Source organism: Rhea americana, unplaced genomic scaffold (genome assembly GCF_003343005.1).
Source record: "Rhea americana isolate MKP2758 unplaced genomic scaffold, rheAme1 scaffold_142, whole genome shotgun sequence".
Classification (NCBI taxonomy): domain Eukaryota; kingdom Metazoa; phylum Chordata; class Aves; order Rheiformes; family Rheidae; genus Rhea; species Rhea americana.
The window spans coordinates 1,349,092-1,637,449 of record NW_028185506.1 but is presented as its reverse complement, the minus strand read 5'-3'; the positions used below and the strand labels follow the sequence as shown (position 1 = coordinate 1,637,449).

Here is a 288,358-nt window from a genome sequence, read left to right as displayed (position 1 = left end):
GCTTCTGGGGGCGGGGGGGAAGGAGGAAAAGAGAGGTGTGAAATAGATTTGCATAAGAGGACTTTCTCCTTACTTACCACTTCTTTCTTTATCTTTTTAATTAAAGAAGAAAGTTTTTTTCCCTATCCCATTCATGTGTGAAACATCTACACAAATAGAAGAAAATAACTGTGCAGGACAAATAATGAAAATGGCTGTATTGTGTCCATCTAGTAATCTAACTGAAAATTAAATAAGAAGCATCTTTTTCCACTCTTTGTTTTTGGTCACAGCTTATATTTGTAATAACATATTCTRAAAAATAGAGTCAAGTCTGCGTTGGCTGTGTCCCTTTAAGAATCTAGTTTAGCTTGGCTAGCTGCCCTTGTTCCTCTGTAGATTAATCCAGCAGAAGGTATATAACCTGCTGACCTTCCTGGGGAGAAGGGGCTGGAAGGGCAAAGAGATAAATTAGAAGGTTTGTGCTTTCCTGTAATATCTAGGGGTAAGTTTAACTTATGTTTTTCAATTTTTACTTTTTCTTTTTCCTGTTTTCTACTTAGTGTTTCCAGTCTGAGGGTTGGGGTCGTAGTTAGAGTAACTGCTCATGGTTTTTGCTTGCTTTCTGTGAAATCTGTATAAAACAATTTGGAAATAAGAGTATGTTTACTGTCACAATTCAGAGGGAAGGGTTCTGACCTCAAAATTACACTAGTCTGAGTTGAGGACAGCTCCGCTATCAACTGGTGGGAGAACTAGCTAAAATGGCTGGCACTTGCTTGTCTGCTAGAAGGATTCAGACTCTGTTATACAAGAACAAATCTAGTGGCCTTTCCTAAGTGTCAGCCCTTTAGAAAAGATCTTTTGAGCTTTTTGAGCTGTAAAGAGTGAATGTTTGCTTGCTGCATATTCCAGATGGCATGTGTGTACTCCAACTCCGAGCTGAGGTGGTCTCTGAGTCCATGGAGAACATGCTGCTTGGTAGGCAGTAATGAGTAGGGCTCATTCATGGAGCGCATGTGTTTCACGGTTGTTCCTTTTAGGAGAACGTTGAGGCATTGGCTTATGAAAATTTCCAAACGCCTTTTAGCTCCTGCTTAACTCCTACTGCAGTCAGGGCATATGCTTAGTTGGTTGACTGAATTGGGGTTCCATTTTATATACATAGTCTGCCTGTGTGTGGTTTGCTTCTGTCTTGAGGAGTAGTAGTAATGGGCCTTCTTAGCCCTTGCWGGACAAGGTGATGCACATATACACAGCATAGACTACCTGAAAGCACTACAAATGTGGAAATCTGGCTGTGCTCATGAGCTCTGCCTAATGCTTGTATATATTCTGTGGAAAGACTATCAGCCCAGGTTCAGCTATTGCTTTGGGTTGGAGGCTGGTTATTATTTTGGAGCTGAATATTTTCACTGCTTTAGATGAGATTTGAGAGGGGATTAACATCTGTCTCCTCTCTGAATTCATGTGAAATTCTGATGTTGGTGTCACGGAAATCTAAGCATGTCACTGTCGTGAGTTTTTTAGGACATCTACCTTGAGTTCTAGACAAGAGGATGAGAGGCATCATGAACAGAAAGCAGGAATGGGGTACAAGCACTTAATGCTCTCAGATTTTGTAATATCCAAATTATAAGTCCCTCAATTTTGGAATACTTGGTAAACTCAAAAGATATGTGATTTCCAGAAAGTATTCAGCTTCAGTCCTTAGAAAACTGAGCCACTTTGAAGTTAAAGCACTTACAATTACAGATTGCTTTTGAAGATCTTTTCTTGTCTTGAAATTCTTGACTGGATTTTACCCTCAGTCTGATTTTTGCCTCTTTGTGCTCTGGTTTTTCATAGGTCAAATGGGGACTCTTTGAGTCTGATGGTGAGATTTTCAGAGAACTGACTTTTAGTGGATTTAGGAGCAAGACTTTTTAGGTTCATGTTAAGTTCCCTATCCCTTAATACTAAGGTAAAGAATACTCTTTGATAAAATGCTAAGTTTGATTTATATCTGCATTAAGTTTGATTTGGTAAGACCTAAGTCATTTTAATCAATCTCTACACTTGCCTGTACTTGAAGGGTCAGTCTTCCTTTAAACATGTTAGTTAACATTATTGATGATTCTGTGATAAAAAAGGAACATGATTATTGTACTACTTCATGGGTAATTCCTTCCTAACCAGCTCTGTGTTTGTTGAGAATATAACTGCTGCTAGCATAAGCCTGGCTAACCTTTTCCACGCTACCACAACGTTCATCTGTTTGGAAAGCTGAGAGACACATGCCACATGTCTCAGGATATCAGGGAGAATGGGAACTCTGGGAACAGCTCCCATATGGGAGATAACAGTGACTCCTCAGGAATTGTGCTGTTCCTTTGAGGGCTGGGGCCAGCCCAGTGTGTAGTTGGATCCCAGGGCAACCTGGCAGTGTCAGTCTCAGCTGCCCTTGCTAGCTCATTTGCTCTCTCGGTTCAGATGTAGATTGCCCAGTAGTCATTTTGTCAGCACAGTCTCTGGCTGGTGACCTTGTAATATAGCCCATATGTGAACTGTCTGTGGCTCACAGTTAATCCCCAAATTGGCCACCCTGGACTAGTGGGAACAGAACTAGCCTCTCAGTGGGCATGTGCCTGTTTTTTTTCTTTTTTTTTTTTTTTCCTTTTTTTTTCTTTCTTCTTCTCTCTAGGGCAGCCAGACTTTGTGTTCTGTTTCATTTATCATAAATGTAACTGAGTGGATGGTGTGCAAGGCCACACACAGTCTTATCTCATCACGTCCTGTTTAACTGCATTTTCCAGGACTATACTGATAGAAATTCTTGTCTCTCCTTGTTTTGATTTATATCACTGTGCTGAACACTACATTCTCTCCCTATTTCAGCCAGAGCTCAACTGCTGCAATAATTTAAGAATGGTGTTTTGCTTTGCCCAGGAAGTCAGGTGCCTTTTGAACAGCAGCTGCTGCAGGCAGTTTCGGTGTACCAAGCAAATGGAGCCTGATCTGGTGCTAGCCAGTGTGATAAGCATTCTGCTAGAGCCCAAGCACATGTTGGATGTGACCTGAGACAAGTAATGCTCCTTCTTTTGTAAATTAATCTTTTTCAGTGCTTGGAAAGAGACAAAAATCTCGGAGCACAATCTGTAGATGTAATGTAATTGCATCACCTTACCTAATGCACATAGGGAAATCCCAGTTCTTTCTTCCTTACCTGGCCTTGTGCTGCTGCCTGTTAAAAGAGTTTTTGCTTCACCTACACAATGTAACACCTACCCTAACTGGTTTTACTCACAGGATTCAGCAGCAATTCTCTGGTGTTCTGGATGGACAGGGATATTCATAGGGAATAGTCAGTATCGCACAGAGATTGCAGGAGGCCTAGGGCAAAAGCTGAGATTGTAACCAGTCTCAACACTTGGCTAAATTGTTACGGAAGAAGTGGAGCCCTCTGAAAAGTTATCAGTGAACTGTTCCTTCTTTTCTCCGGTGTCACTGGAGCTTCTGACGGAACCAGAGTGGCTCTGGCTTTAGACTGATTTAATGACTAGAATATAGCTTCTGGGGAGCCTGAGTGACTGGTTGCCAGGTAATTACTGATACATAGGTGCTTCCCCATGTCTGCCCTTTCCAATACTTTTTTTTTTCTCTTGCAATCTTTGAGTTGCGCCCCCTTAGAGCTACTCATCTGCTGATTGCACCCATTCTTCTCTTTCAGAGGAACTGAGCCATTATTGTAGTGTCCTCTAGAATTTCCCTGCCTTCTTCCGCTGGTAAGTTTCAGTACTGTGTGCCACTGTACCTTACTCAGTAGCTTTCCTCATGTTCCAAACTGTCAGTTTTCTAAAATCAAATCTCCTTGTATTACTATACTACATTGTGTAAATACACTTGTTACTATATTCTTTATGGAAGTAACTAGTTCTTGCTGTTTCCAGGTTTTCTTATTGCTGTAAAATACTTCTCTAAAGCTATAGTTTGAGCAATAGGGTATCTCTTCCGGCTGGACTCATTCTTTTTTGAAGTTATCTACTTGACTGCATCTGTTGGCAACCAGACATGAAAATGCTGTGGTTCAGCTCCTCTGTAATAGCAATATTTGGCTCTCGTTACCAAGGCAGCAAGTGCCAGAATTGTGCATTTTTATTTGCATTACAGTAACACCAAATAATACCTGTAATGAGATGCAGTCCCTGCCACAAGAGCTTGCAATTCTGTTAAATGAGGCAAAGGATGAGGTTAGGAAGGGAGGTCCACAGTAAAGTGAAGTGACTTGCTCAGAGTGAAACCTACTCAGAAACAAGAATAGAACCATGCTGTCAGACTCCCCAAGGCTGTACTGGCAAACATTCCTCCCACAGAGAAGTAAACAGGGGTGTCTTTGCTTAGTGTATTATGCTTGAAACTAATTCCAGGAGGAAAAGGGGGTGGATATGGTGGTGGGGAAGTCTTTTGGACAGAGCAACTTTAAGAAAACTGAACAACTGAAAACAGCTGGCTACAATTTTTCAGATCCTCAGGAAAGTATGATTTTTGTGTTGAGCRGCTGCCACAAACACTTAGGAGGGAACTGCTACCAACAGCAGTAAGTGCGGGACTGATATCAGAAAGCAGATGTGTCAAACCCATAGAGTCTATTAAAGATGCACTCTCTGCGAATGAGTCCTCTGCTGAAGGGCTATCTTGGCAGCTATCTGCCCCTGTAGAATCTCTGAATCTCAATGAGATGCCATGTGTGAGAAGGAAGAGAGCTAGCATTGAAAGTATCAGTACCAGAACAGTTAAATAAAACTTGATGGTGGTACTGAAAGATTTTTGTGCTGTTCTCCATGGTTTTCCTTTCCTCTGACCCAACAGGCTGCCTCTGTGAGATGGGCCATGGCAGAAAGAAGTACAAGGACTGAGAATGTTTGAACAGAGGGAAATGTAACAAGGAAGTGGAGATGTTGTGGTGATGAGGTGGAGGGCCTAGTGTCTTTGATCTTTGTAGAGAGGGCATGACTGGAGTCCACAAAGAAAGATAGTTAATCACCTCTCAGTGAAATAATAAAGAATGTGATCAGAATAAGAATCACTGTAAGGTACAAGACCAGAAATGCAAGAGCTGAGAAAAGGAGTGGAAGGTTAAAACTGAGGGAACTAAAGAGGAAACATACCTTAGAAGCTCTAGTAAAGTTTGCCATTATGAGAGAAGATCAGCAGATTCAGAGGTTGTTGTCCAAAAGAACTGTGTCTAGGAAGGGCATTCAGATTTGAGCAAGTCTGCCTGGGAAGAAGAATGTCTGTTTAGTGAAAAACTCCCTTTCAGAATCAGATTCTTTCAACATCGGAATAAAACTGTGGTTACAGACTCTGCTGCAAGTGGAATTAAAAAAAAATTACAAGTACTAAAATACCTTATGATACTAGAACACTCAATAAAACAAAACACCATTAAAGTTACTTTATGTATATAGTTGTTATTGAATAGTATTATATTACTTATAATATTAATGAATATTATTTAAACCTTTACTATTAACAATATATTCAACATAAATGTTCTAATTTTGACCAGACTGCTTTTCTGATGATTCAAAGCAAAATGATTCCACTGACAGTTTTTTGTCTTGCCATACTTATTGTAGAGTTTGGCCCCCAGCTTCTCTGTATTTTGTTTTGCTTGGTTTAATAAATGTCTACTTTGGCCCGTTCAAAGTTCTGTTCAACAGTCTAGGACACTGAAGGCCTGAAGTGTTCAGTCAAAGAGAGCTACAGACCCAGGCAGCATCTGTCCAGATTTAGCCATAGCAGTGTTTCATATCTCTTAGCTAGGTGGTATTGCACATGGTGCATAATTACTGAAGAAAGCCACACAGGCTCTTTAACTTTCTAACCTGAAGCAGTCCCTTAAAGCCCCTAGCACCTTACTGAATGAGAGATTTTCATGGTCATTTCAATCTGTGGCCTTTCTTAAACTCTCAGAAAGAAGGCTGATTAGTATTAGTGTACTTGTGAGTTTTGATATTTCAGACAGAGATGACCAAACATTCTTCTTAATTTTACAGTCTACCCAATTCCACTTCCCTCAACACCAGTCAGGAATAGCTTTAGTGCCAAGAAGGCAGAGGAGAATCAGGCTCCAAGGTACAGAAAAGTTAGAATTGGCCATGATAGCACATGTCATTGCCTACTGACCTAGGTGCAGCTTGAACTAACACTACTGAATTGCTGATCTGGGGTGAAAAGTGAGGAGAAGGTTTTTTGTTTTTTTTTTGTTTTGTTTGTTTGTTTTGTTTTTTTTTTTAAATCTAATCACTTCAAGATTAATCTAATTTCTTCTCTCATTGCTTTAATGTACTCTGTCACCCTTGATTTAGACTGGTGTGAGATAGGGCTCAGATATTCTGTCTCTTGTTCTGTGGATTCTCATCAATATTGAAACAACTTCAGCTGAGGTCAGTGCAGCTTTTCTTTTGTTTTTGAAGAAGAGAGTCCTGGGAGTTGACAGTGTATTGCATACGGCATGTCTTTCCTCTTCTACTTATTTTGGAGTTTGAATCAGAAAGGACCTAAAGCTAGCTCTGTTGTTGAAGATGGCACAGAACTGAAGCCTCAAACAAATAATGATCAGGCAGGAACTTCTAGTGTGTGGATGCAGATGCAAAAACAAAAGTATGCCTTGGATATATTTGTTCAGTTTCTAGCATAGAGCGCATCTTGCTCAAATTGTCTGCTAGGTGTTCATCCACATCTGCAGGGGCATTGAGAGTAAAGTAACTTGGTTCAAATTTGGTTCTTTTTGTGTTTGATGGCCATACTTTGCCTAGGACACGATTTTGTCTGCTTGCACACATTACTGGGGGATTTGGCTCTTGAGAGCAGTGGCTGTAGCTTCTCGGCAGCCATGATTTTGGAAGTCCTACTGCTGAGCAGGAAGACTATGTTTTCACTTGGTGGAGAGCCTGCTGGTTATTTTGAGAATTGCCATTCCCTGTGCTGTTGCAGTATGAATATATTTCCTACCTCAAACCTTAGGCTTCTTTATGCATTTGTCCATTTCTCAGTCTGTCAACCTAGGTTTAAACTAACTTGTGCCTTGTGTCTGTGGAGATTTTAATGTGCATTAAATATGGAGAGTGTGGGTAGCCACCAGGGACTACAGATGCCTGGGGAAAAATCAAAAGAACAACTGAAACAGGTAGCTTCTCTTTCTCTTCCTGTGTCTGAGTCTCCATGTGGAAACTTACGCTTTACTCTTTGCTTCCCCAGCAGCAGAATCTCTCAAATACCCACAAATTTTTTTTGTTGAGTATCTGACAATGACAGTATTGGTGATAGATGCTTGCTGAAGAAAGCAACTGTTATCATTTATTTCAGGGCCTCTAAAAGCCACACTGCCTGCTTTAGTGCCATCCACAGTGTGCTTCAGATAGCTAGTCTAATGATAAAGATCAAAACTGAGCTTCTCTCCCCTCCCCCAATCCCGACATTTATCATAGTGCTGAAAATGTACAGCATGGGTCAAAAGGATTTTAAAAAGTGTATTGTAGGGATTGAAACGGACTAATGGATTGTAGTACACCATATTAGTGGTTCATATATGCCAAACATCCTAACAGGAGAAATAAGTCTTATACTAGATTTTCTGCATTTCCACTTCAATCACTTGTTAATACTCTGCCTCATGATGTGAGACATATACTGTGTCCAAAAATTTATTATACAAACACCCAGTGTTATCTTACTTGTTTCCTGAGTTTATGGAGATGTAAAATAGATATTTGCTGCTGTCCAAAGTCATTAAAGAGTAGTAGAGCCTTCCGAGAAGAAATGTTGTCAACATCTTACAAATTTTTACAGCTCATGAAAAAATGAAATTCATGAGAATTTAAGCTTTTATTAAAAAAACCCCAAAAAACAAAACAAAACAAAACAAAAAAAAAACCCAGCCAGTCACAGTCTCAGAGAAAAGTTTGCAAATCATGAAATTCAAAAGGGTCAGGCACAATACAAAAAATAAAAAGGAGCCCAYGATGTCACATTTTTAAGTCAATATCATGAGAGTTCCTGGATGCCTGAGCCCTGAATTTTTGACAATTTGAAGTTGACTGAACGGGTCTGCTTTGTCTTTTTACCAGCTAAGATTTGGCATAACTATACTAATTTTATTCTAGCTAGTTTTCCATGTAGACCATGCCCAGTCATCTCCTTTGTCCTGCTTATCATCATTGTGATGCTTTTGAGCCAGTTTGTCTTGGCATGTCAGAGCTCTTGATGATTTTGGTGCTCTTACAAAAAAGTCAGATTGTGATTTCATTGCTACTCAGCTCAATGTGGTGATACATAGGGAAGTTTTGAGCTCTCTTACTTTGTTTCATGAGGTTAGCTGTTATTTTATGAACCTTCTTTGTGGCTCAGATAATAAAACTATTAAAAAGGTAAACAGTTTTGGAACTGAAGCAAGGRAATGGTTGGAAGTCTGTAGAAGGCATTTGTCTCTGTGATTGGCTGGAAACATCCATATGGTCCAGTAGTGTTTTCTGAACTGCGGTTTTAGCAGCTCCAGTTAATGACTTCTTTCTTATTGCAGGAGTTCATAAGTAGATTGTAACTTACTGTAGTTTTCAAGAGTTAGTAGCTGCCTACTTAGATTTAAGAAGAAACTGGGTTCTACTCCTGTCCACTGGCAATCTGATAGCCCAAAACCTGTAAAAAGATAGAGGGGCAGAGAGCACAGAGAATTGTAAGAAGTTTGCCCAAGGTCATTCTGAAGATGAGTGGTAGAAACAGGCTAAGCACCCAAGATTCTTGACCTGCAACCCAGGGCTTTTATCCTTTAACTCAATAGTTCCTTCTGCCCTTGCCATCATATAATGCTGAGATTTGGGAGACATTCCATTAAACTGCCTGGCTCCAGGAACTGCTTTTTAAAAATGTGGCTGACCATTAAGAAGCAGAAATGTCAGTGTTAAAAATGACACCAACCGCTAACTCCAGTCCAGTGAAACAGTATCTAAGAAAATTCCAATCCCAGTGCTCAGTGATGACTAGATAATTCATCGCAGCTTTATTTTGTGTGATGTCGTTCATCCAAACTGAATCCCTGTATGCATGCTTCAGAAAGTTAAATGGCATTACAAAGGTAATGATAGCAGATGGAAAAGGAAACAAACAGACAAAGGTTTTTTGAAGGGAATTGAAAAGTGATATAGAGCTAGTGAGGCAAAGAGATATAGGAGCAGGTCTTCTAGCAGAAGGGTCTGCAGAAGAAAAAGCTTTTATCTCAACACTAAGGAAATCAAGTACATGGTTGAGTTACCATTTAAGGTAAAACTGAAGTAAAATGTGTTTCCTTAAGCCTTGGTGGAAGAACTTAAAACTCACATAAGTTATGAGTTAGGAACACGTATAGTTAGTTGCCATGCCAAGCTGGTAGACCCCTTCTGTTTTGGATATTCAGTTATGTGTTTGAATCTTAAGATGGAGCAGAGGGATAGAGCCTGTTGAGGCAGAACTCTGCTGTTAACTGAAGCGCTCCGCTGYTGGGAAGGCCAATTCATGCACACATGGGCTCCTCATTGAGTATGTTAGTTTTTTCTTCAGCATCTCCTCTGTTTTCTTAGGGAGGAGGATTTCTAACTGAAACGGGATGTGTTTGTCATTGCAGATTCTGAGTCTGCTTCTCCACGTGGCACATTGGAGTTTCTAGCTGGCACCATTACCTCCAACGAGTGGAGTTCTCCCACCTCCCCTGAGGGGAGCAACGACTCAGGGGGCAGTGAGGCCTTGGACAAACCAATTGACAATGACGCTGAGGGTGTATGGAGTCCAGACATTGAGCAGAGCTTCCAGGAAGCGCTAGCCATCTACCCACCATGTGGACGACGGAAGATTATCTTGTCAGACGAAGGCAAAATGTATGGTAAGGAGAAAGAAAGGACCTATCACAGCACCTCAGACAACTTGCCATGTGCAAGCCACTTGATTTGTACCAGTTGATGTTCTGAACTATTTCCTTCCTCTCCTGGGCTATCCCAAATGGAAGCAGTTGGTCACTTCAAGTTATATTTAGGAAAGCCAGTGAAAATTTTAACTAGCATAAAATTTTAAACTCCCCCATCCCATCTTCCCCGCTACACACTCACACAAACAAAAACACACACACATTCCCCAAATCAAAAACATCGTAAGCTAAAGGGCATCTCTTTCAGAGGAGAACCAAGGTAGAGCGCAGAGCTACGCATGCTGCTGAGCTAAGTTTTGGATAAGTGAAATATGGCTCCATGAAAGTGAATAAATCCATCTTTTAAGGTATCTCCTACTGCCCTCTCTAACCTTCTTATTATTCTAACTGGTAAAGGTCTGTGTCTCTGGTCCTGAAGGTCATAAATTGAGCTCCTGAACCCCTGAATGGCCCTGCTGGTGTTGTATAAGCGTACACAGTTTTTTAGCTACCTACACTTACCTACACTTTCTGAGCAGAAACTAGGCCCTTGTGGCTGCTCTCTTTCACTCTAGTTTGCCTTCTTACAGCACTAGCATGAATGTCTGTCAACTGTGAGTTGTTTTCAGCTAGCATGCTACTCTGTCCTGAAAGCAGAGAAGCAYTGGCCTGCAGCTGCAGCAGAAGCCAACTTCTAGGTGATAGAGGTGATTTTTGACCCATTCCACAGCTGTTAGAAATTCTCTCTTGCTGTTGTCCACAAAAAGCAGGTTTGGGGCTGGATTGTTTAGTTTGGAAGGAAGCACCTGGTACTTCTGTGACTCCAAAGCAGAGGCTGAGCGCGCACAATCTTTGGATAAAAGTCCAAGGTTAAAACTGTTTCCCATTGCACTTGCAATAATCTTGTGGAAAACAGCCTTCTGCTGCAAATACTCATTTTTTTCTTCCTTTACAATTTATTGAATTTGTGTGTCTCAGCAGACCCYACCATGGGAGCACCATGCCCTGAAGCTTCATATGCAGCATTTCACATGTCATTTTGCAGGTTTCTGTCCCACCCATCAGATCATTGTTCCCTCAGGTAGGGAATAGATTGCTACAGATTGCTGTGGTGGCTCGGCTGGAGTCTTATTTACAAGATCTTATCTACACTGGATGGTTTAAGTCGGTGCATACTCATAATTATGTGTGTATAGAGAACACCTTCAGTGCAGACCTTAGTTCAGTTCTTTCCCTAGCTTTTCTCATCCACACAAGTACAAGTACTGATCTAGATTTTGTGATAGTTTTGGACATAGCTATAGCTGTAAGCTTGAAGCCAAATTCCACTTCTGTCTAGGCTGATAACTTGGCTATTTTGCAGGTAGATCAGAAGCTAAATCCCTGGAACATTTATAATCCTCTGATGTCTTCCTATAGTTCCTGCTGAATCTGGTTCCTCAGTAGTCCAAGCTGAATGAATTGACTGCCATGGTCTCAGCCTTTCTTTTCCTGCAAAAGCCTCTTTTTTTGCCCTCTCTCCTACCTCATCTAGTGCTTTTCTCATCTTGTACTGAGTTACCCCAAAGTGCAAACTTAGGGGGAAACTTGTCTTTTTGGTTATGTTAGCTAAGCTTAGGCTGTAGTGGCTCCATCTCATGAGGCCCCAGTTGCAGAGTTAAGTTCTCCCACAGTAGAGATTCCAAATGCTYCTGCTCTGTGCAGGTACAAATATTTTTATGACCATGCCATGAAACAGACCAGGGAACTGATCCAGCTTAAAACTAACACGGCCAAAAATGGAGAAAAAAAGAACTTTAATTTGGATCCATGATCTGTTTCACTGCCTTGCTCCATAACTGCTTGGGCTTGCACTCAGGGAAGGGATGATGGAGATGGGAATGAGCAGCCATGGTTGAGGTGAGGGTAGAATTCCTCCTTCAGAAGCAATTCATGCTTAAAATGTTGAACAACTAAAATCTGACTTGAAAATCCACCCTGTGGCTCATCAGGGTTACAAAGGATAGATTAATAACATGCTCCTCACCATTGTAAAGTCCATGGTAGTTTTCCTGACAGCTGATTCTTAAAATTACTAATCAAACAGATGTGTTTTTAAGACTGTCTTCATTTGCTAATAATTCTGCATAGCCCTTGTCTCTGAAATACTTGGACTTCGGGGTTAATGTGTCAGAGCAGGGAGTGAAATGGACTAGAAAATAAATAAGAGAGTTGTGGGAGCAAAAGCAAAACCAAAGTAGAATGAATTGCAGAAACAGAAGAGACTTAACTGGGGTCTGACCCAGCATGCACTGGGTTAAGTTAAGTTAACCTGTAAGGTACAGAAGGTAAATAATCTATATGCAGAGTGAAAAGTCTAGACAGGCTCTGGGAGAAGAAATGAATAGATATTCTGCAAAGCCCACCCTCACCCCCAAAATGGCACTGTGTCCCTGCTTGCCTTCACTGCACCTGTTCCCAGTGTGGACAGTTAGTTCAGTGCACTCCTGACAGAACTCTAGACTCTGATTTATGCCCTCCTTTGCTTACTAGTCTTTAGCATCCATGCCAAGGAAGAGGAGCCCAGCCTGTGATCTATAGAAAGATATGACCAAACAGGGAGAGTAAATATAGTCCCTGATTTCATCTTCACTGCTTATGAGCCAATTCACAGAACAGGGCAAGCTGTATGTAGAGCAGGCCCTACCTCTAAGGGAAGATTGTTTAGCTGTCCCCTGACTCATTTGCAAACAACTCGCTGAACCATGGTGTAGAAATTTTACAGAGAACTGTGTGAGTCCTTTCCCTTAACAAAAGGAGAGCCTGCCATTGTTCCCCATTTGGTGTTGGCTTATGTGGTACATATGTTCTTTTGGCCATGTTATTTCAGGTTGCAGAATCTCTTACCTGTGGAATTTATACAGCTTTTACCTGTTGGGGGACAACCTGTAATCAATTTAAAGTTAGTTATCGTTCCATAGCTTTTACTTGTTGAGCAAGCTAAACTTGAGAACCGAGTCAGTATGGAGAACTTGCACTGTTTTGTTTAAACAGGTATAAAACTGCACCTTTTATTAAAATCATTTCAGTCTATACAAAGTGCCTCTTGCTTATGTTCCCTAGCCTGCTCAGGGTTGTCTTGCTGCTCACAGCTCTTTAGGTTACACTACTCATTACTGTGTGGAGCTTGCAGAGTGGGCGATGATTCCTATTATACCTGTAGGTCAGTTAAGCTCCTCTCTGTAGAGTGACCGTCTGTGTCTTGGAGCCTTTGACTTTTTTCTCTTCTTCCTTTTTTCTTTTCTTTTTCTTTTTTTTTTCCCTTCTCTGTACATATTTCATTACCATAGGCAGYGATTTGACCAAATAAGCTTAGACCATATTATTGCTCAGGGTACAAGCCCTCACTGGCTTCTCCAGCAGTCTCTGCCTACCACATGCTTGAGGCATAAAAACCTATTTTATTTGATATGGGATCCTATCTTTTCTCCTGATTGTTCTGTTAACATGCCCTAGTCTCACTGCTTTTAACATTAACTTACTGATCAGGTTTCCTCTGAAAACCACTAAGGTATTTTGGGACTATTTTCATAATAGTGTTACCTACTTGAATACCATGGAAGCATGGTATTATGAACCTGGCTTTTACCTTTTCCAGCTGTATCTTTCCATGGGAGAAATGATGTCAGTAGCATCTGTACCAAAAAGGTATTCACAGAGTCTGGTGTTAGTCAGGATGTCCTGGCATCTGGTCTGTGTAAAKACAAGGGAAAATCTGTGATTTGCATGGAGATGCTAAATAGRGAGGGGCTCCTAACACCATGAGGACAGAGAAATAAATATTGAAAATACCCCAGTGAGATTTAGTTTGATAAAAGACAGTTAGGGCATTTATTTACAAGCAAGGAAAYAGAGCTTGGGACAGCCCTGATAAAGTGACTACCCTAGCTGTCCAGTGTTCCCTTTCATTGTACAAAGTCTAGCTGTTTCTGAACCAAGGCTTAGAGCACTATTTCATAAGACAAGCTGGAATTGGTGATTGTTTGTGTTAGAATACTCTTCTGTAGAATGTGCTAGGTTAGCAGCTAGTTTCCAAACAGCACAGCTGTTTCTATGGGGCAGACAGTCAGAGGCAGTCATCTCCCCAGCTGGTGCCCTTTCTTTGTGAGTCAAAGCCTTAATATGACTGACAGAAAATATAATCTTAACAATTTCCAAAACTTAGAAGTTGGATGTCAGGAGAAGCTTACTTAACCACGTTACTGGTTAAAACCTGAAGCTTTTGCAGTTAAAACCTGAACCTTTGCAGTGAACTTCAAAGACTTGAGTTTGCAATGTGAAATAAGGTGCTATAAAAGGTCAGTCTGGTGCTGAAAACTTCCATGTCATAGGTAGTTCATCCCACTCCACTTATGAAGTGACAAGGCAAATGTGAAGAATATTGTCTTCATCTCACATCGCTAGTTAATGTTTTCCCTAACTTCTAATATCAAACTAACAGCAAAACTGAAAAGCAAGCAAACAAATCTGAAGGAACAAAATATATGCTACCAGTTCCTGTTCTCAAACCCTTTTCCTCCTTAAGGGGAGGAGCATGGCAGCTATTTTAAAAATGAAAACCTTCAAGGTGTAAGTGTAAGTGTTTCTATATCTGGTGTAGCATCTCACTTTGTGCTGTTTCAGTGCAAGCAACTGGAACATGCTGAGGATGTGTTTAGTTGACATTGAACTGGTAATTCTGGCATTCAACCATATGAACAGCCCTTTATCCTACAGTTTTGATAACAAAATTGAATCTCCCATTGTAAGGGTGTTTAACACTACAAGGCAGTTGAAACTTAAATCTATGGACAATCAGTCAGGATGCAGGCTTTTCTCTTCCCTTCTTTTCCGGTGTAGGTGTGACTTTTGTACTGAGATCAACAACATTACTTAATAACAAAGTTGGCTTTCGATTTTGCCTTTGTGTGTTCTGGTTCTTTGGTTTTATCTATATAAAGCCAGATTTCTGGAGATTTTTGCAACAGATTAAGCTTTTGCTGGAGTTGGTAAAGTTTTTCTTTCCATCCTCTTTGTAATCTGAGTTTAGAGTTCTTTGTGTAAAATTGCATTTCAGTTTAACTAATATCTTCTGTGTGTTCCATGCAAACATATAAAGAATTATTTTCCCACAAATTCCAGGCATTTCCTGAGAACTGAGAAATTTACCTCTTCTGAAATGCCTACCAGCCAGGAAACTGCTGGTATTTGCTGGGGGTGGGGGAATGAAAATAAAATAAAATAAAATAAAAGCCAAGCACTTAATAGTGCTATCTGTAGCTTCTTTCTTTAACATGCTTAGTAATGAACAGAAATAAATTAATGGTTCTATTGTGCCATAGATGTTCTCTAAGTTATGACTACTTTTTAAAATTATTTTATTTTATTGTTTAAGAAAATGGCACATATCTTCTCTAGTCCCTTTATGATTTTTAGCAGCTCTATATTCCCAGTCTTTTTTTTCTGTCAGGCCTAAAGCCAATTGTACTGTGTAGGCTTCAGTGTTTTCCTCATGTTCAGGCAACTGCCTTCATTAACAAAACTGCATGACCCTTTTTGCTCTTCCTCTGGCTTTATTTCTAAATTTCAAATATTTAATAATTCTGCAAGACTGAGTTGATTTGGAGGAGTATATTTCTCAACAAAGTATTCTTCTCTTTTATTTTGTAAATTACACTACCAGTATATCTGATTTCCTGTTTGCTAAGCTAGCCTTATGGTTTGTAGCTGCATCCACTCTTCCACCCATTTCAATTTCATTAGTCAATGTTTTCACTTCTTGCAGTCATTGTTTTGCTTCTGCTATACTTTACACATTTCCAGTGTTTTCTGAAAGATTTAGTAAGAAGCCCTAGTATTGTTTTCCATTTTTGAAAACAGAGTTCCATCACAACTGAAGCCACATATTTCCAATTGCTAATGTGCTCTTATATATATAAGACTTTCATTTACAGCTTCAGATTGAATTCAGTTCCTGGTAACCTCAAATACGGAAAATGAAAATAGATCTCTGCTGGCTTGGGTTTCTTTTCCCTGAAAGTAAACATGTATGAGTCTCTCTTCTGGCCAGGTTTTTACAAATGCATTACCAGAAAGATCTCAAAAACATAAGAGTAAGTTCTGAGAAGAGCAGCAAGCCTACCAGACTTAACATTGATTTGGGAGTTGAAGGGACAGATTTAGGAGGAAAGATTAAAGTAACTAAATATACATAGCTTGGCTCAGTGATGACTGAAGGGGGGGGTGGATACATACTAATGGTCTAAAAATATTTGAAGGGTGTTAACATTTAGGAGGGACAGGGATTATCTTATGTGGAACATGTGAGCATGACTAGGATTAATGGGAGAGAAAGAAGAAATATAGGATGGATATTACAGGATGGGTATCAGAAGCTTCGTGGCAGTATGATGCCCTGTGCTGAGGGATCTCTCTCCTACAAGGAGTAGAAGGGAAACGCTTATTTGGGGCTTTTAAAACTCTGTCAGAGAATACTATAAGGAAAATATCTGTGAAACTAATCCAAAGGATAGCCTGGTAGGGTTGTGCTWTGTATCAATGAGAGATGGATTTTAGATTAAACATACTATGATTTTACATAAGAAACAGAGGACAATAGGCATTAGCTGATCACCAAATAATTACTTTTTCACTGTGAATAGCTGCAGATTTTTTTAAAATTGTTAGTATTATATTTTATTATGTCTGTGTTTCTGTGGTGTGAAAAAGTTTTAGACCAGTGGACTCGCAAGCCCTGTAGTTTCTCAGAATTTATCTAAATTTTATTCTTAGTCAGACATTGGGTAGAGAAGGCAAATAGCATTTCCAAGCAGAGGAATCTACATAGATAGAGGCAGCTGATGAGTGTGAATACACAGATTGTACAGAGACCTGGCCATAGGAAAATAAGAGTTTACTTTCTTCAACAGTGCAAGCAGATAAAGTCTCTCACATCAATCAATTTTCTTTTAAATGTATGTCTTATAGAGGCCAGGCATATGTGAAATACAGCTTAGCAAAACTTTATTGCTTATTAAAATATTTGTGCACATTTTTTTAGGCAAAAACAATGCAAGACAACATAAGCTTCCCAGGTTCCATGGCCTTCAGAGTTTTGGCCCAAAAGGAAAGGAAAGACACTTAATTAGAGGAAGACAATATTACAGTTAAAAAAAAGAGGCTGTATTTTCATTCATATGGGATCCAGAAAAATAGTGTGGGAGAACTAGAACTGTTTATTGGTTTTAAACAGTTGCTCATTAACTATCCATAACAAACCCTGTATTGTCTCTGTATAATCAAGATCTGGGCAACAAAACTAGGAAGGCTGTGTGCAGTTTGCACCCTGACAGATGGTCTTGCAAGTCTGTTGGTCTCTGGCAGAGCTGACTTAAACCTCTGGGGCCTGGGCCCACCTGCTGCTGAAGGGTGCATAACCAGCAGCTGCTCCTCGTTAACTGTCACCTTGAACTTCTGACCCATCTTCTGGGTGCTCCCTCAAACTTTCAGCAGCTCAGCACACGCATGCAGACATTATCATGCTCTGTCCATAGCTTCTTGAACAGGAAATTACACTGTTTCCACCAAAACTTTTCCATCTGAAATGACTTTAGAATCATTCTTCTTTCCTCTAGTGTGCAACATGTGCAGGAATTGCAAATTTCTGTCCAGGAGCTCCGATGTGAGTCTGTGGACCAAACACAGGGTGACTAGTGCTTTATGATATAACCCAATAGGAATGACTCAAGTTGTTGATTGCATGTGCTGTAGACACAGGCCTATTTCTAAGCATGACTGTTTCAGCAAAACACATGTGCATGCATGGGATTTAGCATGAGGTTGCCTTGAGCCTTGACTGGAGAATGCAAGCATTCCTGCAATATGAAGGCAGCATCATCATCTTTGGTTGTTGAATCGTAGAAAACAGGCCTGGAAGGAACCTTCAAATGTCACCTAGTCAATTTCTGTGCCCAGAGGCACAGCTTTACTTAAGCTATTCATGTCTAGCCTGCTCTTTTATGCTTGCGATAGTAGGAGAGTGATTTGACATTCTAGATAGAGCAGCTTACAGCTAGAAGGAGGTTAAAGCACCTAGATACTTGCAAGTTTCCTTTGAATTTGTGTGCATTTTTTAGRTAGCACTAACAGTTTAGATAGTTCTTGTCAGCCTCTTGTTCCTGCCCTCATGCCACTCCCCGAATTATGGTTGCCCAGTGCTGTCGGGCAGTGCTGTAAACTCAGTCGGGGAACAGCTGTTTAAAGAATGTAGAGCAGAACTGTGCCAGTGTTAAGAACAGAAGGAGAGGAGAAAAATAATCACAAGCTACTGCAAAGAAATTTTATGAGCTTGGCAGATTTCAGTTACCCAGCAAATGATCCAGACAGTAGCTACAAAGCCTCAAATTACGCAGAAATGTCTATGTTCTTTTATCACCACAATGATCAATATTTTATTTTCACCTATTAAAAAAAATGGCTTCCTTAACAACCATTGTTACTCCTATGCCATGTCCGCCTGGATGTGACCCTTCTCGAGCAGGGAGGTTGCACTACATGATCTCCAGAGGTACTTTCCAACCTCAACCATTCTGTGAAGTAATATTACTGAAGCACCCCTTGAGTTGCTCTCAAATACCACCTCAGCCATTGGAAGCTATTGAAACAAGCAGAAAGACTTTCACTGACCTAAGGAAGAGTTTGCAGGTGTCTAGGTCCCTAATACAGGACTTGGGCATGTGAGAACTACAGGGTGTTGTTGGAGCTGAACAAAGGTTGCAGTGCTACCCTAAATAATCATGTTTTTCTGAACCTGGGCCTTACTGAGTGAAAAATAAGCTTGTGTATGTATAATGTTGTTTATAGCTGACCTAAGAGACTGAAAGCTGTCAGTCTGACATGACTTTCCATGCAGATTCTCATTGGCTGTTTCAGGTGGTATCTGATACACACTCTGGCATATGAAAGATTCATGTTATTATAAACAGCTGCCTTGCTGTAAGTGTGGAGTTTCTCAGCCAAACTGATTCTAGACAGGGCCTGTAAGATTCTCATCAGTCTTACTCTAGGAAGCACCAGAACAGGTCCCCGGTCCTGTTTCTGCTTCAGCCCTTACTGTGTATGTGAAAGAGTACTTTATTGGAAGGATAATTGCAATTCTATGGCCTGAGATGATAATACGGGAAAACACAGCTGATGAGGACATTCAATTTGTGCACCAAAAAACATTGCACTCATGCAGAGCTGTGTAGCCTGGAGCTTATTGGTAGACTGATGGTAAGGGACTGCTGCATGCATACATTGCTGCATCTTAGTAAAAGCTCATCTTTCCAAGGAACAACCCCACATGCTTTTGGGGCAGTAATTAGGATGTACTTTAATTCTGCCTAACCTTTAGGCAAATGATACAAGGACAGGAAGACCTTGCCCTTTCTCCTACCAGTCTGTGCATTAGGGCTAGGTGGAATAGAATTCCAGGCTATAGCTTCTCTGGTGGCAAAGCTGGTTTAAGAAGTTCTACCCTGATTGTTACTTTGTTCTCTCTGTTGTGCCAAAGCTGTGGTTAATATGGCCACAATGGGAACTGGATCAGCAATCCAATTAAAAACAAACAGATTGAAAAGAAATGTAACAAAACAAAATATATATATTTTTCTTTTAGGAGGAGGAGAGATGTTTTGTTTATTTTTTTAATTTTGGTAATCTAGTTTACAAAGTAGGTGCATCTGCCCTCTCCCCCTGTACCTTCTTCTCCTGCCTGCAGCTGTACCAAATAAATTGCTAGATGATGGAGTATCACATTGGGCAGGAATGACCAGCTGAGGAAAGTGAAATATCTTCAAGTAGTTTTGCTGATGAGGAATAAATTAGTGTAACTACAACTGTGGTGACTGACTTTTCATCTATCTCCACTCATTGTTCAGAACCAGTATGAAGCTTCCCAAAGCCCACAGGCTCTGTAATTACTATTATTATATCGAGGCAGGTAATGCTTCTCCTCTGCTCAGCCCTCATGAGGCTATGTCTGGAGTATTGTGTCCGGTTTTGGGCTCCCCAATACAAGAGAGACGTGAAGCTGCTGGAGTGAGTCCAGCAAAGGACTACTAAGATGATTAATGGACTGGAGCATCTGTCATATGAGATGAGCGGGGAGGTTGGACTAGATGATCTCCAGAGGTCCCTTCCAACCTTACTGATTCTATGAAAAGGCTGAGAGGGCTGGGCCTGTTCCGCCCGCAGAAGGAAAGACTGAAGGGGGATCTTATCAATGTGTATAAATACCCAAAGGGAGGGTGTAAAGAAGACAGGGCCAGACTCTTTTCAGTGCTGCCCAGCAACAGGGCAAAAGGTAATGGGCACAAACTGAAACACAGGAGGTTCTGTTTGGATCTAAGAAAAAGAAACTTGTTTCCTGTGAGAGTGACAGAACACTGCATCAGGTTGCCCAGAGCAGCTGCGGAGTCTCCGTCCTTGGAGATATTCGACTTACTCATCAATGACCTGGATAAAGGGACAGAGTGTCTCCTAGCAAGTTTCCTGACAATGCCAAAATGGGAGGAGTGGCTGATATGCCAGAAGGCTATGCTGGCATTCTGAAGATCTGGACAGGCTGGAGAACTGGGCGGAGGGGAACCTCATGGAGTTCAACAAGGACAAGTGCAGGGTCCTGCAATTCGGGAGAAATAACCCTAGGCACCATTACAGGTTAGGAGCTGATCGTAGAGGGGGTCCCAGAGGGGTTCTCCAAGCACTGCTAGAGGAAAGCAGCTCTGTAGAGAAGGACCTGGGAGTTTTGGTGGACAACAAGTTGACCATGAGCCAGCAATGCGCTCTTGTAGACAAGAGGGCCAGTGGTATCCTGGGGAATAGGAGACTAGGAAGAGTATTGCCAGGTCGAGGTGTCCTGCCACAATCTCAGCCCTGGTGAGGCCTCATCTGGAATACTGTGTCCAGTTCTGGGCTTCCCAGGACAAGAGAGACATGGAGCTACTGGAGAGAGTCCAGCGTAGGGCTACAAAGATGATCAGAGGGCTAGAACATCTCCCCTGTGAGGAAAAGCTGTGAGAGCTGGACCTCTTTAGCCTGGAGAAGAGAAGACTGAGAGATCTTATCAATGTCTATAAATATCTTAAGGGGGGGTTGTAGAGAGGATGGGACTGAACTCTTTTCAGTTGTCCCATGTGACAGGACATGAGGCAATGGGCACAAACTGAAACACAGGACGTTCCACCTGAATATAAGGAAAAACTTCTTTCCTGTGAGAGTGACAGAGCCCTGGACTGGGTTGCCCAGAGAGGTTGTGGAGTTTCCTTATCTGGAGATATTGAAAACCCTCATGGWTGTGATCCTGTCTGACATGTTGTAGGTGACCCTGCTTGAGCAGGGGGAGTTGGATGTTGAACTAGATGATCTCCAGAGGTCCCCTTTACCCTCAACCATTCTGTGATTATTATCCCTTGTTTGTGCACTTTGCATGAAGAATCTTAAACTGGACACAAAGAAAGATCAGTTTCTGTGTGGGGATAGCAGTTCTTGTATTTCTAGATGTGGATTTAAGCTACATGGTGGAAATGAGAAATAAATCTGAACCTTCCCAATCGAAGGCTGTTTATGCAAGACGGGATTCCAGTATTTATGCCAGTTAGTAACTGGGACAGATGAGTTTTATAACCTCAGACAGATTGATCACCAAACCTCTGTTTTCCCGTATATAGTATGGGGAGAAATCATACTTGATCMTCTCTGTAAAGCACATTTAGATTCTTAATTGGAAAGTGTAGCATGTTCTTTCTAAAGGATGTGGGTCTTGTTCTCCAGTTCACCAGGACCATTTCACTAAATGGTCCTGGTCCAGTTTAACTAGTGCATTCTGCCTATTGACAAGGCTTCAACATCTGTGTCATTTCAGAGTAGGAAGGAGCTCAGCACTTGCATAGTCAGATGATGAAAATGGATACATCAGGGCAGAGCTGAAGATGTGGTGATGCTGATCACTTCATTGTCATATTTTTTAGATATCCAATTGCTTTAATAATTTTTCAGAAGTATTGGCTTCATCACAAAACCTTATTTTAGGGACAGCATGAGCACAGGGAATCTTTTAATGGAAGGTTAAAAGTGAGCAAATTTGAGCATGGAGTAAATGATCAGAGTGATGAAACTTCTCACAGCTGAATATGAAATTCTCTGGCATGTGTAACTGTACTATGGGAACTCAAACTTGACTATTCAGCACTATGGTTCTGCTGTGGCTTGGGAGAGATGTCTGGATATGATTGGCCAGTGGCCCAATTTGCATGTGTTTTCTATGGTCTGTTTCATGCAAAGTGATTGCAGGATGATGACCAGAGTGATGTATTTAAGTTCTTATATTGGCTTCTGAATATGTTTCTCTGGATTCAACATTGACCATTTAAGGAGAAATTAGATTGGTAAGAAGCCTGAAAGAAACTTGATCAGAGTGAACTTTGTCATTATTAAGATCATTTAGAAAGTTATCGTTAGTGCCTGACACAGAGTCAGCATGCTCCTCTTGAGAATGTGCATTATTGTCAGGGCCACTGGCCACGTAGATTTGCCTCTGTTTCAGTCCAGATGAACAGGAAAAATAAGACACCATGCTGCATTTCTTGCTCGGTATACTTTGTGCATACCAACAAAGACTGAAGACTGCTGGTGAAGAGCAAACAGCAGAGTTCAGAGATTAGTGGTGGAGAAGTGAGGGTGGAGGGAAGTGGAAAGTTTGAGAGAGAGAGATGAATAGGAAAGTGGTTATTGTAGAATTTTTATTCTGGGATAGTCTCAGCTGTGGTAGTGGAATTAATAGTAAAAGTACATGCTGAAACAGAGAGGGAGAGAAGGATTGAGCCTATGGAAGAGACTGAGTACTGAACATCAGCACTGTATCATATATGTGGTATACCAAGATGAATTTCAGAAAGAGAATGAGCTATAGGATAGAGAGAAGCCAAATTTTAAAGCTCTTAAAAAAAGAGATTTTAAGGGTGAAAGGAAGCATGCTAAGTAACCAGGAAAGATGTGACATTAGTGATAGCCAAAAGCCAAGGAATATAAGAAGGGATGAAGAGAACCCAAGCCAGAGAAGGAAAGAATGTTGATGGCATATCCTCTTGCCTGGAAAAAGCTGGGATGTGAAATAGGGAGGCTAACAGAAGCTCCTCACCAAGGTTTTGGTAAGAAAATGAAGATGGTTTGTGATGAAGATAAAGTCTAATAAAGATGGCATTAAAGGAAGGAAGGAAGATATCAGAGCCAAGTGTCTGGGTATCTTGTGGAGAAGACAGGATTAGCCATCAGAAAGATGAAAAAAGTTTTAGAACAAATTCCCTGTTTGTGGAAAAGGTGATGCTCAGGAAGGCATTTAGTGTAGTTGAGAGGAGGAGGCAGTGGAATGAGAGTGACGAAAAGTAAAGTTGTGCAGCTAAGAAGGGACTAGGGCAGACCTCATGGCAGTTTAGGTCATACTGTGCATACGCTCATGGACATAACACCCGCTGCTTTCGTCTTGTCGTTCTAGGGGAATCTAAGACTTTGCACTTAATTTTGCTTTGTGTGCATAGAGAAGCATTAACATTTAGTGGATAGGTGGACATCCTTAACTTCCCTTTTGCTTCTAAATTTATTTATCATGCTGTGTTCATTGCTTGCAGTTCATTATGTTATGTTGATTGTAGCAGACAGTAAACTACATGCACAACAAGTTCAGGAGACAGTGTTGTCCTGGGAGCTATCATTAAGTGATACAAAGAGATTGAAATAATGGTTAAGATGGCTCCATTGACCTTGCTTCAGTTAACCTTTCACTGGATATAGGTGAATTTTTGCTTCTATAGATCTCTTATCTTTGCTACACTTCATAGGTAGGTGCATAGATTTCCTCTGGGAAGACAGCAGTTACCTCTATCAAGAAACAGATACTTTCACACAGTTTCCCACTGGAAAGATTTTGCAGAAATCATTATGAGCTCTTAGCTCTTACCCATCTAGGAGAGGCTTTTGGTTCTCCCACCCATTTCTGTCAAATAATGTGCTAGGATAAGATGATTCACAGGCTTAAAAAGAAGCTTTATCTGCCCCTTGTACAAGCAGTATTATACTATTACTAACAGAGAGCCAGCATGAAGCTGTGAAGTAGGATTTGGATATGTCTTATATGGCTCTGGGAATTTCCTTGATTTCTCTTGCCCCGCCTCCATCCCCTTTGGAGGGGAGGTACTTCTCTCCTGTTACACTGGAATAAGCACAGRTGTAGAGTGCAGAATGTAAAAGCCTTTGCACCTCTGTGAGCAACACTTTCCTGATAACTGCTAAAGGTAAAATTTTGCAATGCACTGAGAGAGGAGATGGGAGCTGAATTGCTGCCCTTGAAAGTACGTCTGTTAGGACTAGGAGTAAAGAGCATGAGAGAAGATCTCTCACTTTCCTCCTTTTTTTTTTTTTTTTTTTTTTTTTTTTTTTTTTTTTTTTTTTTGTAGCATGTCTCTAAGGGGAAGGCTTCAGGGAGGATAAAGGGCTTTTGGGTGTTGGGCTGCAGTTGGTATGTTGGCTAAAGCTTCATGAAACCTAATGCGCAGTTTCAACAGAAGAATCACAACTGTTGGCAGGTTCTGGTGACCATGGCAGGCCTCAACAGGAGTTATTCTAAGAACACAACAAATGATCAGATTACTGAGGGACAATTTACATGGTCCTAAAAAATGAACCATCTGACAGCTTATGACAGCTCTGTCTGTTCCAGCTGAGTGAGGAGTGCTAGCTTTTGCTTACCGTGTAGCCAGAGCTGTGAAACAAAGAAATTGCTTTCCATAGTCTGTGAACTAACAGACTACCAGCGGTCTTAATGTCTGCATATGTCTAACTTCTAATAAGGAAAACAAAAGGCATACCAGACTTGCTTATTTTGCAGTTTTTGATTTTTTTTGTAATTTAATACCTTCCTGCTGGGGAGCTTGTTAGGCTTGGCAATTTGCATAGTTCTGTCTTTAGTAACTGTGATGCTGTCTTTGTGGGGTGACCTGTTTTTGCTACCAGTGTCTTTATTCTCCTCTCCTCAGTTTTTTTCCAGTGAAGAACATGGCATGAGAGAGCTTTGTAATTTTTGCTGATACTGTTATGGGCAAAATGGTCTTGATTTGAGAAATTTAAGTCTATTGAATTTGTTCCCAATTAACATAAACTTTTATTTGCTAATTGGGTACTGAGAAAAACAAGAAGGAAAAAGAATTAAACCCTTGGGGAAACGAACTTGTCCAGGTTGAGCTTCAGTCCACCATCTCTCCTCCCTCCCCCTTCCTAGTCTAAGCTTCTCTTGTTTTCACCATGTATTACACTCAGTCTCGCCTGTTCCCTTAGCTGAGGCAATGGGTCGCACAGGAGGTTGGGATCAGCTCGTAAATTGGTTTCTTTCTGCTGTTCCTTGCTTCTGAACATTTTTCTTCCACTGCTTCTTGCTTCTTACTCTTCCTATGCTCCAGTGTCATTTCTCCACAGGCTGCAGTTGCTTCAGGGAGTGTGCCTGCTGTGGCATAGGTCCTCCATAGGCTGCGGTCCTTTCAGGGTGAACTTGCTCCAGTATGGCTTATCCATGGGCTGGAGTCCTTTCAAGGGTGTGCCTGCTTGGGCATAAGTTCCTTCATGGGCCACAGTCCCTTTGGTGGTGTTCTCCACACCCCCCAGCATGAGTTCTCCACAGGCTACAATCCCTTCAGAGGTATACCTGCTCTGGCATGAGATATCCACAGGCAATAGCTCCCTCAGATACYTCCCTTCTCCGGCATGGAGCGCCTCCTTCCAAGAGTGCATCTCCAGCTATGTCTCCTCTAATGTCTGCTTCCATGTGTCTTCCCCATTTCTCCTTCCTTTTCTCCAAACACATCTATATGTTTCCTMCCATGTACCTCCCTGTCTTTTGTATATCCTCCTGTGTCTTCCCATGTTTTTCATTTTTGTGTCTCTTTTTGTGTCTCTTCGTGCAAGTCCTCACATATGTCCCTCTTTGTGTCCATCTGTGTTGTCTGTCCCTAATGGCTACTACTCTTTCCTAAATATATTTGAGCAAAGGTGAAATGTACTGCTGAGTGGCTGAAGTTTTGGCATACAATGGGTTGTGTTTAATCTGTTTTTGGACAGCTGTGCCTGKCACAGGACAGTTCATGGCCTCTTCCCACAAACATCATCCCTGCAGCCCCCTGCTATCAAAATGCTGATATTTATGCCCAATACAGCACTGGTGAGAGATTGTGCTCTGTCTATATAATTCCTTGACTTCCATGGAATCACAGCAAAGCTGAACTTGCCCCATAACATTTATTATATTTAGCTGAGAATCTGTGAAAATTTAGTTCTGATGCAAGGATGATCCATCCTCAGCCAGTATCTGAAAAGCTTCCGTGTGTTCAGATTGTTGGTATGGCCCAGTTTGCAACCTATTAAAATTTGTCTGCCCAAAATTTTATTCACCCAGTTATTCTCAGGGCTAGCTTTTTATTGACTCATTCTGTCTCCCCCTCAAGGAAGTTTCTCTTGGTACGTCTGCACATTCCTTCTTTATAGCTAATGGGGTCTGAGCACCTTATTTTGTCTTCTCCATTTCCCACTTCTGATGTGCGTCAACTGTGTCCTTTTGAAACTCTGGATTACGCCAATATCTATGCTATCTGTGCCTTTTCTCCATCACTTCTGTTGTTTCTTACCTTGCGAATCTGATTCATGTCCAAAAGAGAAGGGTTTTGGAAAACCATAAATACTATTCTGGGCACTAGAAGAAGGTGGTGCAAATGTGTCTCACTAGCAGTTGGTCTGAGCTTTGTAAAAATTAGCTGTCAAAACAGGCACGTGGAAGGTAGCATGACAGTATCTGGTCCCACCTAACTGTCCTGGACATGTGACAGTGCTCTGCTGGAACTGTGGGAACTGAGGAGATCAGAGTGCTACATGCTGTGCATTGTCTTTCTGGCACAGAAATAGTTCTTAATTTGTGTATAGAGGAGCTTGAGTTGTCCTCTCTTCTCAGCTATGGTCTTCGTGATCACAGGGGAACAAGGAGAGCTTCTGTAATGATGTCAGAAAAAGATTAAGATCTGTGAGTGTAAAAGACTTTCCCATCCTTAACTGTGCTTTGGTTACATTTCATGAACATGGCATAAATGCAGTCATGATTGTTCACATTCTTCTAGAACATATGGAATTACAGGGTTTGCTAGACCTTCCTTAAAGGCTTGAGTGGTCAGTCTCTAGCACTGAGTCCTTCTTTGCATTCAGTTTATTCAGAGGTTGGGTTAAATAAGGGTCTAAAATAAAAGCAAGTGACAACTCTTTCATGGAATATTAAAGTCTCTGAATAAAAATCCTGCCTCTTTTCAGTGCTTGCTTTCTTGATTTCTGTGATGTTCTCATGTACAAGTTCTCCATTCACTCCTTAGATATTTCATAGAAAATAATAGGGGTTTTTTTACATTTCCTTTTAAAGAAAAGGAGAAAATCAGACCTTTGTTATAAATAAGCTTTACAAGAGCTGCAGCTTTGTTTCCCAGTCTATTCCTGCTCCATTCCTTTAACAACTGCAGATGTATAAGATTCCTCACAGCCTTGCACTTCCCAGTTCAACTTCTTCTGGAGGTGCTGCTTCACCACTAGTGTGGTCAACACAGATGTGTTTTTTGCAAAGCTTTGTCTTTCTCTCACATTTCCTGCCTTGAGTCAGCCTAGAGGTCAGATGCACAACTGCTGCATTTCTGCTTTTTATTCTTCTGTCATGCTTTTGCTGTTCAAAAGAAGGGAAGAGAATCTGGATATCTGGTCAGACTTGGCACATGGGAGCCAGTTTATGGAACCTGCATAGTCTTCCTCATGTCTTGGTATATACTCTCAAAGAGTTTTATAGTGCTAGCTGTGAATCAGAGTGTAGGCTTTATTCTCCTGTTCACTGCTGAAGTTGTCAGTTACTCAACCTTCTCTTGTCTGCTTTTCTTTCTGTTTTTAATTCTTGGACCTCCGTCTTCTGCAGTCTTCTGCTCTTGTCCCAAGCAATTTCAAATTCTGTACCAGTGACCTCCTGGCTTTACATTTCATTACCCATTTCATTCATGGTTCTTTTACTGCAATTTCCCTCATCTGTCACCATGACCATCTTTTGTTTGCATCTCTTTTCTGACCATCCCTTCTGTTTCACACTGAATATAGAGGTGCTTGTCTTATTTTCCCTGGTCCCTGAAGGGCCTGATCTCCCTCTGGCGWGTCTTATAATCAAGATGTAAAACCATCTGTCCTGGCCTGTGCCCCATTTGTTTTTTGTGGGAGCATCCCATTAACTTCCACAAAGCTAAGCTTGCTTCTTTATATCTCTTTTGAAGAATGCTCTTTTTCTGTAATGGCTACAAGAGCCTGAAAACACTCCATTCACTGTGTTATCTCACACTGATAAGTACCATCTAACTATTTCCATGTACTTCTGCATTGGTTTTTTTTTGTTGTTTTTTTCCCATGGTTAGACTCTGAATGGTTTAGGGTAAAGGGCTTTCTTTTTTATTTTTATGGGTCAAGACTGGTGGTCTTGACCCATGCTGACAGTTTCTATACATCACGGTAATATAAGTATTAAACAAAATATTTAATTCCCCCTTTTAACGATAATTTTAAGTTATATAGATGCAAGTTGACAAATATAACTTGCAGCCCAAAGTTCTGCTTCTAAAACTCTCGCCTCTGCAATGTGAACTGAAGGAATACCTTCCTAAGACAGAAGATAATGTGAGAGCATGTTATCTTTCTGCTGACTTCTGTGACCTCCATTATGCATCTTTTGCTTCAGGTCATAGCTCTCTAAACTTGTGTGTGCATTATTTCTCTGTTCCAGGCCGAAACGAGCTAATTGCCCGCTATATTAAGCTGAGAACAGGGAAAACACGCACAAGGAAACAGGTAAGCATAAAGTTTCCTCTGTAAACATTAGCTGCTTTGTGCTACTCTGCATGGAGAGGGCTTGTGAGAACAAATCCCTTTGCTGCTCACTTGCTATTAGTTTCTGTTTTTCTTCAAAAGAGAATGTTTTGCTGAGCTGGCTAGTAAGAAAGAGTGGCGGACAGAATCAGCTTACACATTTTATGGTTGGACTGAAACACTCATCCCTCCCAATCACATCATGACACACAATATTTTCTGCTGCTAAGCAGTATGCAATTTTATTTGTCTGATCTACTAATGAGTATTTCTTTGACCATCAGTGTATAAGTATGACCTTCCATATCAAGGTTCTTTCTTCAGCCCAGATAGATGGACAGCAAGGGTGATTTTCAAAACACTCAGTGCAAAGGAATTTCCATGTGATTTGAGAATGACAGTCAAGGCAATGCTGGAAAATTCCTGAGCAAGCTGGAACTGCTTTGAGTAGGAGGTTGACTGTATGGCCTCCATAGATCCTTCTAACTTAAATTATTCTATGATTCTGTCATGCATTTCAGCCTAGACTAGATACAGAGAAGTTCTGAGAGTCACTATATAATGGCTAGGAATGCAGAACATGGCTTTCCCTTCTCTGAAGAGGAGGCAAAGAGATCAGAACTCTCAACCCCCAGGTTTAAGGATGGGTTCTTCAGTTTTAGAGAGATCTCTGGCTTGATAAAGCCATTTGAATTGAAAGATGCCTTAAATGGTCCATTTCTGCTTCTCCCCATCTTCAGGACAGTTAATTTATGTTCAGAGAACATGTCAGTGCTATCTGAAACAAACTTAAAGAAGAAAAAAGAAAAACCTAAGTAATTCCCTACTGCTCAAGGTGCCCAAAGTTTGTTGTTTACTTCTGCAGGTGCTACCAACTATTTCTCTGGAATAAAGATGGATTTTGTATTTCAATGCAGGTATCTAGTCACATCCAGGTCCTGGCAAGGCGAAAAGCTCGAGAGATCCAAGCCAAGCTCAAGGTACGATGTGTATCCTTTAACATATCTTTCAAGCCCACCAAGTCAGCCATTCCCTCATCCTTTCCCTTCTTGAAAAGCCTTGATAAAGGATGAGATCAGCCACAAACTTTAGTAAACTGGGGAGGAAAATATACTTCTCAGGAAGTACTGTGCAAATATTATATTATTGAGGCTCTGTGACATCTGAGGCAATGTTATTTAAAGAATAAAGAAACAATACCTTTAATTTTGATTGTGTCTTATTTTTGCCTGTAGCTTATGCTACKCTAATCCAGCACTGAGAGTCCCTGGGGAATAAAGGAACAGTGTTTACTTGAGAAGGAAGGGGTTTACGGAGTGTTGGTGAATGAACCAGCAGCTGGGTATCCTCATTAGCATTGTTACTTGAGAAGGAGGGGGTTATGGTTACAAATGCTGGCCAGTATTTCAGTCCCTTGTGTTGTGGTAACCTTGGGAAAGGGTAGTCTTAAAGTTACTGCAGCACTAGTCTCCCCTCTGTTACTGGTAGTGCTGTGGACTTCTCTGTAAGAAATAGTGTCCTGCATTGGCATAACCACTGGGAGGAACTAACAAAGCCATCTGTCATCTTCTCAGGGAAAATGGTGCCAGCTGAATTGATTTTGCCCTTTGATTAATACAAACTTGATTTGAAGAGGCCTAGGTTATCAGAAGAAAAATGGCTGAATTCTACCCACTTATTTAAGTAAACTTCAGTGTTTTTCTTTCTACAGGAAGAGCTCGGAGAACAAGCTAATGAACCGATAGCTCTTGATATTTATTTTCACTCACATTTCAAGCAGGAAAAAGGTTTATATGCTCTGACTGAATTGATGTAAATGTCAAGAAGGTCAAGCTTATGAGTGACAATTGCACAAGAGGGTTCTCCCTGATAGAATGTGAGCTGTCCAGAAAGGGCCTGTCAAGCAAGATGAGAGGTCCAATCCTTGTTAAGTGTCATCAAGACAGCCAGGGAAGGAAGATGCACACTGACCTTCCTTATTTGGTATGCCAGTAAGTGATCAGGAGGGAAACATATTTCTTTGCCTATCTGAAGCACATTCTCCCTGATCTTCTATGCTTTGAATGATAATGATAGTCTTGACAGACCAGTCCAGCCCTGACTGTTAAGTGGACAGTTACTAGAAGGTGCTTCTTCTTGGCTGTCTGGGCCATTTCTCAGTTGGCCTCATGAGGAGTGGACTGTATGTCAGTGAACTGTTGACACTCAATCCTGACCAGGATTGCATGCATCTCTGTTGTGAGCAGTGATCACTTGTAACAGTCAAGACTGCATTCCCCCATCCATTTCCTGGCTCCATTTTAGAAAACAGTGCTGTGTCTGTAATTAACTTTTTGTGTTTCCAGCTGCTCTGATAAGGTAAAGAAGCTACAAGTTACAACTGTCAAATTCAGTGCTTCTAGGTACAGCTGCCTAAGCTTGAAGCCTGTGGTGTCATTAAGTGGTCAATTCAGGTGGAGGCCGGCTTGACAGACAAGTTAGAGAGAGTAGGAACAACAACTGCCCGGGGCGATAAAAGATTTAGTGTTGCTTATATCTGTAACCTTGATTCCATTCCTTACGTGTCACAGCTCTGGGATTTGGCATGATTGAAAAGCTGGCCAGCTGAGCCTGTTTTCACTTAGCACACAGGCGCAAGCCCTTTTTGTTCTCAGGGAATGAAGGTGTCTCAGGGAGCTCCATGGAGCCATTGGCTGTTCTCCTATTACACTACTTTGGGCCATGCTGTTGAGTTCTACCCAGCTGCCTGCAGTGAACCATTCCTCAATACCAGACTGTTCCTTTCTGCCTGCAGAGGCAAGTCTATAACACTGATTCAACAGATTTACTTCTTTGTTTTCTCTAGTTATTTTCATAAAGCAAGGAAATGAAATCACAAAAGCTGCTGCCCTTCTTCCAAATTCTTGCTGACAGCTGTATGTTCTTCTATCACTGTTGATTTTCCACACCAAGTATACATTTTCATGTTTATACCCTAGAGATAAGATCTGCTATGTTATGACTTATTAGAGCAACTAATGTAGTACTATTTTCTCAACATGAATTGGGGTGTCTTCCATAAGTGTATACGTTGTCTATAATGGATAGAGATAGGGAAGTAGGGTAAAGCTGGAAGAATAATATGTCTCCAGACATCAGTGGTTTTCCATATCCTGTGTGGTTAATAGATGTCACCTGTACTAAGCAAAAGAGGAAAGATGTGTRTGGAGGGGTTTCTTTCAGTGTTTTTTGAAAAGGATAGAAGAGTAAACAAAAAATGCAAATATTTTAATAAGACTTTCTGTTGCTTCATTTGTGGTTTATTATTTAAGCATTAATTGCATGGGTGGTTTTTGTACTAGAAATGCAAAGATGCAAATGAATACAGAAGTATTAGCTGAAAGAGAAAGGAGATGTCTTTGATGAAGACCTGTGTTTTTCAAGCAATCTGTCAGGCATTTAAGCAAAACAGAAAAACAGAACAGAAGATGAAAGTTAAAATCTTTTCCCTGCTTAATTGCTCATGTTTTTAATAATTCTACAGGTGATTTTATTGCTTCTCCCCCATAAACTTAGGTAGACAGAACATTATTTTCTTGTGAGAAAAGGGGAGAGAAAAAAACTTTTGCAGTACTGGCAGCTGGGAAATGGTCCTTACATATGTCATGAAAAAAATAAATGAAAAGAATGCTTACACTTAAAAAAATGTTGCAGATAAGCTTTAAAGTATTTCCCACAGCATCATTTAAACTGAATTCTGAAAAAATTTCCCTTAGCTTTGGAGAGGCTTACTAATGTTCGCAGCAATTAAAATGTTTCCCTTACATACACTTGAATGGTAATAACAGGAGTCACAAATGTGAAAAAGAAAATACCCAAGTTGTGGCTATTTCAACAGATTATTCCACTTATAGATTATCATTTATTATTGAGCTTCCTTTATCATAGAATCATAGAATCAGTAAGGTTGGAAGGGACCTCTGGAGATCATCTAGTCCAACCTCCCTGCTCAAGCAGTGTCACCTACAGCATGTTAGACAGGGTTGCATCCAGGCGGGTCTTGAACATCTCCAGAGGAGACTCCACAGCCTCTCTGGGAAACCTGGTCCAGTGCTCCGTCACTCTCACAGGGAAGAAATTCCCCCTCACATTTAGGCGGAACTTCATGTGTTTCAATTTCTGCCCATTGCCTCTTCTCCTGTCACATGGGACAACTGAAAAGAGTTTGTCCCTGTCCCCCTTGACACCCTCCCTTCAGGTACTTATACACATTGATAAGATTCCTCCCCCCCCCACACAGTCTTCTCTTCCCCAGGCTAAAGGGGCCCAGCTCTCACAACCTTTCCTCATAGGGGAGATGCTCCAGCTCTCTGATCATCTTCGTAGCCCTACGCTGGACTCTCCAGTAGCTCTACATCTCTCTCGTACTGGGGAGCCCAGAACTCCCAGGACACTGTCCTGGAAGCAGGAGATTGCCTGTTTCCCCACGAGTGGGACTAAAAATCAACTCTACCTGAGACCAGTGCAATCCAAAACTGATGGTGTATTTTTGCAGTCATGATGAAAAACTCCTGTTTCAATCTGTAGCATTGCCAAACTGTCCAGGACACAGTACTTGAATTGAGGCCTCACCAGGACTGAGTAGAGGGACAGGATCACCTCCCTCGACCTGCTGGCAACAGTCTTCCCAATGCACCCCAGGAGACCATTGGCCTTCTTGGCCACAAGGTCACATTGCTGGCTCATGGTCAACTTGTAATCCACCAGCACTTCCACCCAGGTCTTTCTATGCAGAGCTGCTCTCCAGAAGGTCAGCCCCCAGCTTGTATTGCTGCATGGGGTTATTCCTCCCTAGGTGCAGGACTCTGCACTTGCCCTTGTTGAACCTCATGATGTTCATCTCTGCCCAACTCTTCAGCCTGTCCAGGTCTCTCTGAATGGCAGCACAGCCCTCTGGTGGATCAGCCACCCCTCCCAGTTTGGTATCATCCGCAAACTTGCTGAGGAGGCACCCCATCCCCTAATCTAGGTCATTGATGAAAAAGTCAGTACTTACTCTAAATGTTTATCTGCTACATGCAACAGAATCCCTATAATTTAAACTTAGAAAGTGTTAGAGAAAGTGGGAGTGGTAAACCAAATGGAGACCTAACAATGAGAACTTACTGCAGTTACTAAAATCAGCAGGCTAAATGAATGCAAGCAGCAAATAAGAGTTGCTGAAGAAGAAAAGAGCTTACCTCTTTCAACAGCTCCTCCAAGCCAGGGAACTCATCTGTAGCATTGCCATTACAATCATAACATCATAGATAAAAGTAGAGTCTCTGAAGGATAAAGATTAGTTTTAGGAGTAGGAAGAAAGACAGTATRTGAGGAAGTTCTTCCTGCCCTTTTCTTGGTAGAAGAAATGAAGAATGCTTTTAGTTTTAAACATACATTAGGCTCTCTAGTTGTTGCACTGCGTCATTGCTTCTAAGAAATGTGTGCAATTCCACAGCCATGTTGAAATACAAAAAAGAATGTCCTCACGTGTGTGCCCTAGGAGATTGCCTGTTTCCCCACGAGTGGGACTAAAAATCAACTCTACCTGAGACCAGTGCAATCCAAAACTGATGGTGTATTTTTGCAGTCATGATGACAAACTCCTGTTTCAATAGTAAAGTTGGTTTTTAGTGTTGTTTTGATGATCAAGCATCCTCCCTGTTGAATGTTTTTACTAGTGATTAAAACACAGGAATGGACAGAGGAATGGTCACAGCATTTTGGAAAGAAAGATCAGTCACATCTGGAGCTGTAGGAATGGGAACAGACTTTAGCTTTGAAGAAATCTTAGGACTGTTGTATATCTGTTGTCCTGGTTTTCAGAGATGCTTGTTTCCTGCGAAGAAGTGAATGAGAAATCCTGGTTATGCAGCATTAGACCAGGAAATGTATTTATTATAATCATTCTGGTTTTTGTCTTTCTGCTCTTGCCCATAGGATCAGGCAGCTAAAGATAAGGCCATGCAAAGTATGGCTACAATGTCATCTGCCCAGATTATCTCTGCAACGGCCTTCCATAGTAAAATGGCCTTGCCTGGTCTTCCACGACCAGCCTACCCTGCTGTTTCTGGGGTGAGTGAATGAGAGACTGGGAGGTATTGGGCAAAGGAGACTCAAGTATTTGCAAGGATGTTAGGACCTGCTTAGGAACATCCTGGGGACGTATCAAAAAGAATGAGGCCAAAAGACAAYGTCTTTGTAGAGCAAATCTGTCATATGGCTGCAATATTTTACATCTTGTTCTCTGTTCACACTGATGTAAAACAATAGACTTTCACTGTATGCTTTTTCTAAAATGACACAAGTGAGAGAAGAATGAGATCCTTTGGGTTTTCAATGGCCTGAAATATTTTTAGGTCTCTGTATCTCTCTCTCAGTTCACAATCTTGTTGGATAAAGCTATTTTGGGCTATCCTGATCCTTTCCCAAGTTCACCATTGGAACAGTATGCTCCTGAGTATGTAAATCACAAATTGATGGCCATTGTWTAAAATCTTAAAGAAAGGAAGCTTGTCAGCATGCCCTAACCTTGAGGCTGAGTGTAGTGAGCTTTGCTGAACACTGATTTCTGCCAAACTATTCCTGTGAGATTCTCCTGGGAAAAATGCTCCATCAAAAGGGGAGGCATCATAAAGACTCTGGAGACTTAGGCACAGGGTGTATACATAGTATTTAACATTAAAATTGCTGTTGGGTCAGTCATTTGCATGTAACTACCAGCAGTGTATGGAAAGAAAGCCAAGATCAATCAGCACCCCCAAGGGATGAAACATAGGAAGATAGAAAGGGACCATATAGCTAATCAGGTCTTTTCAAAGAGTGAGAGCTTGCAGTTTTCCTCAAATAGAAGTAAGCTTTGCTTTCGTCTCTAGCCTGAGGATGATAACTTTTGTCTGTATGTTGTTCTCTTGCAGTTTTGGCAAGGAGCTTTGCCAGGCCAAGCTGGATCTTCCCAAGAGTAAGTATTCCTTCCCCAAGCTTTTGAAGCAGGTGTTTCTGCTACTCCCTGTATGCTTCCCGAGGAATACTGTTAGCTAGTTCAAGATTTAGGAAATGCTAAGATAATGTAGTCCYTGTTCTCAGACAGATAGATTCTCTGACCATGGATCTGAGACTCGAGTGCTCTGGTTGAAGGTGAACTAAGAGTCATAAAAGAACTTTAAATAGATAAGCCCATATGCTTTTCAACATGACTTAAACCACCAGCCTCATGGGTTATGTTAGGTAGCTGCTGAATCTGGCAGCCTGGTAGAGGTGAGGCTACCACAGCTCTGTGCCGCCAGGTCCAACCAGTAGCAAGGCTAAGCATGTGTTCCCAATAGGCACACACACAAACATATGTGTACAATACACATACACACGCATACAGTCAGCCACATAGATCAACACAAACAGAAATACTCCCCAGTCACGCAAACAGAAATAGCACCAATGGCCTCATCCTGTTCTCTCTGGCTGATCCAGATGAAGGCCCATAAGGGAAATATATACATATATGTGATGTGAATCTCTCTAGTAGCTAGGCTTCTTAGACCCTCATCTATCCTGTAGCTGACCCCTGGATCCTTCATCTCCTCAGTTGCTGACACCTGGACATGCAAGTCCCTGATGCCTGCAGCTCCACTCCAATAGTTGATTCTGTCCTCCTCACTAACAGACACACAAACATGTACACCCCCCAACACACACATACACGCTATGGATTCCCAGTAGCTGGCCTTTGTCACATAGTCCATTCTGTGGCTGGTCCTGGATCCTGCAACTCCCAGCTTGATGGCACTTGAGCATGCAATCCTCCAGACCTGCAGCCCCACTCTAGTTGCTGGTAGCAACCTTCTCACGTGCATACACATGCATTGTGTATTCTTCCAGTAATTGGGCTTAGACACAGTCCATCCAGTAGCTGGCTCTGGATCCTTCTTCTCCTCAGTTGCCTCCCATGCACACACATGCACTCCCCTCTCAGCCAACTCCCAAGCCCCATGGTCTCTCCAGCAGTTGACCTGGATCYCCACAGTTTCTCCAGTAGCCGTCTCCTCCAGGTGCTGGCTTCCAAGCCACTTGACCTGTTCACTGGCTAGACCAGCTTGCTATTTGCTATTTTAGTGATCACAGACTGACACACATACTGTCACTCACTCCAGTTGCTGGCACCACAGAAACATGGGCCTTGTGACCTGTGGTCTCCACTCAGTTTAATAAGTGGACAGGACAGACTGCGCTGGTCAGGCGCAGGGCATGGCCAGACAAGCTCATCGACCAGCAACCTATTTGCATGTGACCAGGGGAGGGGGGTCCTCTTTCATGCCATTATGCCTCTATTTTCCCACACTGTTCCTCGCCAAAGGACCTCAATCCCTCCCTTTTCCCACCTTTAGTTCCTCCCCTATGCCTCCCATAGTGAGTCTGGTGCAGTCCTGAAATACTCTTGCCCTACATCCCATAATGTATCCCATGGCCCTAGGCAGTAACCCCATGGGTGTCTCCTGTGACCACAACTGCTCCTGTTGGCTGATCTGGTGGGTTTCACCCCTGGACCCTGGAGCTGATGTTTCTCCTGGGACAGTTGCAGGAAGGACAAGGGCAGGGTCCCTGTCTCTGAGGGKTTTTTTTGGATTCTCTCCATGCTCCTTTGTGTTTGTGGTGATGAGCCTTTTTTGGGCTGATGGCTCTTCTGTGATGGGCCTGGGAGTAGATGAATGAAGGCATTTTCCAGGTTCACACCTGCCATTGTTCCCTTGTGCTCCTTTGTGTTTGTGGAGATGAGCTATTTATCACATAACCAAAGAGGAAATGGTTCTGTGAGTGCTTCAAGCCAACTTAAGTACAAACTGCTGAGAAGGTGTCTTGTTCTTCACCCCTAGCCATATGTTCCTTCTCTCTTCTTGTGCTATTGCTRATGTTTGTGGGGCAGATCAGGGAACAGATTCTGTTAAGGGATCTTGAGGGGGAAAATGGTTAGTAAATGGACTGGAGCAATTCTGAGAGGAATGAAAGGTAGATTTTATACCTTTAGTTTGAAAATGAATCAGGAAAAGTCAGTTGTTATCTCTAGGTGCATTTTTTCCCACAGTGGTGTTAAAATGGGGCTGAACAGTCTTGAGAAACTACGTTCAATTGTGAGTGCTGAATAACTCTGAAAATCTAGGCCTAAAAGTCTGAGAGGAGCCCAACTTAGAAATATACCCACTTACATGCATTTAAATTCATCCAAAAGTAAAAGGATAAAGTAAATAAATGGGTCCTAGTGCCTGTGTTGACAGGCTGAATAAGGATTTCCAAATAAAAATCTGGAGATCTTTTAGTATATCTGCAGGGAAGACTTATTCAGTTCAATCAAGGCTGTTTTTGTTTCCTGAGTTGTTCTCCTAACCATCTCTTGCCCACACAAATGTACTTTCCCAAAGCCACTTATGCTAATAAGTGCATCAGGAAAAATACTTAATCTAATTTGCACAATTGCCCAAGATTCTTTTACTTCTTTTGGTTTTTGTTGTTGTTACTATTAACCATCTCTCTTGTGTGTTTCTCTAGCGTGAAACCTTTTTCTCAACAACCCTATGCTGTACAACCTCCTCTTCCATTACCAGGTAGGTAAGGAAATACATTTGCTTGTGTTAAAATTATATTTTACCTTCAAAAATAGCCAATGCTTTTAAAAAGGTTAAAAACTGCTAATTTAAAAAATGGACCTATAGAAATATTTCAGTGAGCTCATAATTTGTATATGATTTCCCTTTACCACTGTCTCCTATCATTTTACTAAGAGCTGAAAAAAATAATTTTGCCTTATTCTGAAATATTTCTTTTCTTTTTTTTTTTTTTTTTTTGTTGGTTTTGGTTGTTTTTTTTATTTCTGTTTGGAAACACCTCCTCAGCATCCAATCTTTCAATGGTTAGTGACAGGCAAACTAGCTCATATGAAGTTCTTAGGCTGAGATATTTCTTTTTTTTTTTTTTTTTTTTTGGTTGGTTTTGGTTTCCCCCCCAACAGCTCAACAGACAACAGAAATACAAGTTCACATATCTCTGCTGTCCTTCCACCATGCTGTATCTACTGGAATGCTCTGTTTCCCATCATAACACTGTTGCCTCTTCAGTGCCTGGTTAAATAGGGCTTTTCCTTCTGAATTCCCCTATTCTGAGGGGCTAATGTTGATGTTAATGGTGATGCATCATTCTCTGTGATATCTAAGGGCCTAATAAGGCTCATCTTAAAGTTGGTGAAAGTGTTTTCCCTGGTTTCRGAATCAGCTAGATTGGCTTTTACAGCATACCAACCCTGTCTTAGCTGACAAGCTGTTTAGAGCACAGGTGGAGCGAGAAGCCTGTGAATGTTATTTTTGCATGAAGACTGAAGTCAGAATAAAATCTAATTAGTCAGCTCTGACAACAGGTGCTTTACTGGAAAGCTGTTACCAACTTGTCTCTTCCTAAATTTTGTTCTATAAATCCTGTGTGCTTAGGGTTTGAGCCTCCTACTGGTCTCTCACCTTCCCCATCAGCACCAACTTGGCAAGGACGAAGGGTTGCTAGCTCCAAACTTTGGATGTTAGAATTCTCTGCATTCTTGGAACAACAACAAGACCAAGATACAGTAAGATACACACCTGACTCCCACCTCTCATTTATTTTTGGTCTCAGGGTAGCTTCTGTTCATCATTAATGTGTCATACACTACTATACATGTGTGGAAATACTTGCTTCATTGATCTATTGAAAATAGAAAGGCATCTTTGGGAAAYGCAGAGCCCAATTAAAACAGATCCTCCACTTAGAGGACTGGATTGCTTAAAAACAATATAGTAAGCTCTGTCATCTGTTTCTGGCCTCCCTTCCAGTATCATTGCTGTTTCTATATGTATACCAGAGTTCAAGATGCTGAGGTCATAAAACAATTGTACAGCCTCTGCAGGGCTACTCTTTGCCTTTGAGGTCACACCCAGAATCAGAGGATAGTAGGATCACATGAAGCCATATGTCATCTCTCTGTTGTGTTGAAAAGAACTTAAATTTATTTGGGGGCAACTGGGATGAATTTGTATCACTGTGTTTCCATGGTGCCACCTATAAAATGGGAGTAATAAGATCTGCCTGTCTCTTGAAAGCCTTCTGATGCTGCATCTTGAGACATACATTGGTGCTGGACCAATTATGTTTCAGAGTATTTCTGACTATAGAACAGCATCATGAGGCAATAATTTAGCCATAAATGTAGGAAAAATATAATGTTTCAGACAAATCAAGAATTATGTGGGTGTATTGATATGAAAGAAATAGCTGTTTGAACTGGTATTAGCTGAGATATTTGTGCTAATACCTCTGGTCTCTTAGAAAATGATATCAAATCTTCAGTGATATCAAGTAGTCAGGCCTTACCCCTCGCTTCTAGSTAAAGACGACAGAGCATCTATTGTTGAAGTTCTGGAATGTTAGTTCAGTGCTTGTTTGATATGGGGGCAAAAAGCTTTCTGTGTAATCACTCCCACCATTTTCTGCAGCACATCCTTTTGTGTACTGTTCGCACTCCCCACACGAATTGGTAAGTGAACTTCACACTTCCTGGACTTGAAGTTCTTTTTAAATGTCTGACTCTGTCCAGAGCTCTTTGGATTTCTGTGGTGAGATGAACTCAATGAGTTTGCTAAAAAGTCTTAGCTTTCCTTTGAAGAACTATGAGTGTTCGGTATGTAGTGAATGATTTCCTAATTCCATGTTTTTCCTCTCCTTGCAGTATAACAAACATCTGTTTGTGCACATTGGGCAGTCAAGCCCCAGCTACAATGATCCCTACCTCGAGGCAGTGGATATTCGGCAGATCTATGACAAGTTCCCTGAGAAAAAAGGGGGCCTGAAGGAGCTCTTTGAAAGGGGGCCAGCTAATGCCTTCTTCCTTGTCAAATTCTGGGTAAGGGAAAGACCCTATGCAGAGTACCTATTTTCTGTCAAGTTCTCACTGTAAGAGTGGTGGCTTCAATAGCTGATCAGACTAACAAAGATCTAACAAATTTTTGCTGTGCAGGAGACTGTTCATACCGCCATGACTGTCAGCTGGTATCTTTACTTGATTGCAAAAGGCCCTCATTCTGGCCTGAAGCAAGACAGATCTTTCATGTCTTCTGTATAGTTCTTGACTAGTGCTTGAGGAGTTTATTTGCCAATGATGACTTGGGCCCTTTGAAATTTTTATTTCTATGTAAGAGAAGAATTCAGAGGAAATTACTCTCCTTTGCATTCTCCTTTGCATGTGTGTTCACTTTCCTCCGTGTTGAGTAACTTAGTCAGAGGCAGCATTTTTCCCTCTCTTCTCCTATCTAATTAGGTGCATGTTATTTTATCCAAATACCAATAATTTACAAATGTGTATTTACTGCAGGCACAAACACAGACAAAAGATAGAAGACACTCATCATGAAATTGGATTATGCTGATAATATATTACTGAAATTACTTATGGTAAATTGGAAGAAATCAGCCTGGCAAAAATCTATTCACTCAGTTGGCCTGAATAGTATATTCATGACCTAGCAGATAGTTGCAAAACGTGCCATTATGCTTCAAGGTACAAGCAAAATACTTCTGGTTTTAGATGTTATCATAGGTATTACACRATTAAAAATAATAGCAGCTTGGGGCAATGACAGGCTAGATGGCTGAGAAAATGTGATGAGATAAGGAGTCTTTCACCTTAACTTTACCACTTACAATTCAGCTCTGGTTCAGAAGTGAGATAATGAGAAATGAGCTTCTTTATCTCAAACTCTTCATACAAACTGGCATTAGAAAGTCACTTATCTGGTGGTTTCAGGAGAAAGAAAAGGTAATTAAAGTGCTTTGAGAATTAAAGTGTCTGCTTCCCAGCTATATCAAGCCTGGCCTTTCCAGAACTGAGGTGGAGCACCTTGGCTGCGAGCCTGTTGCCCAAGTGTCTTGTGCTTAGACTATTACTTACAGGTGATTTTTGGAGGCACGTCCTTCTACTACCCCTACGTTGCGTGCTACTAAGCTGGGCCCCTGATGGGATTAGCCTCTGTAAGAATAAAAGAAAGCCTATATCGAAGACTAAAACAGGAAATAAAAGACCAGCCCTGTTTTCCTGGGGAAATAGGAAATTTAGGGGAGAGAGCGGCACTTGCTAGGAAGGGTCTTCTTTGACGAAAAGCTACATAATAATTGCCCTGCTAAAAACTAGCTAGAAAAAAAAAAAAAAAAAAAAAAAAAAAAAAATGGGGTAAAAAAAAAAAAAAAAAAAAAAAAAAAAGCAGTAAGAAGAGGCAGCTTCTAGTAAGTGAGCCTTGGAAAATAAAGTAGGAGCTACAACAAACAGTTGCATCATGCTCTAGGGATCCTAGGGGAGTTTCTATGCTAAGGTGAAGAGCATCTGCTCCTTTGTGRTATCACCTAGGAGCACATTGGAAGTTCTAGGCATCAAAAGAAAGAGCTTAGAGAGAAGTGTTATCTAGAGAGGAGAAAATATTTTGAACTTCTTGACTTAATGGGAAGAAAAACTACAATAAAACTGTGTTCCTATTTGTGAAAACTGTTACTGTGTTTTGAGCCTACCGGGTTGGGTTTGGAGTTTCTGGGTTTTTTTAATGTATTACAAGCCACTAGGGCTTGTAACAAGTAAAACATTCAGTTTTGTAGTTGTTTCTCTGTGTAGATAATAGTAGGGTAAGAAAGCACTGCTTAGAAGATGCCATGTTCTGGATGAGGGTGGACCTGAGCATGTTCACCATTAATGTTGTGTTTCACAGGAGTACTTGCATTAATTAATCTTGCTGTAAGATTTCAGTAGGCTCTCCAGGGCAATGTAATAGAGACGGTTCAAAAAACTTTTGCTTAATTCTCTCTAGAAAATTCAGATTCTTTTTGGTTAAAGACTCCAAACCTTTTTGTTGGAAGATTTTGAATTCAGCATGCTTCAAAAGTGGTAGTGCAGCCTCCTGGTTAAACAAAGCACATAAGTCATGCATATAATGCACTGTGCTACTTGTGTCACAACGGTTCCTGAGTCATGTTGTAGCAGATATATGTAATGCAACTGCTGCCTGCGAGAGGGACCAGATACAAAGCACATAAGTCATGCATATAATGCACTGTGCTACTTGTGTCACAACGGTTCCTGAGTCATGTTGTAGCAGATATATGTAATGCAACTGCTGCCTGCGAGAGGGACCAGATACAAAGCACATAAGTCATGCATATAATGCACTGTGCTACTTGTGTCACAACGGTTCCTGAGTCATGTTGTAGCAGATATATGTAATGCAACTGCTGCCTGCGAGAGGGACCAGATCCTATGAAGCAGCAGAAACTGCAAGTTGTGTGTGACGTTATGTTGGTATTACCAAACAGAGATTTATGGGTCCTTGACCAAATGTTTGTTTTAGCCAAATGTTAGCTAAAAGCCAAAAAATGATCTCATTTTCAAAAGTTTGTTTTTGCCAATTCTCCCCCCACAAAATAGGCAATGTACACAGATAAGACCGTGTGGTCCAAAAATCCATCTTTAAATCTGAAAAACTGATTTCAGCTGAAATTCGTATATATCTCTGCATTTCCATGCCTCTGTGGCAGGATATGCTAGGGTGTTTTTTCATTTTGTTTCGTAATGACTCTATGCAGCTATACAAATTTAGAGTTCATATTCGAAGGTGTGGTAGATAAAGCAGTTATGACATTCTTACTATGATTTGTAGCATCTTTTTAGGTTAAAAATACTATCTACAGGCACATTACTAATGCTTTTAAACTCAGATGAATAGAGTTGAAGATTTTTCTTTTGAAGGTTGACCTTTTTTTTTTTTTTTTTTTTTTTATGTGCTTTAGGTTTGAAGAGTCTGAGGCAAGGACCTGCCCCAACTGCAATCAGCAGTCCAGTGAACATACCAGGTGATCTCTTGTGCACTAAAAGTCTAGCTAGAAAAACTATGTTTTCAGATTCTTGACACCATTAATAGCACTTGGGATCTAGTGTAACAGAGAAAGAGTTATTCAGTTTTGTTCAGTGGTGCTTTAACTTTTAGCTATTGTATAAATAATTTAAAAGTTGGTTAGTTTAAAACTTGAGTACTGATTGCAATTCTTCCATGATGATTTTGGCTTTGGGAGTCTGTGATACAATGAACTAACTCATGATCTTGGATTGGCAGGTTGTATATGTGTATAACATCTCTGTGACATTTCTCTGTGCTCCAAGTGCATTCTAGCACATGACAATGAATGTGAGACATTAGCCTCCCACCACATGGGCAGTGGCAGCTCTGCTCTTTTCCAGTGTAATGTTATCTTTACCACCTGTTACTTGGCTCTCCCTATGATCTCCTCCTACATGCATCGTTATTAATAGTTAGGAGAAGAGGAGTTTTCAGGGCTTTATATATTAGTGGAATAGTGTACTTGCATCTTAAAGCTTTCAGAAGTTGTGAGAGACTGGGTGGGAGATGGAAGAAAAATGACAAACAAGGAATTTAGAACAGACACTACCTTGTCCAAAGCAGCCATCTGCAGAGGAGTATATTAGAGGAATTGCCAGGGAGACCTTTTCTACCAGTGATGAATGCATGTAATAATTTATTCTTCTCAGTGATAGGCAAGCTAAGGAAAGAGTCAAATCACTCAAYGGTTTCTTTCCATTAAATGAATTATACATTTCTGGAAGGGGCTGGAGTGGTGGGCTGGAGACTTCTGTCCTGCACTTGCCTTCTCTCCCCTCCCAAACAAATTCAGTCAGAGCAACAGACATRCAAACTCCTCTCAGCACTCTGCCCTGCCCACTGTATGACTTCAATCCTGACATGGCAGGAACTACCTGGAGGACAAAGGAATGGTAATTTAGTCTTCATGTCCATTCTGTCCTTGGCACTTCTACTAAGGCAACAAACAAGCAGTTAGCAACAGAGATTTTTATGATCTTTGGACATTTTTACTGAGARTGGATCTGACAGTAGCTCATTACAGCCTCCTCTACAGCACAACCTCCTTGCAGCTGTTCAGTTATGCAAGGGAACTCTAAGACAAAGGCCGTTTTTCACCAAAGGTACTCCCCAGAGTATTCTGTATAAAGACTGCTGGCAGCAGAAAGCTTGTTGAATTGCTGAGGCATCTGTCCTGGATGTCAAAATGACACAATCCTGAGGGGGTCTAGCTGAGTCACAGGTACCCTGAGTGTTGCAAGATCTTTTGCTGTCTCTGGGTAGCTCACATGCTGCCCTCTTTCCCCTTTCTTGATGGCTGAAGCTGCATGAGTTTTGGACCGTTCTTTAAGCCAAGAGTTGTTCAGYATATGCCTTTCCATTGACAATATGGGACTTGTATTGGCCTGCGTGCTTGACCCATGTGCAAGACATCTACATGGCATGGTTTCTCACAGCATTAACTACTGTTCGGACACTGATCCAGTCATTGCTTTTCAAAGCCTCTGATGACTGAAGTTTCTAGGTAATCAACTGTGAAACTCATTCCCACCAAAGATCAGACAAAGACTATGGCTTAGTATGCTTAAGGCATAGTGCACAATGTCAAACTTTTCTGTAAATCTTCCTTGGAGTTGCAGAAGTCAAGTGATAAGCTCTTTGGAGCTATTTACAGCAGACCTTCTAAGAGTCTCACACCACCAAAACAATAAAAAAGTAATACTGTCTTGTTTACAGTTACCATGTCCTTCCCCTAACAAATCCCTTTTTCCCATCTAGAAATCTTGCCTGACAGATATTAAAAATTCTGCTTACTTGTCTGGAAAGGAAGAACTCTCAGATGTTTCTCCCAAAACAAGCAGATCGGCTCTCTTGCATGCAATCTGTAGATCTCTGGCATGTGCTAAGCCTATTTATTCAGGTACAGCAGTGATTGTAGTTTCAGCATACTTGCGCTGTCTATCTGTCTGAGGTGCTGCAGCTCTATTTCCTGCAAACACTAATCGGAACCCTTGGCTGCGTGCTACTATTATTTTTTGGATTTACTGAAATTCCATGTATGTGTGTTTATGTGCTGATATCTTCAGAGGAGACGGAAGGAGATGGGTGCCTCACTTTTGCTGACTGACTCCCTAAGACATATCTGAAAATCCTAGCCCATAATATTTTAAGTGCTTTGGAATAAATGGTGCAGTGTAAAAATCAAACATGATCCCATTGCTTCACTGGAACAGAGCTCCCAGGAAACTGTTTGGACATGATGTTAGTGAATGGTGATGACTGCTTAATTCAAACAATATTACCATAATTTTGCTTCCTGCCAAGTAGTTTAATGGTGATTAATTAGGTGTTAATTAGGTGTGAAATCCTACAGTCTGATCTTTTAGTGAGAGACTTGCCAACTTGTGGAGACACCTGCAGTGGCTTCTTATACTTCTATCAAGTTTCTCATGAAGTGCACCTAAGATCTTTCTGCTTTACCTCATATTGACTGCACTTGTTTTTGAATTTACCATATTTAAGAGTTTATGGGAATGAGACCCTAATTTTACTGGTGAGAACCTGAAAACCTTTGTCTGGTTCTGCAGGGGGGGGGGCTCCTCTATGTTTACATAGCTGTGGTCAGACCAAGCAATCCCTTGTACTCTGTAGCGTTTGTTCTTTTGACTTAGTGGGGCAATTTATTTGGAAAGCAGAACTGGGTCCATACCTATCACCTAACCCCCAAGGAAACAGCTAAACAATATTGTAAAGTACTCCCAGCCTGGTTCCTCTTTGGAGAAGGGGAAGAATTAATCTTCATTTAAACAGCTGACGTGTGGGTCAAGTAAACAATCCGGTAAGCTGCATTGTTACATAAAAAGAGTATTACAATAACCTGAYAAAACCTAAACCAAAACATAGTAGCTTTGCCTCTCTCTGATATTTATGTATTTATGGTGGGAGCAAAGTAGCTGGATAAACTACAGTAGGGAACATTCTGTAGCAAGGACTTAAGCGTGAGCCATAAAAATTCACTAGGTAACCTGAATTATGAAGAAGTCTGTGTAATGCCTCTGCCTTGTTCCTGTTAATGCCTATGCTACCAAGTTAAAGCTAGCCTAGGTTTGCCCAAGTATGCTCCAGATTGCAATGTAGAGAACAACACTGGGAGAAAACACTACAGTACACTACAGTAATTCTGGTGATCATGCCAATGTGAAGATTTCCTGTCTTCTTCYAACCACTTGTTTCCAAATCTTGTGGAAATGTTATCACTGCCTCAGTGGTGCCAATCCAAATGATATAAAATGCTTTCTTAAAAAGTTAAACCCAAATTGTTTTACTGATATGGTTTGACCTGTGGGCACCAAATCTGTTTTCAACACAGGGAAGAGGCAGAAAATTGTGGGGCCAAGAAAGGATCAAGTAGCAAGAGAAGACAGGAACATATTCAGATGGATACATTTTTTAGTGAAACTACTTCCTAAATAGAAGCAAAGGTGAGAAAAAAGTAATTGTCAGCTTTGTATTACTATCCCCTGATAAATCAAAGGATGCTCTTGAATGTAGGAGCTGACAAATTTAGGAAGGCATAAAAGGGATGGGTCCACAGCTGCTGTAAACTGGTATAATCCTGTTATGTGAGTAGAACCAAACTGATTTACAACAGTAAAATATTTTTCACTAATTCAGAGGAAGAGACTCTACTTCAGAGGTGGAATCATAGAAAAGAAAACGAATGGATTTCTTTCATCCATAATCTGCAGAAAGATACTACATCTACTGAGGGTTTCAGTGGAAACTGTAGRAAACAATATGTCATTTTGAAGAGTGATTTGTGATCATGTGGTTACTGTGCTGTTATGCTCTCCATTAAAGGCAGAGTGAAACCTRTATATTCATCCCTAATGTTGCCAGCCAGTGTTGATCCTGAAACATTCGACCGTTCTTTCATTCATTCTCACAGAATGAATCTATCCAGCTAGAATTGACTGAATGCTATATCTACTAGTTTAGGAGGTATTTCTGGAGATGCACTGCCCACTTTACTTCATTAAAAACCTATCCTAAATCTTTCACTTGCTCTTGAGTTTGTACAGTTAAAAAAAAAAAAAAAAAAAAAAAGGTAATTGGGTTTTACTGCCTTATTGGCTTGGCCTTTCTGTGGCATCATTTATCTAAGGCAGATGGTAATTTTTCTGCAGGTGGAAACATGCATGCATGAAGGCAGAGTGGCAGCAGCGTCTTGAGTATTTTGCTAAGTGGAAAATGGAACTTGATTTGGTGAAATAAATGGGAAGATGATTTATTTTATTCCCTTTCCACTCATCTTCATCCTCCATGTGCCCGAAACAGCAAGTTAACTGCCAGGGGAATTGGACTGAGGAGAAATACTGGACATTATTACATGGCTGCCTTTCCTGCTAATGGTCTTGGTATCGCTCTTGTCAAAGTGATAAATTCTTCTGTGGCCATAACTCTGTGATGTGAGAGCTGCTGGTGAGTGGTATGGTACAGAGATCTTAGATCACCCAGCATGACTGCCTAGAGCCAAACTTTTAACTTGAAAGGAATGGCAATGAAGTGACTTTCTGTCTTCTTGCAGGTCTTATGCTATAGATAAAGTACTCAAACTCATTTGCTGTAAAAAGTAGTCTTGCACTGTATTTTCCCCATTGATGCCCATCCTCTCAACACATGCTCTTTGTGTGAATGCACACTAGCATTTCTGAACCAAGTCCAGGAACGGATCATACTGAGAACTAACTGAGCAGTTCCTTGGTTGGTTTTGTGCTACAGCTGCACAAAGTTTCTGCCAGTACAAGAGGGATGGGAAGGCACAAACTGCTGCGGGACAGTGAGACTGCTTTTCATGGCAGGATCGCCTTGGTGTTCATCAAACTACAGCTCTGAGGTGTCGTTTCCCCAAAAGCTTGAGCCAGGCTGAGCCTGTGCTGCTATCAAAATAGGCAGCCTTTTACCCTCAACTTTTGTGTGTGTATTCTCTCCGCTTCCTGCATGTGGAGGCATGTGGAGATTCAGTCAGCTTTCTTGTCTGACTAACCCATCAAAATCACAACAAAACAAAAAGTGTATCAGCTGGGATCAGCTCTCTGGTCTGTCTAATTTCGGAGTTGCACAATTCCTAGTGGTGGCACAAGGAGAGCAGCAGGCAGGTGTGGCTATGTACAGGCAGATTGCTGCTTTCAACTAGCAGCACAGATGTAGATTAACTAAAACCTCTTGTAAATTTGCACTTTAGAGAAATAAGCTAATAGCATTGTCTCATGGTAGAAAAGGACAAGTATTATGTATGGCAAAGAAAAGGGATTTTCATTATTGAGGTGCTTCAGTTCCCAGGGTAACATTGCCTGTTTTAAAGGCTACTATAGATTTTGGATAAAAAAATCTCCACTGACACTGAATAGGAAAAGCATGCTAGAATTGTATTTAATACAGAGTCCTTTTTGCACTAGGGCAATAGAATGCATTGTAGCAGAAATAGTGTTTCTTGTTTCCCGTTTCCCTCGGTTCGGCAGGAAGAATAGAATAGACAGAAATAACCCAGGGAAACTGGTCACTGGTTTTCGAGTAGTGTAAGTTAGCACCTGAACTTACGGGGTATAGACAAGCTCCACCCTCTTACTTTTAAAAGGGAGGAAGCCAAGTTGGGCATTCGCACCAGCTTTGGGCTTCTCGGGTGCAAGTAAATGCTGCCGCTCTTCTTTTTCATAAGAGGGATTAGCATGACCCCTGGCGGAAGCTTGAGGGAGCCACATGTTGGGGGTTAGGGAGTCGCATTTCAACAGGAAGCTTCAGCTGACCAACTGTAGGGACCTACATTTGAAAACTGGGCTACTAATGCAGCTGGGTTTGGGTTTAGGTGGAATTGGGTGGATCTACCAGCAAGCTACCTTCCTCATGTTGCATCCTGTCTACTCATATACTTCATATCATGGTCAGGATCACCATATCTAGTGCTCTTTTCTCACTCACATTGTCCTTCTCCTTGCCCTCTTTCCCCTTATCTGCAGCTCCAGAATGGGGAAAAAAAGCTTTATTACAATTGCTATACCCTTAACTTTCCTCCTAAGGGAGGCATGCCAGTTTAGCCTATCTGTCACACTGCGCTTTCTGCCCTCCATGGGCTTCTTGAGTGCCTGCACGTAGTCCTGGCACTGTCCCATTATGGTGAGTATCAGCTAAGGCAACAGACTATACCATAGATTTTAAAGATCAGAGTATATTCCACTAGATTTCATCAAAGTGTGTGCAAATTCCCACCACCATTTTCCAAAGTGAGAACTGGATTTYAGTGCATGTTTTTTATATTTCCTCTACTTGTTTGATGCTCATTAATCTGTTTAAGGACCTTTTGGGCACACCAATACCTTCCRATCTTGGCCAAGTGAAACTCCTTTAGGTCACAGTGAAGACCACCACACATGGTAACTATCTATTCTTCCTGACTTTTTTTTTTTCTTTTTTTGCAGGCTGATTTGAACACCAAGATTGAAGATGAATCCAGATCTTTCTACGGCGTTTCCAGCCAATATGAGAGCCCTGAAAACATGGTCATTACCTGTTCCACTAAAGTATGYTCTTTTGGAAAGCAGGTGGTGGAGAAAGTGGAGGTATGCAGCAGTCATCTGTGTGCATGGCTCTCTCAGGGCTGCTGTTCTGTTGCTGCAAGTACTTGCATGCTGCATATATCTCAAGGCAAAAATATATCCCATGCTTTTTGTTAGGGAGATGGACTGGAGAAGCACTGACATTCATGCCATAGATTGTTATTTCTGAGACATGCAGGTGTAAGAATGCTCCAGCCTGCAACATGGCCTTTTCTCAAGACTTCATTGAAGGTCTGGTACTGTTTATTGTTTTTTCGTTAAGTCTCAGTTTCTGGAGACATGTGAAAATGTGAGACTCGGCTTCTTGGGAGCAGAAGAAAGCTGGGAAACCTGGGCCCATGTCTTTGCTGAAAACAAGTAGACAACACTTCATTTTCATCAGTGGTTTTAAACAGATAATTTATAGAGTATAATTAATTAATAGAGTGCAATCATTTATAGACTATAGGTTTATGGTTTTATGAGGCTTATGTTAGTGCTTGTACACTTACAGTTCTAGCAACAGTAGGGCTGCTTTTTTATATATATATATATATATGTTTGTATGTATGTATGTATATATGAATATGGCATTGAAGAAATTCTTCTTTCTCATGCCAAATTCAATTGCTAAGAGAGCTGCTCTGACCTGCTCCCTGCTGCCTTCTTTCTCAAGAAGGTGCCAAAAGACAGTTATGTTCTCAAAACTGCGTGTTCTAGTGTCAGTGGTCAACTCTAAGCTACATTCTTCCCTAGGACCCATCTCCAGCCACATGATAGACATGCCTAAAGTCTGGTTATGAATTTCTATGTGGCCATATGATGGGATACATAGGCCAAGGAAGGGAATCATGGTGCTTGAGAGAGGACATCAAGCYTGTAGAATGAAAGGACGTAAAAGACATTTAAAGGTTTACTGTGAAATGTTACAATCCAGTGTCAGCTTCTGTTCAAGGGAAGATGAAATATGCAGGAGCTAAGATGTGAATGTGAGGAAAAACCCCTCTGTGTAACACTAGCCAGACCAAGATCCCTGTAAGTTCCAGCCCCTCTTCTGAGGAGAAGCACAGATACTGTGTCCTTTCTCATAGACACCAGAAGGCTCTGGTCCTCCCCAGCTGAGCGTATGATTACCATCATTACTAGGAGCTTCCTATTCTTGCTAAAAGCAGTCAGTTTTAACTTTTTTAGTTTACTGACACTTAATGTTTTTTCCAGTAGAAATGCAGAACCTAACAGAGCTGACAATGGGTTTGCTCCTCTTAGTTACCTTTCACAGCTCCTTGGTTGTTTACCACTTGGAACCCATTGTTCTTTTATTAATTAGGTCATTATCATTAGTAAAATGAATTGAAAATGTTGTGGTAATTTTTCTGTTTTGAGTTCCTTTATATGATGTTATAACGTTAATCCCACATGCCCCTTTTCTGTTTTATGTTGCAGACAGAGTATGCACGCTATGAAAATGGACACTATTCCTATCGCATCCACCGCTCCCCTCTCTGTGAATACATGATTAACTTCATCCATAAACTCAAACACCTCCCTGAGAAGTATATGATGAACAGTGTGCTGGAGAACTTTACTATCTTACAGGTGGGACATTGAACTGTTTTTGCTGAAGTTTGAAAACATAAAAGCCCCATGTAAGAGTTCACAATTGTGAGTCAAAGCAGATTTCCTTTTACAGCTCTGTATCTAACTGCACTTAGTTATCTCTCATGAAAATTGCACCTCAGGACAATTTATGGATCTCTAGAGAGCATAGATCATACAGAGAAGTAGGAGAAAAAAAATGAGAGGTTTGAGTAAGAGCAAGAAAAAGGAAAGATGAAGGGTGAACTGATGAGGCAGAGAGATACAGGAAAGAGGAGGATGCAGAAGTTGCAATAAGAAAAATGATAATTCCATTATTAGACATTGAGGCCCCTTTTGCAAGGTAAAAAAGGAAGAACACTTTCAAGTGGCCATACAGTTCTGGCATGGAGAGAATTCTCCATCCTGAGAAGGCAGAAGAAAAATGTTGCTTCCTCAGGTCCATCTTGAACCTGGAAAGAATGTAGAGGAAGGGGCATGTTGTGAGAAGCACTGTGACACTTTTATGAAGTGCTGCAGCCTCTAGCTAGGGCAGTACTATAAGGCTACAGTAACTAGATTTTCGTTATTGTGTATGTAGTCTCTCCAGGCTCTGGAAAGCCTAAATTGGGAGAAGAGGGCAAAGATAGCTTAAAAGGTATACTTTCTTAATGGGCTGTGAGTGCTGTGCTCACTTCCACAGGRTGTACTACTGATCTTCCCCCAGAGAACCTGAGGTTGGATAAGTGAAAGAGATGCTAGAAGCTATATGGAAGAATGGAAATCGAGTAGTCTTCATTCCATCTGCTGAAGATCCTGTGGGGCTTCAGGCAATTCATTTCACTGCCCTGTGGCTCAGGCACTTCAGCTATAAAACAAGGTTAATAACATTCATACACCCCACAGGCTTTAGACGGCTTTGCTCTTTYATGTTTGAACTAAGCTCTTAGTGCTTGGCAGAAAAGATGAATGTAAATTCTGTGGGATTTTCTTCAGGTGAGCAAAGGCATGAAATGGGCAGAGCCAGAAAGATGAAAGGCCTATGTGCTGTAATTCATATTGAGGAATACTGTAACTGCTTTCTGCATACATCATTCCTCAGCCAGGCCTAGGCTTGCTCTAAATTTRTGAACAAAGTTGTCATATAGATATACTTCCTCTTGGACTTTATGTTCTGAATAATCTCCTGTCCTTCTCTCACCTGCAGTCACAGAGAACCATATTTCATGTGGGTGCTGGCATGGCCTTTCATATATTTCCATTAATAATCTTGCAGTCCTACTCCCTGAGTGGCAGGCTGAGAATTTTCYACCCCACAACAGAGAGCTGAAAAACGGTCATTCTTAATGCAAGGCATGCTGCTAATCCTCAGTTCCCACTGCCAAGTTCTGAGGCAAGTCTAATTATACTTTTTCTGAACCCATTTGTGAGTTTAGATACCTCTACTCTCACAACTGTAGTTTATCTTGCTTTGCACATTGCTCTGAATCTGTCACTGAGATTTCAGAGCCCATTTTGGTGTAGATCTTTGGAAGGGGCTCTGGTGCTTTACCATTTCTAGATGCAAATAATCTACAACTTTGTCTGCAGAGGGAAGAAGTGTTAGTTCAGCTGCAAAATCAATCATAAAGTAAGGAGAGAAAAAAGGAATAGACTAAAATCAAACTGCTAAAATTAATAAGCAAGTCTGAAAGCATCTGTTTTCTTTCTGTTTTCACAAGGGTGGCTGGGCTTTGGTACAGTACAGGCCTCCAGCTGGTATCCTTTTCTTCTGCAGATGAGTCAGTGCTACTTCTGAAAAATTGTTGCTTCTCCAGTAGGAAAGAACTGCTTGAATCTTAAGTTATGGCACAAACCTAGATTATGAAAGTGTGCAAAGGTCTGTGGTATCAGACATATGGGGGAGACAGAAGCTGAGCTAGAAGCTCTGGGTGCAACATTCACCAGTCACTGCTATGTAGTATAGGAAATGAGTGCTTCTGAAGCTTAGACAGTGCTGCTCCATCACCAGACTGCATTGCAATTCAGTGACACTGGCCTCAGTTGCAGAGGTTCCAGAGGTACCACAGAGAAAGAAGTGCAAAAAGAGAAGCAAGCTTCTGTAAGAATACATGAGTGTAACAGCCATTATTCTGACATCTACAGCACACGAAATGGGAGGTGTAAAGAAGTCAAACTTGCATGTCTCCTGTGTAATGAGAAACATTTCATAATCCTCACAGTCTATGTTTACCACTGACAAGCAGGAGCAGATGGAGGCAAGGGACTGTTCATGGATGTGGTATATGATATATGATCACATCACATGCAGGAGCAGATGTGCCACAGCAGATGACATCTCAAAATCCAAAGAGCAGAGCAAAGAGAGGCTTTCTACAAAGCACCTTCTCTCTGCTGAAATCTGCATCATGAGGGGTGGGGACAAGGGTAAATTGCTGTCTCTTCAAGCAAGGGAATGACATGCTTCCTCTAAGAGAGGATGACTTCTCCTGGGTCTAATAAATCCGCTTCGCTGTGTGTGGTCACTTCTTAATCTCAGGTTTTTTTACTCTACAGTGGACTCTGCTCACCCCCCTGTCTTTTTACTGCACTGTAGTCTTAACAGTCTGAAAGGACTTAAAAGGCTTCCTTGCTGGGTGTGCGGGCTTGTGAATTGGGGGTTGTGGTGGCGGAGCTGTGTACTGTTCCTGTGATTCTCTGTTCTTTGTCTATTATTGACTTTTTTTATCTATGTTAAATGTATTGGAATTTGTAAGCAGCACAATAGCAGTTGCCATCTCAGCTTCCTCTCTGTTTCTGTCTAGGTTGTGACAAACAGGGACACACAGGAGACCTTGCTGTGCATAGCATATGTTTTTGAGGTGTCAACTAGTGACCATGGTGCCCAGCATCACATCTACCGTCTGGTGAAGGACTAGAGACTCTCTGTTCCAGATCATCCATGGGATATATGTCTGAGGAAAGAGTTCATGCTTGAACATCCCCCACTATCAAATCAAAAAATAAACTGCAGATATTGTGTATTTTCAGAGAAGTACCTCTGAGCTGTTTTATGATTGAGAGGGCCTAATAATAAGTTTGTATCTCCAGGTTTGTACAAATGGGGAAACGGCTTGGAGTTGAAGAAACATGCAAATGATTACATAGGGAATTGTAGAGAACTGCATTCACTACAAATATGTCCTCTGGGATATAGCCCCCCTACTGGGAAACCAGGCCTCAGAGCAGGCACTAGGTGTGATCATGCAGATAAAAGACTGGTATGCAGTCCGAGCTGCAGCTATGGGAATGGTAGCAGCTTCCACAACCTAGACCACTCAACAACGGTTTGAAAGGATACATGATATGCCCTCCGTGCGTACATGTGCCCTCATATGTATACATTCATAGGTCTACACATGCACAGACATACTTCCTATATGAATGGATAGATACATGTACAGTTAAGACATGCATGGGCATATGCATATGTGTGTAGAGATGCACATAGTAACCTACACATCTGCCTGTCTAGTTGTCTTACCTTTGCAGATGTGCAATAACATTCTCCTTCAGCTATACTGTTGGAGGCTGGACATAGTTTTCCTCTCTTCCATACACAATAGTGAGAGGCTAACCTTTCTCCTGCCTTTTAAGCTGACCTTTAAAATATTGTGCTTAGAAAATTGAGTATGTTAAATCATGTTGTTCTTCCAGCAGATTTCCTCCATTTGTCAGATCTAATGACTTGACTGACTAAATAATTCTTGCTGCTTTTGCTCTCCCTGTGCAGCKCAGGGAGACAGACACTGCTCTTTTCTTGTGCAGAAGCAAAATAATTGTTTACCAAGATCACAGAATAGCTGATGTTGGAAGAGACCTCTGGAGATAACCTGGTCCCACCCTCCTGCTTAAGAACAGTCAGCTAGAGCAGGTTACCCAGGGCCGTGTCAAGCTGGGTTTTGAGTATCTGCAAGGATGAAGACCACACCTTTTCTGGTTTTCAACCAACCTCACGGATGAAATTGTTATACCTATTTGTTGCAGACAGTGAGGTGCACAGGTATTGCAAAGAATGCCATGTGGCCAGCAAATCACAGGAAAATGAGGAGAGAGAAGAATGAAAACAGATTAGCTTTTCATGCTTGCAAGGCAAACAGTCTTTCTGTTTTCCTTGTAAACGTTGTTGTTTACTTTAGAATCACTGAAAGGCAATAATCTTGGTCCCCACAATGCTGTTAATGTGGCAGAAGCCTTTCATGTGACTCTGAGGAAAGAAATGGGTTGTATAATGCTGTCTGACAACTACTGAGCAGGCAATTTATTGGATGGCCAGGCACAGTCCCTTAGTACAGATTTCTATAAACGCTGTTACATCTACTCTTTCCATAGTGCCTCACAGCACCTTAAGAAACACCTCTCACTTTTGTGTCAGACATTTCCACCCATGCATTTTTGGCACAAAGAAAATACTCACTAGCACCTGGGACATATGAGATGTTCATTGGTAGAAACTAAAGGATTTCTTGGATTGCCAGGAAGTAAGGACTTGAGCTACACATAAATGAAACCTGACTTCTCTGAAGATTCCTGAGCTTGTTGGTACTGTCCTATACAGCTCTCAGTCAACTGGTAAAATAGTGCTGCAGGCTCCCTGAAAATACTACATAAATCTTCCCATAATATCTGGAGAGGCCCACAGACTTACATATCTCCTCCAGATTCCTATCCATCTTCCTGATCTTTAAAACGTTTTGGTTTTGAATTTGAAGTTTTAACTTSTGCTCATTTACCAGGTACTCCAGAAATCTCATTTCCTGCAGGTCTAAATCTCAACTCCCTTTAAAGTTTGAAACTTTCCCACTTCTGTAGAATGTTATTTCCATGTTTTATGGAGTCAATTGACTTCTTTAAGAACATGAATGTCCAAGTTTCCACTGGCATTTTTCACAAGTATAGATGAATATCCCCCATCTTCTCACTGAAATTCATGAAAAATGCTTAGCTAGCCATCCTGCAGTATGCAATTAGCATCACTGCTGCTTGGTATATCAGATTCTGAAGGGGGAGTTCCTTTAGTGGGAAAATTTCCTTTTTAAACACAATCTGATATTGTGCCAAATCATCTCCAAACGCCTTACTATGCTCAAAGCACTATGTTATAAGAACAAGCACAGTCATCACTTCTTCCTATTGCCTGTGATGGTTGTTTCTGTCACATCAGTTTCACTTACCTGGGGCTCTGTGGTTCTTCACCTCTTCCTCCCTGCCCCAGGATACTTTGAGCAATCTTCTACCTTAGATGTTTGTTTTGATGATCTAAATTTTCACTTGTTGTATGTCCTTGTTGCTCTTATTAGCTTCACTAACTGTGCTTTGTCTTACCCAKCTTTAAACAAATTCTGTTATAAACAGAACTTAGCTGGATAATGGTAGCTTCAGCTACTCCATGCAGTTCTTGTGAGGATGAACCTGCTAATGCCTTCATATCATCATGGTTTTATTTTGAAGCTGCTAGCAGGAACAATTGTCCTCTGCTAGAAATAGGCAATGTTCCCTTCAATGATTTAAAATCTTTAGTTTTCCTCTTGCTTTTCACTGGCTGACAGTATTGTGTTTCCTTCACTGAACTGTTGCCCAACTTATGTGTAGAACCTGCCCAGGCCTATAATATTTTCTCCAGCATAGTATAAACCTCCCAGTCCTTCATAGTACTTAGTTTATGATCTTAAGTTTCAATACAATCTTTCTTGACACCATGTTGCACCTAGATGCTGTGATTCCTCACAAGCAAGTCATATCCAAGCAACAAGAAGAAACACACTACTAAAATGTAACTTGTAAATCAAGTGAGTTAGACAAGTTTATTACAGTACATTTTTCATATGGGATCTCTTAAAAAAATTGTCTGAAGTATGAATTCACACTGGTGTGGCTTTAGCAGTTAGATGAAAAGGAAAGAATTAGAAGATCATCAGTAAAGACAATGGCAAATTACTCTGATATGTACTGGAAAGATCAATGTAGGCCCATTYTCTTATGGCATCTTCATGAATGATCTGGAAAAGGAAGAAAACTTTATGCTAATTTAATTTGTAGATGGTACTAAAGGAAAATTATGTCAATTGAGTATGTAGAGAGAACTATAAACAGTGACTTTAATCCTACTGAAACACTGGAACTTGGGGGATGAATTTAAAAGGGTGATTTGAAATACCATTTAAAATGTTGTTAAAAAAAACAGACAGATGACAACTGAAAGGTAAATTAGACACTTGTCAAAAAGGTATCCAATGCCTCACATACAGAGGCATGTGAGGTTTTGCACATAATCAGAGCATGCTCAAAAATAAAGCAAATTGGAGCCAATTGCCAAAAGACAGATGAGCAAATGCAAAACTAAATGACACAGATGAACATGACAGCCAGATGAAAGTATTCTCACAGTGCTACCCACTCAGTGAAGTGCAAATATACACTGGAGGATGAAGATTTCATTGCTTCTGGAGGATTTGACGCTAGGCCTTCACAGGATATTTCATTTGGCTTTGTGCATGACTGGTCCTAAAGATTTCTATCTTAACAGAGGTTTCAAATGGAAAACCAGAATATGGTTACCTACAAAGCCCTCCTGGAAGTGATTCTTACATGGTTGTGGTTTTAGTATTCAGGTAAACACAAGCTGCACTAGGACTAACCTTATGACACATAGCCCTGCTGGGGTCCCTGCACCTCTAGAGTCTGCATGGGTCTGGATATTTAATTCAGTGTGGAGAAGAAACTAACTGACTTATTTTCCCATTAAGTTATTGCATGCTAGTTTCTCTGTTTTAACTGCCTAAGTGCAGGTTTCTACCTGCATGTTGGTTACTTACCTGCATGTAGGACGTCCCTCATAGGGATGAGTCTTTACCAGCCATTCTGTAGAGCAGCTGGCATGTGGTGATGGTATCCTCTCATGTGAGGAGCTGTTGCTCCTATACCTCCTCTGTCATGTACTCTATACTCTTCTGTTCAGGGCCTCCATCTACATCAGAACTTGTGGTACTTTGTAGGTGAAGAAGATAGCAAAGGTGATGCCATCAAGTTAAAGATGGGGAAAGATGGTCTGATTCTTGCAGTGGGGAGAGGGGTCTATTTTATTTTTTAATACACTGAAAGGATCTTTCCCTGATCTTGCAGACCTTACACTGCCAGAGGCTGCTTCTAAGGAATGTGCATGGCTAGTACTGTTAACTTTCTCTGTGCAGGAGCCAAAACTGGCTAAAGAGGTGAGTGCTACTTTTTGCACCTATCTGCCTGTGCAAGATGCTCCTGCTGTGGCTACCATCTCCAGCACCCACAAGCACCTTCCATAGCTGACTTCCAAAGAGCAACACATAACTAGCAGACTGTATTTCACATCTAGCAGCAGTAGCCAAATTGACAATGTTCTCCACTGCATACTGCCAATATCTTTCCATAAGATCTTGTATAACTGGTAACCAAGCCTGGATAAAGGCAAGCCAAGGATGGGACTTTAAAGATCAGAAAACACAGGATCTTGAAATGCCCGATGTTCTGTGTTATACAGCAGAAACCCAGGCATGTGCAGACCTACTCTGTCCATCAGATGTCACTGCTAACCAGAGTAGCRTCATCACATAGTATGGACCAGATTACCTGCTTCTCTGCAAGTCCCAGTCCCTACAGTCAGCCACCCAGGTACAAATGGGACCAATCGGCTACAGCTCACTAGCCATGTACGTATCTGTTCTTTGCAGCCCTATGCAATTCCCTTCCTAATCCCCGAAGCATGGTGTGGAACACGCAACAAACCAAATAAAGCCCACTAATGAGAAAAGGAAAAATATATTTGGCCAACACAGATAGAAAATTTTGAAATTCTTGGACAGCAAATATAGTTTGCGATTGAAGCTTGTACAGAAAAAGGGCAGTGTGTAGTCTCCAGAAATGGAAAATTGCTTGTAACGTTATGTTACAGCTCTTCTGCAGACATGCACCTGGTGCCTTGCACTGCAAGTTTGCACTGGCACAGCAGACCCAGTGGAAGAGTCCAGGAAGATGAACCCTATAAGTTTTCTTTGTCTGGAAGAGAAATCAACAGAAAATTAATGCATCTGGGAAATCTCACTTTTATGGAGGGCTGCCAGATGAAGTATATTTAATAGAGCTGCATTATTCATGAGCCAGAAGGAAGAGTAAATTCTGACCTGGACTGAAATGCTTCTTCTCCTTGCAAACTGGGTGAGATCCATGCATAAATACTTCAGAATTTGAAAGGATTGAAGATCTCTTTCTCCAAGGCTTGCTTTCTTGGAAGAAATCAGGCAGCAAATCATAACTGAGAGCCACCTACAATTCTGCTGAATATAAAGCAAAGCAAACACTAAAAAAAATCATGTTAAAAAAGATCCAGCCCAGCTTCAAGAGGAAAGGTTAAATTACAGTCTAAACAACCAAAAAGATATGAGGTTGTCAGAGTATCTTATGAGCACAATTTCTGTGGGAACACAGATACACCCTTGGCAAATACTAATCTTAACCTATAAYAACTTGTAAAAACAAAAGGCAGGCTGCCAAAGATGATTCCTCTGATCATTTACAGCCACAGCACTGGAGTGTTAGAAGATGAAGTGATAGAACTGAAATCTCAATATCCATGTTTTCTTTAGGAGAAAGCAGATCAAAGATTTCCACTCAATCCTTGCTCCTTTCTTTTTTTAACCCCCACACTTCAGCTTATCAGCCCTCAGTTGTGTAGCTACAATGCTTGTGGAGTCATGCCAAACTGGATCACTGAGATGACTCCATTTAAAGACAGTCTTCTGAGTTAAGACACAACTGAGCCAGGGTGTTCAGACCTGTGGTCTGTACAACACAGGGCTAAATAAGGTAAAGCCCTCCCTTCATCATCACTTCAAAGCCAGAAGAAACACTTCAGGCAAGACAAGTTCCTTAGAATTCCTTTATTTATCTGTGATGAGAGGGTGGGAACTTCTTAAGCTGACATTGCCAGCAAAGAGAACCAAACATGTAAGTAGATCTAAGGGCAGCAGAAGGGGTTGAATTTAGATCTCTTCCCTTCTTTTTCATTATCTAAACCCAAGGATCAATCTTTCCTTGAGTATTGCACATTGGCTTTGGCCATTGGCCCAATGGTTTCCCAGTGACTTTTTCTTCCCCATTATCCATTATTTTCCTTGACTCTGACATTTCAGACCTGGTGAAAGAGGAGGAAAACTTGAGTGGTGACAGCAAAGTGTAAGAACTGATTTAGACAGGTGAGAATGCCCTCAAGCTTGTGCCAAAGCTGTGCTGAAGCTTGTGCTGAATCCTGCAGAATGCCCCAAAGGAGCTGCCAAGGAGACATGCTGCTTCATCATTCCTAAGTATGCAGTCTGCATCAATGTGAATAGCAAGGGCAGTTGAGAACTGAAATCCTTGTCAGCCCAGCAGAGCAGAGCTACTCTGCAAAGGCAGGTAGGCAGGAGCTGGGGCTGACCAAAGCTCTGTAAGTGACTTCACAGACCAGGGTGCAGTCCCACAGCATCTAAGCAGAGGAACAGAGCAGAGGCTGTAATAGATTTCAYTGATAGTCCAGTCACCATCAAAGAAAGGCCAGGTAATGAGTCAGGGCTGAAGTCAATCCAGGAAAGCCAATCAGCAATTCAGAAACGAGGACTAAACATAGGTACACCTACAGTGTAGCTCAGACAAGGCCTAGAGTGCCTAGGCCTGAGCTTAAATGAAGCTCCTGGGCTAATGACAATGGTTGCATGGATGAAGATTCCAGGTGAGGCTGGTATGGGCAACTGAAGCCTATTAACACACTCAGGATCCTGAGAGCAGCTTCCCCTCCCATCAGGGGTGTCCCACACTTTACAAAGGTCTGGGCTTTTTGTCAATCCTTTTAGACACCACATCATGCAGAATCAGAAAGGCATCTAAAAGAATATCTCTTTCCTACATGCACTTGTATTCACATTTCACTTGCATCTGCATAATTGAATGTGTATTGAGCAAATACTCAAGGCTCCAGACGTGTCATCTGTGCCATTTTTGGTCTCTTAAGTGAGTTACCAAGTACTGGTGCCTGTTCTGATAATAATGATGGGAAGGACCTGCTCTGAATATAGAAAAGCTAGAGAGTCTAAATGCATGATTTCTTYCTGCCAAAGGGAGAAGGACAGACTTTCACTTTCACCCTCTCTAATTTTCCTGCAGTAGTCAATACTGTTGCCATGCTATTGTATCATCTCAAAGAGGTGTCTGGGACCCAGTGGAGTCTGCTAAAATGAAGGTGGTATACCTAGTGAGTCACACTAGAAAGCTGCTTATGTATTTCTAGATCCCTCAAATGCTGGTACTCTTAGCTATTTTCAACAGCTGTATGCAGTCTTCAGATATGCTGGTCAAATGCCATAGATTCAAGTGTTTGTTATACTGCTGGTGAGGTGCAACTCCTCTGATCCTCACTGAATGTAATGGTATGAAGATTACCAGAGYGCCTCCATGTTGTATTTGCTGTTGTGAAAGACATCTAGCTGAAATCAAACTCTAAAGAGATTACTTTCCTATGCTTATTAGCATATCAAGAAAGATCTGCAGTCTAATGCAGTCTCTTTGTAGAAAACACTTCTCTGGTGTAAGTCACTCCACATTGTAGTTTCAGAGTGATGCTGATATCCTCAGTAATATCTATGTATGACCCCTGTGTCATACAGTAGCATGTTTTACTTTCTTTCCAAGATAGACTCTAAATAACTACTTGACCTCAGCTATTCATCCTTTATATTTCACTTCAGCTACAGAAATGCAGTACATCTGGGTATAAACCTGCTTGTGCTCTATGCCAGCAGTTGAAGAACACAGCAACATGTTGTCTCTGCTATCAAAAGCTATTCCAATTTGTCCTCTGTGGTCTGCACTGGCTACCTGCGCTGCACCAAATCATCGCTGAGGAAGTGGTTCTTTATCTTCAAGGTGCCCCATTGTCTGAGCCCTAGATATTTAAAAGATTGACAACAGTTCTGAAGTGAAGATCCTTTACTCCTCATTTACAAGGGGAGTTACTGCATTACAGCTAGAGCTTCTCTGAAGAGGAGATGGAGCTTTTTCATGGCCTAGAACAAAAGAGCTCAATGATCTTCTCTCCACAGACCTTTTTATCTTCTGCTACCTTGCAACACATGCTTTCCTCACTGCTTGCTTTAAGGTAAATACATAGCAACATTTGTGTACTTTTGTAAGTACACAAATAAACAAATGAAGAACAGAACACTACCACATATTCTTCTCTCTCAGGGGAAGAGAGGTAAACATGTGGCAGGTGATAGCTGTGTTACTGGCARTACTACTGTAAGGATGCTCAGATTCTGGTACATCAAGCAGGATTAAGAATCCATATAAGACAGAATTGAAGGTGTGATGTGGCTCAGGATAAAGACGGTATATCTCCATTATTGATAATCCAGCAGAAGGCATGAGAGGACATATTTGATGTGAACATGACCTTGAAATGAGAAATATTATAATAGTGCCACTAAGGAAATGAGAAAACATGAGGACCAAGGAATGTGAAATAGCTTCCTTCTGCACAAGTGTCTACAGGAAGATCCTTGAGGTGCTCTTTATATATTGTAAAATATAGTTTGGCCCCCTCACAAGCCCGTGTTTATAGCTACGCTGGTCTATCTCCATTGCTGTCTCTGCCCCTCTTGTCACTTGCTCCTGACACACCACTTCCACTGTTTACTCACACTGGAACCACCCCCAGCTGTGTTAGCGCTATAGAGACAGCTCTGCTGGAGACAGTGAAGTTGGCTCCATTCTTCTTGTTGCGCTTCCACTGACACCAGGAGAAGGTAAGGGGAGGACTTTCTGTAGGATCTCCAGCATTACAGATTAACGKGCTGTGGAGAATGCAGACTCGTGCTACAGGGGCAGTGAGCTCAAACAAGTGTCTTTACTCTCTGTGCTAGAAGCTGTAACAATGTATTGACAGCCATGGGCTTGGGAGTTTAGYTGCGATTTTGCTATTTGCATTAACAGCCTAGGTGCCAGTGGATTGTATTCAGCCTGGCCTGCTTGTTTACGCAGTTTGGGGTGGCTCCTCTCCGTGCCTGTTAAAGCAGGAGGCATTAAGCTGTTGGCCTCTCAGGAAAGGCACCTGGGGGAGGCAGAGAGACAATACCTGACATGCCAGCCTCAGAGCAGACTCCAGCCCCTGGTGGATGCAGACACGGGCTGCGCATGGACTCCATCCAAGGGTGTCCCGGGGGGGGGAGCGTGCATCCTGGGGTGCGTTGGCTGCACATAGAGCAGCAGGGCCCTTAAGATTGTCCCTGGGGATGCCGTGTATCCTAGGGTGTGTGGGCTGCACATGGAGCAGTGGGGCCCTTGGGGGTGTCCTGGTGGGATCCCATGAGTCCTGGGGTGCCTTGGCTGCAGATGGGGCAGCAGGGTCCTTAGGGCCTGGGCAATGGGAAGCAGGGCCTAAGCAGCTGTCTTCGAAAGGGGATGTGTAGCATGACGCCCAGAGCCCCGTGCTCAGGCCTCAGCCAGCTACCGCCGACAGGGCGCTCCGCGGGCGGGTGTCCGCCCCGCTGCGCAGGGCCCGGCCTGCGCTGGGGGACGGCAGCAGTGTGGCGTGCCCGCCCCCGCGGGGCTGCAGCGCCCCCAGCTCCTCCCGCTCGCTCCGAGCTCCTCCTCTCGTTTCCGCTGGCAGAAGCTGGAGCCGTGTCCTGCCGGGCGGCTGCAGCTCCCCCAGGACTCGGCCTCATCCGGTCCGGCCCGGCCCGGCCCGGCTCAGCGAGACTCGGGTGAGTGCGGGCGCTGCGGGGATGAGGAGAGCAGGCGGGATGGATGCACATACTTCCTGGCCTGGGGAACTGGAAGAAGCGGGATGATGAGAGGGGAAGCTGGTCTGAGGCCGAGGTGCTGTGGGACGCCGCGGCACGGGGCTGGGGGCCCGGCCTGGCAGGGGACTCACTGGGGAGCGGCGAGGCCCTGGCAGGCCGGACGAGGCTATGAGGGGATAAGGGTGACTCGTAGGGCTGAAGAGCTATATGGTGAAAACGGTGCCCTTTCCTCCCCGCTCCATCCTTCCCTTCACCCAGAGTCAGTGGCTCTGCAGCTTTTGCGGAAATGGGAAAGTTAGTTGAGAGGGACGAGCCTGTGTGCATAGTCCTGCCCTGAACTAGAGAACTCGTGTTGTCCATGTCTCGTGGGAACAGATGGCTTCATCCGGGGGTTTCTGTCCGCCACGGAGGCGGGGATGCACCTGAAACAGTACTGTGCTGCTTGTTTGCAGGAGGGGAGTCTTCTCTCCTCCCATTCTCACCATAGCCGCAGCACAGGGCACAGGTGGGGACCCGACCTGAGCCCTGGGCAGATGGGAGCGGGGAGAGGTCGCTGCGGAAGATGGGGCACGAGCGAGGCTGTAGCAACGAGGTCCGGGTGGCTGGAGGGAAGCTGCAGATCAGAGAAAATGACTGGGGGAAAAGCACCGGGGCTGGCAGTGGGGCTGGCCCTCATAAGCTGCTCACAGAGGTGCGTTAGCAGGTCCTGGCTTTCCCCTAGATATGTAATACTTGACTCCAGCTCTTCTTTTTCTGTTCAAGTTTTTGGAAACTTTTGCTGAATCTTGGTACTTACCTGTCACTCAGGTTCTGATTGGAGGTGGGAGTTCCAATTTCAGCTCTGCCTTTCAAAAAGGCCTTCAGCTCAGGAAATGGCAGATGGGCAGAGAAGAGGATCTGTGGTATGAGGATGCTGTGTTGGGGAAGAGCTAGACTGCAAAGGTGAATAAAACTCCATTTTCTGACTTGGCCTTTTTATCAATTCTTATGTTCTGTGCTTTTACTCTGTGTACTTTTGTGGTTTGAACCTCAGGACTAGGAATTGAAACATCTGAATTTCCTACCTGACTCTGCACTGGACTTATTTTAGGACTTTGGGTGAGTTACCTGAGACTTGAGTGGGAAAAAGTTGGGTATTCTCCAGAACAGCCATGGCAGTCAAATCTTTTAGCTTGTTCATGTTCTGTTATCCCTAGATGGGCCTAAACTTTACCTTCACCATGTGGATAGGAAGACTTACCATATTACTTTAGCAAAGCTTAGTTGCAGGTGCCACAGATAGCTGAAGTTCTTTATAGCCAGTGAATATAATAGCACACATAATTACTGCTGAAGAAATAAATTCAGAAGAGTTGTATCAGCATCAAGAGGCCGAATTTAAGTAAAATGTTTACCTTTTTTTTYCCCCMAAAGATAAACTTGTGAACATGATGTGTATAATTGATTTGTCCTTGGCATTATAAGAGTTAACCAAAAAGAAAAAGTTACTTGTCATAGCTCTATGCTCTTTGCTTCCATTTTGCATTTTTTTTGAGATGTAGGAATGAAAATCGATGGAGCTAATGTAGCTTTTTGCTCCAGATCTTTCACTTTCCTATTTTTAGACCTGTGCTGTTCAAATTGCAATCCCTACAAACTCGGTCTTTTCTATTATAGGGAATWGGGGTTTATGGCAAATTTGGTTTTGGGCATCTGCACTTTCTTTAAATACTTCTTACTGGTAAAGCTGCATAAGACCTTGGAGTCAGAGTATAACTCATGAAACATCATTTGCATAATTCAAACAAAGCTCAGGAGTTAAAATGATCATGCTCATCTCTCTTGAGGAGGGTAGAGGGTTAACTTTGAAACCTAACAACCATCTTTGTGAATGTTGGTATTATCCTAGATATTGTGATTATTATAATAGAAAATATTTATTTATTAGAGATGCATATTCCACAGTCCTTGCTTTCCTTGCCATTTTTAAATTATTTTCCTCCAAAGGAGCCGTGTACAAACTTCAGCCTGTACTTGAGGGTGTTTCCAGTACAATTACGTATTTTCAATGYGTTAACCCCTTCCCCTCCTAAAATACCGAAACCAAAATAAGGTACTAAAAAAAGAGAAGCGTGGGAACAGCATAAAATAACAAATCAATGTTAAGACTGCAGCACTGATTAGAAGAGCTACTTTAACTTTTAAATGCATGTGAAATTGTAGTAAAGCTTCAGGCATTGTCTCACAGTGTTGCTCTGTGAGACATGCCATGGAGTTTGTTGGGCCTTGATCACAAGGGGCTGCTTGTTTTAGAAATGGTATACTAACACTTCTGTTGCTCTTGGATTTGACAAGTGAACCCCCTTTTCTACTGTACCTGCTGTACCCAAATGAACTGAGTGGGACAGACTCAGGGCGGCAGCCAGGGCTAACTGAGAGTGCAGATCACCAGAAAAATTCATAGTGACAAGGCAGATCCAAGATCAACATAAGTCAGTCAGCAGGTTAGAGTCAGGTCCAGTGATGATAATGAAGACCAGAAGCAGCTCAGTGCAGGTCCATAAAGATGAGGCAGGTCTGAGGTCAAGCTGAGAAGTCATTCTGCAGGTCAAGCARGGTCTGGATCAACAGGGCCCATGGTCAGATACAGGCATGGCTGTGATAGTGCTGGCTACAACATAGCTCAAGCAAGGACTGAAGGCCGAGGCCTGAGCTTAAATGAAAACCCATGGGCAGAGGGCATGGGTAGAGGCCTCAAGTGAGGCTGGTCAGGGCTATTCAGGGTCTAAAGCCTTTTAGTGTACTCAGAGCCCTGAYATGCTCTGAGGTGAGGCTGAGGGAATGGGGCTTGTTCAGCCTGGAGAAGGGATGGTTTTGAGGGGAGCCTCAAATACCTGAGAGGAAGTTATCAAGGCAGAACCAGGCTCTATATGATGGTGCTTGGGGATAGGATGAGAGACAACAAATAAGTTGAAACAAGAGGTTCAACCTAGATATAAGTGTTGGAACAGGTTGTCCAGAGAGGTTGTGCAGTCTCTGTTCTCACAAGTTTTCAAGACCTGACTGGATAAAACCCAGAGCCCTAGGCAAAGCTCTGTTCTGACTTCACAGCTAACCCTGTGTTGAGCAGGAGCTGGACTAGATGACCTTTTGAAGCCTGCTCTAACTTAAATTCTCTGACAGTAAGAGCAAACAGAAGTTTAGGCTGAGAAGGGAAGAGCTGGTTACATGTGAACTAAGGCCATAGTTGTAATTAGCGCAGATGAGAAATGGAAATAGGTTTTAGGGTACTGATGTGTTGCTAAGAACTAAAGGAATTTTTAAAATTTAAATTAATTTTAAAATGCCCTTTCTATGGTAAGAAAGGTGTGAGGTGATTGAAGAATCCTTATTAAAAAAAAAAAAATTACTTTCTTTTTGGAATCTCCAGTGTACCAAGGAGTTTTTTAGGGTAGAGTCACTTAAACATGTTTTCTGGAAAAGGTCAAGCTCTAAGTTCATGTAGAGAGTGTTATGACAGTACAGCATGGTGTTGAACTCAGAAAAAGACAATATATGATCAGGAAAAAGTTCATAGTTGAGGGTTATCTTCTTTGCCTCTTTAGAAAATAGAATAAGTATGTTAGGGTCAGCATAGCATTTCTCCACTTGTGATATGATTGTTATGGGCCTGAGGGTCAAGTCAACCCTGCCCATGACCAGCTTAGTAATATCCAGAGAATATGAGTGGATCGGGAATGAGTCATTGCCCTTTCCTCTCTGCATAACACTGCAATTGTGATAAAGCAGGAATATGTTGAGGAACTGGAGAGAACAGGAGGCTTGCATGGATGAACAAAGGAGTTTCTGGCAAAACTCAAACATAAAAAAGAAGTATATAGAAGGTAGAAGCAGGGATAAGTAACTTAGAAGGAATATAGGGATGTTGTCTGAGCATGCAGGGATGGGGCTAGGAAGACCAAGGCCCATCTGAAGTTTAATCTGGTGAGGAATGTCAAGGACAGCAAGAATGGCTTCCGTAAGTACACTGATAACAAAAAAAAAGGCTGGGGGAAATGTGGGCCTGCGGCTGAATGGAGAAGGGCCGCTGGTGATAAAAATACAGAAAAAGCTGAGGTACTGAATGCCTTCTTTGCCTCGGTCTTTACTAGTAAGACTGGTTTCAGATAGTTCAGAACTCCCTGGCTGTTTAGACCAGGAAGAAATTTTGGAGAAAGGAAGACTTTGCCTTGGTGGAGGAAGATCGGGCTAGGGATCCCTTAAGCAAACTGGACATCCACAAGTCCACAGACCCTGATAGGATGTATCCACAAGTGCGGAGGGAGTTGGCTGATGTCATTACAAGGCCGCTCTCAATCATCTTGGAAAGATCATGGAGATCAGGAGAGGTGCCTGAAAGAAAGCTAATGTTGCTCCAGTCTTCAAGAAGCCTGTTGGCCTCATCTTGATTCCTGGAAAGGTGATGGAGCAGCTAATCCTGTGTGTCCTTTCCAAGCATGTAAAGGGTAAGAAGGTGATCAGAAGTGGTCAGCATGGATTCACAGAGAGGAAATCAAGCTTTACCAATCTAATAGTCTTCTGTAATGGAATGACTGTCTGGGTTGATGAGAGGAGAGCAGTGGATGTTGTCTACCTTGACTTCAGCAAGGCTTTTTACGCTATCTCCCATATAACATCCTCATAGGTAAGCTCAGGAAGTGTGGGCTGGATGAGTAGACAGTGAGATGGGTTGAAAGCTGACTGAATGGCTGAGGTCAGAGGGTTGTCATCAGTGGAGCATCTAGTTGGTTGCTGGTCACTAGGCTTGTGTACCAGGGGTCAATACTGAGGCCAATACTGTTCAACCTTTCACTGGATGATAGGGCAAATCATATCCRCAGCAAGCTTGCTGGTGGTGCAAAACTGGGAACAGTGGTGGCTGATACTCCAGGGGGCTGTGCTGCTGTTCAGAGGAGTCGTAACAGGCTTGAGAGATGGGAAGACAGGATCTTCATGAAGTTCAATAAAGGCAAGTGCAGGGTCCTGCATTTAGGGAGGAATAACCTCATGCACCAGTGCACCCGTGCAGGTTGGAGGCTGACCTGCTGGAAAGCCTCTCTGCAGACGGAGCTGGGGTGCTGGTGGATAGCAAGTTGACCATGAGCCAGCAATGTGCCTTTGTGGCCAAGGAGGCAAATGGTATCTTGGGCTGCATTAGGAGAATGTTGCAGGTCGCGGGACTCCCCCCTCTACTCAACCCTGGTGAGGCTGCATCTGGAATACTGTGTCCAGTTCTGGGCTCCCCGGTATAAGAGAGAGATGGAGATACTGGAGTGAGTCCAGCGAAGGGCCACTAAGATGACTGAGGAACTGGAGCATCTCTCATGAGAAAAGGCTGACAGAGCTGGGACTGTTTAGCCTAGGTAAGTGAAAGCTCAAGGGGAATCTTACCAATAAGTTTAAATATCTGAAGGGAAGGTGTAAAGGGGATGGGGCCAGATTTTTCTCAGTGGTGATGAGGCAAGAGGCAATGGGCGTAAACTGCAACATAGAAAAGTCTGTTTGAATCTAAGAAAAAAAACTTCTTTACTGTGAGGGTGACAGAGCGCTGGATCAGGTTGCCCAGAGCAGTCGTGTAGTCTCTATCCTTGGAGATATTTAAAAGCTCTCTGGACAAAGTCCTGGCAAASCTGTTCTAGGTGACCCTGCTTGGACTAGATGATTCCAAGAGGTCCCTTTCAACCTCAAACATTCTGTGAACTGTGTTCTCCTCTTCACTAAGCACAATGCATGCTAGAATTTCATTTTTATTAGACATTCTCATTGGGAAGAAATAAACTTTTACATAGTTTTCTCATGTGTAACAAAAAGCTCTCTTAGGGACAGAAGAGTATACTCAGTCCTCTTTCTCCAGCTTTCCTGAAGCTGCGTTCCCACCACTTTCTGCTGCTCCTTGTGAAACTCAAATGGCTGGATGTCAGTGCTATGTTTCCTGGAAAAAAGTTATCTCAGGTTCATGGGTAACTTTCTCTGCTTTTATAATATGCTTTCTGTGCTATTTGTAATGAGATAGGGTGTTGGTCTCCACTGAAAGATGCTTTCCTTGTTGCACAGGTGTCTTTGGGAAAATCGTGAAGTGTCTCTGTGGGAAGTTGCCTAACCCTTTGGTTAGGGGCACCAGTTTTTCTTTCACCTCCTCCCTCACCTTTCCTTTTCAACTTCCTTTGGAAAACACTTCATATTCAGATATTAAACTATTTTTGCTGTTATTCACCACTTGCATTCCTTGCTGTCAAAAATAAAAAAAATAAACCTTGAGGACTGCAGTTTGTAGCTTAGGGCATGTCCTTGTGCAAAGTGTTGCTGCTTTTGCCCTGACTGCAAGCAAAGTAGAACAGAGTGTGTCTGAATTCCATACTTCACGTAGGGAAAAAAGCACATATAGGAAATGCGGCATCCCCAGTGATGATAGTGGGATGTATTAGGCTGTCCAACCACTAGAGAAAGGGTGAAAAATCCTGTTGTTGAACTTCTGAAGTTTACCTATTTAAAATAGGTAAACATATTCTGGGGAGTTCTTTACTAGCTTTATGGAAATAAAGCATACTAAATCGTAAGCATTGGTAGCTCCAGTAACTTTAAATTAAAAAGGGAATTAATTAAGCTCAGTATTTGTTTTCAGTGAAGTGAATATGATACATAGTGTACAAAATGTACAGTAGGAATATTTTTATTATTTATTTTAAGTTCTTCTGAAAACATATTTTCCGCTGGTTGTCATAGCCTTTTAAGTGCAAACTCTGTCATGCTGTTCTTAATGCCTGATATTTCTGAAGGTGGAAATGACTAATAGCTAGGGAGTTTATTTTCATGATCCCTGTTGTTACAAGTGCAGAAAAGGAAACAAACTGCATTAACCAGTTAAAAGCTAATTATATTTCTAAGGTTGAGCCACTGTATGTCTCTATAACCAGCTTAATGGTGTGAACTGAGGTTGCATTTTTACACTGATATTGTTAAAGTAGAACTGTCCCTGCTGTGGTCAGTCTTCATTGATTTATAATTGTTTGGACTTATCTTTATATTCTCATAATAAAGATATGATGGGATATATCAGCTTCATGCAGGCATAGGATCATGAGAGCTGTATTAACTTTATGGGGCATGCCTGGGAAGATGACAGGGCTAGATTGAAGAAGAAAGTCAAGAGGGAGTGAGTGAAATTGCAGGAGGTCTGTGAAGGCAGTAGGCTAAGGGAGAGGAAGTCTGCAGCCATCCCCTGGGAGGAAAGACTGAAAAGGAAGGATAAGGTGGCACAGGGAACAGAGGAAGAGAAGCTGAAATATGACACCTAATGGGTTTGAGGATCACAAGCTCAAAGCTTTCGACTCTGTGCTGCGGAAGTGGGATTAATTTAAATCCTGTGAGCACAGGGCTCCTTGAGTTTTCCTGTATATGATGTCCTTCAAGTTCCCTTCTAATTAAAGTCATTTGACCTGAAGAATTCAGGGAGGCAGGACTTGAAGTTGAAGGACTCTTGGGGATAGATGAGGAGGACTCTTTGGAAAGATAATGTTGTGACAAGGCTGGATGAGTATTTTCTGATTGATACAGTTTTATCTGTGTCAGAAGTCTGCACTGCTCTATAAAACCTTCAGTTAATCACTACTAATTTCCAAATGAATACGACTACAGAGGTGCAAAGTCTCCAAGACGCACTTACATGTTCTACTGTTACTAACCTCAGCTCTTAATCTTTTGCAATTTAATAGTGAATGCTGTTTCCTGAAAGGGGATATAGTGTTATGGTGATAAACACTCTGTGTATGGTGATATAACAGAACTCATATTGAGCACACACAAGAAAACTTTCTATTTGGGTTTTCTCATATGTTAAAATAATTCAAGAAAGCTTTTGTAAGCAGTGTGTGTGTGACCATTTTTTACCCTAGCTTTTCATACATCAGTTCGGAGTAAGGTGGCTCTGCCTGGGATGTTCAGCTAGCTTTGTTTTGAAAGTTCTGTGATTTATCAAATATCTAATTATCTCAATCAGCTTTACTTTGCATTTTATGTTGATAATGTAATCTTAGGTGAATGAAGGATGCTACTTTACCTTGCTTGAAGAAAGCACAGCTGAAGTTATAGAGGATTGAATTCAACACGCTAAGAATGTCTAGCATGTTATTTCCTCATTAACTTGAGAACAGTGCTGTTTATATGCATTTGTCTACATGTGGGGAAAATAACATCAGAGAAATGGGATAATAACCCCAGCAAGTAAAAAGTCCTTTACTAACAAGCTGCCCAGAGTACATCTCCTTGTGAAATAAAACTGAACGGTTGTAAAGGAAACTTTCTAAATATAAATAGTTTAAAGTGATGCTGTTTCTTATGGTAAAATATTCAGATGAATCTCTTCAGTGCTGCTTTGCTGTCTGAGTTTTGTCAAGTTAACAGTGGCTCTTAGTGTTAAGAAGGTTCTGGTGATCTGTTTGACAGGAACAGGGGAAGTGACAGAACAAGCAAGAATCTTGCATTTTGTAGCACCTGGGATGCTTTTTATAGCAACATAGGAGCAGCTAGAGGGAGTATATAAATCCTGTAGATACCTATTGCTTAGCTATTTGGTGACCTAGAAGAGGAAGGGTAAAGTGAAGAACTGCAACTCTGGAAAAAAATTTCAGCTTATTCCCTTCAGAGATATTTGAGATGGAGGAGGGGCTTGACATTACACTGTGAAGCTGTTCCTGTTTTATGTTGGTAATGGGGAAGACCTGGGATAGTATTTCAGGTGAATACAGTTATAGATTAGGTAATTCCTGGCAGGAGTAATTGCTGGAACCACTAGCCATAAAGAAGGAAATAAAAAGAAGGAAGAGACTTTGCTGTGAACAGTTGTTGTTTGGGAGTGTTGTCTATTCCAAATATAGAAGGCACAGTGAAAAGGACTTGAAACAGAAGGGATCTTCTGTGGAGAACCAAGAGGAGGAAATGAGAACAGATACAGATTCTTAAGTTCCCACACTCATCTTAATTCATCTACAGAGTTTTGATCTTTTTTCTTGTTCCATGTGTTCCCATCCTTTCCTTGTGGGATGGCAACCTTAATATATCTCCCAAGAGTTACATAAGAGACTTTCCCTTTTTGAGTCTATTATCAAGACATTTTTCTCAAAGAGGCCTTTCCTAAACAGTTTAATTCATCTTGAGTTCTCTCTCTTTTTTTTTCTTTTTTTCTTTTTCTTTTTTTTTTTTTTTTGCTCTTGGGCTTTCCTTTTCTCACTCTACTAATGGGAGTTTTCTACTCTCCAGGGACCCCTGAATGATATCTGCTATGTCTTGCTTGCTTTTAAGTAAGCAAATCTTTAGCTAGGGCCTGAGTGTAGCCTGTTTTTCCCAACTAGGTAGTCTCTATCTTCCACTCTTCCTTTTTGCTCCCCTCTCCTCATTGAAGACCTGAGGAAGTTCATGAACATACTTAATAGAACTAGACATCCTGTTTTGGTGTCCTCCCCTCCTTCCCTCCCACCCCACCCCTGGTTTTACATTAAACCACCATGTCAGAGTCCAGTACTCTCTGATTAGGTTCTTTTAGATATTCCACACATACAGAGAGTGTAATGTTTAATATAAAAGTTTACAGGTATTTAATGTTACACAGGATTTTTGGTTTAGCAGTGATATAGCAATATACTGAAATCACAATATAAGTGTAATTGTTATTACTAGTCTCTCTAATATGCTCACGGTGAAGACGCTGGGCATCCCAATTGTTGGGAAGGAATGCATGGGCTTAAGCCAGCTCCAGCCCATTGCGCTCTTCAAACATTCCTTTGTTAGTTGTTCAGGTTTCATACTCCTTGTTGGGGCTGAGTCATGTATACACTTCCATCACGCTGGTCTGACTAATTTCAGAGAGACATTCAAATTCTTTTTGCCACTCAGAAAGAAACATTTTCACCAAATTTATGGTTATTTATCTAAAACAAAGGTTACCCTCTGGCTCCCTTTGTGCTAAGTCAGTTCTCTGTGCAACAGTTGTATTACTAAGTTGCATTTTATACCCCTCCTGTGCTTCAAGGGAATCTTGCCTTTGYGCATCTCCTGTGATCCTTTTTCATTACAGGGGATATTGGTCGATTAGACACCACAGGAGAAACAAAATTGTAGCTCCAGTTGTTTAGATTTGCAGCAATTTTTTTTAAAGGGCTTTAAGAAGAAATGCTGCTAAGTTTGCAGGAATCTACGCTTCTCTTCCTGCTTTAGCAAATAGAATTTAATTCCTTCAACTTTATACTTCAAAGTCACTTCTCAAACTCTCATCAAGACACTTTTCTCTTTTGGAGGTGCTAAGGCATTACTGCTAAGAGGCATTGAGAGGTTATGTTCGTTGCTCTATGTTCCTCTGAAGTCAATAGAAGCTGAAACAGCCTGATAGTTATCTTTAATCACTAGACAGGCCTGTTCTTGTGTGAGAGATAAGTTAGTGGATAGAGTTGTAGCTTTTATTTTGATTAATAAAAGGCACTTGGCCCATGTTTCAGGTGCAAAATAGCCTCACAGCAAACTCARAGCTGTCAGTGACATCAAAGTAGGTGCTTGCATAGCGCTGATGGCATTAGTTTGAGGCATCCATTTAAAAAACAAAACAAGCTTTTTGCTTGCCCATGGGACATGATTTGAGGAACCGAAAGATGTGTATACTTTATTTTGGAGGACAGATGTGGTGATGTACCTAATGAGTTGTAAAGAAATAAGTGCTTACATAGCACTGAGCTTTTTAGAAGAGAAAAGAGCTACTCTCCCCCCACCCCAGCCCTCTGGTTACAAGAATCCTGTCTTGGAAGGCAGATCTGTCTCCCGGCTTCCTTTTGCTGTGAGCAGTGGATTGGATGAGTTGCCTGGCTGTTGAGTACAGTTTCTCACTCTTTTAGACAGCAGGGTGAAACATGTAAGCTTCTGAAGGCCTCATGGAATGTCTGTTCCTTCCATCATGATTTGTTACAGCAGCCTGTATCTAACTGAGGCCTGTAGTAAATCTTGGGGGGCATGAACTGAACTTTTGAATTGTTTCCTTACCAACTTGCATTCCACTCTGCCAGAAGATTCTTGTTTCTTTGATATCAGCCTTTGCCTTGATCTTTAGCAGAAGCTCATCTATTCGTCTAACAGTTTTCTTAGAGGCTTTGCTTTTCACTTTTTAATTTTGCTACACAGGTCTGCCTTATATTTCCCCTTCAAGCCAATGAGTGCATYTCTGATGTAACTAGGATTACTGCTTACATGTTGAATTACATGGCTGGAAGGGCACCTTTTGGACCAGTATTTCTGCCTATGCTACACCGATACATTAGTGGCTAATTAAGTTGATTTTTTAAATGAAAATCAAAGCATGCTACTCTTGGGCATCATTTTGGCTAATAGGCTAATCCCTGTTTGGTGAAACTATGGAGAACTTGGATTATTTTAATTTAGACTTTTTTTTTTTTTTTTTTTTTTACTAAGCCACATTCAACTTCTATATGATTAACTCAGCTGCTGAAATAAAGTTCTCCCCTGTTTATCTAGGGAAGTGCCTGCATTTGCTTAATGCACATGTCTCTGACGTCAGGGATTAGCCTGGCGTTCATACAGTGTTAGTTTACAGTTTACTTTATGGAAGATGCATAGAAGTGATGTGTGTGATCTGTTGAAGAGTCCATGTKCTTGAGAAGGTATTGTAAGTATACTGTGAACTGTGAAATCAACAAGCCCTTCTCTTGCATACAGGCACAGATTCGTTCTTAAAGCTGAATGTGAAAAGATTAAAGATGAAAGCATCTAATTAGTTTCTTGCTTACTATTTGGAATAGGACAATAGTCAAGCTTTTGAAATAAGATTCTCAAAACTAGATTTTCTTACCTGACTTGCAAATAATGCCTTATGTTAGAAATTTGAAAACATTAAAAAAAGAATCTGTTTTCTCATAGATATGCCCGAGTACTTTTGATGCCCTCGAGACTCTGGAAGTAGTGTTTCAGAATATTACATGTGATGTAGTTACACAGATAGAGGGGAATATTCATAAAAAAACTAAAAGAATAGAGGAAACATTTCAGTTGAACTAGTTTTGTGAAGGCTTAATAAAGCATCCATAGCTCTTGTATGCAGCTGCAATAATTTTCATGGGATTTGAAACATTGGAGATGGAACTGAGCACTCCTCCACTTGGCTGGAGGAAGTTTGGGTCTCGCCCTTGCCACTTAACTATTTTTGCAGCATCCTTCTAGCATTGGGATGGTGCTGATATAACCCTGCAAGTATCCATGTGAATCGCAGGAGTCGGAAGGTGTACAGTTGAGGTGCTTCATGTTGTTGGTTGTTTTGGTTTTTATTTTTCACTACAGCAGTGTTTTGTTGTGCTAGAAGCAAAGGTGAGACCAATCAGAAAATGGGGTTAGTGCAGGAGAGTTCAGTAGCAAAGGTCTTGCTTAATTTCAGTTCTTCGTGCTGTATAGGTACTCAGATGTCTTAGTTGTGATACAAAATCTAAACACAAAGGGGAAGAAGTACTGGATTTTTCTGACTAATAATCTGATTTAACTTGGTGCACAAAGGTCTCTGTCTTCCCCTTCCTTTCTCTGAGTCTGTTTTAATATTTTACCTATTGCCATCATCTGAATTCCTGTCCAAATACAATCAGTATATTATGCAAATGGAGACCAGGCTGTTTAGACTTACTCCTTTTGTTCAGAAGCATGTGGGATTTGACATAACTTTGTTGTTATGTTTTTTGCCCTTCTTTCTGTCTTGATGAAAGTATGCTTATGATGGCAGGTGGGTCCAAAAAGTAAAAAAATTCTTTTTTGTCTTCATCCCTTTAGGTTTTGTCTGTGAGTTTTCCATGAGCATACACAAAAATACTGCAGGTGAGTAGGATTTCTGTGAGGGTTGTTTAGAACCCGTCAATCTGATCTTAACTGTGAATTCCCACTGATATTAAGAGGAGCAGAGTTGGGCCAACACTTATGAAACTGTTCTGTAATATGTTATTTTTTGCCTTGAATGCTGACAGTCCAGAGTAAGGTTGTTTACAGAGGTATATCCAAGCGCTGCTATAGGTACTGAGGGAGGTGTGGTGGTGAAGGATATTAACTCTATTCATTATATCCAAATACTGGTCTGCCTCTGTTTTCTTAACTCTCTATGGCATTTAGAGGGAAAAGAAGGSCTTTATCGTTGTTGCTACTGGTATCAAGTATATGGAGTACTTATATTTGGCCATATAAGTTTTGTCCACTTTTGCAAGCCTGCATTTATAAAGAGGCTTTGAAAAATGTGTCAGTCTTGGACGTACCCACAGTTAGCCTCATGTTTGGTGCTCTAGTACTTGGCACTTCATTTCTTTGCACACCATACTTATTTAAGGATTTGGCCTTGGCTAACAAGTGAATAGAAAATGTGTCACTGCCTTTCTTTTGTTGCTCTTCTGACACAGTAGAGGAAGCAGCTTCCTGACCATCAGAGAAAGGAAGAAAAGGAACCACCATTTTGATTAATAGCTGTATGATCCACCAAGGGTGGTGAGGGATGCAGGTTGATAGGCAATATGAACAGAAGCAGCAGAGCAATAATAGTCCAGTCATCAGCTTAACTTGACAAGTAATACTGCATATTTTTGTGCTGCTTGTGTAAAACTTGTATAGACAACTGCAGGCAAATAACATCTACTGTTTTATATTTTGAGTGACCAGTGAATTATAGCAAGCTGCAACTGCAGAAGCGTTAAAGAGCTCAGGCTGGAGGAGTGATATGACAGAAACTAGAAAGAACAAATGAAAATTAATTTGTCATTATGTGTCAGTGATCTAGAGGAGAAAAATCTATTCCTTTGGGGTTAGGTTTAGCTCAGTTGGTTAGAGCGTGGTGCTAGTAATGCCAAAGTCACACGTTCGATCCCCTTATGGGCCACTCTTTTGAGGGTTGGTCTAGATGATCTCCAGAGGTCCTATATATCCTACTGAGGAAATTCAAACAAAGCAACTGGAAAAGGCAAGGAAAATATTAGGTGATGTTAAGAAAAGGAAATGTTGACGCTTTCCTTTACTGATGTGTAAATCAACCAGAAAATCATTACAGGTGATGACATAAAAACCTAAAGACTCCCTCTCAGGGATCTGATACAGATAGATTGACCTTGGGAAGTTGTTCGTGTAAGGGAGAAGTGAGAAAGATAACAACCAGGATTTTTGGATGCCAAAGCAGTAGTTCTGTGATTTAACTGCTATGGAAAATCTTATTGTGGGATTTATTTTTTTCACAGAAATGTGCAGTAATAAGATATATAGTAAGAGATAAACAACTAGCTTAAAAAAAATCACTACCTGTGCTGTTGGACATAAATAACTTCTGGAACTTCTTGTTGCAAGACAGTAAAAAGAAAGATGGGGAGTGTTAAGCATTCATACATGTATTATCCATATTTGCAGTATATGAGACAAAATCTTACAGTGTGTAAGATTAAGAATCTATAAAATCTTATGCTGCAGATTTTAAAAGCCAGATATAAACAACTTGATTTTACGCATAAATTGTCCCTTCTTGTAAGGCTGTTGCGTATTGATATCCTGTAATATTTGGATTATTTTTGCATATGTGCCATACTCTGAATCATACTGAAAGGTACTCAGATTCCTGTGTTCTCAGAAAAGTTGGACCCCTAGGCCGTGGAGTACACCAATGGAAAGATAGTTGGGGAAGCCTGAAATAGTCAATCTTTTTGACACAAGGATTTTCTTACTGATTTTTCTTATGCCACTTTAAATGACTGTTGCATTTTGATCTTTTTCATCTTGTTTCTACCCTTTAAAAATTTGATACTACAGAAATTAATGTAACGTTAGGTGTGATGTTCCAACTGGCTTATGTTATGAAAGTGAGAATTCCCACAGCAGCCTTAACTCTGCCCCCAGAAAAGAATGTGCTTCAAGTGAGTGTCTTAAGTTACATGATCATGGGCATGGGATGTAGTATTTGGCAAATATTTTTATTACRGATCTGGTCCAAGTTCATGGCAGTGCAGAAATGTCATATGCTAATTACACTAAATGATCATATTACACTGGTAAATGGGTATAGGCTTCGTTCCCAGAATGCTGATCTGTGAATCACATCATCGAGGAGTAGAAGAGAATGCACATCCATCAGAGAGAGAGAAAATAAATAGCATATTTCTAACATTTTTCTTGTATGCATGATAATATGCAGTTCTCCTTTTCTTTATGATCCTGAGATCAGTTTCACAGAAGATTGAGAAACTGTTATCCCTTCTCTAATGCAGGCCCCAAAACTACCTCACTTTCTTAGCATGCTGATCAGTGTTAGTTACGGGATTTGAGAAACTCCCTTACTGTAATGCAAGGATTTTCTTTTCAAAAGTATCACCTTCTCCTAGGAAGATAGGACTTGGTCATGCTGAGCAAAATGGGAAGTGTGCTTTTTACTGTGAAAAATACTTGTATTTTCATATATTAAAGGATTTTAAATAATTGAATTTCTAATATCTTCATGGTATATGGACCGATTAGTATAAGGTGATTGAATGCCTTTCTAGCTTGTGGTGTTAAAACCACACAGAAGTCGAGTGAAATATTCCTCTTCATCATTCAAAATTAAATGCAGTATCAGTATATTGCAAAACTTACTGTAGGAAACTGCTTAATAGAGGAGTCGCACTTGGTTGATTAATAGAGAGGGTCTTCAGTTATAGTTTAAAAACAGCGCTTCTTTGGTTCTGATTTTTTTTTTAATTTAAGTAAAGCACTGTGAGCCCACTCACTGTTGTGCAATGAAACTAAAAAGGATGTGTGAGAAGCTTTGTGATGATATGCTTTTGGCAGGCAGTCAATTCAAATGAGATGGACAGTTCAGTGTGTAATAGAATGTATTGAATAATGGGTTCTAATTGTTTAAGGGTACTGTTGTGCAGGGGTGGTAAGACTGTACCATGCCTTACTCATCCAAGAGTATGTGGGATCTCCTTGAGTGACCTTGGATGTCATCCCCATTTCACCATCTTTAAATTGGGGCAGTTCTTCTTCATTTATCTAGTTTGTTCTAGACTGTAAGCAAGTGTTTCTCCCAAAGTCTTCATACCACACTGAACAAAGTGAAGTACAGAGAGGAGGGTGTGGTAAGAACTCTACAAAAATAAACTGAACAGTTTAATCCAAAGTGAGATCAGACAAGCAAGGTGAACAAGAGACGTCTGAGAACAAATTTCATTAACCTCTTTGGCTGTCTTACAATTACAGAAACAACTTGATAACCTGAGTTATGTAAGAGATCTTTATTTATAAAGAGAGTGTGATGTGCCTTGATGTTCCACACTCTAGCTAATGTTTCATTTATGTGTGATTTAGGTACCTTCTTGACATAGGTCTCTTTGTCAGATGAAGATACTGCTTGTCCACTTAGATGGATAATATTAGATCAATGGTTGATAATGTTATTAAGAGTCCTAATAGGATAAATTGAGGAAAGGAAAATCCCATTGGGCACAACCTTGGGATTGGCCATTTGCTAGATCAAGGTAATTTTGCTTACAGGGATCTTGGTTTTTAAACTGGATTCTAAAACCTCAAAGCAGAATTGGAAATGATTCAGTCCTGCAAGTTCCTGAGTAATATGATATAGCTAAGCTTTAATGTGCAATAAACTTAAACCTCACTGTATAAGAGCACCCCTCTGGTCAAAGATAAATTAATTATAGGGAGAGGAAAATGATTTATCCCAGAAGTATCAGTAGAGTTAATCATAAGCTCTTCTCAAATTACTTTACCCTGGAATTTTTACCCCTATCATTAATTAACTTCAGTTCTCTTTGATGCCAGTCATCAAGAAAACGTGTTTTCTTTTTACTTCTGCTACATTRGAATATCACATACTGTGACATACTTTCACCGATCGATTTTTATTTATTTATTTTAATATGGAGAAGAATTTTCCTTTGAGTCTGAAGTGACACATACATGCAAAGGAAAATACACCTCCTGCTTATGAGTGATTAGATCAGACTGTCTCTTACTTCTCTGTCAGATGAGAGAGAATGCAGAGCGCTATGTTATTACTGATGGAGCATCATTCTCCAGTCTTCCTTAGCTTGTTTTTCCTCATTGTCACAAAGCTACAGCAGAGCTGTAGTTCCTGGGTACGTTCCATACAGCAGTTCTTCAGCACAGCTGTCTCTGAAAGCAATCAGATACTTCTCTCTGTGGTATGATCTGGTCTGTGGCAAGTGTTTTTTTTTGCATGCAGCACACTTTTTGCATCTTTGATGAAATGGAAAAGCCATATTTTTTTATAGTGTTATGTATATATGCTAGCCTACTAGAAAGCTGTGAACTAAATTTAATTTGTTAAAGTAATGATTTTCAGTCTCTCTATTCACAATCCTTAAACATTTTGCACTGGAGGTGTAGCTCCCTGTACAGTCGATTCAAACCACTTTGAACTCCCATTTTGAATTGTCATATTTAAAATCCTTACCTGGTCATTCATTGTTGACACGACACTGTTCATGCTGTTTAGCTCCAGGAAAACTTTGTATGGCTACGTGCAATTGTTTTAAGGAACCAAGAAAATGAATTTATTAGCATGTGAAAGCCTACATTGTTAAAGAAATCATCAGTAGATTCTTTGAGCTCTTTGTGCTTTCCTTCACATAGAATTATTACCTTCATTCTCCCTGAATAATTTCTTTTGATGTAGGAGAGAAATTAGGCCAGTTTCTGGCTCCACAGGTGGAAATATGTGGGTATAAGTGGAAATTTCAGGAACTACACAACTTGACTGTCTTGTAGCAGTTGTAGCTTTGATCTTTGATGCAATTGTAGCTTTGATCCCTTGATAATTTTTTGAGGTACCTCTGTCACTATGCAGAAGCATTTGTAGTATCACAGACGTTAGAGATGGAGAGGGAGGGAAAATGTAAAATTTTCTAGCCACAAGTAGAGGCAATATCAAATTGTTTCCTATTAGTGTGCTTCCTGGCGCTTTGTCTGATTCAGTTGCTGAAAACTTAGTCATTTGGGTGTCTCTCCAAGTAGAAGCAGGGAAGTTTTTTCTCGATGGACACTATATATTGTTTTTATGGATGGTATCATTATTGCTTAACCAATCTGATAGCCTTCTATGATGGAATGACTGACTGGGTAGATGAGGGGAGAGCAGTGGATGTTGTGTACCTTGACTTCAACAAGGCTTGCGACACTGTCTTCCATAACATCCTCCTAGATAAGCTCAGGAAGTGTGGGTTAGATGAGTGGGCTGTGAGGTGGATGGAGAACTGGCTGAAAGGCAGAGCTCAGAGGACTGTCGTCAGTGTCATGGAGTCATGTTGGAGGCCTGTGGCTAGTGGAGTTCCCTGGGGCTCAGTACTGGGTCCCATCCTGTTCAGCTCTGTCCTTTCGTCCAGGTCATTGATGAAAGAGTGCCTCCTCAGCAAGTTTGCGGATGATACCGAGCTGGGAGGAGTGGCTGATCCACCTGAGGGCTGTGCTGCCATTCAGAGACACCTGGACAGGCTGGAGAGTTGGGCAGAGAGGAACCTCATGAGGTTCAACAAGGACAAGTACAGGGTCCTGCACCTAGGGAGGAATAACCCTATGCACCAGTACAGGCTGAAGGCTGACCTTCTGGAGAACAGCTCTGCAGAGAAGGACRTGGAAGTGCTGGTGGATGACAAGTTGACCATGAGCCAGCAAGGTGCCCTTGTGGCCAAGAAAGCCAATGGTATCGTTGGGTGCATTAGGCAGACTGTTGCCATCAGGTTGAGGGAGGTGACCCTGCTGCAGTTTCAGCCCTGGGGAGGCCTCATCTCGAGTACTGTGTCCAGTTCTTAGCTCYCCGGTGCAAGAGAGACATTGAGCTACTGGAGAGAATCCAGCGTATGGCTAAGAGGATGACCTGCCGTATGAGGAATGACTGTGAGAGCTGGGCCTCTTCAGCCTGGGGAGGAGAAGATTTAGGGGGGAATCTTATCAATGTATACAAGTACCTGAAGGGAGAGTGTCAAGTGGGACAGGGACAAACTCTTTTCAGTTGTCCCGTGTGACAGGACAAGAGGCAATGGGCAGAAATTGAAGCACAAGACATTCTGCCTGAACGCGAGGGGGAATTTCTTCCCTGTGAGAGTGACGGAGCCCTGGACCAGGTTTCCCAGAGAGGTTGTGGAGTCTCCTTCTCTGGAGATGTTCAAGACCTGCCTGCATGCAACCCTGTTTAACATGCTGTAGGTGACCCTGCTTGAGCAGGGGGGTTGGACTAGATGATCTCCAGAGGTCCCTTCCAACCTTACTGATTCTATGATTCTGTGATCATTATGGATTGCAGAAGTTGTTGCGAAGGTGGATGCTTGGTCTGACAGTTCAGAGCATTTGAAAGAAGCTGGGCATATATGTAAGTAACAGGAGTAGTCATTAATCCTAGTTCAGTCTCCTCTGTCATGCTAAGTAAACACTCTCTCCTTTGTATTCTTACCTTTGAAGTACTGTGATGCTGTTATCCTGTATTCAACATGTGATGCTCTCAGTTAAACTGCTGTTCAGCTGTTTTATCTTTCCCAGCTTGTCAGTTCCTTCACTACTTGATCTACATTGCCTCTGTGACAGGGAGATTAGTTGATCTAATAGCCATCTGGAACAGGTTGCCCAGAGAGGCTGTGGAGTCTCCTTCTCTGGAGATATTCAAAACCTGCCTGGATGCAACCCTGTCTAACATGCTCTAGGTGACCCTGCTTGAGCAGGAGGATTGGACTAGGTGTCCAGTGGTCCCTTCCAACCTCAACCATTCTGGGATTCTGTGATTTTAAAATATATTTGCTTTTCTAGAAGTATAATTTTACAGAGATTATATCCAACAATTTGTATTGCTTCTAGGAATTTATTTTTAGCTTGAATAGCATTTATGGATTCAAAAATATGTTCAAGTGTTTAAATAATTCTCCAATAATATTTTTTTTCTTACATGCCTTGTACATATTAAAAAGAATATAAAAATGATCAAGAAGTTAGTGAAGGCTATATATGTACTTTTTATTCACTATTTTGATGTTAATATTTTAACAGGTGTGACACAATGTAAACTAAGAGCATTATGATCAGTGTTGCTTCAAATATGCAACATTRAAGTTGTTCTTCTCTGTGGTTTGTGGTTCTGTTCATCTAGAAGTTAAAAGTTGCTCTGGGAGCTGATTTTTTTTTTGCATGGGGTAGTAGGGAGACCTCACACAGAAAAACAGTTGTCCAGTCACACCTGTGATGCTTGGTGCTGTTCAGGTCAGTGCAGAGACATGAAAGATGGGAAGATAACTGCTGAGGTGAACTAAATATTATATTCTGAATTTTTTGATTAGACAGCTAGTAAGCTATTAAAACTCACTGGTATCCTTTCTTGTAATTTATTACTATAGCCTTGCAAACTAATTTAAAAAGAGATAATCTGTGGAAAGCCAATGTCTGGCTGTATGTATATGTCAGTGTGTTATTTATTACCTTTGACATCCATTGACATTTGTATCTGTCTGGCACTTAAGACTAACAGCTGAAATAAAAATTCTGGGGGCAATACTGACCTTTGTTAAGATTTGTTACAAGTCACAAGTGTTTGCTGCTTTGGTCTTTAGTCTACTTATTTGCTTTTAAAGCTGTGAAGCACATCTTCTATTTATTGGTATGATGCACTGTGCAATTAAGATTTCAGCAGGCAGCGCTGATGCCAAGGAATGTACTTTTTAAATGTTTCCTGCTTTTGTATTTTCATGTGAGTGTTTCCTTTGATAGCAGAGGAGAACAATGCATAGACTAAACTCTAAGTTGTTTTGACAATTGTTAYTTGTTCAGGAACAGTGGCTTACAGTTGGCTAGTACCAGCCATCTACCACTGGTGGTTGAGTGTGGGGTTGAGGGAATCCAGCCAAACTCAGACAAATTCCTGTCTGTTAAAGCATCTAGAACTATCCAATCTGAAATGTATTGTGTGAGGCTGATGAAACTTAGATGAATAAGAACGTAGTAGCAGTATGTAGAAAGAAATAAAGTAATATGCACATGCAAATTCTCTCTTTAAGGGAGAGTAGTTGAAGAGAGAGGATAGGATTATTCTCCAACATTTTAGTAGGTTAAAATACAGAAGTTGTTTAGTGATTTTTATGTCTACTTTTGTTCTATGCAGTCAGTTTACAGAAAGTCATGTTTATATACCTGTGCTTCAAAATAACCACTCGGTTAGTTCACCTTAGACATTTTTATTTGCACTACCATAATTCCATGGACATCCAATTAGAATAAAAGTGTGAAGTAAATACTTAAAATTCAAAATATATAGTATCCTTTTATAGGTTATCTTACCTTTGAGTTTGGTAGTCTTCAGACAAAGCTTTTGATCCCTTTCTGTCATAATACAAGAAAGGGAAGTTCAGTGAAACACAAAGGTGGGAAAAGAATGAAAGAAAATTGTGTTCTGCTTTTTCACACAACACATTGCAGAAGTCATTATGCTAGGTGGTGGATTTGTGAGTCAAGTGCATTTGAAACAGATTGGGCATGTATCTAGATAGTGAATATCCAAATATAGTGAAAAAAGCCTACTTGGGGAGGGGATATTAAACCTTTTGTTTCAACTTTTAAGTCATTTCTACCTATTGTGTTTAATTAGAGATTTTCAGGTGGGGAAAAAATCCTCTCTTTACTGACTGCTATGAAATTTTTGTCCCTTCCTGTGAGGATATAATGCCCGGCATTTCCAGATTGCACAGCATCTCGTATTTTCTTATGTGAAGCACTGTCAGGCTGAGCAGAATGGTGTCTGCACTCTGATCTGACCAAGGTGCCCCCCACTTCCTGTGAAGCGACAGGTGAACTAATAGTACTGTCAGAACAGTGCACCTGTGTTGCACCATGTGAATGGAAAGTTATTACATGCAGTTGGATGTATGCTAATTATTCAGCAAAAAACGAAGGTATTTTCCTCCCTTATCAGTAACTTCTGTCATGCAATAGGACTGCATTTCAAGAGTGAGAAAAAAAAACAGAGAGAGAAGGAATAGGCTACAGAGATGTAGGGAAGTTAGTCTTCCCACAGCTGTTGGACAGCAAAGATAACGTGCTTGGGGCTAGGTGGGTTGTTGTGTAAAAGTGATTTGCCAGAGAGGAGGCTGTGCTAACTCAGAGGTTCTGAAACTACAGTACGTGTGCTGGTTGTGGTATCTGAGAGCACCTATTCAGAATTACATTCAGTGCTGTGAATGTCTGCATGGTTGGAGCTGATGCCAGTGAAAGCAATACCACCCTAGAGGGATGTAGCTGAGGAAAGTTTTTGAAATTCCTGTGCTTGATGAACTCTGCTCTCCTGTACTTTGATGTTCCTTTTAAATATATATAAACAACATTCTCTTTTTTTCAGACAGTATTTATCTTTTGTCCTYGTAAGTATTTAACTGTGCTTCAGATATCTAGGGCGCTGACTGTGATGTAATGCCTGCTGCTAATAATGGTGTGAACAGTCTTTTTCTGAGAGAGAGAGAGATTTCACAGAATACTGAACAAAAGTAGCTGTGTAATGTGGGTGACTGTATATATAACTGAGAGTCATGGGAGCAACTCGAGGCCAAGTCTTACCTCAAACTGCATTCTAGGCAACAGTTTGGGTTGGCCCTGCTGGATTACTGCTGCACTTGGAGTTTGATGTCAGCAAGGCTACTCGTAATTGGCATGACGTCTTAATCTAGATTGATGACATTAACTGTAGGTCCCATCATTAACTAGTGTGGTCAGCTATTTGATAGTATTCTACAACTGGCAGGCTTCCTGCTAATGATTGCAGATATAATATGGATGATAGCACAACAGATGTGATACATGGGCTGAGGGGGACAATCTGCAGCAGGTAAAGTTTCCAAAGACTTGCTTCATGTCTATGCTGCCTTGTGTATCTTGGTACCCGTATCACTGCATTTGTACTGAGGGAAGCATAAGGAGGAGGTGGGGACAGTAATATAACTTTTCCTGAAACAGCTAACTAAGCACAGAAGGTGTGGGTGAGCCGTCAAACATTCCTCTGTACTGCAAACATGTGATAGCACTCCTTGTGAATGCAGAACAGGAAACTGTGGTATAGGCAGATGCCAGTTGTTAATGCCATTTCAAATACCGTCTTCTAACTGCAGTTATAAATGCTGTTGCATCAGGGTGGTGAGTACCCAAAAGGAAATACTGATGTTTATGATGTTGCTGTCACAAAAGATATTGAATCTGCGATTCCTCTGGACTCCCTTGTGGTCAGGGTTGCAAGGTGAGATCACGTCTCCAGCTAACAGCTGGCACGGTAACTATCACGAACTAACTGATGAGCTATTTCTGTGCTTATGCTAGTCATCCTACATCCATGCCCTACTGATGAATATAGTGTCTGCAAATGGTTTGTTTTACAGTTCTGCAGATAAAACATTACAGAACTACATAATGATTCAGCCTGGAAGGGATCTCRGGAGATGGTCTAGTCCAACTCCTGCACTTAAAGCAAGAAATTCTACAGCATTTTTGGACACCTGTTCCAGTGCCTCATAGCAGTAATTTTTTTTCTCCTTTATGTTCAGTGGCAAACTCCACTGTTTAAATTTATGAGCAATGTCAGTTTATTGTCTTTTGTTGACCTACTGCCTTTCTCAGCAAAGAGCCTGACTCTCTCTTTTTGGTAACTTATTACAATTGAAAAGCTGCAGTTAAGTCTCCCCAAAGTCTTCCCCAGGCCAAACATGCTCAGTTCCCTCAGCCTCTCCTCTCAGGTCCTGTTTTCCAGCTCTCTGGGCGTCTTGGTGGCCTTTGGCTAGACTCACTCAAGTTTAACAACATCTTTCTTGTACCAGAGGTTCCAGAACTGGATATACTGTAGTGCTGAGTAATAAAGTAGAATAATCACTTCCTTGATCCACTGAGTGTGCTCCTGTGGAAGAAGTCAAGTTCTCTATTAGCTTTCATTGCTGCCACAGCATAATTCTGACTGTTTAGCTTAATGTCCAGCATGACGCCCCATGTCCTCTTCAGCGGAGCTGTTTCTCAGACAGTCTGTCATCAGCCTGTATTGTTGTAGAGGGTTAGTCCATTCCAGGTGCAGGACTTCCAAAAGGAAGTCAGTGAGACCTTCTACAGACAGCTGGAAGTAGCCTCACAATTGCAGGCCCTGGTTCTCATGGGAGATTTCAGCCACCCTGATATCTGCTGGAAGAACAGCACAGCTTTGCACAAACAGTCCWGGAGGCTTCTGGAGCAGAGCATTAATGATAACTTTCTGAAACAGGTGGTGGAGGAGTCAACAAGGAAAGGTGTGCTGCTGGACCTTGTACTAACCAACAAAGAAGAGTTGACTGGAGATGTGAAGCTTGGGGGCAGCCCTGGCTGCAGTGACCACGAGATGGTGGAGTTCAAGATCCTGCATGGAGGAAGCAAGGCAATAAGCACGATTGCAACCCTGGGCTTCAGGAGAGTGGACTTTGGCCTCTTCAGAGACCTACTTGGAGGAATCCCATGGGTTAAGGCCCTAGAAGGAAGAGGAGTCCAGGAGAGCTGGCTGGTATTCAAGCATCACTTCCTCCAAGCTCAAGAGTGCTGCATCCCTATGAGCAGGAAGTCCAGCATGGTGGGCAGGAGACCTGCATGGGTGAGCAAGGAGCTCCTAGCAAAACTCAAAACAGAAGAAGGAAGTACACAGAAKGTRGAAGAGGGGACAGGCCACATGGGAGGAATGTTGCCAGAGTAGGCAGGGATGCGACAAGGAAGGCTAAGGTCCATTTGGAATTAAATCTGGCAAGGGATGTCCAGGATAACAAGAAGGGCTTCTTCAAATACAACGGTAGCAAGAGGGAGACCAGGGAGAAGGTGGGCCTGCTGCTGTATGGGGTGGGGGCCTCGGAGACGAAGGATACAGGGAAGGCAGAGTTACTGAATGCTGCCTTTGCTTCAGTCTTCACTGCTAAGGGCAGCCCTCAGGAATCCCAGACTCTAGAGACAAGAGAGCAAGTCTGGAGAAAGGAAGAATTTTCTTTGGTTGAGGAGGATAGTGTTAGAGATCTTCTAGGTAAACTTGACATCCACACATCCGTGGGCCCTGATGGGATGCACCCATGAGTGCTGAGGCAGCTGGTGGATGTTGTTGCTAGGCCATTCTCCATCATCTTTGAAAGGTTGTGGAGAACAGGACTGGAAGAAAGCCAGTGTCACTCCAGTCTTCAAGAAGGGCAAGAAGGAGGACCCAGACAACTACAGGCCAGTCAGACTCACCTCCATCCCTGGAAAGGTGATGGAACAGCTCATTCTGGATGTCATCTCCAGGCATATGGAGGAAAAGAAGGTGAYCAGGAGTAGTCAGCATGGATTCACCAAGGGGAAATCCTGCTTAACCAATCTAGTAGCCTTCTATGATGGCATGACTGGTTGGGCAGACGAGGGGAGAGCAGTGGATGATGTGTACCTTGACTTCAGCAAGGCTTATGACACTGTTTCCCAGTGCACTCAGGAAATGCAGGTTAGATAAGTGGGCTGTGAGGTGGATTGAGAATTGGCTGCATGGTAGAGCTGAGAGGGTTGTCTTCAGTGGTGCAAAGTCTAGCTGGAGGCCTTTAGCTAATGGAGTTCCCCATGGCTTGGTACTGGGTCCCATTCTGTTCAACTTGTTCATCAGTGACCTGGATGAAGGGACAGAGTGCCTCCTCAGCAAGTTTACTGATGATACCAAGCTGCGAGAAGTGGCTGATCCACSAGATGGCTGTGCTGCCATTCAGAGAGACCTGGATAGGCTAGAGAGTTGGGTGGAGAGAAACCTGAACAGAGTTTGACAAGGACAAGTGCAGGGCCCTGCACCTATGGAGGAATAACCCCACGCACCAGTAAAGGGCTGACCTTCTAGAGAGCAGCTCTGTGGAGAAGGACCTGGGAGTGCTGGTGGACAACAAGTTGACCATGAGCCAGCAATGCGCCCTTGTGGCCAAGAAAGCCAATGGTATCGTTAGGTGCATTAGGCAGACTGTTGCCATCAGGTCAAGGGAGGTGATCTTGCCGCAATCTCAGCCCTAGTGAGGCCTCATCTCGAGTACTGTATCCAGTTCTGGGCTCCCCAGTACAAGAGAGACATTGAGCTACTGGACCGAGTCCAGCRCAGGGCTACAAAGATGATCAGAGGGCTGGAGCATCTGTCCTATGCGGAACTCTCGCCCAGGCTGTGAGAGCTGGGCCTGTTTAGCCTGGGGAAGAGAAGACTGAGGGGGGATCTTATCAGTGTCTATAAGTACCTGAAGGGAGGGTGTCAAGGGAATGGGGCTGGACTCTTTTCAATTATCCTATGTGGCAGGACAGGAGGCAGCGGGCACAAACTGAACCACAGGAAGTTCTGCCTGAATATGAGGAAGAACTTATTTCCCGTGAGAGCAACAGAGCACTAGAATAGGTTGCCCAGAGATGTTGTGGAGTCTCCTTCTTTGGAGATCTTCAAGGCCTGCCTGGATGCAACCCTGTGTAACATGCTGTAGGTGACCCTGCTTGAGCAGGGTGGTTGAACTAGATCATCTTYAGAGGTCCCTTCCGCAACCTCGACCAGTCTCTGATTCTGTGACTTTGCACCTGTTCATATCAAGTTTCATGATCCTGACGGCCTGTTCTACCAGACTGTCTAGGTTCTTCTGAATGGTAACCCTGTCCTGGAGCATAGGGTCTGCATCCCGCAGTTTCCTGTTATCTGCGAACTTGATGAGTGCCCTCCATTGCCTTCCGTAGGGCATTGATAAAGATGTTAAACAAGACAAGCCTGAAGTATTGTTCTTTGTTACTGGCCTCCAAGTAGAGTCTGACCTGTTAACTGCTGTCCTCTGAGATGCAGCATCCAAACAGCGTTTTACCCATCTAGTTTTGGCCCATCCAGACTGCAAGGTCATAACTTGAATGCAAGAAAATTAAGGGAGACAGTATTGCAAGACTTGCTACAGCTGAGGTAGATAATATGCATGCAGTGCTGTCCCCTTGTCTACAAATTCAGTTGTTTTGTAACATAAGGCAATCAAGTTGATCGGGCATGATTTACCTTTGGTAAATTCATGCTGGCCGTTCTCACACACTAGCATCATTCTCATATGCCTAGAAATGTGTTCCAGGAGGACTTGCTCTGTGATTTTTCCTAGGGACTGAAGTGAATCTGACCAGCGTTATAGTTGTCTGAATTGCCCTTTTTGTCCTCTTCAAAGATGGGTGCGACATTTTCTTTTCTCCAGTCATGGGGGATATACCCTGATTTCTGCAATCTTTCAAATGTGATAGCAAGCAGTCTTACTGTGACATTGACCAATTCTTCCAGCTCCCTAGTGTGCATCTCAGCTGGTCCCATGGACTTACAGGGTTGAGGTGGTTTCTAAAAAGTCCTTGACTCACGATTCTCTTCTGCTACTGGTAATTCTTGTTCTCCTTGAATCCCGTCTCAAGACACAGGGGCCTGAGACCTCACTCGTGAAAACAGGCAAAGAAGTCATTAAGAACTTCAGTTGCATCTGTATCTACTGTCACTATATCATCTACCTCATTCTGGAGCAGGCCAGCATTCTCCTTTTTTATTGTTTCACTACTAATGTAGCTCTTACTGGCCTTGATGTCCCTTTCCAATTTCAACTTAAGTACAGCTTTGGCTTTCCTCGCAGCACTTTATGCCCCAGGGCACGGTTTCTGTATTTCTTCTTTGTAGCCTGTCCTCACTTCAATCACTTGTGAGTGTCCTTTCTACATTAGAGCTCAATCGTAAGTTCCCTGTTTAACCAAACCAGTCTTCTCTTATGTATACTCACTTTCCTGAGTATGGGAATGGACTGTCTGTCGTCGTGCTTTGAGRAGGCTGTCATTAAAGACCTGCCAGCATATTCTTCCCTGGCTTGGGAACTGGAAGGTCCGTTTCATACCAGTCTACTAACTCTGCCGAGATTGCACGCATGGATTAGATGTAACGTAGGTTTCAGTGATGTGTCAGGCTTGCAGGTATGAAATAGTAAATATAAATTTTGATCTTGCAAATATAGAAGTACATGTGCAACGTCAGACATTGTATTCGGAGAACCCTCTGCTGCTGCTGACTGAAGCAGTGCACCTAAATAATGTGAATTGTACATGTGGCGATATTATTTAAGTCCTGAAAGCACAGTACATGTGTTATTACAGCTGAGCTGATCACTGTTATCTCTCACCAGGATTAATTAGTTCAAAAACAGCACTGTATTGATACAGTTACATTGTCACTGATTCTGCAGCAAACTTCGTCAGTGCTAGCTCTGTATCTCATGCTACAAATCTACCTGTGAATAAGGGATCTACTGCTCACAGTGGAACTATGTGCATCTTTAGACTTGGCCCTGGGCCTTCAGTAGTAACCCTGACTGAACTTCATTTAGCAATCCAAAGATGATTTATTTTATCTTTAATTCTTTTCTCCTAWTTATGAAAACCTTATCTGCATTTTTCTTTCTTTGTTCATTAGGTAGCTTATCTTGGTCACTTCTGTCAAAGCATTTCTTCTATCGGTACCTCATATTCCTAGGAGCCTCTTTTTCCAGCCTGTTACCTTTTTTCATTTTTTTTTCCTATTGGTATTCAGGATTTCATTTAATTTGCTGGTGAGGGACTTGATATACTTCAAAAATGGTTTCTCTTTGAGATTTCTTTGTTCAGTATGATAGTTAAACTCCAGCTAAAATTCATGGATAAGAGCATGAGGAGGAGGAGATTTTTTTCAGTTGTATGTACATCATTTTGTATAGCCAATTGCTGTGGGACCGAATCATGTCTTTCAAAGATGTATTTGGAAACCTTCGTTTTGGAGCCAGAAATGGCCCACTGGTCTTCTTAAAAATCTGCTTTTTAACTTTTAAATTTATTTATTGTGGTGTCTTGTTAATCAGCGTGGGATCTTAACTCATATCTTTTTAAAAATTCTTATCCTCGACTATGTATGCATTCATTTTAACACTAGATGGCAGTTGAAACACTTTGGTTCTATTGGAAAACTCAAAGTAGGAGAACAACTTTCATTTTTCATTGCAGGAGGAAAAGAGATTTGTTAACTGCCAAAAAGATGATGTTTATGTTAGTTTTATTTTCTTCTCTCAGTACTTTTAAAAACATYTAGCTTCTAACGTACCCTTCTATGTGTTTTTATAGCACTGTCTTGCAATCAGACTGATAGGAGTCATGGAAGGACAATAGCTTTCTATTTTAGTAACAATGAAGATATGTTGCTTGTACTTTCTATATGATTAGATACATGATTTGAACTATCTTGTTTCAGAAACAAGAGATAGTAAGCACCGAGATTAAATTCAGAATATATGTATACAATAAGTGAAGTCTACAAAGTGGCAGCACTGTAACTTGACTTTCTGTCAGACATGGATGGGAATATATTAAAGATCTGTGCTGTTCATTTTGTTTATTTTGTAGCGCTTCTGAATTATTTTGTCTTTTTTGTTGGATTGTAATTTTAAATTTAATTCCAAAATCTGTTTCCCTACTGTATGCCTTGTTTCAAAGTAATAATCRTTTTCCCAAGCTAAACTTCAAAATGGCAGCTTGAGTACTTGCAGGTGCATTATTTTACCTTCTCAGTAATTAGAGAGCAAAACCCACTAGGAAGCCTTTAAAAAGAAAAGTTCAAAACAGTTAAAACAGCTCACATAAATATTGCCACAGCATTTTTTTATTGTCTTAAACCTAAAACTGGAAATATTACGTATTCTTTTAAGAAAGTGTGATGGTATCCGTAGTGAAACATGGTACAGTTTGTAAGTTGTTTCAAATTGTATATTTTCAGTGGTGTGGTACGCATCTCTCCTTCTGGCTATAAGATAAGAACCTATTATAGCTTGGCTAGTGAGTTGGATGATCATGCATCTTTAGAGTTTTTTTTTCCCCCCTCTCTTCCTCTTTTGAATCCTTTAGACTTACTGGGGGTGCTGAACTCCTTTTTGTAATTTGATGGGCAAAACTTTTTGATTATGTACCTGTGAGTGGTATAGGGGTATTTTTTTTTATAGATTTAAAAATATTTGGGATAATATATAACTGATTGAGAATATTTCTACTAAAGATTTGGGTAGAGTTTTCCTGGCATTGTTTCCACGGATAAAATATAATCCAAGTAGTTTTTAAAAATATCATTTAAATAAGATACTTCTCCCAAGATGCTCGTTGATTTATTCGAAGATTTACAATTGTTTAGGCGTCTCTGTTAGTAAAGGGTATAGAAAAAAAAAAGTGATTAAACCCATAAGTTGACCATAAACTCCTGCCATAATACCTCTTCTTACTCTAGTGGCAGCACTATGTTCAGGACAGTAATCTGATTCTACATCATTATGAGAGTTTTTCATTATTTCATGTTAGATACATATAATTCATTAATATAAAGAGTTGCTTTCCATTTGGGGGATGCAAAGTTTAGTTCAGAAAATTCCCAGGTATGTTGATGCTGTCTATACAGAGACTTGATTTGCAGGGCCCATCATTTGCCAGCAACTGGAAGTTAGATTGAAAGTGAGAGTATAATTGGCATCGAGAATTTGGAATATTACCAACACTGTACAACTTATATTTTTGAAGAGAGACACCAAGGAAATTTGACCTTCTGGTTCCATGTTAATTTAAAATTTACTGGACTATTGGCTTATTTTTGTGGGTACCAATCTGATAAATCATGGTATTTGCAAGAGTTTTATTTATGAGCCATATTTCAGGTGAGGCAGACAGGGGAAACAATCCTATCGAGTCCCAAACATTATTAGATAAGTGATGACAAATCCAGCAATTACTAATATTTAGGTTTACTGCTAAATTTTGGTGCACTTGTAATAAGGGATGTTTCCTGGGTCAATTATTATTGATGTACCTACAGTTACCTACAGACTAATACAATACTATTTCATGATTAAAATTTAGGTTTCCAGAAAGAGACTAATAAATACTACAGAAAAAGGGAATTTCTTGGAGAATTTCTCAATTCCAATAGTTTTCCAGTTATTCCCATGGATTAGTATTATTCATTCTTCAGGGTGTTGTAATATAATGATTTTTATAAGTTGGCATAGGACTGATAAGGTAAAACTAAATACAGAGTCCTGAAATGGTTATGATTCTTAAAAAAAATAAGGTAGCAAGAAGTCCAGGTGGTAACTAAAGTCTACTTGAGGGGCTGTGTATGGTATTTGTGTCCACATTTGTTCAAAATTCTTAGGGTTGTTCAGCTGTCCTGTGGCAGTGATGTTTGCATTGTGTCTGCAGGTGCCACAGCCTTTTGCACTGGAAAGTATGGATCCAGCTGGGCAGGCCCTTGCACTATACTGCAGTGTGGGTATTTAGCATCACCTGATGCGGTCCTTTCCAGYACAGTCAAAGTGTGTGTTTTTGCTGGTACACCTTAATGTAGACCCAGTCTCCTGGTTTCAAGGAGTGACAGACTTCAGTTGCAGGTTCAGGTAAGGCTCCTTTCACCTGTGTGTGGAAAGACCTTATACATCTCATTAATGCCTGACAATATTTTAGAAGTGTGTCATCTGTCAATGGCAAGTTTGTCTGCGTGGGAGTTAAGGATGCTGTGTGAAGCAGCTGCATAGGGCTGCTCGCTAAGATCTCATGAGGTGATAGCCCATGTTTTATACTCACTGTACTTCTTAGATGCATTAACGTAAGAAGTAATGCATCTGGCTATTTCAGGCCAGTCTCTGTACAAATCTTTGCCAATTTGGTTTTCAAATTAGAGTTTTTCCTTTCTACAACCCCATTGGATTGGGGGTGATGAGCACAATGAAACTCATTTTGTTTGTACAGTTGCACAAATTTTCTGCATTACTTATCTGGTAAAATGGGTCCCTCTCTAATCAGTTCTCTTGGTAACTTTCATTTGGAACAGTTGTAGCATCTGCATTTCTATAAGCGTAGACCTCAACCGATACTGAGAACATTCCTAAAATGACAAAGACGTTCAAAATTGATTCATTTTTGTTTTTGATAGTACTCAAATTATTATGGTTTTGCAGATACTCATTAACATTAAGACAAGAGCAATGTGCCCTTCTGACCATGAAGGCCAATGGTATCCCTGGGTGCATTACAAAGAGTGTTGCCAGCAGATCAAGGGAGGTGATCCTGCCCTCTATTCAGTCCTGGTGAGGCCTCATCTCGAGTACTGTGTCCAGTTCTGGGCTCCCCAGGACAAGAGAGGCATGGAGCTACTGGAGAGAGTCCAGCTATTTTAGTCATTACATTTAAGGACGAAATTAGCTGTATGTAGAGAATAGACCTGCAGGAACGACAATGCTGTTATGACAACGTTATAGGGCAAATTATATTTGAATTTTATTGCCTTATCAGCCACCCCTCTTTCAGTGTGGCTTTTGTAAAAGCAATCATTTTCTAGGAGGCACACTTTACATTTTAATATAAAAAYTTGATATTTAAAGATCCTAGTAGACAATCCATTATTTTGCCCCTGCTCTACTTTCCCATTCAGAATATGAGTGATAGGAGGACTTGCCGCTTAGTAGCTTGCTTCGTTTTTCATGTGGTTAAGCAATGTCCTGGCAACAGTTATGTTGTAGCTCAACATGTGCTTTAACTCACTTTTCTCAAGAGAAAAGTTCATATAGACTTTTTTATATTTTGATATTCCAATTCAGCTTCCTCTAATGATGGTGTATGTGAGAGTTTGAAGGAAGCAGTCCTTCAAGAAAATACAAACTTTTGAGGTTTTTGACATAGAAAATTGTTCTCTTCTGCCTGAAATCTTTCCTCTATCGCTCTAAGGAAAAATTGAGAATCTCTCCATACTACACTTCAGTCTGTCTGAGTGGGATGGAGATGGCTGAGCAGAAAACTGTGTTTCCACTGTTGCAGTGTGATGTGATTGTGTGTGAGGAAGTAATAGGAGTGAAATATGCAGGCTTTCCTCTGTAATCCTGCCCTCTCTGGAAGATCGGGAGTTGAGAAACAGTTTCCCAGTGGAAGAGCTTTGCAGAAGCAGAGTTTCTTCCTACGTAATATGAGTTGGACTGATATTGGTAACAGTACCACTGCCTTGATTTGGCTGGTGATCAGAATAGCTTGATTTCCACTAGTAAGTTAGATAATTCTGTGAGGAACTAACGTAATGGCCTCTTCCTCTCTAAGGGTATCAGACTCCTGTGAACAAACATGGAAGAACCTCCTCTGTCTTGCTYGGTTTCTTTCAGTTTTCTGATAAAGAAGCATCTGTACAGCCTTTAGCTTTCTTTTCACAGACAATAAATCCTGTTACACTGCCAAGTGACATAATATTGTATTTCAGTTTTATAGAGGCTTTTTAGAGGAGGGAGCAATATACAATAGGTTCATTTGTTGCATGGTAATGTTATTCTCTAAAAATGAAGCAAAATCTACAAGCATTTTATTTTGGTCAGTTTTGGATTATGATTAGTTACCATTTCCCATGACCAAGCCTGTCATCATAATTTGTATGCTGGGTCATACAATGATTGTAAGCCATAGCAAAAAAAAAAAAAAAAAAAAAATCTCCCAGACAGATATGAATGTGTTTGAAGGAAGATTTTTTTTTTTTTGTTTGTTTTTTTTTAGGGGCTCAAGTCATAAAGTGCAGGAACTTTTCACAAACGAACTCAAGTTATGGTTGCTTAGTACATCTCCTATTCTTAACAGTGTGGGTAATCAGTAGTGAAAGCAGTGTTATCTGAACCACTTAGATATTACCTGCTTCTCAGTGACATACAATGCCATGGATCAGCACTTCTGCATTATGTCCCCTATGGCTGCTCTCTTCTATACAAAACTACGCCTTACAATATATGCATTTACTTGCTTAATGTCTGACCTGGATGTCTTCATACTTGTAGGAAATACTTTTGACTTTAAGAAATAGCTGGATTTTTTTTTCTTTTTTGAACTGTAGGTAATGCAGACAAAAGGGAAGTAGTGGGAAATGCTTTGAATGAGAAGAAAATAATTTAATGTTTTTTTTTTGTATAGAAAATTATTTTCAGTGATTTCAGAAAAGATTGTTGTAAGCTTTAAGTGTGGAAGCTTTTGAAGATATTTCTGAGGTAGGAGATTTGACACTTGGAGGTAGCACTTGTCTCTGTGTGTGTGTGTGTATATTTAACTGAATGTTTAAGCTCTATTTAAATTGAAAGGAGGTGTCATGTTCTTAGGTGTTTCTTATGCATAAACCAAGAGCTGTATAGACAGGTGTGATTATGGAGATGAGTAGTGTGATTTATTTGCTAATATTTGCTTTAGTAATTTCATAAATTTGTGATGATTGTGTTGGTTCAAAATGGATTAGAAACTGGAAGTAACTACAGCAAAACTTGAAGTTCTTTCCAAAATATATGCTCCAACTGAACCAAAGGTCATGATCATCAGAGAGGAATTGCTAGGTGAAATTCTGTGCTCTGTGTTTCTTAGGAGGTCAGGTGAGATGATCAGAATATCTATGTGGAAAAGGTTTTGCTAAATCTATAAGACTTAGGCTTTTTGAATATCAAAGTTAGGTTTATTGAAATGCAGCTGAAGTCTGTAGGCGCATTTTTTGTTTTTATGATATAGATCCTTTTCTGACAAGTGAAGTGCTGATAAAAGAATGATTTATAATTCAGTCATCCATTATCTCTAACCCATCCTTTTGTGGAGTTTGGGAAAGGATTGGGAGAGATGAGAAAGAGTGGCCTCATGTCCAAATTAATTTATATTGTGTTGAGCTCTTTGTAGGCATGAACAAATCAAATCAAGATCTTTGAGAACCCCCTTTGGTAGTTTCTTTTCATTTGTTCTCCAAGGCCACATTTGTCAGCAGGGCTTAGTCTCTCAATAGTCTATGAAGCAATTTAGATCTTAAATGGTTAAAATCAGAACCAGGAATTTTAAAGATTATCAAGGCAGATCCATGGAGCATGAGACTTACGTGCTCCAGTGGTACCATGCCACCTAATAAATTCTTGATCATTCCTTGCCAGCTTCAGAGCCTGAATGGTATCATATCATGTAGGCCACAGGARTCTAATCTTGAGGCAACAAGTTAACACATCATTGTGGCAAGATGTGACTGGGAGATCAATGAGGAGCAGAAACAAAATAATTCTATTGGCTATAGACTATAACTGGCACCTGTTCCTGACAGATTCCTAGTTTGGTTTTCCTTAGGCACCCAAAGTAACTTGGTTCTAATAGCTCTCCTGCAGAATTCATAGAATCATAGAATCAGTAAGGTTGGAAGGGAGCTCTGGAGATCATCTAGTCCAACCTCCCCACTCAGCAGGGGCACCTAGAGCATGTTAGACACGGTTGCATCCAGGCAGGCCTTGAAGATCTCTAGAGAAGGAGACTCCACAACCTCTCTGGGAAACCTGGTCCAGTGCTGTCACTCTCACAGTGAAGAAATTCCCCGTCACGTTCAGGCTAAGCTTTCTGTGGTTCAATTTCTGCCCACTACCTCTTGTCCTGTCACACGGGACAACTGAAAAGAGTCCCTGACACCCTCCCTTCAAGTACTTGTACACATTGATAAGATYCCCCTAAGTCTTCTCTTCCCCAGGCTAAACAGGCCCAGCTCTCACAACCGTTCCTCATATGGCAGGTGCTCCTGCCGTCTAATCGTCTTTGTAGCCCTACGCAGGACTCTCTCCAGTAGCTCCATGTCTCTCCTGTCCTGGGGAGCCCAGAACTGGACACAGTACTCGAGATGAGGCCTCCCCAGGGCTGAGTAGAGGGGCAGGATCACCTCCCTCAACCTGCTGGCAACAKTCTTCCTAACGCACCCCAGCAGACCATTGGCCTTCTTGGCCACAAGGGCACATTGCTGGCTTGTGGTCAACTTGTCATCCACCAGCACTCCCAGGTCTTTCTCTGCAGAGCTGCTCTCCAGAAGGTCAACCCCCAGCCTGTACTGSTGCGTGGGGTTATTCCTCCCTAGGTGCAGGACCCTGTACTTGCCCTTGTTGAACCTCATGAGGATCCTCTCCGCCCAGCTCTCCAGTCTGTCCAGAAATTGGTTGATTTCAAAATGGCTGAGGAGCTAGAAGTTTATAAGGAGTCTAGCTAATGGTGTGGTAGGGATATAATACTGGCATAGTACACTTTTATACTATAGACTATGTAAATTATAACTGGTCTGGAATTTAGCATTTCAGAAACATTGGAAGAAACATTTTTTTTTCTTTTTTTCCCTTTTTTTTTTAAAAAAAAACAGATTAACACCCTTACAGTGTTCCAGTAAAAACTAAAAGAAACTACGGAAACTGAGCAGTACTCATTTTAGGCAGAGTCTCTTACAAGTTTTATATACTTGTTTTYTTCTTTTCCTTTCTAACTCTACATACAAATTATGAGCCTCTGCAAAATAGCCATTAAAGGAGGAGTGAGGAGCAAAAAAGAAATGTTGGAGTGGGGAGAAAAAAAAGAAATGTCAGTTAATTTATAGAACAGGTGGCTTTCATTTTTTTCCCCTTTTCTGTAAAAATTGCTTTTAGAATAAAGATGTGGAACACACAAGGTTGCTGGGAATTTCTATAAATCTATATAATCTGTGTAATATCTGAGGCTATTAAAAAATCAGCTCTTCTGCATTTCCACGCTTACTAAAAAAAAATTCTGCTTTATTTATTGTACCTAAAAGTAGGCTGAATGAATGATTGATTCAAGATTCTATAAATACTTGAAAGTTCAAATTATTCTCAGGCTCATGGCTGACTCAGCCTTTGCTAGAAAAACTTAAGAGGGTTTGTGAAATTAAGTCCAGTGTTGACTCTTTCTTCTCTCATTTAAATTGTTTAGTCATATTAATTTGGCTCTGCAGCACTTCATAATTGGTGTCTTTCTGTAAACTTCCATACATCACAAGTATTCAAATTGGCCCAAGAAAGATTCTCATGGGCAATTTGCCAGGAACCCAATGGTTTCACCTAAATTGCATGTTGTTGCAGATGATCTCATTCTCAGCTGTTCTTATCTTTTATTTGACTTTTGCTTACAGTATTCTCTCTGTACTGGAATAACTTTTTGCTGGCACAAGACAAGTAGCAATATGTGTTGGCATATGGTTTGTATAAGTTGCAGCTTTGTAGCAAACTTACAGGAAGGTGCAGATCAGAAATACTGAAAGTGATGGAAAAATCTTACTGCAAGATTTTTGAAGTAAGTCTTAGTAGTACCAGCTCACAGAACACAAAATGGCATTTGTGGTTTCAGCTATAATTCTGAAATAGTCTGAAAATTTCTGCTCACTCAGAAGTACAGTGCATCTCCTAGCATGCTAATTCTAAAGCCCTATGACATATAGTCCCATCAATTTGTACCCCAGGCTCAGTATGAGGCAGCAGGTATTTGAGATACAGGTAGGAAGCCATGGACAAGAAACCTGTTTTATCTGGCCAGTAGTTTAGACATTTTATATTACTTTTCAACACATCTTTAAGAGAGATTTTTTCATGTGAAACTTTGCTTTAAAAATGGAAAGGCTACTTATCAATGCTACTTATTTTCAAAATATCAATCAGTCCTACCTGATGTGATAAAGCATTAAAGAATTCTTTTTGTTTCTTGATGGGCTCAATGGAGTGGGTTTTTTTATGCTTAAATGCACAGAGAATACTTTAAAACAATGATTTCTGGAATCAGGAGAAGTGGAAACACACTTGAAAAAGCATATCTGAACTTGTATTGTTGGAGAACTGCATGAGGCCTTTAGGAGAAATTGTGACATTTTCAGTACAATCATTCACAGTATAGGAATTCCTCAGTCTGGAAACAGTCACTTTCAATTGATATGTTTATTGAAAGCAAAACTTTCCTCTTAACAAAAAGGCATGTTCTTGACAGCACAGTGATTTGAGCTTTTAATGGGGAAGAAATTCCTTATTTAACTTTTAAGTGGGATTTTTCTGTTTTAGTATGGAGTGCCTGGTTATCGAGAGTAAAGAGAACATAGAGAAATAACTGTTTGTGTTAACACTTTTTTCTACTTTGCAGTGACCTCTGAGGTGTATGCAAACTGACCATGTAGCATGCCTTGTGTTGTTCCTGTTCTTTCCTCTCTCCCCTGCTTGCTGGGCACGTGTCTTTTGCCATTAGTTGCGTTAGTATACTGAGCTGCACTATCATGGTTTATATGGCTTTAAACCCTCTGTCATTGCGACATTAGAAGGGAAGAGTACAGAATTCCTCTTGTGCTTCGAATCAAATACCTAGTTTATTTAGCAATCTCTTGTTCAGCTAGGCAAACACTAAGAGCTTGAGAACAATAGTAATTAAACATCAAAGATACATTGTGAAAGAAAAAAAGACTTGTGGAAGGCTTGACATTTTATTTTGTATATTGTATGAAAAGCAGGGAAAAACGGGGAAAATCCATTAACTATGTTTCTTTATTATAGATTCAAACTGGATGTGTGCCTTGTTTTAAAGTGACTGCTACTAATGTGTGCTTTTCAGGACTAACGGTCGTATAGGCATCTGCATGTGAAATGTTAAACCTACAGCCATTATGCTTTGTAGGCTTCCCAAAGGATAAGAGAATGCCCACTCTTGCTACTTAAATTTGGTTAGCACCGTAACATTTCCTCCCTCCACTGGGCCGTCTGACTTATTCCTCTTATGTTTCCTATCTGTTGATCTGCCAGGATCCTTTCTAATTGCCATAGTTTCAGCAAGGAGCACCTCTGACTGGAGGCTGTGTCAGCTCACGATTAGCATAACATAAGTGCTAAAGCTATATTTTTTCCCTTGAATTTATTCCAAAGCTAAATGTAGAATTTCTTAGGAAGTGGCCTTTGCCTTGCATTATAATATTCATGCAAGAAAAGGATATTGTTGTGTGTCAGAAGGGCAGTAGTAGCTTGTCTAAGGAAGATAGGAAGTTTATGAAAGACACGGGTTTCTGCCTCTCCCCCCCACCCCTTCCTGCTTAGGTTTAACACAAGAGGGAGGGAAGTGCTAAGCAGGTAAATACCCCTCCAAGTGACAGAATACAAGCTTAATTGCTTTAGAGAGCAAATCCAAGCACCATGACCAGTCTATGGGAAGAAGAGACCTCTGGACAAGTTAAATTAAGTTAGCCTGTTATAAAATTGATTCATAGTTTTACTCGGTTTACCTGCCCAATAKCTTTAGACTGCTCAAATAGCTGAAAAGTCACCAGCAGTCTTTAATCAGGTATTTTGCACAGTCAGTCCTTCTAGAAAGTACATAGTGTTTACTTTCTGTAGTACATTTAGGTAACAGGGATTTCTTTAATACTCTTCTGTAGAAAGTCAACACATTTTTGAGTTTTGTTCCTACTGAATCATATAGAAATTTTCCCATAATGGGAATGTTTGCCACAAACTAGCAGGTTATACCAAACCTCCTAGTACCTTCTAGTACTTACTTAGCTCTAGAGGAAAGCTGTCTTGTTAATGCTTTCTCTATAGTAAAGACCACTTACCAATTTAATCTGATAATTCAAAAATGCAGTTATCATGCAGTTTATATGATTAATTCCCATTTCAGGTTGCTCTTGAGACTTTTTGTCTTGTACATCCCCTAGAGAATTCCTTTCTGGTAGGTATTAGAGAAGCAGAGCCTTCCTGTATAGATGATCCAGAAGGAAAACTTTATTACTACTGCCTACTGTGTTGCATGGATGGATGCATGGGCCTGCTAAAAGCTAGATTGACATAGGAAGGTCAGAAATTAGGATGACTGTTGGTTTTGCTTTAAATGGAAGATGTCATCTTTCCTTTTTCATTCAAGGTTTTGTGTAGCTGCAGGGAAAGAGGATAGGACCATAACAGAATTGCAAATCAGAAGAGTTTCTCTTAAGTTAGATTTTTTTCTTTTTAAAGGTAGTGGACTGTCTTTTGAAAACTCAATAAATAGAGTTTTGAATTTGGATAATTGCCTCTTTTTTCCATTCCCTAAGTACCTGTCAGACTCTAATTTGCTGCAATAATTCATGAAGAAAAGACTTTTACAAAATATGGTAACATGACACTTACTGGCTTACTTCTCTGTTGAACTGCCTATAAAGTATTAATGGCAATTACCTTTAATAGCTTCAGTTAATATTTGTTTTATATTATCCCATGAAGAATCAGGTGGATTTGAAGATGGACCAGTGAGCTAATAGATAATTTTTAGCACCTACACATCTCTGGGTAAAGAATCTCTTGGGATATGTCTTAATTCTGTTGAGTGGTGATATGAAAAGGCCTTGTTTTTGCTAGAAGGATTTATTTTCTGCCCACTGGATCTACTGATTGGCAGATAGCTTGCACAGTGCTGTTTGCTTTGCCAGTGATTTTATTTAGCATGATTCTGCACTAACTGGGCGCCAGCAGTGTGGTCAGATGCTTTCTTAATGATAATTTGAAAATCATTAAAGTTCTTTCCAATCACTGTCACATCTGGATTGGGGAAAGAAGGTGGTTGAGTGTTAGCAGTATTTGCTGTGGGTGGCAGAGGTGATGATATTACAGATGTTATGTCACTCACAGTATTTTATTTGGAATGTCTTCACAGTTTGATTGCACACTTATTATTCTTCATCATTTGAAAATGAGTCAGATTCCTGAAAATAATGAAATTACAAAAAATCCCTCAGTGTAAAGTATGTTTGCTTTCTTGAATGCTGGAAGTTCACATTTTCAAGCATTTCTCTTCATTGTATAGGACTAGAAATACACATTTTGCTTAGACTTCTAAGCAACAGCTTGATCCTATCAGCTAGCACTTTAAGAAAATTCCCAGATTCTGTAAGATTCACTATAAAGTTTAGGGACAGGGGGGCCTCTATACAAGGAATGGAATGACCTTCTGTTAGCGGTAGCAAGAGTAAGAAAGGCAGTAAGTTTTAAAACAGAGTTAAGTTTATGAGGGAGTGTGTTTAAGGGAATCAGCCATGAAAGGAGGGACCTGAATGCAGTGACTCAGACTGCACTTTCTATCCAGCATTTTCCTAAAAGCACTGACTGAACAGTTTGATTTCATACTAAATGCAGTGTGCTTTTCTACATGTTTAGTCACGGTAGTCTATTTCTTTGATGCAGATATATCTGGCAGCATTATTTTGACTAAAGGCATGGCAAGACAGGGTAAGTAAAGAAACTCTAAAACAGATAAACAACGGTGAAGGATGTGTGGCTGATAAAAGAAGAGGGAGGATTCTCAWTATTATATTATAAAGAGCAATGTGAGAGAAAATTCAAAACCAGAATTTCTCAGAAGATACGAGATTGGAAGGAAAGGAGCTTCTCTATGGTAGCAGWACCTGAGGTTCTGTTTTGTTCTAGTGTAAAACAAAGAGGTTGTACAGACTGGAAAATACTTGATTTGGTGGGATGTCTGTAAGTTACTTTGGTGTGACTGTGCCAGCCAAGTGAATTATGCTTGAGGAACTGATGTGGAAGAAGCAGGAGCTTTAAAATTCAGGAACAGTAACTACTCAGTAGCTGRAAACCAAATCAGGAAGCTGAAGAGTTGAAAGAAATAGTATAATATTGCAAATACACTAAGGATGTACAATAGTAGCCATAYAGTAGCTTAGTATTGTAGCTTATTTATTATTCCGTAAAACTTTTTGCTAGTAGAAGTACATAAGTAAACTTCCTTTTCAAGTTGCAGTTTAAATCAGTTCTTTAAGTGGAAAGACATGCAAACAGATCTTTCTTTTTCTGATGTCATATCACTCTAAGTATAAACTTCTAGATATATCTGTCAATTTTAGGAGGGACTTGAGGAAGGGAGTGTGGCTGTCTGGCAAAATTCAAGAGCAAACAAATGACACCAAACTTTCATTGGCCTATGGGCAGCAGTACATGCTAATATAGCATTTTATGGGCAATGTTTACTCTGTTCATCTGGTCAATAGAGCTCTTCAGAGCTTTAGTCTTGCTTTTTAGCTGCATCATTTGCTGTGACTGTAAGCATTGTGAAATGGTCTTACCAGCAATGGCTGTGGCTTGCTTGCAGATGGTTGGTATGCAGTAGGGTGGTTTTGCTCTGCCCAATGCTCTGGAGATTCCTGAGAAAACAGTGATTGTAGCTGTTCACACTGTGTGATGTGGTGTGGCTCTCTGCAGTCATAGCCACTTGGTATGAAGTACTGTGTCCAGTTCTGGTGTACTGTGTCCGGTTCTGGGCTCCCCAGGACAAGAGAGACATGGAACTGCTGGAGAGAGTCCAGCATAGGGCTACAAAGATAAGGCTGGAGCACCTGCCCTATGAGGAAAGGCTGCAAAAGTTGGGCCTATTTAGCCTGGAGAAGACTGATTGGGGATCTTACCAGTGTGTGTAAATATCTTAGAAGAGGATGTCAAGAGGATGGGGCTGGACTCTTTTCAGTGGTGTCAAGTGACAGGACAAGAGGCAATGGGCATGAACTGAAATACAGGAAGTTCTGTCTGAACTTGAGGAAGAACTTCTTTCCTGTGAGAGTGACCGAGCCCTGGACCAGGTTGCCCAGAGATRTTGTGGAGTCTCCTTCTCTGGAGATATTCAAAACCTGCCTGGATGCGATCTTGTCTAACATGCTCGGGGTGATTCTGCTTGAGCAGGAGGGATTGGACTAGCTGATCTCCAGAGGTCCTTTCCAACCTCAACCATTCTGTTATTCTGTGATCCTCTGTGTGTGTAAACTATAGTCCACAGGGCATCTTGATCTTGTTTTAAAATACACAGAGCTGCATGAGATGCCATCATACACTCAATGTGAGACTGTCCTCATAAACGACAAATTAAAATGTTGACAGTACGTGGTCCAAGATACACTTGGTAAATGTATCTTCAAAATATTGGACTGAAACCAGGACCAAACCTGGGCTCAGCAGAGGTATGATAACTTAAGGAATAGCTTTAGAATTATAAAAGTAGAGAAAGTCTATACTGAAAATAAGTGGTCTACAGCAGTCAATGCACAGGGATACTGTTAAGCTCCTGATTTAAACTGTACTATTCTTCTCTTATGCAAGTACTGCTTTCTGGCCAGAGGACTTCAATTTCTGTAATCACTATGCAGTTGCTTCTCTACCATATACTGAATGTATACATCTCCGTTTTCATTGGCTCACAACTTTCAACTATTTGTCTGCAAAATAGATGCTGCTTCAGCTTCTTGCTCACTACAGGTGGAATAGAAATCTGCTAAAATGTTCTTGATGAAGGCAGTGAAAATGTGATAGTCAAACAGATGGGAGGAGAAATCACTTAATGTTTTTTTTTCCCATATTTSCCTTTCCCCTCTTTTCTCTTTTTTCCCTCAATCTTCCCTGTAGGCTAGCTGAGCTTTAGGTCCCAGACAGCTGAAGGACAAAGATTTGCTAGTGTGTAGGTCTGAAGATCCTGAGTGGGGTATAAAAATGAGTTTTTACTATGCCCTTTCTGGATGTGGAATCCCAGAGCACTGGTAGCATGAAGTGACCTTGTATAGCCCCTGTGAGTCCAGACTGTAGCTGCAAGGAGAACCTGTATGGCAATGTGCCATTATTTCTTACTTGGACAGTTAGACTACATTTGAAAACCACATTATACCACATTGGGAGACTTAATTTGAAGGTATATCTTCTACATGATAAAAGCTTCTTCACCAGTGACTATTTGGCTTGCTCGCTTTTTGTAATCTTATGTTTTCAGGAAAAAATGTAAATAAGACCCAGACTATTACTGTTTCTACCAAGAACTTTGTCAGTCCCTAAGTGCTAAACAGAAGCTCCTTGATTTGAAAGTTTTGAAAGCAAYGAATTCTTTTTTAGAAATTTTTTGTTTTTACTGAACAGGCTGAATTCCGTTTATTTTTCTGCTGTGGAGTATCGTTAAATATTCCATAACAGTCACCAGAATCAGAGTGATACAGTGCATTCTGGGATGTGTATTATTTGTTGACCACATCTCCTTAAGATTAGAGTAATACCCCATCTCCGTATGAGGTAGGAGGTCAGTGGGACCAAGGTGAAGTGTTGCAGTAGTCCTCTTGTTTAATCCAGTTCCCAGAAATGACAAAAGACAATAGGCAATCTGATAGGTTTTATGTGCAGTGGTCTTACCCACCACAGGCCTGGCAGATTGCCAGCAAGGACCTTATTAGGGCAGAGTTTCTGAGAGTGCTTATAGTGGTCATGAATGTCAAATTTCTGATGCCTCTCTGAAATGATATGTAGTAACAGCTGTGCATTCCTATCCCACTGTAGAAAAGGGCTTACATTCATATGCAAGAGCATGCTTCTGATTGCCTTCCGAATCGTGGTCGACTCTGACTCTCACTTTGGCTGTTTAGAAAGTACCTATGGCATCAAAAATCTCCAGGATCAGAGAGTGAGGAGAGATGGAGAGAAGTCAGCAGTCTTCAGAGAGTTTGAGGTGATGAGGAGTGCATTGACTCTATATGGCGGCTATGACTCCATGGAAAGARTTATGATCAGGGGGAGCTAGGGGAACTGGGAATTCTGTTCCTGGTTCTCTGAACCATTTTGTGATGATGGTGCAGTAATTTTAGCACTCTCTGCCTTAATATTCCGATGTACTAGATGGATTACTGTTTGTAAAAATGTATTGAACCTGACAAAATGAAATTGGCTCTCATGAAGCTGATTACTAGGGATGATATGTTTCTATCTCAACTTTGTATAGCCAGTATGCAAAAAATGGATGACCACTTGAGACAAAGTACTAAAAGTTAGTAACTTCAATTTTTTTCCACTTTTGCTTCATATACTACATCATCACCAATAATTGTTTAACGGCTTTTAAACAAACTTTTGTTCCTACAAATAAGATGCTCACTTTGCACTGAGAAAAACAAGAATTTTTTTCCCTAAAACAAGCAGGCACTGAACAAAACCGTATTGTGTGAGCCAAAGGCTCATTTGGAGCCTTATTTCATGATCTCTAGACTGGAAAAAAAAATCAAACTCAGCATCTTCCTGTCTCACTGAACTTGTTCTTCAGTGAGTTAAGATCAGCTCTGTTTCCCACCCATTCATTGTATGGTCAGAAGCATATAACTGTCCAAGATGCAGAGCAACACAAAGGGTTGTTGTGTCTGTTCATGTGGCGTAAAAATGTATACAGGATAGGAGAACACAATCTGAAAATGTAATTAAAAAAATGATGTGGTGAAAAATGTGCATATGTTATTATAATTCTGTTTTTTTCAGAACAAAGAACAAGCATGGCTGCTGGAGTGGTTTATTTACATTGCTCTCCAGGAGTAYCTGTTTTCCTTAGTCTATAAACATGTATGAGAAAAAACATTTCAATTGAAAGTAAATGTAAAATCACAAAATAATTACCAATAATGTGTTTATAGATGGCCTCTTGTGAGCTTTCCTTCCTTGTTCTTTCTATGCATAGTCTAAATGTCATATAGTAAGTATGGTGTGCAAATAAGGGAGGAAGGAAGAAAATATTTGTTTTTTTTTGTGGGGGGGGGGGAAGAAGAAGGGCACTATTTTACTGTGTGAAGAAGGCCTGTAAAGAGCTTGGGTTATTTTGTTTTGTTTTGTTTTTTTCACTTAGGTTATTCATCCTTCTGTACTAGAAATGCAGATATCTGCTACCTTCTTCCTCAGAATGCTTGAAGAATTAGATTGTGTTCAAAGTGACACAGTCTGCAGCGATAATTAGCTTGGGTTGTGAACCAAGCCTCTTAATGAAGAGCCCTCAGAGCAGTGGCCTTGCTCATCTTCTGATGCATTCTGATGGACCAGACAGTTCTGTATGCAACTGTGCTCTAGCCTCTGCCATGCCATTTTTCTAAGGACTAGTACCCCTGAATGAGCTACTATAAAATCAAGGCAGCAAACAATGGATGGGTATTTCTGGGGTTTAAAACATGATCTGTGTTTGCATCTTTTTAACCAAATATGTGACAAACACCTGAGAGAAAAACTGCGCATGTGAGACATTAGCACGTGGACCTTTTAAGGGCTAAAAAAGCTACTCTAATTTTTCTCTGAGGTAGTGCTAATAAGAGAAGAGATACAGTATTGCTGAGGCTTCTAATRCAATGAACCTGAACTATACGTAGTGTAGGAAGGATATGTGTTCATATATCCGGGTTAAAGCATAAATAGGAAGAAAAATCAGATTACATTGGCAGTGTGGATGGTAGCCTCAATGAGAATGGGGAGTGAAAAATGACCTGCATGTCCCTTTTCCAATGCTGGGCTGTGTGACAAGGGCTGACCCTGTCATTGTGATGGAAACAAGTTGGATGTTGGTAGGAAGTGAGGGAACCAGAGCTGGGAAATAAGGGGGAAGAGGAACATTAAGACTTTGGATCCTCTCTCTACCACTTCTATTTTGTTATAAAGCTGTTTTTCATTTATTTCCACATGCCCTCTCTCTCTCAAAGAAAAAAAAAGAAGAGTGGCATCCAGAAATTCTCTTTCCTGACTACCACCAAGTCTGGCTTGCTATTTGCTAGTGATCACAGACATACACCCTCATAGAGATCACAAACACACATGTACCATCACTCACTCCAGTTGCTGGCACCACAGAAACATGGGCCCTGTGACCTGTGGTCTCCACTCAGTTTAATAAGCAGGCAGGACAGACTGCACTGGTCAGGCCCAGGGCATGGCCAGACAAGCTCACTGACTAGCAAACCGTTTGCATATGGCTGGGGACGGGGGAGAAGGGGTTGGTTTATGCCATCATGCCCCACCTCTTGCATGTCTCCGATGACTAGGAGAACTGCCTCTGTTGACTGATATGGTGGGTTTCACCCCTGGACCCTGGGGCTGATGGCTTTCCTCAGACAGCTCCAGGAGGGGCAAGGGCAAGGTCCCGGTCTCTGAGTGGTTTTTTGGGTTCTCTCCATCCTCCTTTGTGTTTGTGGTGATGAGCTATTTATCACATAACTTAGTAGTTGTTACCTGCAAGAAGGTGAGTTAGCAGGCCCCAGCCTTTGACCCAAATCTATACAGAGCAGATGGAGTTTTAAATGTTTTTTTTCCTCATTTCTGTTTTTGTATGACTTCTATTATTTTATTTTTTAAGTACTAGGTAGCTGCAAAACTTTTTTATGCAGGACGTAACAATGATTGATGCTTGGCTGTATTACTAATTGTCTTTGYATTTATTTGTCTATAAAGGGCTTTTCTCTACTGCTCATCATCAGTGTATTTAAGTGCTTATATAGAGAAGGTGCATGGTTTGATGAATGATAACCTGACATCATTTATGAGAACAATTCTAGGTCACTCTATTTATGCACTACTACTTTCCTGGCTGCAACTGGTAAAACGTAAGAGAGAAGAAAAGGGTGGAGGAACTCTGAAGGTATCTTTCCTTAAGCTGCTTTGATCCAGCTGTTAGGTTGGATCCAGTTTCCACTCTTCCTCTTGCTCTGTGTGTGTGTGTGTGTCTAGTGTGCTCTCTGCCCCTCCCAGTCTACTGCAGCTGTTGGAATTTCATCATTTTCTCCAAATACCACATTTTCCATTAGTGCCATAGCCCTTTCTGTGTTGAGAGGAATATTGTTTGTGAGCTCTTGCATGTGCTAGGTGATCTACAGGCAAAGAGCCAAATCCCTATAAAGGCTCAAAATCCCTGAATCCCTATAAATCCCTGAAAGGCTCAATTTCTTGGTAAGAGGCACACAAGGTCCTAGAAATGTGAATGCTGTGATGTGCAGGCTTGCTGGCAGCAAGTGGTTATGGTTTTATTGTCCCATGTTATTTTTTTCAAATGCTATCATACTGTAGTTGGTCTTATTGATATCTAATTTAACTTTGGATACAGGTTATTTATTGCTTTTCGTTGGCAGTTTTAGTGCCATCTCACTTACTGTCAAAGTTGTATCAGATACTCAATGCCTGATCACAAAAAGAAGTATGAAACCACTGCCCATTTTAATATTCTTAATATGTTCTTAATCTTCTATCTGTACATATATATCTTTTCAGAAGATTTTTAGGTTTTGTGCTAACATGTGTGTTCTGAATCAATTGCTTGTGAAGTTCTTCCTGTCCGCTATCTTAATTTCTACCTTGTTCCTGTGGCACTCATCTTGATTTCCCTCTACTCAGGCAGTGCCATTGTTACCAAAACTGCCATTGCCCTTTCCTTACAGTCTCCTTTACTGTTCCAGTTCTTCCCTCCTTTCACTACCTTGGCAGTGCATCTTAATTTTAACCCCAGGATGAGTTTGGAGTTCTAACATATTTTTACCTTGGTCCCGTATTGCTGTCTTATTTGTCATATCTACACAATTCATACTGAACTATTTGTGTGTAGAAGAGACCTTGAGTGAGCCATTAGAATTTTCCTCAYTGTAGTAACTAATTCAATGCAATTGCTATCTCTAAACTTGATATACAGGTACGTTAGTACTACTTTTAATAATCTGCAGCTACAATCATGCTGTAGCTGTCTAGTTCACCTCCCTGCTCAAAGCAGGGTCAGCTAGGGTCATGAGTAGGGTTTCTTATGACCTAGTCCGGTTGGGTTTTGAATACCTCTAGAGATGGAGAATCCACAGCTTCTCTGGCAACCAGTTCCAGTGTCTGGAGCTTTATCTTTAAAGCACAGTTAGGAAAACAAGCAAACAAACAAGCAAACAAACAAAACTTACATGTAAACAGAATTTCCATGTATTTCAATTTGTGTCTGTTTCCTCTTATCCTTTCACTGGGCACCACTGAGAAGAGTGTGGTTCCATCTTCTTTACACCCTTCTATTCCCATCAGATATTTATACATTTTAGTAAGATCTTCCCTGAGACTTCTCTTCTTCAGGCTGAACAATCCCAGCTCTCTTAGCTTCTCCTCGTATGTCAGATTTACAATCCTTTAATCATCTTCATGGCCCTTTGCTGGACTTGCTGCAGTATGTTCATATCTTTCTTGCACTGGGGGAGCCTAGAACTGGACACAGTGCTCCAGATGTGGCCTCACCAGTGCTGARTGGAGGGGAAGGATCACTCCTTTGACCTACTGGCAGCACTCTTCCTAATGCAGCCCAGGATACTAGCAGGCCTTCTTTGCCTCAAGGATGCATTGCTGACTCATGTTCAACTTGTCCTCTAGGACCACCAGATCCTTTTCTGGAAAGCTGCTTTCTAGTCAGTCTGGCATCAGCCTGTCCTGGTGCATGGGGTTATTCCTCTCCAAGTGTAGGACTCTTAAGTTACCTTTTGTTGAACTTCATGAGATTCTTATTGGCCTATTTCTCCAGCCTATCAAGGTCACTCTGAATAGCAGCACAACCCTCTGGTGTTTTAGCCACTCCTCCCAGCTTTGTATCATCTGTAAACTTGCTGAGTGTGTATTCTGTCCAACTGTCAGTGTCACTAATGAAGATGTTAAACAGTATTGGACCCAGTACCCACCTTGGGGAACTGCATTACTGACTGGTCTTCCACTGGATTTCAGGCTGCTGATACCAACTCTTTAAGCCTAGCAATTCAACTGTATTTCAATCCATCTTTGAATGTACTGTTGATTTATCTAGGCTGTCCTGCACTTCATTTTTTCTATGAGGATGTTATGAGAGATGGTATCAAAAGCCTTACAAAAGTTGAGGTAAACAACATCCACTGCTCTCCCCTTATCCACCAAGCCAATTATAGAAGTCATAGAAGGCTGTCACATTGGTCAAGCGTGATTTGCCCTTTGTAAATCCACACTGACTACTTGCAGTCACATTCTTGTCCTTAGTATGTTTGGAATTGGTTTCCAGGAGGGTTTGCTCCATCTTTCCACAACTGAGGTGAGACTGACAGGTTCCCTGGATCCTCTTTCTTGCCCGTATTGATAATAGGGGTGACATTTGCTTTCGTATAGTTCTCAGGGGACTCATCCAGTGTGGCTTTGCAGTGACTCTGGCCAGTTTGCTCAGCACTGCTGGGTGCATCCTGTCAGGTCCCATGGACTTGTGTATGTCCAATCTGTTTAAATATTCCCAGCCTGGTCCTTAGCCACTGAGGGTAAGTCTTCTTGCTCCAGTCTTTCCCAGAGAAGTCTCACACACTCAGTCCCTTTTCATGGTGACCTGGGATTCCTGAAGTCCAGTTTTACCAGTAAAGACTGAAGTGAAGAAACCATTAAGTACCTTAGCTTTTTCCTGTATTCTTTGTCGCCAGATACTCTTCTGCCTTTAGCAGTGAGCCTACATTTTCCCTAGTCATCTTTTTGCTGCTGGTACACCTTACTGACTTTGACTGTTATAGTCTTACTGACATATTCTTATTGACATTGATTGTTCCCATGTATCTTGGATGAAGTATCCTCTAACAAAGCCAGCAATGCAATGCAAGCACTAGTATAAATAAATAAGGAAGAGTAAGATTATGAGGGGTACAGAATCCAGTAAAGACAGAGCATTGTCGAAGTGAGGCATTATGAGACCTGTATTACTTACTAGTTGAACAGATCATGTATKTGAACATCCAATTTGTCGCTGAGGCTAGCACAGTGTGGTGGACAAATTGAGGGAGGAGTGTGTAATAAATGCTTGATATGATGTGACTAAAGCAGTATTTGGGAAGGGGATGTCCTGTTAAGAGTTGAGACAAAAGGAATTTCTCTGCTGACTTTGAATCTTTACTTCTGTGGTAGTTTCGCTGCTGGACAATTGCTGCTTCTTAGCTGTGGACAGGCAGTTCTCAATATCACTGTTACCTTGTTCTGCTTTGCATTCTCCCACTGCTSTTCTTGTAAGTCCTAATTTCTCTTTGCTGCTGCCATAATTAGCTAAGACGTTGCAGCCTTTTGCTTTGAACATACAGTAGGACCAAGATCCATCATCTTCCTGTATCTCTGTGAAGATATAGAAGTGATCCTGAGCACTTAGCATGAAGAGGTTTGAACCTTTAGAGTGAACCTTTAGAGATTCAGCAGAGATGATGTGCAAGAAGCGTGGCAATGATCTCTTACATCTGTCTTTCCAAAGATGTTATTAAAGTGAAGGCTGTAGGATGTCGTCTTCTCTGCAGGTTTTGTAAACTGAGTTGGTAATGGTTATTGGTGATTGACACTGAAGTGCATGGTGAAGTCCTGGTGTTGACAGAAAGGCATGTCCCCTGCTGAGAGAGAGTTGTTTGCCAGCAGAACTGGGGCACATCCACATGCCTCATCCTGTCTAGTAGTGGTCAGCAAGGTGGGATACCAAAGGGGAGGAAATGATGATGTCAAATACAGCTTCACTGAATTCTCAGTTGCTTTGGTAGCTTAGAGTGAGAGCAGGAACTGACTCCCTTGGCAGAAGAACACTAGCTGAATACTGTAGGACTCCCTTTTATGAAGTTTGGAGAGTGTTCCTCTGCTTCACAACTCTTGGAATTTCCCCATTTTCCCAGAACTGTATGTCTCCTTTCTAAGTTTTAATACCTCAGGAAGGATGTCTTGCACTACCAAGCCTTTGCTGATATAGAGGCAGAATGTGGTATTCTGTTCAAGTGAACACTTCTGATGCTTACCTTTAATCCTTTAAGTCAAAGAGATACTAGATGGAAATCTTTCTGAGTCTTTTGGAAGCCCTAGAGGCTGCAGGTGTTGTCTCCCACTCTCTGAACGGTACTCGGAACATACTGAGAAAAAGGGAAGGCAACATTTTGTCAATAATTTTGGCTTTGTAGGCATCTTGAATGGACCCATCTGTTTCTTACTAACTTTTACTAGTCAAGAGAGATCTGCTTTCTTGAGGAGTATGTGACTTGTTGGCTACATGATTGTGTTACGTTCATCTAGGAGAGAATGTTTGGCCCTCTCCTCCAACAGGTGTTGAATTCTGGTGGTTGCATCTAGCATGGCTAATGTTCTCAGTAAACAACGCTGAAAGCTAGATTTTGCCTTGTGTTTCTTGGCCTAAAGGTTGTGAGGAGACCATTGCGAACAGTGCTTTTAAACTCTAGGAGCACTGGTGTGAAACCAGATAATGAAAACTGATTCCCAATTTCTACTAGAGATGAGGAACAGTTACCTCATTTGTGTCATATGTTGATTATTCCGTTAACAATATTGTTTTATGGACTCATCTTTTGTAAGCCTCATTGACTCTTACCTTCTCTTTCCTACGAGGGAAGTATTTCCTAATAATCCTCAAATATGTTCTTTCAGCTCCTTTATTTACTTATAATTCATTGAGTACCCTGTTTTCTCAAAGAAGCCCAAACTATCTTACGTACGAGCTGCTCCTTGGCTGAACTTTGTAATAGCTTCGTATGTGGTGTGTTGTATTTAGCAGTGTTCTTTGAAGAACAACGAGTACTCTGCAAAATCAGCACTACRTAGTGACATTACTGAGGGGTATGTAGGTGGGTTGGGAGAACAATATGAAAGTCTTTGGTATGCTAAAGCATCAGAGAAGTGGCTAATTCTAGGCTTTCTGTTTTCTACTGTACTTCTCATTTCTTAAGTTGACAAGGAAATTCTTTGGCTATTGGCTAGATAAGAAGTGAGTCTCCTGTAGAATCTTTCTGGTATGTCTCTTCCTGCTTGACAGTAAAATATTAGTAACTAGTAACTAGTTCATTTAYGGTGTTGCCCAGGCCATATTTTGAATTATCATCTTTTAAAATTCCATTATTCTCATTTATTTTCTGTGTATCTTTTATTTCTGCTCTGTTGACATTCTAATTGAGGAATCGTGCACACACAATCTGCAGTGCCATTTCCAAAGAAAGAATAGGAAGGAAGTTCAGGTTTTGCACATGTCACTCACTCACGAATGAATCCTTACTGAATAAAAAAGGATTTCAGTGACATTGGCTTTTTTTCAACTATATTTTAAACCTAGCATTGGCAACATAGACCTCATATATATACAGTATAAACCCCATCTATCTGGATACCTCTTTAGGAGAGCTCTGTATTATATTATGTGTTTCTAGCTGCTGGTTCAAATTTCTAAAGCAGGATTTTTCTGATTACAAGCTGAAGTTTGGATTTCCAGCCCTGCTGGCCCCCCYGCCCAAACCTGCTGACTATACCGGGCAGACTGATAATCTGATGGATTTGTTAATGTTCAAGCTGCATTCTTACCATTCTTTTCTCACAGGAAAATATCTGTGAATAACTGTCTAAAATTTCTTACTCTGCTAGGTTTCCTGTCACCCTCAGCAACTTTAGTACACTCCTTATTTTGAGTTTTAGTGTGCCTCTATGAATACCCAACTCAGAGTATGATAATGGATCTGTGTCATTTGGGTAAAAGAACATATGTTGAAGCATGCCTCTCCTACCTTGTTTTAAAGCTGTTTATTCCTGCATATGTTAATGGAAGATTTTATTTTTAATTTTAAAATATGATTGCTTTGGAACTATTTTCTTTTTTTATTTTATTCAAGAGTTATGCATTTTTTAGTTTTATGAAGGTTTGGTGCTTAAATTTCACCTGAAAGCTATTTTTAATACTAAAGTCCTCATCCATAAATGTTGAAGTTAAAAATGCTGTTGTATTTAGTGTATCTAGAATTCGACTGTGACTTCTTTTACAGTGCTGTCTTTTTGTTGTTGTTGTTTTGAAAAACTAATGCCTAGTTTAACTAGAAAAATTTGCAAAGCTGTTAATGAACTTATAATCAAGAGTTGTAATTGTAGGATTGAATTTAAAGCTTTTCCTCTTGAAGACAATTTGGCAAGTCTACATAGCCTCTTTTGTATTTCTTTTTCTTATTTCCAAAGTTATTCCACACAGTTTGTATTTTAACTCAGAACAGATGAGATGTCTGATGATGGAACTCTGCCCATAGAACTATGTTTACAATGGTATTTTCAAACTTTGGTACATAAAAGTATAAGTTTGAATCACTATTTCCATTGTTTTCTTAAAAGATTTTAAACAGAATTTTGGATACTTGACAGTTTTACAAATTGAATTTAAATATCAATTTCAGAACTCTAAGCAAACAGGTTTCAAAAGTTGAGTGGTATTCTTAGTTTGGACCACTAAGATGATAATCCAGTCCTCATTACACTTTGGATGTGAGATTTCCATGTTTGTCTAAGGAGTTACTGTTTGACATTTTTACTAATAAATGTATTTCGAAAAACCTGACCAACCATTTGTTATCCAGGTTTCATAGACCTATAAGACTGTCTGAGAAGCAGTATATAGCTCATTTCACGTTAGTCATGGATATTGAACCTGAAAGTATTTTCTTTTTTCTTTTTTCTTTTTTTTTTTTTTTGACTTAGTGATTCTTTGAACAGAATTCTGAAACCAAGCAACGAAGAAGTTTCTTGTTTTAACTTTCTTCGGTAAGTAGATGACACCAGAACAACTCTTGGAGCACCCATTCTATACTTCTTTGGTTATCATCTGCTTCATCTCAATGGGTAGTCTACTTGATTTTACAAGAATCCTGACTGTCAATAAAACAGTGTGAAGTTTGGGGCCTGTTGAAATTGAAATTGTCCCCACAGTTATTTCCCTAGCTAGTGTAATACTCTTAAAAACTTGACTGTGTGAGTCAGAGAACTAGTCAGCACCTTTTCCAGCCCTGCGCTGTGTTAAGAGCAATAGGTACTTAAAATTGGTTTTGAGGAGGTTCTGATGATGTCCCAGCTTTTAGCTGTGATGTAGCTGCATACTAGCTTCTCTGAGGAGTGTTGCTGGAGCATGGACATAGAAAGTTGTACATTATTTGTATTTTGAGCATATACAATGGTCACTTACTGCTCCATATTTGAGTACCTGGATTGGCTAAAAGCCTGATCCCATGCCTTAGTTGTTGAGAGTGTATTTTTCTCCATTGAGCAGCTGTAACTAAAAAACTTCCTTTTGGGAATGTTCTTTCTAGGTGCTGCTGGCTACTAAGCTCAAGCATTTCCTTTTTCTGAAGAGTGGAATTTCTGTAGTGCATGGGAAGGCCTAAGCATTGAAAGTTATACTATTCTTTTAAATTGAAAGTCATGCTATTCTTATAAACAGCACCTTGGGAATTTTGGGTTTTATATGTTGTCTAGTCTTAATTTTCAGACTTGAGGGTTAGACACTTTATATGTATGAAGGTGTTGTAATTGCATGGCTTTCTGGAACTGGGACTATAACAGCTAGGCAGGAATACACAAGAAATAATGACGCAATTATGAGACCTGCAAGTGCTAGATATTTTAAGGTAAGACCCTCTTGTTCTAGTTGGCTGGCAGTGTGGACTTAACTGGATCTTTTTTATTGTGATAATTTATATTGAATTTAGTTGTACGGTGTTGGCAGATAAGAATATTATAAATATATCTTCTGCTGGCTGGTCTATACAGGGCATTTTCAAGAGCTGCTGGTTCTGTACAAGCTGCATTATCATGCAAAATATCTAGCAATGTATGATTTGTACCAAAAGTGCTGTWACACTGCATATATTTAAGACTTTTATTTTGAACTGCTGCATTCGTATATTAAGATGATTATAGGGTGCTGACAATGCAGCATCGTTTAGGAAAATGAATGACTGAATATTACTTAGGCCTGTTCTTTGAAATAAAACCATTCTACTATATTAAAAAGAAAAAAACCTGCAAAGATGATGAAATGTTGTCAAGCCATAGATCACAACACTGGAATTGGGAGTGGCTTTACATGTAGAGAAATTACACTGTTTTTATTTGCTTTTATTGAAATGTCCTTACATGATGAAACAGTCCATATGAATGCTGAATTTGGTGAAATCAGTGTTATTGCAGTGGTATCCCTGATAGTTTGTGGCTGGGTGTGGTAAAGCTGAACCTGAGACTGTCTGCTTGACTGTGTCTTTTCTGGAAGCCAGCTTTCCTCATATGCATCTATGGGACTTCTGTGGGTGGATATGTTTTGATTTTACTTTGTGCTGCAAGATTACTTTTTATGGTTAATTGTAGGAGAACTTGTCTGTCCACTTAGACATGTGGTTTGTGGGGCAAGCAGGGGAAGGAGGACTTCCGGGTAGACACTGAAGGGCTATTGATGTAGGAGTGATGGGTTAGTTGTACTTAGTCTTGCAAACTGGTACCAGCAGAAGTAGCACCTGGCTTTATCGGATAGTCCAGATGAAAAATACTRGTGTACTATGAAAAAGATTGAAGAAAAAACTCAAATTACTACTGCTATGAAGAAAAGCCTGAAGAGGTAGTGCTTGAACCRCAGAGCTTGAACTGTCAGTAGACAGGCAGAGAAAGAATGATGCTGAGAGAGAGATGACCTGTTTCACACCATGTACCAAGCCTATGTCCAAGTGAGAAGCAGTATCCATTTCTCAGGAGCTTTTCTTGGGTAGTACTCTATCTTCCACTTAGGTGCTGTTTCTCAAATGTAATCTTGTTGAACAGAACATTACCTGTTTGTGTGGTGCTTGCTGAGAGTTTGAATCTTGTTCAGTCATAATCCACATCAATTACCTGATAACTGTGCCTGCATGGCTGTCATTTAAAGTGGAGTTTGTTGTGGTCACCAAATGGAAGCAGTGCAGCTGGAAGGGAAGGGAGGAAGCTAGAGAAAGGATGCCTGCTTTGATGTTATAGATATGGTGTGCTACAACTCCTTAACTCCGTATGCAATGCCTTCACGTAAGGACCATGTGTGCAAATACAATGTTAACAGAAGTCTGCAGTGCATGATAAGAAGCTGCTCATTCTGCTGTTTCTTGTTCACCATCAGCATTGAAAGCGAAGTGGAAATAAGTGCAAAAGGGAAGTGCATAAACTGATAAATAGCTGATATTATTTATCAGCAGTTCTTYCCAGGTCAGTATGACACTGGCAAAACAGATCCCAATCGTTCTGTAAATTTACACTGAAAGCTCAGATGCTTCTTGTGTAAGTTGTGATCTGCATATCTTAACTCCTGCTTTTTTGTTTTATATCAGTCCTCAAGCAAAATTTCTCATCTTTCTCATTCTGACCACTGTGAGCTTCTTTCTAAAAACAAACCTAGACTACTTATCCTGTATAGTTGCTAAAGCAGAGGGGTGGTGATATAAATAGATAGACTAGTGCTCTGTTATCTCAGACTTGCAGAAAGCTTCTTTCAGTCAGCAATAGCTACAGGGAAAGAAACGAATTTGCTTATCTTCGGGTGATTTCAGTGAGGTGGGTGGATTAAAGACTTTTGTAGGACTGTGCTAGATTCTTCTCAGATAAATTTTATTCTAATTTTGTTAAAACAAGTGAAAGAACTGTAAAAAGCTTGACAAAGCAATGTCCAAGTGGCACATAAGGAAGGAAAAATGAGCTTCTGCACATTTTTTACTCTTGTTCGTGCTGTTTAAAGAAAGCTTGGAAAATTCTTTCATGTTTTTCCAACCTCTATCAATAGAAACTCAGGTCTGGCTAAATTAAAAATACCTCTTTGGTAATTTGAGAGTTGTGGCATCACATCCATCAAATTGCTTAAATTTTAAAATAAATGATTACTTAACGATCTCTATCTTTTGTTGTTAATGTACATAACTGAAACACTTCACTAGCTGTGTGAGAAATTTAAGGGTGGAAGAACTCTAAGTCCACAGCAGAATCATCCATTTTCAGAAAACAGAGAAAACAAACCTTCCCTTCTGCTATATCTAAGAGATTAGAAAGTCTAAAACAAAATCATTTTATTTTTTTCTGTAGTGGACAGTTTTAAACAGCCAATCTTATTGTAATTTAAATAATGAAAAAGAAAGGGTCAGATTTGTTCTTGTTTTGTATCATTAATTTAGTTGTTATCCTTTGGGAAAAACAGGTACATTCACAATGGCAGATAAACTTTGATTTATTTTTTTCCTGCAAGAGAGGGGAATATTTATGGGTTATACTACTACTAACCATATAATGAATGGTCCATTGATCATGTTTTTTTTTTTTTTTTCATTATGTTAAAAACTCATAAATTATTTAGCTGCTGGTGTAACGTCTAATTTAGGATTATGTATCATAATACACATCCACTGGATGTGGATTGAAGTCTGGAACTCACTTAAAACTATACAACTGTGTGATTAGTAAATTCGATTACGTTAATTTTACTGGAGGCTTAAAGAAATAAAACATACTTGCACTTAAAACTAGTGTTTTAAATAAATGACAAAATATCTGTAGTCTGTTGAGTAGTTCTGCTTAGTCACTGTATATAAACATGGACACCCTAGGCTGGTTCACCATCAGTAGATTGGAAGAAAGGGAGTTTTTTKGGGKTTTTTTTTATGTTTTTTTGTCAGTTTTAGTGAACTCCTAACTTCATGTGAGGCAGTGGCAGAAATGAAATAGTTATCTAAATTGAAATGAACAAATTCTCAGAAAATATTGCTGCCATCAAAACTGGCATCGCCTAGTTCCATTCTACACCTTGTTTAACAGCAAACCTGGAATACTCACATATGCTTATCTAATTCAAAATATTCTAATAGCCTAGCATTACTTTTTTAGTTCTTAAAAGCCATTGCAATTTGGAGTTCTTATTAAATTCCATTTGGAAGAAAAATATGCCTTATAATTAGAAGTATTTTTTTAAAAACATTCTTCTGTCTACAATGCAGAAACTGACATGGCTCATCTTTAAAGTGCAGGAATCGCACTCAAAATTGTTCATCCTATTTTAAAAAACTCACTTTCAGTTTTTTATGGACCTTAGCTTTTTAACTTTTTGTTTTTAAAAATGGGCTGTCTAAGCTCAGTTGCGATATTAATGCAGCTTTTTGCATTTACAAGACAAAAAACKATTTGGGATAGCATTAACTCTTGCGAGCTCCAGTGTAAAATGGCTGAAGTATATTGTTTAGCTGCTGTGCCAGAGTGTTGGGAGGCTAGTTTCCCATCAAGGCTTCACTTTAGGAATGAAAAAGACACATGTAGCAAGCAGTCTTTGTATTGCCATATTTCAGCAGAATCCTGTAAAGTGAGTTATCTCTCTGTAATTCAAAACTTGAAGATGGATCCAGCTGAAGCAGTGAAGGTCCCAGTTTTGGTATTTGTGCAGCAGCTGCCTGGGCACTGAGCCATTCATCAGAGGCACTGCACATTCCCTCTCAGTACTGCTGTGATTCCCTTTCCCCCTGCTGTTTCAAATGCTTTAGCAGAGCTGAGCTGTGTGAACTTTCACCAGAGGAGGTTAAAGTGGTAGTGCATGTTCTGAACATGGCAGGATTATTTTTCCAAGTTCAAATCCCACTGAAAATATGTTTCTGTTTTTCTCCCCATGATTGCTCCCTTGTAGCCCCAAAGTTGTTTTGCACTTCAGTGTAATTATCAGGAAAAAGCTRAAACAAAGTAAATTAGTGTCCTTTTACTCAGAGCTGTACTGTACTGTCACTTATATGATTATATTCATCCTCTTCTGAATGAAGACCATAAAACACCAACATCTCTGATCAACTCAGTTACGATAGCCATGAGGTCCTATCTTTGGAAACACTGCCTCCTAACTTCAGTTTTTTTAGAAACAGGTGATAAGGTTACTGAATGTGGAACCTAACTTTAAGTTATTTTTCATTGGCATATGTTATAAATTATGGTAGTGAGATTTTTGTTAGCTGCTTCCTTTAATTTTCTGAGAAATTTTAACTAAAAGCATGTAAAGCAGTTGTCTGTCTTCTGTGAAAAAAAGTGAAATAAAAATAAAAACCTTGTCATCATGAAAGAAACCTCAGGAACCTTTGCATAAGACATTCTAACAGCTGTGAGAGGGTTGGACCATGTAATGGGTGGTCTTTTGATCAGGGAATGATTGTTGGTTTTTCTCTGATAAAAGCCTTACTGATATGGGGAGGCTGATGAGCGTTTAGATGAGGTTCTGAGGCAACTTTCAATTTTAATACATGTTCTGATGAGACTGTTGTTAAAGTTTACTTCAGCTGTTTCCCCATGTTACCTTAGTGACCATATACTGAAGTAAGAATCTGCTGTGGTAAAACAGATGTGGAAAAAATGCTGATTAAGAGTAATCGTAAATCTTTCTTGGTCACCCCTGCCCAAGATGAGATTCTACATATGGAACTTGAAAATATTTCTCTGAACTTCTCTTAAACCTTTCAAGTTGTAGAATATTGCAGGTTGCCTCTTTTCCTAGCTATATTCCTTTTTGACATTTCCCTTAAATCCATTATTCTACTACCTTTAAGGAAAAAAATCTAGGAGATATGGATGGTATATGTGATCAGTACTAATCGATAATAGTCTCTCCATGTCCTTATCATTGGTTTGCATCCAGTCCAGACTGTAAGGTCTGAAATTTGTTGCCATCTGATAACTTTCTGCTGGCCTGTGAGAAATAAGCTCCAGGTCAGATCTTAGTTAGCGGGCAGAGRTTTCTGATACAGAAAAGCAGTTTCACTGGTTACTGCCTGTTTGTAATCTCAGCAGAGGTACCAAGGCAGAAAAGGGTCCTGGGGACCCTTAAGCTGTTGTTGTCGTGTCATGATGTTACCAAGGTGTGGAGAAAGTGACTTACTATGTTTCAGAATAGACTGTAGATAAGAGTTAGGTTACAAATAGACTTTGTAAAAATGTGGCTGTATTGTTTCTACATGATAAGGTATAATAAGCTGTGTTGCAGATACTGTAAAATCAATAACAGGAATAAACTGTATTGGTTTTAAATACTAAAGAGGAAACTAAAAGAACATTTCTGAAGTTGCAAAAGTTAAGTACTGTCAAGAAGGAGGAAGCAAAGGTGGCTCAAGGTGGCTCTTTTTAGCACTGAGGAAAGGACAGCCTTAGAATAGGATGATTAAGGATGGAGGCTCTGCACCTTCTTCTGAGGCTTTTAGGAACAGATATTGCAGAAGCTACTCGGATGGTCAGTGCAGCCCTGCTCAATGAATAGATTTTTGTGCAGTGTTTGTGAGGTCTGGCAGACATGAGATATTTCCCAGTGTTGTTGAGAGGTAGTATATTTCCTCTACCAGTCTTCTGGGGCCCCTTGAGGTATTTACAGAGCATCTCTCCTGTTTCACAGCTGTGACAATGGCAAGCAGCATCTGGTTGAGCTGGAACTGGTACATGGCTTCCCTGCTGAGCAGATGTCTGTGTCTGTTGATCCCGCTTTTGGAGACAGTGGTGTGCTAAATGAATTCTTGAGCTATACTTTGCTGTGACTCTTAATTCTCTGGAAGTTAGGGGAAACACTGAGCTTAAGGTAACTTCTGTGACTTTTATTCAGTCCCCTTATTTGGAGTCTTTGTGGTGCTGCTTGTCAGCATGGTATCACATCCAGTTATTTCCCTGAGATGCTGTCTCATTCAGTGTCCAAGAGGTACATGCTGCACCATGCAGCCAGGGAGCACATAATCACTATTTTGTTTTTTCCTCATTGTTCATTTGTAATTAGTGTGTGATGTTCAAACTCTGCTCTGAAGACAACCTGACATGACCTTAGTGTGATGATATTGGAGTCCTTCATAAATCATTAGGACTTAATCTTTTGGAGTATATTTTCTCCCTTTTAATACATGAGGGTGAGATACAAGCTGGTTCAAAAAATTCTCCTGTTTTGAACTGCCTAGGTTTTTTTAGACCTCATAATTTTTCAGGACATTTGATGTTAAACAACAGCATGTGCTTACGGTGGAGGTCCTCTTGTAACTGTAGGTGTAGTTGTCTGCCACAATTGCTGATGTTATATATTACGGCAGGGTTTGCAGAGTGGTTGTTGTCCGTGAGTACTAAAGAGAGTTGGACCCTTTGCCTTTGGGCTTTGCAGCTGTTAGTTGTGCAGTGGAATATTTAAAAGGGTAATTGAGTCTCCCTCTATATTCTGTTAAGGAGTGATTTCTTTTTTGGAGGAGAGAAATCCTTCCCTACAAGATAGATTATCTCCACTATACTGCTTCAGTTGTGACTGATTTGTTGTATCTGTGATTTTATTTTAGTCCCATTTTCCTCCTTTATTCTCTTCATGTCTCTGTGCTCTGCAGGTTTTTCATATCTATGTTCTTATTTGTTGCTGCTCTATGTTTTCAATCTCCCCTTTATGAATTACTTTTTGTGKTTTTTTTTCCCCTATTCTTTGTGCTGGATGAGCATGTGTCTAAGGGAAGGGGAACAGAAGAAGCCTATGTTGTTTCTCCTGCTGGTATTTTTGAAGGTAGTCAGTCTAAGCAACTGTGTTTTTTACATCGTTCTAATGAGTTTTAAAACTCCTGCATGGTATTTGACAAACCACCTTCTTACGTGGAAAGTAAACATACAGAAACATGTCCCTGATATACAGCCCCCTTTGAAGACAGCATGTATTTTATACATCTATTTACAAATAAATGTATTGATACTTTTGTAACTGCAAATATGGCAAGCTATTGGAATTGGTTCTTGCAAGGTTGGAATGATTGGCTTTTCTTCACTTGTCGTATTTTCCCATAAATCTGACAGTAAATACCTCTCTTGCTTCAGTCAAGTCAGTCAAGAACATTTTTGACTGAAATATCACCTGTGCCTGAGGACTTGAAAGTGATGTTTTTGAATGTCCCTTCCCTGTTCATGGGGTTGATTCAGCTAATTCCCTAATAGTGTTGTGTGTTCCTCCCTGCTTTCTTATAGTATCTAAGACTAAACTATTGACTGCTTTTGATGTCTCAGAATAATTTCTTGGTTCTTTTTTGTCTCTTCCGCAAAGGAACCAAAAGATAATTGTGAATTATTTCCTCAAATACTTACATGTATTTTTCTATGGTGGTTTTCAACTAGACCTATGTTCTAGCACRCATGTGAGAAGGAGTTTGTAGAGAAAGCAAAAATTATTCACGTGTGATCTAAATAATGCCCTGTTGTGATCAGACTTGAGTGCTATAAACTTCAACCATGAAAGATCATCTTAATTGATAAGAACAGGTTCCTTTATTCTCTCTGTGGGCCAAACATTACTGATGGCAGCATTATTTGAATTTAGGTGTGTAAATGGAAAGCTGGAGTGGGAGAACTGGAATAAAATTATATTGGTATTCCTAAGCTATACGCATAGCCTCTATGTTCCTAACTCATCTAAGATGTGACCTTCAAAACAATTATGCAATATTTGAGTTTGGCACTAGGTATTCAGGATTATTTTGTTTCATTTTTGTTTACAAAGGAAGGAAAAATGTAGGAATAGATCTTTTAAAATGAGTTAGTTCTCATGTAGTCACCTCAAAATCCGTCATTCTTTTGAATATCTATTGAGACAGTCATCTACGTGGAAGACCTGTAGAGTGCTAACTGTCTTTGGATATTTGTTTACTGAAAGTAAGCTTATTGGGCTCTAAGCTGTCTTGAGAATCTGGACCTAGGACAATAACAGCCTTCCACCTCCCTCACTCCCATAGTAGACATTTTTCCACTACAGCATTTTTTTTTTGAGCTTTCCTTGGTGACTTTTGTTCTGCTATTTTTGTGTGTTGAATCTTTCAGTYTAAGTCTGTGAGGTACTCTTCAGCCTCCCTTTTAAAATTCTAGTGTCTGCCCTATAGTCTCCTTTTCTCTTTTAGACTTAAGTAGTTTTTCATTCTCCCCATAGTTTTCCACTAGTATCTCAAGATGTAATGCTCCAAGTACTATGATATGCTTGGGCTTACAGTTTCTATTTGAGCTGTCCTCTGTCATGTGATAGTTGCATGCWGCATTCTTGTGCTAGAAATAGATACTTTATACATAATCTTCTTCCTTATACCCTTTAGCATCTAAAGCCTCTGGTAAAACATTATCACCACTACCACAGATGGAGTAGCAGGAGAGTCATCAAAAGTTGAGAAAGATGACAGGGAGAATGTAAAAGTTTCCAGGCCAGTAAAACATGGAAGTTCAGAGGATCTGTTGATTGTGCAATACCATCATTGTACTCCTGTTTTTATTTAAGCTAAAAGATAGAACCTGTCTTTGCTTACTAGATATATATAGACAGACTGAAATGCCTTAAGAGACATAAAAATAGGACTTGATGAACAAACATTACTATTCTCTTAGTTCTCCTCTGTGCCTTTGCTAAGAAATTATTCTGCATGTACTGCTTTTGATTTTGCCAAATGTCTTCTCAAGAAAAACCAAGCAGCAGAACTGAAACATTGCTCGTGTATTGAATGTATTTCATTGGTCTTCATCAACTGGCTCTTTAGACTTTTGTTTTCTCCCTCATCTGAAACAAAGAACCTAAGGGGTTAATTAAAAAATTGAAAGTTACTGATTTTAGGATCCTATAAGATGTGACTATATAATATATTATATGTAATATATATTAGGCAAGGACTGTGTTGTAAACACAAATTTCTCGTGTTGTGAATTAATTTTTGCCTGTGATTCTGTCACAGGACATTTGCCTCTAACTTGGGGAACGTCACTTTTCTCATATGGATATCGGCTTCCCCTGTTTAAAATAGTACTTCCTTTGTCTCTTAGGATTCCAGCTCTTCACTGCTGACACAGCTTCAAGTGACACGGTCCAGTTGTTGGAGGAGGCACTTTAATTGTGGGAAATGTAAACTCAGCTTCCCACTCTTGACAGAGGTTTCCTGTGTGAGCTTTGGCAATTTACTTGGCATCCCTCTACCATCTGTGAAATAGGATAACAGGCCTGTCCTACTGCAGAAGAATATCCAGAGGGTAAGTGTTACAGAACGGAGACATTTAGGCTGTGCTTCCACAGCTGCTGAAGTTGACCTAAATTGGGATCGCTGTGATCCAGCCCTGCCCTCCTTTCCCATGAGCACACTTTCTTCCTTGTGCTGTACCCTTCAGAGTTCAACTGGCCACAGATTGATGATGCTTTTTTTTCCTAAGGATAGATTTTGCTCAGTGCAGCTTCTTGAAATGTCTCACTGAATAGGTATTAATGTCAGCACATGGGAAGGGGGAGGTGCTGCAGAGAAAATGTGGAAATAGAGAAACTTGGGAGTTTGGACTTGCAAGGGCTCAGGCTGCCAAAACCCTGCAATCTCGAGCACTGTTAATGATGAGCTAATTATATTGAATAAATAGATATATGCAGACCAGTACAAAGAAGCTTTGTTCTTCATGAGGATGGTATCTAGATCATCTTCATTTGAAACCTCATACAGAATAGTGTTTTAAAGTAAAATTCTTAGAGCTTTCTGCAGTCTTTCTCTACAGAACTTTCTGTATTCCATGTAGTCCTAGTGTTACTTGTTCTTGAATTTACCTTTCTATGCTGAGTTAACTCCTATTACTCCGATATGCAATCTATAATATTTGTCTCTTAGGACTCATTCTGTGTTCAGAAATGTATTCTGAACATCAAAGCAGTTTATTCTCTTTTGCCTAGCCCTTTTCTCTTGCAGAACAAACTTAGCGCTCTTCCATGTTGTTCTAAATTTGTAGGAGGTTGGCTTTCTCCGTCTTTTTTTTTTTTTTTAAGATACTAAAAAGTCATCAAAGAAAAGGAGGAGAGCTGAAAACAGCGTATTTGATTTTACTTTGTTTCCAGTGTGCAAAGCAGGAGTCTTATTATAAAGACTTCACAATTTGATCATTCTAAATGTGTACAGGAGTGTGTTGATAAATGCAGAGTTTCAGTGAAGAATAAATAATTCTCAAAGACATCTCGCAAGAAACAAATCATTGGGCAAAGTATCCCTGAGGCTGTACATTTTTTGGTTTAGTGTCCCTGCTGGCAGCAGGCAGCAAAACACTGGAAATCCATCATCTTACTCTGTGCATGTGTGTAAATATAAAATATATGAATAATTTTAATGTTAGGTTATGCAATTAAAGGCTCATCTTCGTAAACACAAAGGAGCAGAGGAGTAATAGCAGATGGAGAAACCCCACTAACTGAACAGCAACCTGCTCTGGCTCCTCCAATTTTGTTGATATTGCAGTACACTGTTGCTAATACTGGTGATTGATAATGGTGTATTTATTTAGAAATAAATTATAGTGGATTTTGTCATCCATGTATGTGTATGACTTTTCTGGTGGTTTTGAACAGTGAAACTGTGATAGAAAATAAAGGATGAGACATCATGTGAAGCTTTGCTCAGAAATGTTTCTTGCACAGATTTTTACAAGATAAACTCTGTATGTAATTAAACATAGAGCTACACTTCTTGTGTTTTGAAACAATGGCAGAAAAGTTCTTGAAGCATTTGCAGATACTGTATAGTGCCTGAGTCCTTTTCTTCTTCCAAGAATCTTGAAAGTACTAGAAATGAAGAAAATCAGAATAACAATAAATTATGTCTTTCAGTGGTGGTTACATGGCTAGATGCTACCTTGTTTCCATCTTGGTCTGTAAGAACTCCCCTCTTAGAGGTCAGACCCTGTATTTCTATTTCTTCTGGAGCAGAATTGTCCCATTTTCAGACCAAACCTTAAATTCAGCACACAGTGGATCAGTTGCAATTATCTAGGAAGTCCTGCACATTCAGATGTTTCTATTTCCCCCCACTCCACATTGATCTTTGATCACTGATGATTTAGAGACTAAGCAGACATTACTTAATGCTGGGAGCAGAGCATCGGGAGATTTTCTCAGTATTTTACCATTCCTTGATGACAAATGTGGGGTGAGGGCTTGCTTCCCTCAAAGGTACAGTAGACTGATGTTTTGGCCTGGTTCCCCAAACCAGAGGAAGAGCTATGAAGAGCTGGCCTCTTGATAGAGAGGAGACTTCTTTATGCTTTAGTTTTTTTTAATGCGTTAGAGCACATGACATACAAGGCTTATGTAAATATATTCATTTAGCCTCAATAACAGGCTAATTTATATAATCTTCTCTACCTGAAGGGGGTTGTAGGGAAGATGTGGTCAGGCTCGTCTCAGAGATGCACAGAGAAAACAAGAGGCAGTGGTCGCAGCTGATGACAAGGTGAGTTCCAGCTGGACATGAGGAAAAAAAATTCTTCCCTGAGAGTGTTACAGTGCTCTGGGAAGAGGTTACCCTGAAAAGCTGTGGAATAACCAGCCTTGGAAGTTTTGTAAATTTAACTGGATAAGGCCCTAAGTGACATGATACAGCTTTGAAGTTGGCCCTACTTTGAGCACTGGTTGGACTAGGTGACCTCTAGAGGTCCCTTCCAACCTATGTTATTCTGTGAGTCCAAACAGTATTACTAAATAGTCTGTTGTAGCAGAAGGCTGACCATTAAAATTTCTAGTAATTAAGGGAGTATGTGAAAAACTGGTTGATATTTTTCTCTTCCACTACCACAGACTTTGTATAGTGACATTGACAATTGTTTTTTTGAGATAGTAGCTAAAAGGAAGCTGAAGTGGCAAATATAGTGTTGACCTTCAAAAGGAATACAAAGGGTTCTTAGCAATTACTGTCCTGAAAGTATAACTGCTAGTAAAATAATGGACTTGATATTAAAAGGGTATGCAAAACTAAGAGTCTTCAAGGAGACAGAACTGTAAATAATAACAACATGAGTTTATATAAAATAAATCTCTTCAGACAATGTAATTGCTTTTTTGATAGAATTAAAAAATTAATAGATTTAGGGAATGAAGAGGGAGGAAGATTCAAGATTGCTTTCTAACATGAAGATTAATTGAAATTGGTTTTGGTAGGAAGAATATCAGATGTATTGAAAATCTGGTGAAAGGTAGTAAAGGTGATTATCAACAGCAATGCATTAAGTTATATATGAAAACGGAGGACTTGGGAGTTAAACTAGTGTTATTTAACATTTCTATTGGTTATGTGAGAGGATGAGAAAAAACACTGTAATGAGCTTTGAAGATAAATTGGAAAATGTGAGCCTCAGTGGGAACATAAGAATAACACAAATGGGACAGTGGGGTTAGACATATAAGAAGAAAATAAAATGAGATTCAGTTTAGTTCTCCCCAGATTTAACAGTTCTCTATCTGAAGCCTATATACTAAATAGAAGTGAGGAGAGAGGTTTTCAAAAGAGATGCGGTGCTGAAAACAGCTGGTGTCCTAGAACTGCCTCTGAGTCGGTGAGGCAGCCTTGCTAGTGTCAGTAGGCATGACGACCTTAAACTGCTTGCTCATGCATTGTCCTTGAACAAGAAAAAATTTTCGTAGAATTGTTTTGTACAAACTTTGTCCTATCCACATCAGTATTTTGAAAGTGCTGAGATCGACTATTGGTAACATTCTTTTTCTGGAAGCATCTGTTTTGCAAGAATAAGCTGGGCTTGAAAATGACTGATAGAATTGGTGGCACCCAGGGCTGTTCAGATCATGAACTGAATGAATTTTCCCAGTGTTATGGAARTATGGGGCTTAATGTCACACCTTGTGAAGGAAGATGTCTTCAGCAGTATTAGGAAAATGATGCACAGCTGAAAGTGTGTGTTTGTGTGGTGGATCTTCTGAATACCACCTGTAAAATAGCATTGTTGACATGTACTTTATATGACGCATGGTCTACATCATTTCAGAGCGCACTCATCATCACAGAGTACCGCAGAATGGTAAGGTTGGAAGGGACCTCTGGAGATCATCTAGTCCAACCCTCAGCATAGCCCATACAGGGACTGAACCCACAACCTTGGTGTTAGCAGCACCACGCTCTAACCAACTGAGCTAAACCTGCACTCTACAATCTAGAATCACCTGTGACTCCACTGTTCCTGGTTTGTCCATGCTAGCAAAGGAGTGGATAAGTTTTGTTTGTTTGTTTGTTTGTTTTTTGTTGTTGTGTTTTTTGGGGGGGCGGAGGTTGTTGGTTTTTGATGTTCTCATAGACAGTCCAGTTGAATTAATCTTATTTCCATATGAATCCAGAATGAAAATAAGCCATGTGATTTGGGGAAGGAATAATGACTAGAAACTGTTGTTGCTGCCACGTTGCAACTTTGCTTAWATAACAAAACATGTTTTGTTTTGTTTAAGAAGTGCCAAGGCAAAGAGACCTCAAGGATAAACTAGAATTCAAACTGTGTCCTCTGATTGTTCAAATGATTTTCTGCAATGCTTCCATAGAGAAGTACTCTGACAAGGTCAGGACCCTGATATACCTACAAAAAGACAGTAACTCTTTAGAGTTTAAAAAAGAGGGCAGAGAAAAATTTTAAAGAAATGTACAACAGGTTAGGACTCTCTATTGGAAGAAAGGAAATCACAATACTGCTAAGTGACTCAGGTTTGTCACTGACTGTATTTATTTTTGGATCTTAAAAAGGAAGTTCAGTTAATTTTCTGTGTGTCCATGCTTGCCTTTGATTCTTGCAGCTTGTTAGCTATGCATTTAGCTGCACTGAGATGCTGAATTGAGAATTTAAAAACTCTCAGGGAGACCTGATCTGCTTAGGAACAGAATAACTGTTTTTTTTTCTTTCTTTTCTGAAAAGTGTAGAATATGGTCAGTTGCTATCAGAAGAAACACTATTGTCAAGTTGCATGGCTACCCAGGTTAGCCTTGAAATAATAGTTTATGTCAGGGTATGAAAATCCTTTCAGTTCTTCAAAAATGAAAGGAACATGCAGAGCTTTATAGATATCAGAGTAGAATTCTTGTACTTGATGATGAAAATTAATTGTATTTTGTAGTCAGCTGAGTAGTGGAAGATGAGTAAGTTAAAAAGATTTAAATTCTCTCAGCAGTTTYTTCGAAGTATCTCTTTAGCGTTATCAGCACTGAAGGAAAAAAAAAAGAGCATGTTTATTTTCTTCCTGTAGCATAGTAAACACAGAACAAAACACTGAAGAGGAGTTGTTCTCATGTGCTAATGATTATGGTGGAGGGACTTGTGACAAAGATGTTAGAGACAATGGAACTAATAATTTAAAATTTCAAAGAAAATTGCACAAAAATGTGCAGTGTCTGTTTGCTACAGAATAAAACATTGCTCAACCCAAAGAGGGGACTGAGACTGTTAACAATTGTTATAGGCTCTAAGAATTGTTATAGGCTCTAAGAATTAGGCAATTATTTGTAGATGTGCCCTGATGCAACAACATTTTGCTCAGAGGGCGTGGACAAAGTAAGTTGCTTTGAATTTTCTTTTGAAAGACTAGCCTTCTGCTGAGCCTTTTAATAAAAGGCTGTAGTAATCAGAGCAATATACAGTATTCATACACTCTATTTGGCATATTTTTTAGCACTTAAAAGATTAACAGCTGCTCGAGTCAGACTCCTGTTTGAAAAGTTTTCAATCTTTTTTTTCAGTCTTACTACAGTAGCATCTGAGATGTCCTGAATTAAGGAACTTGAGGTATTTTTTCTCTTTCCTTTTTCTCCTACCCCTATTCTCCTTCCCCTCCCCTCCTCTCCATTGACTGATYGTTTTTGTGCAAAGTTTACGGACTCTCTCTTCTGTTTCACAAGGGAGAGAGAAATGTTTGCAAGAAGAGAATAGTATGATAGGAAAGCTCTAGGAAGATACTTTTGGACATACAGTATATCCGAAACAGCCTGCAATGCTGTTTTAAAAGCTGGCATTATTTTATGTTGATAATGCYCAGTTAAGGCAATGGGTTGGTCTGTAACTATCATTTTTTTAGGCTGAAGTCCTTAAGTAGTCTTCCACTGTCATGGCATAGTGGCAACAGTATCCTTGTGCTTGAGGATCAAAGTTTCTTCTCTCATATAAATGTAGGATCTTCTGGAAATTTGCTTTTGAGATTAATCCAATCCTTCATGTGCGCAACTGGTAAATCTCTGGGGCCAGATGRGGCTCTTTAGTAAAAGTTACTAAAGCCTTTAAATAATTGCTGATCTCTGTTTTTTCAGATAAGTTATATTCTTCTCTTTGGGGAAGGTCCTGCATTATGACAAACACATTCTTGTATGGTATTTACTCTCTAGTAGGGCAGAAGAGATGCAGAACAGGGTGATGGGAAAGACTGGAGTTTGTTGTGTCATTTATTGTGTTAAATGCGGATTTCAAAACTTTGGCCAAGCCACTAGCTAACAGATTACAAACAATAATTATCAAAATAATTCACAAAGATCATACAGGCTTTATGCTCTGTAGATACTCAGTTGATAGGATGAGGAAGTTGCTAATTAGCCAAATCTAGCTACTGATAAGAAACACTTTCTTTTTTCTCTTGTGAGAGTGATTTCAGTTTCAGATTACATATTTTCAGTTTACCAGTATTTTAGTGTCTCCAACTTTGCTTACATTGTGTGTATGTATGCAACTACTATTCTATCTATAGAGAGCTTTGCACCATGGAGTTTAATCCYATTCTTTCATGCTCAGGGAAGGAGTTGAGCCTGTGGTAGGAAATCATACAGCCCATCTTCAGATCAGAAATTCACTCATGTTTTGCATGTTAGAACGAAATGCTAAAATCTTATTGTAAGTTGGAAGGAAATGTGGGGCCTTTCAAACTGAAATCTTGAATAATTCCAGCAAGGGAGATTCCACGACTTCTCTGAGCAGTCTATTCCAACCTGTAATTGTTATCATGCTGAAAAGTTTTTTTTTTYCCTTCTATCCAGACCAATTTTTTCCCTGAAGCAGTTTGTTTCTATTGCTTGTCCTGTCACCATGCATGCTTGTGAAGACAGTACCTCCATCTTCTATAATTACCCTTTATGTATTGGAAGGCACTGTTTAGCATTTTCCAAGCTGAAAATTTTATTTCAACATAGTGTGTAGTACATCTTAATGATACCTTTAACTAGCATTCTTCCCCTAAGCAGATCTCTTTCCTTTTTATTATYTTTAAAGATTTTTTTTAAGTAGAAGTCAATGCTTTTGGATTTCTCAGCATTGTAAGAAATGTGTGTCGATAATATGTATCTGGCTTTTCATTCTGAAGGGTGCCTGGTTGCTTCAAAAATAAGATTTACAGATAGTGCACACAGGGCTCATGGTGAACAGCCTATGAAATCTGAGAGGGCATTTGATTAACAGAGCTTTGCAGTACTAGTGTGCCATGCCTGGCCTTGAAATGATACTCCTCTTCCCCCTCTGTCTCCCAACTCACCCACCCACCCACAGTTTGAGAATGTTGGACACACTCTAGAAATCTGTTTTGGATTCTTTAAGTATTTATTCTTTATTTAAAAATAGAAATAACTGTATTTTATATAGGAGGGATGCTTAAAATGTGTTAAGATAGTCATGAGAGGGCTATTGTGTCAGGGAACAATTCATTATTTTTCCCCCACCTTCACCTGCCTACAGCTTGAGTATTGATGTAGTCAAAAAAACTCAGAAATCACTAGTGTTTGAGAGAGCCTACCTTTACGTAACAGGTACATTAGCTGTGGGCAAAACTTAGGCATCTTTATATGTTGAGCTGAAAGCTCTGCTACAGAACAGTCATAGGCAGTCTTTGAGAGGATGAACTAGAGTAATATTTTTTTGAAAAGATCAAGAAAATTTTCTCAGTCTTTTTTGCAACCTAATATATAGACCTGACATCTAATTATAGGACAGATGCAAAGCATTGTTCTGTTTGGAAAAGTATTCTGTGTAGAAAGAGAAATGGTGCCCCTTACAAAGGGAACAGCTCTGTTCCTTTTTTTTTTTTTTTTTTTTTTCCCAGATATCTATAGCTCCTAATGCTTTGAAAAAGCTTTCCTTGGTTTTTGTGCTCTTTAAACCTATAGAGCTTTACCAGTACAGCAGTCTGGAACTGTGAAGAGCTCCCCCCACTCCATCTCAGGCTAAATTACTTACTATAGTTAGAATTTCTGAAGGTTTGTTTTCAGTGTACAGGGTAGGAAGAATTTGGTGAGACTGGCGTTAAACTAGTAAAACAAACAATACATACTAGGTGGAATTATCATCACAAGTTTACTATATACTTACTCCTCTGAACAGAGGTCTGGAAAGCTTTTATTGTGAAATTAGGCTAGGTTTGAAAGGCTCGCCTTGAAATTAAGGTAAAATTGGACTGTGGGGAGAGAAGAGAGAAGGATTATTTGTGTATTATTGCTGTGAACATCAAATTTGACTCCTACAAGACATACTTTGACCAAACCTAACAGCATCTTCCCTTATGTGGTATTGTGTTTCGAAAGCTTTAGTTAGTTCGTGTTGTTTAGAGACTCATCCTGATGCACACCAGTTATTAAGCATTTATGACCATGTATTTGGTAGATTTCTCTGAATCAGTGTGCACAGCATAGCATGCAGCATTATATTGGTTATTCCTGGAACAAAATGCCAACATCCCAATTAATTTTCAACTGGAAAATATCTGTCTGTGATGAATTAATACAGTGCTGCTTCTAAAGGCCAATTGATATTTCATACCATAACTACTGCATACTTGTTACATGCTTAAATGGATCATAGCCGATTGAATGACACAAGTAATTCCTTTTCTAAAAACTTTTTTTTTTTTTTTGGTCTTTAAAATGCCACTATCAGGAATTTTTGCAAGGTTTTTAGTTGCTGGCTGCTGATCAAGAATATTTAGATTTTTCTCATCCCTGAGAGACGTTGGTGGTACGAATAAACCTTTTCAAAACTGAAGTGAATGTGGGCTGGGCTTTTGGGAAGGAGTCAAACATGCATGCATACATTCTTTACACCCCATATTAGGCTCTGAATGCCTGATGTTACAGCTAGCACACAGCATTCTCACCAAATGGAAATGAGTCCTCCTAATGTGGAGGAGGACATAAAACTATAGATTACATATTGTAGTAAGACTTCTGCATTTAAAATGGCTCATTAATTAATACACAGTAAAAAGTTAAATGGCTTATACTGTAGACCAGGTAATTGAACTGCTTTGTAACTTCTGTGGGTTGACAGACTGCATCACTGTTACATAAATGTGATGGATTACATTAAGAGGTAATCTCTTACCTTGGTTTCATTTTTATGCCCTTTCTTSTATCTCATGCAGAATAAATGAGAACTGTTTAGCTTCATTCTTGTGAGATGACTAAGACAGATAAAGTATCTGCATCCTCTTGAGATTCAAACCTGACTTTGTTGTTGTTGGCAAAGCAAAAGTGTAAATTGCATTACTGTTACATTGCATACTCATCCTATCTTTAATGTTGAAGTTACCAGTATCCCACAGTGATGCCACAAAATAAGCAAACAGCTTTGTGCAAGGGTAGATGCAGATGCTCGAGTAAAACTGCCTTTATAAATCTAAAGAGCTTGAAAACGGGAAACAAATCCTTGGGCTTTGTTCTGCGTAGATATTGCAGAAACTTGTGGGAAGCCTTAGCAGAGTCTAGCACAAACTTGCTGGGTGAAGTATGACTATTGTGCAGTAGTTTGACTGGAACTTTAGAAGTGCTATTAATGGCACCTCATGTAGCTGCACTTCATCTCGAATTATTCAAACTATGTTTCTCATAGTTTCAGGAATGTCCCTCTTGAAAGACAAAAGGGGGTGGTGATGGGGAATTACTAGGCAATAGAGCTTGTTACCACAGTTGGTAGCCCTTAGGGAGGCCKTAGGGAACAGGCTAGGGATTTAGTAGCTCTAGAGGCCTCTCTTGCTTCCAGAGATTGCTGCCCAGGGTCATGTTGAGGGCCCAACAGAGGGAAACCTTGTACTGTGGCTTGAACTCAGCCAATTCTGCTGATAACTTTCTGCTGTGAGGCTACAGCCTCTGGGCCTTTTCTAGACACTTAACTCATTTGGCAGTTTGGCTCCTTAGTGAGAGCTCTGGCTTTTTGACCTGAACATGGATTCTGSAATCAGATTTTACTTGGAAATGCTGCTGGTAAAGAGCCTTTTGATAGCTCACCTATCTCTGAGGAGATTGTTCTCCAGTGAGACAATCAGTCAGGCAGTCTCAGCAGCCTCTTAAATGAGAGGCTGGGGCTAGTGATGAATTAAGGGAGAGGGAGCTGCAGATAATGCAGTAAGAGAGCTGCCCGTTGTAGACATCTGTCTGTCTGCTAGCCCTGACATAGTGGTTTTAAATGCTTCTATTCATGGAATTACACCTGCTTACACTTACATGCCAAAAATGAATATTTTAACAATGAAGGAATTCACTCAATTATGAAGGGAACGTGCTGGAAATGTCCTGTCATGGCATAATTTAAGTAGGTTGGAGAGATGTGAGTTGTCTTTTAAAAATGAATACTCACATCATTCTCTTTCTTCAGGTGGAACTATTTATGTGAGTTTGTTTGTGTGGTTGTTTGAAGTTTAATAGTTATATTAGAGCATAGACGCCAGCTGCCACTTGATTCAGAACACCAGACTACTGATGAGTGATGGCCTCTTTAAAATAGAGGTTAGAGAATAACCATTTGATTTTGTAAGGGTCTCTTACACACTGGACAGGTGTTTCTCATATTAATGAATTCCTCCTACACTGGCCATGAGGAGAAGGGAATGTTGTTTCTCATGATAGGCAAAAGTATTGTACTGTTTTCTACAGTCTTTAATCTGTAGCTCTTGCAATCGGGATGTCACAAAAATATAAACTGTAATTTAAAGTGAGAGTGGAAGAGAAATATTCAGATCATGGGGCATATCCCTGCAAAACTTATGTGATAAAGAGCCCTTCCTTCACCTCCCTGCCTTCTACTTTTTTTTTTTTTTAAAAAAAAAAAAAAAACTTCCCCTCTTTTTCTTTCTTTTTTTAAGTCTTTTTAATTTTTTAAGTGAGGGTTTAGAGATCTRTTTTCTGAAGCTTAGTTGCTTGGGGCCATCAGTGCTACGGGCTGCTGCCTTCCTGTCCATTGTTGACAGCTTTCTGCTCCTTTAATCTTGTTTTCTCTGTGTGTGCAGTAAAAAACGCTTCTCTACATATGCTTTTTTGTGTGCTAGAATGAGACAGCAGTTGGTGCCACACATTTATTTGCATCATCACTGGCCAACATTTGGTTCAGCTTATGTTAGCCTCTTGTCAGGGAGTCCCTTACTTCAAGGTAGGGATATTGAGGAATTTCTAAATAACATCTATTAAGATAATGCTTCTGTAGCAAGAGAACTCTCTCCTCTCCTGCAAGTAAGATACAGAAATTAAACTACAAGGGTTTTCCTATTAAGTTCCAAATTAGAATGTATTGGGCTTTTCAGCGACCAAATTTTGAATCTGAAATAGAAAAGCAGAGTAGGAATGATAAAGATGGCTCTGCTGAATCTAAATGACTTCACTTCTGTGAAGATAAGCTGTTGATAGGAACAGAATTGATTGAATTTGTTTAAATTTGAATGTTAACTTTTGTCCTTTAAAAAGAAGAAAAAAGATTTTGTCTTTAGCAGATCAGAAAAGATTATGGTGCTTGTCTCAAAAAACATACAGCTCAAACAGAAAGAAGCACTAAGATGGCTACTTGAAATTATTAGGGAGCTTGAGAGTCTTCAATAAGAAGAGACCCTGAAAAGATTAGAATGCTTAGATTAATGCAGGACAAATAACTTGGGACACAGTAGAGGGTTACATCATAAAGAATTAAGTAAAGATGGCAAATGCCAGAGCAAGGAACAAATACTGAAACTGAAAACCTTAATATTGACAACACATAAGAAGGTGGTATTTTAAAAAATAACGTGTACCTATGGAACTTACTGCCAGAAGATGTTGAGGCCAAGATCCCAGCAGAATTAAGGAAAGATTAACTGTCAATTTAGCTAGAATGATGTGTTCACTGCTATGGAAGATGAGATAAAAACCCTGTAATTAGAAAGGATACAGATTCTAATATGTAAGGACACAAGCACATTTTTCTAAAGCATCTTGTACACTCTGCTGCCTGTTAGGATAAGCTGATCTTCTTGGGCAAGTCCTATTCTCTTGCCCTTATTATATTCTGAAATATACTAGTGTGAGAATTGGTAAGGTAGTTTGAGGGTTTTTAATAATGTTGTTATGCTTACCTGATCTCTTCAAATCCAGCTATTTGTCACTTGTTCTGTGCCAGGATTGTAGACTCTCTGTGCAGGTTGTCTTGGTCTCCAGTTGTATGCAACCAAGCCCAAGAAGGTTTTAACATCCAGGGCTTCCCAGAAACAAATGACAAATAGACTTGCTAGACTATAGTTCTTAAAGTGAACTTCAGTGGTGAATTGTATCCTAAAAACAATCTTCATAGGACTCCTTTCAGATCKAGCATAGTTCACAATGCTGTTTGTAAAGTGAAAACAGGAACCAAAACCCCTATATACTAGTACAAATGTTTCCATTTAAAAACTTGAATGTAGGTAGTGGGATTCTTATTTTTTAGGAAGTAGTGTTTTTCTTTAGCTTCTGAAACCCAGGTGTTTTTTGCTGTTCAGTCTGAGAGTCCCTGTAGATGTCATTGGCAAGACACAAAGGCTAATCACAGCTGTAGCAGAAAGAAATGCAAACATAGAAAACGGGAGTAAAAGTAGTAAATGAAATGCTGAAATATAGAGTTTATTTATAAGATAGGCCACCATACGTGGTCAGATAATGGACTGTGCTTATCAAATATAACTGTTTTTCCTGGAACCATGTATCATTTAAGCTGGTCTAGTAGTATGCCCTTTTAATGTGTCATTTTATATTTTGAAATTAGGTGATCAGGATGCACAGAGTATTTCCTTGGAGATTTCCTGTAGCAGAAGGTTTTGAATGAACTGGTTGTAAATTCCAGGCTATCCTGCCAGTGCCTGAAAAAGCAAGGGATTTACAAACTTTCCTCTGTAGGAAACTACAGAAAACTGTCCTCTGTAAATCTTCTAGAAAGACTAGATTTGCTTTCTCAACTAGATTTCACTGCTCCCTGGTAATATACCGCTGTATTCATCACATTTGTGTATGCTAGAATTATCTTTCAAAAACTTAAATAGTCTGGACACGTTGGTAGGTATTTACTTTTTATTTTATCTGAGTCTTATGGACTGCTGTTCTGGCCTTGTGGTTAGAAGGTATTGAGCCATTTATCAGGTAAGAGATTGTGGCAACTGATGATAAATTAAGACAGCCAACATTGACTCATTTATCTCAATGTTACACATTGAACATGTAACATTATGACAATATTTTAGCTTTAGAACCTTATATTGCACTCTGGCACTAATTCCCATATCTCTGGCACATTAGCATGTTGTGTTGTCATTTGCATTTGATCACAGCAAGTTAAGGCTCCTGATGTATTACAACTACAATTGTCCTGTGTACAATTTTGAAACAGAATAACCTGTTGTCACTAGTGTAGAATCTTAAATCTCAGACCTCAGGCATATGTGTACTGTTGGCAGTAAACAATCGTTAAAGGAAATCCTGGGGACCAAATGCCACAGAATGTTTGGCTCAATGGAGAGTTCTGCAACTCAGTCTTATTTTCATGACTCTCTGTGGCTAGTCAAAACTCTGTACTTGCATCCAGTGAGGGCATGTGCTAGAAGGCTAAACTGTTCTTAATAATATATGAAAGTATAAATTAGGTAAGTATTTGTTTAGGTCATTCAAAGAGATTTGACTTCTGCACTGTGGATGGACAAAGATGGTTATTATGTCTCTGATAAGGCAACTGTGAGCTGGTGCACAGGTGCCTTTGTGCCTGAGTAAACAGATTCCTTCATTTTCTCTCCAGTAACAATTTCAAGAAAAGGTAGTTTTTCTGGGTGAGGTCAGAACTGAGTTGGGTGGAGAGGAACCTCATGAAGTTCAACAAGGGCAAGTGCAGAGTCCTGCACCTAGGGAGAAATAACCCCATGCACCAGTACAAGCTGGGGGCTGACCTTTTAGAGAGCAGCTCTGCAGAGAAAGACCTGGGAGTGCTGGTGGATGACAGATTGACCATGAGCCAGCAATGTGCCCTTGTAGCGAAGAAGGCCAATGGTCTCCTGGGGTGCATTAGGAAGAATGTTGCCAGCAGGTTGAGGGGGGTGATTCTGCCACTTTGCTCAGCTCTGGTGAGGCCACATCTTCAGTACTGTGTCCAGTTCTGGGCTCCCCAGGACAAGAGAGACATGGAGAGAGTCCAGCGCAGGGCTACAAAGATGATCAGAGGACTGGAGCACCTGCCCTATGAGGAACGGCTGCGAGAGCTGGGCCTGTTTAGCCTGTGGAAGAGAAGACTTAGGGGRATCTTATCAATGTGTACAAGTACCTGAAGGGAGGGTGTGAAGTGGGACAGGGACAAACTCTTTTCGGTTGTCCCGTGTGACAGGACAAGAGGCAGTGGGCAAAAATTGAAGCACAGGAAGCTCAGCCTGAATATGAGGGGGAATTTCTTCCCTGTGAGAGTGACGGAGCGCTGGACCAGGTTTCCCAGAGAGGTTGTGGAGTCTCCTTCTCTAGAGATCTTCAAGACCCACCTGGATGCAACCGTGTCTAACATGCTCTAGGTGCCCCTGCTAAGTGGGGAGATTGGACTAGATGATCTCCAGAGGTCCCTTCCGACCGTATTGATTCTATGATTCTATGATGCTGTGAACTGATAGAGGTTTCTTAGAAACCTTAGCGTTTTCTTAGAAATCTACCTTGTTCCCATTCAGTCTGGCAAGAATACTTTGTATTTACAAAGTGAGAGCTGGGAGCTTCGATAGGCCCCAGAATGTGGGACACAAACTTCCAAGCTTACAGGATCTTTGTTATAAATCCTGCAGCTTGGGATCCTTAGGAGACCTCAAAGTCAGGGTATTTTGACTTCCCAGAATTTGTAAGCTCTATGTTTTAGAGGCAAGAGCATGCARCTCCTGAGAAGAGTGTTTTCTGTCTCAGATGACACTTCATTTCAGTTATTCATTTTTTTTACATTATTTTCCTTTTAAACTTATTCCAGTTTTCTATACTGATTTTTCATCTGTATTCCAGGGATTTTTTGGTTTATTTTTTGCTTTTAGCTAATTTGTGCTTCCTTTGGAAAGCATAAGGGCTTTCTTTGCTAGATTGATAGGCTGTTCTTTCCAATTCTTTTTACATATCTCCTTTTCATGGCATTCCAGGATTCTGAGCATTTGAACTGCTGATTGGAAAAACATAGTCATCGAATTTATGTTCAGCAGTCTAGGTTCTTCGTCTCCCTARAGCACTCTGAGGTGGGCTTGTATAATGGAAGTCTTGGTCAATATCAGTTGCAAGAAAAGAATGAATTTAAGAACCATATCCCTGGAATGTTTGATAGTGTACACAGGTATGTATCTCTCAGTAGGGCCCAGTATTGTTCCAAAGTCATGCAGCAGAATTCTTAAACCTCATGTTTCCTAAAAATAATTATTTTGAAAATGATGCAATGGTTAGTGTCCTACTCAGAGCCCAGGGAGGTCTAGAGTCAGTTTGTTCCCTTACCAGCTATTTCCTATTGATCCTCAGCAAATGACTTGGTCCTCCGTATCTATAAAATGGCAACAATAGTGTTGCTCTACATAACTGAAATTGCAAGGTAATATATATAGTAGATTGTAAGATGTTCATATTATCACAGTGGCTACAGTTTTGATTTTGCTTTTAAAAAACTCCTAAAGATTAATATTTTCAAGGTTCGAACTGTTGGGGCTGTATTACCAGCTTAAGGTATTTTTGTTCAGACTTCAGCATTTGCTTCTGTTTTTATCTCTGTCAGTGGATTATCATGGCCATTTAGGGGACTGTCTTGTAAATGGATCRGGGACTTTTACAAAGGAAAAAATATTTAAGCAGCATATATAACGGATACATATTTTTATGTTATGTCTTTATAAATACATAGTTACGAATATGTATATAAATTTTCTAAGGTACCTGCTCTGGTTTTCAGCATCACTGCACAAACTGGTTTTGCAAAACAGCTGAAGCGATCAGAAACAAGTGGAAGGGTTCAGGAGTACTGTAATTGTGTGTAATTGACACTGAACACCTAATAGGATAAAACTTAAGGGCTAAGAAAAATAACACATACTTGGTGACTTAAAAATTGGAGCAGCTGGGATCTGTGTTTTGAGGACTATGGTGTGCTGCACCCAGGAGGGAACTGTGCAAATAAGTATCACTGGAGAACCAGCTTGTATTGTTTGGACCTTGTTACTAATACCCTTCCTTTCCTTTTCTTCTGCTACACGTACTGGGACAGTCCTTTGCCTACCTGGTAAGCAAAAGTGCTCTAAATTCTCTCCTTTAATACTTGAACGAACCCTTTGGATGGCACGGGTTGAAGTTTGGTTGGTTTCTTTGTCCCAGGCACTTCTGTGTGGGACTGAAATGATTTTATTTATTTGTTTTTTTTCACATGGGGGAAATTTCAGCAACAAAATTCTGTGGTTCGGTAATCAAAGATTAATGAAGTACAGAATAGATTTTTGAATGTTTTTTGTGCTCTATTTTCTCAATAGAGGTGAAATCACATTGAAGCAAAAGGGATTTTTTTCTTGTGCAGAGATTGCATTGACAAGTGGACAAAGTTTAAGTACTGCTAAAGGGTCTTGCTGCAACTCTTACGAGTAAAGTCTCAGTTGGATGTGGATTTCAGGGTAATGGCCAGTCCGAGCTTGGGGAACAGATACAGCTTTTTCAGGCTAAATAAGCAGTTCTGTATGGTTTTATTAACTGAGCTACGTAAATACAGAGTTGTTCCAGTAGGAGGAAGAGGAATCTGATCTGTAATGCTGCTCTGTGATCTCCAAGTCAAGTGGTAGAAGGCTACTGAAAGCTGTAAAATCTCACTGGTGGCAAAAGCCTGACCTGAAGAGAGTCACTTGTTTCCTTTATACGAGGTCCCCTGGCCTCGTGTGAGACAGCAGGGACCAAGTGGTAGTTCAGCCTACCGCCTGACCTAGCTCAGTAGATCAGGCATGCCGCTTACCCTTTAGCTTCAAAGGCAGAGCAAAATTCTTCACATGGACGGTGAGTCTGCTCATTTTCTGGAACCGTTGATACCCCGTCTATGCCTGCTTGACTGTGTGCTGGAGGGACCCTGTTGGGATGAGGCACGTCTGTGGGGCTTAAGATCGGGCAGCCCAAATACCATCGGCTGCACCATGCCCCCGTTCCAAATTCCATCCGAGCACAGACATTGCTCTCGTTACCAAATGACGCTTCACCGGATTTGACTCGGACGGACGGGCCGTCCATAAAATTCAACCCAGAAAAGGTTCCCTGTATCACACAGGGTTYGTAAATAGCAGAAGGGCAGGCTGATCAGGAACTTTTTGCCCTGGTGCCCATTGCTCAGGTTTGGATTTTGAAGGTGGGTGTGGGCCACATTTTTTCCTTTTGCTGTTCATTCTAAAGTAAAAACTCTGATATGAACCAGTTGTGGTTAGTTTTTGATGAAATGTGCATTACAACTAATAGTAAAGAAAGCAGATACTTTGTAGCATTTGAATGCAAAAATAGAAAACTTAAATGTGACCAAATAATGAAAACAGTTTTTAAAAAGAAAGAAAAAAAAATCTTGGAGTGGAGAACTACTTCTTAGGTTGTTTGTTTTTAAACACCAATAGAATTGTTTCCACTGTTTGCAAACTCTGACTGGATTTGTGGAGTTTCTTTTTTGCTATGATATATTCCTTCAAATTTTTAACCTTAAAAATGCTTTAAAATATTTGTGAATTTTTGTATTATTTTTAGCTGAGGGCTCAGTCCTTTGTGACAAATAAAAACCTGTAGTTACTTGCAGCATAGAGTTGAACTGACACAACTTTACTCAGTCAGTCTTCAGAAAGAAGAGTTTCTTGGGGTTTCTAAAACCATACTCAGTCATGCTCCAAATGCTACTCATCCCACAGGTTCTCATGGTTCAAGCAGGTACCTAGAAGTCTCTTCCATGTTTTCTTCTAAGTATATTGGCCCTTGATGACTGCTTACTGTGAGGTTGGTATGTGCGTCACAGACATGTACAGAAATGCCACTTTAGTCACTGCTAATTTATCTTTTTTTTGCGTCGGTGTTTTATGTGTAGCCTTTTCTGATGCACTGAACCATATGGACTACTGGGTCGTTAACTTGATGATCTCACGTGATGGAAAAAGTTGATGCAGGTAGTTCTGGAATGACTTTTAAAGAACAAAGTGGATAAACATTTGATACAGGCTTGAGCAGGTAGTTTAAATGTTATTCTGTGTTGGGGAGCAGAAGAGAGGGGAGAAAAATCACATGTACATACACTGTTTATTTCATGGCATGAAGTACCTAATGGTAAAGGGATCTTATCACAGAAAAAACCTATCAATAAAGATGCAGCATAAATTTAGGATGTAGATTCTGATGTTATTATATGAAAATAATAATATTGTAAGGGGCTGTCAGCCATAAATACCAAAGATGGAAGAAATGTTATACTGTCTTTTCTCAAAGATGTCTGTTAAAATAATTAAACAGTGCATTATAACATGCATGTGGAAAAGTCAATTGAAATTCTGCATAATATTTGCTTTTTCTGGTAGCTTTACTTCACTAATAATAGTCTCCAAATATTGTTTCTTTCTTTACAAAAAGAAAATAATAACCTGCATTATAAATCTGTTTTATTGCTTTGTGTCATCAATGTGCTCTTTTTGCACTCATGATCTACTGTATACAACTAATATGAAACAACCCCAAAGCACCAGGATTTCTATCCCTCCCCTCCCAGCATTTGCTCACATATACTGAGGCGCACACACACATTCATGCCCCCTGTGTTCAAGTCCTAGTAGGCATGTTACGCTGCTCTGTGGAAAAGAAATACAGCATTTGGGTCAGTGTTTCTGATTCATAGGCTACACACAATATAGAATGACTGATTTCTGTGTGCAAGAATAATTTCTTGCATACCAGTTAAGTAGTGTGTGGATAGTTGAAGGTTCAGATACCCTAACATTTCAGGAGATTTAAGAATGGTTTGATTATCTTGTAAGAGAGAGCAACTCTGCTTTTCTTGTTAGGATTAATTATATCACAGTTGATTGTGTCACACTATGTTCATGTTTAACTGACATATGTGCCTATTCGATGTGTTGTCTGTTCTGGTTCCTTGTCCCATGGCGTTTGCTTAAGCCACAAAAAATGCAAGCGGATGTAGTTACTGTTAATTTCATGAGCAGGGAGAGGTTAGCTCCTGTGAATCTATACGATTACATTATTTTATTGCATTAAAGGAGTATCATTACCTCATGGTTCTAGCGCATAAACAGTTGAACGGTGCTTGACATTTAAAGAGATTTTCTGTTGTGCACTTGTATAGTCAAGAGTAATTCTAATCCTATTAAAGATATTATGTCATGGAGGTGTGCCCGGGGGGAGAGGGCTGCTTCTCATTGGTTAGATGGCAAGCAGAGGGGAGGAGCAATCAAGAGGGTGGATTTATTACTTGATAGTTAGGTCAGGGATTTCTGCGAGAAATGCCCAGTGGTTGCAGTTGCTGATGATTTCACGTCAACAGCAGTGCAACACAGTGTGCTCCAATAGCTGAGTACTGAATGAGATACTGCAAACCAGTGGAAAAAAAAAAAGAGAGAGAGAGAGACAGCGTATGAGAAGCAGTCAGAGAGAGACGGAGAGGAAAGCTGAAAGCAAGAAAAGTGCTCAGGCTAGAGGAAAGTCTCCCAGGTGTACTGCAGAAGCTTTTTGGAAATGGATGCAAGGACCATCTGCTGCCGATAGATGAGGGGCTGCGGACTAAGGACAGAGAGAGTGAGCTTATGGCTCTTTTGAATAAAATTGAAGTTCCACATAACTGATTTATCAAGATACATCATGAGTATGCTCCTGCATGAGATATTAATGCATGAACCTACATTACAGTTAGATACAGATAGAGTACTGCCTACTGTGGTATAAAAAATAGATAAAAGCAACGACAATGCAGTGAACATGGCAAAGAATTTTGCAGTGATTATCTGATTTCTGTTTAAAGAAAAAGAGAAGCAAAACACAAACAGCTCTTATAGTACTGTGGAGTTTGTGAGGCACTGCATTTAATGCTGAGAGATGCTAAACATTAAATCTGACAACAGTGAAAAGAGAGATCATGGAGAAGTCAAGTAGTGAGGATTCTTCAATTCACCGGAGTCCATCTTTGGATAGCAAAGATTCTGAATTTACTAAACCTTCTACCTCAGGGAAGCAATTTGGTCGAGGTTTTACTGCTGGAGCATTCTATGGTACAGCTGGATCACGCACACAGAGCCACACCGGGGTCGGAACTGGGACCGGCGTTGGGACTGGGACTGGCGTAAAAAGTGACAAATACAGTGCACCCAAAGGCAGCAAATATGTGGTCTTTTACCTGGATCTATCCTTTGTTTTCCTTTTAGAATTTAAGAAGTGCAACATGGCAAGAGGCTGCCTGTGTTGTTTGAAATACATGATGTTCCTTTTCAATTTATTATTTTGGGTGAGTACTGCCTTTTCAGTTGCCTTCATTTGTTAGTGTATCCTGTACTACTGCATTATGCGTACCGTGCATCTTTAAAGCACTACGGTAAGCTTGTCTCCACTTCTCTCCATCTCTCTCATACATGTAAGGAATATTTTCAGTGTTAAACTTATGCCTAAAGGGAAAATGTATTTGTTTTCTGTCTCTTTATTGGAACCTGGTTAACTGTACTTTGATTACCAATTCTTAAAGCTCAAGGTTCTAATATGTGTTTTGAACTGGGTTATTTAAGGAAGGGCAAAACTATTTTAGCATTAAAATCCTGTTGTGGCAGGATTTTTACATTCTGTGGTAATACCTCATGTTCCATTAAACTGTAGAGTAATTTAAATTTGAAGTACATTCTCACTGTCTCAATAAATCCTTTTTCTTTCTTTCTTTNTTTTGTAAACTTCATCTGGCAAATGGCATTTTCATTTGAAAGAAGTTCAGTCTCATTTCTTCATTAAAAAAAAAATCATACATGCTCTAACTGTTTAAGATGTCAGTGTAAATGTGGAATGATTAGAATGATTAATTAATCTGTATTCAGTTTCAGCTGCAGTTGTCCAAACTGGCATGTAAAGCTGAAAACTAGTACTTTATTTTGAGGGATCAGAATTGATTTTCCTCCATCAGCCAAGAGGCATAAGGAGTTGTAACAGTGCCTCAGCAAGCAGATTAAAAGCCTAATGAATACTCTGAGCAAAGTAATGCCACCTACAAGGGAGGGAGGTAAGGTTCAAGTAAGCCATCAGCTGGGCATCCTTGAGTGAACAGTAAGGTTGGGAAAATCACAAACTAATTGAAATACTGATTTTTCATGAGTACAGCCCAGTATGAAATTGGTTTGCTTAACTRAAATCGAAGGTCCCTGCTTTCTTTATGGTTATAATGCTTGTGCACGTGAATAAAATGATTCAAGGTTGTAATCCAGAAATACAGAATATGCCTGAGAAGTAAATGAAAATACCTTCTCTGGATTTATTTTGGAAGAAGAAGGGGCATTAACAGTCTAGTTCAGATAGCTACCTCTGCTGTAGAGATACCAGTGTTCAAATTAGAAGTCTTACTAACAGCCTCTGTTTGTCATGACCCATTTACTGAAATAACCTTTAAGAGCAAGAGGTGATGGGAGATTTGGACCAGACCAAGCATGCGACAGTGAGCTTTAAAAGTAATAGATTGAAATGTTGCAGACATTGAAGATGTGGGAATCTTTCTTAAATAAAAAGGTGGAAATCTTTATTAAATAGAAAAGTGGAACTGGCCTCTGAAGAACATCTGATCCAGGCTTCTTGGTTCACCTCTGTTTTTTGTTTGGGTTTTTTTTTTTCTGTACACCTATACTACCAGAAAGTTTCCAAGGTTCCTCACCTATTTCTGGAATATATCCGTCTGAGAACACTGGCTTTATATCAGATTGGCTATATGACCATTGGCTGCATTACTGTGACACCTTGGAAATATTTTTGTTTTTCTCATGCTGTATGTTGCAATTAGTTTTGAAATAGCCTTCATGATGTCATTGCTTATGTTCTCTGTGATCAGCCATTAGGAACACTTTAACATTCCCCTCTTCTCCTTACACTCAATATCTTTCCTTCCTTCCAAGCACCATTTTTCTTGACTATGTGCAGGCAAGCCTTCCATATCCGTTTTTCCTTTCCTTGAGCTTGCACAAAGTATTTACAGCCTTCTCTCTGTGTTCATCTTTGTATTCCCACTATTTAGCTCCCACTAGACTTTGGACAAACACATTGGTTATTGCACTAGGACTTGCCTATTACCACCTGAAGAGATCTCTAGTACCCCTGTGCTTCCTCAGCCCTTACTCTAATCTGTGAATCCCCTTTTCCTCTTCCCAGCATGCCTTTGCTTTGCTGGGTTTTTACTACTTTTCTTTCTGTTACTAATCTTTGTTGCTGCATGTCTCTCTGATAGTCTAAAAATGCTTTTTGTACGAGCTGTTTACATATTTACGTATTTACGTACTATGCAATATGTAAATAGTGCTATAGAATGATGAATCTGAGGATTTATAGAGAAAAACTGAATGCAAGTTGTCAAATACTTTTAAAATAATTTATTAATTAATATAATAATTAAATTATATAATTAAAATAATTTGATCCACTAGCCTTTAGAGTGTTCTGAAGTTCTGCCTTTTTTTTTTTTTTTTTTTTTTAGCTGACCAGGTTCCTGTGCATGCAACTTTACAGTGTTTTCAGAGCTTCAGAGAATTACAGTCTTGTTGGATTTTTTTTTCTTAAACAGGCCATTTTATTGTCATGTGTCTTGGGGGACCTAGATGAATACAACRTCATCTGTTTTTCTTCATGAAAATGCTGACTAGACTGAAGCATACTATAGATTGATGTTCTGTAGTTTTCCATCTCTGGCTTCATTCCTGGAGTCTACACTAGTTTCACCATGACTATGTGACCTTGTTTGGACGTTAGTTGAATTCTGGGTATGCCCCTTGCTGACACTCTTGCCAGTGTCCCTCTCTCCTACCCCATAGTCTTCTGCTAGCCCAGCCCTGGGTTCTCCGTACAGTTCTGCTAGTACCTGCACTCCTACCCTACCCTAAAACACTCTCTGTTATTTGAATCCTGTCTTCCCTTTCAGCCTTTTGCTCCCATTCTCATGTTTGCCAGTTCTCCTCGGTCCTGCTCTCCCAGCGTGCTGGGCTRTTAAAGTCCAAAGCCTCTCTCTCACATTACTGCCAGGACCCAGTCTGCAACTGCTGGACCCCTCTGCAGTTTGAACATTGCTTCCTCTGAAGTTTTGTTAACATACCTAAATCCAAAACCATGAATTTGTGGCCTTCTCTTGAACAGTGACTGTCAGCTTTTGTAATGCAAAGTGATTTCCTTTAAAAAAGAGAGAGATTAATTTTTGAGCATGAAATCTGTCCCAGCCTGTAGTTTAAAGCAGAATGATACTCCAGGTCCTAAAAGGTGAAGAGACCAGTTCCTTGCAAGTAGTAGGATTTTTATGCAAATATTGAATTAGGCAGTTGGAGACTGTAGTAGAAAAACTGTGTTTCAGGCAGTCTTTAGAGAGGTGTTAGTCTAGCAGATGTGTGGTGAATGAAGCAGTTATTAGGCAGTCTCACTGACCAGCTTACATGCCACAAAGCTACATTGTTTTGAGCCTGCAGGTACAGAAAGCTTGGCTCATGTGAAGCTTTATTATACTGTACTAAATTGGTGTTTCTTAGAAGTTGGTGGATAGTTCCCATGCCATGTGAAAAATGATGGTATCCTTTGGTGTTCCAGGAAGGCTGGGTACTATTATCTTGAAAGATCCTCAGGGTTGCTCTTATATATTGGCCCAAAGAAGGAAGTTATTCTGTAGAATAAGAATCTTCTTCCATTATTTGCTTTTGACACCAAGAAAAAAACTGAGACCTAATCTGCTCATTGTGTGGCAGCAAGCTATACTGCTCCTCCAGCCTGACAGCCAGCCCATATACATTTGAAGACCACCAAAGTGTCTGTTTGAAGATAATGGAGATGTGCAGTGGTTAGTAGGTTGTCTCTGTTTTTATGTGCCAAACATACTGCCGCTGTGACRGCTTTGAGAAACAAGTGCTGTGTTGTTGATGTCCCATAAAAATTCAATATTGGTGAATTAGATTCATGAAAACAAAATATAATTTTTGAAAATCGGTAACATATCTATTAGTTAATGTAGAAGTATTGCAGGTGAGTTCTGCAAAGCAAGCTGATCAAAGAGGGGCCTAACAGTAAATTTGAAACAGAAGGTTTCTCCATTGTATCAGTAAGAACTTCAGGTATTTCTCTCTGTCTGTGATTCTTAGCAGTTGTTCTTGGCCATCTGGCATTGCTTTCTTTTGGAGATTAAGAAAGTCTGAGCTGAGGGTTAAGAAAGCTTAGGATGATGATTTACAAYGAATTCATCTTAAGTGCGTAATATGTTTTGCAGTGGGTCTGGGCAAATACATATGTTGATCTAGTTTGCCTTCAGGAATATTCATGTGCACAGTATGGATATTGCAACATAACCCTGCAGATAAAAACAAATATTGTTTGTTTTTTTTTTAATTTTATTTCTACAGATAGCTTAATTGTGAGGAAGATAGTAACCAAGTACAAAGATGAGGGTATAGGAGTTTATAGGATAGATTTGACTTAAATGAAATTTGGTAAAAGAATTAGATGACTTGTTTTCACAGGTGATACCAGAAAATCATACTGCCTATAACAAAAATTGGTACAAAAGAAATTTTGAAAAAGAAATTTTGTTTGTGAAGCGAGAATTTCATAGTGTCACAAAAGGGAAAGTTTAAAGTGATAGGAATAAGTTATCAAAACTTCACTAGAAAACTTTGCACATAATACTTGATCATGGATCAATTTTAGTTTGTTCTATTGATCTAAGTAAAATTGATGGCTTCATGTATATTGCTACATTCATAATATGTATTTTGTTAGGTTTTAGCATTACTTTAATATAATGCAATTGGTAGGAAAGTTAAGTATAGCCAGGAAGTCCCTTAAAGTGGTTTATTTGTTAAATTGAGTTTAAATTTAGGCTACTATAAAAATCTTCTGATAGGAATAATGCCTATTATGATTAGGAATAATATCTGTTTATTAATGCTGTAACCTTAAACAGAAGTTAACATTTATCTAAAAGAAACTGAGCGATCTTTCCAAATTCAGATATTTGATACTCAGTTTTAAAGAAATTTTATAATGGATTGTGGGCATTTTCTTCTGCTATATAAGAATAGAAGAAAAAAAATGGACTGGAAAGTTGGCTAGCCCAGAAGTAACAGCAAAAAGTTAAGCACCGTAAATTTTTCACTGATTYTTCACTGTGAAAGTAATAGGTAAATGCTAATGCTCTTGAAGTTTTGTTTTTCATTGATTATTTGTCTAATTTAATCTTGCAATCTTATAAATGAAAAATGATGTAGTGTATTTATCAGTCAGCATAAATACAATAGCTCAGCAACCACCCAAGCCACTTTTTGCTGAAGTCTGAGGTCTAGGATCAGGCTGAAAGAGAGTGASTATGTCTGTCTTCTCTTTTGGATGAGGCTGCTGTCACAGGTATTGATATACTGTAAAGCAACTAAGAATTTTAGAATGATTTGTATAGGGTAATCCATACTTAAAGGTATTTTTCCTCTCAACTGGAAAATATTCTATAACACTATTTAATTTGAGGTACAAAGCATTAATGCTTATCTGAACCTGCTGGACAAACAGTTGAAGCTTATGTACAGGCTTTGTCCCTATGCATAACTGAAAGTTAATCTTTCAGGTTTAATGACATTTGTGGAATCCCTGAAATGAGAACAAAATGACAAAGTACAGACAGCTTAGAACAGGAAACACAATCAAATTCCCTCCCTTTTTATTGTCCTGCCCCTGATTGCATGATCTTTTAACCAATATATCCTGTGCCCTATATGCAACAGTTTTCTAACACAGGGAATAATAACAGAGACAGTGAATGACCCTGAAATGCTTGTCCAGTAACATAACAGCAATATCTATTTCAGTCATATTTTAGCTGTAATGACATAAATGAGCAGTCTAGTGACAATTGCAGTACAATCCCATGAAAGTAGAACTACCACCCCCCCCCCCCAAAAAAAAAATCACTTTAAGAGCGACACACTGAAATCTGGAAAAGGATTAGTCTTAGTTTTCTCAGGGCTAACATTTTCAGTCTTATTAATAGAAAAAAAAATCAGATTTTACTAGAAATTCAAGATATTTTGAAAAGATTCTAGCTTTTAGCTTTAGTTTCTTCTCCAAATGGTATTATTGAGTGGGCCTATGCAACCATGCATGTCAGTATTGGAGTACAATTAGGAAAATATTTCTGCATGTCAATTTTTTGGCTAGGAGGAGAAGTTATATGTAGTTTAAATTGAGTGATCTCCTTATGAATATGTTGTATGTTCAGGTGACATTAGAGAATAATGGTCACATATTATTGAAGCCTCAGACCAGTTTTATGAGGTGTACCTCAGAGCTGTGTTAAACTAGTTAATCCAGGTCKTGGGAGCTCCATAACCATTTTTAAGGAAATGAGTCAAAGCTATTAAAACTTGACAGGGGAGACATCTGATACAACATTTTTCATGGTATTTTTCTCACTGCTCTTTGCTAACACTGTATTTTGATCATGTGGGGTTTTTACCTTGCTTTTTTGCTTCTATTGTTCCTTCATTGTGGAATTTTTGAAACTATTTTTACTCTAACTGTAGGTAGGTATAAAAGCCATTTGTGTCTGTTATTATGGATAAATGATGTTATTGATTCATCACTAAAAGGCAGATTTGCTTTGTGCCTCTGGTTTACCGTAGTCTGCTGGACATAGTTGTTTCATCATTTCAATGTGTGGAAGTTTATATTCATTGAATGTGAGAAGTAGAATCCAGTTTGGAAATGAAAAATAATTGACTGTTCCCCCCACCCACCCTCACTCCCTGCTCACAGAGTTAAACCTTTTCTTTAAATATGATTCAGATTCTCTTTCTCATATCTTCTGATTGACTGTGACCTTGAGCAAATTTCTTCRGCCTTCTATGACTTGATTCCCCTAAGTTTTAAAAGTAATGATGATATCAACTTTTATAAAGCTAAAGTTTATAAGCATGGGATACAATTATCGCTAACTTTTAATAAGCTAAAAATGTAATGTTTCTTTCCTGCCTCTAGTTTCGTAGACATTTTAGGACCTTTCAGTCTGGCTTCTGTTTTCATGCTCCCTTTTTGTCTGTTCCTGGCACCTTCCAAGTAAGTCTGCGGGAGGCCAGTCCGAAGTGGTATAATCCTCTTCATGCAAATAGAGTAGGATGAGCATGTAACTCCATTATCTGGCTGTCAGAGGAGGCATGTAATTTGTTTATATAAATACTGCTGAAACAGAATGAGACCTAAGTACAAAAGATCAGAGGATGCAGTCCAATTTGTGATAAGTAAAGTTAATTGGGGTTTCAGTGTACGTAAGAAAAAAAAAAAATTGGATGTGCCTAATGGGCAGCCAAGTCATCACAGACACACTGTTAATATTGCATTATGCACTTAGTAGTTCTTCTGTGTTCATTTCTTATCACTGATAAAGTAACCTAACCTTTCAGTAGCTCAGTGAAACTTTGACTCAAAGGAGGATTTCTGCTGGGTATCTTGGGCTCTGCCTGAATTATCCTGCAGAAATAAATAAGCCACACCATGTCAGCAAAGCAGAARAACTTGTGTTTGTGGCTGAAGGTGTGGTACTAAATAGTGAATATTTGCTGAACCTGTTTGGGAGGTCACATAAGACTTAATCATTTTAATATCACTTTACTGAAATGACTGCAGGCACTGAACTCAAAGTAATTTCACAACTCTCCAAAACAAATTAGCTTTAAATCAATTCAGATAGAACATCTCCATTCAGCTCAGTCCCTTGCTGCTTAGGAGCAAATTAAATTGCTGTATGTGTTGAGCAGAGATAATTGAACTTCCAAATGTTCGGAAATTTGACTGAGAGAATCCTTCTTCCTTCCTTCTGCTTTTTCCTGCACTGGGCCAAAGTTCATACTACTGTCCAAACCTCTAATGTAACTAACTTTAACTAGCATTATCTATAGCAGGGATAGTGAATATTCTTGGGGCCTTCTGTCACTATGAATTTTAAAAATCATTGCAGCTCATCTTCATTAGTGTTAGCCAAAACTTGGCACCATGACCGATGAATTATCACTGCTAAGGCAGTGCAGATAGGGCTATGCTTTTTCCATAGGGTTACAGTGTATTCAGGCAGTGTTTGCAGTTGTCTTTTTGATCAAACCATAGCCAAGTCCCTACAACCTTAGTAACCCATCCCCACCCACCTATAGGTGTTTATTGTCACAGTTGGTATACTGGCTGTCTTGTCTGATCTCCCATCCAGAGCACAAGATTTTGTYCTCTACACTTGCTGGAAATACCAACCTGTTGATTACCCCTTACATCTCTTTTAGCACAAAATGACTTGCTTGCAATTAATTTTAGTCTGTTTTGCTTTGAGTGTGTTTTTTGTTAAATACAGTAAACATACAGAATTTATTTTTCAGAGTCAAAAGAAGTAATATTTCCAAACAAACAAAACCCCCTGTGCTTCTCTTCTGCTGGGGAAAGAATTTTGCACTCATCAATTCTTGCTGAATGTACTTGATCCTTATTACAACCTGAATTTGGCAATCTTGTCCTTCTGTGATTCATGAAACCTTTTGCCTGTCTTCTGCTTTTTCTAATCACTGCAACAGAGATATATACTTTTGTAAATATTTTGAACTGTCTTTCATGTTTGTTCCAGTACAACCTGGCAAGTCATGAGAGGTCAGAGATAGAATTTGTATCTTTCTGATTTATTTTATGGATTCTTCCAAACTTCTTACTTGCATTCACATGCAATTTTAACTCCTATAGGTACAAAATGTAGGTCTACAGTAGGAAATGATGAGGTGATTATTGATTCTTAATTCCTCAAAATACCCTTAAGGGTTTGAGAAGAGTATAACATGTGTCGAGAGCGGTTGCAAGGAATTAAAACCAGCAGAAACCAGTGTTTCTAATTGTTGCTAATCTCTTGGCAATTACAGAACTATTAATTTCTTAGGCTGTAAGGGGCTGTGATGTACAAGTATTTTTTTTAATATAACTTTCTAAATTTTTTTAATGATGAAAATGACTGGAACAAGAAAATCATGAGCTACAGATGATAAGATTATTAACAGAGGATTATAAACTGTAGGGATTCATCAGCTTAATGAATTACTAGTCATTAGCAGAGATGTATTAATTGCTTATGTGCACGTTTCTGTCATGCTGCACATGTGATGCCAAGCATGTTGACTGAAACCAAGCAGTTCACTCTGCAAATAGAATATGTAAATGTGTAACAGTTAACTATGGCAGCAGTTAACTCAAAGCAATTCTGTTGTTTACAGTCATCTGTGTATACAGTATTGTCCAATCACTGAGTCTGAAATAATGTAAAAATGAAACAGAGGGAAAAGAATAGGCACTGTACTATTTTTTGCACTGCTTTTAAACCAAGGACCTAAAAAATGTATTTTTAACCTTTCAGATAAAATCTAGTGCTGATGTGTATGACTAAGTCTATGCAGTGATACACTTTCTGTTCCCACTGAGTCCAAACACATAATTTTTCCTCTTCACRCTTGAAACGCGTATCTTCTAGAGCTCCAAAGTAAGAGGTAAGAAGTGAAGGTAATAGGCCAATTCCATACCTCAGTAAAATTAATGGCAGGACTCCTGTTGTCATCTTTAATACATGAAAATTATGTGTGAGGATCTAATTTGCATTTGTGAGGATCTAATTTTTGGAGCCTTCCAGACTTTTTTTCATGTTTTAAGCTTTACTGTACTAGAAGTGCTACTTCTGAATCAGGGGTTTGTTCCTTCAGTCTTCTTGAATATGTTATTAGGCACTCTTCTCTTTAAACGCTGCTGCAGCATGACCAATACTTACATTTTCTTAGAAGCTATGTCACTGCTGACTAGCTTAGCTCCTTCATAAARATTCATTTTTTCTTCACCATAGTTTTGGAGAGCTTCCAGCCAGTTATGGTCTTAAACCAGGTGAAAGAGCTGCCTGTCACTAGATTGCAATTCAGAAGTGTAAACACTTTGTTTCTTGGTAAACAGCAGTTTTAAACTAAATTGCCAGTCAGGAATCATACCAACCTATTTACTTTCCCTATTCCAGTTCATCTAGATATGAGCAGGCCACCAAAGGGTACCTCTTCCTCACAGTCCTTTGAATGTGAACCAAGGGATAGTTAATTTAGAAAAACAGGATTTATGGTCTAAGTTGCTGTTTCCTTGGAGTGTGGTGATTACCCTGTCATCTTTGTTTTCACTATTTTCAGGAATTAGTATTGTATGTGTTGCCATAATGCCAGAGTGCCTTAGGATTGCTTCATGTGATCCTCTTGATGGCTATGTAGGTGCAAGCAGTGTTGTTATCCTTGTGATACAGATGAAAAGCAGAACCACCAAAGCAAGGGAATGTCTGCAGCAGAGCACAAGGTAGATGGCTGAAAGCTATTGGAGACCAGAGTTAGCAAGTCCACACAGCGCAATCCAGCATGTGTTCAGACTTGTGTTGAGTTCTGTTCAGCTGTGTTTGCGTGGCATTGTTCATCAATTCAGATATCCTGCTTATCGTGTACCTCAAACTGGGGTGTGATTGCACTCTTCTTCCCTGCACTTTCATTTCCAGATCAGCTTGGGCAAAGACAGCATAAATCTGCCTATGTTCATGCTGTAGATGTGTCCTACTTGTACAAGGTCAAACCAAATCTGAATCCAGATCTCTAAAGTCCTTGGTAAGTGTCTTAACCAACATGCCATCTGTTAGACCCCATGCCTTGTGAGAGACTTGATGCAAGCAAGCCGCTCCTGAACTCCACATACTGGAGCAGGATGGTCTTCAGGCACAGGAATCMTTTCAATTTTAGGACCTTAGACTATTGGGTGTTTCCTCCGGAAGTCTAGCACATCACTGGCTTCTAGTGAGTTTCCTTGTGATATGTAGCATAATTCTTAAATCTGTCCTTCCCAAAGCATTAATAAGAAAATAAAAGTTCTCTTCTTCAGACTGTTGTGCAAGGGACTTCAGTCATGGTGAAGACTTTGTTATGGGATGTCTCTCTCTTCAGTGACGATTGCAGTGTGATTCTGTATCACTCCAAACCAGCTAATAAAACCATTCCATAAATGATGAATACACTGACATTGTATTTAACACTTATGAAAGGTGGAGGTGAGAAGGAAGAACTTACTGATTAAAAGCTATGTATTTGATATCTGGTAATAATATTTTTTCTATTTTTTGGGACCCCCTCAGCCATATTTTGTCACCTATTGTCAGAGCAGTGTTTGCTTTTCAGGTGGTAGGATGTGGAAAGAACTCTGTGGGATCCCCCTCCCCCCCCCCGAGAGCATCTGGGAGGGTACTGGGCTAATGTCTTTCACTGTAACAATGGTTTTGTGTCTTATTGGGTGTATTTTAAAATGCAGATAACTAATGTTAGCTTCAATTTGGCGGGGGAGGGGAGTGGAAGAGGTTGGGTTTTTTTCAGGTTTTATCTACTGGGCTTATAAGTGTGACCTGCAGAGTTGTCTAGGATGTATGACCTTATCATGATAGAACTATTACTTTGGTAAATTGGAAGGTCTTGATAATTTTAACTTTCTCTTTCTGCCTCGTGATAGGAATGAAAGTGGGCCTTATTGTTGCATTTTCTTTTGTTTTATTTCTTAGGCTATTCTTCCTTTTATAATTTATTCAGAATAAAACATTCTTGTCTTTCATGGTCTATTAGATATCCGTGATAAGGATTTTTCCATTCTGCTGTGAGCATCTGAACAGATGATCCAAATAAATCCTGGTGGGGTTACAAATATGTTAAGACTAGTATCTCTGATTTCTAATGGTTTAATTTATCTCTGATATCTGAGACTTGAAAACAAATCTGAGTATGTTGAATCAGATCATCGTCTACCTCATATCCTGTCTCTGAAGGTATCTGCTAAAGAATGCAAAACAAAGCAGTTATGAAATGGGAGAAATGCAAAGTAATATTCCTTCATCTTACCTTCCTATTTTCCAGGGGATACTGATTTAGGGATTTCATCAACTGGAGGTGGCAGCTATATCCTTTGCTCTTAATAGACACTAAAGGACTTACACAAATTTGTGTAACACCTTTGAATCCATTTATCCTTTGACCTTCCAGAATTCTGCAGCAGTGAGTTCCCTTCTTTAAATAAGCACTGTGTGAAAGAGCGCTTTCTTTTAAGCCTACTGCTTGATAATTTCAGTAGATGCTTATAGTCATTCTGAAAAACAGGGAACTGTGCTTTCTGCTTGTCATTTTATTATTATTATTATTATTACTAGAATGGGAAGAAAAAACAGAGAAATTTAATTTAAAAATAAGACAAACAACCGCAAAGGTAGTATTTAGCCATGCTTAACATAAAGAAAAAGTCTGTAAGTTGATTGAGACCTCTAAGACCATCTGGTCCAACTTCCCCTTGAAAACATGAAAACAAGGCCTCAAATTAAATTATCCAGGGCCCTATCAAGCTGAGCCTTGAGTATTTACAGGAGTGGAGATTCTACCATTTGTCTGGGTAACTTATTCCAATATTTAATGGTTCGCAAACTGCGTAAATATTTATAGAATCATAGAATCAGCAAGGTTGGAAGGGAGCTCTGGAGATCATCTAGTCCAACCCCCCTGCTCAAGCAGGTTCAACTAGAGCATATTAGACAGGGTTGCATCCAGGTGGGCCTTGAGTATCTCTAGAGAAGGAGACTGCACAGCTGCTCTGGGCAACGCATTCCAGTGCTCTTCCCCAGGCTAAACAGGCCCAGCTCTCACAGCTGTTCCTCATAGGGCAGATGTTCCAGCCCTCTGATCATCTTTGTAGCCCTACACTGGCCTCTCTCCAGTAGCTCCATGTCTGTCCTGTACTGGGGAGYCCAGAACTGGACACAGTACTYGAKATGAGGCCTCACCAGGWCTGAGTAGAGGGGCAGGATCACCTCCCTCGACCTGCTGGCAACACTCTTCCTAATGCACCCCAGGAGCCTTGTGGCTTTCTTGGCCACACRGGCACATTGCTGGCTCATGGTCAACCTGTCATCCACCAGCTCCCAGGTCCTTCTCCGCAGAGCTGCTCTCTAGAAGGGCAGCCCCCAGCTTGTACTGGTGCATGGGGTTATTCCTCCCTAGGTGCAGGAATCTGCCCTTGCCCTTGCTGAACCTCAGGAGGTTCCTCTCCGCCCAGCTCTCCAGCCTGTCCAGGACTCTCTGAATGGCAGCACAGCCCTCAGGTGGATCAACCACTCCTCCCAGCTTGGTATCATCAGCAAACCCACTGAGGGTGGACTCCGTCCCCTCGTCCAGGTCATTAATGAAAAAGTTGACAGGATGGGAYTCAGTACTGAGCCCTGGGGGACACCACTAGCTACAAGCCTCCAACTAGACTCCACACCACTGATGACAACCCTCTGAGCTCTGTCCTTCAGCCAATTCTCAACCCMCCTCACTGTCCACTCATCTAACCCACACTTCCTGAGCTTACCGAGGAGGATGTGATGGGAGACAGTGTCAAAAGCCTTGCTGAAGTCAAGGTACACAATGTCCACTGCTCTGCCCTCATCTACCCAGCCAGTCATTCCATCATAGAAGGCTACCAGAGTGGTGAAGCAGGATTTCCCCTTGGTGAATCCATGCTGACTACTCCTGATCACCTTCTTTTCCTCCATATGCCTGGAGATGACATCCAGAACGTGCTGTTCCATCACCTTTCCAGGGATGGAGATGAGGCTGACCGGCTTATTGATGCTTGGGTCCTTCTTCTTGTCCTTTTTGAAGACTGCAGTGACATTGGCTTTCTTCSAGTCCTCAGGCCCCTCTCCTGTTCTCCAGGACCTTTCAAAGATGATGGAGAGCAGCCTGGCAACAACATCCACCAGCTCCCTCAGTACCYGTGGGTGCATCCCATCCCAAGCTTGCCCAGAAGGTCTCTAATCCTATTCTCCTCAASCGAAGGAAAGCCTTCCTTTCTCCAGACTTTCTGCCTCATGTCCAGGCTGCAGGATTCCTGAGTGAAAACTGAAGCAAAGAAGGCATTCAGTAATTCTGCCTTCTCTGTATCCCTTGTGACCAGGGCTCCCACCCCATTCAGTAGTGGGCCCACATTTTCCCTAGTCCTCCTCTTGCTGCTGATGTATTTGAAGAAGCCCTTCCTATTGTCCTTAACATCCCCTGCGAGACTCAATTCCAAATGGGCCTTAGCCTTCCTCACTGTATCTCTACMTACTCTGACTGCATTCCTATAATTCTCCCAAGTAGCCTGTCCCCTCTTCCACATTCTGTGTACTTTCTTCTCCTGTCTGAATTTGGCCAAGAGCTCCTTGCTCACCCATTCAGGTCTCCTGCCCCCTTTGCTGCACTTCTTACTCATAGGGATGCAGCACTCTTGAGCTTGGAGGAAGTGATGTTTGAATACTAGCCAGCTCTCCTGGACCTCYATTCGTTCCAGGGCCTTAACCCATGTGATTCCTCCAAATTGGTCTCTGAAGAGCCCAGAGTCTGCTCTCCTGAAGCCCAGGGTTGCAATCCTGCTTATTGCCTTAGTTCTTTCCTGCCAGATCCTGAACTCCATGATCTCATGGTCACTGCAGCCAAGGCTGCCCCCTCTTCACATCTCTAACCAGTCCCTCTCTGTTGGTAAGGACAAGGTCCAGAAGGACACCCTTCCTCGTAGGCTCCTCCACCATTTGTGACAAGAAGTTATCATCAATGAATTGCAGGAGCTTCCTGGACTGTTCRTGCTTTGCTGTGTAGTCCTTCCAGCAGATGTCAGGGTGGCTGAAGTCCCCCATGACAATCAGGGCCTGTGATCGTGAGACCACCTCCAGCTGCCTCATCAACTTTCTCTTCCTGGTCAGGTGGCCTRTAGTAGACACCCACAGCAGTGTTTCCTGTGTTGGCCTGCCCTTTGATCTTTATCCATAAGCTTTCAACTGCCTCCTCTTCCACCTGTAGGCAGAGCTCGATGCGTTCGAGTTGCTCTCTCACATAAAGAGCAACTCCACCGCCTCGCCTTYCTGGCCTGTCTTTCCTAAAAAGCACATAGCCATCCATGGCAGCATTCCAGTCACGTGAGCTATCCCACCCTGTCTCTGTGATTGCAATGAGATCATGGCCCTGTGACCACACACAGATCTCCAGTTCCTCCTGTTTGTTCCCCATGCTGCATCCATTGGTGTACAGGCATTTCAAAGAGGCAGTCATGCCTGCAGGTTTCCCAGGAAGTTTGTACAGGGGTCCCCTATAGCTATGTCCCAAACACACATCCCTAGCTGCATGCGCCTGTTGGAGGCTCCCCCCAACCCAACTTCTGTTTTGTTGTCTACCCTGTCTGTATGACACCTTCCCCACCCTCCTACCTAGTTTAAAACCCTCTTTACTAGGCTGGCTAACCTGCTTGCAAAGGCAGATGTGCCCCGCTTGGTGAGGTGAATCCCATCTCTCCCCACCAGTTGTTGGTCTTCAAACCATGTTCCATGGTCATAGAATCCAAAACCCTGCTGCCAACACCAGCAGCGTAGCCAGTTGTTGATTTGGAAAATCCTCCTCCTCTGCCTTCCCCTAATCGGCAGGACCGATGAGAAGACCACTTGGGCTCCCAGACCCTTAACCACTGTGYCCAAGGCCTTGAAGTCTTCTTTGATTGTTTCTGGTTTGTTCTCTGTATTGTTAGCACCCACATGAAAGAGCAGCAGAGGGTAGTAGTCTGATGAGTGGACAAGCCTTCGTAGCCTTTCAGACACATCTCATACCCTTGCCCCCGGCAGGCAGCAAACCTCTCTAGAGGAGGGGTCAGGTCAGCAGATAGGCGCCTCTGTCCCCCTCAGTATGGAATCACCCACTACAACCACACGTCGCCTCTTCCGAGTGCTCACACAAGGCACAGGGTCAGACAGCCCAGTTGCTTCTCTTGAGGACAGGTCTGGGTTCTCCTCATCCTGGAGTGCACTAAAATCTGTTCTTCAGCTGTAGCTCCAAGTCTACAAGAGGATTAGGGGCCTTTCTTCTTTTTGTTCAAGAATCAACCAGCTTCCAGCCTTCTTCAACAGCRCTGTGCTGTGCTGTAGTATTTCACTCTTCATAGAGTCATCCAGCAACTCCCCTGCTGCAGGGGATTGGGACTCCGCGAGCAGTGTGGTTTCTAAGAACGCCCTGTCTATCTCCTGCTCACTTTCTTGTATGTTTTGCAGTCTACTGACTTCATGCCGCAACTCTTTCASTTGACTACACAAATCGTCAACAACAGTACACCTCTTGCAGGAGGGGATCAGCAGTTCAGGCCTTCTGGAGAGGCTTCAAGCGCTCCCKGCAGCCTGAGACCTGTAGGGTAGCATCTGCTGGAAGAGGGTCTGTCTGGGTTGAAGCTTTCAACACAGCTGATGTAGCAATTCCTATAGCTACTGGCAAATATGCTAAAGCAGTGAGTTACAACCATGTTAGCAAGAGTGGGCACTACTAACGCAGGAAAAAGAAAGATGTCCTCTTGCACCTAACTGCGCTCCTCCTGAACGAACTGCTGCGCAAACTGCTGCATCTGTTTGCTGCCTCTGGGAGCTGCACTCCAGGCCTGGCTCTCAAATAGACCTCTTTCTGCTACCCACCCACAGGGTACTTGATCCACCCTAAACAAGGGCTACCTGTGTCAAAAGCCCCAACTCCCTCTATTCAGGGGCAACAGGAGACTGCTCGTTAGCAGTAGCTACACAGTGTAGGGTAAGTGCTGGAGCTTCTCCCAGGAGAGCTTAAGGCTTCCTGCAGTTGCCCTTGCTCAGCTCCCCTTACCTGTTGGCAGAGTCACTTCGTGGTCCCCTCATTCCACAAGGGTCAGCAGATCACAATGTCCAACATGGGCCCCAGAAGTTCCAGGCAGAGCCGAGACAATGCTGCGCAAACTGCTGAATCAGTTTGCTGCCTCTGTTAGCTGCGCTTTACATCCAGACCAAGATCTTCCCTGTAGCAACAAGCTCGTTGCTTATCCTGGCACTGCGTATCCTCATGAACAGAGAATCTCCATCTTCTCTATTACTTTCTTTTAAGTAATTGACAGACTATGTGATTAGGTCCCTCCAAGCCTTCTCCTCTCTAGGCTGAGCAAATTCAATTCCTTCAACTTTTCTTCATTTGTCAGGTTCTCCAACCCAGTAATAATCTTGGTTACCCTTTGCTTGACCATCTCCAGGTTCTCAATGTCTTTCTTACCTGGGAGGACCAAGCCCGGACATGGTATTCCAAGTGTGYCTTACGAGTGCTGAATAATATGGAATAATCACATCCCTTGTTCTGCTGGGTATACTCTTGCTGATGCGGCCTGGCACATGATTTGGATGCTTATGATAACATTTTGCTATCCTGGTGTACTGCTTTTAGCACAACTTTTAGCACACTGGAATGCACACTACTCTATGTAGAGTTCAGGGAGATGAATAAAGTTTACTATGAGCATAGAAAACTTTATTTCCTTACTTTTGAGTATGCACATTCATAATATGATACTACAATTAAATATTTTTGTCCTTTTATTGTATTGTCCCTGGAAGAGTGGATCTGACTTATTTCCCTTTTACTTACTCAATCTCTCCTGAAGTACATTTCATCTAAAATAGTTCTGCTCCTTTCTGCACTGTTCAGCATTTCTGGTAGCCCATCATGCAGCAGCTATGTCACTGTAAGTTGTACTTAGTTTTAAACTCCATCTAGTCTGATTGTACAGTTGGCACAAGTGCTGACAAGAACAAAAACATTGATCATGTCACTCCCATCCAAGCAGCAGCAGTGTGTAGATTGTGCTTTCTAGTATAGTATATTGATTTTATGCATTACTAAATGTTACACTGCTTTGCGGTATTTATCTGGACTGCCAACTGCTTGTTTGCTTTCCACAGTATTTCCGGTCTAATCAAGACTCCTACAGCCCAGCCAGTGTTTGTTTTCTCCATTATGTTTAGTCTCATTAATAGGATGTGTATCTCTGAGCCATGAGACTTCAGAATCTCATGATTTTTACTTGGGCTTGAGGGAGGTTGATCTCTTTTTATAAAAAAGCTAATTTTTAAGGGTAGTCTCTCATGTGTGACATTTTTAAACAGATGCTTTATATTTTAGACTTAAATTGGAGAGGTGGGGGCGGGGAACAACTAAACCTTGAGTACAATGTGTCTCTGTGAAAAGTAGTCCGCAGAAATAGGGTAGGTGGGTTTTTTGACATTTTATTAAAGTGAAGACACCACAACAATTCTTGTATGTTTCTCAACAGTGCATCTGTTCTGATGCATCCCATTTTTTAATCATTTTTTTCGAGTTCCTGAATGTGTTTTCTTTAGATGGCTATATTACAGCCAAATAGTATTTCTTTCAGAATATTTATTTTGCTTGTCCTCACAGAAAATATTTATGTTCAAGTATGTTTCTGCATCACACAGTTTTGGAAGGTCCAAGAATGCAGGTTTCTTGCTTAAAAGGTTCCATAGCTGTGTATGAGCAGTAATCAGTGGTTGACAAAGGCCTCTGGGGACAAGCTTAAATAGGTGAACTGTCCCCTATTTCGGTAGTCTTGGGGACTTTTTCCTCACTGGTTGGATGATACATTAGGACCTGACCTTAATGACAGCTTGTTGAGCTGATTAATATAGACTCCAGAGAATAGCTCTTTGCTATCCAGTTGTTTCATTTTGCTGATATAATTCACATTCCTGTAGTGTGAGTGATTTAATGAGTTCCCCCAAATCCATTCAAAGTGTCATATCCTGATTGTAGCAGGGCATGGTTTTGGAAAGCTTAAATACTTGCTGTATGCTGAAGATCAACTGAATTACATACTTCTCCTATACTTCTAATTTAGAAATTTCACTATGAATTTCCTTGCATGTTCTACAAATAGAAACATCACCAGGAATTTAATTGGTATAACAACTATTGCTTATTCCTAATTTTGCTGATTCTTAACCCCTGGAATTTGACTTTATTTCCTACCCTGGAATGTGTTTCTCTTGAAACTATTGTTTCTTCACAGCAATCTTTTCTTTCTTTCCTTTTTTTTTTTTTTTTTTTTTCAATCTGAAAGGTAGGTGTTGACTGTCCCAATTCCTGAGTCTTGGGAGAATCTCAGGACACTTAGAGAATGGATAGCATTACGGCACTGCAAGAAGGTCAGGAAGCGAAGCCAGAAAAATGGAAAGGAGAAAGAACTTCTGTTTGGACCTGGGTGTTTTCTGTTCGTTTATTACCCAGTTTGGAGATTCCAATTTTGAATCTACAAAGAGTTCTCCAGCAAACACATTCAAGAAAGATGTATATAAAATATAAGAGGAGGACAACAACATTATTGGAATCCTACACAGCCTCTTGCTTGTGTGAACACATGCACAGAACTTTTGTGTTTTTAAAGCAAACACTTTTTAAAGCTGTACTATGTGCATCATAAAGAAATATGAAAGAGAATGGGGAGGATCAAAGCTTTCTCCATTTCTTCTCCCTCTCTGTTCTTACCAATCTCTTCCTGCCTCCTTCCTTTTGCCAGGATCACCAGCATGCAAGTTATCACTGCCCCAAGTTTAGCTGTATACCTCACCTACTTTTTGTCCACTTCCAGCCTTGCTAGTACTGATGTACTACCTGCCCTGTTGTGATTAAAAATTTGAGCAACTGAGTTAGGGAAGCAGAGGTCCTGAGCAGGCTATGATCAGGATTTGTGAGGAATAAGCGCTACTTCTGTCAAAGAAAGCAAGCTGACAAGGTTCATTTGCACTTGTGTGAGGCACTGCTTTTATAAATCTGATAGCACTGTACCTGCAGCTGCATAATTCCTCTGACATGACTTCAGATTTTTGAGTGGATAATAAGTAGGCAGCCACATTCATTAGATTTTTCATGAAATGTTGAAAGAAGCTGAACACCTTTAAAGATCCTTCTTTTTGTCTTCAACTCATTGGTAGAGGGTTCTAGAAACTGTAATTACAATCCTGCTATAATGACAACCTCTAACATATTTTTTTGCTTCATTGCAGCCTGAGGGAGAGCTGAGGGGCTTCTTCCCTCCTTGTTTCTGCCCTGTAGTGTCTCCTACCTCTGTTTGCTCTTATGAGATCTCAACCTGATGTGGCATTCTGGCTCTTTTTGCTGCAATGTCAGTGCAGATTTATGACTGGTCCTTGATGCAACGTATTTACAGGCTAGTCAGCTCAAGGTTATCTGTGTTATGGGCAAGCTTAGCAAAGGAAGCATTCAAAATCAATAGCATGAAGGTGAAGAACAGGTTTACTGCATTATGGCTACTTAGATCTGTCTTAGGGCTGGAATGTGCACTGAAATGCTGAAACAAAAGGCAGTGTACAGAATCAGGAGCACATGACAAAAAGGAAAAGACATGGGAACATAAAACCTGCCACAGAGACATGACAATGTCATCACTGTGCTAGGTGGACTCTGAATTATTTTTTCTCCTGAAAGATCAGATAGTATTGGGAGTGCTTGTTTTTTTTATACTAGGTATCCCTTACATTTGTTTAAAAGTGGTTAAGAAACGCTGTTACATATCATGACATTACACATGAGCAGGGTTTGAGATTGTTCTGACCACACAGCACAGCTCAGCTCTTTGAGGTTCAGCAGAGACRGTCTTTTACCTGGTGCTGCAGAGAGAGAAGCAGCAAGAAGAGAATGTAAAAAGGGTTCTTCCGTTTCTCTAGGGTGAAATGGAAGGCACTGGAGAACAACTAAGCACTTTTGGTCATGAATATGCTTAAATTGTTTTTGAGTATTTGACAATAGTTAACATTAAAATGTCCAATATAAACACCACATTTGGACAGACACTGGGTTTTTTTCCCCGATGTGTCCTCCAATCCTTTTATTTCCTAAAAGACTTCATCCTACAGAGTCATAATAATTTTCTTGTGAATCTATAGTCCTCTCARTTAGCCAGTGTCAATACTTGAGTCAAAGGTTTTCTGCAGCAAGGAATTCTAGAAGGCGCATAAATATTTTTATCTGCCTTTTCTTAATTTTATCTGTCATTAATTTAAGTGACACCTTCATAGCTTATTACAAGAAATTTACAAAAAGGGAAGCAGTGATTTCCCCCCTATGCTTTTTGTAATCATGTATCATAATCTTTGTTCCTCTTTTTATTTCCTCAGCCTTTTTAGTAGTATGTATTTTTTCAGTAAAGTTGTTATTTTATAACACTTAACACTTGAGATTGCTACTTGAGCCACCTGTTGTTAAAAAAAAGGAGGAGGGGAGAGGGGGAAAAGAAATTTCAAGGGAAGTCCTGAAATGGAACATCCAAAATGAAAAACAAATTTTTTTGAAAGCATTCCTCAATGAAATTCCAGTTGGCTGGGCTTTGCCAACTAAAGTCAGCTCACTAGAAAAGAATAGGTCTAGAGCTATTGATCAAAGCTCCTGAATGTCTGGTACCTTATTCAGGGACTTGCCAGGTGGAATGTGAAGAAGCTAGTGCATCTGGATTTTCTTAAGCTTGTTCTCAAAAACTCATGACAGAGGTTTTCTGTGTCTTGAAAACTTTATTGTCTTTCCAAACCAGGGACAGGATTCGTTTTGCCTTAGCTATGTATGGCATGCCTGCTATGGAGATCTATCCTATGAATTCTGTGTCTGAGAGGTTCCTCAAAAACTTCCTTCATAGACAAAAGGGAGGCTATTAATAAACTTGTTCTAATGTAGATACTTAAAACTGATCAGCTGAACATGATTACAAGAGCTTCTGGTTAATTTGTAGATAGCTAAAACAAAGTGAGATGGATCTTATCCTGAATGTTCAGTTATGTATCTCTCTAAGTGATCAATGGAAAAGGTGTTTCTAGTTTGCAGACTGCCAGGGCACATGGGTCTGTTCCAGCTTTTTTACTGGGGTTTGTTTGTTTGTTTATTTCAGATGAATAGAATTGTCATTTTGTGGGACACTTAATTTAAAATATCTTTGGCATTGAGCAAAAACTGTTATCTTGATTTTCTTGCTGTTGAGTCACATGATGCCAAGTTATCTATGTTTAATGTCTTAATTAGGAAAAGTCTTTTAAATGTTTATTTTCAGTGCCTAGTCATTCAACTGTAACAATAGGGAAAGCAAATACATTTCAGCTGACAAATGACATGAACTTTTGTTTAACSTTTCTTATTCAAAGGTACTGAATTGGGAAGAGCTGCTTAAATGAATCTATTCTTCTATCTCCAGGAGAGTGTGATTTTGTAAAAGAGATTCCTGCTTATTCTGGACTGATGCACTCATGTGATCCCATGGCAAAAGCATAAAGAACTCTATTCATGACTTCATAGGGACTTTTCACAGCATCATGAGTGCAAGCTTAAGAGCACAAAACCTATTGCCATAGCTGCTACTGAACTGCTTCAGCCTTGAGACAGTTTATTTACAGAGGCTTCCTTTATTAGATTTACTTACAGAAAGATGACTAGTGGTGATGACTTCTGAACAGGTTTGGGATACATCTGCAGGAGTCATGAGAATTTCTTATACTGTTGATGTCTGTGTTGTACATGAAGGACCTTGCTTTCCATAGCAAGTGGTTCTTCCAGTTTTCCAAGAAAAAAAGTGGGGCTCAGAAGTCAGAAGAGCCCAGGGATCTGGGAGGAACCCGACTTGCTTGGTGGTTACATGCAATTTGCTTTCTATGGCTACCTTTCAGGAGCAGTAAACCAATCAATCATTTATAAAGTCAGTCAGGACATCAAGAGAAACCGAATTCTTTCCATATGCTAATCCTCCTGAAAGGAACACTGACCAAGAAAAATCCGAGGGAGATGAGCATAAGGAGTGTTAATACACCTTTCTTCATCAGATTTCAAAGCACTTCCTTTAGAAAAACAATTATCTTTCTCTTGGATTTCAAGGTAGATGCCTGGGATACATGAGTGGGTTTGTGCCTAACCAGGGCTATACAGCAGGTCATGGCAGAACTGGGAGAAGCACTGTGAACCTTATGAGGTTCAGCAAGGGCAGAGTCCTGCACCTAGGGAGCAATAACCCCATTCACCAGTACAAGCTGGGGGCTGACCTGCTGGAGARCAGCTCTGCGGAGAAGGTCCTGGGAGTGCTGGTGGGTGACAAGTTGACCATGAGCCAGCAATGTGCCCGTGTGGCCAAGAAGGCCAATAGTGTCCTGGGGTGCATTAGGAAGAGTGTTGCCAGCAGGTCGARGGAGGTGATCCTGCCCCTCTACTCAGTCCTGGTGAGGCCTCATMTCAAGTACTGTGTCCAGTTCTGGACTCCCCAGTACAGGACAGACATGGAGCTACTGGAGAGAGGCCAGTGTAGGGCTACAAAGATGATCAGAGGGCTGGARCAYCTGCCCTAYGAGGAACAGCTGTGAGAGCTGGGCCTGTTTAGCCTGGGGAAGGGAAGACTGAGGGGGGATCTTATCAATGTATATAACTACCTGAAGGGAGGGTGTCAGGGGGATGGGGCTGGACTCTTTTCAGTGGTTCCATGTGACAGGACAAGAGGCAATGGGCAGAAATTGAAGCACAGGAAGTTCCTCCTGAACATGAGGGGGAATTTCTTCACTGGGAGAATGATGGAGCCCTGGACCAGGTTGCCCAGAGAGGTTGTGGAGTCTCCTTCTCTGGAGATCTTCAAGGCCTGCCTGGATGCAACCCTGTCTAACATGCTGTAGGTGACCCTGCTTGACCAGGGGGGTTGGACTAGATGATCTCCAGAGGCCCCTTCCAACCTTACCGATTCTGTGATACTTCTCTCTYTGAATCGGGTCCCCTGTCTGCTGTAGGTTGTGTCTCTGCTTTTTTTTCCCTTTTGGCTTTTTACTATAGTTGTAACAACCTGTAGAATAGCAAGCAGGGAAGATGACATTTTATTAGTCATGTTGTTTGTGACCTAAGAACTATATAAGAGTGATTCTTAGCATGTACATTTGTAGGTATATTTCATTACTGGYCAACCTTCTCAACCCTGAGGGACTTGCATTAGACTTCTCAGGCAGCAGGGTGCTGCAGGGCATATATGTCATACCTAAGAAAGTTCTGGAGAGGGGGGGTTCAATGAGTAATTTGAGGGTATGAGGTGACAGCAGCTTCTTACAGGTTTCTTGGTAAGTTGCTGCATGAGGCTAACCTAATATGTAGTCAGCTATGGTTGATGAACTGTTTTCATCTGCATTTGAAGAATTCAAACTATACATGACTCAAGTGCCGTAGGTTAGCCACCTGTGATACATGTAGTAGTATCTATTGTATCTATTAACTTTGGTTACAGATTCAAATTGGAGATCCTTTCACTTCTGTTAGTGCTTATCCTGCCCAGGAGTGGTTCTACATGATTCACAGAATTGATTGCTTTGTCCAATCAATGAGACCCTTCACAGTAGCATTGCACCAGCTTCTGGAAGAGCAGAATTTGTCTAGCAAAATGTTTGTTGTTACTGAAAATGTAACTAGAGAAAATAACTCAGCTTGATTCTAAAACCCAAGGCTGATGTCTCAGGATTCAGAGTCAGCAGAAAGAAAAATAAATCCATCTTTGATAACTATAAACCAAACATTACTGATGGGCTAGAAAAAAAGTAACAGTGGACCTCCCTACCTGTGTTGTGTTATGTTATACCATTGCCTTTTGAAAGAGGGTTGTGCCCAATCCAAAACTGTGTGAGAGATTAAATTACTGATGCTCAGGACAGGAAACATTTTTGCCTGGAATGGGAAATACAGTTCCCTGGGAGGGATTGTCTGTCATCAATGCCATATAATACAAACTTATCCTGATAATTTTATTTTTTTCTCCAAGAATCAGACCTGTTAGTAGAAAAGAGCTGTTCTTTACTGACTGACATACTGGTCACAAATATTCAATTTCAGAGTGAGCAGAGACAGTACTACACCAAAGATGAAATGTGAAGATAAAACTTTGAAAGCAACAAAACTTGGATATTAATCACTTTAAGATTTTTGCAGTCTTGTTTTGCACAGTTTTATTAGCTGAGGGGAATAATAAAATAAACTTGATATTCTTTTTAAAGATTAAGCAATTAATATTTTCTTAATTTAAAGACAGCTCTCTAAAGCAACTTTTTCTGTATTGAAGTATGTCACTGTTTTATTGTTTTGTAAAAGGCCAAACAATCCATACTGTCTAAAAACAGGAAAGCAGAAATCTTTTGTAATGATTTGATGTTTTGGTAGACATTTGAAGCATTCTGTTGTTTCTTGTATATTTAATTTGAGATAGAATGACCTAGTTCCAAACTTGTATTTTTTCTTTTTAGTAGTCTTTTTCATGCAGTCTGGTTGTTGATAGGCTTGGGGAGGTTTGAAGCAAGTGGAGAATTGATAGGTGAACTGCAAAGAGAAGCCTAAAAATGACTTAAGTCCTGGTACATGGTATGTGCTCACTAGCCGAGAAATTTGTCATGGAAGGAGGCTTCAATCTCTTACTATTTTATGTCTATGCAAGTCTACTGCTCTTCTTGGGACCCTACTAGTAACCTGGAGTGGAGCACAGTGGGGCTCTGCCAGTGTTGACATACTATACTTCTGAGGATACCTCTGAGAAACTGAGGCTCAATTTGATGAAATTCTCAGCGAAGGGACAGTAGAAGGTGCTCCCAGCAACTGACAGTTTGTGATCYGAAACAGGCAAGACAGACATAGGAAGTACTTCATATATTTTACAGATGGTGAACTGGAACACAAAGTTACAGTATGACATATAAAAGAGCTGGGAATTGAACCCAATGCCTCCAGAGGTTTGTTTAAAATTCTCAACTGCAATATTGTTCATTTTCCCTTTAGGGCCTCTAGATGATTATGGTCTTTCAAGAGTGTTAGAGATTTTTGAAGTCATTAAGTTTTCAGGCACTTCCAGTTTCCACAATATCTCCATTCTGAAGTGATGCTGAATTCACAATGGTCTGTAGACTGCAGGAGCTAAGGGAAATTTGAAAAAGGTAGTTTGTCTCTTTACTGTCCCTCTGGCTTTTCCAACTGGGGATGAGGGGAGGAGATGCAGGAGGGAAGAAACAGTAAATCTGTGCTTTTATAAAGCTAGCTAGTCTTTCTCTAGTTTGTATACATGATTGTTGTGTTGGCCCTCCAGACAACCTCAGTGTGGAAACTGACTTGTTTTGCTGACTGCTGTTTACCATGAAATGAAGCAAGTATTCACTGGAAAAAATGATTAGCAATAGTTGTCATATTCTTGGGGGATGGCTGATGAGATCTGAGCTTGCCAGGACTAAATTTAACAGTCTGTGAGGGTGTTTGTACTTGTGAAGTTCTTGTGAAGGTGAGAGAAGGGCTACGGTGCATCCTTTCCAGTGAGGATACTGCTACATTGATACAATAGGTGTGAGCCAGGAGGAGCCTGAAAGTGTTACATTTCATCCTATTGCTTTTACTAGGTCAGTTGTCCTTATGAAAGGAAGTTTGTCTTCATGGTCAAGCCTGACATTTTGTTTAGCACATGCAGTCTTACTGCTTCAAAAAACATTTTTGTTCGAATTTCTTATGCCAGAGTGGCGTAAGTATTCTTCTTTTAAACTGCTTGGGAATTTTGCCACTGATGTCGATAGGAGGAAATAGTAGGAACTCATGAGTAGCACTCTTTTCAAAGAAAATGCACTGAATTTTGTATGAAAAAAATCACTGATAATTTAACATAAGGCTGTCATATGCATATGTGGCCTTTCAAAGAGAAAAAGATCACAGAAGTGAAAAGTGAATGCTGAGCAAGCATTCTGGCTAGAAAAAATCCAACAAGGTAGCCATCATTTTAATCAAATATTGACAACTTTACTGTTAGTGTTTTTATAAAATAAGAGTCCAATTCCAAGTCACTTAATGATGGCTGCAAATAAGTACTCTCTCTCTCTCTSTGTGTATGAGTGTGTGTTTCTGCATATAGTGGTGTAACAGTTAAAAGGTGTTGCTCTGAGAGAAGTTAGCCTTTATATTCTTCCTAATGTAGAAAGAATGAAAGGTAAAACTTAACCTTCATCTGTTGCACTTCTCTAGTGAAGTAAGATCATGCATTTAGAATGCTGATACTTCCTCCCACTGTCATGCTCTTCCCCACATGGCTGTGTTAAGACATACAGTAAGCCTATTCCCTAAAAAATCCATGACCCTTCCCTTGCTTATCTTCCTCTACTCTTTTTAGCTGTGGACTATGGTAAATTAGACTAACCTGCTTTGTGTCCTTGTTGATTTGTCTGGTTTTGGACGATTATGAATGCATTTTTTTGTTAAATTTGTTTGTTACGGCCCAAGATTATTTATTCATTTATTTTATTTGTGTAGACCCTTTTAGATCAGATTAATAATATGATAAGAATCTATCCTGTTTTCATTTGCCAGATATCACTTGCTAATGCCAATCAGAACTGCTCTACCAAGACCTTTCTGTTAGGCGTTTTCAAGGCCAATACCTCATGTTGCCAAAGAAAATTAAAGAAAACTTCTATGAATCTGAACCGCTGAGCAGTTTTGTACCTTGGGGAGAAGACAATTTTCCCTCATTACCCTTGAACTGATCATAGTACTTGCTGAAGCATGAGGTTTCATTACCCGTATCTTAGCATGAAGAGCTGCACATTAATGAAGTCCATACTCCTTTGCTGTGATTGGACACTTCATTCTAATTATCTCAAAGAAAATCAAGGTTTTTGAATTTCCAATGTACATATCCAGCTTCCTCTAGTCCTCCTATTGCTAAATGTAACATTAAATGCTCTAGAGAGAACGTCAGTTATCAAGAAGAGTGATTTTGAGACTGGAGAGGAATTAGGTCATCTTTACATTATGAAACTGCAATGTCAAAAGTAGGTCATTGTTTCATTTAATCTCACCCTGCAATTGGTTGAGAAATCTGAGGGAAAAATGAAGTAATAAAGAATGTGGTTTTGATTATCCATGGAGGAGTGCTTGGTTTGCTGTATTGAAACTGGTCCAGTGCACTGCTTACAGGTTTCATTGTTGCTACAAGTCACTTAAGAAGATCAGTAAAGGCACTTTTCCCAAACCTRTGTATAAATGATGCCTCACATAGTGTTTGGGAGCCATCTAGCAGATGATGGCTTTATTTCCTTTGGATGAGAGACAAAACAGCCTTCCTGGCCACTTTTCAGAAGTGCTGGAGTGCTAATCCTGGAGTCCTAGCCAAGACTAGCTCAGGTAATTATGTGCTGCCTTCTTAAGTTGACTCCTCCCAGTGTCCTAGTGGGCAGACTGTTTTTCCGCTCATGTCCCAAACAATTGCTTTTTATCACAGAGTACAGTTAGATGCTTACCTTGCTGTACTCTGTGCTGATTACATGGAACTCTCACAGTGCTGCTGCTGTTGTTCTCACTATCATTAGTATTATCAGTGGCTAGTCTAGCTAACCTTTATCAGCAATGGAAGATAAAGGAGGAGATTACTCTCAACACACTTCAGGATTACTATTCCTCTTATTATTATGTTGAGCTTTGTAGGAAGAGAAAATATGTTTATTTGACTGAATAATATAGCCAGAGAGTAAAGCCTTAAAACAAGTGTCAGAATGCTGTCTGGAGACTAGTGGAGACCTGGTCCTGGTTGTGCAACGTGTTGTATAAGCACAGAACTGTAGGCAAGCTTATTTTGAGAGCTTACAGACTCAGTAGATATGGCATGTAAAGGGATAAAAACATGCAAGCAAGGTGAATAATGAGATGACAATAGAAGTTTCCCTGAAACAGGAGTGGGATTCATTCAGGAGATGATGAGCTAACTTACAAGCCATAGGAAGACAAATGAAATGTAAAAGAGATGGGACTGCATGAGACTCAAGCCCAAAGAAGATAGGGAAAGTTGGTAGGGCAGAGTTAAGATCAGCCAGCTGTGAAGGCTGGAGTTGGAGCAAGCAGAAGCAAGTAGCTAGCTAGAATAAGAAAAGAATCTCTTTAGGCAAAATTTTATGGCATCATAAGTACCTGTATTCCCTGCTATAGAATAAGCTGGGACTCCTTTTCTTTTCTTAGCCTGTGGTCTTGGTTCTTGGTACCAAGTTCTACATGGCTTGGGATGAATGCAAAGAGGGAAAGGGAAATACTGCATAAGTGTCTATGGACACAAAACAGGGAGCAGCACTTCATTCCAGAGCTTGCCCTTAAGGTACATTGGGAAATATAGATACTCCAAATTGGGTCCACGTACTCATTTCCAACCAAATACTGCACGTACACTTGAGGAGAGACGGTGCTGGGAGGGAAAGTCTCACATAACTGGTGATGGCTGTCAACAGAGCAGCTACTTTGCTACTAGTGAAAGGGCATGTTAGTGCCCTTGAGTATAGTTACTCTTTATAATGAATATTTATGTAAAAATTAGCCCTAGATAAGTGGATTTTTCACTCCTTTGTACTCTGCAGAACTTGCTGGTTGCAGCCTTTTAGCAATCAAATAAAATAATCACAGTGGTTTGATGAGTCAGATCATGCAAACCACAGCAACTGGCCTGGAAGCAGCCCAGGACTCAGGTAGGGGTAAGATCTCTCTCACTGCTGACTTGGCRTGGCCTCCATATCTACATGAGCACAGTGACAGTTGAAGTAGCCTGGCCGGAGGAACAGAATAATTCTTTCCTTGTTACAGTGTTCATGTTGGATTGGAAGAATGCAGCACACTTTCCTTAGTGCTGTTTTTAGTGTTGAAAAGCAACTCCCTGACAAAATGCATAGGTCTCCATTTATTTTTCTCTGTTTCCTGATTCTTTAGTTATCTCATTACTGAAAAGCAGAACATGACCACTCGAGAAAACAATTTTCCATGTTTGTGTTATGCACATATTAAGGTTGATATATTGTCTTGTAAGGCTTATAATGTATCTTGGTTCAGAGAGCAGAGAAGCAGAGACTGGAAAAAGAGAAGAAGAAGAGAGATAGTTTATTCTAAATAGGCTTTTTGGTTGTTTGTTTTCTGAGTAAATATTCTAACTAAATTAAGTAATGAAGAGGCTCTTAAACTTATGAAAAAAAAAATCAGGTCTATTAAACCCCTGCAGTACTGCATAGTCATTCTGTTTATTTTGTCAGTATTAACCTAATTTGTTTTGCTTTTCTGCTTTCCTGATCCAAACTAAATTCCTACTCTTTGTGTAGTAGCTCATGCTTATTAYGAAGTTCATGTGTTAACACGATATGAGTAGATACAGCACGTTACAAACCTACTGATGATACTTTCCTTGACTAAATTAAAGTTCCATCTGAAACTAGTAGAATGGAAAGGAAGATTTTACTAGCAAACAATGGTAAGATATAGCAATTTAACATTGGAAGATTTCAGTATTGACAAATACGATTTAGCATCTCAAATCATTCAACAGTTATCTTAGGCTGTAGATAAGATTACTTCAGAGCACTTGCTGAAGAAAACCTAAATGAAACAAGAAAACTAGAGAAAACATGAGCCCTGGCAGTTTTGGAGAAAAGCTTGCAAACTTGTGTCAAAAGACATAAGAGAAAAAGAAAGAAAAAGAACTGAAGAACTGTTAATATATACTTAATAAATATATTTATAAAAATCTTTTTTTTTTTTTTTGAGCTCTTAAGCATGAGTTTTCGAGGGATCTGGTTGATAATTTTTGCTGTAAACAAATGAAGTAAAGAGGAAAAGAAAGGGGACAGGGGCACTTCGAAGACAGTTATAGCAGAAGGAATTGACATGAAGTCAAAAGTGAAATAAGAGCAAGTCATTCCATTGACTAGCTGCTTGTATTTTCAGTGGAAGGTRAGTGGTAACTCAGCACCTTGCTGTCTTACCTTCAAATTGACCCATTTAGTGAGAGAGTTGAAAGGAGTGTTCAGAGCAGGGGAGTTAATACAAAAAAGTGAGTTAAGAACTGTACGTCTAGGAATGATTTCACTGTCTTCTAATGGTGGGGATCAATTTTAGGTGTGGAAGAGAGAGCAAAGCAGTATATTTCAAAGCAAATGGTATCAAGTAGCTGCAACACTCTCTGGAAATATTTTCTAATTCTTACTATTTCTTCTGTGATTCGAAATTCAAATGCTAGTTTCATGTGGAGGTTTAGGGGCAACAATTGGGCCTCCTTACATATTAAAACAGAACGTTGCCTATTGTAGTTGCTACTGCATGCAAATAAACAATAATGCTATAAAGTACAATTGATTTTCTCCTTCTCTCATATAAGAAAATTTCTTATATAACCACAACATAGRCAGAGTTTGATTTTTAAGTCATGAACTGTGCTGTATTGTTTTTGAAATGTTTCATAAAAAGATAAAATGCCTAATCAGCACTTTTCATGCCACCAGAGATTACTGAGTGTAGTGCTTATTTGTCATATACATTTTAGCAGCATCTAGAAAGAAAGTCTCTAAATGGAGATTATWTTTTAAATACATTTCTGAATATTTTCATGGCATTCTGTTCAGCTGTATCATAAGCTGCTTTAATAGCCTTCTCTTATTGTATTCACCGCTGAATATAGCTGAATTTACAGGGAGACAAAGTTTGCTGGAAGCCACAGCTACTCATTGTCTACTTTATTAAATAAGATGTTTTTGTTACTGCTCTCTCTGGAAGATTTTCTGTTATTAGGAAGGAACTCAACTGTTGAGTGCCTAAAGCATACACTTTAGGATGGCTCCTTTGCATCCTAACTTCAARGTTAGCTGCCATGTGGGGTTCAATCATGCAGCCAGAAGCAGGCTGCTGACTAATGCAATCCTCCACTTGCAGAAAGAAGCAAGCTGGTATATTTTGGGGGATGCTCAATGTGACGTCAGGAAGTTATGGGATACATCTGCATGCCAAGCCTTAGCATATTGTATGTTGGAGCRGTGGGCTCTGGAGAGCCACTGTTGTTTCCTGCTCTCCTACCTGTGATCTGATTTCAAGGCTCTGTCTGACGCCCCACACTGCCCCTACCAATTGGGAGTGTTTTGATACAGCCAAGAGCTGCAATTTTTCTGCTCATACAGCAAGAGCTGTTTCTAAAGTAGTAGAGAAGTGGGGAGGGAATGCACTTTTCCCCAAGTGTTTTGAGAGTGGATTCTGATAGYATCTGTTCACCTTTATACCCATGTGTGACAACTATGATACATGCCCAGAGAGCGGGTTTCTAATCAGATGGTGTTACATGAACCATTGTGATAATCTCTCTTATGTCTGATGTATGTGCAGACAGGAGTCAAAGTCGTATATTTACTGGAATTCAGATATGTAATGGTCCTTCAGCCAACATTTCAAGTAGCTAATGTAATATTTCCTTGTATTTAAACAACTTCAGAAGAAAAATGACATCTAGATGATCTCCGGAGGTCCCTTCCAACCTCAACCATTCTGCAATTCTGTGATCTAAATGAWTTCTGAAAAAATATATTTTCAGAAAATAAGAACAGACCTGAATTGTCCTTCATCTGCCTCAGGTGCTGTGTATTAGAGTTTGTAAGTCTTTGATTAAAGAGGTGCTGCCAGAGGAACAGGTTGAGCTATTTTATCTCTCTTCTTGAAATGGCAATTCCCTTCATCTGTGTCAAAGTCCTCCAGTGTCAGTGAAAGGCTAGCTATTTGCTGGCCTTAGTATAAGCATGTTTCTGGCTGCAGAATGGATGAGTTTGGGTTCTGTCAGGCAAGCCTCCTATGCCTGTCCAGCCAGTTCTGCACCCTGATGGTGCTCCAGAGGTGAGCGGTACTTGGGGATGTTAATTGCGTCTGYGTTTTCACTTATAGTTTAAATACTGAAAGACTGGGCAATGTCTTGGTTTTATGGCTGAATGCACTGGATCACAGCTAAACCATTAAACATTTATTGACTTCCTTCAGAAGATCATCTAAACCTACATGAAAGCTGTATCCCCCAATTATGACTGAATTTCTGGTACCCTCTTAAAACATTCTTCTTTTAAAGAAAGATTAGAAGTTATTTAGGAGCACGGTAATGRAACAGTAAGAACTCAGATGTTCTGAAGCATTGTTGAGTATGCTGACAGTATCCTTCAGGAGCTGTATGGCTTAARTGAAGGGTACGTGAATACTTTCATTTGCAGTGCCTTGGTTGCCAGCKAGTTTGCAACTTTCTAGCAAGAATTGGAGAGACAAACTAGTTAAATACAGTTTCCTACTGAGAGCTAATAATTTGGATAACTGGGGGGGGGGGGAAGTCATTCTAGTATTATAAAAGTGCTGATAACTCTGGGCTAACTGCTTGCTAACTCTGTGTATAACTCAAGTCTGTAAAGTGAGGAAGGCAAGGAAGAGTTGCTCCAAAGTTGCATGTTTAACTAGTAAAACCTGCTTTGGCTCTTCTGTAACTCTCTGCCAGGTTTATTACTTCAGTGGTGTTTGACAGATTCCAATAAGCCTGACATTGTAGTAGTTGCTACAAATAAATGCATTGAAGATAGTCCTTGTCCCTTAAACACTGTAGTTAAGGAATTTGACTGAATATAGTTGTTTCTGCCCCCACCAAAAAGTTAAGTTAATGGCAAATAGTGAATTCACTGGTGCATGTTAAGTTCTCAGTGCTTGAAGTCTTGGCTGGTGATAATCAGTCTAACTGGGAACAGTTGTCTGCTATTTTGTGAGAGCTTTTAAAGGAGGAATAGAAGAGGACCAGGCATCTGTCTTTACAATTTTAATTATTGAATTGATTCCATGCAGTGAGGCTAGCAAAGAAGAAAGCAAACAATGGGAGATAAAGCTTTCAATGAACACATAGGTAATACAATTTTAATCATTGAATTGATCCCATGTAGTGAGGCTAGCAAAGAAGAAAGCAAACAATGTTTGGGAGATAAAGCTTTCAATGAACACACAGGTAACTTGTATGTGTTCAAGGCATGGCACTGGAGTTTTTACAGCTGAAGCAGTAAGGAGGTGGTTTTGGTGGAGATGAGTTGCAGAAGAGAAAAGATGAGAGGCATCTCTAATAAGAAGGATTAGTTATAAGGATATAGGATTAGTTAGGATAAGTTATAAGGAGGTTCTATAAGAAGGTTATAACCATGACTGCTGTGTGGCTGCTGAGAGACCTTCTCACAAAGGCAATTCTTTACAGAAAAAACAGCATCCATCATCCAGTGCTGAGTGGTAGAAGCATCTCTGTTGCTTTTATGTGGAGGATTGCTTCATTTGCCTATGTTGAAACATCAATTACTTCTACATTTAGAGTTAGGACTTTAATTAATGGGAAAATAAAGTGCCTTGCAGCCATTTTCTGGTGGGAGTGCAGTAGCAACAACTTATTATTGTGGTATTAAAATGACAGTCAGAAGAAATATTTGTTCTGTAGTAGGATCTTGGCCTCTTCATTTCTGGGGGCAGCCGAGCCTAGTAAAGGCTTCCTCTGTCCCTCTGCCAGGGTGAAGGTACCTGAAGAAGGTACTTCCTTCCTTTCTGGTATACATGAAGCAACTCAAGACTCTCCTTTTGGAAGTTAGAAAACAACTCTGTGCATTCCTGCTCAGAGCAGGGGTCTGGTTGAGAGCATGCATCTGCCTCAGGCCCTGTCTCTGCTTTAGTTGTATGCTTTGCTGTCCAGATAAGCTCTGCAATCTTCCCAGTACCTATGGCATCTAGGCAGATATGGCAGCAGTGCTGGGGTTCCCTTCAGTAGTGGGTCTCATAGCCAGTTTTTGAGACCTCTATCATGGATAAGGCAAAAGACAAGAAGCCCAGCACATCTCTCAAGTGGCCTATTAGAAAAATGAGCCTTTCATTTGTGAGCTAAGCACTTCTGCGCTGGTATGGATGAAGACATGGTGGRGCCTTATGTCAATGGTWKTYTTTTYTTTTTYTTTTYTTTTYTTTTYTTTTTTTTTTTTCCTTTTGACTTTGTTGCCTGTTTCTCAGATGTTGTTGTAAGCAGTACACATGTTTAACCATAACTTCTCTAGTCTTCTCTGCCAGAAACTACTAAATAAAATGCAGTTCTCTCATTTTGTGAGTCTGAGAGTGCACTGAAGGCTTAATCTGTGCTGATGTACAGGGCTTCATAACATTATACAGAGTMATTAATCAAATCTTCTGTCAAGTAATAATCATTTGCTCATTCAAAATCCTACTCGTGTGTCATATTTTCATGGCATAATGATTAGAGATTTTAATAGCATTTCCACTGTAAAGCCTTATGTGAAAGGCTTACCATTTTAAGCAAATGGCTTTGTTATGTCTATACTTAACCTTGCTGGAAGAAATTGCAAGTCACTTTTAATTCTGTGTTTATTGACTAGTGGTGAAGGACAAGGGAAAAGTTTTAATTAGTTATCATCATTCAGCAATTCTTCTATTTCTATGTTATGTGAATGACATGAAGTGTATTGGATACTAAAGTCTACAGTTTTAATATACAGACATTGGAGACATCATTGTGCTAAGGCTGCTTTTACAATCAGTGTAGAGCAATTGCAATTTGCTCATAGTTTAAAGACATTAGTAAGAGAAATCTGCAGTATTACTAATACATGGAACAAATACAAGCAGTTACAGGTAATTGCATGTCCTTTACAAAGCTAATGTGAACATTTTTATGGTATAGGTTCATAGACTTTTTTTCCACTAAAGAGCTTTTTGGTTAACTAGTTTGCATAATAGAGAGAAGTTCGAACAATGAGAATGCTCCCATTTTTTTCATAAGGTACTTGTGGATCTTCTGCAATTGGAGAAGAATAGGTTCTAGGAACTGTCATTACACACTGGCGGAAAGCCCCGATGTAGTTGCTAAGTGACTGGAGATTGCTAATGAGTTATACTGTTAAATTTCAACTGGCAAGGCTGAGTTGACTAAGCCCCTAAGAATGTTTGTTTCTTTTGTCCTATTTGTGATAGGAAAGAACAGACAATGGACAGGTATAAGTGGAATTTTACTTGTAATCTGCTGCCAGATATCAACTGAAGATATAAGGAACATGTACAAGAGACATCATGAAACCATTGGAACTAGACAATAGTTTAGACAAAAGGATGTTTGTTCTCAGTTGATGTCATAGTATGGCCTGACATCTTCTGATGCATGACAGACAAGCAATGACAGCTGCCATAAAGCATTTTAGATTTAGCCTGATTCCAAAGTCAAATTGCCCAGCTATATATCTACATACCTCTTTGCTAAATTATTAAAATTTGAAGTAACTTTGTACTGTGAATTAATTTCTCAGTGTAGCTGTACAAAAGTGTGTATGTTTATCATGACTTTAATATTAGAGTGAAATTAAAGTGCACACTAACTCTATTTTGTTATGAAAACAAAGGAAATAAATATAGATGGATACTGATACAGATCAGTATGCAGATAGATGAAAAGTTAGGAATATGAATATTTCTTTTTGTAAGGTGGATAAAGCTTACAGGATGTCAGCATTTTTTTCTTTTCTTAGTAACAATGAACTGTTTTTTTTTTTTTTTTGCCCCCCACTGCTAGAACTCTGTTCTCCTTTCTGCCTTGTACAGTCAGAGGTCAGAGGAAAAACACCTTGCTTGTTCCTTCTAGTGTTAATTGATGCCAGGAATTGTAAAAACATCATTATTGTTGTCAGTTAAATCACAAGAAAAAAATGACTGTGTTCTATCTTCATCTTAAAAAAAAAAAACAAAAAAAACAGTTCATTGTTACTATTTTACTCTTCAAGTAATTGCTTGTTTTTTTTGCAGTACTGTTTCTTGCTTCCGATGTCCTCTCCAGGTGAGAAAAGCTCCCTGGAAGTTCCAGTAATGATAAGTTCAATTCATACACATGTTAATAATAACATTTTACTAACACTTTAGACTTCCCTAGAACTTTTAATCACAGGATCTCAGGGTGTTTGCTTATAAGAATTTGGCATTTGGAGTGAGTGGCTTCCTCTATCAGAGAATTAAAAGTTCTTTGCAAATAAGAAAGTTGGGATACAAAATTGAAATGATGTGCCCAGGGTCACATAGCAATTATTGACAGCCATTAGGTATCAACAGAAAAGCCAGGTTTAAGTTTTAACAATTAGTAGTAGGCTTAAGAACTAAAGCCAAAAACTGAAAATGGAAGTACTGATGTTGAAGCTAACTCCCTGCTATAAGTGTTGTGTGATCCTAGTAGAGGTATCCTATATTCAACATATTTTACACATGAGAAAACTTAAGGGCTTTAATAAGGAAACACTGTCTTTGAGGGAGGCTGAATGAGTCTGTCCTTGTGGGAGAGARAAACGGAGGACATAAACACATAAACAAGTTTATGTGAGCAAGTAGTGTGTGCAGGCAGCCACCCTTGTAAAGGAAGGAAATGTAACAGTGCCTACATCACAAATACGGCATCTTTCTGCTTTGCAGCCTTTTAAGGCTTGCTGGGGTGGTGTGGGGGAAAGGCCAGTAAACTGGCAGAAGTGATTCACCTGTACATCAAAAGGATGAACCATGGGAAATTAAAGAATGACATACATCCATTAATTAAAAGATGCGTTTAGGGGGAAAAACCGCTTTTAGTATTTCAGATTCGGATTTCAGTTGATGTATGCAAAGGGAGGCTGAAAGGAATGTGAAAAGAGTCTCTCTCTGATGCCATCAGGCTTGTTGTGCCCAGATTTAGTAAACTGGCTTGTTCCACAGCCAACAATGTTTTCCTGAGGAACGCAAGCGATTCTTTCAATCCAGAGGTAGAGGCTGATGGTGAGTTTGAATTGATAAATATTAGTGAATTGATAAATATTGGTGAAAAGTCTCTTCTTGTCTATGGTATTGCTAGCGACATATGACAGGAAGGCTTGCGCAGCTGGAATACAATATGAAAGGTTAGACACTGTGTAGAAGTGGTTGTGAGTGGAAATAAAGAATTTGCACTCAGACATACACAGTGACTTTGACTGGGCTAAGGTGATAGCACAGACAGAATGCTCTGTATAGAAGAACATGAGAAGAAGATAATAGAAGATCATTTATGGTTGGAGTCTCTTCTAGATGCCTAATGAAAGAAGGTGAATAGTTGGTAGGGGAAATAGAGACAGATAGATCAAACAAATGACTTGGGGACCCTTGTGGGATTTTAACAATCTAGAGACCTATTATGGAAAAGTATGCACTGAAGCAAAAACCTTCAATACATTTCTGAAATTTTCATGAAAGATAATTCCCTGCCACACCAGGTAGTGTGATATGAGACCGTCAAATTCCACTATCTTGAGCTGAGCTATTGTCTGATTGTGTTGGAGTATTTATTTGTAGCAACTCACTATATTGTGCCSTACTGTACAAGGGATGTTAAGGATAATAGGAAGGGCTGCTTCAAATACATCAGCAGCAAGWGGAGGACTAGGGAAAATGTGGGCCCACTACTGAATGGGGTAGGGACCCGGGTGACAAGGGATACAGAGAAGGCAGAATTACTGAATGCCTTCTTTGCTTCAGTTTTCACTGCTGAGGGCAGCCCCAAGGAATCCTGCAGCCTGGACGTGAGGCAGAAAGTCCAGAGAAGGGAAGACTTTCCTTCGGTTGAGGAGAATAGGATTAGAGACCTTCTGGGCAAGCTTGACATCCACAAATCCATGGGCCTTGATGGGATGCACCCACGGGTACTGAGGGAGCTGGCAGATGTTGTTGCCAGGCTGCTCTCCATCTTTGAAAGGTCCTGGGGAACTGGAGAGGTGCCTGAGGACTGGAAGAAAGCCAGTGTCACCCCAGTCTTCAAAAAGGGCAAGGAGGACCCAGGCAATTATAGGCTGGTCAACCTCACCCCCATCCCTGGAAGGTGATGGAACAGCATGTTCTGGATGTCATCTCCAGGCATATGGAGGAAAAGAAGGTGATCAGGAGTAGTCAGCATGGATTCACCAAGGGGAAATCCTGCTTCACCAATCTGATAGCCTTCTATGATGACGTGACTGGCTGGGCAGATGAGGGGAGAGCAGTGGACATTGTGTACCTTGACTTCAGCAAGGCTTTTGACACTGTCTCCCATCACATCTGCCCAGGTAGGCTCAGGAAGTGTGGGTTAGATGAGTGGACAGTGAGGTGGATGGAGAACTGGCTGAAGGACAGAGCTCAGAGGGTCATCATCAGCGGCGTGGAGTCTAGTTGGAGGCCTGTGGCTGGTGGGGTTCCCCAGTACTGAGTCCCATCTTGTTCAACTTCTTCATCAATGACCTGGATGAGGGGACGGAGTCCACCCTCAGTGGGTTTGCTGATGATACCAAGCTGGGAGGAGTGGCTGATCCACCTGAGGGCTGTGCTGCCATTCAGAGAGACTGGGACAGGCTGAAGAATTGGGCAGAGAGGAACTTCCTGAGGTTCAGCAAGGGCAAGGGCAGATTCCTGCACCTAGGGAGGAATAACCCCATGCACCAGTACAAGCTGGGGGCTGACCTTCTGGAGAGCAGCTCTGTGGAGAAGGTCCTGGGAGTGCTGGTGGATGACAAGTTGATCCTGTCCCTCTACTCAGCCCTGGTGAGGCCTCATCTCGAGTAGTGTCCAGTTCTGGGCTCCCCAGTACAGGACAGACATGGAGCTACTGGAGAGAGTCCAGCATAGGGCTACAAAGATGATCAGAGGGCTGGAGCACCTGCCCTACGAGGAACAGCTGTGAGAGCTGGGCCTGTTTAGCCTGGGGAAGAGAAGACTGAGGGGGGAATCTTATCRATGTATATAACTACCTKAAGGGAGGGTGTCAGGGGGATGGGGCTGGACTCTTTTCAGTGGTYCCATGTGACAGGACAAGAGGCAATGGGCARAAAYTGAASCAYAGGAAGTTCCTCCTGAACATGAGGGGGAATTTCTTCACTGGGAGAATGATGGAGCCCTGGACCAGGTTGCCCAGAGAGGTTGTGGAGTCTCCTTCTCTGGAGATCTTCAAGGCCTGCCTGGATGCAACCCTGTCTAACATGCTGTAGGTGACCCTGCTGAGTGGGGAGGTTGGACTAGATGATCTCCAGAGGCCCCTTCCAACCTTACTGATTCTATGATTCTGTGCTGTTGTCTGTCTACGGTGGCACAGGGCATGGTGAGGACTGGACTGGATGATGGTAAAGAAAGGCTGTTTGCTGCAGGATRTGATGTTGCCAATCAGCGGATGGTGTTCTGTGTTCTCACTCAGAAACAGATAATTACACCTTGCTGCAGTAACACAGAGTCCTCTGYGGAGAAAACTGATGGAATGATGTGTTGATTTTGTCTACAGCACTCATATATTAAAGCTAAAGCTTCACTGTCATCTAAGTGAGATGAAGTCCTTTGAGACTATGTAACTTCCATTCCGTTTGTGTATGTTCCTGGCCTTTAAGCTTTTTCAGACACAGAAAAGAATGCATCAGCCAGTAGTATCAGGTTCTAATCTCAGCTCTACAGGTTGCCACATGTGTTATCTCAGCAGTAGACWTTTGAATCACAGTGCTGATTTCTGATGTATTAGGAGGGGTTGGCTGGCTGACTTGCACATTTCTATCCAATGTAAATGGTGAAGAAGGGCCTCACATTGATTGTGCTGTGATGTAGTTCCTGCCTCTGGTGTTTTCTGTGTTTAATGTGAATAATGATTTTCTGTCGTTAGGACTTACGATTTTTGGCAGGATGGTTGGTCCATGGGTGAAAGAGGGAGGCATTCAGCTACTGGTTGCATCTGTGGCTTCCTTGGGATAGCCTGACCTATGTGGTGTGCAACCCATACTGCTTCAGACCCGTTAAATGTGCCTCTGATCATTGCTAAGCTACCTGGAAAGAATCAGTGCACAGGAAAAGTGTTGCTTGCACCCAGTCATTGTGTATGGCACTGAAAGCTCACAGGCTTTTAAATCATGTTCATTCTCCATGTTATATTAGACATTTGTTTGCTGCTGTTTGTGTGTCCTTTCTGGTAAAAGATTTTGTAGAAACAGGGAGAGCCCATTGCAGGCAGTTCTCAGGCTTGCTGATAAGATAAGAAGCTGAGACAGAAAAAGGCTACTAGATTTGTTCAGGCATACAACTGTGTGATATGTGTCCAGTACAGAAAGGCTTCTTAAACACCCACTCTAAGCCATGCTGTCTACATGTATTAGTCACAAAACACTCTGGTAAATTAAAACAAAAAAAATGTCTTTTTTTAAAAAAAAAAAAAAAAAAAAAAAAAAAAAAAAAGAAAGAAAAAGAAAAAGAAAAAAATACGAAAATTATTACATGCTGCAGGAAAGTTCTAGGTCTGTGCAGCAGTATGGGCGTTATCTTTGTTAGTCAGAAATGACCGTGTGATGCTTGTGAGTGGACTGTGTTGCAGAGTAAGCAAATTACTCCCTGTGGAGCCTAGAGTGCCTGCTTTGGGGAAATTTCCTTTCTAAACCTAAATCTGTGCCTGTGTTTGCTTTGCTTTCATAACCAAATTGCACCAAGCAGCTGTTGGTGACTCCTCAATTGTAGGAGCACTGCAAAACTAGCAAATCTTTGTTTTATATTTACTCAGCAGCAAAAAACCACAAAGCCCATCAAAACCAAGCTTTTGTGTGTTGCATTTAATTGCTTTTAAATCTTATGTGGCAAAAATCATTCAGGCAGGGGCCATTTGAAATTGCACCTACTTGCAGCAGGAACAGAGAAAGGAAGGCGGGACAGCTGTGTTCACAGGTGTATGAATGTCAAGTTGCAAGAAACTATTGTCACTGTGCTGTGCTCAGCTGTAGCATTGTCAGCCAAAGTTCCTTGAAGGATAGTGAATTGCTACAAATAAATACTCCTGCTTACAAGCATCAGTCCTGTTGTGATCAAACTGTTTGTGATGGGGAGTTTCTGATGTGTTCACTGAATTTTTTTTTTTTTTTCTTTGTGGTCTAGGTTGAAATTCCAGAAAGAATAGGGCTGTTGTAATGTGAAGCTCTGAGGCTATAAGCAAGGGAGAGTTTGTAGAGAAACATACTGCTTTTATTATACCAACATACTAAAACAAAGACAAAAAGAGGGTTGCAGGCATACAAGCTCTCTGTTAGGTCTGAACCCCTCTCACCCCTGTATTTCTTCAAGTCTAAATCACGACTGTAGGTTTTACAAGGAAACAGCTAGGTTTGATACCCACCTGTCTGAGACCTGAAGTTAATAAAAGTTGATACCTCAGGACAAGCGTTCTGAAAAACTCCTGAATAAGATACTGTTGTCATCTCTGCTCCCAAGCAATATAAACTCACTACAAGCTACTGCAGATTTATTTCTGCATGATGAAAGTAGACACTATCATTCAGCTCTGACACAGCTACGTTTTGGAGTGCTGATGGGACAGTCCTGATATAAGCAGTTTGTCAAGAGTATAAAGCATAAATTACTTATGCATACTGAAGTGTTTGCTGTGCCATGCCACAGGAACTCTTACAGTTCTTAACATTTTCAGCTTGTTTCATTCAGCGGTAATAATTTTGTCTCAAACTTGAAATGTAAAAGATCGTGTTACTGCTTCTTTTTGACCCATTCAGCCGTGTCAGCATGGCAGGAAGGACAGCTTTATAGGCCAAGATGTGATTTTTATGAGATTTCTGATTATGGTTGTTTCATAGAATTTCAATGTGACCTTGAGCAGTGCACTCATTCCTTGAATGTATCTGTTCTTCACCTCTCAAATGGAGATAATCATGCTTAATTTGCAAGGTTATTCCCTGGAGAAATTCATTATAGCTTATGAAATGTTTCAGCAGTACAGGGAAGGAAACCAGATAATAGATAACTGGAAATTAATCTTCTGAGCACAGAGGTAACTGCATGTGTAGATGGTATAGTCTACAGATTTCTCATTGTAACATCTTTGTAAAGTCTCGGCATGCACAGATATTGGTGGCAAGTGAGCTTTAAGGTACAGAAAGTGTGCATTTTGTAAGAATATTCTAAGGATCAGGTATCTTATTATCTGTGATGTTAGGGGCTTAAATTATAGCATGCAAATTTAAGGGGACTGGACAATAGTCACCATTTTCACAGAGGGATTATTACTGTAGTCTCTTCCCCTTTTTGGGCGAGTGTGGGAAGTGAGAAGAGGGAGGCTTTCCTCCCCTTCATCATGTTGCATTTGGACCAAAATGTTTAGAGCTATATAACAGAGAATTGAATTCATTTGATTTCTGACTACTTTAAATGTGTATAGAGTCAAAATGGCCTACACATGACTGGGTTAATATACCTCTCTGAATGTTATTTAAAAATGAGCAAAATGGAGCCTGTCAGAAAAATTTCTTGAAAGCTTTTGAAAGGACAAGAAGCCTTTGCATAAATTTAATGTTGCATGAAACACAGCTAGTGAACTGAATTCTGTTTTAGAAGCTGTAAAAGTTTGTTGAAAGGTTCAGAGCTTATTTCCATGCTATACTGGGGGCTTTTTGCCAACTTATTAGAAAATAATAGAGGACAAATAATGATAAAAGGAAGTTCAAAACCATCTTGAGTAATGCTCATGCTGCAGCATACCACAGTTCCCGCAGCTGTTGTTTTTAAGAAAATAAATATCTTTGAATTAACTAGTTGCCAAATGAATTAACTGACCACCAAACAAGAGGCCTCTTCCCCTGCAAAGGTATTGAGTGTTCCCCTGGTTTTAAAAGAGGTACTGAGTGATTAGCACATTTTTTTTTCGTTGCCTTGTGCCAAACAAAAATAATTAGACTGACCTAAAGATGCTATTGTAAATTATTAATTCTGTCTGCTTAGCTTCTGTAGTTCAAAAACCTTTTTATTTATTAAGTGGATTAGTATACAAGTACATAACTGACACACAAACCAGAACTCCTTTGATGCCAYAAGCTTTCTGAATTACAAGCAGAAGATGCTGTGATAAATAGTCCTGTGGACTTGAAATGTAGTATCTCCCATATTTCTCATGTCAAATCTTATTCTTGTGACATCTTGCTCCCTGCCTGGGAAGGGAAGGCCTTGTATCACATTTAGATGTGTTTGATTTCCTTTGGAAGTAACAGTAACATAGTTCTGCATAAAATTTACTTTTTACTAGTATCTTTGCAAGTGTATGTACATACAGTATGATTTTGACAGCTTTTCCTTCTGTTGTGTATGAAGTGAGATGCATTTCTTGATGAATTTCAGGAAAAGGAATCTTAGGTCTTTCATAATCCAGTGGGGGGTAATAATATATACATTGTTCCTAGTGTAACACTCAAACACTCATGAAATTCTACTTCTATTCTATATCAAGAAAAAGTCTGCAGTTTAATACTAAACATTCAAAGGAGTTGCATCAGCTTCTGAAATTACAGCCCTTGTTAAGACTGAGGATTATTGTAAATACAACATCAAAGTATTTGAGGTTGCTATTAAGCATTTTTGAAGAAGAAAAATTACTGTTATAAGGAAAGCTTCCCTTTGTTCCCTGTATAAGGGAAACTCGGCACAAAGAACAGTTAGTTACATAGCTGAGAATTCTAAATACAGCCTTAATTATGCAAGCTCTTATCAGTTATATATAGAAGACAGTCTATGGGTAGAGCAATTTAGCAAGTCCTGTGACAGCTACGACTGTATTAAATTGCATACTGTGGTGGCATTCTGCCAGCCAAATGGGACCGTAAAACGGAAACAATAGGATTATTTAAAAATGCTAAATCTATCTTTCTAAACCTATTGCTACTTAACTTCCCTAGGTATGGAGCTTGATAAGTTGTTTATTTAAGTTTATAGAAAGAAGCCTTTGCATCCCAGATAAACAATGGTAATAGTGCTCTTACGCTATAAACTGTGRTATTCTCTTGATAATTTGTATGTGCTTATTAATGACATTGTTGGAATGGCAGCCTGCATAGTAATGATAAAAAAGCCATGAATACCTGCTTCCTAGGAAAACATTAGAAAACATCATATTTACAGACAGTTCTGTTCATCTGTTTCTATGCAGTTTCCTCCCCCTCTGAATAGGTAAACTATATCCATGAAAAGATATTTATTGCTTTGGTATTACATCTATTTTTGTTTCATCTGATGTTACAATCCTTTCTCTGTGATGTTAAAATTGTGGAAACAAGGAAGTTCGGGATGTCTTGAAGAGGACTCCAAATGTGGAGATAAGAAATGGCAACAACTACTTATTTGTTAAGATTACAATGTCTGTCATGGAATTAGTTGTCTCCTGCCCTTTATTCCCCAAATACACTAACATTTCAACATGRTCTTTGCAGTTTGTGTTCAATCTCTTTGTCTAGTATTGAATTTTCTTTCAGTTTTGAATGGTGTTGGAAGAGGTCAAGGGTAATTAAGATCAGGACTTGGAAATACTATACTGAGCTTTTGATTTTGCTGTGAACCTTTGGAATCACTTTTTTTTTTCCTTGCTTTCAGCAAGTTGGAGGCAGCTTTATTTTCCTTTGCTTTTTCTATCTTGTCTGTCTAGCTATAGTGTATCTAGCATACAGCCCAATGGTTGGATCTTGCCTACAGAGCCAGTTTATCTGGCCTTCAGATTTCCCATACATCTTGGACCATCTCTATACTATGCAGTGAAACRTAGAGCAGAATCCAAAGTGAGCCAGTCAATAGTAATTGCTCTTCCTCTCCAAGATGCCATCACCATTTTGTGCTCCTATGTTAGTACATAGCACAAGTAGTGTATATTTTTGCAAAATCCAAAAATATCCTCTGAGAAGGTTAGAAGGAGAAGCAGGGGGAGGGGGAGTTTATTAATAATTCTAATAGTTGGCATGCATAGAGACAAATAATTAAACAAATAATACTTTTGATAAGTATGGAAGAAAGGGGTCCCTGATTCAGAATGCAAAATTAGTCATCTTTTAAGGGGAATGTGCATCATTTTTGTGTAACTAATGGCATGGCATTGACCGAGAGATTTTTTTACTAATAAATTAGTCAATTTAAATATTGCTTTAGCTTTAGGAGTGAGAATAAGCTGTGCAAAATAACAATGAACAGCTTGCCATTTTGCAGTGAGTTTAAGATGAAAAGAAAAGGAGGGGGGGAATTGGAGTTGTGTGGAAAAAATGATCTGTGAATGTGGATGTTCTGAGAGAACTATGGTTTAGTCCCTCCTGCTGAACTTCGGATGACCATAAGGGAACGGTTGATACAGCAGTGAATCAACAAATAGTTTCACGATTCTTAAGTGTACTTTTTATTCCAACAAATTAACGTGAAAAAAATCTAAATGGGAAGGTCATCAGGAACTTGTAATACTCCATCTGAAAGATGCCATCAAGCTCCTCTGGCATTCCTGGGTGCTTCTTTTTGTCACCAGTGAATGGCAGCTTGAAAGAGGTTCCTGAGGTGTGCATTTTGCCAGTGCTGACAACATCTCTGTGCTTATCACTTCATCATTTACTCTTTACTCTTTCTGTCTCCCTGCACTCCTTTTTTTGTTTAACTAGTTGAAAACCTCAAGCTCTCTAGGAGGATATGAAGGGAATTACTGATTTAATAGAACACCTAATTTAACAAAGAGCAGAGGATAGCTAACTAAGAGTACACCATTCTTGCATACCACATGTAAATTAGAGTAGGTGCAGAACTACACATAATAAAATAGAAGAACCAGACTCAGGTTGTGTATATTCTTGGGAGATAAGATTGGACTGAAGTCTACTCTTTCCCTCTTGCTCATTATTTAATACACCAGTTATAGGCCTATATGTTCTTCCTTTAGTTTCTTTCTGAAAAATAGTAATTATTGAAGGACCGATATGTTGGAGGGGGTTATTGTGACCTCTTGTTTAACCACTGTGTTTTAATAAAACATACTGCATCAGATCCTAAAATATGAGCAGAATTGTCATTGGTAATTCAGCAGCCTGCTCTGTGCAGGCATACACATATCGTGCTGCTCCTGTGCCAGCCAAGCGCCCACTCTGATAGGTTTAGTATAGAACTCTGCCTGAAATAATGCTGATTTCCTCCCCACCTGGAATAAGAATCTTGTTCCTGTATTTGATTAAATTTAATTAATGATTAGTTTGTATGGTATCTGTTATCCATAGAGGTTTTCACTGAGCACCCAACAGTTTGCAGCATAAATTTGCTTCCTTATGAAAGCTCTCCCTACTTTAACTACTTTTTTGCCTGAGCTTTTGACAAGTACTTTTTTTTTTTTTTTGACTGAGGTACTTCTCTAAAGCCCTTGGGGAGGGGTATAAAAGATATAAATGGGAACTAGCTTCTCTCTCCTGACCATATTATTTGTAAGTTGCCTTTTAGTGGAAGCTGGGTGGCTCATTCATTTTTCTGTCTTTAAAAATGTACTTAGAAGAAATTACTCTAAGTACATTCTTTACTGGCTAGAACAAGGATTTGAGAATTGAATCTTGAGAGCTCTAGTTCAGGGGCTGATGATGACTTTCTGTGACATGTTCACTGGCCACTACACTCTGTCTTAATTTCTTTATCTTTACAGGAAAGTGCAGTGGTACCCACTTCATGGAGGTATAGAGGCTTATTTGTTTAAGCACATCGTTGCTGCAGGACTGTCCAAGTTGCAGTATTTAAAAAAGATTTCTATTTGAATGCTACTTGGTGCAAGAATTTTAAGTTAAAAGCCTTAGCAAATTTAAAAGATTAATAGTCAAGAAGATGAATCCAGGAAATCATATCCAGAGTCACTGTTTGCTTCTACAGGGCAAACACCCACATTCCAAGCCGGGGTCATCATTCTGTTTTTTGTTATTACTATTTTTGTTATTACTGTAGGTGTCTGTCTTACAGCATACACCTTTGATAAAAAGAAAGATTTTTATGATGAGGAAGAGAGAGGTTCTTAGGCAGCACAGGTAAAGTTTACAGGGTTATTTATTTCTGGACTGCAGAAATATTGACTGTGTTTCTTCATGATTATTTAAAACTAGGTGTCATCTCAAATTGCTTATTAGCATCAATCTGTTCCCCTCTTTTAAGAGGTTTGTGGGTTTTTTTTTTTTTTTTTTTTTTTCCCAGCATTTGCTGGTCTCCATTTGTCAGAGCTGTGAAAGCCAAGTCTAAAAAATCAACTCTCTCATCTCAGAACCAAAACTGAATCATCTAAATTGCTTTCTTCTGCAGTAATACTTTTCCTAAAATACAGTGATTGTAATGACATGCAAATATTCCTTGGGTAGTTTACTGATGCTTTTCAGAGAGCTGTAATAAGCAGTGCTAGTTTTTACATGGTATGTGCATTTCAAGACCTTGTTTAACTGTTTATTCTGCACACAAAAGCACCTTCAGTATTTCTGTTCATCAGAACTGATTGTGGTTAGTTTTTTTGTGTCGTATGCTGAGGTACAGATATCTYACTACCTGAATTTAGTTCCTTTTCTCTGTGTATCTATTGCCTCTGAGTCTCTGGCTTTTCCTTAGGTGTACACCATATATAGTCTGTAGATTTTGGGGCTTTGTAATGAACTAAATCACAAGAGAACATTCAATGATTACATAATGACAGTAAAATAATGACTTATAAAATGATGACCCATACTTATAGAGGTGACTTAATGGAAAGACCAAAAAAAAGGTATCAGAGACCAAAAAAGGCTTCAGTGGTAGTGCTGATTTTGATAAGAACTGTGTGGCATGGTTTCTACTCAGTCAGACTTGTTTTATTTAGCATTATGGTATCCTGCATGTTGTATCTAAACTGGTCTATTTGGAATGGCAATTTTATTTGACACTCTTCATACCATATGTTATATCTAATCTATGTATTTAGTTTATAGCTCTTGCTATTTGGAGACCTCCCATGTTTCAGGGTAGTACACACCTCTGGGACACTGTTAGGGAATGTGAAGCTGCCTGGACCTGAGACACAGTAGCTTGGAAGCAAGGACAGCAGACCTAGTAGTACCCCTTTTGGGGAGCAATGCACCTTTCATTACGCCTCTTTGCTTGCTTTTTCTGCCAGTGGTGATAAGATATCATAATGAGAAATGGGGCTCCGCTGAGTGTACAAGCAGGAAGAGAAGCACACTGAGCACTCCAGTCAGTGCATCAACTGCAATTCTCCTTGTCCTGATTTTGGAGCAGATAGTTTTCTTCATGTGAGAACACATCTGTATAATGAGTAAGACTAATGCAGCTCTTAGCTTTGGTGGACAACTCTGTGATCCCAAGGTAACAGTTGTAGTATTAGTCTATACTTCTACTATCATTCCTATCTATGAGTTTCTGCAAAGGCATGATTGCTGTGGGAAGAGTGCCTTCATTAGCACTTTCCTGTGCCTKGCATGTTTCCCTGAATGCATAATACAGCAACATGAAAGTGCAGCTCTTCCCTTGCTGTTTCTCACCAGGCAGTCACACTGTGGCTAGTTCCATCTGTGAACTATAGGTCAGAATGACCATTTCCTGTGATGTTCACTTGTATAAGTTCTGAGAGCTTATTCCTGTTAAATGTGTTTGCCTTAGGAAGCTTTTTCTGCAGATGTGGTCCCACTGAAGGCAAAAGGTTTATTAGCATGAGTGAAGATGTACAGGATGAGAATCCTTCTTTTGGTCTCAGATATGTCAGACATTATCTTTCTTTGGTAAAAGGAATCTTTTTCTCAAATTTATTAATGAATATCCTTCAAAGATGAAAGGAGTTYGGAGTCATCTTGTTAAATGTGTGTTTTCTAAGGATTCTTTTCAGCTGGGAATATATTCCATAGTAAGGAATGCCTCACGTTCAACTAGATATGACTGGCCATTGTCAGAGGCAACCGGCTGAAATTGCCTCTGACAATCAGGTAATTGTCAGTGGTCAGATCACTAGTATCTGATCTGATATCTTATGACAAATTTTGCATATAATGAAAGTAGAGAGATGTGTGACATGTTTATGCACATATTCCAGTGCACAAAAGCCAGGTATATTGCATTTTCAGTGGTTTTTTTATACATATATAAATATATAAATTCAGTGTTTAGGAAAAAATAAAAGAAGCTGAGTATCAGAGAAAGTACCTGATGAATTTTACATCAGCTGTGTGCTTACCTCATGATCACAGTACTTAGATAAGATGTGGTTATGTGGGATGTATGACAAATTGATTATTTAGTTTTCTGGTGAGTGTGTTTCCATTGTATGGTATACTGATTTTTTTTTTTAATAACTAAAGGAATACCTAAAGTTCCAATATTAGGGTATAGTTTGAACTGATGTTAGAACTAATTATCTTTTAAGTCTAATTGGTTAGATGTTTGGAAAGAAGCTTAAAAAAWTAGAATAATATAATTACATAGTTTATTTAAAATAAGATGAAATCTTTTAGAGCTCTGCTACTCTTGCTCAGACCAAGATATACTATATTCTGCCTGATCTTCCTCCTGAAATCATAACTGAATGTGCTAATGCTTTATGTCCAATAGCAATACAACTGTCAGAGTTTGTCTGCTCTATAAATGCTGTTGTATAGTGTATTTTTGAGATGCTAGCTTAAAGCTCCGTATGAAGAATTACTTCAGGGTTTGGTTTTGTTTGTATGTTTTCCTATACATTCTTTTTTTAATTCTCAGATTTGAAAGTAGTAGAGGTAGTTTATTTCTCTGTATTTTTTGTAACTGCTTGGCTTGATAGTAGATTCTATCCAGCTGCTTATAGTTCAAACAACCAGCTGTTGCACTTGTGCTGAAGGGTGTAACTTCTTCCATCTGTGACCGTTATTTTGCACAAACCTTTTTAATTGTGTTTATGAACTGTAAATATGTTCTTGCTGGTTGGATTTCCAAAGCTGAGAAAATAATTAGCTATAAAAATTACAGTTTCCATATGGACCTCTTACTCCTTTTTAATAGCTTTCACTATTTTTTTTTTCYCTTGGTGGCTTAAGACTGGTGATTGAAAAGGCGGTGGAAAGGGAAGCATGTCAAATGGATTTATACAGCATCAAAAAAGAAGTCAGCTTATTTTTTATTTGTGGCAGGTATTTTACAAGTGACTCACCACAATATGCAATAGCTTTCTTCCCTTTCCTCCAACTAGTACAGGAACTTCTGGTTTAACATTATCAGTGTGTAATAGAATTTTCAGAGAGATAAGACTTCAGATTATGTCTTTGTGGCTTTATGGGGCTTTTTTGCTAGTTAATTTACCAATTCCAAAAGAGTTTCAATATAAGAAAACTACCTGAAAGCTTCTGCCTCTACAAAAGTACCCTCTACTAAATATTTGCACTACAAAAATATAGAATAATTCAGTAATTTCAATGTCCATTCCACAAATTTGCTTGATCAGAATCAGATRATAAGCTTCTCATAGTGCAGTACCAGAATGAAACATCTGAAAGAATTTATGTAGGAATTGACTATTCTAAATATAGTTGATTTCTGATGAACCTGAAGCAGCTAAAGTGAGTACTCCAAATGTGAAAATGTTTTGGAAATGTTATTCCTTTTCAATAATGTTGTCAAGAGTCTATTGCAGGAGTGGGTAACAAAAAAAAAAAATAGCTTTATGATATACATGAAATCTGCTTTCTATAGTAATAGTGAACTTTTTATGACAAACTGAAATTAAAGTGGTAGAATAGAAATCCATTATATGGATTTTAAACAAAGTCTTACGTTTTAGAGGCTCATTTGATGACACCTTTAAAATTGTATTCACAAATTAGTGGAGATAAGTATTTTATTTCTGCCTCTAGTAGGTAGAGCAAGTACCATGCTGCTTTTTCCTTACAGTGATTATTTCTAGACTTCATCTTTTGACTTCAGTATCTTAAAATGTTTCCTTGAAAAATAACATGAATTATTTTGCTGTGTCCAGAGTAAGCACAGGAATCTGATTAGAGGAAAGACTATGGATGAAAATAAAGAAAAACAAAACTTCCATTTTTGAGAAAAGCCATTACTGCTTTGTCTTGCAGAGAATGTGAAACATGGGAGAACTCCCTGTGCGTTAGCCAGTATATAACACTACAGAAGTAAATAGCTTTCCTGATTCAGTGTGTGTCTGGAAGTCCACTCCAGTTTCTGGTATTCCAAGGTGGTTTAATTTCAGCCTTGCTAAACAGTGAAAGTATTTGTTTTGTCCATTCTCAAGTGCCGCTGTTGCCAAACCTTCACCTAACTCCGCTGCACAAAAGCAGCCAAGAGTGCTCGTTGTCACTGCAGCAAGAGCACTGACATTCAGTGCCTCCCAGCAGCATCCCCCACCCGCTATGTGCAGAGGGATTATCCTGCCACAGGCTGCATTTGTGTTCAGGGCGGAATGGGTAACTCCCTCACAGAAATCGCCTCCCCTCTCTGTTGTCCAGGCACTCAGAATCTCCTCTGCCCTGCTTCAGAATGGTTGACTGCTCATGTTGCTGTGCACTGACAAATAACCTTGTTAAAAGACAGGCAGTTTCATTCTCTGTTGTGCGGGCTGGTCGCAAAATGAGCGTTGAGGGGATAGAGGAGAGAGGCAGAGGCAACATGCTGTAGTGTAGTATGCAGGAAGGGAAATGGAAAAAGGTGATGGCCACAGGCCAGTAAAGAACAGAGAAAAGGGGCAGCAGGAAGACTGCAGGAGAGAAACAAAAGATTTGGGTGGTTTAAGAAAAAAGAGGAGGGACAATGTGAGCATGAGGAGGGGGTTGGGAAGAGACTGAGAACATTGAGGGAAGGAGAAAACCTACATCCCTTTTCATGTTGTTTCTGCGAGGTAGCTTCCCCAGGAGATAATACACACATCAGATCTTTGGCTTGCATTTTTGCGTGCTTTTTCTAACTGGAAAAATTAAACACTTATCCTTCCCCCCCCCCAAAAAANAAAAAAAAAAAAAAAAAAACATAATGCACTATAGGTCTGATTGTTGCATTTATCACTGACTTTATTAGGTTGATGGTTTAAATGCGCGGACTATTTTCATTTCAGCCACCAGTTGCCTTTTGATTGGAAAAGCTKCGAAGGGAGGAGTGATTGCTGGGTCGTGACTGGGGTTAGCTCCACTGCTCTGGTATCTCACAGCTCTTCAGCAAGCCCCCAGACTCCTTCACCATTTTCTCAGCTAGCTCTCCCTTCTAGCTACAGAGCTCTGGCTCTTCTAAAATGTGTTTTTWAGCTGTTCCCGTGTATCTGGTACACCATGTGCCCTCCCTTGTAGATAACAGTTCTGTTCAGTATGGTACATTTAATGTCAAGACGTGCCTAGGCTCTACTGGCCTTTTTTATGACATGAGCTTTGTAGCCTGAAAGAATTGTCTTCTCTATGCCAGTTCTTTCTTTAACTCCTCTATTCCTACTTCTTCCTTCAGTTTTTAATCTCTCTACATCCTGCTTGCTTTTACAGATGATCTTATCAGCCGGTGTCCCCTTTAGGGTCTGAAATTAATTACATGGYTTGGCTTTGTGGTGTAATTGCTGAACATTGTTATTTATGCTTGCTGAGCCAGTACTGTTGACACTATATAAAGAGGGAGACAACATTTCTGTCTCAGAGAAATTCCAGTCCGAGTCAGATGCACAGGCAGAGAAACAGTATACCTTACATTTTGTTCTCTTTCAAAGTGTCACATATGTTTATCATTTATCAAATTGTTTGATATTCAAAATGAATGCAAAAATAATGAACAGATAGAAAAATCAAATGTATAACCCCCCCTTTTATTTCTTTTAACAAAGCTAACAAGGGTGTTTGCATCAAAGAAAGAGCTGTTTGCACTGACAATGTCTACTGTTATTTTAAGTGTAGAATTTTGGATATGAGTGTGTGTATGTGAATTCTGTATTATGCACAAACTGTGTTCTGTATTGCATGCAAACTCTGKGCATGTCAATACTTGAGGAGGGGAGAGTGGTTACTTGTGTAGATGTCTTACTTCGCATTGTTTTCCTGSCAAGACTGTACTGTAATTACAAATTCCTGCAGGAATGATTCTGCATTTTTTGGTGATAACCTGCATGTTTGTAATCTAGTGGTTGGTTGTGCACCTAAACATCTGAGGGGAGCATTAAAAATCCACAGGAATTTAACTGGGAAAGCCCTCTTCATTAGACCATGCCCCTCTTCACAGAGGAAGGAAGGGTCTGCAAGGCACCTTTGTACTTTTGTAACTTCATTGGTGCTCATTGTGATTAACTTGTACATAATTTAAACTCTATAGTTACGCATTTCTAAAGCATCTAAGCAGAAAGGCAAGTGTTTAGTGGTGGGGAAAGAAATAAATTGAACTGAATTTTTACTAAGTGCATGATACTAATGTTCTGACCTATCCAGCCTTTCAAAAGCTTTAAGCACAGTGGTCAGTGTATGTGCCTACGCTGCTCGGGGGTGAACAAATTAGTCAGAGCTGTGACAAAGCAAGGAGTGCAGTTTCTGGCTATTGGGCAGCACCGTAACCCAAACAGGAAACTTCAGGTGAAGTGCTTCAGCAGAGTGTTTCAGCTCCTGCTGCTGGGCACCAGCTGTGACTGTTAAATGGGGCAGTTATGCCTGTGGTCTTGTTCAAGCAGTTGAGGCAGAAGAGGAACTGAAATTTCAGAGTCAGCTGGTAGCTTTTCACATGTGACACTGCAGCAACAAATCGAGTAAAACATCAGTGCTAACTTGAAGACCATCAGAAATGGGCTTTGAGAAGTGAAAGACAACCCTTTGACAAAGCTGAAAGGAATAGCTTGTACAGGCTTTATAGAAAGCCTGAAAGTGCTGGGGCAGGGAAGGAGGACTTGAATTTTGATTAAAAGGTAACTAACTGTATGCCCTGAGGCAAAGAGGATATCAGGAAGATATAAGGTGCTCAAAAGACCCCATGCAACCAGTCTTTTTTCCAAGCATTTTCTGCATCTTCTATTCATGGCTTAGGGTTTCTGTGGTTTTGCTTGTTCTCCCCCTGAAAAACACTCCTGTTGTTCTAAGTAAAAACAGATGTCTCAAAATGTGGCCAGCATTTGGGTTTAATTATGATTATCCTCTATTGCTCCTGTCATTTTGGAGAATGATGAAATTTGTTTGTGCTCAGGTCACCAAGGTGATCATTGCTCCATGGTTCCCAGCACTCATTGTCTACTAATACTTCTATGGAAAATGCTGTTTTTCCTTTCTCTTCACTTCCTTAAAACATGATGTGTCTTAATTTAATGCTTCTTTGCAGCAGCCTGAGAAAACTAGATTCCTAATTCTTTTTTTTTTTTTTTTTTTTTTTGACTAACAAGGAAATGAGATTTTCATTTTCCTTTTTTTCGCAAGCCTTCCATATTCTGGGTAGAGCTCTTCTCTCAGCTGTGCATGTATCCTCTCTTATATTTGCTTTCTAAATTTATCATGTTATCGTAACCCCTCATTCATTGGCATTACTCATCACATAATATTGAGTTAGCTTAATTTAAAGAAAGAGAGGCTCATTTAAGGAAAAATAATATACAAATTTCTTAATGCAGGGCTTTGCCACATTATCGTTAGGAAAGGCAAAACCTGCATGCAAAATATCAAGATTAGAAGTAAAATATTTTATAAATAGATAGGAAAGCTCAGGGGAAAACAATTTAGAGAGACCCATGCAGTAAATAAGAGTAAATTTAGTTATACTGCTGAATTTTTCAAGTGAGAAATAGTGTCTGACGTTTCCAAGCAAGGGTGCCTAGCAAGGCAATTCCATTCCATGAGCCTGATTTGGGAAGCCAGAATGCCAGCTTGCAGGCCCAGTTTATGTTAGCCAGTGGGCAGTACTTCAGATCAGGAAGACCTCCAGCTTTTGGTGGCTGAAAAGTGAATTAAGAACCATTAGCCTCCCATTTGCTTTAATCCTTAAAGAAACGATCCAGTCTGAATTCACTTACATTAAAAACAAAACAAAMMAAMMAAMMAAMMAAAAAAAARCAACCAACCAAACATACAGCTTGTTTGTATATGTCATCAGCTGAGATTGCCGTTTTTCCATTTCGGGAGGATTATCATCTTGGCCTCCAAATTCARTACTCAATTTAGTGGCCAGTGTGGCCAATGAGACTTGTCCATGTGGAACAGCTGCCAAGCCACTTAACTCTCATTTTATTTTTCTGCATTAGGAAGGAATAATCAGTGTGAATCTTTTCATATTTGTCTTATTGAATTTTGCTTCATTTCATTTCTGTCCTCTCATTCCATCTGTCAGCTTTATTACTAGACTGAATATTAAGCTTAAGCTCTTTGGCAGCATTTCCCTTTAAATCTACATTTTCACTTATTAAAAAAATTACAGACACTTCATGAAGAAGAAAAACAAACTTTCTTCTTTTTTTGGAGGGGGGGGAAGGGATCTTTCTGCTCTGAGATTCATTTTGGTGAGTGCGCACTGCTCCTGCCTAAGAACTCTGGCTTACTGTTTCTGCAGCATAACTTTTTTTGTTGTTTCCTTCTCCCCCCCCCCCAGCTCATGCTGGTTTAGGATTGAGAAAGAAATTTGTTTTTATCTTTCTAAAAATTTGTAATTTGGACAGATAGAATTTTTAATTGGTAGTATAGTATATGTTAGTACACAACAGTATTTTTGTAATATAGCATTTTGAAACATGTATTGCTACAGAGGATTATTTCTCACTCTGATCAGCTTAGCCTCTCCTCAGTCTCAGTGAATATAATTTATGCATATTTAATTTCAATTATTAATGAAGCCGAGCCTAGTCTTTCCTTATCACAGTAAAGGACCAAACAAGACACAAAATGCTTGTTCAGCATACACTTTCCTGGCATGTGACAGGTTTCGTTTTGCTGGCATTTTAGCTCTGGGTGCAATAACAGGGAGAGAGAGACTCAATGTCCAGGGTTTGTTTTGGTTTATCTTACCCACTTAATATAGAACAGAATTYTGCCAAGCGACACAGTGAGCCCCATGTGAAAATAGATGCTGTACTCYGCTCTCAGGCTAGCGGCTGCCTGCTTTGATATATTGGTTTTAGCAGGGAGGCAATCACATGACCTTCATACAGAACTACCCAATTCCTTATAAAAGATCTCTGAATTTTCACTGAGTGTCAGTAGTAGAGTGTATATTTGTTGGCAAACAAAGCTAAGCAGCTTTTCTGCATGAAAAGAGCAGGGAACAACCACTCTGGTATAGATTAACAGTGCAAGAAATAATTGTTTTTCTGTTTTATTTTTTTAACTGTAGGCTTTTAAAAATTGACAGTGATCACCTTTCTGCACTCAAAACAAATGTATTTACCTTTAATTCTTTTGGAGGAAGAATTTCAGAGGTTGGTGGGATTGCAGGCCAAGTTGTAATTGCTCATGGTTGACTGAGAACGTGTCATAGTGAGATGAATTTTGGAAGGTCAAATCTACAGTTTATCTTTGTATGATGCTTTGTCTTATGTTAGGGCTTTATCTGTGCTAGGAACAAGTGAGATAAAATACTGTCACTTCCTAAATGAAGAGAAGATTCTTCTTCTTTTCAAAGGTACTTTTGGTGTGAAGGAGAGGTTTTTTTTGTTTTGTTTTTTTCTTTTTCTGTTCTTCACTTCAAAAAGATGTAACAAGAATGAAGAGCCTGAGAAGACTGGAACTGTTTGTCCAAGAAATAAATTGAATAGTGAATAACACAGTTTAAGAATAAAGCAAAAATACAGTACAGAATAATGAAATTTTTAAAGWATCTGTAATTTCTCTTCATCTTGTTATACAGTATATCACAAAGGAAGATGCAAAAAATTTGAAAACAAGGAAGTTCTCAAGATACTGTGGTCACCTTGCATGCTTCGTCCGTGAAATTCACTGTTACAGTGTGCTATCAGCACCAATAAGATTCAAAGAGAATTTGGGCTTCTGTGTAAGAAAACTGCCTACTGATCTAATATCCGAGGAAAATAAAATGTCTTTTGTGGCTTAAATTTGATCTCTGTCTCTAGGGCATCAATTGACATTCTTTAATTTTCATGGGAGTATTTTGCTTATTATGCTTTCCTTTGGTACATCTGGTTTTGTCCTGTTATCATAGACAAGCCACTGGAATGGTGGGGACTTAAGAATTGCCTTGCTAGATCAAATATTATGTAGCAGAATACTAGAAACTTTGATACTGAACTCGGAATAAGAAATATGATTAACACTTCTCTCCATGCCATCATAAGCTACCTATATGGGATCAAGATCTTTGTGTTCTGCTAGCTCATGTTCCTRCTTAGAGTTTCTCAACCTCTGTTGGGTAGTTTCAAGGTATTTCATTCAGTGATCATGCCTAGCTCCTGTGCTGCTGATATTAATGGGGAAAAGGTTCTTCAGTTGCTTAAGCACCTGAAAACTGCAATCAGATACAATCAAGACTAAACCTGTTTTCATTAACCTTCTTGCAAGTAGCAGCAGTACAACTTCAGTGGCATAGGATTATCTARCACAGCAAGAATTTCATGACTGACTAATATACTGTCATGCTACGACATTTCTGTTCTTTAACTATGGAAAAGGGAAGGTGACATTTGGAGCAGAATTCTCCTACCAGCTGTGAAGCAATGCTTTCAGCGTATCATGCACTTGCCTCATGATGTCCTCTTGCAGTTACAAAATAGTCCTCTGTGTATATTTTAAAAATAACATTCATTAGAAGTGATCTTAATAGAACATGAGGGACTAAATACCATTCGAGTACCTCTGTGAGAAAATGTGGCCCAGAGGTTTTACTACTCAGCAGCAAAAAAAAAAAAAAAAAAGTATAGTGTTTTTTGAGGGTCTCTCTTGCCTTTTCCCCGTTGAAAAGGAAATGCCTTCTACTTTTCAGTATTTTATGTGCCACCTTTTCTTTATTAAATAGGGAAAAAGAGGAATTTGTTTATCCTTCATTCTCTCTTGCTTTATTGGATGTTTATGTAGTCACTTTGCTCAGATCTGAATGTTACTAGGTACTTGGGACCCAAAGAAAGTTGCAAATAGTGGTTATAATCTTCAAAAAAAGACATTTTTTGCGCTTTAGAGAGCGATTTATCTAACTGAGTTTGGGCTTTCATGTCCCACTCTTAAGTAATTGGGAGCCTTTGTCTCTCTTAAACATGAGATTTATRCATGTCAGGAAGCAGCAAGAGTGAGCTGCTCCATGAGGGAAGGTGAGCCAATAGCTGGGGATRACAGCAAGGTAGACCGGGACAGTGATATCTCAGTGGCCAGGGGTTCAGTCCTGCAGTGCCTGAGCAAGAAGGGCAAAATGGATCTGGTGACGGTGGCCAAGTTCAGCCAACAGTTCAGTGTTCACCAGACAAGCCCATAATGGTGAGGTAGATCTGAGGTTAAGCCAGGAAAACAAGTCTGTGCCTGAGGATCAATGTGTAGATCAGTGTATGTATTAGGTCTATGGCTGGGCAAGAGCTGCACTGTGGTGCAGGCACAGACAAAAGAGCAAGAGCCTGAGCTTAAATGCAGTTACAGAGAGCAAGTGGTGGAGGCTTCTAACAGCTTTCTCACACAGCTCCTTTCACACCAGTCTCATTCAAGGCCACACAGTTGCAGCATATCAAAGCTAAGCTTGAGCACAGGCAGCAAAATCTGAGTAGGGTGCTCAGGGCCTTGACACTGCAAAACTTAGAAAATATCTTTCCAAGGTAAAGTTTTTTTTCAGTCTCAGTGTTGGAACTAGTCCAGCCTACATGTTTGAGACACAGAACTGACAATATGCTATCAAAATGTCTGGTGAGCTGTGGATACAGATACTGAAACTGTTGTGAACATACTTGGATTATAAGAAGAGTCAGCAATTGAATGCTTCATAAACAGAAGAATGCCATTAAGGTGATTTGGGGCAAGTATGGCTGGTTAGAGTGTGGTGGTGGTAATGCCAAGGTCGTGGGTTTGATTCCTGTATGGACCACTCATTCGAAGGTTGGACTAGATGATCTCCAGAGGTCCCTTCCAACCTTACCAATTCTGTGATAAAAGAATCCCTGATTTCTTGCGTAATTCTTGCACTGGAGCTTTGTGTTAATGTTTTCAGAAGCTGATGGGCACTATTTCTGTCACATAACTTTTAATCTGTGAGTGTCAGTATATAGACTACAGCAAAAACAGCTTTAGGTGTCAGGATTTAGGAAGGCCAACAAAGTGAAAACAGTATTTTGCTTGTCTCCTGCTCCTTGTTGTATAGACAGAGATTGAAAACTTGGGATTATCTTTCCTTCTTAAAAAAAAAAATGTTTTGACTTTAGCTTTTGAAATATTGATATTGACTGTTGCCATCCTTAATCTTCTCTAAGGATACTGGAACTTTCTGACTTTCTGTTCATCTGAGGACGAAATGTGAAGCTATTAGAAAGTGGAACTTTTTCTTAGACCATCAGAATGAATTATTTAACTAAATGTTTACAAAAAAAATTAATATACACTAAAATATTTTTATATATTCTTTGTAGCTATGAATTTCATTGACTTTTGTAATGGCAATCTCCAGGTATCCTTTTGAATACACAGAAAGTGTAATCTCACTTTTTAATATAGCTATGTGCACACATGCTTGTGCATATATAAAACAGACGCAGGGATTTTTTTCTTTAAATATTACTGTTTTTATTTATTTTTGACAAAGCATCTGGTTTATTCTCTGTGTATATATGTACCTGAGTGGACAGAGGAGTGAAAAAAGAGGGGAAGATGGGCACCAGCTGGTTGATTTCTCTTTACCTGYGCTTGGACTGTCCTGTTGCACTAATTTCTGTTTTTGTGCATAGATAAGAACAGACTTTTCTAAATTTTAGGGAGAAMTTTGAGTGTATACACTTCAATCACCTTTGCAAAAAGAATTAAAAACTGCTTTGCTCATTATTGTATAGGAGTAGSCAGTAGATGAAATAAGGAAGCATATAATAAGACTGAAAATAAACTTCACTGAGAGTCAGTACTTGGCCTTGTTTAGAACTGAGAAAGTCACTACAACTAGAAAATTGTATTATTGAAATTGTTCTATGTATCATTTAGCCTGAGTCTACACTGGAGAAGCTCTCTGGGTCCAGCTATGTGCAGTATTTTCTAGAAGATAGAAATAATCTCAAACTTCTTTGGAAACTGAGCAGGTTGGGTCCTGTGTTTTCACATTTAATTTCCAAATGTTCTCCAGAAACTTCCCCTTGCATCCACTAGGAGATGTACCAGATTGTCCTAAAGCGATCCCTGCTCTGGAATGCTGTAGTAGTGACTGTTTTTCGGTGTGTAGTCTCTTAAGGATTCATTTATAATTGCTGTAAATGTTTGTTGTTGCATAGCATGTATATACTTGCTGGTCCTTCTGGTTACTTTTAAGAAATACAAAAAGAAAAAGAAAATCCATGAGCCTACAGGGATCCACGAGATAAAAACCACTGTTGTATAGAGTGAGAGAAGTATACTTGATTAAGGGAATGCAGCATCAACATTGATGAATTCTAATGAGTTTTCATCCAGTAATACAAAATGTAAACCAGTAATAAGCAGATGTGGCAGTTCATTAGTCCTCTACTAGTATTTAAAGACTTAAAGAATAAAAGTATCCACATACTGCTTAGTTATAAAAGTATCCACATACTGCTTAGTTGTGGGTTTTTCTCTTTAATCAGATCTCATTATGCAGATACTAATTGTCCATTATCAGTATGTGCCTTGGCAAGATGGTGTCTCCAGAACACTTATAAAGATAGCCATATGGCTGAGGGTATGGTAGTAATGGACAAAGTATGTCTATGTAATAAGATAAGATTAAAAAAAAAATTACGACAAAGGAATAGCACCATAATGATACTCTTTTACATTTGAGCTCAGGAAAAAACAGGAACCACTCACTAGATTGAGATATAAAGCATTGCATAGCAGGTCACAATTTCAAGTCCAGCCCAAGTTGTTAGCAGCAAGGATCTGTTGCCACCTAATTTGTATCATTTTGTGTATAATGACTTGCTGGGAAATTGGACCAATTCTCATTGAAAAGTAAGATCTTGACAACTTCACCTTTCATTGTATGGACCAGCTAAGCAGGCATGGACATGAGTGTGTGGATGGGAGACCACTAAGAACTTGATTATTACAAGGAGGGGATGGATGATTCTGTAAAGAATCTGTTTTCCTTTTAGTACTGCAACGTGAGGTAAAGCTACACAAGGACTACTAGATTTCAGATGGTTGGGGTTTACTTTTTTGTTGTGGTTTTTGATTATCACGTAAGTAGCAATGGGTGTCCTAGTTAAGTGATGATTCTTTCTGGTGACTGCTGTCATTATACTTTATTGTTGTAAGATTCTTGAGTGCTGGTTAGGAACTGCAATTCTTATTGTACAAATACAGTATGAGGAAGGGAGCTGAGTGATTCTTCTGTAGTGCTTTTCATTAACCAATCAAAAAGTGCTTTTCCAAGGAGGTAAATATCCTTATACCTATTTTATTAATGGAGAAACCAAGTCACAGGCAATAAAATCATTCCTTGAATGTCCTCYAACAGGCCAGCATTATGCTGAAAATAGATTCTAGGTCTTGAAAATCATACTATTCTCTTGTTTGTGCATCCACGAACACTACGCACTTCAGGCCTGATTTACCAAGGTATTGATTATCTTCAGTTTCTTCTGATTTCAGTGCAAGTTCTGAATGCCCAATTCAAAAAATGAAAAATGAATTCAAAAAATTAAGCTTTGCTTAGCAAAAATGCCTGCAGCCTGTATTTTGGAAGGCAGTGTTCCCTTTATGAAGCTATTTTGTTGTTTGTATACATAGTTGGATATTGCAAGTGTTCACACTGGAGTGCAAGTAATGTAATATGCAAGTAATATGCAAGTAATTCCTATGCTTAAGATTAGTAAGGCATTGTGAGAAGTGGTGAAGGTTCTTCAGAGTAAAGGAATGGTCTTCCTGTCCAGAAATGGGGTGATTTAGTCCTCATTAAATCCATGCCATGAAATTGAATATTAATAACACTATATAGCAGCATTATATATGATCTGTAATCAGATGGTATACTCCGTCTGTTTTCTTGTCATGAATGAGTCATTCCCCACCTTTTAAGAGGGGAAAAAAGGTTGATGTAATTTGACAGCGTATAATCCGCTACTAAGTGAACAACAGGGCTGTTACTGTTCTCTCTGATTTCTCTTCATATAGATATAGGGTTATTAATGAAATTTCTTTGGGGATTAGAAACAATTTGGGAAGCTTTAGCTAATAGCTATGTAAAACATCTTCATTCTTCTGCCTATTTGACAGGATTTCTACTACCTCCACCCCCACCTCAATCTTTCTGGGGCTGCTTGGCACAACTTTACCAACTGTAAAGAGTTATAGCTTTTGGTCGCTTGGGAATTCAGTGCACATAAGGCATGGCCAGAGAAATTCTTCTTCTCTCTCAGTTCTTGGCTGTTGGAATAGTCCACAGGGAAGACCTAAAATTAGGAAACTGTAAATACAGTCTTCTCAAATCTTGTACCAATCTTAGCACCACTAAGCAGAGCTTATCATTTAGGGCCAGAAAATCCAAACTCTTGATGTAAGTAGCTATTTTAATTTGATTCCCTAACTATTCTAAACAGCCACATCGGGAATGGAAGGTATCAGCTGCTCAGAGAGAGAGAGGTTATGCAAGTAAAAATCCTTTTTAGGAGTAAAGAAATAGAATAAGACACATGCACAGCAATTAGAGAACGGGCTTGAAAATCTCTCCTTTTTGCTCTTGTTCCTGGGTTAGTCACACATAACTGTGTAACTTACGACAGTTCATTTTTTCTTGTTGAATTCTGTCCTTGTGAACACACACTCTTGACCCCAGTGAAGTGAAAGGTACATCAGATTACTTCAGAATAAAGTGGGTGAGATGACTAAAAGCTACTGATTCTTGGGAATGCCTTTGTTGTAATAGGGAAACAGTCTCTTTTTCTTCTGTTTGATAGACTTATTGGCAGTTGTTTACACCTTGATGCCTGAAAACACTGTTCAGCAGATGACTGGCTAGAATGGGAAAGGCTCTGTTAATTCAAGTTGAAGTCAGGCTCTTCTTCATAAAAGGGTATATGAGAATTTCCATCTTTCATTTTAGTCAGCTATTTCTGGAATATTCATTTACAGAGTACTAGCATGCTGAGATGAGGAAGTTGTGCTGTGCATGTTTTTTTCAGTTTGCTACCACCTCCAGTTATGAGTCTGTCCCCAGTAAGATATTTCTGTGCTCTATTTGAATTTGATTTTGGTTCTTGTTCTTAATCAGCCTGCATCAGGGCACTTACTTTATAAGTGAAATAGTTGGTACCCTCTTCTGTCTAACTCTTAGCTGTGGGCATAAAGCTCTTCTACGTTCTTGCTGCAAAGCTATGTACTACAGGAATAGATGCTCATTTTTTATTAGGTTTTATAAGGGGACAGCTATCTGTTTTAACATATGTGAGCTAATAATCTGGCAGTGCCCTCAAATCTTCCCAGGTGTTTTCCCTGAAATGAAAAATGGCTCTTCAGGTAGTGTGGTGGACACTAGAATTTCATATACATCCTTAGTTATTCACCAAACTGCATTTCAGTTCCTGAGATCTGAGAATGATCCAAACTTTGAAAAAATTATTGCCATTGTCTCCAGTATCCAGTCTTTGAACAGTGCTAAGATTTTTGTGTTTGTGACTCAGAAAGACAGTGATGATTTCAAGCAACTAAGTGAACTTTTTCATATCCGCTTTCTTTTAGTTGTAGCAGAAACTTGGATTAGATCTAAACATGTAACCTCACTTTCTTGCACGACTAGTAGTATAAATGAACATTTACACTTTCAGTTAAGTGTTTTTTCTTTTTCTTTCTTTTTTTTTTTTTTTCTTGGCAGCAGTCCTAGTATTTTCCACTTGTGAGCACTCCTGTGCTCAAGGCTGAAGGCTTTAGCAGTGGTGGACAACTTGCAGCTTTCTCTCAAGTAGTTCCTGAACTTGATCCATGTTGAGTGGCACGCGCAGTCCTTAGAATCCCAGGCTATGGTGGCTGGTGAACTAGCCGGGGCTACTGGGACTGAAGATGCCAGGGATCTAGCAGTGTGCTTAGCCCAGCCCTATTTAGAAATGGGGCAGTGAGATTCCTTGGATCCTACTGTAAGCTTTTACCTGTCAGCTGTAAGCTAGAATCCTTGCCCTTCTTAGCCTTCTTTTGCTTTGACTTTTTTTGAGTTTTGTGGTATGTATCCTTGTGTTATGAAGAAGATCATGAAGGTTTACTATCTTCCCTCCTATCTGTGACTCTGAAGTCAGCAGCAGCTATGCTATCATTTCACTGCAGCTAGAATATCATTCGAAATTTCTGTTTAAGAAAACAGTTTGTGCTCAGGTTCTTTTACTCTTTAGTTTTCTGATTATAGTCACCACTAAAGGTTCTGCCTTTAATATATTCAGGAAACAGCAGGTCAGTGTCTCCTTCTTTACAAGGAAATACAGATGTGAATGGAAGATTTTGAAGTCTTTCCACCATTCGTATAGCTTATTCYCCAGACCTCAGCTTTTTGGGTGCATACAGTAGATACTCCTTTCACATACATGCATATATATGTCAACAACAGTGAAATCAAAAAGTCTGTCTCAGAAATAAATTTAGAATAATGGATTTAAATGTAGATTCCTTAAATGAACTTCTGCCAACTTTGTCCAGCACAAAACCCATCTAATCTGTGGATTAGGTGAGCCAAGCCTTAATTTAATCTGAAGGGTAAATCTAAAAACATTTTGGAAAGTGACTTACAATCTGTATTTAAGGACAGTAGTCTTTTTCTAATAAGACTAGTCCTCAAGGCTTTTTGCCTTTCTGAAAATCACTACGTTAGCATTAAGTGGGAGCCACTGCCACCTTTATCAAAGGAATACTTAAGCTTCTTCAAACATTTCTTCTTCCTAAAAGGACTGTTAAAAAATGAAATAGGAAACCATTCTGCCCTGGAGACTTCTATGAAATTTATGGAGGAAATAGTCTTTGAAAAATTTTACTGCAGCAGAGGAATTGCCATATACTGCTTGTCACCAAGGAAGGATTCATTTGGCCAGAAATTAATCCAGAGCTACCTCCTCATAAATGTACTTGGACAGATATAATTTTCATCAGACATAAAACAAGTGATGCATAAAACAAATGATTCCAACACATTTCATTTAAACTGCTTTATTTCTGTGCTCTTTCAATGTTTTGTGTAGCATCAGCTGTTCAGTCTGAATTCTTAGTGATTATTTTTTGTTTCTGTCTTTGTTGTAGATGTTACAGAGGAAATGGGATGGCTGTCTCTGGTAGTTGTTTTACTTGATTGTACATCCCGTGGCAAGTGGTTTAGTATGTATGCAAAAAAGTCTAGGTGAGAAAAAATTGAGATGTTCTTAAAATAGACTCTTCTGTCTCTGGCTTTGGAAATAGTATAGAAGATGTTTGGTTGGAAGTGGCAAGGCAGAGACAAAATTATGTTTAGCAAGTTGCAATTCTTAAGGATTTTCCTGCAGTAGGTTGGTCCAGAGAGCAAACCCAAAAGACTTGCAAGTTAATGTTGACCTAAGCAACAACACAGCACAGCCCTACTGCCTCGCTTCTAGAGACAGTCTAGCTTATCAGTGCCTGGTATATTGCTGCGTCCTTTGAATGTAGGATGCAGGTCTTGCTCCATGCTCCCAGTTTCAGAGTTAGCTTACTTTAGACTGTGCTACAATTATACAGCCAGTGTACTGAAAAGTATCTTGGATTTTCTTCATGAACAGGGTGAGGAGAAGGCAAAGAGAAATAATCTGAGGTGATTGTACTTGACTTTATGGTCTGCCACATATGTGTGTATCCACATCTGTACTTTGGCCTTGCACAATTTTTGGGCTGTAGATTGAATGTTTGAGGAAGTAAATATGTTTCTATAGTGATAACTAAGATACTTTGTCTAGTTCAAGGATCTTCTAGCTTTACAGATCAACTGAGGCAATACATTTAGCTCAGACTGTGAACTGACTAATCTGAGGTCATATGACATGCCAGGAGATGAATTAGGAGTCGAGTCTTAGAACGTTGTGTCCCTGACGTAATTGCTATATAGCCCCTACCATGACATTTGAGTTGCATTTCTTAGTAGCTGTTATGCTGTTTTGTATTTCTTAAAAGTGATCAGGGTAAAAACATGACTAATAGAGATTTAGGTAGTTAATATGGCAGTTTACACCGAGGAGGATGCAAAGAAGGGCCAGAAACTCTGCTCAAGACAGTGTGGGACTCTGATACTGTGCAGCAATAGTGTGCAGCAACAGGACATATCATGGCATTGTCAGGAGCAGCTACCTCAGTGCATTGAAGGCTTTAGTTGAGACAGAGCCCTGATAGAGAATATCCCCATTCAGTGAGTGCCCAGTGCCCTTGTGAGACTGAGTGCGAAGGTGGCGTTGCATKTTGGGGACACACTCATGGTTAAGTCATTAAATGACTGAATAAGGAGCTGCAAGAGATGGCAAACAGATTGCCAACTGGGAAGACAAAAAGGAGATTGCCAGGATCTTTGCAGAGAACATTCAGAAGCAAGAGTCTGAACCTTGCAAGAAAGGAGGGACATCTTAGAGACTGCATTCAAGGAAAGCATCAGAGCAAGATGAATCTGAACTACACCTTAATCAGCACCAAGAAGTGGCATGTGATACTATTTGGAGACTCTGTTCTATGAGAGGTAGGGGGACTCATCTGCTGATAATATTTGACTTATCAGGAGAGCTGCTATTGGACAAGTGCTCATATACAGAATGTTGTAGAAAAGCTGCTGAGGCATGTCTGGACTTGGGACTGTTGCTTCTGGCTGCTCACCCATATGTGCACCAATGATACTATCAATGGAGACATTATCAAACCAAGAGTAACTACAGGGCATTGTTGCCCAGGTACTCTTCTCCTTGGTCCTGCCAGCGAAGAGGAAAGGCTTGGGTAGGAGGGAACCCAACGTGCTGGTTGAGACCTGATTGCATACCTAGTGTTGCAGGCAGAGCTTTGGTTTTTATGACCATGGACCTCTCTTTGAGGAATGGAGACTGCTGGGTACAGGCTCCTGGACACAGGATGGTTCTGACCAAGTAAGACAAAGGCATCTTTGCCAACAAAGGCATCTTTGCCAACAGGCTTTCTAATCTAGCCAGGAGGGCTCTGAACTAGATTCATCTGGGGATGAGGACCACCTGGAATGCATCAGAAGGTGCTTAAGGGAGCTGACCAAAGTCAGTGTGAGGCCACTGTCATCTTTGAAAGGTCATAGTGACTAAGGGAGATTCCTGATGATTTGAAAAGGCATGTGGCCCATCAGCCTTTCAGAAAGGCACATTCATCTTCCAGAAGGGCAAGAAGGATCCAGACAACTACAGGCAGGTCAGCCTAATCTCAGTCCCTGTGAGGTCTTGGAGTARATCCTCATGAAATCTGTTTCTAGCCATATGAATAACAAGAAACTGACTGGGAACTACTGGGATTTAATTATGGAGAATCATGCCTGACCAACCTGGTAGATTTCTTATGAAGAGATAACTCTTTTATTTGGATGAATGGAGAGCAGTGAGTGTTTTTCTCCAGACTATAATATTCTGTAGTTCTGTCCCTGAGTCAAGGACAACTTCGTGTATGCTGCCTGCCACAGCAGCTTTTTGTCATGAGTGCAGCCTTGTATTGCAATATGAACAAAAAGTAAAAAATTGGCTTTTCTTGATCATACGGTGTATAGATCTTTTTCCCTATCTGAAGGTAAGGAATATTCAAGAGAGACCCTCAGAAAAAGAAAGATTTCAAAAAGAAAATTATAATTTTTATTTGCAGTTTTGATGAAAACCAGCAGGCTGTGCTATCAAAATTATTTTCTAGGAATAAACATAAAATCTTGTTATTTTCATTTTTATATGAAAAGTACATGCATGCACTGTGCTCTTTTTATTTGTGATTCTTATTTTCCATTTAGAAATGAAAAGAGGCTGTTAAAGTGTTAACTTGCTGTCTTTTGATGTATTCAGGGCCTTGTTTAGTAATTTTTTTCTTTGAAAGCTGAAAACAGACTTCTTTATTATACTATTAACTCTGAAGATAACAATACCAAGTTTATATTAGCTTTTTTTATTATTTTATTTATTTTTTTCCCTAAAGGCTTCGTAGCTCTGCTAAGGCCTTCCTATTTTTGGACTAATTTGTGTTGTATAAAAATACTACAACACTGGTGGACTTAATATACTATGTCATTTTTGTTTTTCCAGGCAGCTGGAATCAGAGTTCTCTTGGTTTCTAAAATATTTCCAAAGAAAAACAGCGCGTGACTGCCTGAATTAAGACTAGATAGTGTCTTTGTTGCAATTTTTGGGGGGAGGAGGGGAGAGAGTTAACAGCAGTGTGGCATTTCCAAGGCTGGAATCACACTGACATGACTTTGAGCCTTTTTTCTAAGCTGAGGCTGGGGGTTAGTAATTCCAAAAGTGAGGCCAGCTATTTGAGAAGGATTTAAGCAGTAAGAATATTGTTCAGCATCTACCCGCTGCTTTTTATCAGTGTTTTTTGAAGCCATTTATAAGAGCAGATGAACATAATTTTGCAAGTCAGAGATCAAAAATACAGCAAGGAAAAGTGACTTGCCAAACATAAGACAGCAAAACCAGTGTCACTGCCTAGACTAGTTCCTCTTAGCCCTATGCTTTTCTGCTTTATGCCAACCTGCTTCTTCAGCAACTGAACAAAGAAGAATTTGAATGATAAAAGTTATCATCATAATAAAGCACACACTTGCTATGGCTTGAGCAATGTAACTTTCCTAAACAAATTTGTATTCCTTTGAACACAGGAGGTCAAGGGAGATAAGCAACAGTATAGTTAGGCATCAGTATTGTGTTTTATCGATGTTATCATTCTTAATTCAGCATGAGTTTTATCAGGAATAATTCAGCCTTTTAAACAGTCTTTCCATTTCATAAAAGCTTCTTCCTAGAAATGAACAGTTTAACAGCTTCCATCTGGCTTGATCTGTTATTCATGCCATTGATACATGTGCAGGACAATTTCAGTCTCAGAATTGAGGGGCTACTGTGACAGACTCCATAAAGCACATTTGTGCTCCTTTGAAACTTCCACCCACTCCTCCTTCCAGGATTGTCACTTGGGTGTATCACCAAAATTACAGCTCGAAGAACTTTCTACTGTGGATCAATACAAACCCAAATAAGTAGTCACTGAAATACGTATACATTCTTGCACCTTTTTTTTGTGCTATCTGCTGTATGGATGAGTTTTTTCAATCCAGTAAAGCATACAGACATCTGTGTGCAGTGGTTCTGAAGCCTTGACTGCAATATATGATGGGGACTTCCTATGCTTTCGTTAATATTTTGAAATGGAGTTGACATCCCTTGAATCCTGCCATTAGATCTGTGCTTCTTACTGTTCCCTCTTCTATCCTGGAAATGGAAGACTGACTCTTATTTGTGAAGTGTAAGTAGCTTCTCTTCGTGCAGAAACAATAGTGACTGGCTTATCAATATTTGAAATCTGAGAGTGCTATACCCTCGGAGCTGGGCACTACACTACTCTAATCTTTGCTTTAATGTTTTTATTCCTAATGCAGTTTTAATTTTTAGCAGTATGATGATAGAATTAAAGTTGCTGTATAGCACTGGGAATGACCCATAAAACACAAAATAAAAAGCTTGTCAATTCAAATACAGTATCATGTATTTGAATATAATTCTAATTTAAAAATGTCTGTTGAGAAAACAGTATATTTACAGAGTCAGAGGAAGATTAGTGATCCCATGGTAGCAGTCACCGCTTTCCTGGACATTCAAAACAGGTTCCATCTGTGGCTTTGACAAATGAGAACAGTACTGCACATTTTCACATTTAAGTATAGATGCAGTGGTAGGGACTATGGCTTGTAATCTTCTTCATACTAGAACATTATCATTCATCTAAATATGCTTGTTTATAACTTAATCCAAAGCCAATTGATCTGATCAGTGCATTTTTGATGACGCCAAGGGACTTCAGATTAGGGCCTGAGTAGATTGCATCAATCCAACTCTGTTAATTTGCCTGTTTCAGTAAGCTACTGCTAGAATTAAGACAAGTTTATGGAGTTAGTGGAACTGCTCACAAAGTGTGGTGTAGTTTATATGTGCTACCAGTAATCACAATAGAAAGTCTATTGGAGGACAGCATACATACCGCCTTGACTATGCATTACTAAGAGATCTCAAGGCAAATAGCTGGCCAAAAGCTTCTACTCCCTGAGAAGGGAATCAAGTCTGTGCTGCTTATCACCTGGCTTCTGATTACCTGGTAGGAAACTAGCAGGGAAGTGAAAGAAACCAACAGATTCAAGCAGAACATCTTAAAAGTATAAAAGGCAGCCCCCAAGAGTTTATATGTGATGGGAATAGAGTGTGTCAGACATCAGGAACTAGGAGCTGGTAGAACTGCTGAGAGAGCTTGGGTGAAACAGGAAAGCCAACAGGGAAAGGTTGACATAATGGTTGTACATGAATAACTATTGGGGTTTGGGGCAGAGAGCACTTGATTATTTTGTTGGAATTTAATATGCAGGCACTTAGACCTCTATCAAATGTTTCTTAGATTGACTTGATGTGAGTAGGATTAAAACATTTGCATAATATTGAGGCTCAAGGCAGTAAGGACTAGGGATGTGATGACTTATGTCAGCTTTTCTATTTCCTGAATTAAGTTCTGGCTTTTCACTGAGTTAATTTTGTATACTGTGCATATCTGAGCTCCATTAATATATGTCTGCAGGTATATATGGATTTTTTGAGATGCTTCAGCTAATTTCATTTTGAAAAAGAATTAGATGGAAAATGTCCAAAATAAAGACATTTCAGCCTGCAGGAAAGTTTTATGCAAATTAGTCAGTAGGCATGAATGACTGTCTCACATTGTTGGTGGTCTCAGCAAGCTGGGAAGAATGTTGAGAATGGCTTGTGTCCCATGTCTGATGAGGTGGATGGAACATACCACCCTCTGATTACCGCACTGTCTCTGGCCCTTATATAGTAGCTCTTTGCAGTCAGATGGTAACTTAGCTAGATCAAATGGATCTTTTTAGTAGGCATGGGGCAGCTACATTACTTACTGTATGATCAGTTTAGCAAACATGCATTAACTGCTTAGTGAAAGGAATATTGCAAAGGCTCAGTTACAGTGCTTGTTTGGCAAGACAGATATAATTAATAATGTCATTGCAGTAAAAGTCAGCTGTTCAGTAGTTATGCTGGTTGCCAAATGTTACACGATGCGGATTCAGAACAATTTCATCTGTTGGCCAATGCTTTCAAATCATCTTGGCAAGGTTTGTATTTCTATTTTAAACTGTGTAAAGGGAAATTGCTCCCATACTCTCAGGGCTGAGGGTGATGATACTGCAACTACTTACCCTACCTACTTTTGGATAAATAGGCAAGGGGAAAGAAAGCATTAGAGGTCATCACAAGAAGTTAGTTGAGTGTCTGAAATGTGCTTGGCACATGCCAAAGTGATTCTGATCATCTTTGCTGTGGAGAAAGTCTTGGTGCATCTCAGGATCAAATCATGCATGTCTCTGGGAAACATTACACAATAAAAGTGAAGTAAAACTATCATTTCACGTGAATAAACTATACAAACTTTTATTTTACTACTTTCACCAACTATGTGAGACAGATGAGTATCCTTTTCAATTATGTATTGCTAATTTGCTGACGTAGGTATTGAAGTCAAATTTATTTATGCAGCTTTGATTTTTTTTAATTTGAGAAAAACACATTTCTTTAATTTTCTTTTGTACGTTCCATTTTCCTTTACAGTCATGCTGAGCCAGTGCATTTTACAGTGTTCTCTTGGTTAATAATGGCATACCAAAATTGCCAGTTGGAATCTGGCATGTTATTTCCTTTCTATTTTTGACCAAATACCTTCTCTATTATTTCCTATGACTAGGACCAGCTATTTAATGATAGGCTTGTAGATGAACCTAGTGAGATATCTAAACTAGTAAATGATTTGTATAATAATGATAACTTGTGTCTAAATGCATGAATTCCACAAAAGTAAAAAATGGTTTATCCCATTATTTTTGTTCTCACTATGAAATGCAAGCTTTGTGGACTCTTGCAGGTACTCTCTATTCTTTGAGGGAGCTATCAGGTTAAGAGGCTGTGTGATCCAAATTATATAAGTTGTATAACTCTACAGTGTTTCTAGAGCATTTACCTTGACTGCATTTTAAGGGACAGACAGCAACATGCAGACGTAGGACTGCAAAATCATCACAGCTGCATCTGAGACAAAAACACCTGAGCAAACTGAGACAGTGCTGTTTCAATAGCGAGAGAGCAGCCTAATGGACCAAGGTGTCTAGAGAAGCTGCATGGACCCGGTTATTCACAGTTAACTGATCTCCATGGTTAATCTCAGGTCTCTGCTTATTATGGAAATGATTTTCCTTGTTTGTTATAGCTGAATGAATTTGAATGTGATATTCATTTCACATGGCTATTTTAACCATGACATGAAGGCATATTGTTCCATACCTACTTTAGTTTGAATCCATATAGCATCTGATCTGTTATCTCCCTGCCCTTTCACCTTTTTTTTTTTTTCTTTTAAAGCCCATCTCCAGTTGTATTTATGCTGAAAATAACATTTGTTCTTTGAAAGGGAAAAGAACTCAAAAGAATAAAGACAATATGAGTGAAACTGGGACACCAACTTAGGGAAATGTAACAAAACTGAGACTTGGCAGTCTTTTGGAACAGGAAAGAAAAAATAGTAGAAGGGGAAAAATCAAACAGAGTAGAAGGAAGAGGGAAGGAGAGAAAAGGAAAGGGGGAGAGGGAGAAGAGAGCAATGCTGTTTGTCAGATAGGAGAGAAGCACAAACAGAGAATCTTCTGCAGAGATGTAAGGCAGAAAGGTAAGAGTGAGATGGCTGGAGCTTGCTTGTTACTGAAATGAGGGGAAATCAGAGAAAGCAAATTTATTTATGTTGCTATACTTCAGTGTACTATTTCAGCAAAAATATATATATTAAACTGTGAGTTTAAGGTTAGGGGATGTGTTGACTGCTTTTGAGCCACTGAGTCACTAACATTTCCTGGCACAACTTATAAATGGTCAATATCTACATTTTAAGATGGAAAAAAAAATCACATTGGACCTTTTTGATTTAATTCAAATTTGCTGTAGAAAAATAAAACCTGTTTGAAATATTGATGATCCATTTTATGACAATAATATCTGAAAAGGTAAATTAAAAATGTTCAAGGAGTGCATTTCATTGTCAGTTTTTGCAAAGAAGGCAAGCCAAAAACTTTGTAGAAGTCCTAGATGAGCAGCTGGAACCAAAGCTGATTGAAATGCGAAACCAGCTTTTGACAGTGGTAGCATTCATTTCAGATTATTCATTTAGTACTTTCATTGACTAGTCCATTCAGCAGTGAAAAACTGGTAGCTGAAAAAGCAGACAAACATGCTTTCTGTTTTTGAAAACATAAAGAAAATTAAATATTAGTGTATAGGAGCTACTGTTTCAACAATTTTTAAAAAAATAGTGATCAAAAATGTTCAGTTCATTTACTACAGGTAATAACTTGAATAAATCCATTTAAGCAAGAAAATATAGTTTGGCAGTTTTCCTGTTTTATGTGTGTGTATATATAGTACACTAAGGTAGTCCTGTGTAACTAGTAACTAGTCAATCTACTTCTGAAATACTGATACCGTGTTTTTTATTTAAATTCCAATTTCTGCCTAAATTCAATTTTAAGATGAACCATGAATTAAAAAAAAAGCCAAATAGAAAATATAAAAATCAAATCATTCACTCTTTTCTAATATAGTAACAATAAAAAGAATTCAACTAAGCATATGAACATAGCTTCTCTTCTGACCTGATCAAAAGTTACCTTAAATATCGTTTGAAGGAAGATGACTGAAGACTGCAAGTGCAACACAGAGTTAAAATCGGTGATTTAATCAAAATTTCTTGCTCTTGATGTAAATCGTGATTGAAGCTGGTAGTTTAAATAGCTCTGACTTAAATCAGTCTTAAAACATGCATGGTGAATGGCAAAGCACACTTAGGTTTGGGTTTGCTTTGTAATGTATGTAAGTTCAGAGGATAAGTGGTGTGGAGGAGCATGTGAGTAACTTGTAAGCATTACAGCACATAGGAAGTGTAGGAATTAGGAATTAGATAGGTCTTCCCTGACTTTAAGGTCATCTTAGATGGGTTTCACACTTGACAACATTAACTGAAAGCAACTGTTTTTGAGGTATGCAGCAAAGAGATGGAAGCATATAAAAAGCTAGATGAGCAAGGGTTGTGTTTTCAGGTGTTCCAGCTGAGGCAAAAGCTATTTTAACATGTGGAACAGAGGAAAAATTTTTGGAAAGTTTTCTGGATAGAGACTAGAAAGATTGAAATCTCTTGGTGCTCCTTCTGCTGGGAAGATTGTTTTAATCAGTGTGTTCATATAGTCCACATATTTGCATTGAAACCTATTGCACAGCTTGCAGCTTAGGTTTAGCTGTATTTTCCAATGGGTAGTTTGTGTGAAGCAAGTCAGTAGTGAGATATCATGTAAGGTGATGTCCCTGATATGATTTTATCATGACAAGCAGTCTAATGCAAGCAGATTATACAGATTAAAAGCTAAGAACAGGAACTTTATTATGAAATCTGCTGAAATAATAAAGGATGTTCACAATTCATATGAATCAGTTCTAGCATGTGTTGAATGATGCATGCCTCTGATATAGATAGAAATGCTTTTCTGGGTTTATTTAACCACTTCCATTTTTAAAGATTTGGAGATTTTACTTATGCATTGCTTAAGCTTTTGAATGTGCTGGCCACTCTTTCTCTGTCTTCTACTTTCTTATGGCTTCCAGATTATAAACCCTTCATGGTTTATATAAACTATTAGAGTGCTTATGTGTGAGTGACAGACCCCTCTCTGTGTTTTCTTACAGGGAAAACAAGTTGCTTTGGTCACCATCTGGTAGGCCTTTATTGCTTAGCTCAAACTACATCAGCTCACTAACAGCTACTGCGATCCCCAGTTCAGGTTCAGTTGATTTCCTTCTGCCTTAGCCAAAATGTAGTCATGACATGGAGATGTTTTCATCTTTGTRCCTTGTATGGAGCTTAGTATGTTGTCTGTGCTTTAATAATAGATTATTGTCAGGTCTTTGTATAGTGAATGGACAGCCTCAGCACAGCCTGAATTTCCTCCCAGATGGGCTGGAATACATAAAGTGGCTGGTGATTTGGCAAACCCATGTGGGAGAGGATGTTCCAGACATACCAGGTGTGGAAGGAGGACCAGAAAGGAAGCACAGAAACAAAAGAAAGAGATTGATCTATAAACCCTTGACACCGGAAGTTGTCATTTCTGGACAACTGAATTTGTGCTATACAAATGGATCACTAAAGGCACTGAAGGATACATGTATAAGGACAAAGCGTTCAGAAACTGATGCTGACAGACTCATCTTCTGTTGGCATGTAGAGCTCTTTAAACAAATGCCTTTCCACATAGTGGATCTTACGAATTGTCACCCCTAGGAGAGAATCTGCTAGTCCTGTACATGTGCACCAAGGCATCCCTCAGCAGCCATAAAGCTATAAAGCATACTCCCTTTATAACAGTAAACTTTGCTGGTTTTCTAAAAGATTTATTTGTGTTTGGAGACTATGGATAGCTGTGTATTGCTATGCACTTCAGTTTGACGAAGAATATTCTTTCCTTAGTATTTAAAACTCATATCAAAATATGGATTTAGGAGCCTATAGTTACATTTGTACTTTCGTTAGTCTCTCTGTGACTCCACGAGTTGCTTAGCTATGCACGTGGCCTGTATATATGTGTATAAAGCCTGTATTCTTATATCATCCTTGTGGAATAAGTCTAGATAATTAGTGCTGCATATTAGTTTAAGCAATGGTAACAATGGGCCAAAATACAGAGGCACAAAATGGTGCTGAGAGGAGTTGCATCAAGAAAATCCAGTGAGCAAAAGACTGCCACTCCAAGCTTGTTCTCAGTAAGGACTGATCCTTTGAGGTGGTTTCTTACGATCATGTAGGGAACAAGAGAAGTTAGAGTTATGGAGGAGTCACAAATCTTGCCTAGTATATGTTTTTAGAAAAATAAAGACAATAGGTTCAGTGCTAGGATGGGGTGGTGAAAAGGAAGGGGCAGACAAGTGACTCAAGATTCTCTTTGTCAGGTACTGCAGACACTATACAGCTGGTTCAGAGAGGTTTATTTACTTCTGGAATACCTCACTGACAGTTCTGCAGATTGAAATGGCTCCCAAAACAATAACTGGAATGAGTGAACGTTGTAGGTACATAGTCTCACTGAAAAGGATACTCTTAGGTACTTAAAGTTACTACAAATGTTAGATGTAAATGTAGCAGGACTGGACAACTTAGAAAAAAAAAATAATTGGCCCCTGAGTTCAAGCCAGAAAAATTTTCCACTGTTTCTGGAATCTTATATGTTCTTATATAAAGATTTATCCTGTAAAAATTTCTTAGGTAATGTATTAATTATCTCTGAATAAACATTGAGTTCTCAATCTATAGAGGATTATTTAAGTTCATCACAATTATATTGCTGTTAGCATAGACTATGTGACAAAATTGTGATGATATTAGTATAGTGTTTTCATGATGAATGGTGACCTCAATTTGATGATCACTGCAAGCAATAATGATGTGCAGGTGAGAGAAGGATCTAATTAGTTTAGTATCTACAGGCTTGTTTAAATAATGTTCACTATTGTGTGTTCTTCATCTTGAGCATTGTGGTTTGAGTTTAATACTGAAGTTGACACCTTCAACTGGTGTCATGGTGTCAACTGTAGATGACTGGCCAGCTGCAAATTCTGCTGTACATTCGCAGATTCACCTACTGTTTGTTTGTGGTAATTTGTGCTACTTGATCACTTGAATTTACATTCAGGTATTACCATGGAAAAGTCATTGCTCATCTACAGATCTGATTTCTCCTCTTCCGAGTGGTAAGTCACATAGCATTTGCTGGTAGCCACTGCACTCTTATGAACATAACTACTGTGACTGAAAATAGAGATGTGACTTACCTTTTGAGGGACCTGTATTCAATGTTTCTAGACACTACAAAACTGCTGTGGCAGTGGAAAAATCACAAACTGCATACAGAAGGATGGACGGGGTGAGGAGATGGGCATTTTTTCTTGTCTCATGTTCTGTTTGCRTATTTTATCTGTAAGCATTGTCCTGATTTATTCTGGTACTTTAATTTTGGGGGTTTTTCTTACAATGACATTGGAATTAGAAAAAGAAAATACCTCTGTAGGGTATAGAAGTGGTATTAGCTAATCTTATAGATGGGACAATTTGTATTTTAGAAATAGTAGAAGGTTTGTGGCTCCCTTAACAACTGTACAATAATGATTTTGCTATCTATAATAGTTAATTTATATACATCATCCAGACTGATGGGAAAATGAAAAGGCGGCTAGGAGACTCCAATCATTATTCATACTGGCTTGTTTTGCACAGATTCTCATCCCATTAGAACTGTCCTGTATTGTTTTATGTATTTATATCCGTCTATCTACCTGTATGAGTCATGTTACAAAATTCCAGTGTATTGCCCTAGGATAAGTCTTGGTTCTCTGTTTCTTTACACTTTTATGGGGCTAATCCATATGACTCCTTTTGTTCGGGTAACATGAGTATAAAATTTGTATAAAAAGAAAGAGAATTGGAATTCACCTTTGCAGAGTAAAGGCAGTAACTAACTCATTTTCACTATCACGTTCTTAAAGATTCACTCAGAACAGCTCCAGTCCAGGGAAAAGTCCTCCTTGTTTGGTGATGTCTTATGTTTCTTTTGCCAAAACAATGATGAACAAAAAAAAATAAATAAAAAATAAAAATAAAACAGATATGAACTTTGAGTTGCTAACTTGTGAGTAGGATGTCGGAGATAGGTAAATGAGAGACATTTTTAGGCCTCAGTTGAAGGATTTCTTTTCTGTGAAAAACTTGAGTCAATTGAGTGCTAATCCCAGTGCTATTTTTTTTAACAAAAACAAAGTCCAATACACTCTGACCAGATTATTTAAGATTTTTGAGATCTTTTATAAGTTACACAATCAGGAACAACTAGCTCCTTAATTTTGGCCATTTATATTGACATGCCCATTGATTATTACTGGTGTTTACAGAAAGGTTACCGCATATTATTATGTTGTTCTCATTATTTATAGTTAGACTGTAACTGTTGTGGGCCACTAATGTATGATTAGTTGCCTTACATATCTGTAGTACCCATTTCACTTTCTTGTCAAAATTGTGTACAGCTTCCCATCCAGAATTACTACAAATAGTTATATTTAGATTAACCTTAGATCTTATTGTAACATTATGGCCTACTCTCTGTTCTTGACCTCTTGCTATTACAGATGGCGTTCCTCCTGTAACTGTAGTTATAAATATGGGTCATGCCTTATCTTCAGTTACARTCCCTAGCTTTTGGCTGCTCCAGGGTTCAGCTCTCCTCTGTCATTGTTATGACCATCACATCCACAATTGTGGAGTGGTGGGGATGGCTGAAAATTCCCAATGGCAAGCTAGCTGCCTTGAGCACTCCTCAGCACTGAAGAAAGGAGTTTGAGGGACTGCGAGCAACTGTGAATGGTTGCTTTACTCTTGCAGTAGTGGTCTCAAGGAGAGATCCCATAGCTGGGGTAAGAAGGAGTTATTTCCAGACTGTAATGACTAACACTGCCCCAGCACTGAGAGCAGGCTTTGTCTCTGAAGGTCCTGACATCCAAGCAGGCCTTATCTCAAGGTATTGACATCTTCTTTTTTGGAATGTGAGGCATAAGAATGCAGACTACTTGGGAGGTGGAGGGAAAGCTGGGAGTAGATGTTTAACCGCAATGTCATCTTCAGGACTTTGACAGCATTTTACTTCTGTTTTAACAGGAATTCATGCAGCTACTGACATGAACCCCTTATGGGACCTCCTATGGGTGCTTGTCGTTTAGTTAATTGACTAAAACTTTACGCAAATGAGATCCCCACTTAGAGCTATTAATAGATTCAGTCTTGTGTAATAGTTGTTTTGGTGGTGTTTTTGGGGTCCATTCCACCTTTCTACTGTGCCATTACTTTGAGGTCAGTATGGTAGGTGGGAAGTACACTGTACTCCATTTGAAGCACACCAAGTTTGCACTACTTTTATTCTTACAATGGGATCTATTATCAGATTGTATTTCTCTGAGCAAGGGAGAAGTAGCAAACCCCACCAGTTTAAACCAGCAACAGTTGCTAGACCTGTTGTAGCTTGTGTGGGGTGCACATTCCCTATGCTACTAGCTATTTCTATTTCTGTAAAGATATATTTCCAGCCTCCAGGTGTTTGCTTTAAGGGACCAATATAATCTACTTGTCAGGTTTTCCAGAGTAGTTTACCTTCTCTGAGTTTGGCCAACTGTTGTCCTTTTGACATGTACTGACAAACCATGCCATTTGACAAAAATGGCATGAGTCCACTATTTGTGGACTCATCTGATTCCACTTTGCCTTTAGTTTTTTCTTCTGTATGTGTAGATATGTATCCTATGGATGTATTCCTAGATTGAGCTATATCATAAATCTTTTCCCAATGTGTTTTTTCCCCATACATCTCTACCATTTACTTGCCAAACTTTTTCCATCCAGTTCCCTAGCCACTGCGTTGCACCAGGCCATACAGCATATGAGTCTGTATAGGGATGACTGGCTCCTCGCTCCAGCGCTGTTTCCACTGCTCTGAGTTCTGCCAGTTGGGCCTAATTGTCAGTTTCTTCTGCTAAAGCTTCTCTGGTCTCTACTGCTAGAGCTGCAGCTTGGCCTCTCCCTTGTTTTCCCCTGCATGGGGTGTTCCTGTCCATGAACCAGACCCTTGCTCTGGTCCTGTGAGTATCAGGGAGGAGGGCAGATAGGAGCACTCCACAGGCATTGCAAGTCCAATTTGCTATAAGCTCTCCAATAATTTTTATTTATTCCTCCCATTACTTGTCACCTGTTAATGAATATGCAAAGACCATCCCTGCACTGTAATCTTTTGTGCTGCCCCTAGGGGTAATGGCTTCCTCGTTAAAATATGTTAAAATAGAATAGGCGCACCTCATTGATTTCCCTTTGAGTTAATGGCTTGGTAGTTAGCTTTGCAGCCCTTTATATGCTGCTAATAGCACTTTCTCAAATGGCCTGTAGTAGTTCCCTTGAGAGCCTTGCCACACTTTAGAGCCAAAGGTAATAAGGTAATCCTTTTTACCTTGAATACCTTGTTGCCATAATTCCCATTCATCTCAGTTATCACCTATGTCTTTATGTAATGTAAATGGGCATGTAGGGTGGATGGGTCCCATAAAACAGTTAATGCTTCATGATGTTTTTACTCCCAGTTCCATACTGCGTTTTTATTCAGTAAATCATACAGAAGTCTTGCTAGAATACTGAATTCAGAAATGTGTGCCCTCCAAAACATGAAGTTTCATAATAAATCTCTCAGTTCTATTTTATCTGGAGATGCCAGAATATTCTGTGTCTCTGGTAATACAGATTCTGGCAGTATTCTGTTCTCCTATCCATCAGATAGGAGAACATAAAAATATAACCTCCTGACCTGACCCTTACCGTTTTGAGTTGGGAATGCTAATATATTTTTTTTTTTAAATGCTGGGCAATAGCTTTCATACTGTGGCAAACCTTTTTTTTTTTTTATGCAATCCTCTAATTAGAATATCATCTATATATTGTTCCTTCAGGTGTTAGCGACTGATTCTACTTCTTTAGCTAACATAGTATGGGCAATGGTGGGACTAAAAACCATGAGGTAGGCATTTAAGTTCTACTTTGTTCCACCCCAAGTAAAAGCGAACTTTGTCTCATCTTGCTCTTGTTTTGAGTTTATGAAAAACATATTTTTTTAATCTAACATTACAATCCATGGAAAACCACATTCATTTATTGCATTAGCAATATCTACTATGTTAGAAATACTGGCTGTTAAAGGGCCAGTTGCTTTATTTAAAGCCCTGTGGTTAGTTGTCATGCGTGATGTCCCATCTGGTTCTAACAGGCCATTTTGAGCTGTTCTGTGGTGAAAGGCTTTTTTCTATAACACTCTGTTGCTCTAATTGTTTGACTAACTCTATCACAGGTTTTATGGCAGGAGCAGGTAGCTTATACTGAGGAATGTTAATGGGTTTGCTGTTAGATAGAGTTGGAGCTATTTGTAGATTTATAAACTTAAGCATATGGAGTTTATTTTTTCTTGTAACTGGGGGACTACCAATTTCTCATTTACCCAAGCCGTCTACCCAAGAGTGTCCTTTAAGAACGTCCATTCCTAGAATATTTATTTTGCCTAATAACAGAGGTCTGGGATACATTCATTGGACAGTATTAATTTAGACAAGGCTAAATTGGTTAAATTTAGCCAATTATTTGCTAAAATTGGCTAATTATTTTGTATTGCAAAATAATTGCAATAGCAATTATGCAATTGATGCATAAGCATTAATTGCATCATTAATGCCTGCTATTGAAACTGCTTCGTCCTTTAAAGGAGCTTTACCTTTGTAGGTATGCTGATCTATCATTGAAACTTGTGCTCTTGTATCAATCACAAATGTTGTGCTATACTTATCATTTATAGTGACCAGCCTTTCTGGACTCTGGTTCTGTGTGGCTGCCTCAGCAGGTGCGACCTGCACAGCGGAGCCAAGCCAGCTCCCTATTCATTTGAATTTCTTTGTTCAAAGTGTTGAGTGATATCCTCAAGCTTTGGATATATGTGGGGACCTGGTCCTAATACCTGTGCTTGAGTTTCTCCTGCTGATAAGGGTAAAGCAGATACCATCTGCTGCAGAACCATCTGCCATCAAGTATCTGCATTTATTATTGTCATTGTAGATAGAGCAAGAGGTTTAAGCACTGCAGTTGCTCTTTTAACTACAAGATATGTACCCCTGAGTGGCATAAGATTGCCTAGGGTTAATATTTGGGGGTTGCCTGTTGTGACCTACAGGCTTTGGTCTATCCAGCATGTCCAAGATGGCAATTTTAGCACAGCAGTCTGTAACTCCTGTGCACTCTCCTACAACCATTTATTTTTCCACCCTTCTCACTGACAGAGGTGGCTGGTCCAGCGCACAGTGCAACCCACAGCAAGTCACCTTGCTGCCATATAGAGGTTTGTAGGAGGATGCCTAGTCTTAATATTAAACTTTGGACCTCACCCATGGGGTGGGTAACCTGATTTGCTCCTTTTCCTCATATATAGGACAGACATTCTAGGGGCATGTCTCCAACTTTAGCTGAAAACTTACTTCCTAGGAGTTAACTGATCTCCAAAGTAAAACTCYCATGGTTGTCTGAGCAGGTGCACCTGGTGTTTGCTCAATTTTTATCATGGAAAAAAATCACTTTCACATTATTTCCTTCTTTAGGGTTATCTGAATCATCATTGTGAGGACAATCAGGAGAACTGGGATCAAACAGGATATCTTCTGACCATTCATTGTCCTGTATATACATAGCAGTCATTAACAGGATCTACTTGAGTAGACTGTAGTATGTGTAGTATGATTCCTGTGTTCTGGGGGCATCGGCTATGATATAGGGCTGCAGTTTTGATTCTAAGAAGGTATCTTGTTTTTTTAGCTCTATATCTCATTTTATACATCATGTTATCTTTTATAACTGTTTCTTTCTCTCTTGCATGTTACTACTACATGCATCTGCTTCTAACTTCACTATTGCTTGCAAGCAACTTCCTAACAGGCAACATGGGCCTGCTTTTTATATTTATTTCTTCAACATTTTAGAACTTTTCCATTTTTTTTTTCAAATTTATTCCATATATCACTGGGATTAGTACAACATTGTCCTACTCATGGAGAATTCCAGACAGGATTTTTTTTTGTCCCTCCTTTTCAAATTTATTGGCTAGCTTTTTCACCATTCATAATGGTTTGTACCCTCTTTAATGGTTGCGGTCCCATCTGCAACTGGTCTTGTCACTACTCTTACCAGTCATTGAGAGTCATCTCTGTCAGGCTTTTATTCACAACTGTAATCCTAAATCAGAAATCCCAGTATTGCTGATATTTTGTCAATACAACTGATAACATTCACCCTGAGGAATATCCTATCTGGGACACCAATTAATATCAGAGTCAATGCTCTCTGACCAAGTTCTTTCAGATATTCCACACATGAAGAATGCAATGTTTAAAATTTACTTATTTGAAGATATTTGATGTTACATAGGATTTTTGATTTAGTAGTGATACAGCAATATACTGAAATCGCACTACAAGTGTAAGTTACATCTAGCAAAATATAGCAGTTGCAATATACAATTCCATTGCCTCACAAATGTGATCCCTATTACCAGTCTGATGCATGTGCCGAGTCCCCAGTCATCCAGAAAGAATACATGGGTTGAAATTATCTCAAGCCCATTGCTCTCTTTGAAAGTCTTTTGTTAGTTGTTCAGTTTTTATAATCTGTGATGGGCTGAGCCATATATACACACATCATCCCTCCCACACCCATGCTGGTCTGGCTAACCCAGAGAGACATTCACACTCTTCTGATGAACTCAGGGACCTTTACAATGTGTAAATAAGGTGCTGTGAGTCCTACTGATTTCAGATGTGTCTGTAGTTAATCTATTGTAAAGGAGCTTTACCTTTGTAGGTATGCTGATCTATCATTGAAACCTGTGCTCTTGTATCAATCACAAATGTTGTGCTATACTTATTTATAGTGAYCAGCCTTTCTGGACTCTGGTTCTGTATGGCTGCCCCAGGGGGTGATTGCACATCTGATTTGCACATCAGACCTTTACAAAAACCTTTACAATACCAGTTAATAAGCAGCTAGATCAGTTGAGTGAATCTAAAACAAAGGCCACCCTCTGGTCCCCTTTGTGTTGAGATAAAGTCAGTTTTCTGTGCAACAGCTATGGTCAGTAATGCTCTACATTCTCTCTTGAGCTTCATGGGCACATCCCCTTTGTCCATCTCCCCTGAGCCTTCTTCCATTGTAGGTGTTTATCCTTTAGTTAGCCTCCCCCTCCCCCAAACTAATTTATTTACCTTTGGAGATAACTTTTGAGGCTAACTTTCACTATATATTGTGACTAGTGCAAACTGGGTAACTTGAACTCCATAAACAATCTTGTGTTTTTTTCAGTAGGACATAATTTACATTTTATTGTCATCTGCAGGGACAGAAATAAAACTAAGGAGGTGACAGGACAGTAGACACAGATCTTGCTATTGTTCCCTCCTGCATAAGAGGAAGCCTGTAATTACCTATTTTTCACATCCATGTTACTGAAAATATTCCCAGCAGACATCTCTGAACAGAAGGGCAAAAAAAGATTCAGTTCACTGAAGTCATCTGTTTACTCTCTGATGCATATAACTCTCCTCACTGCAGCTGTGGCTGCTATCTTACCCTTGTTTATTCATCTGGCCCCTGTATAATGTCAGTCCTTCTTAGCCTTTTCTCTGAAGGGAATTGGGTTCAGCCTTGTCCTATTTCCGACAGGCTAGAGGTAGAAGGGTTTATTTGCCTCAGCTTTTAAAAATCTTTGCAAGTAATGAGATACAGATGACAGTCCAGGCAATGGATGAATAATGTGTAACAGTGTGACATCTTTTTAATTGAAGACCTCTTACCAGGTTATTTAAGAATAAATAGGAGGTGTTCCCAGTTCATCAGAGATGTTATTTGGCAGGAGGCAGTAACTCCAGAATAAAGCATACTAATACAGATAGGCAGGATTGCTTTGAATACTACTAAGGAAAAATATCTGCACTCAACTAGACATTTGTAATACAGCTTTTGTTCTGGTGGGTTTAATATAGTTATTGATTATCTTGTTCCTAATGAACGCAGAGCAAAAACCTCAATCAGCTTATTATTTTTAAAATGAAATTGTACTTTCAATATCAGTAAGAGTATAGTGCAGACGGCAAACTTTTTTTTCCTGTCTTCACTCCTGTTTCCTGTTATATTTTATGATTGAAATTATAGTTGTACTGAAAACTTAAAAATAAAAGTTTGTTGAGGCCTAGAATCACAGAATAGTAGAGGTTGGAAGGGACCTCTGGAGATCATCTAGTCCAACCCCTCTGCCCAAGCAGGGTCACTTACAGCATGCTTTCCAGGACCCTATCCAGATGGCTTTTGAACATCTCCAAAGATGGAGACCCCACAACCTCTAGGAGCAACTTGTTCCAGTGCTCTGTCACCCTTACAATAAAGACATTTCTCCTTACATTCAAATGAAGTAAAAATTAAAGTTAATTTTACCCCACAAACAGTGGTCAGTGGTGTGAAAGGATGTCAGTAACGAGTGAGAGGAGAGTGAATCCCATACAGTTTTATGTTTTAACACACAAATTGACCAAGATAAAATGCTAGCGATGGTCCAGCTTCTTCATCAAATGACTTGCTATTACTTTTCAAATTACAATGATTGGGTTACAACTTACCCCTGTAGAGGGTTTCTTCACGCTGATTCCTTGCGTCTTGTCTCAGAAATGCCTCCAACACCTGAAAGTGAAGGAGACTGAGTGGATTTACAGAATTTAGTTTAAGCCTCGTTAACATCTTTTAAGCTGATGGAGAACGCTAAGTCCTGCTGTTGTCTTGGCTAAGTCCTGTGGTGCATCTTCAAGAGAATATGTTAAATTATGGTAACTTCTTTGGGTTGGAAAGTTTCTTAATACTTTCTGGTTGCATCTTGGTTGAGGGTTTCTGACTGTTGTCCCAGCAACTCCTTGAAATTTTTGAATTTTTGTTCATTATTGCTGCTTTTATTTTGTTATTAAAAATAGAGCAGAATTAAGCAGCTGTGACTAAAAGAGGATAAAGAGGCTTCAGGCAGATTGGCTCAGGAAGCAGGACAGATTAATAACACATGACTGATGGAGGTAGCTAGATTTCATGAAGTTATGACTGTGAAGGCTAAATGTGTAAATATATGCTTGACAGTGGGCTTGCCACAAGCTGACTGTTCTCATTGTGGGGCAGAAAGAATATGAGAGAAACTAGATGGAGACATACATCTCAAAAATAGTGTGGATGCATGGCCCTGTGTTTGCACAAATACATAAAATATGAATTTAACGTATAGTTTTAAATGTTTGCTTCAGTCCTTTGATCATCCATACAGCTCTGTAATCAAAAAGTTTTAATGTAGCTGCTTTAAAATTAGAGCACTAGGAGAGCTCTGTAATCATGGCTCTATGGTGTTCCTTTTCCTACTATCAATGGAATAAAATAGAATTTCCTGTTTTGTCTGATACATTTTTCTTTGGGCCCTCATGTACTGGAATTTGGACTGCGATTTAGATGTACCTCTTTTTTTTTTTTTTTTTTTTTTTTTTTTTTTTTTTTTTTNACTCAGTAAACTATCTTGGTAAGTATGTATCTCCCTTGAAACATCCAGGTAGGGAGCTAAGAGGTCTCCTTCCAGCTTCCAAACCCTTGAGTTCGGTTTTGGTTTGGAAACTGTGAATCAAATGGCTTTAGAAATAGGTTTGAATAATTAAAAAAAAAATCAAATACTTTCAGTAGGCAAATGCAACATGTACACAATTTGTGCATTGTTATGCTTGCATAAGTGTGGGAGATTGCAGTAAAATATTCTGTTAATGATTTCAAGAACTGGAAGAAAAAAATTAGGGCTCTTTCTTTTTTGGAGGTCTAAGGATTAAGCAGCACTGTCTATTTGCTTTTGCTACCAAACTCAGATCTAAAGGCATCTAATAGAGAAGGTGAATTGAAAAGGAAGGATCTTTCCGTCTGGCTGGTTTTCAGATTGGATTCACATTTCAAGTGAAATCTCTGGATTATACAGATGTTCTCTGATATTTGTAACTCTATTTGGTCTTTCTGTGCTTTGCCATCCAGCAGATGTGTAAATGAGGTGCTGTGAGTCCTACTGATTTCAGATGTGTCTGTAGTTAATCTATAATTTTTAGGTATATTTTTAATTACATGCATTTACAACAGAAATGGGAGGTCTCAAACAACGCAGGGGCTTACTGTGCATAACAAGGTACTCTTCTTGGCTGGGACTGATGTAGGCAAGACTAAGAAAAAATGAGACAGCAGTACCTTCATTTTTCTGACAGAGAGCTGAAATACATAAATGATAAGTGATTTAACCAAAGCTGCCCCAGAAAATCTACTCTTTTAAGTTAGCTTACTTTCACAGATGTTTTTCATTCCTTTAAAATAAATATGATATCTTTAGCCACTTCCTTATGCTCTTGTGCACTGTAGATCAGATAAATATTCCTATTGGTCTAACTTTTTATGATATCATTGGATAATGGAGGGCCAAAAACAGTGTTAGATTTTCTGAAGTGTCTTCTGTGTTTCTCCTCAAGTGATTTAAAACAGCTGTCCCTTTCCTTTGTTTACTTTTTATTAATTTTATCCTGCTAAGTTTTATTTATACCCTAATCTATAAGACTAAATATGGCTCACAAATTGTTCTGTTTTTTATTTGAGACGTAATAATGTTTCCAAGTCCATCTGCTCTGCTCCGTTTCCCCCCCATCCTGAATTTAACTATCATTTAACTATGTTATATATGTTTTAATCTTCCTTTATACATCATCCCTGGATGCCCTTCATATTTTCAGTCTCTAGTACTCTTTGGGTGCTGCGTGTTATATACAAAAAGATGATAATGCTGACGTTCCCAGGACTATATTTGGCCTTTCAAAGACAGCTGCTCTGAGGCTGCAGATCAGGGCAGTGTTGTTGTGTTTCCTTTTGTTTGTTGCCTTTCTGTATGCCACTCAAAATTACTGTGGACTTTTAGGGGAAGAAATGCTGCAGTCTGAAGCAATGTCTCTTTTGCTTTGTCTTTTTTTTTNTTTTTTTTTGCATTTGTGAAGTTTCCTCGAATTGTAATTGTCCTGCAGAAAGTCTGCATTTTGGGATTTAGTTCTGCAGATGTAGTTTCCTCTTGACAAATGGCCTGGTGGATGGATTTTTTTTATTAATGAAGGAAGAACATGGTCAGTTGAATCCTGGTTTGAAAAATCATAAGATCATAGAAATGTTGCTTGGAAGGAATCTCTGAAAGTCATGCTGAAGTTGTAGTTTTGCAAGTGCTAGGTCAGGTCAGCCATGGTTGTTTGTAGCCAAGCACTGAAAAACTCTAAGATAGGAGATTTCACCGTTTCTCTGGTGACTTCTTCCATTGCTAGACTAACCTTCTGGTGAAAGTGTCTTCTCTTGTGCAACCTGAACCATCCAAGCTGCCCTTCAAGCAGGCAAAAAAAGAGACTAAGCTTTCTATCATAAACTAAACAAGCCCAACTCTTACAAATTCCTTTTGCAAAATAAGCCCTATACCGAACACCAGTCAGGCTTGATATAGAATCTGAATGAAACAGCTTCACACACAGATTTTAGATCTACAAAAAGAATGAAACACATAGCTGAAACAAAATCTTGAATTAGAATGTTATGTTAGTGAAATGCAGCCTTGAATTTCTTCTAGGAGGACTCTAATGTGATTATGTAAGAGCATCCAGTCAGACCCCCAATGTGCTGAATATGTGAACTCTTCCTGCTGAAGCGCCTTTGAATCAGATTTCTAGCTAATAAAGAGGATTCTGTCTTTAATCAATTCTGTCTTTAGTAACAGAAGATCTCTTTAAAATTCCTGCGTGGTGGGAAAGACAGCCTTTCATACTGTTTTCTAAGATGTACAGCTTCTCACTTCCAAATGAAAACTGGTTAAGAGACCACAAAAACAGGTGGAAAGAAGAGTGGGGAAGGAAGAACAGAGTGAGAAAGAAAACTCTATTAACCTTGTAAGGCCTGTTATGTCCCTTCTCTCCCCTGCACACTGACTGAGAATCAGTTGGAGAAACGGTGGAAAATCACCTTAGCTTGAAAACAAGGGCTAAGATAGGTAATGTGTCTCCTAGAATGTAGCAAACAGAGGGAAAATATTACTGACAGCTTTTGCAGAGTGTTCTTGACCCCAGCAGAAGGAAGGGTTTCAAGAGCCACCTGGATGCTAGAAGACCTTTTTGCCTGTTGTCCACATAACCCTGCTTGTCCTTTTGGTACAGATGATCTCCATGTTGCCTTGTTTAAATAGAGGCCTATCAAAGCCTAATCCAGAGTGTTATTTTCATCACTGCAGTTGTCATGAGATCATTTCCCAGCATTGACACTTGTTTTCACACTCACACTACCATAATTCTTGAGAAGTCTTCTGTGCCTCCAATCATTTACATGGTGGCCATATTTAAGCTGTTCCATGTATTTTTCCTCATATCATCTTTGCGTCCATCAAAATTACTTGTTCTCTCACACCACATAGGAATGTTGGGGAGCTTTCTGTTTTCTATATCTGGGCTAAATAGCCCCAAATGTGTTGTTCAGTATGAAGATACAGCCTGAGATACGTGCCTCCTTTTTTTGTCCCTAGTAGTTGTCCCTCAGCATTTGCTTTCTCTGTGTCTCTGTACTGTTCCAAGCCTGTTTTGATCTTCTCTGGTGTTTCGTCAGTGGCAGAATTCTGATATCAGGAATAAATCTCACCTCAGTTTCCCTCCCCACCTTCTCTACCCTGCCCTGTTGTGCGCATTTTCTGCTACATACTGTGTGCATGGGATGGAAGGATGCCAAAGGACAGTAGAGTATGGTCTTGTGCCTTTTCCTCTAGGTAGTCCCTTCCTTATCAGATTTCTGGTTACTGATGCTGTTCAGTGACTTCTGGGGTAAGTCTTTTAATATTCTGTCAATACGCGTTACCAGAATTGCATATCCTATCCCTTCTCTACAGAAACTTGTTTGCTGCTTGGTAGTTTTGCTGGATTCTGCATGCATTATCTTACTCAGGGAAGCATGAAATGTCATTACCTTTGTATATGCTTGCAAAACTACAAATGATGTTACTGATAAAAGAATTATTTAGCCCTTTCTGGCAATTGAGGTGACAATATTTGGTTCTTGTAATCACCCATCACAGAATTTATCAGTTTATTTCTCAGTTCTGTGAAGTTAAAAATACTGCACAATACTTAATAATTGTTCCCTTTGTTCTTATTATTGGAGAAGAATAAGGAGATGGGCTGACCGGCTTTTTGTACTGACCTCTAGAGTTGTGCGTATTTTGTTCACATCCCATCTAGTAATTCCTTCCAAGCTAGATAATCCTGTGCACAATCTCCTTCTGTACAATATGTTAGTATTGGCATACCTCTGACCATCTGTGATCTCTAGGCCTTGTAATCTCTTACTATATCTTATTTGGCTTAAGGCAACCAAGTTTGGATATGGCACTGTATTGTCAAAGGTTGTGGTAGTGTATTAGTTCACATGTTGCAGAACAATCGAGAAGAAAATAAAATATCCCCTTTCCCATTCCGACAATTGTGCTGCTTGGGAAAGGCCTTCTTTTTGCGTTTATACTTGAGGATTTGTAATTTCTCTCAAAGCATTTGAAACTACTTGAGACTCTCCTTAATATTCCGTAGAATGTTCTATGTTTTCATAATGTTTCTCTAAGTTTGTGTTTCTCTTGTTTGCTTTCAAATATACATGGCATAGCTTAAGCAAATTACCTTCTAAGAGACTGTATACGTCTGTATGTGTAACTGGCTCTGTGGTAATGGTCGGCAGCATCCTTCACACCATGAAGAACCTCAGGGGAAGGGGAGATTGGAGGGGTTCTCTGAGAAATGACAATTTCTAATTGTTATAGGGAAATGAGCCAACATCTTTTTGAGAGAAGAAATCTAGTGAAATTTTTAGACTCTTGAGCCATTTCCTCAGTGAAGGAACGCGAGTGCTGTAACTCTTGTGTAACTAAATGCCAAGTAGCATATATTAAGTAATTATATGATGAGAGAGGATAATTAAATAATTATATGATGAATAAAAAGACTTTTTCTGCTTTTACTCTCTAAGATTCTGTTGTACCAAAGAGGGAGAGAGATGGAAGCTGTGAGAATAAATGGCAGTGAGAACATTTTTACAGTATGTTCCTGTGTGTAGAAAATGAGACTGGAAGAATAAAGTGTCAGAAAAGGCTATTTTATTGCTAGAATTCTAGCTACCTTTGGTTTGGTTGCATGTAGTTTAATTCTAAACCAGTGAAATTATTTCGGGTTTTTTTGGAGAGCATCAGTGAGAATAGAATTTGTCCTGAGACCTGAGGCTAAAATGTAAATTTTTAGCATCAACATGCATTTTAGCAATAATTAAGTAGCCTATAGTGACTCAATAGAGCGATAAATGATGTAAAAACAGAAAATTAACTGCAAAACTTGAGCACTGGAGAGGTGGAAAATAAAATTTGACTGAAATGTAATCTGTGGCAGCTCTGTTTGGTATGGGATGCCATCTTGTGGAAGTCGTTAGTATGTTATCTCTTTCAACTTGGAATCTCTTTCAAGTCTTCCCAACTACTTCCTTCTCGTTAGTCAGTGTAGAGAAATCTGTTTGCACAGATCAGCCTTGGTGTTTAATATTCTCTTCACCATCTGATTTCATTACATAACCTTCAGGGTAATTATCTAAATTAGCAATAATTTAGATCTGAACAAATCTTTGGGAAGTAAAAATGTGAAGTGGGGAACTATCCTTAGTTTGCTTTTTATATGTTGCCCACTGGGCCTGTAAAATCCACCATGGTGATATGGTGGTCACAACAGATACTGTGGTATAACTTTAGTATTACACTAATGCACGTGGTCAGAAAGCTCTTGAAGAATTGTATTCACAGTGTGCTCTTTGGCATGTTAACCCTATCACTGCAGCCGCTGGAAAGGAGTTATCCCTGTATACAGATAACATGGTTATCTTCAGCAAAGTATTGGCCTTACAGAAGGAAAGAATGAATGTGGATGTGCCTGATGTCTCAGCTGACATACCTCTTTGTTTCTCATTTTAAAGGACTCTTCTCCCAGGTGTTCACATACCTGGCATTTAAGTTGATTTGTGTATTCTCATAGTGATTTTCTTGGTCTGTCTTGGGACAGTACAGGTGTGTATATATATATATATATACATATTTTTTTTTTTTACAAATGTCGAGCGTGAAATGCTTCTTCACTGCTAGAAGCACTGTGAAAAAGTATGGGTGCTGTAGGTGACTAGTCTTTTGCCCAAAAGCAAGATGTTTTGCTCATGAGTTTATCAAAGTACTAGGGCAGGCTACTACAAGCAATTAAGGAATGCTCTCCCCTGTATGGAAGTGGATTTTTTCCCTATTTTTTCTTGTTTTTTTTTCTTTTTTGAGGAAAAAAAAGATGTTGGTAAGGGTTTCCTTCTTTCTTCCAGCTCTTCTGCTGTTATCCTCAGCTCGTAGTGTTGGATTCTGAGGTCTGACCATTTATTGGCTGATTTTTCCTTTGATCCCATGTGCTTCTTTTATTTGTCCTTCCTCTATAAGCTTTTTTGCTCTCATCCTTCATTTAACACCCCTTTGTTTATCTGCAATGACATGCTGCTTTTGTGCTGAGGAGTCCAGAATTCACAGCCCATTTCCAAAATACTTGAGCTAGGGTTGTAATTTCTGAGCCTAATAGGATATGAAAATTAAAGCAACAAGTCTGTGAATAACCTTTTAAGTCTGAATTCAGCTTCTGTAGGAACGTTTCAGTGAACAATTTCATTCTTGAGTAGGGGTGTTAGAAACTACTTTGGAAACATTTGCAGTCTTCTCCATGGGCTGTCGTGAAGTTGTCAGTTGAAGCACCATCAGCTATTGGCAATGTACAGCCTCAGCAGTTTAGAAATGCCACTGGTAGTTAAAACCTTACTTGTATCCTATGTGATGAGAGTTGCCTCTAATCTCATGAACCATCAAGCTCCCAGCCTGAACAACTGTCTGCAGTTCTCATCTAACAGTTGAAGCAGCTGGGCTACAGAATGGATTCCTGAGAGAGCATGAGATGCCAGAATTGCAGCAGTTCAAGGGTAGAGTAGATGAAATTTAAAGCAGGAGTGATAGGATGACTGATTTTGTAAACTGCAGACAGTTTAAACCTCTGGTGATGTCCACAGTGGCAGCAGGATGYGATCAAGAGACTCATGCTTTGCTCCCACCCTGTTCCCACAGTGGAATTACTCCAGTTCACATTGGCTCTGCTGTCGTACCATGAAAGGCAGTGAGAAAATACTTAAAAGACTATTGCTTGAAGATGATGGATTTGGGGGAAAGAAACGAGGGTCCTGTAGCCCTTTCTGCCACGTGTGTGTTGTGTTATGTCTTAGCCTCTTCATAGGGAAAGTAGTTGTCTGACTTTTCCCTGCTGCACACACTCATGTTGCAGCTGCATCCAGCTCTGATACAGGAAATACGTATTGCGACATCTCTCCCCATGTAATAAAGCAAAACTCCTCAACATGTTAAATGAAGTTACTGTGTGTTCAGTATTAGAAGTAGAGGTGCTTCCAAGCCTCCTTAAAAGGACATTGAAAACTTCCACTGTGATTCTCCCTTGTGTTTAGGAGCTTTAGAGAGTGGTGGTTCCCACCACCCAGGATGTCTGCTAATGGTTAGGTGCAACTGGGCCTGGAAATAACCACCAAGGCAATGTAGTTCATCCCCATCTCTTTTTCTCTCTCTCTCTGCCTAGCCATCTGTCTTTATACTGAGCTACTGGTTTGCTTGATGCTGGCTGTCATGGATTTGGTTAAAGAATACATGCAGAATTACTCTGCCTTCTGCGAGAATTCCTGTGAGAATCTTACATGACACCCACTCCTTGTCACACTTTTTCACCAAACTGGTGAATCTCACTAGATGTAAAGCATTTTGAAAAGCCCTAGGCAAACTAGAAAGGGGGTTTGAAAGGGGCAGAAGCGTCACAGAGGAAGTGGAATAAAAAATAACCATGCATATGATTATGAAAACACAAAGCAGATAAGGTGAACATGAATGCAAGAAAATACTGTTTTAGTTTTTCTTTCATGACCTGTGAAGCAGCACAACCAAAAGGAGACAATTATACCCTAAACTATCTGCCCTGCTGATGAAAGAACCTCAGAAAGAAGTGAGGATATTTGCCAAAAAGGTTAAGTCTGTACCTCTTCATCATACTAGATTAGTGCTCCTCATAAGACAGGATTGAACCCTCTCTTAGTGGAGGTACTGTTCTCTGATCTTGAGTTTGAAGTTTTAAGTTTGTAGAGGGCAGATGTTATAATGGGGTAGAGCTGGTATAGTGAGCCTGCTAGATGGCAGGAACTTCTGTTCCTCTTGTTGCTTGTGGGTGCTGACCGGTGAGTCCCAGCAGCCTTAAATGTCACTGAGAGTAATAATTTGGGATTGTTTAGTTTCCCCCTACAGTGGTCCAATTAAGCTGCAGCAAAATGCTCTGAATTTTATGGGGGATGTTCTTTGATCATCATCTTGGTAAAAGCAATGGGAATTTTGCCTCTGACCTGGATTTGACAGGAAACTGTAAATGCTGTTGATCAGTAGCTCACAGGTTTAATTGAAATATAGCTAACTCCTACTTCTGATTTAATTGCACACTGATCATAGATCAGGTGTGAAGCTGCTTAACAGCCATTTTGAGCAAGTGCTAAAAGACAGCCAACTTTTAGGTTCTCTGTAGCATGACACTATTGGCTATTGTTCTAAAGACTTGCTCTGTGACTAGGTTAGGAAAACTTATTTCCTTAATCTGACTTGATATTGTTAAGGGTAAGATGCAAGATAAAGTTAACTTTATGCTTTTTTAGCAGCTTTGCATTTCTTTCAGGTTCTCTCACTGACAGTAGCAGAAGATATGCTCCCTATGGATAATAAACATAGAAATCTGACTTCTGCCACACTGAACCTGGATTTGCTTACTGAATCTTTTCATGAATGAGTTCTGCCATTCAGTGGCTTTTGAATAGGTTATGAGTGTAGGTTACTTGCTCAACATTTAATTTCACTTGGTTTCAGCACCAACCCAATGAGAGCATTACGGTGGAATAGTTACCTGAGAATTTGCCTGAGAAATTATCTTCTCTCAGAGTAGGGGGAAGCAACCAGTGCTATTTATTTTAACACTGAAGCCCTTCTTTTGTTTATCTCTTTGCAGTTATGTGGCTGTGGGCTGCTGGGCGTGGGAATCTGGCTGTCAGTGTCACAAGGAAACTTCGCCACGTTTTCTCCCAGCTTTCCGTCGCTTTCAGCTGCCAACCTAATCATTGCCATTGGCACAGTCATCATGGTGACCGGCTTTCTGGGCTGTCTAGGTGCTATCAAGGAAAATAAGTGCCTCCTTTTGAGTGTAAGACATCAATACTCCTTTTCATTAAGACCAGTGACCTTTGCTTTGTAAACATTTGATTTAAATGACCACTGCAAATTTTTCCTATGGATCACTAGTATTGCACCTGGCTTTCAACATTCTGAGTCTTGCAATAGGACATCCCACGGCTTTACAGTAATATCACTGACACATTTGCAAATGTATTCTTCTTACTGTGCACCATGGTGTATTAGAAAGCAAAGCAAATTGTGATCAGTTGCCCGTTAACAGTTAAACATGAACTGTAATTTGATGGACTTTCTGAAAATGTCTATTGGAAGGATTGTCTGACAGATCTTGAGCACAGCTGCATTTGGATGCCAGTCACAGCCACTCATACCTGTTCTCAGTTTTGCCCTTATCTCAGGCCTGTGTCAGAGGTTATTAGGAGCCATATGACTCAAAGTTAAAAAATTACAAGTAGCTGCCAGGTCTTATAGGTATATAAAAAAATCTGAGCCTTGGCAGCCTTTATCCAACAGTGAAGCACAGATGTGGAAAGTTCTCTCAGAAAATACACTATGGGTCACTGCTCTCCTATCAATCCAGGAGACTTCATCGTGCCCTTTGCCCCCCTTAGGAGGAGATGGGTATTGTGGCAGAGGGTGAGAGGAGTGCTTCTAAAGCAGCCAGATTCCAATTCAGTCAGAGACTGTGAGTTACAACTGCAGTGATATTGAAGAGCATGCAGTTTTCCTTGTGTAGAAGGCTCCCTCAGGTGGTGGTAGGGAACAGCTCGGCAGCATTCCTTCGACTACTTCAGAGAATTAAAATGGGGCAGAAATGTGCACCTGTTGTTCACCAGCTGAAACTCTTTAAAAAAAGAGTGTTTTTACATTCTACAAGGTTCTGCAGAAGTTTTATATCATGGGGTTATATCACAGTTTTCTGTCTGGAGGGCTTGCTGCACCCCATAGTTCATCTCCCGCAGTGCCTCTGTGGGGGTTGCCATGCCTGTGCAGCATACTGCCACTACAGTAAAGATCTCTAGTTGGCATGAAAAGTAGTAAGAAACTGCTGGAGCTCGTGCTTGGGCTACCCCTGCAGAGAGGTATTTCAGCTACAGAGAGTCAGGGATAGAAGAGTAAGATAATGATTATGCAAACAGGCAGTCAGGTGTGATTAAAGCGTGCTTGTTAGGAAATCATTTCTGTGCCAGGTCACATTTATCATTGTGGTAATGGGCTTAGCATCTGTTTTGTAGACTGTATGGAGGCTACTATGGCTGCATGCTGTGACAGCAGTCAAAACAAGTAAGATACAAGCACCACTTCAACCTGAAATTGATAGTAGGCAAAACCTAAGATTTAAAGAATGCTATCAGTGAGCTTCCTCAATAATGGAGCTATAGGGGCAATGTTATATTAATATGCCTGAATAGTTTGAAATCAGGCTTGCATATTTTTGGAAACAGAAGTGTTTGGAGGACAAGGCCTATAGATAGTCTTCAGATTTTCATGAACTGCAAGGGGCTCAGAAAACCCCATAGTGTTGTCATCTGCTGTATTTTATGTATGGCAATGTCAATAATGTTTGTGGATTTCTGTGACACCCTGGAAGAAGGAGGGTGCCCAAACATATAGAGGATGTATGTCAGGAAAGAAAGATGCGCTTAGTAATATATGATGGAAGGCACTTCCCCTGCAGAGAGTCTGGATAGGGCGAAAGAGGCCCTCTTGGTTACCAGGGTTTCTAGAGGATGTCTGTGGAAACTACATGAGACAGTTCTTGCTGCTTCTAGTATCCATTATTGTGGCTACTCCATAATGGGATTTAAGAGATTTAAATCTATGGGATTTAAGGTCAGATTATCATGACCACTGTCTGTCATCTAGAAATCCCAGGTTTGCTCATTATTTGGCAAGTGTGTACACACAGTCTGTTTTTCTTTGTTCTAGTTTTTCATCGTTTTGCTGATAATTCTCCTGGCAGAGCTGATATTACTCATTTTGTTCTTTGTTTATATGGACAAGGTAAGCAAATATGCCATATAGACTGATTATCATTTCTAGCAGGTAAACCATGTTCTATTTGCTTTTGATTGATGAAGGTATGTGGGTTCTCCTTGCTCTTCAYTTTAAAGGTCTAACCTTGAGATCTTGGCTGTTTTATGTAAGCTCTTTCTGCAGAGTGTGGGGGACAAACAGGAGGAAAGATAAGAACTTGCTGAGCTTTGCAATTTCCTCCCCAAAACAAAACTGCTGGTCCAGAGCCTCCTTTTTAGTCTTCTAAAAGCTAAGATACCCTTCAATATATCTCTGTGCTGTCTCTGCAAGAATCCAAGTATCTTGTGGACCTGGGTCATGGGAGAGGGGCCACATCATGCATTGTTTGCCTGTTAGAGTCAAACATCCCCTTCAATAGGACTGGAGAAGTGAAGCCTGGGATTTTCACAGGTGTTTCCAGATACAGTCTTGCCAACAGGTGACTCACTTGACCAGACTATTCCAGCCAATTAGACAAAGGGTGTGAGGCAGATCAAGAAGCAGCTTCTCAAGTAGAGGTTAAGAAAAGTGGATGTAGGTGGCTGGTCTAGCAGATATATATGACTTGAAAAATCCTCAGAGAACTGGAGACCTCTGCTATACACAAGACACAGCTTTAAGGGATGGACATACCCAGTCTGATTTGAAAACAAAGCTCCTATCAGATTCCTGTCTCTTTCCAGGTTGTCATTATGATGCCTGCCTCTTTCAGAGAGCTGGGGTGAACCTCTCATTTTGAATGGGATGTGAAAGAGGGATGGAACAGATACTATGAAATAGTTAACTTTAATGGCCAGGATCCATAGATTAATCCTTGTTCCACTGCCCGCTCACTGTTGAGTTGCAGGCCCATTTTTATCTTTTTATCTTTTTTTTTTTTTTTTTTAAGCACATCCTTGGATTTGGCTGTCAGAGTCAAGGTGTCTTTCTCTTTGCATCCATGATCACAGGCTCAGACTGAAGTTGATAAGAGAAATGGGACATATCAGATCTTGTGTCAAGCATTCCAGCTTTCTTCTCTAAAGAAAGAAGGGCAGATTCAAAAAAATATGAAAGTCCATAAGCCTGTCCCCACAAGGAGAGCAATAATAATGTCTTTTTTTCAATTGGTTTTGTATTGGTCATTGAGTATAGCCTTCTAGAACACGTGCAAGGGACAACTATGTTATAACTGGGAGGTTGGGACTTTGGTTTTAAGATTATAGCAAGTGAAAGTAGTGATACACTCAGGAAAGGCTGCTGTGGGGTATTGCCAACAGCCATGTTTTTGGCAAAATTAGTGCCAGGTCAGCAGGCTTCTACTGATCACTCTTCAGTTATTTGGGATCAGATGATGACTGTATGATGGACTCTTAGTAGAAGGGAAGCTGTTTGCTCTGCTACCTGAGAATTAATTCAGGTGAGGGATTTTACAAGGTGAGGGAGAGACTAAGTCTTGGCAGATGCTGAAAGTCCCACTGCCTTGTGAGAGTCTTAAAGCTATGAGGGAGCTTTTGTACTCAGGTCAGATGTCTGGTGATAGAAGGTAAGGGAGATGTGTTCTGTAGGCAGGTCTGTACGATTGGGTCCTTCACTCAGAATAGCGGTGCACTAATTTACTGTATTTTTTTTTTTTTATGTGATACAGGTCAGTGAGAGTGCAAGGAAGGATCTGAAGGAAGGTATGAAGCTGTACAATTCAGAAAATAATGTTGGACTGAAAAATGCATGGAATATCATTCAAGCAGAGGTAATGGAAAAAATAACAAATTTGCCGTAATAGACTGTCTCATTCTTTTAACTGCKGCAACTCTGTCCCATCTAAAAGAGAGATAGCATAGGCTTTGATTTCTCATTTTGAATTCTTGAAAATCCACTCTGAAACACAAGAACAAAGTACACTTATTGTACTTGCAAAAGGCTCACTTCTCTTAGATTTTCTTCATCTATCACTTGAAAGGATGATCTAAGAGAGATGAGAAGCAGCAGAAACTGCACAGATAGCAGGTCAAAACTGCAGCTTGATTCCTAGCTAGGCTTTAGCAGGCCTACAGTTGAGGGCAGATTGGGCTTATGTTTCTGTGACAAGAATGACTAACACACCTTGTGTGGGGGACTGTTTGGGTTTTGTTTGTTTTTAAGTGTTTGCTTTTAGTGAGCAGTGGGCACAAAGTACTTAAAAATGCAAAAGTGTTGTGGCAGCCCTGTTGAAAATATACTATGGTTTAGTAGAAATAAAAGTTATGGTGGTGTTCATTTTTCAGTGGTGCTAGTTGGTAAGTTCACTTATTGACCCTGTACTTTTGTAATAGATGAAATGCTGTGGTGTGAATGACTTTACGGATTGGTATCCAGTACTGGGGGAAAACACTGTTCCAGACAGATGTTGTATGGAAAACTCCCAAGATTGTGGACGGAACTCCACTGAATTAGTGTGGAAAACGGTAAGGCTCATTTTGCTCAAGTTGTAGGCTTTGGGAGGAGTGGGAAGGAAGAAAAGAAAGGGAGAACATGTGGAAGAAATGTGATCTTGGGAATTCCATTTTCATTTTTCAGGGCTGTTATGAGAAAGTTATGATTTGGTTTGATGAGAATAAGCATGTTCTTGGCTCGATTGGGATGTGCATCCTCATAATGCAGGTAATTCCAGTATGATACGTGTCAACATTGCCTTAATTTGTTACTGTCAGCATTCTTGTTTCTGCTGTGCGAAAAGTGGTCCTCAACCACTTTGAGTTTGGTTATGTTTTCAAAAATGTCAGATCTGTTTTACTAGTCCATGTTTTACTAGTCCATTCTGACCTACTACAGAAAGTAAGTAGGTCAGCTGTCAGCCCGTCAAGGAAGACATGTTGCAGTGGGGTTGCTTGTGTGCATTCAGCTTCAGGGCACCACTTTGGAGTTTTCAGGTTTAGCCATTTATTACCTTGTCCCTTAGGGAAGTATTGTTTTTTTTTAGTTTTGGAAGCCTGTTCTGGAAATTACCAAAATCATGGCCGCTGAATTGAGTAGGTGAATGTTTATTAAAAAAAAAATCATCATTTGTTAAGGTTTTTTGCCACCATCATAACTACAGTATTTTGGGGGGAAAATGCCAGATGCCCATATTTTCAGTCACAGTCACCTGGCTAACCAAGCAGAAATCCTTGAATAAAAAGGAAGTGATTCACACGCGCTAATTCTAAAAAAACTGTTGCCTATCTGACAAAGGGCCCTGAGAGCTCTTTGTCTCCATTTGTGCTCTTAACACATGCATCTTCAGGTTTCGCTGCATACTTGAACTACATACACTCAAGTTTACTAGTCAGTGTTAAAGCTCTGGGCTTAAGTGTGACTAGAGTAGAATGACTTTTAGAACTCCAGTTGGACTATGAACGTAGGCCAGCAGTGCAGTTTTGGCAGTCTCCTGTACTGAAACCTTCACTGTTTGCTTTCCTTCAGATACTTGGCATGGCCTTTTCCATGACACTCTTCCAGCAGATTCACAGGACTGGTAAAAAATATGATGCCTAAAGCCTCTGAAACATTAATCACATCAGCCCTTCTGTCTCACCATAAAAATGAACAAATGGAATGACCACCAAGAGTATTGAACCTGGCCCTGCTGAGAGAATCCATCCTATTGACTGATCGACTTCATCGTTACTTGTCTGATTATTATCACAACTTGTGACTCATTTTCTGTCCGTTTCACGTTTGCCATTTATTTGCCAAAGAGGGGGTGGGTGGTTGGGAACATGGACAAATAGGTTTCTATACTAAGTAAGGTATCTGTTAGTAGAATGTTTCCTTAATTTTATTTAAGAAAATATTTTGCTGTACTAATCCATACTATATGCGCTCAAATGATGTGTGTTCAACTTTAAGGGAGAATTCTAGTCTTCTGTTTCATGTCCAACATACTGGAAGACTTGGAAAAGCCACTCAAGCTGAGAGTTCTAGGAGCAGGAGCTGCTTGGTTTGCAGCTTCTTGTACCTTATGGTGTATACTTTTTTATTATTATAATGATTATTATGGTGGATGTAGCTTAGAATTTAGTTTCCTGTTCTATAACATTTTACAGTTTTTGTTTTTACATGTTTATTGTACATTAATTTGGGAACCACTGTGCAATCTCCAGAGGACGTGTTTTTCAAAGCTGGCAGTTGGTAGGGGCAAATAAAGACACAACTTTTCTCAAGTCCATGAAAAAGCATCTTTCACTTTTGTCAGGACCTTAATGCCCTTACTGTATCAAAGGTGGTCCTTTCAAATCAGAGGTGCTTTTCCTTGAACAGAATGCAGTGCCCTCCCATTGGGCCAGATGGCAAGCTTCCTACTCCTGTGAGGCTAAGTTCTAATGCTTTTACCCACCCAAAGCAATCTCTGGCTTTCTAATTGCTGTCCCTCACTGAGTGCTTTGATGTCACCCTACTTCAAAGGCTAAAAGTATTTACTGAGCAGGTTGTTGCTCCCTGGCACAAAGGACAGAATTGCAATCTGACCTGCTGGTCAGCCGACTTTACAAGCTCTGTTGTCAATTTCCAAAGATGACAATTTGGTTGGTGCCTGTGTCATATCATGCCCTTCATTAAAGAGATTTCCTCAGACAGATGACAGCTGTCTCCCTGAGCTGACAAGGTGGCTTTGGGCAGTGAGGAAAGTAAGGTTGGTTAAAGGTGAGCAGCTGTTTCAGGAAAGGGGAGATTTCTGAAACAGCACTTGGAGCCAATATTTATTTTCACACCTCCAGCATAGAATTATGTTCTATGAGTTCTTGCTGGAGGGTTGCCAAGTCCACCCAGTGTGGTAGTTCAGAGATGCATATTTTTACCAACATTCCTGCTAGCAAACCTGAATATGTATTTCTCTAGTTTGAATGTTGCTTTGCTGCAAGCAGCCCCCATTTGCAGAGGTCTTTTTTAAGTTTWGTTGCTTTGTGAAGGAAGGAAGCATCACCCATTGGAGGATGCCCTGTCAGGGCTCAACTCAGCATTCAAAGGAACACAATGTTTTTTGCATTAGTAGCAGTCAGAAGGGACCTTCAAAGGTTACTTCATCTGATGTAATCCTAAAGGGGGACTGTGACCCATATGAGATGGGGTTGACTGTGACATTGTGAGACTGAATCTCAGAAACTGCTGAGGATGGTGATTTTGTGCCGCTGTGGTATCCGTTTCAGTACCATGGCACGTCAAACTAACCTTCTGGTACAGAAGTTTCTTCTAATATCCAGTCTGAATATTTTTATTTTAAACTCTTAGAATACATTGTTTTTAATGTATCCTTCAGCTGATCTTTTGCTGGTGGGCTGAAATAGCTCTTGGGCCAGTTCCTGTCTGGGAAGTGTTAGCTCCGTGTTTATCTTCTTATCAGGTCCTGCATACATCTGGCAATAATGTTTTGTGTAGACTATATGTCATTTTCAAGTTCCTATGAAGTCGGCATGACAGGAAGAAGTATGGGAGATGCAGATGAATTTTAGTGTTGCAGTGAAAGAGGAGGTTGTTATTCTTAGAGCATGGCCTTTGCCCACCTGAGCATGGTGTCCAAAGTTTCTCAGGCTTCTTGTTCCCAACAGAAGCAGACAGCACCATATGGGCTCAGCTATTTCATTTGTGTTGCCTTTGAGTCAGGAGAGGAGTAGGGGAAAGCACAGAAACTGAATCTAGGTTTACTTCCATTTCTTAAAAAAATAGTAATAATAATAATTGGGACCAGGAGCATCTAAGCCCCACTGGAGATGGGTGTTCCATGTTGAAGAAGGGGCTCTGATGCCCAACATACTTGCTGCTACATATGAGAGTGCATCCAAAGTTGCTAAGATGCGTTCCCATTTTTGCAAGACAAGATGATTTTCATTTGATGGATTCACTGCTCTCTCCCTCTGGACAGAAGTGCTTAGCTTTCTTTGGAAAGAGGTGCTTAGGTTTCTCTATCTTTCTGGGATTCAAAAAGAACAGGATTGACCAGGAGCATTCATATCTGTCCTTTTGGGTCGCACAGTGGTACCTGCCACATCTTAAATTTTAATCTGCAGTCAGTTTTTGTACAAAAATGGTAACATATATTAGTGAAATAATAAGGAAATAAAACATGTTTAAGAGTAACTCAGGAGACGAAATGTGTAGTTGCAAACTCAGCTATTTTGCCTCCCATCCAAACTTATTTTTATAGAATGCTTCATTCCGTTTCACAATCTGATAGCAGCAATGACTACTTTTAGCATTTTAAGCACAGTATYAAGTGAGATATAGTTACACAAGCTTCATTTATGCATCTCTACAAAGTCACCTACAGGAAGGGAGTCAAGGGCAGGCCTGTTTGTGTCTCTAGCTGACTCACTGATGTGGGAGGAGATGACCCTTGCTGAAGGGAGTAGAAAAGATGCGATTCTCCAGGCAACAAAAAACAGCCTTGGAAAGTGTGAGGATGCAATAGTCAGCCAGTGAGAGAAGGCACAAATTGTCCTGTAATTGCTTGATTAAAGGAAGCTCTGTATCATGTATGTATGCACTTTTTTTTTTTGCTTTTGCTGGTGGGTGGCCATCTGTATTTTCCCCACATATTAGTTATTTAACTACAAGTTTTTAGCATGTTTTTAAATAAAACCTGATACTAAGTAAAAGTATTTTTAGTGTACCCAAATATTGATTTGCATCTGTATAAATGCATACCTCTCTAACTTTTGACAGCACAGTTCAAGTGTGTGAAAGTGCTGTTTCTCTATTTTAGACTGTAGTATACCTGCTGTCTCATTGTGCTTCATTCTTTGAAGCTGTAACAGAGCTTAAGCAGAGATATACTGGGAGAACTGAGCCAAAAGGAAGAAGAGAGGAAGGTTGGCTATGGAAGTACTGGGCATAGGGCACCTCTGCTCAAAGGCTGCAGGAGTAATGATTCCATTGTTTCCTGATAGTGCTAGAGCAGTTGTCAAAAATCCAGATGAAGGCCATTGAAAAGAACACATGTTCTGCCCAAGGCTAAATGGCACATGAGATAAGAACAATGGCATAATGTCTCCAGGGTGACAAAAGATGTGTATGTGTTGCATTGAGTGCCTGGACTACGCTCATGTTAGGCCAGCCTCCCTGTTTCACACTTTCCATTAATACACAAACTCACACACAGAAAGGGTGCAAGCAGAGGACAACGGAACTGATCCCCATGGTTTTTCTTGGGTAGTGTGTTGGGAAGGCATGAAAAAGGCAAGGAGGGAAAAGGGGTTTTCCTAGCAGAGAGTTCTTGGGAGGCAGGCAGGAACAAATGGAATAGGACATGCTTACAATCCTGATGTAATTTCTTTCCAAAGAGTTGAGGAGCTTCATTCTGTAGGTCACATGGAAAAACATGGAGATGTCTGGCTATGTGTTGGCCGTCTGTGGCCATTTGTTGTGCAGTAGATAATAGATACTAAGAGGTGATGTGCCATTCCTACCAGGTAATGTTTGCACCAGTGTTTCTTCTAAAGTTCTACCTACTTTAGCCTTTATACAAAAGATTTATATTAGGATGATAAAATAATAAAGGATTTTTTTTAAAAGGTGCATCTTTGATCTCATTTCTTCCCCACCCCCATCTACCCCAATATCAAAAAGGGGCAAAAAAAAAAAAAACACAAAGATTACTTCTAGAGTTCCATTCCAACATGAATTTCTCCATGGTGCTACAATAGGTGTTTGGATGGGTAAATATTGAGCCCTTCAGGGGCTTAGAAGGAGTTGAAAGAAAGAAGGAGGGATGGGTAGAAGTTTGGGTGATTGGATGGTAGGGGCTGAAAGAAAGAGGGGTAGGGCTGGAGAGGATCTGCATTGAGGGGGAAAGGGCAGGGGATACAGTACAGAGGGAGAAGACTAGATTTTGAAACTGGAGGGACAGAGGGCAAGAACGACTTAGAGCATACATGTGTTAAGTGTAAGCTGGTATGCATGACTTTTATGTCTTGCAGTTAAAAGGTTGAAAGGAAGAAGATGAGCTGGATAGTATGTGGGTTGAGTGGAAGTGGACTGGAGCTGGAGGTTGTACACTGGAAAGTGTAAGCTTCCCCCACTAAAGCTGGGGAAGGTATGTGAGGTGAAAGGGAGAGGACTGGAGTTGGACAGTCTGAAATGAGGTGGAGAAGATAAGCTGGATATTATGTGGCTTAAGGAGAGGACTGGTGCTGGAGCATATGTGCTTTGAGTGACTAGAACTAGAGGATGTTTGTCAGGAGAATGAAGACCAGAGCTGGAGCAAGAGGAACTGAACTGGAGAAATGTGAGTTGAGAGGTTTGGGACTGCAGTGAAAATGAGAAGACTAGATTTGCATGCAAGAGGAAGAGGACTGAAAATAGGAGTCATACATGCTAAGAGGAGGAGGACTGGAACTTGAAAGAGAAGGGGGTGTCTGTACAGGGGTGAGAATATGAACTGAGAGATCAAGACACAGAGGGCATGTGCCTAAGAGAGGGAGAGTGGATTGGAGTTGGAAAGTATATGCACTGCGGGAGAGAGGGACAAGATGTGCAGAATAATATGAGATAAGAGGGAGAAGACTAAAGCAAGAGGATATCTGTGTTGATGGAGACCCTTAGCCCTCCGGAGACAACAGTCCTTGGAGAAAAATTCTCTTTGCAGCCCTCACTTTCCTTTGGCAGCCCCTCCCAGTTGTGCTTCAATTGTAGAGCATTGCTTTCCCTTTCTGACAACCCTAACCCAAAATCTAAGCTGACTCCCAGTCCAAACACTCCAGTTTGTGAATAAACTCAATGCTGCTCAAGGTGAGTTCTGCATTGTCCTGCAGTCCCTCACTAGCCCCACTGCAAATGTAGCACTGTGTATTCTTTCAGCCTTTAAGTGTTTTCATAGGCCAGAGACCCTGCTCTCTCCAGATACTCAGTCTTTCATAGAATCATTAAGGTTCGAAGGGACCTCTGGAGATCATTTAGTCCAACACCCGTGCTCAGTAGGGTCACCTAGAGCATATTAGACAGGGTTGCATCCAGGTGGGCCTTGAATATCTCCAGAGAAGGAACTCCACAGCCTCTCTGGGCAACCTGGTCCAGTGCTCTGTCACTCTCACAGTGAAAAAATTTCCCCTCACATTCAGGCTGAGCTTTCTGTGGTTCCATTTCTGCCCATTGCCTCTTGTCCTGTCACACATGACAACTTAAAAGAGTTTGCCCCTGTCCCCCTGACACCCTCCCTTCAGGTACTTACACACATTGATAAGATCCCCCCTCAGTCTGCTCTTCCCCAGGCTAAAGAGACCCAGCTCTCGCAGCCTTTCCTCACAGGGCAGATGTTCCAGTCCTCTGATCATCCTTGTAGCCCTATGCTGGGCTCTCTCCAGTAGCTCCATGTCTCTCTTGTCCTGGGGAGCCCAGAACTGGATACAGTAATCCAGGTGAGGCCTCACCAGGTCTGAGCAGAGGGGCAGGATCACCTCCCTTGACCTGCTGGCAACACTCTTCCTAACGCAGCCCCAGGAGACCATTGGCTTTCTTGGCCACAAGGGCACATTGCTGGCTCATGGTTAATCTGTCATTCACCAGCACTCCCAGGTCCTTCTCTGCAGAGCTGCTCTCCAGAAGGTCAGCCTCCAGCCTGTACTGGTGCCTAGGGTTATTCCTCCCTAGATGCAGGACCCTGGCCTTGCCCTTGTTGAACCTCATGAGGTTCCTCTCTGCCCAATTCTTCAGCCTGTCCAGGTCTCTCTGAATGGCAGCACAGCCCTCAGGTGGATCAGCCACTCCTCTCAGCTTGGTATCATCAGCAAACCTGCTGAGGGTGGACTCCGTCCCCTCATCCAGGTCATTGATGAAGAAGTTGAACAAGATGGGACCCAGTACTGAGCCCTGGGGAACTCCACTAGCCACAGGCCTCCAACTAGACTCCACACCACTGAAGACAACCCTCTGAGCTCTGCCTTTCAGCCAGTTCTCCATCCACCTCACTGTCCACTCATCTAACCCACACTTCCTGAGCCTACCTGGGCAGATGTGATGGGAGACAGTGTCAAAAGCCTTGCTGAAGTCAAGGTACACAACGTCCACTGCTCTCCCCTCATCTGCCCAGCCAGTCATTCCATCATAGAAGGCTACYAGAKTGGTKAASCAGGATTTCCCCTTGGTGAATCCATGCTGACTACTCCTGATCACCTTCTTTTCCTCCATATGCCTGGAGATGTCATCCAGAATGAGCTGTTCCATCACCTTTCCAGGGATGGAGATGAGGCTGACCAGCCTATTGATGCCTGGGTCCTCCTTCTTGAAGACGGGAGTGACATTGGCTTTATTCCGGTCCTCAGGCACCTCTCCAGTTCCCCAATACCTTTCAAAGATGATGGAGAGCAGCCTGGCAACAACATCCGCCAGCTCCCTCAGTACCGTGGATGCATCCCRTCAGGGCCCATAGATTTGTGGATGTCAAGCTTGCCCAGAAGGTCTCTAATCCTATTCTCCTCAACCAAAGGAAAGTCTTCCCTTCTGTGGACTTTCTCCCTCACGTCCAGGCTACAGGATTCCTTGGGGCTGCCCTCAGCAGTGAAGACTGAAGCAAAGAAGGCATTCAGTAATTCTGCCTTCTCTGTATCCCTTGTGACCAGGGCCCCTGCTCCATTCAGTAGTGGGCCCACATTTTCCCTAGTCCTCCTCTTGCTGCTGATGTATTTGAAGAAGCCCTTCCTATTGTCCTTAACATCCCTTGCCAGACTCAATTCCAGCTGGGCCTTAGCCTTCCTCACCGTATTTCTGCATACTCTGACTGCATTCCTATAATTCTCCCAGGTAGCCTGTCCCCTCTTCCACATTCTGTGTACTTTCTTCTTCTGTCTGAATTTAGCCAAGAGCTCCTTTCTCGGAGCAGAATTCTATTAGCAGCTTTCACTCTTCTCAGTCCTTTCCCAAGGGCACTCCAACTATATCTCTGTGCTTTATATTTTTGCAACCTTGACTGTAACCTGTAGGCCCTGGTGAAGACCTCATTCATGCTAGAAACTTGGTTTTCCTCAGAGAGCAATTCTATTTGCAGCAGTGCTTTCCTTTGGTAGGCCCTTTCCAGCTACACTGCAAATGTTATATTGTGCTTTCTTTTACTCTCAACTCTAAACTAACTCCACATATTCTGTATTCCTCAGAGAATTCCTTTGCAGCACTCACTTTCCTTTGGCATGCCCTTTCCAGCCCACTCCAAGCTGCATCATTGTTTAATCAAACCACAGTCTAAACCTTAGGCTGACCCATAGGCAAAGGACTCTACTCTTTTTATTCATTATTTTTATTTTATTGCTCAGAAAATAATTCTTTCTCAGTTCTCACTTTTTTTTTGGTGGTCCCTTTCCAGCTACATTCCAACTGCAGTGCTGTACTCTATCTTTTTCTCAGCCCTAACCCTAGGCAGACCTATAGTCCTACGACCCCCACTCCCTCCAGAGACTCCATACTCTTCAGAGGAGAATTTTTGACATTTCTTGATTTTTTTTGGAAATCATCTTGTTCCACATGTAGCATTGTACTTTCTCTCTTTTGCCACCCTAGCCCTAAGCCTAACTGTAACCAGAGGTTGATGCATRGACCTGAGACCTCACGCCCTGGCAAAACTCGGTGTTACTCAGAGGAAAATTCTTTTGCAGCCCTCAGTTTCCTTTGTCAGTTCCTTTCAAGCCCCCTTCCCTCAACTATTGTGGTAAGCTTTCTCTCAAACAGAACCCTATTTCTAGCCTGAATCATAGGGCAAGGTCCTCATGCCAACCACAAGTGCCATAGTCCTCAGAAGAGAACACTTGCTTTTGTTTGTTTGCATCTTTTCAGCATGACTTCCACATTTGYACTTGCACTCTCTTTTTTTTTCACCTCTAATCCTTATTATGACTCCAGATTCAGCTATTTCCTCCTTCAAATCAACACTCTAAGAAAAAAGAAATAGGTCTGAAAGTTCCCCCAAAGAACAGCAGATTGTTTTTGGGAGGCTGGTAATACAAGAGAGAATTTGAAAGTGTCCCAGAGAATAGGGAGCAGCTGAGGAGAGGACCAACTAGTACAGCACTTGAAAGACACCCAGAAATTTTTTTCTTAATAGCTAATCAGAATTTTCCGTGTTCCAATGGAATGGATGCCTATCATCCTTTCTCTATACGTATCTCAGAAAAGCCTAGCTCCATCTTCTCTAAACCATTTCCACAGCAAACTGAAGACTGCAATGAGATTTCACCCTTTTTCTTCCTAAAACTGAACAAACTAAGCTTTCTTAAATTCTCATTGTATGCCACATGTTCCAACCCCCAAATCATCTTGATTGACCTCTGCTGGACTCACTCCAAAGTGTCAGTTTCTTTCTTCTCCTGGGGAACCCAAAATTGGGCACAATATACCACATGCAGTCTCACGAGCRCCAGTGGCAGACAAAGAGCAATGAGACCCTCCCTCCTCCCACCTCTGAGTCTTTCCCTCTGCCTAACTCTCAAATTATCCTTGTATGTATGTCATGCATTCCTTTCTCCCAAACAATCCTGATGGATCTCTCCTGAACTTGTTCCAGTATGTCCATGTCCTTCTTCCAGTGGGGAGCCCCAAACTGAACACAACACTCCAGGTGCGGTACCATATGAAAGAGAATAACAATGTTTCTTAACCTGCTGTCTTTAGAAAAAGACTAACGCTATCAGACCCAGTATCAACCCCTGAGGGACATATAGCTAATAAACTGACTGCTCAGAGAGGCTGATCACAAGCCTTGGAGCCTGATGGTCCAGCCAGTTATTCACCTACTTTATTGCCCACTTACCCAAATATTATCTCAACTATTTGACCATAATGATACTATGGGAAACTGTGGCAAAGGCCATCTTGCTTAAGTCCAAGTTAAAAAAAAAMCCTGCTCTCCATTCATCCTGCCAAAAGTTATCTCGTCATAGAAACCTATATACTGTGTGACCAAGAAAAGCCTTTTTTTTTTTCTTTTTGTTCATACTGCAATACAAAGTTGCACTGTCTTTTTCTGGCACTCTGTTACAGAAAGTGTTCCAAATGTGCCTGCTGCACATGTATATATGCATATATATACATATGTATATGCATATATATATACACATACATACATACATACATATATATATATATATATATATGCGTGTACCTGCTTCACAGACATTCTTTCTGTCCCTTCCAGTGTCTCAGATTAGTGACACAGGCCCCTGGAAGCACTGCTCCCACCTTCCTTTCCCCAAGAAGAATGAGGGCTGCAGGCTGGGGGTAGGGAGCTGTGTTGCTTGACCTACACTATCCCTGTCTTCACACAGCCCATCTCTGAGATCCAGAGGAGCAAGACACAGAGCAGGCCAGGCCTTCTCTTTCATGCTTTGTCCCTTGCTGTCTCCTTCACAGGGGCTGTAGGAATAGGAAAAACTCAGAAAGACTCTTATTACCTGGGGGATGGCGCCTTATATAGCCAGGCTTGCAAATGGACAATGAAACTAAGAAGGCACTAGGGCTAGGCATGGCCATGGAAAGTGTCTTTTTTCCCATGTTTTCCTTAGTGAATGTAAATGAAAGAGCAGCAGAGTCACTATGTTCCTCTATAAAAACGAGACCATCAAGCAGATGGAATTATCCTCATCCTTGTGGCACTCCAGTCACACCTTTGTAAGTCAGAACCATCCTAGACCAGTGGAGTAGGGTGGAACATGCCAGGCACTGTGTGTGTGCAGGGCTTCCTCCAGCTCCCCATTCAGCAGACTCAATGAGAGCAACTGCTGCTGAGGAGGGGAAATGCATAGAAAAGAGACCAGGTACAGTACATGTGATAAAATGTCAGGGGAGGAAAGAGGGGAGACTCAAGAGTGTATACCAAAGGGGCAAGCATAAGGGATAAGAGCTGCTGGATGGCAGAGATAGAGTGGCCTCTCCCTGTGTCTCTCTGCTAGCATGCAGAAGCTTTTCCCAGCTCTGTTGCCCTGCTTTGTTTTGTTCAGCAGCTGCAATAAGTGTTCAGGGGCTGAGACCATTTTTTTTTTCAGTGCCCCTTCCACCCTATGAATGACCCCACCTTTGATAGGCCCCCTTTCTGACAGGACAGAGATTGACCATCAGGAAGGGCAGCTGGGATGGACATTGCAAGGTCACTGGGGTCTGAAAGCAGMTGTGAAGGGTGATTTCATCCACTCATGCACTGGTCAGTGACTCCTCTCTACTGCTCTGCCCACCATATCAGAAGGTCCACAACACCTTCATCTGCTCCATTACTGCACACAGACATTATTTGGAAATACAAAAGAGACAAGATACAAAGATCCCTGCCAAATGGGCCAAATGCAGCATAAGACGCTTGGAAAACCAAGTTATCTGAGGGAAGAATAGCTGAGAGAGAGGCCAAGGTGAAAGGAGCACATATAAAATACGACGGATGTGAATGGTCACCATGCAGGCAGTGCCTTTCCTTCTCTGGAGGTCTGTTGGAGCCATTGGATCCTGTCTCTCAAGCTCTGCACGAAAAAAGAAGAGGATAGGGGAATGGAAATGGGCCCCAGCATGGTTGATTTTTTTCCCTGTAATCCTTCCTATTCCTGATACTGGACATGGCACTTTGGTAAGGAAGAAGCTGAAGCAGCATCTCTCAACTGCGTGTTCCTCTGAGGTAAAAGTTTCAATGAAAGGTGTGAGGAGCAGTGTGTGCAAATGCTCAGGAAGAAGATTTGGAGGAATGGGAGAAAGCTGTGACTTCATGCATTTCGTGTGTGATTTGTCATCAGTGACACAGAGTCTAGTTGGAGGCCTGTGGCTAGTGGAGTTCCCCAGGGCTCAGTACTGGGTCCCATCTTGTTCAACTTCTTCATAAATAACATGGATGAAGGCACAGAGTGCACCCTCAGCAAGTTTGCTGATGATACCAAGCTGTGAGGAGTGGCTGATCCACCTGAGGGCTGTGCTGCCATTCAGAGTCCTGGACAGGATGGAGAGTTAGGCAGAGAGAAACTGCATGGAGTGGGGCAAGTACAGGGTCCTACACCTAGGGAGAAATAACCCCATGCACCAGTACAGGCTGGAGGCTGACCTTCTGGAAAGCAGCTCTGCGGAGAAGGACCTGGGAGTGCTGGTGGATGACAAATTGACCATAAGCCAGCAATGTGCCCTTATGGCCAAGAAGGCCAATGGTCTCCTGGGGTGCATTAGGAAGAATGTTGCGGGAGGTGATCCTGCCCCTCTACTCAGCCCTGGTATCATCTCGAGTATTGTGTCCAGTTCTGGGCTCCCCAGGACAAGAGAGGCATGGAGCTACTGGAGAGAGCCCAGCATAGGGCTACGAGGATGATCAGAGGCCTGGAGCATCTCTCCTAAGCGGAAAGGCTGTGAGAACKGGGCCTGTKTAGCCTGGGGAAGAGCAGACTGAGAGGGGATCTTATCAATGTCTACAAATACCTTAAGGGGAGGGTGTCAAGAAGATGGGGCTGGACTCTTTTCAGTAGTGCCAAGAGGCAATGGGTGCAAACTAAAACGCAGGGAGTTCCTCCTGAATATGAGGAGGAACTTCTTTCCTCTGAAAGTAAGCCCTGGCATAGGTTGCCCAGAGAGGTTATGGAGTCTCCTTCTCTGGAGATATTCAAAACCCATCTGGATGCAATCCTAACACACTCCAGATGATCCTACTTGAGCAGAGGGGTTGGACTAGATGATCTCCAGAGGTCCCTTCCAACCTCAACCACTTCTTTGTGATTCTGTGATTATGTGAGTCAGTGTTTCTCACTCCTATAGGTGGAGCATAGCCAGAGCACCCTGACCCTCTCTGTGTACTCATGAAGAATTTCTCAGCTTCTGTCCCTGATGGACTGTGGAAACAGATCCAGGAACCAAAGCCTCTGGGGGCCCTCACTCTCTGCTGATGGTAAGACATGCTGGAAATAGGGGAGAAAAAGGTAATTCACAGCAATTTTATCCTGGGAAAAACAGAGGGGAATGCAGTGAGTAGGTCCAACCAGATGCTGGGAGACAGGTGGGGTATCACAGCTCCTACTGAGGCTAGTTCATGATGTCTTGATTCCTGGTGTTTCTCACCCAGACCACCCTCTGCCTCACCTGATAAGCCACTGCTACCTGCCCATTCATTTTAGCAGTTGAGGAGATTCATTTTAGTAGTTGAGGAAAGGGGCAGAGCAGCAGGTTCTCTCTCTCTCTCTAGGCACTGGGTGATCCTTGTAACACTATAATAAGTTTTGTGTGCAGCTGGGAACTCCTCGATCATTGGTTCCTACTGAATGAAGCAATCCATCCAGACAGAGGAGGGTGAGCAGGTATTGTGGCAGTGATGACAGCTGGAGCTGTGGTGCTGAAGGTGGGGATGCAGATGGCTGCAGTGATTGGTATGGACTAGTGCCTCTCCCTTTTAGCAGGGAAGGAGTAAGAAGGGAGTGCAGGATCAGCTCTTGCTGTTGCTCCTTCAGCTGGAACAACAAAGGGGTGGGAAATAGGGAGTAGTGATCTTGTCTTCTTTTTGCAGCTGTTCTTATCTCTTCATCCAGTGTGGCTAAGGCAGTTTGTCTTTCCCACTTTCACATACAGTCCCCTTCCCCATAGCTCTGCCTCCATAAAGAACCATCACACTAGAAATGGAAGAAGTCAGCCCCACTAACTTTCAGAAGTGTGGCAATTTTGTACTGAAGTGTCTGATAAGCTCTCAGCTCTTTTTCCCAGGTGGCAGGAGAAGGCCCCCTTGAATTTATGAAGCACACTGAGATTTTGTTATTCCAAGTGGAGGAGAAGAGCAGGGTGGGCTTGGAGTTGGGATGTCTGGTTTTTTTAACCAGTCTGCAGAAAGTAGATATTTCTTCCACTTAAAAACAGATGGCCAGATTCTAAATGAAATCCTTTGAGAAGGAAATTGGAGGGAGGGGAGAGACTTGCCCCAGTGCATTTGAAATGAAAACCCAAATGTCACTTTCTTCAGCCAGGAGGGGACTGCTTCACACCACACTTGAAGCACTTATGTGAGAATAAACCATCAGCCAGGCTCTCTGGGGGCAGAGTGGAGAAAGGTAGAGGAATTTAGCTACTGAAGGCAAAGGTTCTTTAGTGCACCAGGTGGATGCTTCCTATTTGTGTGGTACTTGCACCACCCCAGTGGCTTGGGCAGGCTGGAGTTGTTCTTGAATGGGTACTGGGTTGGAAAACAAGATGGAGGATAGTGTTGAGAAGGAGAAATCCTTCATGAGTACACAGAGGTGGTCAGGGTGCTCTGGCTATGCTCCACCTATAGGAGTGAGAGACACTGGCTCACATAATCACAGAATCACAACAGGTTGGCATGCCTGAAGCTGGTGAGTGGGGTGTACGGGCTGTTGTTCTCAGAGTAGAACAGCTGTTAAGCTGGCCACTTACCTTTTCCATGTGCTAAAACACTCGATAGAGTTCTCTTTAACAGTGATGCTGAGCTGTGTGGAGTGGGGCAGATGCAATGCTGCAGGATGTTCCAAGTGCCAAGGATGATGGCTGACAGGACATGGCAGGCAGCTTCTCAGAGGAGCTTCCATTCAAACATGGCAACCACTTATCTGGACTTAGCATTCAGCCTGAATCTAAGGGCTTGCAGAACCCCTTTACAGCCCAATCCCATAGGGCCAGGACACTTACTTTCCATGACTGCTCTGGCTGTACCATTTCCTGTTGAAGAAGATCTCCTAACAAAGCAGATAAGGAGGAAGAAGCTGACAGTGGTGAGCATGCCTGGCCACATGGTACTCACCACCCTGACCACATACTGCTGAGGAATAGTATTCAGGCCTTGGTGGATCAAGTCCTCACAGTTCACAATCTGCTGGTGCATCCACATCAGGCATCAGTTGGACCCAGCTCCACCAGTTGCTTCAGCAGCTCCCTTTTCTCCTGGTCCCACCTGGCTGGCACAAAATAAAATTGCTCCTCCCTGAGAAAGTCAAAGCTGCCAAACAGGATCTTGGGGGAGGCTGACGTGGCTGACAGTGGTCTTATGGGGAGAGAGGAGGCTCACGAGGCAGCTGGTCATTAGAACAGTGCATAGGGTGCAGCACACCAGCCAGGACAGTGAGAATCAGCCCCATTCAGTCACCACTTCAGAAACTGAACTGGTGTTGGCAGCCTCTCTGTTCTTGAGTATATCTCATCCTCTGATTGCCTGGGTTTTGGCTGATTGGATTCGGTCTCACTGTCATGCTGTGCTACAGTTACTGATACATGGTTGTAAAAGTCAGGTTAGTAAAAGTAAGAGTCTACAATGAGTCCAGTTATCCAAGTATCATGGTTTCCCTCAGCTGTGAGGGGAAAAAAAAAATACACCTGAGAATATAGGAGAAAGAGACTAGAGCAGAAAAGTGAAGAGGACAAAATAGATACTGCTGGGGACCATGGCTTTCAGTCAGTCTCACCAAAAAAAGTATCAAAGGAATAAGATGTTCCAATCTAAACTAGCCCAACTAAATTTAATTGTCATTTACATTATGTCTCCATTGAATGAATTCAAAATTTTAATGATTATTGAAAGTTAATTTATTATGAAATGGCAGACACTAAAGAATCACTTCCCTCAGAGAATGTATTATGGCCGCAGGCAGCTAATATACTTAAGGGCAGAGCTTAAGGGGGACACAGATGAGCTAGGGAATGGGCTGTCAGGAACCTTATGATCTTGAACAAGAACAAAAACAAACTCCTGCACCTGGGAATAATCCCTGGCAACATTACAGCCTTGGGACTGACAGGCTGGTGAGCAGCTCTTCTGAAAAAGACCTGGGGTCATGGTGGACAGAAAGCTGAATATGATCCAGGAGTGTGCTGTGGCAGCAAAGAAGGCCAATAGCATCCTGTGCTTACAAGACCATAGACAGCACATCAAAGGAAAGGATTATTAGCAGTTGTGAGACCCTATCTAGAACACCGCATCCAGTTGAGGGCCCATCAGTACAAGAAGGACATTAATGAACTGCAACAAGTTCAGCAGAGGATACCAAGATGGCCTGGAGCACTTGCCATGGGCAGAGAGTCTGAGGGAATAAGGCTTGTTCTGCTTGGAGAAGAGAAGGTTCTGGGGGCACGTAATAGCAACCTTCCAATACCTAGCAACCTTCCAACACCTAGGCAGGTGATCAAGAAGATGGAGTCAAGCTCTTCACAGAGGGAGTTGGGAAGACAACAGACTTAAGCTGAAATGAGACCTTCCAAATGGATATAGAGAAAAGCTTGTTCACCATGAGAGCAGTTAAGCATTGGAACAGGTTGCCCTGAGAGGTTGTGCGGTCTCTGATTACATAGGTTTTCAAGAACCAACTGAATAAAGCCCTGAATAACTTGACCTGACTTATAGTTGACCCAGCTGTGAGCAGGATGTTGGACTAGATGACCTCCTTGAGGTCCATTCCAACCTGAATTCTCCTACAATCCTATAATCCCCTAAATGAGCTAATTAAAGGAGCATTATGTTTGGGCACGGATTGTAATTTCCCTCTATTTTAGGTAGATCTTCCAGGTGATCTTTATCAGCTTGGGAAATTTCTACTTGTTTCCCTGTCCAAGTAAAGACATATGAAGTAAGACAGAGGGAGCTCTTCTCACAGGGAACAGTGTCAAGACAAGAATCATTGTACTCAAGTTGCAATACAGGAAATTTGTTTTGGATACAAAGAAAAAATTATTGCTCCAAAAGTGGTTCAGCACTGGAACACGTGCCTGGAGACACTGCAAAATATCCACCTTTGGAGATTTTTATAACTTGGCTGGAAAAACCTGAATAACCTGATCTAGCTTTGAAGTTAGGTCTGCTTTGATCAGGAGATTGGACTAGAGACCTTCACAAGTTCTTTCAAACCTAATTTCTTCTGTGATTCTATGATTTATGTGCCAGGCAGTACCAGGGAATCTCTCTTTCACTTCCATTCACCCGTTCCTTGCAAAACTGTGTGTAACTCAAGTCATGTGTTCATACCTCTCCAGTTCCTTTTTGCTGCTTCTGGTACAAGCTCATGGGATTACTGCAATTATGTCTTCACCAGAACTGCTGTTAGTTTCAGGTAGCGTGTAAGATATCCACAGAATTTTTTGGAGGTAATTACTTTTAAAGGTTTTAAAATTTTTGTTACTGTGAAGAGTTTGGCATTGCCATGTAGCTTGCTAAGAATACAGTTATTCTAAAAAGCTTTATTTTGAATGTAACTAAGATGTTCCTGTCTTGTAAGAGGCTTACGCTCCATTATTAATTATCCTACAATGACAGGGAAGAAACAGACACAAAAAATTCCCAGCTCTTTCCCATACTGCACAGCATAGCAGCAGAAACCTTTTAAAAACTTTTGGCTGCTAGACAGTTCCATGTTGGGCTACAGTAACTGTTTTAATATTTACTTATGCAAATTCTGCAAAGAACCCGACCACTTCTAGTTGTCACCCTGTTGGAAGGTTACCTCATGTACTTCAAAAAATACACAACAGGTAGCAGTAATAATAGGAGCAAATGACTCACAGAGGCACAGCTTAGACATAAAGCATTGGCAGCATCTCTCTAAGCAAAAAAATAAAATAAATAAAATAAAGGCATTCAGAAGGCGTGCTGCAAGAGGTATGGTGTTAATACCACCTTTATGTCTATCCTTTTTACAGATTCATAAATTAGGGTCACATAAACAGGATCGGTCCCCACAGCCATTATGTGTTTTTCAACCATACCAATATGAATATCCTGTCTGGGAAAAGACACCCTTACTTCTGGTAAACTTCTTGCCTCCTGAAGACACAGGCATCACATGCATGCCAGTGATTCATCTGATGCTGCTTAACTTCAGAAAAAATAACCTCTCCTAATTACATATTGAGAGACAAGGTCAACAAGGCCAGACTCTGGATATGCATCCTATTTGACACTCGCTCAGAATATGTGCAATTCATCATTTTCAATCCACCTGTGTTGTTTCTGGAATGCTGCCCAATGAACAACCTTCACAGCAGGATGTATTAGAATGGCTTTGCACGACTGCATGTTAACTGCCTGTTCTGTGAAGCTTCCAGCTTGGAATTTATTGCCCACTGACCTACAGCAGTGTGAATCAGCAAGCTTCTTGTGGCTAGTTAACTGCCTTATTTTTCCACTCCGCAGCTCTCATTCTAGACTGCATGGAAAGGCTGGGATGAGCTACATTCATGGTTATGGGCCTCCTCAGTAAGTCCTAGGGCTGCTTTTGCTTCTAGATCTGTTACAATGTATAAAGATGGACTAGGTGTTCATTTTTCAAGCCCTGAAAGTCTAGTTGATGAATGCCTGCAACAGGCTGCAGTTTTTACCTCCTCTCTCATCAGATAAACAGTTAAGAGTTGTCACTTACACTGCCCTACAAGGTGCTAAAGCAATATGGGTTCTTTAAATGCTGTGTGTACAGAATTAAGGACATATACAGGCATATGTGGCATGGTCCTGTATGGGCTGTAAGGTCTTTGTGGAGATTAGGCCCATTGCTATCCATGATGACAGCCAATAATTAAAGGAAACAGAAAAGAAAGTGGCAGAGTAGAGAGATGTGAGGCACGCTGAACTCAAGCATCTCACAGCCAGAACTGCTACCCATACCATACGCTGACAAGACAGCCAGAGGCCGCAGGGCTGAGGCGTGAGAGTCATGGCAACGCCACCATGCTGCGAAGCTAAGAGAAGCCCACAGGGCAAGGCCGGCAGCCAAGGCCCGGCTCCCTACAGCGTATCTCGTTCCTCCCCTGCCTCGCGGCGCGAGGGGGCGCCCAACGCAACGGCCCCCGCACCACACCGCCTCCTTCAACACCTCCCAAGCTCCCGCCTACTTCGCCTTAAATTTGCATACCAGGCCTCGCCCCTCTGTGTGACGAACCGATATAGCCCTACCAATAACAGCCGTTACTCCTCCCTTTTCTTCTGCCACCGATAACGGAAGCGCCCGGGAGCCTGAGCAGTGACGTGCCCTGAGCGGCCAGGCTCGGCCTGCTTGACACCCCCACCCGTCCCCCTGCCACTCCTCCTCACCCTCCGGGCAACATGTGGGGAGCGAGCCCGGGGTGGGCGGCCGATGCGGTGAGTGCGCGCGGGGAGGGGGGTGGTGGAAACAGCCACTCCTTTCGTCTCGTTCCCCCTCCTCCCGCCTCCTCCTCAGCAGGCGCGCTCCAGGCCGCAGGCCGCTGTCGGCCCGTCCCGCTTTGCCCCACCCCCTGCAGGCGAGCGCGGGCGCCCTSAGAGACCGTGTTGCCAGGTTGGGCACGGGGAGGGGGGGCACATGGCGCCACCGCTCTCTTTGAGGGAGGACGAGGAGCCAGATAGGAGAGGAACTATTTAGCAGTCTCCCCCCATTCTGTCCTTGAGCTCTTACAGGCTCACCTCTGGAGAAGGGGTAGGAAAAGGGATGACTGCAGCAGCGGTCCTCTGCAGAAGTGATGATGCAGAGGGCATTTCCCCTCTGTAAGCTGACTCCTCAGCAGCAGCACAAGTACAGACCATGACCTGTTCTTTCTCCTCTGCCACCCCTTCTCAGCACTGTGCTGGGAAATCTTGGAAAAGTCTCCTTCTCAGATACTTTACTACCTACAAAAGGCCTGGAGTCTCGCTCTGGGCTGCTAGTGGACCTAGCTGGGAACTATACAGAGTTGCAGATTGTTGGTAAAAGAGTCTCCAGCACTAAAACACAATCCAACAAATGGATGTAGACAGCACAAGAAAATAGAATAGCTATTTGGAGGCACTGTAAAGCATATTTATTATTCAGACTTAAAACTCCCTGAGAAATGAGCAAGTGTTAGCATTACAGCCATTCAATTACAGCACTCTCATGATATGACAAACATTCTTATAAGAAACTTTTCACTGTCAGAATAAAAGCTGCAACTTTTACTCAGTTTATAACTCCTGGGCCGCTAATAACAGTGCTAGTAATGGGAAAGCGCCTCTGTTAGCAACAGCATTGCTAATGAAATTCTCATTGCTGCATCTTTGATTGTTGACATTCTGGTCATCCCGAAAAACCCTCTAAGAGTTTCTGCTTGCTGGGCATACATTCAGAAGCTCTGGATGAAAAACTACTTACTCTTTATAAATAAAGTGGATTTTATTTTTAAATTCATCAGTAAATTGAGCAGTCTTTTATTTTAAGCATATGCAATTTCAATTACCTTTCAGAGCAGCTCTCATGTTTTCTTTTCAGTGCTTACAATTTGCATCCTTGTTCCATATTTAGAAGCATTGAGGAATCTATGCAAGATTCTGACTGGGATAATGTGTGGACTGGAAGTAACATTCTTGGAAGTTATGAGAATAACTCTGTCATTGATAAATTTCTCTACCTTTTCCCCACCCAGGGGCTCTGTTGCTCCCAGAGGAGTACAAGTGTKTTGAGAGGTGCAGATGAACATACCTTCTCTGTTTGTAACTGTTCCAAAGCCATTAGTAATTTGATCAGATTCAAGGCCCTGTACTAATGTTGGATGGACCTGAGGTCTGGTTATTCTACTGGGAAAATGAGAAAACTAAATTTCTTTGAGGCACAAGTTACCTTTTTCTTCTTAGCTTTAAAGTAATGTAGACTCAGCCTGTAGGTGAAAATACGGCTTTTCTGTTTAAAATTGAGGCAGCTGTCCTTGTAGGTTTAAATAATGGAAGTAAGCTGTCAAGACCTTTCAGTATTGTGTGGAGTTCTCATTTCATCAGGCCTTTCTGCTGGAAGGAATGGATGCGCTTCCATTTTTGGTGAAGTAGGTGTTCCCTGAGATTCTGCAATTTAGAGATATTGTGGAGGTCTGTCACTGATTTCCCTGTTTTCCAAGCATTTACATTTGTAGGAGCTTTTGCTAATTAGAAATCATGCCTTATTTGAGACATAGACTTTAGATATTTCCATGAAGCAGTTCCTGTGATTTTTGAAAACACCCTTGAAGGTTTGCTTTGGAAAAACATGGGGGAAGATAGTACTAGAAGAGCACCATCTGCTTACAGTTCCTGCCTGCATAGCACTGGCCGGTTGGCTCATACTTCTTCATCTCCAAGGTGCTTTCTGAAAGTTTCTATTGTTTTCTGGGTTGAAGTGTCCAGGAAAGCAAATGAAACATCCAGGTTGTTAGCTAGAGAATGTTTTGACTTATTTGCGGTGGAGTGTGGTGGGCCACTTTTTGGAAGCAAAAGTGAAGTTGAGGAAAAAGTTAAGAGTGACAGCCTTGGTTAATCAGTTAGACTGGATAAATTGCTACTTCTTTATGGGAATAGGGCAAGCCTGTTTCTCCGAAAATTTTCCCCTCATTAGAATTTGTACTGTTGTTTATTAACTGGTTTTGACAAGTTAGGAGATCTATGCAAGTAAAATCAAATTCTTTCAGAATTTTCAGGATTTTATTGTTAAGTTAAAATCTGATAGGGGCTATTGTGAAGTTTTTCTGGTATAGCAATTGGTTGCTTTTTCTATGAACTTGTCCAGTTACTTTCTGAACTTGCATAAACTTTCAGGAACCGCAGCATACCATGCAAAAGGATTCCATAGTTTAGCCATCTATTTTATGAAGATGTTTCCTTTCGTTTGTTTTGAACTTAACACTTACAAGTTTTGTCAGACATCCCCTTAGTCTGGTAGATAATATAATCAGTTATTCTCTGTTCGACTTTGCCATGATTTTTTAGCCTTCTGTTATACAGTTTCCTCAGTTCATTCTTCTGTCCTGAGGAATCCTAGCTTTGGTAGTCATTCATTGTGTAGAAGCCACTCTGCTTGTTTTTTGGCAGCTTTATCTGTACCTTTCATGATTTACTGTATCCTTTTCAAGGATTTTTTTTTTTTTTGGGGGGGGGGAAGGAGGGGGAACAAACCATCACCAAATACTGAAGAATAATGCACTGTGGACTTATACAGTGATATAATGATGGTGCTTGTTTTAGTCTCTAATTTTTTCCTAGCAGCTCCTAACATCCCATTTCATTTAACTTCTGGTGAGTATGTTGTAGATGTTTTTGTCAAACTATTCCAGAGTAGTATGTAAGTTGGAGCCTGTTGTATTTGACTGGATTTACTCATATAGCCATCATTGTGAATTTAGCACCTCTATTTGATCTGACAAAGCCTATAGTTCTTGACCTGATTACATGTTTATAAACATTTAAGAAAAAGTTGGCTTTGAAAATGTTTACCTAACTTTACAGGTAGTATTTTTTAAACTGGATAAGAAGGAAGTCTCTTTCTTTAAGAAAGAGAAAACAAATATGTCCCATGCTTTTTTTAATTAAAGTTTTGCATTTAACGTTATTCTACTTCTTTATTCTTCGTTGAATTTCTCAAATAATGCATTTTTGCAAAGAGTATCACAGAAGACTTTTTTTTGCATGTGTATGAACATTGCAGGAAATGCTTCAAAGAGCATCAGAAGAATTTTTTCCGAAGATGGAAAGCACAGTTGAAGAGATGGATACATCAGACACCCAGTGGGGCTGGTTTTATTTGGCTGAGTGTGGTAAATGGCATATGTTTCAGGTAACTACATGTGAAGTTATGTTAGCTATGATGATTTCCATATGTCAAACTACTACTGAATTTGCCTAAATCTGCTTTTGATTTGTTTTAAAGACTGATTCAAACACTCATTGCTCAGTTAGCAGTGAAGATATTGAAAAGAGCTTCAGAACAAACCCACAAGGATCTGTTTCTTTTACTACTGCAAAATTTAACTACACGTTAGACTTTTCAGGTATGTCTCTTGTTGTAGAATAAATTAAATAATGGAAGGTGTCAGATACACTGGTTGATATGTTCATTAAGCAAGTTATGTTCCTCATATCTAGTGCAAAAACTTGTAATTGGAAAGGTCTTTATTGGAAGGTATGTGTGAGATTTTGGAGGCAGCTGCAGTGTTACATTTTCTAGTTTACTAAGAGTAAACTAGTTTACTGATAAGGTAGCATGCCTTGTGTAGTAGTGCTCCAGAATTTTACCTCTGCTTACCTTAGCTGCTGGTAGTATCTAGCTTTCATTCATGGGTCTGGGAAGTTTGAACTTTGTTCTTTAACATAATCTTACATTCAGAGTTTATGTAAGAGACATTGATGTGATGGAAACTTTCTGCAAAACATTGGCATTAAAGTGATTTTGTAAGTTAGCAGGTGCTTTAAGGCAATTCTGTTGCTGGAATACAAGCTGATACCTGAAAGGCTTCTCTAGTAAAGAGCTTGCTTATGCCATATTATTGGATTCTAATGGCATTTATCAACTGTCTTTTTACAGAAGCCACTTCCAGGTCAAAGAAAATAACAGTTTTTCAAATAGAGGAAAAGGGGAATGGGTAGAACAGTGATGTATTGGGAGTGAAGTACTACAGAAAAATAGGAGTTTGAAATATCTATTAAAAACCTTCTATTTTGCACCTGTAATAATAATAAAAAAAAAACAAATACAAATGCTAAACAACTTTACAATATTCATAGGTCATTACTTCTTGCATTAAAAGTAATAGGTATGTTTAACTGTTGCAGTGTTGTATTTTTCCATATTACTTGTATTAAAGTTGGTGGAAATTTTGCCATTGATGATGGGGATGAGTATTTCCCCAATAGTGTTTTAACAATAAACATAATTCTTTATAGAGCATTTGCAGATTTTGCCAGCTGTTACAAAGGATGATTGAGGCCAGTATTTCAAAACATTTCTCTAACATATTGATTTATTAATTGTTGAAATAGGAGTTCCTGTTAGGCAATTTTTGAAGTAGTACTGCTATTAAGAAAAATGACACTTAAATGTTTCATATGCTGTAGATGAATTCCAGAAACTTTCATCCTTACTCTTGTTTTATGCTCAGTGATGAAACAAACCAATCTAACTACCCTTAAGCAACGTCCAATAAAGCGAGCTCCTTTTTCTATCAGTGCTTTCAGGTAAGGAAATAAAATGAATTACTTGAATTATCCTTATTTGAATTTTATTTTTGATTCTTCTAAGTAAAATGAAACAAAAATGTTTTATATTGTTTATATTTATTTACTTATTTTTACATCAAACAATTTGAGAGGTAGAATCAGTTAGGAGAGCAAGTCAAGTGAAGAAGGAAGAAATTTCACAGGGGATGAGTGAAAAAAATGTTTTCTTTTTTTGTCTTCTATTTTGGAGAAAGTAAGGAATATGAGAGAGGAATTACTTATAAGACATACTGATTACTCACATCCAGCTTACAGGGTTCTTACTTTAGCCTTTGGAGTCCCTTGCTTTAAACACTTAATAAATCGGAGTTGCCGCAGAAAAGCAGCAGTAAAGAATGGAGTTTTGTTCAATTTTAGTAATGATCTCATAAATAACTTAGAACAAATGTTGTAACAGTCTGAAAAGGTTGAGTTATATTTTTTTGCTTGCAGTTGTTTTGATCATTTTCACTAAAATATGTGAAATGACAAGAAATTGCATCATAATGACCAGCTGGTCTTACAAGTCTAATTGCTTTCGATTGTAAGTTTCTTACCATTTGATCAGTAATTACATGTAGTGCTATGCTGGTGAAGACTGGGTTTTTGCTAAACAACAAACTGATCTGTGCAGTGATAATACCACATAAAACATTGACTTTGAGGATTGTGAGATTTTTTTTTCAAATAATTTCTTAGAAATAATTTTAATTCTGAATTGTAATCTGGTTTTACTTTCAGAACAAAATTTGGCATTTATTATAAATATTGCAGCAATCTACACTGGCGTTCTGAAAACCTTTTTGTTTTGTCAACTGTTAATTTTTCAATGGATGCTTGTTGTAGAATGCATGTAATGTTGTAGAAATTCAGTTTTGTTGTTGTGTTTATTGAAGAATTGCATTTAGCACTGCATCACTGTATCCTCTCTTTTCGTATGATGACACTGTTCTTTACTTTCAAGAGATTGATTAATTTAGTTTCTTTTTTATGACATATACAGTAGTGTTTAAGCACATTTATGTATATGCTTAAAATACATGTTTTTGTATATAAACAAATTCAACCATAATTTTCAAGTGTACACTTGTAGCATGATGCTTTTAAACACTTAAAATGAGGGCTTAGTTTCCAGAGTCTTAGGCCAGCTATAATTCCTGTTACTTTGGAAAGTTCAAGCTGTATCTACACTCCCACATTTAGAAATCAGTGTTGCTCTCCATATGTTGCTGAACTTTCTGACTACCTTTTCTGATTTACCTTCCTATCTTTTATTGGGCGGATGGTATATTAAAATTGTTCATTACTATGATTTGTTTAAAGCAAGCAAAGCCAGAATTTGAATACAAACTAAGACCTCTTGCCTTTGACCTTACATATTGTTTCTGTGAGAATTAAAACCCTATGTAATTTTGTATTAGCTTTTTCGTAATATATTGTACAGAATTGGCATTCCAGTGGAAGATGAAAATGCCTTGTCTTTGTGATATTTTTTAAAAATTTTTTTTAAAGTTTCATCTGTGAAAATGAGGCTATCCCTATGCCTTCACACTGGGAGAATGTAAATACTGAGGAACCATATCAGGTAAGAGTTTATATGTGAGCTGGCCGAAGACGTGGTAATGAAATAATGCATCTCAATGAAATTGTACTAACCTTTTTCTTTCCAGCTTATTCCTTTGCAAAAGAAAACAAATGAATATAGTGAAGTTTCTAGTCTCTTTGGAAAAACAATGGATAGCAACCGAATTAAAAGAATTAAGAGAATACAAAATCTAGACTTGTGGGAGTTTTTTTGCAGGTGAGATTATTTTGAAAACCAATATTATTTTAGGACTATTAACAGCAGATATTGAAGACATGCAGCAGAAATGTATCTATTTGCTCTTATTATGAAGTGATTAAAATACTTCTGTTATTTTTTTTTATCAGTTTTATCTTCATTTGCTTACTTGTCATTCCTTTGCGACTTTATTCAAAATTCCAGGCTCTGAAACTTCTACATCTGCAGAACTGTAATACTTCTATAAATACATTAAATGTGGATGTGGCACAGATCAGACTGATGTGTTGGAAGGTGCTGGTACTTATCATCCTCAAGTATCATTCTAATCTAACAAGTTGCATATAAATCAATATTTAATACCTTGATATATTGCTTTGTGAAATACACAGTTACTAGTTGTAAAGGAGAAAAAAATGATAGCAAAAGTTATCATACTGGTTAGAGCCATTTACTGCTATAGGTTAACATTCCCAAAAATGTTAGCTCTAGGGCATCTAGGGCAGAATGAATACGAACTGGAATTTTGAGGAATATATAATTCAACTCTCAGGTGCAGCCATATTAAAGTTAATCATTCCAAGATTTTTTTAATTAGTGTATTGTGTTTGGCACTGCTATCATTCTCTTAACAGTAATGCCAATCTCTTGGAGATTGTCAGTCAGTAATGAGTAAGAGATTGTCAGTAATGTCAATCTCTTGGAGAATTTGACAGAGATATTTTTAACTTTTAACATTTCTATTAAGTGATTTGAACTAAACCTTTTTTATTTCTTTGTGAAAAGGTTGAGAAGTCCCTATTCTTTCTAATTAGAAGCATCGCTCTCTTCTGAAGGAGAATAAGATGCTAGACTTTTTCAGTTTCATACAGTTTTTAAAGATAGGAAGTCTTTGAGGAAGAAGTGATTAGCCAAATGGTAAAGAATATGCGAAAGTGCCAGGAGATTGACGTGTTAGCCTGTGGATGTCAGTTATTTGTGTCTTAAAAAAAAAAAAAAAAAAAAAAAGAAAAACTTTTTTCAAACTCCTCCCTGTCTGAGTTTCCTGTGCTTACATGTGGTCAGTGTTCAGGATGTCTGTGTGGTAGAGGCCCATGATATTCATAGTGAAGTAAACAGGAAAGGAAAAAAAAAGCTTTTTGTGAAATGAATCTCAACAGGCTTGTATTAGTTGAATTTTAGTTTAAAAAAAATATATTTGGGACTTGTCAAATTTCTCAACTTTATGAAAAACATRGTAGGATTAAGTATCCAATTAGCACCTAATCGTGTCATTTCTCCAAGTTTAATGTTTTTCCAAAGCTATTCCTAATTCATCTGCTTTTCCCTTTCATATTGTGCTGGGCTGAAAGAATTGCAAGTGCTGAAGTTTTGTTTCCACTTCTTTCCTAGTATCAGTATTAAGCAGTTGTATTTGACAAAAGTTTTCAGTCTTGTCTCTATTGGGCATAGGGTCGTTAAAAATAACGAGTTTAAATAGTGAAGAAATACTGAGGAGACATATACCAAAAATTATAGCAGTTGTATGCTTTGTTTTTTGAAAACTCTAAGTTTTTATATATTGAGATATATCATGAATATGCATGAATAGATTAATTCAGATTCCTATTTGAAAGACATAGCCTTCTGTTAATTGTAAATCTGTACAGATATAGTTACATATTTAAATATAAAGACTTATTTGCTTGGCCATATGTTCTAACATTTATTTTTCTGTTGTATAGTATATCAGCTTTTAGTTCAAATTAAGATTCTGTAGCGCTCTATTTATACTATTTTAATGTGTAAATTTTTGAGAGTAAGAATAGTAAGCAGACTTTAAACTAGATATCTCCAGTTTTGAGTTCCCAGTACAGATGAAAACAAAAGAAAACAAAACAAACAAAAAAAACCCACGGAAGATTAACGACTCCCTCCCTTTCCCCACCTGTTAAAAACCCAGCAACTTTTTGCTTAGGTAAGAAACTGATGATCATTTGGAGAGTCTGCTAGTTTTCCAGGTTGGACAGTGGGTAGAATTCATGATTTAAGAATTCTGAGTCTATGGATTTTGTGCTATAACATTCTTAAAGTATGATACAAGGATGGAAATGGTAATTTCACACATCAATGCCATATGATTGCAACTACAAAACTGTACTTTTTAGTAGCTGTATCTAAATAAAGGTATATGAAGAAAAGTAATTTTTCCTTTATGAAAAAAAATATAATTGACTATATAACTAACTAAACCAACATAGGAATTGCTAGGATACTAGTATGCAATTAAGGCTTACTGCTTTTATTTCTCTGCAGTTGCAAATTATATGTTACCATTCTGTCATTTGCAGTAGATAGGCTTACACATACTGATGAAGAGATTATTGCTCAGTAGTATATTACACAGAGATAAGAATTYAAACATTTTACATTCACTAAAAGTTCTTTTCATGTCCTGAGAAGAAAAGTGGAAGTAATAAAATGTGAATCATAGTCTAGCATTTTTTTTTTTGACTCATGCATTCTAAATCTGGATTTGTAGTGGAAACGGAAAATAGCACTAAATAATACTATAACAATGTAACAGGATAAACGCATCTTTCAAGCTGACTACTACAAGATTATCTGTCACTACTGTTAAATGTACTAATGAGCAAATTATGAGTAGTAACAACTAGTAAGCATTCTTTTGTCACTGAGATCACTGGCCATATTTAGAAGGAATCTGCTTATGTACAAACAGCATGTCTATGCGTATTTAATTTTACTTTAGATTTCTCCTTTCCTAAGCAGACTGGCTGTATGAGAGTCTTCTGAGTAGTGGGTAGGCAACTTTTGTTTTATTGGATTAGCTCATCGCTGCTGGTGGAAAGTGTTAGGTGATGGTTTTTTTAGTATAATTAGACTCCTAAAGATAGAATACAGTTATAGTCCAAATCAACAAATGTCCTCCTGTGGTGTTTCTGCAGTCTACAGAAACAACGGACTGCATTGAGCAGATCAGGAAGTTATCAGGTCAATAATTAAAAGGGCATTGTTTGAAAGGATATTTGCATCATTGCAGAGGTCAAAACACATTTGTTTTAATAGCTTCCATATTGTTGACTATTTTAAATTAGTCTTGTGATTTCTAACTGGTCAGAGATTTGTGAAAGACTATTACAGAACATTTTCAGGCAATTGTAATACACCTGTTCTATTTTAAGAAAAGTTACTCTGGGCTATCCTTATACTTTGTCAGGGATCAGCAGGCAACCACACAGAGTGCAAAAGACTACTTGAAAAATTTCAAWTGGTACTCTGCATTGTTGACATTCGGGTATGAGGTGGAGCTGCTGAATCTTGAGAAGAGCAGCATTTAGGCAGGGAATCTTGGCTCCTGGGTTCTGTTGAGTTGCAAATGCAGTAGAAGTGGGGTGCCTGAACTTCTCTGCTTCTAACAAAAAAGATACCACAAATAAGTTTATTAATGACATCTCCCAGATGCTTTTGAGTTTCTACTGCTGCTCTTCTGGAAAGCATTTTTTGCATGCGATATTAAAATTTGTCAATACATAGTTTATTTCACTTTGCACAATGTTAAGAAAAAAGTCCAATAAAACAGAATAAAATTTTCAAGCCTATGAGATTATCTATCACTCCTATTAAATGTACTAGTAAATAAATTGAATAATGGCAATGTAACACCTTTGTACACAACAAAGATTCTTTGTGTCTCTTTCATTGGGCCTCATTGGTAGACTGACCTTTTCAGGTTGCATCTAAACTGTACTTCCCCAGTTCTGGCATGCATTCCAGTTGTAAGCAAATTGTTTAATTGCTAAGAATGTGCCTTACTTTCCATCTTCCCTCATACACTATGCTTTTGTGGGAAGAAAATCCAGGTATACAGACAAGAACACAAACTATGATACATTCTAGCTTGTTTTTTTTCTGGACAGTCAAGGGCTCGTGACTGTGAATAGCTTGTCGTTTAGACATAGCTCCGGAGTCCAGTTTTTCATGGATCTTAGTGGAAAACCTAGCTGATAGAAACTCACTAGAACAAAAATTGATGGAAAGTATATCTGTCCTTTATTGTAGGAGAGCAACGGTCTTCTGCCTATGAGAGTGTAGTATTGGTTGATGTGTAATATATATATTGAAAAAAAAAAAAAACTAAAATAATGTAATCCTCTCAAAGCAGGACCTATCTCTGTTAGGAAGCATGTGAACATAATTCATAAAACAGTTATTAAATGATCCCATAGATGTAATTTTAGGTAACACTTTAGATAATTTTATTTTAATGGATTTTGTGATTTTTAGTTGGATAATYATACTTTATAAGCTACTAACTGATTTTATCATGCCATATGCTATCTAAGCAGATGAAGGGAAYGAAAACAAAGCCTGTCATGGAAAATCAATCTTTTTCTTTCAGTAATAAATATGTAGAAAATGACCTTTCTGAAAATAATGGCAAATAAGCAGAGCTGAGAAAATTGCTTGGGGAGGGAAAAAAAAACATTTTTTGGTAAACTTAGGTTATGAAAATAGTCTACAGCATCTGGAAACTTGTGATTTCTACACATTTATCTTAAGAATTCTGGTCTGTTTGAGAATTAGATATATCTAGTCACTTGTGAAAGTGGAATTTATACTGTTTTTAGGTCTATCTTCTCTGTAGTGTTTTCAGAGTAGAAACTTAATTTGATTGTACAGATGTTTGTAATGCTATATTGTTTCTTCTCTGTAGGAAAAAGGCACAACTGAAGAAGAAAAGAGGTGTCCCCACTATTAATGAGCAGATGTTATTTCATGGCACCAGTAATGAATTTGTAGAGGCAATATGTATTCATAACTTTGACTGGAGAATAAATGGCATGCATGCTGCTGTATATGGAAAAGGTAAATATTTTTGTTACATGCAACAGTTAACAATACTAAACTTTTAAGATTACTTAAATGTTCCTCATAATGTTCTTTGAATTATTCTCTCTATATATGTGAAGAGCTGCTTAATATAGCTCTGACTTTGAGGTCACATGTAATTAAGAAAGCTAGGATGCTGTAAGCAATTAAATTTTAACAGCTGGCTGGTAGGGCTGGGTGGGGGAAACAGCAAGCAGTGCTGGCTCACAAGATGACCTCCTTACTAAAATGTTCTCACCAAAAATATTTGGCTGATGTTTTTGTTATCTAATGATGTAGAAAATAATCATTGGATTGCTAATAAATATTAAATAATGGACATCTTGCATCATTTTCATATCTCTATCAGTGTTCTAGTAGTAAAGCTGTCATGCATGATAAGAATGTCATCAGATTTTTTTTTGAAAGGGACATATTTCGCAAGAGATGCATCATATTCCAGTCGTTTCTGCAAAGAAGATATAAAGCATGGAGATACTTTTCAAATTCATGGTGTGAATCTTCAACCTCATCTGCATAGACCAGATAAAGTCATGTTTCTTGCTCGTGTATTAACTGGTGACTATATCAACGGTGATTCAAAATACATGCGACCTCCTTCAAAAGATGGAAGTTTTGTGAACTTGTATGACAGTTGTGTGGATAATACCTGGAACCCAAAGATCTTTGTTATCTTTGATGCCAACCAAATCTATCCTGAGTATTTAATAGAGTTTTGTTAATTTTGAAAGGAGCTGAACTAAATATTTGTTTGTGTCGTTTTTTGACATTTTTTTTTCTTTTGCAAAGACAACAATATAAAAACATGAAGATTGAAAGGACAGAGGTGAAGGGGAGGGGAAGCACATGTTGAGGGTGGAACTGTTAAGTATCTAAAAGACAATGTCCAACTCCTTTTAAAATCTGTAAATAAACTTTACTGATACCTTTTTCAAATGTAGGGATTATAACAAGTTTGAAATTGCTTAGTGAGTATTAAATTGGGTGTTAGTAAGTTTTCAAAGGCAAGGGTTATGTTCTGATTTTTTTTAATATATTACAAGTATTTATTCATGCGGTAGAAATGTCTATGATACAATATACATATGAATGAAATTAATCTTTTATAAAGACTGTCTTTATAATTCAAAAAAAACCTAAACGGGACTTGGCTATATGTGTGTGTCTGTGTGTATGTGTATATGTGTGTGTGTGTATTGTGTAGGAAATGTTGCTTGCATTTGGAGAGCTCTTAGTTTGAAATCTAAACCGACAAAGAACCAATTTGGAGAAGACAGATAAAAGGACCTAAAGTTCACCAAAGCTGCTATGTTTAACTTTACGTACTTGGTAGTGCTTCAAATATACTTGCAAAATTACAGAACTGAACTTTGATTTTGACTGAAATGATGCCCTAAAGTTGTTACGGTTCTTAATTTTTTAGGTATGTAACTGTTAAGCTCAGTACTGGGATATCAGTTGTTGAATAATACACTTGGCTTTTGTTCCCCAGAATTTTTTGATGTTTTTGGTATTGAGTGTGTGTACCCACATGTGTGTGCAGTTGGCTTCTGTACTTGTGCTGCTGTGTTTCTCATCTCATCAGAGTTGAACAATAACTTTGTGCTGGTGTACATGCTTTTGCTGAAGGCAGTGTTTAGATTAACTTTACTGAGAATAATACAGAGTTAAACCAACAATGAAAACTTCAAAATACGRCATCCTTTCATTTTTAAGAACTTTAATAAAAAGCTTTCAATAACACTTGTGCAGAATAGTTCTCTGTGAATCAAATTTTCATTATTTGTATAAGTGTAAAGTTAAAGAGCACTTTTGTCATGTAGAAAGAAACAAGATTTGGGTAAAGAACAAACTTGGCTACCCAAATACCTGAAGAAGGAACAGGGGAATATTACTGTGAAATACACTGAAATGTTAAATGATTTGCGATGAAAATGTGTCCCTAATATTTTTCTTTGATTAAGGACTTAGGGAACACAAAGGGTCTAACAATGGATTCTTCAAGCCTAGAAGCTTGAATTTAATTATGACCAATAACAGATGCTTACTGAAATAGTATATGATACATAGCCATGGCAACTATAGAGTGGTCTTTGAGTGGTCTGCCCTGGAATTATTAATGTACTTCTTGAGTCAGAGGCTGTATTTAAAAATTGTGTTCAAGAAGCTTTGYAGTCTGTATGACCAAACCTGCTGAAAATTGTCTTAAACCCATGGAACTGAAAGCAGAACATGGCTACATACTTATCTGGCATGATAACTGAACACACAAGCATCTCTTCTTTCTCCTTAGCCCCAATACAGCTATCTGTTAGTGCATCTTGCACAAGTTGGGCCTCTTTTTTGTATTTAAAATTTCATAGAAGCTTCTTTTGCCTCTGTTCCTAAACTGTTTAGGACAAAGGTGTATCTTGGTTTATCTTAGCACAATAGGATCTGTGATCCTTGATTCCAGCTGGAACCTCATGCTACCATGTTGTGAGCATGGTTAGTATTTGGATTCAGTAACATGCCAACTGTGCAGAAGGCACATTGCTTCCTATATCTCAAAATATTTAATAGCAAATCATGTAGGGAGTTTGTGTGTTACCAAATTCACTTTATTTTTATACATTATTACATAGAACATGCACTCTGAAACTAACAAATACATGTGCTGGTGTTCCTTTGATGTGGTCTTTCATTTGTTCAGAATTTTTAATTGGACTTTGTAGCTAAGAAAATGAAGTTTTTTATAGTGTCTCCTGGACACAAAATATCATAAGCTGTACTGAGTTTAATTTTTTTTTTTTTTTTTTTATTTTTTTTTTTTTTTTTTTTTCCGGTAGCTTGTGTGCTGGTGTCTTGCTTACTACCTAAATGCAATGAAATTGAACAGTAGAATCTTAATTTGTCAAGTCATGGCACAATTACAATTCTCTTTCTCTCTAACTCTTCAGTATTTGAATAGCATTTAAAATACTAAGTTGGACTGTCCTTATTAAAAAAAGAAGCGTATATCTGTCACTTAGTTGGAGTGATCTCTGTTATGAAGTTTGTGATCTTTGTGCATTTTGTAGACTTATTCAGCTGCAGAAACAGATTGCTACATTACTGCCTACTATATAGTGGTCTAGTTCAATGGCAGCAGACAAAATAGTATCTGTTGCAGTAATTTCAGATACATCCTTTACTTTTCCTGCTTACTTGGCTTAATTTTGTTAGATACCCTTCAAGGAACATTCTCTGTGTAGGGAGTAAGGTGGTGGTGTTAGTGGATTTTTTTTTCTCTTTTCCCTCTCCTGTTGGGGCTGTCCTCTTAAAAGTAATAATGCAAAGACTATTTTTTGTAAACAACTCTCCATGCAGTTCCTCACTAGCATGAGAGATTTTGTTGCTGTAAGGGTATGTGAAGTGTGAGGACACTTGCTTCATTAAGGTTATCAGCTCAAGGACATTTTCAGTTCAAAGTGGTAATAAGTGAAAGAAAACAATGAACAAAACACAGGGACACAAAGCTAAGCAGTAAGGAAGACAATGACAAAGAGCAAAGCTCTACAGGCAGTAACTGACACCCTATTAGCAAACTACGGGGCATAGCTCTGGAGAGGTCCAACCTGAACTTTGTAACTCATGGAAGGAGGAAATAAGACTAAGAGGAAGATTTGGGATATTTGAAAGGGACCTGTGGGACTATATAAGGCTTATTAAGGAAAGTTTAGGGAAAGGGGATCAGGATGGAATAAGGAGGAGCATCAGGGAATAGAAAGGAGGGGAGATAAAAGGGGCCAGTTGAGTGTAAGCAGCTGCTAGTCAATATTTTTGTCTGCCAGTGCCTAATCACTGCAATCTAGCCTATATGTGTAATCTCACTCTTTATACCAAGTGTGAGTGCTGCACAGCTTGGGTGCCAGCAATTAGAAATGCTGGAGTGAGTAAATTAAGTGCCAGCAGCTAGAGTCAGACCATGGGCTATARCTTCCTCCAGGTCTGTGGTATCAGCAGCTGGAGTGGGGACTACAAGCAATAGGGCTTATACGCCTGGGCATTGGCAAGTGGGAGGACTGGAGTATTTATACTTTCCCCCCCCCTAAGCTGGTGTGTGTGTAAAATTCACTAGCAAACTTCAAGATGGACTTTTTGGTGAGTAGGAGGCCCAGAGTCCAGGCATAGATATTAGGCAGTCTGAGAGTCGGTGGGGGTGTTTGAGAGAGCCACGAGTATGAGGATGCTGGTGAGATAAGTGTGTGAGTTGATGCATCTGTTAGCTAGTAAGCATCAAGTCAGACTASCTGATGAATAGACATGTGTAAGGCATGAGAGGACCCGGAATACTGGCACAGATACTAGACAAGCAGAGAGCTAGTGCTGATATTCAAGGAATCTTGAATATGTGTGTGCTTGTGGATCTGTAGTTGCAGATGTTTTCACTAGTGAATTTCATCAGCTTAGAGAGGAGAAATGGAATCTGGCTATCTATACTTTTTTTATGTGAGTTCTGTTTTTATGTGAGTTTTGGTGGCGTTATATGTGCTTGTTAAAAGACAGTGCCTTATCTGTGGCAGTCTGTGTAGCTGGCCGTGTTAATGTCTTGTATGAGTGTGTGTGGAATACATGTTCAGCTGTGTGACTGGTTGAACAAACAAGAAAGCAGCAGCCTAGGAGGGAGAGGCCTCTGGCACACTGATATGCACTCTAGCTACTGGGCAGGAGGAATTCTCAAGTCCCAGAATCTACTGGAGGAAGTGGCCCTTGTAACCGCCTTTAATGCCAGTCTTAAAATTCACTCGACCAGCGTGTTGGTCAATGATATAACCATGATTTTTTTATTAACCACTGCCAAAACAGYAGACCGCTAGAGGAACTTAGATCTGATCCAGTATAGCCATCTACATTTGACAAAACATCTGCTATTTAGAGACATTAAAAAATAGTGGAGACTAGGCAGAATACTTAAATATTTTTGTGTTCCTCCATGGATCTCTTGATTGTCCTTTCTCCACTGACACAACTCTAGAGAGTGGGGAACTTGAAAGACCTAACTTTTGAGGAGCCAAAAATTTGATAGCTCAGTTGTTTGTGTTTGGGGGTTTTTTTTCCACTTCAGCAAAGACTGAAACTAATTATGTTTATGAATTCACTGACTTTATTTCTGCCTTTTACAGTTTTGAACAGCTTATGTCAGCAATCTACACTAGAGGTCAAACATTTTTTGCAGAAAAACTGTATTGTATAGCAAGTGGGGATAGACTGTGGTCACAAAAGCAGTGTCCTTGTGGGTTTTCAAAGCAGTTTTTATTCCAGATGTAGATCTGGAGTATGGTACTCAAACTTTTCCAAACTACTTGAGTATAGGGCAAAAAATAAAGAAATTTGTGAGCTATGCAAGAAAGAAAAGGACTTTTCAGCTGTAAATTGAGGGACGATTGTGTCATGTAATACGCTCTGCAATTCTAGTCCCACACTTGTCCTAACTTGGGGATATAGTTAGAGTGGTCTTGCAGCCCTTCTGCATTACACACCCACATTTCATTCTTACAGAATGAAGGCTCATAGTAGGATTATTTCTACCTGGTTTTCATCCTAACACCTGAGCAGGAGGCAGCCAAGGTGAACACAAAGACTGGAAGCCTCTAAGTTCTTCTGGGTGGATCCTTTACTTTTAACATACTTGAATGTACAGAAGTAGGAAAATATTCAGTGTAAGGGAGTGAACAAGAAAATTGGTGGTGTAATAGAGAGAGGGTGTACAGTATGGGAAAAGGGTGATCTGATGTACAATTCAAACTAAACTCTGCTGGTTCAGACTTCAATCATTTCCATGGAATACCATAAAATAAGTCTTTTCCTTGTGTGCTTTGAGCTGATATTTTTTTGATACTGTTGTCACATTAAATAAGACAGCAAACCACCTGGTCCTGGCTGTTTGCAGAGCTGTTATCAATACAACATTTACCCATTGGGTTCACATTTAAAGGTTTCATTTACAGCTAGTGTATTTAGAGTCGTTTGCAGAAGAGCTTGTGACTAACCTGAAGAAGAGCTTGGGTGTTATTTTTTAAAAATATATATATTTTTTTAACTTCACTGCTCAAAACAGCTGTTTTAAGTTATGTCCTTCTCAGCTAGTGACTTTAAGTAGAAATGTCATTAATTTTTGTTTTTATTTTGCCTGCCTGTTGCATGAGGATGGCTTTGAGGCTTTTTTGTTTCTTTKTTTCAGTATTTTTCTTTTTAAAACCAGTTTAATTGATTTGTGACTAGAAATGGATGGAAGAAGAATGAGAAAGCAGAAATTGGTCAGCATCCAGGGAGCTGCTTTGTTCATGGGCTGAGAGTGTGCCTCTCAGAAGGCCGATAGTGGAATCAACATTGTATATCCAATTTAAAACAACAGCTAGACAGGTTTGCTGTTTCAGTCTGCAGACCAATATATGCCAAATTGTACTTAAAAGGAAAGTAATCATGTAGAGACCAAAAAAAWCCTAACTCTTCTCTTTACTCAGGTTCTCCACTGATAAGGTTTTCTTCCCTTTTGGCTAAGAGAGCAATGTAATATGTAAACAAATTACAGGTGGTGATTATGTGACTTATGTCCTGATTTCATGAACAGTAGACGACAACATAAGGCCTGCTCACCTCTGTCTTTCTATTCCCCACCTTCTACTTTTGTTTATGTTGTCATAAAGTAAACCAGATAAAAGATGTGTGTTAAAAACTAATTTGGGGTGAGGCAGATGGTGTGGATTATTTAACAATGCAGCTCCCTTTTCTGGTCTCTCACTACTGCATAAAAAAACCTTGCACAGAGGAGAATGGGAGAAGGTGGTGAGATAAATGTGACAGGAATAATGGATGTGTCTCTTTGGCGGTAGCTCCAATTTATGGTCTCTACTGCATGGAATGTTGTCATCTGTAAAAATAAGAATTCACCACCTCAAACTGCATGAGAAGGCCATCATGCTAAAGCAGGCAGAAGAGACCTGAAAGATAACACCTTTACTCATCTATAGATGAATGTGTTGTAGTCACAATATGATTGCTTCATATGACAAACTAAGTCCTTGAAAGAAGGATCACCTAATTACCTAAAATATATATGGAAAAAAAAATCAACTTTAACAACATTAATTGGAGTAGCCTTGCTTATAGTTTAAGGTGTAGGAATTGGAACAGTAGTTAGCTTGTACTTCCTGGTCTTCTTGCTGAAATGAATAGGAACAAGAGAAGAAAAACCTGGAAAAGAGATAAATGTAAAAAAAAAAAAAGTCACTTTTCAGTCTTTTGTCTAAGATTAAGTGTAGTATCTGTTCTTATCAGTTTAATATCTGATATGTACTTGATGAAAAGA

At 40.0% G+C, this 288,358-nt stretch overlaps 3 protein-coding genes and 1 non-coding gene across 16 annotated transcripts in view; all 4 read left to right on the top strand.

Moving 5' to 3' along the window:
• TEAD4 (TEA domain transcription factor 4) overlaps window positions 1-55,008 on the top strand; it is a 59,469-nt gene extending 4,461 nt beyond the window's left edge. The window contains exons 2-12 of one of the 3 annotated variants that reach the window (XM_085298844.1): window positions 9,620-9,874; window positions 28,785-28,849; window positions 29,785-29,847; window positions 34,826-34,960; window positions 35,803-35,846; window positions 38,423-38,478; window positions 39,355-39,485; window positions 40,623-40,796; window positions 50,283-50,423; window positions 51,843-51,995; window positions 54,779-55,008. In XM_085298844.1, coding sequence (XP_085154970.1) covers window positions 9,620-9,874; window positions 28,785-28,849; window positions 29,785-29,847; window positions 34,826-34,960; window positions 35,803-35,846; window positions 38,423-38,478; window positions 39,355-39,485; window positions 40,623-40,796; window positions 50,283-50,423; window positions 51,843-51,995; window positions 54,779-54,892 — 1,331 coding nt within the window. In that variant the 3' untranslated portion in view covers window positions 54,893-55,008. The remainder of the gene's footprint in view (window positions 1-9,619; window positions 9,875-28,784; window positions 28,850-29,784; window positions 29,848-34,825; window positions 34,961-35,802; window positions 35,847-38,422; window positions 38,479-39,354; window positions 39,486-40,622; window positions 40,797-50,282; window positions 50,424-51,842; window positions 51,996-54,778) is intronic. The other 2 variants (XM_085298846.1, XM_085298845.1) reach the window with 2 other exon arrangements.
• Window positions 55,009-64,666: 9,658 nt separating this feature from the next.
• TSPAN9 (tetraspanin 9) lies at window positions 64,667-255,028 on the top strand. 11 transcript variants are annotated; one of them, XM_085298834.1, is made up of 12 exons: window positions 64,667-64,777; window positions 65,624-65,758; window positions 77,642-77,686; window positions 118,990-119,052; window positions 129,106-129,309; window positions 149,717-149,796; window positions 245,325-245,516; window positions 247,436-247,510; window positions 249,150-249,251; window positions 249,814-249,945; window positions 250,058-250,141; window positions 250,943-255,028. In XM_085298834.1, exons 6-12 carry the CDS (start codon window positions 149,734-149,736, stop codon window positions 251,012-251,014), a joined length of 720 nt encoding a protein of 239 aa, XP_085154960.1. In that variant the 5' UTR covers window positions 64,667-64,777; window positions 65,624-65,758; window positions 77,642-77,686; window positions 118,990-119,052; window positions 129,106-129,309; window positions 149,717-149,733; the 3' UTR covers window positions 251,015-255,028. The 11 variants fall into 11 exon arrangements, with proteins under 11 accessions (XP_085154960.1, XP_085154961.1, XP_085154962.1 ...); XM_085298835.1 differs by lacking the exon at window positions 77,642-77,686; XM_085298836.1 differs by lacking the exon at window positions 118,990-119,052.
• A 14,323-nt stretch (window positions 255,029-269,351) lies between these two features.
• PARP11 (poly(ADP-ribose) polymerase family member 11) lies at window positions 269,352-281,964 on the top strand. Its single transcript, XM_085298830.1, has 8 exons — window positions 269,352-269,507; window positions 272,806-272,934; window positions 273,028-273,148; window positions 274,256-274,331; window positions 275,865-275,937; window positions 276,023-276,153; window positions 280,853-281,004; window positions 281,437-281,964. Exons 1-8 carry the CDS (start codon window positions 269,472-269,474, stop codon window positions 281,748-281,750), a joined length of 1,032 nt encoding a protein of 343 aa, XP_085154956.1. The 5' UTR covers window positions 269,352-269,471; the 3' UTR covers window positions 281,751-281,964.
• Window positions 281,965-288,275: 6,311 nt separating this feature from the next.
• Window positions 288,276-288,358, top strand: part of LOC146599287 (U2 spliceosomal RNA) — a 142-nt gene continuing 59 nt past the window's right edge. The window contains exon 1 of the small nuclear RNA XR_014895067.1: window positions 288,276-288,358. This exon is cut by the window's right edge and continues 59 nt beyond it. This is a non-coding gene — a small nuclear RNA (U2 spliceosomal RNA).

Bases quoted from the DNA above. Each gene is read 5' to 3' on its own strand.
- TSPAN9 (XM_085298831.1), top strand. From the start codon at position 149,431: ATGGAGAAGTCAAGTAGTGAGGATTCTTCAATTCACCGGAGTCCATCT. The intron at 149,797-245,324 runs GTGAGTACTGCC...ATCTCTTTGCAG, and splicing joins TTTTCAATTTATTATTTTGG to TTATGTGGCTGTGGGCTGCT. The intron at 245,517-247,435 runs GTAAGACATCAA...TCTTTGTTCTAG, and splicing joins ATAAGTGCCTCCTTTTGAGT to TTTTTCATCGTTTTGCTGAT.
- PARP11 (XM_085298830.1), top strand. From the start codon at position 269,472: ATGTGGGGAGCGAGCCCGGGGTGGGCGGCCGATGCG. The intron at 274,332-275,864 runs GTAAGGAAATAA...TTTTTTTTAAAG, and splicing joins TTTTCTATCAGTGCTTTCAG to TTTCATCTGTGAAAATGAGG. The intron at 276,154-280,852 runs GTGAGATTATTT...TCTTCTCTGTAG, and splicing joins TTGTGGGAGTTTTTTTGCAG to GAAAAAGGCACAACTGAAGA.